This window comes from Pseudophryne corroboree, chromosome 9 (assembly GCF_028390025.1).
Source record: "Pseudophryne corroboree isolate aPseCor3 chromosome 9, aPseCor3.hap2, whole genome shotgun sequence".
NCBI lineage: Eukaryota > Metazoa > Chordata > Amphibia > Anura > Myobatrachidae > Pseudophryne > Pseudophryne corroboree.
Genome location: NC_086452.1, coordinates 364,917,691 through 365,181,893, shown reverse-complemented (window position 1 = coordinate 365,181,893; position 264,203 = coordinate 364,917,691). Strand labels below are relative to the sequence as shown.

Sequence of the window (264,203 nt, the reverse complement as noted above, 5' to 3'; positions counted from 1 at the left end):
TCCATATCTGTGCTGCATTGTAGTTGTGCGCAGTATATAGTAGGAGGACAGTGCAGAATTTTGCTGACCACCAGTATATATATATAGCAGTACGGTACAGTAGTCCATTGCTCTACCTCTGTGTCGTCAAGTATACTATCCATATCTGTGCTGCATTGTAGTTGTGCGCAGTATATAGTAGGAGGACAGTGCAGAATTTTGCTGACCACCAGTATATATATATATAGCAGTACGGTACAGTAGTCCATTGCTCTACCTCTGTGTCGTCAAGTATACTATCCATATCTGTGCTGCATTGTAGTTGTGCGCAGTATATAGGAGGACAGTGCAGAATTTTGCTGACCACCAGTGTATATATATATATATATATAGCAGTACGGTACAGTAGGCCATTGCTATTGATATATTACTGGCATATAATTCCACACATTAAAAGATGGAGAACAAAAATGTGGAGGGAGGCCGGCCATTTGAGTCGCTTAGCTTAGCCATCCAGCGACCTTGGTGCACCTCTTTTTTTCTTTGCATCATGTGCTGTTTGGGGACAATTTTTTTAAGTGCTATCCTGTCTGACACTGCAGTGCCACTCCTAGATGGGCCAGGTGTTTGTGCCGGCCACTTGGATCGCTTAGCTTAGTCATCCAGCGACCTCGGTGCAAATTTTAGGACTAAAAATAATATTGTGAGGTGTGAGGTGTTCAGAATAGACTGGAAATGAATGGAAATTATGGTTATTGAGTTTAATAATACTATGGGATCAAAATGACCCCCAAATTCTATGTATTAAGCTGTTTTTGTGGAGTTTTAAAAAAAAATACACCCGAATACGACAAAAAAATTTCAGGGAGGTTTTGCCAAAACGGGTCCGAATCCAAAACACGGCCGCGGAACCAAATCCAAAACCAAAACAGAAAACCCAAAAAATTCCGGTGCACATCACTAGATATAATGTAGGTGCAGGTGCTGCATCATTACCCTTGCTTTGTAAGGACATAACAACAATATTATTCACACAACAGTGTAACAATACGCAGCAATGTGACAGCCTTCACTTATGTATAATTAAAGCGAAGTACAATTAGAACCTACTCTGTTTGCAGTTGCATTTAGGGTATGAAACATGAAATAGATAGAGAGAGAGACTGATGGAAAAAAAGAGTTTTAAAGTCAGACAGCAGCACTAGCAAACAGTCACATATGCATGAGTATACATTTGCAAAATGGGCTCATTTTCAACTACACAATACCCTAAGGTAGGTAGGAAAACAATACTGTACTACCTAGCTCCAAGGAGCGGGATACAGGGAGACAAGCGTATCTAGATGCACAGCGAATAATACAGCAATATATGCACACTGTCGCTCATTTGTATTAGGCACTTAATCAACTACGCAATACCACAGAGGTAGGTAGAAAATCAGAGCTGTATAACCTGCCTCTGGAGAGTGGGATAGAGGGAGACTATACCCGGCTTCCTTATTCGATAAAACAGCTATCAGTGAACACAACTGCATAGCGACTCTCACGTTCCAGTGTTCTAAGGGCCTAATTCTGAGTTGATCGCAGTAGCAATTTTGTTAGCAATTGGGCAAAACCATGGCCCTCATTCCGAGTTGTTCGCTCGGTAAATTTCATCGCATCGCAGCGATTTTCCGCTTAGTGCGCATGCGCAATGTCCGCACTGCGACTGCGCCAAGTAAATTTGCTATGAAGTTAGGATTTTTACTCACGGCTTTTTCTTCGCTCAGGCGATCGTAGTGTGATTGACAGGAAATGGGTGTTTCTGGGCGGAAACAGGCCGTTTTATGGGCGTGTGGGAAAAAACGCTACCGTTTCCGGAAAAAACGCAGGAGTGGCTGGAGAAACGGGGGAGTGTCTGGGCGAACGCTGGGTGTGTTTGTGATGTCAAACCAGGAACGACAAGCACTGAACTGATCGCATATGCCGAGTAAGTCTGAAGCTACTCTGAAACTGCTAAGAAGTTTGTAATCGCAAAATTGCGAATACGTCGTTCGCAATTTTAAGGTGCTAAGATTCACTCCCAGTAGGCGGCGGCTTAGCGTGAGCAACTCTGCTAAAATCGCCTTGCGAGCGAACAACTCGGAATGAGGGCCCATGTGCACTGCAGGAGGGGCAGATATAACATGTGCAGAGAGAGTTAGATTTGGGTGGGGTGTGTTCAAACTGAAATCTAAATTGCAGTGTAAAAATAAAGCAGCCAGTACTTACCCTGCACAGAAACAAAATCACCCACCCAAATCTAACTCTCCCTGCAAATGTTATATCTGCCCCTCCTCCAGTGCACATGGTTTTGCCCAATTGCTAACAAATTTGCTGCTGCGATCAACTCAGAATTACCCCCTAAGTGGGTAATTCAGAGTTGATTGCAGCAGCAAATTTGTGCACATGGTTTTGCGGCCTCATTAATCACCAGAGCCTATGATCCCTGAGGTCTAGCGCTGGTGCACCCGAGGTGGACGACCGCATCAGCGACTGTCCGGTAGTCTCCAACCCGAGACCGTAAGACTGCATTAAATGCTTCTTAAACAGCTAATGGATAAGATGCCTTACCTTCTCCCCGTGCTCTGGCCACAGCCTGGGATCGTCAGTGTGGACCTGCTAGGACATCTAGCTGGCGCCCATCGCAATACCAGCGTCTACATGAGGGTAACTGTTGTTGCGACACTGGCTGGAAGTCGTTTGGGGGGCGACTCTTACATTATACGTTTAAGATGCATAGTAAATCCGCTCTAAAAAAGATTATATAAAATAATAAAAGTTTTAAAAAGCTTGTGGCTGCAAAAATAGCCACACCATTTCTACAGTGGTCCGGCTCCTGCCAATCCAAACAAAAAAACGAAGTTCTCTGAGCCAGGAGGCGGGGTTATAGGGGGGCTGGACCGATTCATGCTGGGAGACCAAAAGTTTAACCGTTTGGTGTCCGATCCTCTGACGCCACCTACAACCCAATGTAAATCCTTTGGATCTACTGTGGACCCTGAAGGAGAAACAAATGTAGGTCTCTCTTTATTGCTTGTGCATTGATTCGTTTTCTATGCTTATAATATATATGTGTCTAATTGTCTAGTCATTTGAGCCACACTCGGCATTCCATTAATGGTTATGATTTTGTTTGTTTGTTGTTCATAATTGTTAAATTATAGCAGCAGAACAAGTATGTTCATTGTTATTGGACTCTGGATTTGCTTTATCCCCCCTCCTGATCCTCCTGTTTCTTTTTTCTGTATCCCCATAAAAGAAGTATTTCTCAATTAAAACTATTGATGTTAAAAACAGAGAGAGAGAGAGAGAGAGAGAGAGAGAGAGAGAAAGAATGGACCCCATCAGACCAGCAGCTTTTGCAGGAGCCGAGGGGAGGGCGGAAAAAAAATAAACAAAGGACAAGGTGGGCCCAGAAGGATGGTTGCGTCTAGATTCTCTTCGCGCTAAGGACCTTTCCCATAACCCCCTGGGTCCATGTCACAATCTATTTGGAATAGAAAAGTGTGGCGAGCGAAGCGGAGCGGAGCGAGACACCGAGCCCGATGCGTGGCGAGCGAAGCGAGCCCGCGAGGGGTCCAATGCTGCATAGAAAAAAAAAAAACCTAAACGAACGGAGAACGAAGGAAACATTTAGGAGCTGTAAGGGCAGAAGCTGTCTCCTGCCCACTCGTTTTGTCACGTCCAGTTCCTTTGCACGAAGGCAACATAGACACAACCCCAGAAGGATTGGATGCTGTGATGTGAACACACCATTCTGAAGTCGACAGAAACCATTGATCGTTAAATTTGACAAGCACCCACCGGAGAATCCTTGAGAGGGTGCAGAAGGGGATGGAAAGCATATTCATGCTGTGGGCTTGTCAGCCTGCTTGGGAGCTGAACGATATCCTGGACAAGCCTGACGACATCAGTATCGTCGATAGAGAGAGACTGCATGTCGGGATGTACTAAAAGGATGATCACAGAAAGGGATGATCGGGATGATTACATGCAGTTCACCTCCAAGACACTAGATGTCAGAATTTTTTACTTAATTTAAAGATTAACAAACAAAAAAACATCATATAACATCAAATTTTATGTAAGTCAGGCCCGAAAAATGACTTATAATATCTTTATAAATTTGCAGTAAAAAGTACATTATCCCACATTATTATATAGTATAATATATGTACACATACACATACCATTGCATAAGGTGTTAAAGTACACCTAATTTCTGTTTTATAAACTGCATAAAAATCGATTAAAATTGACATTGGATGACCGCGTTATAATCACATTTCCGTATACCTGGGACTGTTTTCTATGCGTTTCCAGTGGGATGATGGCTATATCTTTTTTATTTACGTGGGATGAGCACGTTTTTAGCGCAGATATACATACCTGGGACTGTTTTCTATGTGTTTCCAGTGGGATGATGGCTATATCTTTTTTATTTACGTGGGATGATCACGTTTTTAGCGCAGATATACATACCTGGGACTGTTTTCTATGCGTTTCCAGTGGGATGATGGCTATATCTTTTTTTATTTACGTGGGATGATCACGTTTTTAGCGCAGATATACATACCTGGGACTGTTTTCTATGCGTTTCCAGTGGGATGATGGCTATATCTTTTTTATTTACGTGGGATGATCACGTTTTTAGCGCAGATATACATACCTGGGACTGTTTTCTATGCGTTTCCAGTGGGATGATGGCTATATCTTTTGTATTTACGTGGGATGATCACGTTTTTAGCGCAGATATATATACCTGGAACTGTTTTCTATGCGTTTCCAGTGGGATGATGGCTATATCTTTTTTATTTACGTGGGATGATCACGTTTTTAGCGCAGATATACATACCTGGGACTGTTTTTTATGCGTTTCCGTTGGGATGATGGCTATATCTTTTTTATTTACGTGGGATGATCACGTTTTTAGCGCAGATATACATACCTGGGACTGTTTTCTATGCGTTTCCAGTGGGATGATGGCTATATCTTTTTTATTTACGTGGGATGATCACGTTTTTAGCGCAGATATATATACCTGGGACTGTTTTCTATGCGTTTCCAGTGGGATGATGGCTATATCTTTTTTATTTACGTGGGATGATCACGTTTTTAGCGCAGATATACATACCTGGGACTGTTTTCTATGCGTTTCCAGTGGGATGATGGCTATATCTGTTTTTATTTACGTGGGATGATCACGTTTTTAGTGCAGATATACATCCCACGTAAATAAAAAAGATATAGCCATCATCCCAACGGAAACGCAAAAAAAACAGTCCCAGGTATGTATATCTGCGCTAAAAACGTGATCATCCCACGTAAATAAAAAAGATATAGCCATCATCCCACTGGAAACGCATAGAAAACAGTCCCAGGTATGTATATCTGCGCTAAAAACGTGATCATCCCACGTAGATAAAAAAGATATAGCCATCATCCCACTGGAAACGCATAGAAAACAGTCCCAGGTATGTATATCTGCGCTAAAACGTGATCATCCCACGTAAATAAAAAAGATATAGCCATCATCCCACTGGAAACGCATAGAAAACAGTCCCAGGTATGTATATCTGCGCTAAAAACGTGATCATCCCACGTAAATAAAAAAGATATAGCCATCATCCCACCGGAAACGCATAGAAAACAGTCCCAGGTATGTATATCTGCGCTAAAAACGTGATCATCCCACGTAAATAAAAAAGATATAGCCATCATCCCATTGGAAACGCATAGAAAACAGTCCCAGGTATGTATATCTGCGCTAAAAACGTGATCATCCCACGTAAATAAAAAAGATATAGCCATCATCCCACTGGAAACGTATAGAAAACAGTCCCAGGTATGTATATCTGCGCGAATAACGTGATCATCCCACGTAAATAAAAAAGATATAGCCATCATCCCACTGGAAACGCATAGAAAACAGTCCCAGGTATGTATATCTGCGCTAAAAACGTGATCATCCCACATAAATAAAAAAGATATAGCCATCATCCCACTGGAAACGCATAGAAAACAGTCCCAGGTATGTATATCTGCGCTAAAAACGTGATCATCCCACGTAAATAAAAAAAGATATAGCCATCATCCCACTGGAAACGCATAGAAAACTGTCCCAGGTATGAAAATGGTAGAGGGTGCCAGGACTCAATATTGATATTAGGATGCTGGTTTCCTTATTTAATTATATGGCTTTGTTGATATAAACCGATGCAGAAACAATATAAATGCTGTTACTTTTTTTTAACTGTGAATATATCATTTAAAAGCTTTATGTGCCTGCTGTAGTTTGTAAATTCTCAGTTGAGGTTAAAAAATATAGTGACATCTAGAGGTGTGAATAGGAACTACAGGCAATCATCCCGATCATCCCTTTCTGTGATCATCCTTTTAGTACATCCCCTGCATGTCCCCTAGAGGGGGGACAAACCTAAGCATCCACTACGGACGAAATAAAGAGTTTGGTTTTGGAGCCATGGGTGGTTTGAAGGCTGAGATGCAGCTACTGCCACAATGATTTTCTCCAGCTCGGGTCCAAAAGGACCTCATCTGCAAATGGAAGAGACTTTAAAGCCTTATTCGAATCTGCATCCACCTGCCAATGCATAACCACAGGGCACAGCGAGACGCAATAGCAGATGCAGAGGTCCCGATGACAAAACGCCCGAATCAAGGTCCACCTCACCTGAGTACCTGTATGTTAACATTAGGTTTTCCACCAAAGGTAAAAGCTCAGACTGCAGTGTGTCACTGTGAAGACCATCATCCAATGAATCCACTCAGCTTTCAATGGCCTTACTGCACTAAGCGGTGGCAAGGGCAGGACGTAGAGAAAGATTTGTGGTGATAAAATAAGAATTTACTTACCGATAATTCTATTTCTCGTAGTCCGTAGTGGATGCTGGGAACTCCGTAAGGACCATGGGGAATAGCGGCTCCGCAGGAGACTGGGCACAAAAGTAAAGCTTTAGGACTACCTGGTGTGCACTGGCTCCTCCCCCTATGACCCTCCTCCAAGCCTCAGTTAGGATACTGTGCCCGGACGAGCGTACACAATAAGGAAGGATTTTGAATCCCGGGTAAGACTCATACCAGCCACACCAATCACACCGTATAACCTGTGATCTGAACCCAGTTAACAGCATGATAACAGAGGAGCCTCTGGAAAGATGGCTCACAACAATAATAACCCGATTTTTGTAACAATAACTATGTACAAGTATTGCAGATAATCCGCACTTGGGATGGGCGCCCAGCATCCACTACGGACTACGAGAAATAGAATTATCGGTAAGTAAATTCTTATTTTCTCTGACGTCCTAGTGGATGCTGGGAACTCCGTAAGGACCATGGGGATTATACCAAAGCTCCCAAACGGGCGGGAGAGTGCGGATGACTCTGCAGCACCGAATGAGAGAACTCCAGGTCCTCCTCAGCCAGGGTATCAAATTTGTAGAATTTAGCAAACGTGTTTGCCCCTGACCAAGTAGCTGCTCGGCAAAGTTGTAACGCCGAGACCCCTCGGGCAGCCGCCCAAGATGAGCCCACCTTCCTCGTGGAATGGGCTTTCACAGATTTTGGCTGTGGCAGGCCTGCCACAGAATGTTACTCAACAAGGAAAAGGGGACGGGGAATACCCTCTGCACAAGTTAAAAGTCAATATGTTCTTTTAAATATAAGGAAAGCCCCAAATAATACACATACTCTGGTTACTATACCTAATACTGTATTGGGGGTGCTGCCACAGACAATAAGATTGAGAACAAGAAAAAGGGATAGAAAGGATTGTCTCTTGGTTGGCGCACAAAGAGAAGAAATATTGATTTGATTTTTTATTTTAAATATTTTGAATAAATATAAAATATAACTTTTATTATCAACAAATAAAAAAGAGATGTGAAATATATGAGATAATATTTTCCAATGAAATATACCTTTATAAGGAATAAAAAATGTATTAAATTCTATTCACTGTGTGTAGTTTGTCATTTTACTGAATATTCATAAGAACCAGGATCACCATACATCTGAGAAAAAACTGTATATAGATTTTTGAAAAAGAGATACGTTGTGTCTAGTCAGGTTTGACAGTGTTGCGGTTTTTATTGGAGACTAACACCGCTGCATTGTAACTACTGAGGACAGATTTCATATGAGTATAAGTCTCCTGCATATATACTCATAAACCAAATAATAAATGTGTTTTGGGACCGTTAATCGCGTTTCCTGATATTGGTAAGCTGTCCATACACACATACCAAAATTGTCCTCGGATACTACAACTGAAACATAATAGTTTATTGTATCATTTGAAATTTAATGGTATACAACATACAGGACACACACAGATCTGAATGTCCTCGAACGTCTGTTCCTAAGAGCTGAACCGCTTATAATTTAGCATAGTTCAGTATGCATACATTAGAATGGCAGCATACAGGACGCAGACAGACTAAAGTATCCACATGCTTCTGTTATTAACAGCTGAGCCATTTGTAGCTAGCGTAATTCAATATGTGAGCTATCCGTATATCCACATTGAGATTATGTTTAGATGCTTTAGTTAGAACACATTGATACATTTATGAACACTTTCTGAATGGCTTTCCGTGTCATCTGAAATCTAGTAGTGTATAACATGCGGGACACACACAGATCAGAGTATCCGTGGACGTCTGTTACTGACAGCTGAACCACTTATAATTTGGCGTGGTTCGGTATGTGGGCTGTCTGTATACATACATTGAAATTGTCCTCAGGTACTTATAACTACAGCACATTGATTTATTATGCTGTCTAGGGTCTAATAGTAATCAGCATACAGGTATGCTGATTACTATTAGACCCTAGACAGCATAATAAATCAATGTGCTGTAGTTATAAGTACCTGAGGACAATTTCAATGTATGTATACAGACAGCCCACATACCGAACCACGCCAAATTATAAGTGGTTCAGCTGTCAGTAACAGACGTCCACGGATACTCTGATCTGTGTGTGTCCCGCATGTTATACACTACTAGATTTCAGATGACACGGAAAGCCATTCAGAAAGTGTTCATAAATGTATCAATGTGTTCTAACTAAAGCATCTAAACATAATCTCAATGTGGATATACGGATAGCTCACATATTGAATTACGCTAGCTACAAATGGCTCAGCTGTTAATAACAGAAGCATGTGGATACTTTAGTCTGTCTGCGTCCTGTATGCTGCCATTCTAATGTATGCATACTGAACTATGCTAAATTATAAGCGGTTCAGCTCTTAGGAACAGACGTTCGAGGACATTCAGATCTGTGTGTGTCCTGTATGTTGTATACCATTAAATTTCAAATGATACAATAAACTATTATGTTTCAGTTGTAGTATCCGAGGACAATTTTGGTATGTGTGTATGGACAGCTTACCAATATCAGGAAACGCGATTAACGGTCCCAAAACACATTTATTATTTGGTTTATGAGTATATATGCAGGAGACTTATACTCATATGAAATCTGTCCTCAGTAGTTACAATGCAGCGGTGTTAGTCTCCAATAAAAACCGCAACACTGTCAAACCTGACTAGACACAACGTATCTCTTTTTCAAAAATCTATATACAGTTTTTTCTCAGATGTATGGCGATCCTGGTTCTTATGGATATTCAGTAAAATGACAAACTACACACAGTGAATAGAATTTAATACATTTTTTATTCCTTATAAAGGTATATTTCATTGGAAAATATTATCTCATATATTTCACATCTCTTTTTTATTTGTTGATAATAAAAGTTATATTTTATATTTATTCAAAATATTTAAAATAAAAAATCAAATCAATATTTCTTCTCTTTGTGCGCCAACCAAGAGACAATCCTTTCTATCCCTTTTTCTTGCTCTGCCACAGAATGTGCAAGCTGAATTGTACTACAAATCCAACGAGCAATAGTCTGCTTAGAAGCAGGAGCACCCAGCTTGTTGGGTGCATACAGGATAAACAGCGAGTCAGATTTCCTGACTCCAGCCGTCCTGGAAACATATATTTTCAGGGCCATGACTACGTCCAGCAACTTGGAGTCCTCCAAGTCCCTAGTAGCCGCAGGTACCACAATAGGCTGGTTCATGTGAAACGCTGAAACCACCTTAGGGAGAAATTGAGGACGAGTCCTCAATTCTGCCCTGTCCGTATGAAAAATTAGGTAAGGGCTTTTATAGAATAAAGCCGCCAATTCTGAGACACGCCTGGCTGAAGCCAGGGCCAACAGCATTACCACTTTCCATGTGAGATATTTTAAGTCCACAGTGGTGAGTGGTTCAAACCAATGTGATTTTAGGAACCCCAAAACTACATTGAGATCCCAAGGTGCCACTGGAGGCACAAAAGGAGGTTGTATATGCAGTACCCCCTTGACAAACATCTGGACTTCAGGAACTGAAGCCAGTTCTTTCTGGAAGAAAATCGACAGGGCCGAAATTTGAACCTTAATGGACCCTAATTTTAGGCCCATAGACAGTCCTGTTTGCAGGAAATGCAGGAAACGACCCAGTTGAAATTCCTCTGTAGGGGCCTTCCTGGCCTCGCACCACGCAACATCTTTACGCCAAATACGGTGATAATGTTGTGCGGTTACATCCTTCCTGGCTTTGATCAGGGTAGGGATGACTTCATCCGGAATGCCTTTTTCCTTCAGGATCCGGCGTTCAACCGCCATGCCGTCAAACGCAGCCGCGGTAAGTCTTGGAACAGACAGGGTCCCTGCTGGAGCAGATCCCTTCTTAGAGGTAGAGGCCACGGTTCCTCTGTGAGCATCTCTTGAAGTTCCGGGTACCAAGTCCTTCTTGGCCAATCCGGAGCCACGAGTATAGTCCTTACTCCTCTCCTTCTTATGATTCTCAGTACCTTGGGTATGAGAGGCAGAGGAGGGAACACATACACTGACTGGTACACCCACGGTGTTACCAGAGCGTCCACAGCTATTGCCTGAGGGTCCCTTGACCTGGCGCAATACCTGTCTAGTTTTTTGTTGAGGCGGGACGCCATCATGTCCACCTTTGGTTTTTCCCAACGGTTCACAATCATGTGGAAGACTTCTGGGTGAAGTCCCCACTCTCCCGGGTGGAGGTCGTGTCTGCTGAGGAAGTCTGCTTCCCAGTTGTCCACTCCCGGAATGAACACTGCTGACAGTGCTAACACATGATTTTCCGCCCAGCGAAGAATCCTTGCAGCTTCTGCCATTGCCCTCCTGCTTCTTGTGCCGCCCTGTCTGTTTACGTGGGCGACTGCCGTGATGTTGTCTGACTGGATCAGCACCGGCTGACCTTGAAGCAGAGGTCTTGCTAGGCTTAGAGCATTGTAGATGGCCCTTAGCTCCAGGATATTTATGTGAAGTGATGTCTCCAGGCTTGACCACAAGCCCTGGAAATTTCTTCCCTGTGTGACTGCTCCCCAGCCTCTCAGGCTGGCATCCGTGGTCACCAGGACCCAGTCCTGAATGCCGAATCTGCGGCCCTCTAGAAGATGAGCACTCTGCAACCACCACAGGAGAGACACCCTTGTCCTTGGTGACAAGATTATCCGCTGATGCATCTGAAGATGCGACCCGGACCATTTGTCTAGCAGATCCCACTGGAAGGTTCTTGCGTGGAATCTGCCGAATGGGATTGCTTCGTAAGAAGCCACCATCTTTCCCAGGACCCTTGTGCATTGATGCACTGAGACTTGGCCTGGTTTTAGGAGATTTCTGACTAGCTCGGATAACTCCCTGTCTTTCTCCTCCGGAAGAAACACCTTTTTCTGGACTGTGTCCAGGATCATCCCTAGGAATAGAAGGCGTGTCGTCGGGATCAGCTGCGATTTTGGAATATTGAGAATCCAACCGTGCTGCCGCAGCACTATCTGAGATAGTGCTACCCCGACTTCCAACTGTTCCCTGGATCTTGCCCTTATCAGGAGATCGTCCAAGTAAGGGATAACTAAAACTCCCTTCTTTCGAAGGAGTATCATCATTTCGGCCATTACCTTGGTAAAGACCCGGGGTGCCGTGGACAATCCAAACGGCAGCGTCTGAAACTGATAGTGACAGTTCTGTACCACAAACCTGAGGTACCCTTGGTGAGAAGGGTAAATTGGGACATGTAGGTAAGCATCTTTGATGTCCAGAGAGACCATATAGTCCCCTTCTTCCAGGTTTGCAATCACTGCTCTGAGTGACTCCATCTTGAATTTGAACCTTTGTATGTAAGTGTTCAAGGATTTTAGATTTAAAATTGGTCTCACCGAGCCGTCCGGCTTCGGTACCACAAATAGTGTGGAATAGTACCCCTTTCCCTGTTGCAGGAGGGGTACCTTGATTATCACCTGCTGGGAATACAGCTTGTGAATGGCTTGCAATACTGCCTCCCTGTCTGAGGGAGACGTCGGTAAAGCAGACTTTAGGAAACGGCGAGGGGGAGACGTCTCGAATTCCAATTTGTACCCCTGAGATACCACCTGAAGGATCCAGGGGTCCACTTGCGAGTGGGCCCACTGCGCACTGAACTTCTTGAGACGGGCCCCCACCGTGCCTGAGTCCGCTTGTAAAGCCCCAGCGTCATGCTGAGGACTTTGCGGAGGCGGGAGAGGGCTTTTGTTCCTGGGAACTGGCTGTTTGCTGCAGCCTTTTTCCTCTCCCTCTGCCACGGGGCAGAAATGAGGCGCCTTTTGCCCGCTTGCCCTTATGGGGCCGAAAGGACTGCGCCTGATAATATGGCGTCTTCTTAGGTTGAGAAGCTACCTGGGGTAAAAATGTGGATTTTCCAGCAGTTGCCGTGGCTACCAGGTCTGATAGACCTACCCCAAATAACTCCTCCCCCTTATAAGGCAATACTTCCATGTGCCTTTTAGAATCCGCATCACCTGACCACTGCCGCGTCCATAAACCTCGTCTTGCAGAAATGGACAGCGCGCTAACTCTTGATGCCAGTCGGCAAATATCCCTCTGTGCATCACGCATATATAAAAATGCATCTTTCAAATGCTCTATAGTCAGTAATATACTGTCCCTATCTAGGGTATCAATATTTTCAGTCAGGGAATCCGACCACGCCACGCCCGCACTGCACATCCAGGCTGAGGCGATTGCTGGTCGCAGTATAACACCCGTGTGAGTGTATATACATTTTAGGATATTCTCCTGCTTTCTATCGGCAGGTTCCTTTAGGGCGGCCGTATCAGGAGAGGGTAGTGCTACCTGTTTAGATAAGCGTGTGAGCGCTTTATCCACCCTAGGGGGTGTTTCCCAACGTGCCCTATCCTCTGGCGGGAAAGGGTATGATGCCAATAACCTTTTAGGAATTATCAGTTTTTTATCGGGGGAAACCCACGCCTCATCACACACTTCATTTAATTCCTCGGATACAGGAAAAACTACAGGCAGTTTTTTCTCACCAAACATAATAACTTGTATTATCAGAGATATGCAATACATTTTTCATTGCTTCAATCATGTAACGTGTGGCCCTACTGGAAGTCACGTTTGTCTCCTCATCATCGACACTGGAGTCAGTATCCGTGTCTGTGTCTGCCATTTGAGGTAACGGGCGTTTTAAAGCCCCTGATGGCGTTTGAGACCCCTGGACAGGCACAAGCTGAGTAGCCGGCTGTCTCATGTCGTCAACTGTCTTTCGTAAAGAACTGACACTGTCACGCAATTCCTTCCATAAGCTCAGCCACTCAGGTGTCGACTCCCTAGGGGGTGACAACTCTATAATAGGCAATTGCTCCGCCTCCATCTCATTTTCCTCCTCAAACATGTCGACACAATCGTACCGACACACCGCACACACACAGGGAATGCTCTGATAGAGGACAGGACCCCATTAGCCCTTTGGGGAGACAGAGGGAGAGTATGCCAGCACACACCAGAGCGCTATATATAGACAGGAATACCACTATAAAACGTGCTTTTCCCTTTATAGCTGCTGTTATTATTAGAACTGCGCCAAATTAGTGCCCCCCTCTCTTTTTTACCCTTTTCTATAGTGCAGGACTGCAGGGGAGAGTCAGAGAGACGTCCTTCCAACGGAGCTGTGATGGAAAATGGCGCCCGTGTGCTGAGGAGATAGGCTCCGCCCCCTTCTCGGCGGCCTTTTCTCCCGCTTTTTGCTGAGTTCTGGCAGGGGTTAAAATACATCCATATAGCCCTGGGGGTTATATGTGGTGTATTTTCGCCAGCCAAGGTGTTTACATTGCTGCTCAGGGCGCCCCCCCTAGCGCCCTGCACCCTCAGTGACCGAAGTGTGCCTGAGTAACAATGGCGCACAGCTGCAGTGCTGTGCGCTACCTTGTTGAAGACTGATGTCTTCTGCCGCCGATTTTTCCGGACCTCTTCTTGCTTCTGGCTCTGTAAGGGGGCCGGCGGCGCGGCTCTGGGACCGGACTCCGAGGCTGGGCCTGTGTTCGGTCCCTCTGGAGCTAATGGTGTCCAGTAGCCTAAGAAGCCCAAGCTGGCTGCAAGCAGGCAGGTTCGCTTCTTCTCCCCTTAGTCCCTCGATGCAGTGAGCCTGTTGCCAGCAGGTCTCACTGAAAATAAAAAACCTAAAACTAAACTTTCACTAAGAAGCTCAGGAGAGCCCCTAGTGTGCACCCTTCTCGGCCGGGCACAAAAATCTAACTGAGGCTTGGAGGAGGGTCATAGGGGGAGGAGCCAGTGCACACCAGGTAGTCCTAAAGCTTTACTTTTGTGCCCAGTCTCCTGCGGAGCCGCTATTCCCCATGGTCCTTACGGAGTTCCCAGCATCCACTAGGACGTCAGAGAAAGATAGATTTAAGAAAACCATACAGTTTCCTATCAGTAATGTCATTTAGCGAGGCTGCGTTTGGAAGAGGAATGGTAGTTTCCTTCGCCAAACGCAAAAAGGGGGCATCCAGCAGAGGTGGAGCTTCCCATCGTGATATGTCTGCTAGAAGTAGAGGATAAAAAGTTACAATGCGTTTAGAAGTTTAAAATTTACTGTGAGGCTGGGATCAGGCTTCTGATAATAAATATTCCAGCTGCGCAGAGGAAGGAAAAGTTAGTAACTCTTTTTTCTTATGCTCAAAAAGGGATGAACCCTGTTCAGGAACTACCTCAGCCTCCAGCACAGAGGATTCTTCAAAGTCAGACTGTTGTGGGCATACCTCCTCACCCAAGGAGAAGACATTGGAGTCAGAGGCATACTCTACTGTACCTCTGGGGCAGACCACTGATGCTTTTGATGACATACAACTTCTGGATCTTACATTTTTCTGCAAAGAAGATGAGACCTATACTATGCCCTTAACAGGCTGAAATAATCTTGACACCTAAGCAGGCTCCATAGGGAGTGGTTGGGAACTGGTACTGGGTGCTGTTGTCAGAGTCTGACATCACCAGGATGCTGAGATGGCTCCAGCATAGCCCTGGAGAATAGTAGCCAATGAAGGTTTATGTGGGGAAGTATCAGCGGACTTATCTTCCTGTGACACTAAAAAACATTTTGCAGAGCCCTCCCTGGTCTGGTGCCCCACTCTGAAGCTTTTTCTGGCAAAGCTTACATTGAGAAGACTTATGGCCAGAAGCCTTGTCTGCACCAGATTTGGCAGAACTCCCTTTAGAGGACATGATGGCAATAAAAATGTACAAGCATACAGCGGAAGAACCCCGTTCCCCACTACCCCCCCCCCCCCCCCCAGTCTCCAGTGTCCCCCATAGGAAGTGAGAGAAACATAGCTACATCAGCATTCGTAATGTGGCAATACCATGAAAACATGGACATAGAGTCTAAAACATAAAAGTCAACACAGGTACAAGAGGTTATTATTATATAATCAGTTGCATAATAATATTGATCAGTTAAAGTGCTCTATTTTGCTAATATAGGCAATTCAATTTTGATTTGTAATCAGGTACTTCATATTAGGGCTCTTTAAGCTATCAGTGTTCACTGAATGTAAACAGTATTATGGCCAGACTTCCATTCATTTGTATATAAAGCAATTAAAATACTGTATGTATTTGATTAAATTATCACATAATACCTCAATATCTTGGTTAATGTAACGGAAAAAAAGGCAATTTAACAACCATAAATACTTATCTCTCTATGATATGGTTAAATTAAGAAGTACAATAGTAAAAGTGATTCTGTTAACGAAAAAAGATTAAAAAAAATGTATTAAAATTTTTAGATATTACCTCAAAATTCTGTTTTATAATAAAAGTTTACCATGCTCATTACCCACTTGGTGATTCTGTAGCATTATTAAAAAATATGCCCAGGTTCCACAAATTGTTATACTTTTCCCAAATTTATGTAGATGTATCCCCAGGATGTCCCCATCTTGCAATAAAATTGTGAAAATCTAGTGTTAATTCTGGAAGCTGAACTTATCAGTTTTGTGTACACACACTTTGAAAGTAGGCTGATTTATTAAGGATAACATAAGCTGTGTACACACTGAGACAGTGTGTTCCCAACTATATATCGGCCCAATGGGCTGACAAATAGCATCCTGGGAACACATTGATCAATGCAATGAAGGTCAGAGCGACATATCGCTCCATCCTTCAATACACATGCCGCGGACGCTAGTATTATCTCATCTTGACCTTGCTGCACGGACAACTGGCCAATGTCGATAGTGACTGCAGACACCCACCATTCGGGCATACACACTGAGTGATACTGTATGCCCGATTTGTTGTTCCGATTTGGTCGGAAACGTCAAATCAGGTCAATATCGTCTCAGTGTGTACCCAGTTTTACACACGTTAGCACTTAAGCCAGTGGTTCCCCCAACAAGATCCTCAATGCACCCCAACAGTTCAAGTTTTAGGGATATCCCTGCTTGTGCACAGATTCTGACTGAGGTACTAATGAAGCCACCAGTGCCTAGGCCTTGATATCCTTTAAACTGGGCTGTTAGGATGCATTGAGGACTGCATTTGGAAACCACTGCCTTAAGCTATTTTGGTACCTATATATATATGGGTTTTATTGTGGGCTGTTGGGTTATGATGACTTGTTTACGTTACTGACTACAGTTGTATGATAAATAGAGTTTTTCATTGCAAAAAATTACTTGATTTGACCAAGATGACCTTCAGAGTTCCAGGGTCAGTTAATAAACTTGTAAATACAAAAATAGAATGAAGACTAACAATTTATCTTTTAACAGCTATATCTTTTATCTCCCTGACATCGAACTAAAACCTAATTCTGAAACTTAATTTCTAACTAAACCTTGACTGAGCTCTAAACCACCATCACCTATTTTCATTTTCTAAATGATGATAATTTGGATAATGTTAGTAACTTGCTCAGTCAAGTGGCTCCTTTATTTTCACCATGGATACATTGTGACCCCACACTCCACGGTTTCCTAACACTAGCTGATCCCACGAGCCCTAGCTATCGTCCGGCTGCCATTCTGTGTTGGAAGCCCAACCACTGGATCCCACACAGGGCAGGATTAAGCCTTGGGGGTGCCCATGGCACTTAAGACAGGGGGGCCCCGGTGGAAGGTCTATATAAGATTGTGCATACCTCCCAACATGTCCCATTTCAGGAGGGACAAAATTCTCTCTACCTGGACTTCCCACTTAATATATGATTGGCGCCACCTGTGTTGGACTATTTAATTGATGAGAAAGGTATTTTAACACAGGTGATTGCAATCGTAAATTAAGAAGGAAGTCCAGGTAGAGCGCATGTTGTCCCTCCTGGAATGGGTCATGGTGGGAGGTATGGCTTGGGTATATTAAATTTAAACCAGTGGTGTATATTAGTTTTAAACTAATAGTTTAATAATTGTTTTCAGGCAACTTAACCTTAAAATACACATAGAAAAGTAAAATAAATATCTTGTCACATGCAAGAATAGCAGCAGCCTCTGTACTACTTACACACTGGCACAGGACTCAGGAGGACTCTCTGTGTGTGTCTCTATCTCTAGACCCAAGTGGTTTAGTTGCATAATAGTTTACACAAGACTCAGACACCCAAGCAGGGAAGAAGAGAAGCTGGGATCCCTGTGTCACAGCTCTATCCACCCTCCTATCTCTCCTCTGGTCGGAAAGCTCTATCAGTAGCTCATGAAAAATTGATACTCCTGGGTCTCTGCTTTCACTACATACTGTCCTGCTCACATTCTGGCTGCTGGTTCTGCTGCTGCTTAAGAGGGAAAGCTAGTGATGTCAGTGTGCTCTGGCGGGGGGAGGCCTGACAAAGGGGGGCCTGGAGTACAGTATGCCCTGCATCCACCCCTTAATCTGGCTATGATCCCACAATCCTTTTATCCCTTCCACACATCCCATACCAATCACACCTATGAAGTGCAGCTGTGCAGGTAACAGTAGGATCCTTAACCCTGTCTGCCTCTTTTCTTAGGGAACAAGTCCTATTCTGGACATCAGAACATGGCAAAGTACCCCCATTGCAACAATATATATAAGCTTACCTTACCTATCACAGCACTTACGAAACATGTGAAAGACAACATCATGGCTTAAGGACTGGAAAAGTACTGTGTTCATACCAATACCGAAAAAGAGTGATCCAACTGACTGTGGAAATGATAAAAAAAATTGCACTTATTCCTCATGTTAGCAAGGTCCTGCTCAAGATCATCCAATGGAGACAACAACTGTATATGGAGCGTGAATTGCCTGAAGTACAAGCAGGGTTCAGAAAAGGAAGAGGCACAAGAGACAATATAGCTGTAGATGCTCGAAAAGACAAAGGAATATCAAAAAGACATCTTTATTGACTACAGTAAGGCCTTTGACTGTGTCAATCATGAAAAGCTCTGGAAAACATTAAGAAATATGGACATACCAGAACATCTAATTATCCTCATACAGAATATCTACAAAGATCAAGAAGCTTTAGGGGTATATATGCTCTATCCACATGGAAAACCAAATAGGGGCTTTTGTGAGACAAAGCCGCCAATTCCGACACCCGCCTCGTGGACGCCAAGGCCAATAGCATGACCACTTTCCAAGTGAGAAATTTCAACTCAACTTTTTGTAAAGGTTCAAACCAATGTGACGTAAGAACTGTAATACCACGTTAAGGTCCCATGGTGCCACTGGGGGCACAAATGGAGGCTGGATGTGCTGCACGCCCTTCACGGCAGTCTGTACTTCTGGAAGCGAGGCCAATTCCCTTTGAAAGAAAATTGATAAGGCCGAAATCTGCACTTTAATAGATCCTAACTTTAGGCCCGCCTCCACACCAGCTTGCAAAAAATGGAGTAACCGACCCAGGTGAAATTCTTCCATAGGAGCCTTCTTGGATTCGCACCAAGACACATATTTTCTCCAAATACGGTGGTAATGCTTCGCCGTTACCTCCTTTCTAGCTTTCAGTAGAGTGGGGATGACCTCTCCGGGAATACCCTTTCGAGCTAAGATTTGGCGTTCAACCGCCATGCCGTCAAACGCAACCGCGGTATGTCCTGGAACACGCACGGCCCCTGCTGTAACAGATCCTCTCTTATAGGAGATCCCTGGCCTCTTCCTCTGAGTAATTCCTGAAGATCCGGATACCAGGCCATCCGTGGCCAATCTGGAACAATGAGTATCACCTGAACCCCTGTTCTTCTTATGATCCTTATCACCTTTAGGATGAGTGGAAGTGGAGGAAACACATAGACCGACTGAAACACCCACGGTGTCACTAGTGCGTCCACTGCTATCGCTTGAGGGTCCCTTGACCTGGAACAATACGTCTGAAGCCTCTTGTTGAGGCGAGACGCCATCATGTCTATTTGAGGAAGTCCCCAACGACTTGTCACTTCTGCAAAGACCTCTTGATGAAGACCCCACTCTCCTGGATGTCTGCTTCCCAGTTGTCCACGCCTGGAATGAAGACCCCTGACAGAGCGCTTGTATGTTTTTCCGCCCAGCGAAGAATCCTTGTGGCCTCCACCATCGCCACTCTGCTCCTTGTTCCGCCTTGGCGGTTTACGTGCCCACCGCTGTTATGTTGTCCGACTGAATCAGGATGGGTAGGCCGCGAAGCAGATGTTCCGCTTGTACAAGGCCGCTGTAAATGGCCCTTAATTCCAGAATGTTTATATGCAGACAAGCTTCTTGGCTCGACCATTTTCCCTGAAAATTTTCCCCCTGTGTGACCGCTCCCCAACCTTGGAGACTTGCATCCGTTGTCACCAGGATCCAATCTTGGATCCTGAACCTGCGACCCTCTAGGAGGTGAGAACTTTGGAGCCACCACAGGAGAGAAATCCTGGCCCTGGGAGATAGGCATATCTTCCGCTGCATGTGTAGATGGGACCTGGACCACTTGTCCAACAGGTCCCACTGAAAAACTCTGGCATGAAACCTGCCAAACGGGATGGCCTCGTAAGCCGCCACCATCTTCCCCAGCACTCGAGCGCATTGATGAATAGACACTCTTGCCGGTTTCAGAATTCCCTTGACCATGTTCTGGATTTTCAGAGCTTTTTCCAGCGGGAGAAAAATTCTCTGTAGTTCCGTGTCCAGAATCATGCCCAAGAACGACAGCCGTGTCGTCGGAATCAACTGTGACTCTGGCAAATTTAGGAGCCAGCCATGTTGTTGCAGAACTGTCAGGGAGAGCACAATGTTTTTTAGTAACTGCTCCTTTGATCTCGCCTTTATCAGGAGATCGTCCAAGTACGGGATAATTGTGACCCCTTGCTTGCGCAGGAGCACCATCATTTCCGCCATTACCTTGGTGAAAATCCTCGGGGCCGTGGAAAGACTAAACGGCAACGTCTGAAACTGGTAATGACAATCCTGAACAGCGAACCTCAGGTACGCCTGATGAGGAGGATATATGGGGACATGCAGGTAAGCATCCTTTATGTCGACTGACACCATGAAATCCCCCCCTTCCAGACTGGAGATCACTGCTCGGTAAGATTCCATGTTGAATTTGAATCTTTTTAAAAACAGATTGAGGGATTTTAAGTTCAGAATTGGTCTGACCGAGCCATCCGGCTTCGGGACCACGAACAGGCTTGAATAAAACCCTTCCCCCCGTTGTGACGGGGGTACCGCGACAACGACTTGCTGCTGACACAGCTTGTGTATTGCAGCACACACTATTCCGGAAGAGAAGCTGGCATGGCCGATTTGAAAAATGTCTTGAAACTCCAGTTTGTATCCTTGGGTCACAATTTCCAGCACCCAAAGATCCAAACCCGAGTGAACCCAGACCTGACTGAAGACGCGCCCCCACCGGTGCGGACTCCCGCATGGGAGCCCCAGCGTCATGCAGTGGACTTAGCAGAAGCCAGGGAGGACTTCTGCTCCTGGGAGCTTGCCACAGCCGGCTATCTTTTTCCCCTTCCCTTGCCCATAGCAGTAAGGAAGGAGGACCCTCGTCCTTTTTTGAATTTATTAGACCAAAAGGACTGCATCTGATAGTGAGGCGTTTTCTTTTGCTGTGGAGGGACAAACGGCAGAAAAGAAGACTTACCCACGGTAGCTGTAGAAACCAGGTCCGCGAGGCCCTCACCAAACAAAACTCCACCTTTATAGGGCAGAGCCTCCACAGCCTTTTTAGAATCAGCATCACCATTCCATTGATGAGTCCACAACGCCCTCCTAGCCGAGATTGCCATGGCATTGGCCCTTGATCCCAAGAGGCCAATATCTCTTGCAGCCTCCCTTAGATAGACTGCAGCGTTCTTGATATGACCCAGCGTCAAAAGCACGCTATCCCTATCCAGGGTGTCTGTCAGATGACAAGTTATCTGCCAATTTTTCAATCGCGCTACTCACCCATGCCGATGCTACGGCCGGCCTGAGCAGAGTACCCGTAGTGACATAAATAGATTTCAAGGTAGTTTCCTGTTTACGATCTGCAGGATCTTTAAGGGCTGCCGTGTCAGGGGACGGCAGCGCCACCTTCTTGGACAATCGCGCTAGAGCTTTGTCCACCACGGGAGTTGACTCCCACCCTAACCTATCCTCAGAGGGAAACGGGTATACCATAGAAATTCTCCTGGGAATCAGCCACTTTTTGTCAGGAGATTCCCAAGCCTTTTCAAAAAGAGCGTTAAGTTCATGAGAGGGAGGAAACGTTACCTCAGGTTTCTTTCCTTTAAACATACAGACCCTTGTCTCAGGGACAGCGGGGTCCTCAGTGATATGTAACACGTCCTTTATCACCACAATCATGTACTGAATGCTCTTAGCTAGTTTGGGATTCAACTTGGCATCATTATAGTTGACACTGGAGTCCGAATCCGTGTCGGTGTCGGTATCTGTATCTGCTATCTGGGTAAACGTTCATTTCTGTGACCCTGAAGTCTGAGTTTGTGACAAAACATCTCCCATGGATTGTCTCCACACTTGGTTCTGAGACTCAGATTTGTCTAATCTCTTATGCAACAAAGCCACACTTGCATTTAAAACATTCCACATATCTACCCAATCAGCAGTAGGCGGTGCCGACGGAGTCACTCCCACATTCTGTTCTGCCCCCGCACCAGCCTCCTCCTGGGAAGAGCATCCAGCCTCAGACATGTCGACACACGCATACCGACACCCACTATCACACTTTGCTATAGGGGACAGACCCACAGTAAGGCCCTTCAGAGACAGAAAGGGAGTTTGCCAGCTCACACCCAGCGCCTCACCCGGTCTGAAGGAATATACAAAACCCCAGACCTAGCAGCGCTTTTATATGTAAATAAATACAACACCAAATATGCTGTGTCCCCCCCCCCCCCCCCTGCTTTTCCACCGTTACTTGAGACAGAAGTGAAGAGCCAGGACCAGCATCTCTGCAGCTTGCTGTGAAGAGAAAATGGCGGTGATTAGAGCTGGAGGATGAAGCCCCGCCCCCTACATGGCGCTTGTGTCCCGCTTTTATTTATACTGGCGGGTGTCTGTATACAGCGCCTATGCACTGTATACTGTCGTGCCAGTCCCCAAACGAGGTTTAATTTCTGCCCAGGGCGTCCCCCCCCTGCGCCCTGCACCCATATAGTGCCGTCAGTGTGTGGGAGCAATGGCGCGCAGCGCAAACGCTGCGTGGTACCTCCGAAGATTAGAAGTCTTCTGCCGCCTCTGAAGTCTTCTTGCTTCTGTTACTCACCCGGCTTCTCTCTTCAGGCTCTGTGAAGGGGACGGCGGCGCGGCTCCGGGAACGAGCAGCTAGGCGCACCAAGTGATCGGACCCTCTGGAGCTAATGGTGCCCAGTAGCCTAAGAAGCAGAGCCTTTGAACTCACAGAAGTAGGTCTGCTTCTCTCACCTTAGTCCCACGAAGCAGGGAGCCTGCTGCCAGCAGTGCTCCCTGAAAATAATAAACCTAACAAAAGTATTTTCTAGAGAAACTCTGTAGAGCTCCCCTAGTGTGTGTCCAATCTCTCTGGGCACAGAATCTAACTGAGGTCTGGAGGAGGGGCATAGAGGGAGGAGCCAGTTCACACCCATTTAAAGTCTTAAAGTGCCCATGTCTCCTGCGGATCCCGTCTATACCCCCCATGGTCCTTTTGGAGTCCCCAGCATCCTCTACGACGAAGGAGAAATGAGGCGGAATGAAATTGCTGAAATGACTGTCGAAAAGCACTGTTGTCGAATCAACATTCTTCAATTGAATATACTTTTGTCGAAAAGCCGCATTTTTACCATTGCAGACATGTCGAATTTGACAAATGTCGAATTGCAAAAAGTCGAATCTGAAACGGCAGGTTTTTTGTCGAAAAGTACTGTATTGCATTGTCGAATCCAATTCGACAGGTTTTTTTTTGTCGAAAATGCCCCGTTTTTCGACATTTGCGTCAATTCGACCGCAATTGCATATATCCCATCTGGATCCATTGATGCAGATGGAAATATAAACAGCAGCAGTTTCTCGTTCTTTCGTGTTTCCCTAGCCACGGTCAGGTCACCGTGCCTAGGAAAACGCGTTTAGAATGAGAAACGGTCGGTTTATATTTTTACCTGCATCCATGGATATAATACAATATACAAGTTTCCTAAATCAAATGAATGAGCGCATACCGGGCATTTAGCACTGGATGTATGAGGCCACATCTGTATTAGAAACCTTAGTCAACCATGTTTTAATGCTAACATTAACAATCCAGAATTAGGCTTTGATATGATTTAACATCTTTCAATAAAACCATTTTTTTTACCCTGCTCATTATCCCTATTACATCTGAATATATTCCTATATATTAGGCAAAATCTGTGACTCTGTGCCTGGCTGTAATGCTGGGTGGAGTCACAGCGGTGGGCGGAGTCACAGAGCCCGTCACATGTGTAGCGTGATAGGTCCTGCTGCCTGTCCATCTCCCCCCTCCGCCATCAGCAACTCCGACTCCCCGGCCGCGGCGCCGGGGGAACAAAAGCTGCTGCCACAGACAGACATTAGGAGGGATGGGTGGCGCAGAAGGCTTTCATAGCCCTCCCTGCGCCACGTACACATACCCGCCGCCTCCTCCGTACACAACCAGCTGTCAGCTCTCCTGCTGTGACAGGAGCCGAGTGCTGCAGTGACATCATCTCCTGCAGCACTCGCCTCCTGTCACAGCAGGAGAACCGACACACACACACACACACAAACACTCCAGTCTCCGGGGGCTGCCAGCATCTACAGGCAAGCTGGAAACACCCCTGGAGCAAGAGAGAAAATACCCGTGAGGTCACACCCCCTTTTCAGGCACCGCGCTGCACGAGCAGGATGGGGGGGGAATGTGTGTAATAGTAGCACAGACTGCCTCTGGATAGTGTACTGTTTACCAGCCTGCAGCAGCCGCCCACAGCGAGTCCCTCCGGCCATCCTACCCACTGTATCTATTTCTGGTCACCACTTTACACAGGTCTCCACTTCTGGTGTCCACCCCCTCCACTACTCCCTCCCCCCCCCCCCCCCCCCCATCCTCTCTTCATCAGCTTCCTCACTGGGGACCCTAACTACCGCCCCGCGTCTCTCTCTATCCCCTCCCTACCGCCCAGCGTCACTCTATCCCCTCCGCGTCTCTGTATCCCCTCTGTGCCGCCCCGTGTCTCTGTATCCCCTCCATGCCGCCCCGTGTCTCTGTATCCCCTCCCTACCGCTACACCTGAAGGATTGGACGGTGTAGAGACAGGACACAGCTGCCCCTGTTCCTCATTGTACCAGCACTCCCCTCTGTGTCTAATGACACCATATACCTCTTCATGCGGGTATGTCTACATCACATACATCCTTATCCGTGTCCTATATATTGTTACACATACAATCACATAGTTATAGGTCCCGCACCCCCCCTCCACCCGCTGCATCTACGTACTCCTTGCCTCATCCGTGGTCCCTCCCACACCCGCTACATTCTGTACATCGTGCCCTGCATGCGCTGTTCACGCCGTCGCAAGCGTAGCCCCCCTTCACCATTGGAAGCCCTTTCATCGTGCAATATTTAACCACTAACAAACCAGGTAATAATCCATATAATACAAATATTGAACCCCAGCAACACATGCAGGGGTTAAGTGTAGCCCCTTTCGACGGTGTGAAGAACGCCCGTAGGGCGCGATGAAGCGCCTAGTATAGATATACTAACCATTAAAACATACAAACAAAAACATATTGATGGCACTATCTCCTCTAACCCCCCCCTCTCCAAGTGCGCTGTCTTGGAGTAATCCTCGACTCCTTCCTCTTTCAAACCACACAGCCAGCACCTCTCACAAACCTGCCACTTTCATCTCAAAAATATTTCCAGGATTAGAACCTCTCATCCAGGATGCCACGAGACCATTATCCACCCACTGGTCATTTCCAGACTGGATTACTATGATCTTCTCCTATCTGGCATCCCTGACAACTACCTCTCTCCACTCCAATCTATCCTCAATGCTGCAGCCCGGCTCATCTTCCTCACCAAATGCACTACATCCATCCCCTACAAGCTCTTCAATGGCTTCCCTTCCCTTTCAGAATCAAATTCAAATTTCTCACACTCACTTACAAAGCCCTCTCCCACTCTTTTTTCCATTTACATCTCTGACCTTATCTCCCTTTACACTCCCACCCGTTCTCTTCGCTCTGCTAATGCATGCCGCCTCTCCTGGCGACTGATAAATTCCGCCCACACCTACCTTCAAGATTTCTCACGTGCTGATCCTCTCTGGAATTCCCTACCTCTCCCCCTCAGACTTTCCACAAAACTTCAAATGGGCTCTCAAGACCCACTTCTTCACCAAACCCAGTCTAATCTCATCCTAACCCTCTGTTCTACATTCACTCTCTACCCCATCTGTGCCTCCCGTCTGTCTGCCCCTCCCCTTCAGAAAGCGCTCACGAGCAGGGCCCTCAATGCTCGTGTGCTTTTCCTTCTCTTACGGCACCTAATCCCACGGTTTTCTGCCACTCTGATGCTTAAATGTCACCGTTACTTATACTGTACTTGCCCAATACCAGTGATGGCTAATCTTGACACTCCAGCTGTTGTTGAACTACACATCCCAGCATGCCCTGCTGTTTTGCTATTTGGCCATGCTAAAACTGATGCAGGGCATGCTGGGATGTGTAGTTCAACAGCTGGAGTGTCAAGGTTAGTCATCACTGCCCTATACTGTCTTCAACTGTAAGTCACTAATGTCCCGTTTTGATTTTCCATTTATGTACTCCATAATTGAGCACTGCGGATCCCTTGTGGCGCAATATAAAGTATAATAAATACAAAGTACACTTAGAGACCTCTCAATAGGACAGACTGTTTTGAATTGAAATAAACATCAAGGAGATTAAACCATGAGGTGTTTCTCTGTGTATTGCTTCTTTAATGTGTCGGACTTGTTTGCAATTTAAGATTGAGAATGTTAGTTGTGGTTTCTCCTGTCCTAAAGGATTGTTAGGGAGGAGTTTGTTGAGTCTTAGCTGATGCTAAGTAGATTTAGTACCTCTCTGATCAAGTTCACCCACCTTATATCTGTTGTGTGTGTGAATCTACTGTATTGGTTCCGTTCACTGAAATAAAGACCACAAACAACAAGGATGTGGACCACCAGGGGGATTCCCTTATAATAGGTTGGGTTTCTAAGAAGTCATCGAGAGAGACTTTTTTAAAAGAAAAAACATTTGGCTTAAACTAGCCAACTCCCTGCCATAGGTTGAGTGATGTTAGTGGTACAGTGAATACAGTACACAGTTGATAGTATCTGAAGATTCTGTGGCCAGCATTGACCTGTATGCCTAAATGGTAAGATATCACAATTGGTTTATGCAGTAAGACAGAAACCTAACAAGCCATATATATCATGACATGCAAGCATTATCTAACTTCTATTAGAATATTTTAATGGATGACTTTTTCTTCATATGGTCCTGGCATTGTCATCTGTATAAAGCCTATAGAAATAAAACGATTTTCTTCATATATGGAATATGAAGGGTGAATTCAAATTGTTAACTATGCATGCAGCAGGAAAACAAATTTGCAAGTCATGAAGTTACACCAATCATCACACTGGGGGCAGACGTTTTTCAATTAACAAGTCATACAGAAAGATTTATTTTATAAGTTTATGTACAGGTTTAGCTTTCTTGTGAGATATACATACATTTTGCCTACTTAATGAAACAGTCACATTTGCAAAACGTAATATAGTATATAAAATTATATAAAAAAAATGCAATTAACCAAACATTATAGTTGTGAAAGATATTCCCATATAAGAGACTACGTCCTTAAAAGTGAAAATAAAATGCAACAAAAGACAGCACTGAAATGACCCTTAGGGGGGAAATCAATTAGCCGCGGGGTTTAGCTGTTTCATGCCCGGAGCTACTCAAATAAACCTCTGTCCCCCAGCAGTAACCCGTGCTAACCCACTGATTCTGTGTAAAATGTGGAATTAATAGGTTTCATCACGTGTTAAACCCAGAGGTTGCCTTTTATCACAGACCACCTTTGTGGTTTAACGTGTGAGGTTAGCACCACTAATTGAATTGGTCAGTGCGGGTTATTAGCTGCAGGTAAACCCCAAGGCTAATTGGATTCACCTTAGTGTTCCCTTTGCAGATAGGAGACATTGTATAAAGTGATATATACATATTGTGGTATTGAAAATGGAGATTTGTCCTCCAAAAGTCTTAGTAGTAATACAGTACATACAAAGAAATACAGATTACATGTACTGTATATAGAGAAATAGCATTTGTTTTAATTAATGCAGGAAACGCACTGTAAAATAAAAGGTGGAGGGCTAGCTAAACTATTAATACCGAAATCTCTCTCCCCTTCCAAACATTAACAAAAAAAAAGTACTTCATTCATGTGGTATACATTGAGAGAACGTAAAAACTTTCCATTTTTCCCACAGAAATTAAAAGCTAACCCAGAGATCAGTAAATACCCCTTTCACTCGGAAGTCACAGCTCCAACCCGCATCCAACCAGGACTACTGAACACAGGTTGGAGTCAGGGCTTCAGCTATACTTCCTTCCCCCCCCCCCCCCTTTCACACAGTGGATGGTCCAAGGTCGCTTGTCTTCACACATGACGTTTGGAGATTACGTCCTCTCCAAGTGCTCCCGAGCCAGCCAATCAGCAGCCTTTCAGGCATGACCAAGGTCATGTATGACCCAGGTCATGCATGACCAAGGTCATGTATGACCCAGGTCATGCCTAAAAGGCTGCAGATTGGCTGTCTCAGGAGCACTTGGAGAGGACGTAATCTCCAAACTTATGTATATGATCTTCAAACGTCATATATTACCCAGGTCTGACTTACACACTGCTGCAGACCTGGAATAACCCTGGTAGCAACCCAGGTCAATCCTTTACACTGAGCCGGTTCCGGGGTCATGCATGTAAAAACACAGGTTCTCCACTTGGTGTGAGGTCCCTTCCAATCTTTCTCCAAGAAGGCAGAATTTATCTTTCCCACCACTCTAGACAGATGTGCCTGCTCTAATCATACATGTACTGGTTCAGCCAAAACAGAATGTAGACTTGGTGGAACTGAACATGACACTTCTAGCATTCCTTATGAAGGCTACCATGCGTTCTGCATGGTAACATGCTACAGCCAGCTACAGACCATTCTGCACCGACCGAGTCCTTCCGTTTTAGCATACAGTATGGAAGGTGCTTGCTGTTACCATTTGTTCAATTGTCGATTAAACGTAGACTACAAAACACAAATATAACCACAAGCTTGAAGTATTAGCTACCTCTGCTTTTTAAGATCTGTTCTTCAAAAGTGTGTATTTTTTCTGTTTAAACCAGGAGAAAAAAAAAATTCTTATAGTTGTTTGAAGTACTTGAAGATAAGTTTTTGTTTTTAATTGCTTAATAATCCATTCCTGGCAGCAGCGGGATTGTTTTACTGGTAAAGGTGTTTTGGAGGAGAAAGAAGAAAAATGTTGAATATGTTGAAAGGAGAATCAATCTGAATCACTGAAGTCACTTTGAATAAAAGCAGAATAAAGTCAGTACAAGAGTTACAAACAGATCAAATGAGGACACCAGCCATACTGTACATTAGATAATTACATGTTCTGTTTAATGAGGCGTTTCTCAAAAAGTGTCAGATATCAATTAAAAACTAACGTCTATTTACACTAATGACATTTACAAAGTGTTACAGATAGACACACTTACCTATAGAGACAATTAGTATATAAAAACAGTTACATTTACAGAGCAGTTTGTGGAACATGAAAATAAAAATTTTCAAATTCAAGAAGAGGGACAGTGCAACACTTACGGACCACAGAGCCAAGTGAAGACATGACACGGACCCCTCTAATGGCATTAATCTTTAAAGCAGCAATCCCATAACAAAAACATTACTCTTTTTCTCCAGGCTGCTATTTTTAATTATTTATAATTCTCCAGAGTCATGGACTACCATAGCAACAACAGTCACATAGCACGGGATGCACTCAGGATCCCGGGATCCAGAATCCCAACAGTCGGAATACAGACCACGGAAACCCTACACTGCTCGGAATACAGACGCTGGGATCCCAACATAGATTGAGATGCCGGCGCCAGTATCTCGAATGCCGGTATTGTGAACGAAGGACTGCCGGGACTCTAGACAGAGTGGAGGTGGGGGAGCGGGGGGTTTCTTGGAAGGGGTTAGCCTACTTAATTAATGTCGGGATTTTATTCATCAGGATGCCACTGTTGGTATTTTGACAGCCAGTATCCCAAGCGCAGAGATAGCGTATGTATACGCAGAGCACATGTTGAGAGCTTTGTAACACCCATATGAGCTCTAACATCCTCTGCCATCTGTCACCACATGACATACTAATAGCCAGAACCTTTGAGACCCTGATTTACCCTCCAAAAATACTTTGATAGAATTGTAGAGGTTGCGCAAAAAGGCAAAAAAAAATAAAAGATTCCTGATGAAAATGCGCTTACCTTGATAATTAAAAGAAAAACCCTATCTGGGATTGCTGCTTTACTGCACGGTTTTGAATGACAAAACAATGCATCATATACAAAAAAACATGTTGATAACTTAGGTTACAACATGATGTTATATACATTGCAATAGTCATTAATAAACTATTTACTGTAGATTACACTGACAAAAACTAGATTTGTTTTTACTTAATGCAGAAGTTCCCAAACTCTGCCCTTACAGTCCAGGTTTTAAGAATCAAAGTCCAGATGGTTAAATCAAATTGACTGAGGTACTGATTAAATCACCTCTGCTGAAGCATGGATATCCTTAAAATTTGGACTGTAATGGTGGAGTTTGGGAAACTCTGATTTAATGCAATGTACAAATTTATAAACCTGCCAACAAATGCCTTCACAAGGAGTGTGTATAGCACTTTTAGGTTGACATTAAACAAATAAACTACTTTAGCAATTGATGAAGAAAAGTAGTCCCAAACTCCTTAGTAATCAAACATAAATGCCTGAATATATAGTAACATTTTCAAGGTAGTCTAAACGCAGTTCCATTGTAATCAGCGGATGTTAACTTTGATCTAAACTATAGAAGTAATATGACCCACACTTCTACTCGCATTAAAGACATGACAATGCAACACCATGTATTATAATGCACACAAAATTACACACGGTATCCGTGAACATAAACGCAAACTGAAAACTTGCGCCATGTTCCACTTAACACAAGTAGAATGATTAGACTTGTGCCTTTACATGTCACATGATTTGTCTGTTCTATGTACACAAGTTACATTTATATATGTATAAATTCCTGCACCTTAAAAACAAACTGTGTCCCGTTACGTAGCTACTTTCAGTGTTTATTAGTAACGTCTGTATTAACCACTTGACTTTTTTTTTTTTTTTGTGGAAAAAATTGCCAAAGAGAGAGTGCGCCACGGGCAGACGGGGGAGAGCAACCGCAGCCGACAGGTAGTCCTGCCGTGCAGATCAATCAGCAGTATTAGGCACAACAGACACTCTGGGAGGCGGCAGGGAGGCGGAGGGGCCGGGATGTCCCTCTGTGATTGGCGGCTACTAGAAGAATATCTATTGGCAGCTGACCACTCCGTTTGACTGGTCGCATTGTTTGCGCCCAGGGCAGATAACGCGCAGCCTGGTGTGGTCACAAATGATGCAACCACACCAGGCAAATGGTTAAGAAAACAATACAAAAAAAATCCACAACACAACAACCACCTTTCTATAGAGAAAGATAAAACCGACTGGTCTCTACGATATTAAACATAGTAGCGGGGTACAATCATAATTGAGTTCCCGGTGTAAAACGGATATTAGGTTACTACCTGAAACTATATAGAATATATAATAAGGGATTACAGGTGGAGTATCCCATATCCAAAATGCTTGGGACCAGAAGTATTTTGGATTTTTCCATAGTTTGGAATAATTGCATACCATAATGAGATATCATGACGATGGGACCTAAGTCTAAGCACAGAATGCATTTATGTTTCATATACACCTTATACACACAGCCTGGGTTCAATACGATATGCCGGCGGTCGGGCTCCCGGCGACCAGCATACCGGCGCCGGGAGCCCGACCGCCGGCTTACCGACAGTGTGGCGAGCGCAAATGAGCCCCTTGCGGGCTCGCTGCGCTCGCCGCGCTATGGGCACGGTGGCGCGCGTAGCACGCCACACTATTTTATTCTCCCTCCAGGGGGGTCGTGGACCCCCACGAGGGAGAATACGTGTCGGTATGCCGGCTGTCGGGCTCCCGGCGCCGGTATGCTGGTCGCCGGGAGCCCGACCGCTGGCATACTGAAGACCACCCCACAGCCTGAAGGTCATTTATTACAATATTTTTAATAACTTTGTGCATTAAGCAAAGTGTGTGTACATTCACACAATTCATTTGTGTTTCATATACACCTTATACACACAGCCTGGAGGTCATTTAATACAATATTTTTAATAACTTTGTATATTAAACAAAGACTGTGTACACTGAGCCATCAGAAAACAAATGTTTCACTAGCTCAGTCTCACTGAAAAAATTCCGTATTTTGGAATATTCCGTATTTTGGAATATTTGGATATGGGATACTCAACCTGTATATATAATAGCAATCATGATTAGATGTAAGATATGGTTGCTTATACAGGAATGGGTGAGCACCTTGGCATTCCAGGTAGTGGATTAAAGTCGTAATTCAGCTAGCTGGAGTGACAAATGTGACAGGACAAATTAAAAGGAAGTTTGCAGATCTACAGGTGCTTAACAATCCTTGCATCCCTGTAGAAAGGAACCACAATGTGGCAATCACTGGGTAGTTCAAACAGTATTAATAGGTGTCCATTAGGATTGGTGCCATAGCAGGTAACACTGTCACCAGCAATTTAATTTTGGATGGTGGTGCACAAATGGGATCTGGTCTGAAGATAGACACTGTTTAGGTCGACAATGTTTAGGTCGACCACTATAGGTTGACAGCCACTAGGTCGACAGGGTCTGAAGGTCGACAGCATTTCTAGGTCGACAGGTCAAATGGTCGACGTGTGTTTTTCACATTTTCCTTCTTTTTTTGCACTTCTCCATACTTAACGATCCTTGTGGACTACGACTGGAACGGTAATCTGTGCCGAGCGAAGCGGTAGCACCTTGCTCGAAGCATGGCGAGTTAAGCGAGCTATGCGAGGGGACACGGTGCACTAATTGGGCTTCCCGGTCACTGTACGGAGAAAAAGACACCAAAAAAAACCATGAAAAACTCATGTCGACCTTTTGACCTGTCGACCTTCAGACACTCTCAACCTATAGTGGTCGACCTAGACACTGTCGATTTGATGATCCATACCCGCACAAATACAATTCCTTACATCACTGCATGTAATAAGGTTACCAGTCCATCCACAACACTACTGCAAACTCATTCCTACCACATATGGTTCCATATTTGCTTCTGGTATATACCAATACCCTTAATGGCTCCCTACACCTTCCACAATGAATTTGAAAGGAACAAAGTAACTGTTTTTCATGACTTTGCCTCTGCTTACATTGATGACCTGAAATCTATTGCATTGCAACAAGGACTTCCCATTTGCCTCCAACTTCCTATGTTATGTCGCTATTAATTTCGAATCATATAAAGGTTTCCTTAAGATCCACTCAACTCATGCAAGCAGGACTTCTCTAACATTAGTGTCAGACAGCAGATTCAAAGCAGTCTGAATGTTGATGTCAGTCTGTAATATTTCAATAACAGTCATTTTTCTGCATATTCACACCCAATACTTTCTTTCACACAGCTAGCCTTTTTTGAAAGTAGAGGAATCACATACAGTGTGTGTGTATAATGTTCTCACACGACTACACCAACTGTACTCTCATAGTGAAGGATACCAGAGAGGTATGTGTTGCCTGGTCTCTGCTCATAGTGGTTTCATAGCAGGGTTATGCCACTCTGGCAATGCAATACCGCCCCACATCCAAACCATAGACAACTGTGTGGCTTTTTTTTTTTTTCAAAATAAAATCTTTAACAAAAATAAAGGGAATTTAATTAAATAATGGGCTCTTTGAATTGCCCAGCAGCACTGGTCTAGAATAGTAATCATCCTCCCATGTGCCTCATTACCACCACCAGCATGAGGTTCCTTAAAATCTCCAACATGTTCATCAATCCTCTGAATTATCAAAAATAAAGAATGCTTTAATATTCTATACACTACAGAAACCTCACTAATCTGTTACTGGTCCTATTTTTACTTTAAGTGTACATATGATATTAGGAAATGCCAGAGGTGAACTGGTCATACTCTTGATCGGAACAGAAATTTGGGTTCTCTTATCAGAATGCTTACAAATGTCCATATTGGGTCTCATATTTGGAAATTATGTTCTTGCATTTGCCAAGCTCCTTGCGCAGCTCAGCCACCTCTGTACGTAGCACAGTGTTCTCCTTTTCCAGAAAGGCTGCCCGGACCGTGATCTGATTTTCTTTAAGTCGGCGAGCATCTCGAGATCGTTTGGCTGCCACATTGTTCTTCTTCCTTCTACTCCAATACCTTTCATCCTGAAATGAAATGCCATGAATAATGCTGTATTAGGAAACTGCAAGCTGGTACGATACACAGTAGTGAAAGGCTAACGTCTAAGGACCTACATAGTGACTGTAAAGTATTCACCAACATCTTACAATCCAATTGTTTTTGTTTTTTTAAATCATGGAAACAAAATGTCCCCTCTCTGAGGTCAAAAACCACATCTGGTACGTTGCATACATGGGTAGGTTTAAGTAATGTCTTTATGATACACCGGACCTCTATCACCAGGTGGGGGCGCGCTGGCTCTTTAGTGATTCTTGGCATCACCCTGCCGCTGCACATAATTTACCTCGGCATCAATTAATCTTGCCCCATTGCTATAACTGCCTCTATGGGTTCAGTTATGGAGGTGTGACCACTGCTTTATTTACACACGCTCAACCCTAGCAGTTTTTACATTATTTTTATATATCCTATGTTGAATGAAGATGAGGCATACAGGAACCAGTATGTGATCCTGGCTGTCAGGAGACCGCCACCAGGAAACTGCCAGCCAGAATCCCGGCAGCGAGTGCAGCATAACCCCTTGCGGGGGTCGCTGCGCTCGCCATGCTTCGGGCCCACTGGCAAACACAGGTGACGTGGACCACCACCCAAGAGGAAATAGGAGTGTTGTGCCGGGATTGCGAGCGCCGGCATTTCACTGGGTGTCGAGATCCTGATTGCATTCCTGCATGCAACCATACTTAACTTTGCTGTCTGGAGGAAAGTAATGTGATTTGTTTTTAAACTACATGGCTTGATAAATGATGGTCTAACATTTCTATATAATTGTAAATTCCTCTCCGCGTTAAACTAGTAACTGGTGATAATCTAATTGCAGTATTGAACAAGTCAAGTACAGTTTTAAGAATACAACATTTGAAAAAAAGTGAACTACATCCTATTTTTTTTTTTTAGCAATAAAATGAAAAAGTTATAATGATAATTTATCCCTTCACCGGTAGGCAGAACTTAAGAACACACCTTCATGTCTTCTGGAACGTATATTTTCTTAGCCTTCTTGATCATGGGCTGTGGCTTCAGCTCTTCTTCCGCAAACCGATGTTTCCTTGGGTCAAAGAGTTCCCCTCCTGGCACACTGGAAAGAACCAAGTCTGTGGGGTCTGGGCTGAAGTTGACTTCCACCTCTATCTTGTCAGGATCAATGGGACTGGGAGGATCGGCATCTTCAGTTACAGATGTGCCTGTGTTAAAAGGAAAAAAGCCAAAATGCCAAAAGTATGTCAATAGAGCATAATTGTAAGGTAACACCTTCACTACAAAGTATTACCATTTCCAGTTACCATTCAAATTTTGATACACAGAAAGCCATAATTGTATAAGAAAAAGGTTAAGGGGGAAAAAAAAAAAAAAAGTTAAGAAATAATGGACACTGTGGGCAGTAAAGTGAATCTTTCATCACAAAAGGGGTTCTCCACTCCAGTAACTCCAGTCCTCAGGTGACATTAACAGGTCATGTTTTGTCGATTATTTTAGTCATGCACAGGTAAGTTATTCTATTTTGCTGGATCAATAAATTTTCTCACCTGCTGCCACAGGCCGAAACCCTCAAAACATGATCTGCTGGGGAAACCAGAGGTTTCAGTATAAGAACCACTGCTCTACAGCACTGACGTCATGAGTTCGATTCCAGACAAGTGCCCTGTCGGTGTTAAGTATGTATGTTCTCCCCGTTTGTGTGGGTTTTCATCAGTTTCTCTGGTTTCCTTACACACAATGTTTGCAGGTTATAAATAACTGACCAAGCACCACCTAGAGTTGTGTTTTCGATGAAGCAGCTGTTCTAAAACAGGAGTCAGTCCTACTCCAATAATACAACAGTGCTTATGAGAATGTATTGTGAATAAAGTCTTCATACACACACATTAAAAAAGGAGATTTATGGTAGACTTACCATAGTTAAATCTCTTTCTGCGAGGTGCACTGGGTTCCACAGGGAATACATCGGGCATGTAGAGTTGGATCTTGATGCAGAGGCACCAACAGGCTAAAGCTTTGACTGTTCCCAGGATGCATTGCATGGCCTTCTCTATAACCCGGCCTCCGGACACTGGAGATCAGTTTCGTTAACCAGTCCAATGCAGTAGCAGGTAAAAAGAGAAGGCAGATGTTAGTCACGTAGAACCACATTCTCACGACAGGAGAAGGGCCCAGCAGCTAATGTCATACAAACCCAAAGAAGCTAAGTGCGTCAGGGTGGGCGCCCTGTGGAACCCAGTGTACCTCGCAGAAAGAGCTTTAACTATGGCAAGTCTACCATAAATCTCCTTTTCTGCAACGTCGTACACTGTGTTCCACAGGGAATACATCGGGGATGTCCTAAAGCAGTTCCTCATGGGAGGGGACTCACCGTAGTGGGCACAAGAACCCAGTATCCAAAGGAAGCATCCTGGGAGGCGGAAGTATCAAAGGCATAAAACCTAATGAATGTATTCACTGAGGACCACGTAGCTGCCTTGCACAATTGCTCAACAGACCGAGTAGAATGGGCTTTAATAGCTGCAGGAGCTGAGAGACCACCCTGCGCATAAGCTTGTGCAATCACCATTCTAATCCATCTGACCAAGGTTTGCTTATTCGCAGGCCAGCCATGTTTGTGAAAACCAAAAAAGTACAAAAAGGGTATCTGACCTCCAGATAGAGGCAGACCTCTCCACGTATATGCGGAGAGCCCATACCACATCCAAAGACCGCTCTTTGGAGGGCAAACCAGAAGAGATAAAAGCCGGAACATCAATCTTAGTTAAGATGGAAAGATGACACCACCTTAGGTAGATAACCAGGACGAGTTCTAAGAACTGCCCAGTCACTGAGAAAAATCAGAAAGAGTGGACGACAGGACAAAGTGCCTAAGTCTGACACCCTCCTAGCAGAGGCAATAGCCAGCAGAAACACGACCCTAAGCGCAAGACATTTAAAGGTCCACAGATTCAAATGGAGACTCGTGTAGGGCATTCAAGACAACAGACCGATCCCATGAAGCCACGGGAGGAACATAGGGAGGCTGAATCCATAAAACACCTTGAGTGAAAGTATGAACGTCAGGAATAGACGCAATCTTTCTCCGATACCACACCGACAAGGCAGAAATATGAACCTTGAGGGAGGCCAGACGAAGGCCCAAGTCTAGGCTTTGTTGCAGAAAAGTTAATAGACTGGAAGTTCGGAAATTTGTATGCATCGTAATTCTTAGCAGCACACCAGGTGAAGTACCCTGAAATAAATCCGTGCAGAAGCCAGTTTGCGGGCCTTTAGCATAGTTTGGATAACTGCCTCGGAGAATCCTTTGGCCCTCAGGAGTGAAGCTTCAAGAGCCACGCCGTCAAAGCTAGTCTGGCCAGGTCCTGGTAGACACAAGGGACCTGAACGAGGAGGTCTGGGCGTTGGAGGAAGTAGAAGAGGACGCTCGATCGATAGACCCTGCAGGTCTGAGAACCAAAGCAGTATGGGCCACGCTGGAGTGACTAGAAGAAGTAGTATTCCTCCTTCTTGCTTAAACTTCTGTAGTACCTTGGACAGGAGTGACACTGGAGGGAACGCGTAAAGTTCCATGGAATTGCCAGTGCGTCCACGAACACTGCTTGAGGATCCCTGGTCCTTAATCCAAAGACCGGAACCTTGTGATTGTATCGAGAAGCCATCAGGTCTACATCTGGTAGGCCCCACTTGTCCACTAGGAGTTGAAAGACTTCCGGATAAAAACTCCACTCTCCGGCGTGAACGTCCTGATGACTGAGGAAATCCGCTTCCCAGTTGAGGACTCCAGGAATGAACACTGCCAATATTGCTGGCAGATGGCGTTCCGCCCAACAAAGGATTTTTGACACTTCCATCTTTGTCATGTGGCTGCCAGTGCCGCCTTGATGATTTATGTATACCACTGTGGTGGCGTTGTCTGATTGTACTTGAACAGGTCTGTTCTGTATTAGAGGCAGGGCAACAGTCAAGGCATTGAACACTGCCCGCAATTCCAGAATGTTTATCAGGAGGAGAGATTCCTCCTTGGTCTACCGACCCTGGAGAGCGTGTTGCTCTAGCATTGCGTCCCAACCCTGCAGACTGGCGTCCGTAGTCAGTAGGACCTAGTTGGGGATCCAGAAGAGACAGCCCCTGCTCAACTGTTGGTCCTGTAGCCACCAGCTCAGTGACAGACGAACTCCCGGAGTCAAGGAGATCATTTGAGACCTGATCCGATAGAGGAAGCCCGTCCCACTTTGAAAGGATTTACCTTTGCAGATGGCGGGAATGAAAATTGAGCGTACTCTACCATGTCAAAAGCAGACACCATGAGGCCTAGTACTTGCATCGCCGAGTGTATAAACACTCGTGGGCGAGAAAGGAAGCATCTGATCCTGTCCTGAAGTTTCAGGACTTTCTCCGGAGACAGAAACAGTCTTTAGCCGTGTGTGTCCAGCAGTGCCCCCCAGGTGCACCATGCTCCGAGCAGGAACCAGCGAAGACTTCTTCCAGTTGATCATCCACCCGTGGGCTTGCAGGAATTGGACCGCCAGTTCCAGATGACAGAGGAGAACCTCTTGGGAGTTCGCCAGGATCAGCAAGTCATCCAGATAGGGCAGGATCCTGATACCCTGACGGTGGAGAAGGGTCATCATCACGGTCATGACCTTGGTGAAAATCTGAGGGGCCGTGGCTAATCCAAATGGCAGAGCCTGGAATTGATAATGTAAGTTGCCAATAGCAAACCGCGGATATTGCCGATGCGAAATGTCAATAGGTATACGCAGGTAAGCATCCTGTATGTCCAGGGATACCATATAGTCCTCGGGTTCCATGGCCAGCACAATAGAGCGCAGGGTTTCCATACGGAATTTGGACACTTTCACAAATTTGTTCAAAGATTTGAGATTGAGTATAGGCCAGAAGGACTCATTGGGTTTCGGGACTAGAAACAGAGTCTGGGACAGAGGTACCGGTACTACCACTCCTGAGCCCGGGAGGGATAGTACAACCCGGTATAGATCCTGCAATTTCAACGGATCCGAAGGAAGAACAGTCGTGCAGAACTGGCGTGGGGGACGTCTCTTGAAAGAGGCCGCGTACCCATGAGAGACAACTTCTCGCACCCATGCGTCTGAAGTAGTCTTAAACCAGACCTGGGCGAATTGTAGAAGTCGGCCTCCCACCCTGGAATCCCCCAGGAGGAGGTCCGCCTTGTCATGCAGCGGTCTTGACCTGTTTGGAAGCAGGCTGACTGGCAGCCCAGGATTGATTAGATTTGGGCTAAGTGGCTTTGGAAGTAACAGCCTGTCTCAGGTACGTCTGACCCTTCGCTTTTCCTGGAGGACGAAAGGTGGTAGAAGGATTAGTACTTGGGAGAAAAACAGTCTTGGCAGATGCCAAATCAGTCACAATCTTGTTTAGATCCCCCCAAAGAGGATGTCTCCCTTAAAAGGGAACACCTCCAGGGTTTTCTTGGAGTGCAGGTCCATCTTCCAGGACCTCAACCACAGAATACGGCGAGCCAGTATAGAAGTGGTAGACGCCTTGGCCGCCATAACACCTGCCTCAGTGGACGCCTCCTGAATATAGTGGGAGGCGGTGGTAATATGAGACAGATATTGTCTGGCAGTGTCGGATATATCCCGAGGTAGCTCTTCCTCCAATGCCTGAACCCATGCTTCAATTCCTTTGGCGGCCCAGGAAGCTGCTATAGTGGGTCTATGTACAGCACCAGTAAGGGAGTAAATAGACTTCAGCCATCCCTCCACACACTTATCCATCCGCTCCTTCAGTGAGGCGACAGTGGTGACAGGTAGAGTAGATGACACCACAAGACGGGCGACATGAGAGTCTACCGGCGTTGGATTTTCCCATTTGTTACTCAACTCAGCAGGAATAGGATAACGAGCTAGCATCTTTTTAGACAGGGAGAATTTCTTTCCCAGAGAAGACCAGGATTCCTGGCGTATGTCAATTAAATGGTCAGAATGCGGTAAGACTACTTTAGCAACCTGACGTTTAAACTTATCAGGTTTCTTAGACGCAGTAGTGGGATCTACCTCATCATCAATTTGTAGAATCAGCTTAATAGCCTCCACTAGGTCAAGGACATCAACCCGAGTTGTAAGTTCCTCATCAGAAGCAACTGATTCAGTGTCTGACGGATCAGTATATTCCCCATCTTCAGCAGAAGAATTATCTGAAATGTTAGTGGATTGTGAGGAGGAAGCGGCCCGCTTAGATGACCTCTTGACCCCAGTGGGGCATGAGGTAGGCTTTTGTACCACCAAAGATTGATTTAATTGTTGTATCTGGGTAGACAGTGTCTGCCCAGCGTGGATTAACTACAGGGACAATATGTGGTTGCAATGGCACAGGAGGTCCCACAGGGGGTGTAAGACGTGACACCAGCGTATGCAACATACTGGAGAATGCTTGCCAAGGTGGCTCCTGAGTGACTACGGGAGCTTCGGGCTGACAGGGAGATGTATGGCACCCAGTACACAAACCATCAGTTATAACTTCCCCCTCAGGTAAATCAGTGGTGCACGCCCTGCATGATGCAAAAGCGTCCGCGGATTTCCCGCCCTGCGTGGCAGACATGATAGCAGATGTAGCCGCAGAGCTGAACAGCACAAATAGCCAGAAAAAAACAATACCTACAAATAACCCCCTTATGTTATGTGACACAGAGGATTAAAGCGGTATGATGTGACTGAAACACAGTAAAATTATTTTTGTGTGCGCGTGTGATTTTACTAGTCCAGTGCAGTTTTAATGTTGGTCTGAATTGATTTCTGCATTGCAACTGTTATTGAGTGTGCCTGTAGCTGCTGTGTGGATTTCATTAGTGTATCTCACCTATTGCTATCACTGTATTCTGTACCCTGAGGGGCTAGGGGCGTCAGGGTCTCATATCTAGTGTTACACAGTATATACTATTTAGTGTGTTTTACTGTGTGTTTGCCCGGCACTCACCCTTTTCAAATGAAGATACTTGCTCCGGTGCCCTCCACGGTATAGTATACCTTATGTAGGCAGCATTCAGGAGACTAGATATGCAGCAAAAAATCCTTTATTGCGTCACAGTCCGACGCACGTTTCAGGACACAGCCCATCGTCAGGGACAAACGTTGACGCTGACGACGGGCTGTCCCCCGAAACGTGCATCGGACTGACACAAAGGATTTTTTGCTGCATATCTAGTCTCCTGAGTGCCGCCTACATCGTCTATCTGTCTATACATACATACATACGTACATATATACACACACACACACACACACACAGATAATAGGATTTTGGTACTTACCAGGTAAATCCTTTTCTTTGAATCCATAGGGGGCACTGGAGTACTCTTGGGATATGGACGGGCTTCCGCAGGAAACAGCACTGAATATTTAAATTAGTAACACTCCACCCCTCCATATCCCTGAGCACTTACTCAGTGTTTTTTACTGAGCCGAACAGGAATTAAGAGAGGTTAATAATGGAGTATTACATATAACATAACTGACAATAACGAAGTTAACACATAACGTTACTGACAACTAACAGTTGACACCCTAACCAGCACTTGTAACTTGAACCAGCCGGTGAAAGTGTGTTACCATAAGATCCTCAGAACTAACCACAAGTAGGTAAAACTGCTCTGGGTGGGCGTCCAGTGCCCCCTATGGATTCAAAGAAAAGGATTTACCTGGTAAGTACCAAAATCCTATTTTCTTTATCATCCACTAGGGGTCACTGGAGTACTCTTGGGACGTACCAAAGCTTCCCCCGTGGGCGGGAGAGCTGTTTGGCACTTGTAAAACTAGGCGGCCAAAGCTAGATGCTGATGCCGCAAAAGTATCAAACTTGTAAAAGCGCACAAACGTGTGCACGGAAGACCATGTAGCCGCCCGGCAAAGCTGCGTCGCAGAAGCCCCACGACCAGCTGCCCATGAAGTTCCCACAGAACGTGTGGAATGAGCGGTTACTGACGTAGGCGGTTGTAACCTAGCATGAAGGTAAGCCTGGCGTATGGTCAGTTTTATCCATCTGGATAAAGTTTGTTTAGATGCTGGCCAACCCATCTTGGCAGCATCATAGAGAACAAATAACGTATCCGTCTTACGAACTGAAGACGTTCGGGATACATAAACGCGTAATGCGCGAACCACATCCAGAGTTCCAGAATGTGCTGTCAACACAGGAACTACTATTGGTTGATTGATGTGAAAAGATGACACTACCTTTGGTAAGAAGGCGGGATTCGTCCGAAGTTCCGCTCTGTCATCATGAAACACCAAATACGGTGGCTTGCATGACAAGGCACCCAAATCCGAAACACGCCTTGCGGAAGCTAAGGCTAAGAGAAAAATTGTTTTCCAAGTGAGAAACTTTATATCCACTTGTTGTAAGGGTTCAAAATATGAAGACTGTAAGAACTCCAAAACCAGATTCAAGTCCCATGGCGCTGTAGGTGGTATGAATGGAGGCTGTACCCTGAGTACACCTTGGAGAAAAGTGCGTATAGACGGCAATAGAGCCAATCGTCTTTGAAAGTAAATTGACAAAGCAGATACCTGCACCTTTAGTGTAGATAAACGCAATCCTCCATCTAAGCCTGTTTGTAGAAACAAAAGGCGGCATAACTTGAAAGCTGATGTCGGAAATTTCCGAGCTTCACACCAACCTATATAGGCACGCCATATTCTGTAATAATGAGCTGCCGTAACCGGCTTTCTAGCTCGTAACATGGTTGGTATAACTGAATCTGGAATGCCCTCTCTTCTTAAGAGGGCGGTCTCAACAGCCACCCCGTCAAACGCAGCCGCGCTAAATCGGGGTAAAGAAACGGACCCTGTTGTAACAGGTCTGGACGTATCGGGAGCGGCCACGGATCGTCTGCGAGTAATCCTCGAAGATCCGAGAACCAAGCTCTCCGAGGCCAATGAGGCGCCACTAGTATGACTGTGAGCGACTCTCTTTTGATCCGTTTTAGCACCAGAGGGAGCAGCGGAAACGGTGGAAACAGATACACAAGACTGTACGGCCACGCGACAGTGAGAGCATCCACCGCGACTGCCTTTGGATCTCTTGTTCTGGACACATACTGGGGCGTTTGATGATTGTGTCGAGATGCCATCAGGTCCACCTGAGGATAACCCCATCGCTGAACCAACATGTGAAACACTTCTGGATTTAATGACCATTCGCCTGGGTGAAAATCCCGACGACTGAGATAATCCGCTTCCCAGTTGTCCACTCCCGGAATGAACACGGCCGACAATATCACCTGGTGGCATTCCGCCCAATTGAGGATTCGAGCTACTTCCCGCATTGCCATGCGGCTTCTCGTTCCTCCTTGTTTGTTGATGTATGCGACCGCCGTCGCATTGTCTGACTGCACTTGGACAGGCTGAGAGCGAATCATGTGCACTGCTTGTCGTAGCGCATTGTAAATTGCGCGGAGTTCTAGAACATTTATAGACAGCAATTTCTCGTGATCCGCCCAGAGACCCTGGAGCTGACAATTTTGAATTACCGCTCCCCAACCTCTGAGACTGGCGTCCGTAGTTAGAATTATCCAATTGCAAACTCCGAACCGTCTTCCTGCGGTTAAATTGTGTTCCTTGAGCCACCATAGCAGAGAAACTCTTGCTATTGGTGACAACCTCACTCTGTGGTGAATCTGCAGATGCGAGCCCGACCACTGGGCAAGCACGTTCAGCTGAAATGGACGAGAGTGAAATCTTCCGAACTGAAGCGCCTCGAAAGCTGCCACCATTGTGCCTAACAGGCGAATGCACAAGTGTACCGACACTGTGCGTGGTTTGAGTACTAATTGTACTAGATGGCGTAGCATTTGTACTTTTTGTTGTGGTAGGTAAATCCTTTGATTGACCGTATCGAGAATCATACCTAGGAACTGAAGGCGTTGAGACGGAATCAGATGTGATTTCTTGAAATTTACAATCCAACCGTGGTGAACCAGTACATTGTAAGTTAGCAGCGCATGTTGGGTAAGTATCTGTGGAGACGGAGCTTTGATGAGCAGATCGTCTAAATACGGAACTATTGTCACTCCCAGGGATCTGAGGTGAGCTATCATCACAGACATTACTTTGGTGAATACCCGAGGCGCTGATGACAGGCCAAACGGCAGAGCCTGAAACTGGTAATGGTTCTGGCGTATTGCAAATCGTAAGAATTTCTGATGAGGCTGCCAAATTGGAATGTGTAAGTACGCATCCTTGAGGTCTAGCGCAATCATAAATTCCTTGGTCTCTAACCCCGCAATCACCGACCGTAGAGACTCCATTTTGAATCTGTAGTAAGTTACGTACTGATTGAGGCCCTTTAAGTTCAATATTGGTCTGACTGAGCCATCCGGCTTCGGGACCACAAATAGACTTGAATAATAACCCTGACCCTGTTGGTGTACAGGGACCGGAATCAACACTGCCGAATCCAGTAAGGACTGAATGGCAATTTGCAAAACTGTCCTCTTGTCGTCTGACAGAGGCAAGCCTGTCTTGAAAAACCGCAGAGGCGGCAGACAGTCGAACTCTATTTTGTAACCTTTTAACACTAAATTGCGAATCCAGCCCTCCGCGGATGTGTGGAACCACGCCCCATGGAACGTCTGAAGGCGTGCTCCCACAGTTGGAGAACCGAGATGGGCTGGTAGGCCGTCATGCCACTGGCTTGTCGGTAACCTTAGCGTCTTGGCGAGTTGTGTTGGTTTGATGGAAACCACGTCCTCGACCACGTCTAGCAGGCGTGGCTGATCCTCTGCCACGTCCTCGAAAGGGCTGAGATCTAAAGGATTTGAACGAAGGTCCAGCGTACCTTCTTCTTGGCGCAGGTGGAGGCACTGGTAAGAACACAGACTTACCTCCCGTAGCCTCCTTAATCCATGCGTCCAATTCTGGACCAAACAACTTCTTGCCATCGTAAGGCAACGCCTCTATACTTCGTTTGACCTCTGCCTCCGCTTGATAAGTACGCAGGTAGAGTGCTCTTCGTGCCGTAACTAGCGAAGATGAAATACGAGAAGTGAGCTGACAGACGTCAGTAGACGCTGTACAGAGATACTCTACAGCCTCAATCATTTGATTTACCTGAATTATCAGGTTTTCGTCATGTAAAGCAGATTTGAGTTCTGTAAGCCATATTATGAGCGCCTTAGTGACCCAAATGCCAACCAATCCAGGTCTTAGCATCACACCTGCTGCTACATACATGGATTTTAGCATAGTTTCTATCTTACGATCTGAAGGATCTTTAAGCGTAGTAGCTGATGGCACTGGTATGGTTAATTTCTTGGTAAGCTTTGACACTGAAGAATCAACTATTGGTGGATTCTCCCATGTACACGTTACCGAGTCTGGAAACGGATAACTAGACTTAAATCTGCGAGGTATAGAAAACCGTTTATCTGGATTCTGTCTTGTTTCTACTAACATCTGATTTAGAGAATCCGACACAGGAAAACTTACTGGCGTCTTCCGTCGTTTAGTAAATACGACCTGATCATTGGTGAGAGGCTGCTCAGCTTCAGGAAACCTTAGCGACTGCCGTACCGCTCTGATGAGATCATCAATGCCGGAACTGTTAACATCCTCGCCATCTGACTCCACTTCGCCCTCCTCGCCCTCATCGTGTTCCGTGAGGTCTGGGATGGAATCGTCAGAATGCAACATAGCAGACACTGGAAAATCATAAGACATATGAAAATTATCCCGTTTGCCCAAAATGGATTTGGACCGTACGCAAGGCTGAGACGCCTCCGGTAGTTCTGGCGGTCTCACCCTAGACTCAGATCTTAACGTTTCTCGCTCCAGACGAGCAGCGGTCATTTCTGTCTGAAATTTCTCCAGTACATTTACTAACATACCCCACGGAGGGTCCGGTGAGGAAATTGGTTGCAAAACCGGAGCAGAAATGGTATTCTGAACGGAATCCACAAAACATACGTTACATGTGGTAGATGCATCCGGTAACACACTGCCACATACTTTGCAAATATGCTTTTTAGTTTTTGCTGGTGCCTTACTCATGGCGACAGACAATACAATACACAAAAAACAGACACCTGCACGACTCAGTAAAATAGCAATAAGGTGGCTCTGTATATATATCTGGCCCAGTGCAATACACGTGGCCAGTACTAAGAAATTTGATCCCAAATTCCCACTAACACCCCTGCGCCTTCCGGTGGTGTAGAGATGTAAGGCAGGAACGTTCTGGAATCACAGCAGGAAAACACAGGAAGCATGTTAAAAATGTCTGCCCTGCTAACTTATACATATAATCACCGTGCTGGTACAACTTTCACTGATTATACTGTAACAATCTCCTCTGCTGCTGCAGTATTTCTCTGCGACATTATTATTGTCCCCCCTGTAATGGCTGCCTGCTCTTTTAGCTTATTACAGCGGCAGCGCAGCGTGTGGGCCCCCAGCGGGTATCGTAGAGCGCTATGTGCCTCGTGTGTCCCAGCGGTGGCCTCGTGTATAATAGCGGCGTCAGCTAATCAAGGTAGCGCTGCGGCGGGCGGCGGCCTGTAAGAATCGATCAGCGGTGCCTGCACGGAGGTCTGTGGCCGAACGTGCGGGCGCCTGAGCGGGGACAGCCGCGGTGCCCGCACGGAGGTCTGTGGCCGACCGTGCGGGCGCCTGAACGGGGAGAGCCGCGGTGCCTGCACGGAGGTCTGTGGCCGACCGTGCGGGCGCCTGAGCGGGGAGAACCGCGGTCGAACGTGCGGGCGCCTGAGCGGGGAGAGCCGCGGTACCTGCCGGAGGCTGAGAGGGGAGAGCCGCGTAACAATCCCTCTGCCGTCACCAAGCACTATGTCCCCACACGTCGGGGCGGCAGCGGGAGCTGACCGCCCCGTTTCACATACCTTACTCCCGCAGACGTGCGGAGGCTCCGACGGGGCTTTTCAGTAAGCGCCGGCTAGCCAGTGCAGGAGGATGTGAGGGCTGTGAGGGAGCTCTTTCAGAGAGGCCTGACACGCCCGTGCTGCTATCAGCAGCTGCACGATCCCTGACCCTGCCTTTTGGAAGGGGGAAAGGGATGTGTACAAATAGTAGAAAAAATAAAAATAAAAATAAAAGTTTCTTCAACAAAACCGTGACTTCAGGTATTAAGCTGCTACCACGTTCAGCACAGAAAAAACACTGGGTAAGTGCTCAGGGATATGGAGGGGTGGAGTGTTACTAATTTAAATATTCAGTGCTGTTTCCTGCGGAAGCCCGTCCATATCCCAAGAGTACTCCAGTGACCCCTAGTGGATGATAAAGAAATAACAATGCACAGTAGATACTGGATGTATATCTAAGAACACTTGTACTAAATGTTCAGGCAGAAGCACACTTGTTCTTAACGAACACGGTCTAAAATGACACGTAGAATACTTAAGTGACTGTAAGATCACAGCGCTGATGAGGCAGGCGGATTTACAGAGGAGACTTAGCTCAGCAGTCCGAGACCAGACGCAGCAGTGAGAAAATGGCGAGCGCTATAAAAATTATGAAAAAGTGGCACCTGTAGAGAAAAGATTGTTAGTATAAAACGTGTTTACAGCTTCTTTTGGAGAATTTGAGCTCAGTCCGTTCCGATTCACAGAATGTGAAAGTTCTAACTGTCCCTGACTACTAACCGGTACCATGCAGGATTCCAAAAGATGGTTTGTTGAACCCTTCTCTCCGGTACCGCTGCGTCCAGCGGTAAGGGATCGCGGCTAGCTGTTAGGTCGCGGCTCGATGACGTCACACTGCGGCTCGCGTCAGGGAGTTCGGGCCGGTCAGATGGTATGCTGTAGCTCTGTGCCTCCAACGCGTTTCGTGCGTCACCGCACACTTAATCATGGATGGCAATTGTGTTTCCTGGTCCTTCCTTTATACTAGAAAAACTTTATTGTTCATTTTTGAAAACGGAAGTGCACACAGGAAGTTAACGTCAAATAGGCGGCAAGCATGTGCTCCTATTTAAACAATGGTATTATAATAACCAGAAAAAAATTTTTTAAAAATTAAGTGCCACTTAAAATACTTGTCAAAATAAAAGTGAATTCTGTGTACTATAAAAATGCATTTAATTCGATGTCAATATTAAGTCCATGGGGTAGTAAAGTTTTCATTTCAAAGATCCATCTGGTTTCATTTTTTAATAAGTCTGTGACAATATTTCCACCTCTCCAGTTATTCTGAATTCGTTTTATTGCTAGAAAATTTTAGTCCATGTGGGTCCTTATTGTGAGAATCTAGGAAATGTTTTGACACACTGAGTGCTCAGACCTCTTCTTATATTGTAGATGTGTTCTGCCAGTCTTATTTTAAATTTTCTCTTGGTCTGGCCAATATACTGTAGCCCACATGGGCATTCCAGGAGGTAAAATTACTTGCTCCGTCTCACAACTTAAATGGTCTCTGATTACATAAGTTTTTCCAGTTTTGTTTGATTTAAAGGTTTCTTCTGGTTTAGTTGTAGTTTTGTTTAAATTTTTACAGGCTTTACAATTAAGACAGTAATGATAACCCTTTGATGGAGTATTTTTTGGAAAACTTTTCTGATGGCTTTTCACAAGGTCTTGTTTAATGTTTTTTGCCTTTATATATAATCTTCGGTTTATCTGTTGTTAGGCAGTCTTTCAAATCATCATCCAATTTTAAAATATGCCAATGCTTATGTAGCATAGCTTCTATGGTTTGATGATTGCTGTTATATTGGGTGATGAATTTAATTTTTTCTATATGTTCATCTGGTCCTTTTTCTTTATATTTGATGAGGTCTCTTCTATCCATAATATCAATCTTGTTCTTTTGTTTATTCTTCTACTTTATATCCTTTCTGAATGAAATTCTGTATCATATTCTCACTCTGTTTTTCATATGTTTCATATTGACTACAATTTCTTCTGATTCTTTGTATTATTGCTTTCCAGTTTACATGATGATTACTTGAACTTGGCAGGATGTGGTTTCCAGTTCTTTAATGTGAGTTTTGGTGTTAATTTGATGATTTTTAATGAAGATCTCTAGGTCTAAAAAGTTTACTGTATTTCTGCTTGTGTTTGTTGTAAATTCTAAATTGATATTGTTCTCGTTTATATGCAAAATGAATTTTTGAAGATCTGTATCGGTCCCTCCCCAGATGAAGAAGACGTCGTCAATGAATCTGTACCAGCAGATTAGGCTCTCTCTGAATGGATTATTTGTCCAAATGTTCTGGTCTTCCCATCTTGCTACGAACAGGCTCGCGTAATTAGGCGCGAATGACGTGCCCATTGCCGTTCCACATTTTTGATGGTAAAATTTACCGTTTTTCCAAAAATAGTTGTGATTTAAGATGAAGTCAATATTCGTCAAAATGAAATTGACCTGTCTTGTTGGAAGATTAGATGTATTCAAAAAATGTTCAGTGTATTCACAACCTGTTTCATGGTTAATGCATGTGTATAATGATTTGACATCACTGGTTCCTAGTGTATAGTGTTCTTCCCATTGTATGTCAGTAAGGATCTGTATGATATGAATAGTGTCTTTTAGATAACTTTTTTGTGTTTTTACAATGTCTTGAAGGAAATAATCTGTGTATTTTGATAAGTTGGAGGTGATTGATTGGATCCCTGAGACTATAGGTCGTCCTGGTGGATTTGTAGGGTCCTTATGCATTTTCGGCAAGCAGTAAAAAGTTGGAATTTTGGGGTTTCTTTCCATGATGAAGTTAAATTCTTTGATGGTAATGATTCCTAGTTGAAGACCTTCCTCAATTAGTTCTCTCAGTTGTGTTTCATAAGTACTAGTAGGATCTTGATTTAATACTTCATAGGTGTCTTGATCTTCTAAAAGGCGGGTGACTTCTCTTTCATACTGATCCTTATTGAGGATGACAATGCCCCCGTCTTTGTCGGCCGGTTTGATTACGATGTTTTCATCCTGTTTTAGTTCTTTAAGTGCCAATTTCTCATCCTTAGAGATATTTAATTTCATTTTGGGTTTTTCAGATATTTTTTCTCTCTCTTCTTCCAGTAATCTTTGGAATGTCTCTACATATGACCCTTTACAAAATGTTGGATTGAAGGTGGATGGTGGTCCAAATTTTGTATGGTGAAATTCATCTGGTTGTGTAATTGGACAGGATCTAGTGTTTTTTGAAAATAATTTTTTAATGTTACATTTTCTTAGAAATTTATGCAGGTCTATATACAAGTCAAATTTATTTATCTTTGACTGTGGAGCAAAGTTAAGCCCTTTCTGTAGGATTGACGTTTGGGCTTTTGTCAATGTTTTATTACTCAAATTGAATATTATTGGTTTGTTTTCAAGTGTGGTATTTGTCTTTTTCATTCTCTGTCCTCCTCTTCTTCCCCTTTTTCTTTTCTTCTGATGGGACTCTCCCTGTATTTTTTTGTACCTGGTTCTTTTGTAAGCTGGTGGTTTCTGGCTGCCTTGATTGAATTCTAAAAAATAGTCTTCATCTGATTCTTCATCAGAATCTTCACAGTAATTTCTTTTAGTGGATTGTTTTCTTCCTTGTGGTTTTTCCAATTCCTTCTTTTGGATTGTCTGTATTAGTGACTATTTCTTGATTTTCTTCTCTTACTGCTGGATCTTTCCCTGAGGTGAATGAATCTTTTATAAGCTTATATTGATTTGTGGTAAAAATAAGAATTTACTTACCGATAATTCTATTTCTCGGAGTCCGTAGTGGATGCTGGGGTTCCTGAAAGGACCATGGGGAATAGCGGCTCCGCAGGAGACAGGGCACAAAAAGTAAAGCTTTAGGATCAGGTGGTGTGCACTGGCTCCTCCCCCTATGACCCTCCTCCAAGCCAGTTAGGTACTGTGCCCGGACGAGCGTACACAATAAGGGAGGAATTTTGAATCCCGGGTAAGACTCATACCAGCCACACCAATCACACCGTACAACTTGTGATCTAAACCCAGTTAACAGTATGATAACAGCGGAGCCTCTGAAAAGATGGCTCACAACAATAATAACCCGATTTTTGTAACTATGTACAAGTATTGCAGATAATCCGCACTTGGGATGGGCGCCCAGCATCCACTACGGACTCCGAGAAATAGAATTATCGGTAAGTAAATTCTTATTTTCTCTATCGTCCTAGTGGATGCTGGGGTTCCTGAAAGGACCATGGGGATTATACCAAAGCTCCCAAACGGGCGGGAGAGTGCGGATGACTCTGCAGCACCGAATGAGAGAACTCCAGGTCCTCTTTTGCCAGGATATCAAATTTGTAGAATTTTACAAACGTGTTCTCCCCTGACCACGTAGCTGCTCGGCAGAGTTGTAATGCCGAGACCTCTCGGGCAGCCGCCCAAGATGAGCCCACCTTCCTTATGGAATGGGCCTTAACCGATTTAGACTGTGGCAGGCCTGCCTCAGAATGTGCAAGTTGAATTGTGTTACAAATCCAACGAGCAATCGACTGCTTAGAAGCAGGCGCACCCAACTTGTTGGGTGCATACAGTATAAACAGAGAGTCAGATTTTCTGACTCCAGCTGTCCTGGAATATATTTTCAGGGCCCTGACAACTTCTAGCAACTTGGAGTCCTCCAAGTCCCTAGTAGGTGCAAGGCACCACAATAAGCTGGTTCAGGTGAAACACTGACACCACCTTAGGGAGAGAACTGGGGACGAGTCCGCAGCTCTGCCCTGTCCGAATGGACAAACAGATATGGGCTTTTTTGAGAAAAAACCACCAATTTGACACTCGCCTGGTCCAGGCCAGGGCCAAGAGCATGGTCACTTTTTATGTGAGATGCTGCAAATCCACATATTTGACTGGTTTTAAACCAATGTGATTTGAGAAATCCCAGAACTACGTTGAGATCCCACAGTGCCACTGGAGGCACAAAAAAGGGGTTTGTATATGCAATACTCCCTTGACAAACTTCTGGACTTCAGGAACTGAAGCCAATTCTTTCTGGAAGAAAATTTACAGGGCCGAATTTGAACCTTAATGGACCCCAATTTGAGGCCCATAGACACTCCTGTTTGCAGGAAATGCAGGAAACGACCGAGTTGAAATTTCTTTGTGGGGCCTTCCTGGCCTCACACCACGCAACATATTTTCGCCACACGTGGTGATAATGTTGTGCGGTCACCTCCTTTCTGGCTTTGACCAGGGTAGGAATGACCTCTTCCGGAATGCCTTTTTTCCCTTAGGATCCGGCTTTCCATCGCCATGCCGACAAACGCAGCTGCGGTAAGTCTTGGAACAGACATGGTACTTGCTGAAACAAGTCCCTTCTTAGCGGCAGAGGCCATAAGACCTCTGTAAGCATCTCTTGAAGTTCCGGGTACCAAGTCCTTCTTGGCCAATCCGGAGCCATGAGTATAGTTCTTACTCCTCTACGTCTTATAATTCTCAGCACCTTAGGTATGAGAAGCAGAGGAGGGAACACATACACCGACTGGTACACCCACGGTGTTACCAGAACGTCCACATCTATTGCCTGAGGGTCCCTTGACCTGGCGCAATACCTGTCCCGTTTTTTGTTCAGACGGGACGCCATCATGTCCACCTTTGGTATTTCCCAACGGTTTACAATCATGTGGAAAAAACTTCTCAATGAAGTTTCCACTCTCCCGGGTGGAGGTCGTGCTGAGGAAGTCTGCTTCCCAGTTTCCATTCCCGGGATGAAAAACTGCTGACAGTGTTATCACATGATTTTCCGCCCAGCGAAAAGTCCTTGCAGTTTCTGCCATTGCCCTCCTGCTTCTTGTGTCGCCCTGTCTGTTTACGTGGGCGACTGCCGTGATGTTTTTCCCACTGGATCAATACCGGCTGACCTTGAAGCAGAGGTCTTGCTAAGCTTAGAGCATTATAAATTTACCCTTAGCTCCAGTATATTTATGTGGAGAAAAGTCTCCATACTTGATCACACTCCCTGGAAATTTTTCCCTTGTGTGACTGCTCCCCAGCCTCTCAGGCTGGGCTCCGTGGTTACCAGCATCCAATCCTGAATGCCGAATCTGCGGCCCTCTAGAAGATGAGCACTCTATAACCACCACAGGAGAGACACCCTTGTCCTTGGATATTGGGTTATCCGCTGATGCATCTGAAGATGCGATCCGGACCATTTGTCCAGCAGATCCCACTGAAAAGTTCTTACGTGAAATCTGCCGAATGGAATTGCTTCGTAGGAAGCCACCATTTTTACCAGGACCCTTGTGCAATGATGCACTGTTTTTAGGAGGTTCCTGACTTGCTCGGATAACTCCCTGGCTTTCTCTTCCGGGAGAAACACCTTTTTCTGGACTGTGTCCAGAATCATCCCTAGGCACAGCAGACGTGTCGTCGGGATCAGCTGCGATTTTGGAATATTTAGAATCCACCCGTGCTGATTGTAGCAGTATCCGAGATAGTGCTACTCCGACCTCCAACTGTTCCCTGGACTATGCCCCTATCAGGAGATCGTCCAAGTAAGGGATAATTAAGACGCCTTTTCTTCGAAGAAGAATCATCAATTCGGCCATTACCTTGGTAAAGACCCCGGGGTGCCGTGGACAATCCAAACGGCAGCGTCTGAAACTGATAGTGACAGTTCTGCACCACGAACCTGAGGTACCCTTAGTGAGAAGGGCAAATTTGGGACATAGAGGTAAGCATCCCTGATGTCCCGGGACACTATATAGTCCCCTTCTTCCTGGTTCGTTATCACTGCTCTGAGTGACTTCATCTTAATTTGAACCTTTGTAAGTGTTCAAAAAAATTTTTTTTTTTTAGAATAAGTCTCACCTAGCCTTCTGGCTTCAGTACCACAATATAGTGTGGAATAATACCCCTTTTCTGTAGTAGGAGGGGTAATTTAATTGTCACCTGCTGGGAACACAGCTTGTGAATTTTTTCCCATACTACCTCCTTGTCGGAGGGAGACTTGGTAAAGCAGACTTCAGGAGCCTGCGAAGGGGAAACGTCTCGACATTCCCATCTGTACCCCCGGGATACTACTTGTAGGATCCAGGGGTCCTGTACGGTCTCAGCGCCATGCTGAGAACTTGTCAGACGCGGTGGAACGCTTCTGTTCCTGGGAATAGGCTGCCTGTTGCAGTCTTCTTCCCTTTCCTCTATCCCTGGGCAGATATGATCTTATAGGGACGAGAGGACTGAGGCTGAAAAGACGGTGTCTTTTTCTGCAGAGATGTGACTTAGGGTAAAAAACGGTGGATTTTCCAGCAGTTGCCGTGACCCCAAACAAGTCCTCTTCCTTTATACGGCCATACTGTGCCGTTTGGAATCTGCATCACCTGACCACTGTCGTGTCCATAACATCTTCTGGCAGTTATGGACATCGCGTTTATTCATGATGCCAGAGTGCAAATATCCCTCTGTGCATCTCGCATATATAGAAATGCTCTATAGTCAATAAAATACTGTCCCTGTCAAGGGTATCAATATTTTTAGTCAGGGAATCCGACCAAGCCACCCTAGCTCTGCACATCCAGGCTGAGGCGATCGCTGGCCGCAGTATAACACCAGTATGTGTGTATATACTTTTTATTATATTTTCCAGCCTTGTCAGCTGGTCCTTGAGGACGGCCCTATCTATAGACGGTACCGCCACTTGTTTTGATAAGCGTGTGAGCGCCTTATCCACCTTAAGGGGTGTTTTCCAACGCGCCCTAACTTCTGGCGGGAAAGGGTATACCGCCCATAATTTTCTATCGGGGGGAACCCACGCATCATCACACACTTTATTTAATTTATCTGATTCAGGAAAAACTATGGTAGTTTTTTCACATCCCACATAATACCCTCTTTTGTGGTACTTGTAGTATCAGAAATACGTAACACCTCCTTCATTGCCTTTAACGTGTGGCCCTAATAAGGAATACGTTTGTTTATTCACCGTCGACACTGGATTCAGTGTCCCTGTCTGTGTCTGTGTTGACCGACTAAAGTAAACGGGCGTTTTAAAACCCTTGACGGTGTTTTTGAGACGTCTGGACCGTACTAATTGTTTGTCGGCCGTCTCATGTCGTCAACCGACCTTGCAGCGTGTTGACATTATCACGTAATTTCCTAAATAAGCCATCCATTCCGGTGTCGACTCCCTAGAGAGTGACATCACCATTACAGGCAATTGCTCCGCCTCCTCACCAACATCGTCCTCCTACCTGTCGACACACACGTACCGACACACAGCACACACACAGGGAATGCTCTGATAGAGGACAGGACCCACTAGCCCTTTGGAGAGACAGAGGGAGAGTTTGCCAGCACACACCAAAAACGCTATAATTATATAGGGACAACCTTATATAAGCGTTTTCCCTTATAGCATCTTAATATATATATATAAGCATATCGCCAAATTAGTGCCCCCCCTCTCTGTTTTAACCCTGTTTCTGTAGTGCAGTGCAGGGGAGAGCCTGGGAGCCTTCCCTCCAGCCTTTCTGTGAGGGAAAATGGCGCTGTGTGCTGAGGAGATAGGCCCCGCCCCTTTTTCGGCGGCCTCGTCTCCCGCTCTTAACGGATTCTGGCAGGGGTTAAATATCTCCATATAGCCTCCGGAGGCTATATGTGAGGTATTTTTAGCCAAAATAGGTATTCATTTGCCTCCCAGGGCGCCCCCCTCCCAGCGCCCTGCACCCTCAGTGACTGCCGTGTGAAGTGTGCTGAGAGGAAAATGGCGCACAGCTGCAGTGCTGTGCGCTACCTTTAGAAGACTGAGGAGTCTTCTGCCGCCGATTCTGGACCTCTTCTTACTTCAGCATCTGCAAGGGGGCCGGCGGCAAGGCTCCGGTGACCATCCAGGCTGTACCTGTGATCGTCCCTCTGGAGCTGATGTCCAGTAGCCAAGAAGCCAATCCATCCTGCACGCAGGCGAGTTCACTTCTTCTCCCCTAAGTCCCTCGTTGCAGTGATCCTGTTGCCAGCAGGACTCACTGTAAAATAAAAAACCTAAGCTAAACTTTCCTAAGCAGCTCTTTAGGAGAGCCACCTAGATTGCACCCTTCTCGGCCGGGCACAAAATCTAACTGGCTTGGAGGAGGGTCATAGGGGGAGGAGCCAGTGCACACCACCTGATCCTAAAGCTTTACTTTTTGTGCCCTGTCTCCTGCGGAGCCGCTATTCCCCATGGTCCTTTCAGGAACCCCAGCATCCACTAGGACGATAGAGAAACTGAAGTTTTTTTGGTTATATGGTTGGTAGTTACTTGTTTGACCTGTATATTTTGGATATTGCTTGATTAATGGTTCCCCTGTTTGTTGCTTGTTTTGTTGTTGCCAGTTCTGATGTCTTTTTCTTGTATGTGTTGGAGTTTCTTGTTGGTTTGTCTGTATCTTGAGTCTTATGTGGAAATGGTTGTCTTTTTGAATTTCGATTCTGAAAGTAAAATTCTATTTCTTGTAGATCTCTTGAATTTTCGTTGTTTTTGAAGGATGATATCTTCAAGTTTACCTAATTTGTCATTTGTCATACGCATAAGATTTTTAAATTTCTCCATCTTTGATAGACTGTCAAACCTTTTTTCAAATACTTGAATATTTTCATTAGTTTTTGTTAGGGTGATGGATCTATCTTCAACTATAAGAGGGACCGATACAGATCTTCAAAAATTCATTTGGCATATAAACAAGAACAATATCAATTTAGAATTTACAACAAACACAAGCAGAAATAAAGTAACCTTTTTAGACCTAGAGATCTTCATTGAAAATAATCAAATTAACACCAAAACTCACATTAAAGAAGTGGAAACAATATCCTGCCAAGTTCAAGTAATCATCATATAAACTGGAAAGCAAGTATACCTTCAAGCCAATTACAAAGAATCAGAAGAAATTGTAGTCAATATGAAACATATGAAAAACAGAGTGAGAATATGATACAGAATTTCATTCAGAAAGGATATAAAGTAGAATTAAATAAACAAAAGAACAAGATTGATATTATGGATAGAAGAGACCTCATCAAATATAAAGAAAAAGGACCAGATGAACATATAGAAAAAATTAAATTCATCACCCAATATAACAGCAATCATCAAACCATAGAAGCTATGCTACATAAGCATTGGCATATTTTAAAATTGGATGATGATTTGAAAGACTGCCTAACAGATAAACCGAAGACTATATATAGAAAGGCAAAGAACATTAAACAAGACCTTATGAAAAGCCATCAGAAAAGTTTTCCAAAAAATACTCAAAGGGTTATCATTACTGTCTTAATTGTAAAGCCTGTAAAAATTTAAACAAAACTATAACTAAACCAGAAGAAACCTTTAAATCAAACAAAACTGGAAAAAAACTTATGTAATCAGAGACCATTTAAGTTGTGAGACGGAGCAAGTAATTTACCTCCTGGAATGCCCATGTGGGCTACAGTATATTGGCCAGACCAAGAGAAAATTTAAAATAAGACTGGCAGAACACATCTACAATATAAGAAGAGGTCTGAGCACTCACAGTGTGTCAAAACATTTCCTAGATTCTCACAATAAGGACCCACATGGACTAAAATTTCTAGCAATAAAACAAAATTCAGAATAACTGGAGAGGTGGAAATATTGTCACAGACTTATTAAAAAATGAAACAAGATGGATCTTTGAAATGAAAACTTTACTACCCCATGGACTTAATATTGACATTGAATTAAATGCATTTTTATAGTACACAGAATTCACTTTTATTTTGACAAGTATTTTAAGTGGCACTTAATTTTTAAAAAAATGTTTTTTTCTGTTTATAATAATATTACCATTGTTTAAATAGGAGCACATGCTTGCCGCTTTTTTGACGTTAACTTCCTGTGTGCACTTCCGTTTTCAAAAATGAACAATAAAAGTTTTTCTAGTATAAAGGAAGGACCAGGAAACACAATTGCCATCCATGATTAAGTGTGCGGTGACGCACGAAACGCGTTGGAGGCACAGAGCTACAGCATACCATCTGACCGGCCCGAACTCCCTGACGCCGAGCCGCAGTGTGACGTCATCGAGCCGCGACCTAACAGCTAGCCGCGATCCCTTACCGCTGGACGCAGCGGTATGGGAGAGAAGGGTTCAACATACCATCTTTTGGAATCCTGCATGGTACCGGTTAGTAGTCAGGGACAGTTAGAACTTTCACATTCTGTGAATCGGAACGGACTGAGCTCAAATTCTCCAAAAGGAGCTGTAAACACGTTTTATACTAACAATCTTTTCTCTACAGGTGACACTTTTTCATAATTTTTATAGCGCTTGTTATATGAATTTTATTAGTGTCCGTTTTAAACAGAGCAGCTTAGACACGTACAGCGCAGTTGCTCACACATTCTAATCTGTAAGAAAATGGCGCCAAAATCTCAGTTAGGGAGCGAGGGAGAGAGATAAGCAGCGGGAACACCAGCAGTAGGTTGGCGCCTGGAGCTGGGGGAGGGGCTACAGGTCAGCGCATTATCCCCTCTGCTGGTCCTCACCACCGGGTACTGTGAAGCCTACGTAACATGGATTTCTTAAAATCCAACCTGTGCTCCCTACCCTGGTGGATATCGTGGGGTCCCTGTGCAGTACAGTGTTAACGCCAGCGGTGCGGTCCGTCTCTTGGGACCGAGACCGGAAACGCGATTTACCGGCAGGTCCCGCCTGGGGGACCCTTTTACCTCCTCCCTGATGTGCAGCCACGCGATCCTGGAGCGCGTCAGCGGCGGTGTGCCTATAAGCCGGTGCGCCTCCGCTGCAAGTACCCGGGAACCGGCCGCGGGAGTAAGCAGCGCTGCAGCGGAGGTTATTGAGCCGCAGCACAGCATATCAGACTGACATAGAAAGTGCTGCAGCCCTTGAAGTCTTTTAAAAAAAGCTCTTTTCAGGGCTGCCTAGCGCAGCGCCCCCTTGTTAGGTGACCTGCTCTGCAGGCACCAACTTACAAACTGAGCTCCAGTGTACGGAGCAGGGTTTTAGAGGAGGCGGTGCAATGCATCCTGGGAACAGTCAAAGCTTTAGCCTGTTGGTGCCTCGGATCAAGATCCAACTCTACACCCCGATGTATTCCCTGTGGAACACAGTGTACCCCGCTGCAGAAATATTTTTTCTTTGCTGAGGGGCTATGTAATAAACCTCCTCTTTCAAAATATAAAAATTGTAATCAATAAGGGTGATTCACCTTGCTGCAAGTGAAAGCTTCTGAATATATTTACTCTCAGTATTAGTCAAACGTTAAGTGTATCACAGTATTGTGTCAATCATGTGTGGATGACATACACAGAGACCAAAATCTCATCTCTTCATAAATTGTGGACGAGAAATAACAATTTATTATGGCGTCTGTATAAACCGGAGACAGAAATGTCTAGTGGCACCTTTTAAAGTAGTTGAAAAGCATTGCCAAGTTATCACAAATGATGCATTTCATATAAACATATATACAGGTTGAGTATCCCTTATCCAAAATGCTTGGCACCAGAAGTATTTTGGATATCGGATTTTTCCGTATTTTGGAATAAATGCATCCCATAATGAGATATCATGGCGATGGGACCCAAGCCTAAGCACAGAATGAATCTATGTATCATATACACCTTGTACACATAGCCTGAAGGTAATTTTAGCCAATATTTTTAATAATTTTGTGCATTAAACAAAGTGTGTACATTCACACAATTCATTTATGTTTCATATACACACAGCCTGAAGGTCATTTAATACAATATTTTTAATATCTTTCTGTAATAAACAAAGTTTGTGTACACTGAGCCATCAGAAAACAAAGGTTTCACTATTTCACTCTCACTCAAAAAAATCCGTATTTCGGAATATTCGGATATGGGATACTCAACCTGTATACATATATATACATACATACATACACTTTACTGACATTTAGTATTAATGTTCAGAAAGAAAAGCTGTAATAATATAGCAGTATACTGTATTCATAACAGATCAAAACAGCATATAATAAGAATTTACTTACCGATAATTCTATTTCTCGGAGTCCGTAGTGGATGCTGGGGTTCCTGAAAGGACCATGGGGGAATAGCGGCTCCGCAGGAGACAGGGCACAAAAAGTAAAGCTTTAGGATCAGGTGGTGTGCACTGGCTCCTCCCCCTATGACCCTCCTCCAAGCCTCAGTTAGGTACTGTGCCCGGACGAGCGTACACAATAAGGAAGGATTTATGAATCCCGGGTAAGACTCATACCAGCCACACCAAACACACTGTACAACCTGTGATCTGAACCCAGTTAACAGTATGATAACAGCGGAGCCTCTGAAAAGATGGCTCACAACAATAATAACCCGATTTTTGTAACTATGTACAAGTAATGCAGATAATCCGCACTTGGGATGGGCGCCCAGCATCCACTACGGACTCCGAGAAATAGAATTATCGGTAAGTAAATTCTTATTTTCTCTATCGTCCTAGTGGATGCTGGGGTTCCTGAAAGGACCATGGGGATTATACCAAAGCTCCCAAACGGGCGGGAGAGTGCGGATGACTCTGCAGCACCGAATGAGAGAACTCCAGGTCCTCCTTAGCCAGGGTATCAAATTTGTAGGATTTTACAAACGTGTTTGCCCCTGACTAAATAGCCGCTCGGCAAAGTTGTAAAGCCGAGACCCCTCGGGCAGCCGCCCAAGATGAGCCCACCTTCCTTGTGGAATGGGCATTTACATATTTTGGCTGTGGCAGGCCTGCCACAGAATGTGCAAGCTGAATTGTATTACACATCCAACTAGCAAAAGTCTGCTTAAAAGCAAGAGCACCCAGTTTGTTGGGTGCATACAGGATAACAGCAAGTCAGTTTTCCTGACTCCAGCCGTCCTGGAACCTATATTTTCAGGGCCCTGACCACATCTAGCAACTTGGAGTCCTCCAAGTCCCTAGTAGGCGCAAGACACCACAATAAGCTGGTTCAGGTGAAACACTGACACCACCTTAGGGAGAGAACTGGGGACGAGTCCGCAGCTCTGCCCTGTCCGAATGGACAAACAGATATGGGCTTTTTTTGAGAAAAAAACCACCAATTTGACACTCGCCTGGTCCAGGCCAGGTCCAAGAGCATGTTCACTTTTCATGTGAGATGCTTCAAATCCACAGATTTGACTGGTTTTAAACCAATGTGTTTTGAGGAATCCCAGAACTACGTTGAGATCCCACAGTGCCACTGGAGGCACAAAAGGGGGTTGTATATGCAATACTCCCTTGACAAACTTCTGGACTTCAGGAACTGAAGCCAATTCTTTCTGGAAGAAAAATCGACAGGGCCGAAATTTGAACCTTAATGGACCCCAATTTGAGGCCCATAGACACTCCTGTTTGCAAGAAATGCAGGAATCGACCGAGTTGAAATTTCTTCGTGGGGCCTTCCTGGCCTCACACCACGCAACATATTTTCGCCACATGTGGTGATAATGTTGTGCGGTCACCTCCTTTCTGGCTTTGACCAGGGTAGGAATGACCTCTTCCTGAATGCCTTTTCCCTTAGGATCCGGCGTTCCACCGCCATGCCGTCAAACGCAGCTGCGGTAAGTCTTGGAACAGACATGGTACTTGCTGAAACAAGTCCCTTCTTAGCGGCAGAGGCCATAAGTCCTCTGTGAGCATCTCTTGAAGTTCCGGGTACCAAGTCCTTCTTGGCCAATCCGGAGCCATGAGTATAGTTCTTACTCCTCTACGTCTTATAATTCTCAGTACCTTAGGTATGAAAAGCAGAGGATGGAACACATACACCGACTGGTACACCCACGGTGTTACCAGAACGTCCACAGCTATTGCCTGAGGGTCTCTTAACCTGGCGCAATACCTGTCCCGTTTTTTGTTCAGACGGGACGCCATCATGTCCACCTTTGGTAATTCCCAACGGTTTACAATTATGTGGAAAACTTCCCCATGAAGTTCCCACTCTGCCGGGTGGAGGTCGTGCCTACTGAGGAAGTCTGCTTCCCAGTTTCCATTCCCGGAATGAAACACTGCTGACAGTGCTATCACATGATTTTCCGCCCAGCGAAAAGTCCTTGCAGTTTTTGCCACTGCCCTCCTGCTTCTTGTGCCGCCCTGTCTATTTACGTGGGCGACTGCCGTGATGTTTTATCCCACTGGATCAATACCGGCTGACCTTGAAGCAGAGGTCTTGCTAAGCTTAGAGCATTATAAATTTACCCTTAGCTATATTTATGTGGAGAAAAATCTCCAGACTTGATCACACTCCCTGGAATTTTTTTCCTTGTGTGACTGCTCCCCAGCCTCTCGGGCTGGCCTCCGTGGTCACCAACATCCAAAACTGAATGCCGAATCTGCGGCCCTCTAGATGAGCACTCTGTAACCACCACAGGAGAGACACCCTTGTCCTTGGATATAGGGTTATCCGCTGATGCATCTGAAGATGCGATCCGGACCATTTGTCCAGCAGATCCCACTGAAAAGTTCTTGCATGAAATCTGCCGACTGGAATTGCTTCGAAGGAAGTCACCATTTTTTTTACCATGGCCCTTGTGCAATGATGCACTGATTTTAGGAGGTTCCTGACTAGCTCGGATAACTCCCTGGCTTTCTCTTCCGGGAGAAACACCTTTTTCTGGACTGTGTCCAGAATCATCCCTAAGCACAGGAGACTTGTTGTCGGGATCAGCTGCGATTTTGGAATATTTAGAATCCACCCCTGCTGTTGTAACAGTATCCGAGATAGTGCTACTCCGACCTCCAACTGTTCCCTGGACTTTGCCCTTATCAGGAGATCGTCCAAGTAAGGGATAATTAAGACGCCTTTTCTTCGAAGAAGAACCATCATTTCGGCCATTACCTTGGTAAAGACCCGGGGTGCCGTAGACAATCCAAACGGCAGCGTCTGAAACTGATAGTGACAGTTCTGTACCACGAACCTGAGGTACCCTTAGTGATAAGGGCAAATTTGGGACATGGAGGTAAGCATCCCTGATGTCTCGGGACACCAGATAGTCCCCTTCTTCCCGGTTCGTTATCACTGCTCTGAGTGACTCCATCTTGATTTGAACCTTTGTAAGTGTTCAAATTTTTTTAGATTTAGAATAGGTCTCACCTAGCCTTCTGGCTTCAGTACCACAATATAGTGTGGAATAATACCCCCTTTTCTTGTTGTAGGAGGGGTAATTTAATTATCACCTGCTGGGAATACAGCTCGTGAATTTTTTCCCATACTGCCTCCTTGTCGGAGGGAGACCTTGGTAAAGCAGACTTCAGGAGCCTGCGCAGGGGAAACGTCTCGACATTCCAAACTGTACCCCTGGGATACTACTTGTAGGATCCAGGGGTCCTGTACGGTCTCAGCGTCATGCTGAGAGCTTGTCAGAAGCGGTGGAACGCTTCTGTTCCTGGGAATGGGCTGCCTGCTGCAGTCTTCTTCCCTTTCCTCTATCCCTGGGCAGATATGACTCTTATAGGGACGAAAGGACTGAAGCTGAAAAGACGGTGTCTTTTTCTGCAGAGATGTGACTTAGGGTAAAAACGGTGGATTTTCCAGCAGTTGCCGTGGCCACCAGGTCCGATGGACCGACCCCAAATAACTCCTCTTCCTTTATACGGCAATACACCTTTGTGCCGTTTGGAATCTGCATCACCTGACCACTGTCGTGTCCATAAACATCTTCTGGCAGATATGGACATCGCACTTACTCTTGATGCCAGAGTGCAAATATCCCTCTGTGCATCTCGCATATATAGAAATACATCCTTTAAATGCTCTATAGTCAATAAAATACTGTCCCTGTCAAGGGTATCAATATTTTTAGTCAGGGAATCCGACCAAGCCACCCCAGCTCTGCACATCCAGGCTGAGGCGATCGCTGGTCGCAGTATAACACCAGTATGTGTGTATATACTTTTTATGATATTTTTCCAGCCTCCTGTCAGCTGGCTCCTTGAGGACGGCCCTATCTATAGACGGTACCGCCACTTGTTCTGATAAGCGTGTGAGCGCCTTATCCACCCTAAGGGGTGTTTCCCAACGCGCCCTAACTTCTGGCGGGAAAGGGTATACCGCCCATATTTTCTATCGGGGGGAACCCACGCATCATCACACTTCATTTAATTTATCTGATTCAGGAAAAACTACGGTAGTTTTTTCACATCCCACATAATACCCTCTTTTGTGGTACTTGTAGTATCAGAAATATGTAACACCTCCTTCATTGCCCTTAACGTGTGGCCCTAATAAGGAATACGTTTGTTTATTCACCGTCGACACTGGATTCAGTGTCCCTGTCTGTGTCTGTGTCGACCGACTAAAGTAAACGGGCGTTTTAAAACCCCTGACGGTGTTTTTGAGACGTCTGGACCGGTACTAATTGTTTGTCGGCCGTCTCATGTCGTCAACCGACCTTGGCGCGTGTTGACATTATCACGTAATTCCCTAAATAAGCCATCCATTCCGGTGTCGACTCCCTAGAGAGTGACATCACCATTACAGGCAATTGCTCCGCCTCCTCACCAACATCGTCCTCATACATGTCGACACACACGTACCGACACACAGCACACACACAGGGAATGCTCTGATAGAGGACAGGACCTACTAGCCCTTTGGAGAGACAGAGGGAGAGTTTGCCAGCACACACCAAAAACGCTATAATTATATAGGGACAACCTTATATAAGTGTTTTCCCTTATAGCATCTTTTTTATATATTCCTAACGCCAAATTAGTGCCCCCCCTCTCTGTTTTAACCCTGTTTCTGTAGTGCAGTGCAGGGGAGAGCCTGGGAGCCTTCCCTCCAGCCTTTCTGTGAGGGAAAATGGCGCTGTGTGCTGAGGAGATAGGCCCCGCCCCTTTTTCGGCGGCCTCGTCTCCCGCTCTTAACGGATTCTGGCAGGGGTTAAATATCTCCATATAGCCCCCGGAGGCTATATGTGAGGTATTTTTAGCCAAAAAAGGTTTTCATTTGCCTCCCAGGGCGCCCCCCTCCCAGCGCCCTGCACCCTCAGTGACTGCCGTGTGAAGTGTGCTGAGAGGAAAATGGCGCACAGCTGCAGTGCTGTGCGCTACCTTAAGAAGACTGAGGAGTCTTCTGCCGCCGATTCTGGACCTCTTCTCGTTTCAGCATCTGCAAGGGGGCCGGCGGCGAGGCTCCGGTGACCATCCAGGCTGTACCTGTGATCGTCCCTCTGGAGCTAATGTCCAGTAGCCAAGAAGCCAATCCATCCTGCACGCAGGTGAGTTCACTTCTTCTCCCCTAAGTCCCTCGTTGCAGTGATCCTGTTGCCAGCAGGACTCACTGTAAAATAAAAAACCTAAGCTAAACTTTTCTAAGCAGCTCTTTAGGAGAGCCACCTAGATTGCACTCTTCTCGGCCGGGCACAAAAATCTAACTGAGGCTTGGAGGAGGGTCATAGGGGGAGGAGCCAGTGCACACCACCTGATCCTAAAGCTTTACTTTTTGTGCCCTGTCTCCTGCGGAGCCGCTATTCCCCCATGGTCCTTTCAGGAACCCCAGCATCCACTAGGACGATAGAGAAATCACTATATCATCACAATTGTCCACTTTTGTAAACATACATGTGCCTCTTAAAAGCAGTTTAAGGGGTATATGCAATTAGCGGCGAATCGCGGCAATTTTTCGGCCGTTTTTTAATTCGACCGTCGAATTCCGGCAAGTGGGTGCCGGAATGCAACATATTCAATAAAAAACGGATTCGACAGTCCCGCTGTCAAAAAACGGGCGATTTGACGGATTTTGATCAGATTTTAAAAAAAAACGGAAAAACGGTAAAAACCCGGAAAAAAAACTGCGTGGGGTCCCCCCTCCAAAGCATAACCAGCCTCGGGCTCTTCGAGCCGGTCCTGGTTCTAAAAATCTGGAGGGAAAAAAATGACAGGGGATCCCCCGTATTTTTAAAACCAGCACCGGGCTCTGCGCCTGGTGCAAAAAATACGGGGGACAAAAAGAGTAGGGGTCCCCCGTATTTTTTACACCAGCATCGGGCTCCACTAGCTGGACAGATAATGCCACAGCCGGGGGTCACTTTTATATAGCGCCCTGCAGCCGTGGCATTAAATATCCAACTAGTCACCCCTGGCCGGGGTACCCTGGGGGAGTGGGGACCCCTTCAATCAAGGGGTCCCCCCCAGCCACCCAAGGGCCAGGGGTGAAGCCCGAGGCTGTCCCCCCCCCCCCATCCAAGGGCTGCGGATGGGGGGCTGATAGCCTTAGGAAAATTGAAAGAATATTGTTTTTTTCCCAGTAGTACTACAAGTCCCAGCAAGCCTCCCCCGCAAGCTGGTACTTGGAGTACCACAAGTACCAGCATGCGGGAGAAAAATGGGCCCGCTGGTACCTGTAGTTCTACTGGAAAAAAAATACCCAAATAAAAACAGGACACGCACACCGTGGTAGTAAAACTTTATTTCACACATGTCGACACATACATACTTACCTATGTTCACACGCCGACCTCTGTCCACTTGTCCAAGTAGAATCCACGTGTACCTGTGAATAAAATTATACTCACCTCAATCCAGTGTCCAGATTATAATCCACATACTTGGCAAAAAAAAAACAAAAAAAAAAACGAACACCCGAACCAAACGGACTGAAAGGGGTCCCATGTTTACACATGGGACCCCTTTCCCCGAATGCAGAGACCCCCCCGTGACTGCTGTCACAGAAAGGTCTCTTCATCCAATCAGCGAGCGCAACGTCCTGGCACTCTGCTGATTGGCTGTATGTGCGTCTGAGCTGTCAGACAGCGCATCGCAAAGCCTCCATTATATTCAATGGTGGGAACTTTGCGTCAGCGGTGAGGTCACCCACGGTCAGCGGCTGACCGCGGGTAACCCCACCGCTGACCGCAAAGTTCTTACCATTGAAACTAATGGAGGGAGCTGTGCGATGCGGTCTGACAGCAGATGCGCATACAGCCAATCAGGAGAGTGCCACGAAGTAGAGCTTCCCGATTGGCTTAAGAGACCTTTCTGTGACAGCAGTCATGGGGGGGGGTCTCTGCATTCGGGGAAAGGGGTCCCATGTGTAAACATGGGACCCCTTTCAGTCCGCCTGGTTCGGGTGTTCGTTTTTTTTTTTTTTGCCAAGTACGTGGATTATAATCTAAACACTGGATTGAGGCGAGTATAATTTTATTCACAGGTACACGTGGATTCTACTTGGACAAGTGGACAGAGGTCGGCGTGTGAACATAGGTAAGTATGTGTGAGTCGACATGTGTGAAATAAAGTTTTACTACCACGGTGTGCGTGTCCTGTTTTTATTTGGGTATTTTTTTTTCAGTAGAACTACAGGTACCAGCGGGCCCATTTTTCTCCCGCATGCTGGTACTTGTGGTTCTCCAAGTACCAGCTTGCGGGGGAGGCTTGCTGGGACTTGTAGTACTACTGGAAAAAAACAATATTCTTTCAATTTTCACAAGGCTATCAGCCCCCCATCCGCAGCCATTGGATGGGGGGAGGGGGGGGGACAGCCTCGGGCTTCACCCCTGGCCCTTGGGTGGCTGGGGGGGGACCCCTTGATTGAAGGGGTTCCCACTCCCCCAGGGTACCCCGGCCAGGGGTGACTAGTTGGATATTTAATGCCACGGCCGCAGGGCACTGTATAAAAGTGACCCCCGGCTGTGGCATTATCTGTCCAGCTAGTGGAGCCCGATGCTGGTGTAAAAAATACGGGGGACCCCTACTCTTTTTGTCCCCCGTATTTTTTGCACCAGGCGCAGAGCCCGGTGCTGGTTTTAAAAATACGGGGATCCCCTGTCATTTTCCCCCCCGGATTTTTAGAACCAGGACCGGCTCGAAGAGCCCGAGGCTGGTTATGCTTAGGAGGGGGGACCCCACGCAATTTTTTTTCCGGATTTTTACCATTCCATTTAAAAAAAATTAAAAATACATAAATAAATACTTGTGCCTCCAAAATAGACAAACCAAGTACCTAATCCCTTCTAATATAAATAGATATGCTATTACCAAAAAAAAAAAAAAAAACCATGTTTTAAATTTTTTTTATTAGATTCCGCCACCAAAGTGTGGCAGATTGAAAATGACTTATTTACTGCCTAAAAGCACTGTTGTCGAATTTCCAAACTTCAATTGAATATACTTTTGGCGAATTGCCGCATTTGTACCATTGCAGAAATGTCGAATTTGACAAATGTCGAATTTCAAAAAGTCGAATTTGGAAAGTCCGTTTTTTTGACGGAAAGTACTGAATTGCATTGTCGATTTTTTTTTGGGGGGGCAAAAATGTCCCGTTTTTCGACATTTTCGGGAATTCGACCGCAATTGCATATACCCCTATGAGGTAAACTTAAGGGCAGTTTAAATCTCAAATTTCAGCATCTGACCATCTAACAAGTAATACATTTAAAGACTCACAGTGGTAAAGATGTTACAGATAGATACTATGGGTCTAGGGGCCAATTCAGTAAGGTTAGCAATTCTGCTAATCAGCAGAATTTGCCAACCTTTAGCACGCATGCTGGAGGCCGCCCAACATGCTGACCGGCGCCTCCCCCCTTTAACAAGCAGAAATGGCTAACAGCACGCAATTTCTGCTTGTTACCAGAAATTAATGATGACTCCTGCCGGCGCAGCTTAGCTGCGGCCGCAGGAGTCCCGGCGCCATTTTTCCTGTCGCAGCGGCTGCGTGACATCACGCAGCGACCGCACCCCCCATCACGCCCCCGTTCGTGCGTACCAGCCCACCGTTTCGGCTGGCACACCCCCGCAACGCTCCTTTTCTTCCCAGAAAACCGAGCGTTGCCGCCCCACCACCGCCTGATTGACAGGCAGAGGCGATCGCATTTTCTGCGTCCCCCCCCACAGAAAATGCAGGCGCATGCGCAGTAGTGCCCGCTGCGCATGCGCCCACACCACCTCAGCAAAAATTACGTACGAATTCCTACTTGCGATTCTTACTGAATTTGACCCCTAATTCAAGTTTGACTGCAAAAGCAAAATCTTTTTCTAATGGCCAAAACCATGTGCACTGCGGGGGGTGCAGATATAACATGTGCAGAGAGTTAGATTTGGGTGGGTTATTTTGTTTCTGTGCAGTGGAAATACTGGCAGCTTTATTTTTGCACTGCATTTTAGATTTCAGTTTGAACACACCACACCCAAATCTAACTCTCTCTGCACATGTTATATCTGCCCCCCCTGCAGTGAACATGGTTTTGCCCATTAGAGGAAGCTATTTCCCCATGTGAAAACAGTGAACGGGGGAGTGAGGGTGAGTCCAGGGGACTTACTGCTGTAGAAGAAAGTGTATAACACTTCTGCTGCGCCTTTCCACACTCGATCTCCCCGCACAGGTGTCTTAACATAACACTGCAGTGACATTGGGATAGAGAGGTCAGCGTGAGTGTTTGTAGGGAGCTATAAGAGGGAATGGTAGATAAAAAGGTACATTTGCGGGCAGGTGTACGTTGCAGCCTTGCCTGTGTGTCTGTGGGAATTAAGCAGATGCCGCCGGGCACAGCAGGACTCTTAGAACTGAACGCACATTTCACAATCACTTTCTCAACAGACTAGTGCAGAGGTTCCCAAACTGTGTGCCGTGGTTCCCAAACGGGGTGCCTCGGGACACTTGCAGGGGTGCCCTGGGTCAATGGTCCAGGACGAAATCAAATTATTCATGGTCAAATATAATAGGCAAAACCAGTGCTGGTGGCTGCCAGTCATAAAATGTGGCCAAACAGAAGTAAATCTTGTCCCTCACCACACAACTGACCCTAAGGATGACATACAAACGCAATCTACTTAATGTAAAATTTCTTTCTAAATTTCTCAATAAGAAATTTTTGGCCATGGGGCGCCCTGAAAAAAATTCTGATATTCTAGGGCGCCGTGATTCAAAAAAGTTTGGAAACCACTGGACTAGTGTATATAAAACAACACTCTGACATACTTTATAGTTTATAATGTGGAGAACAGGAAGCCTGCCACCACATTCTATAGTTTTCCAGAGCTGCAGTGAAGAGTCATGATAATAGTAAACCACTAATTTAAGCTCTCTTCTACCTATAACTTTCATTTTGGGGTTTAGTTCTTTACATTCAGAATTTTAAATAGTCAGTAACTTGAATTAAATAACTGGATTCTAAATAACATCATAATCACCTTTTCTTTCAGAGCACTTCAACAAAACAGATGGAGATACAGGGGGTGAAGAGGTAGAAGATCCTGGCTCTTCTTCATCTTCCAGGTCAGCTACAGGAATAAGTGAGCTCTGAAGTGCCTGAGCAAGCTGTGTAGGGCTGGACGGTATCCCGTTCTCCAGTAGGAATTCATCAAGGTCCATGTACTCCAGGTGAAAAGATTCTCCATCGTATGGAATCGTCTTATCCCAGATAGGGGGCATAAGCGCAGCAGAAACAGACATTGCATTTTCATTAATGTCATCCTTGTCCAATTTGATCTTGTCTTTATCTATAAAATAAAGAGTAAATCGACATTAAGGAAAAAATACAAACAAGGTGAATGTTCCGTATAACTTCTCAAATGTTCCTATTTAGACAAAAAAAAACACAAAGGGGAAATTCAATTGTTTTTGGGCGCTCAACGAGAGCTATGCAATTGTTTCCAGATTGGAGCGAGTGCCATTAGTGCCCATTATTTCTGACTGCATCCTCCTGCAGCAGCAATCAGAAATTAATCGCAACTAATATTTGTCATCGGTTCAGCAACATTACCAGGCCAAACATGATGGATTTGGGCACAACATGCATGATAAGTCATGGGCGCCTACTGCACATTGGGCACCCAAAAACAAATGTATTCCCCACAAAGTAAAAAAAGAAGGTGGGGGAATGCAGTAAAAGATCATATTCAATACAGTTGCTTTAATTAAACTGAATGCATTGAAGATATTAAACCGAGATCAGATAACTAAACGGTTATAAATGAATACTTCAGTACAGGGTGGCCAATCCATTACCTCACCTCTGCATGTATTTTTACATTGTTAAGGCCATAGGTCCTACGGCTATCCAGAAAGAGCCAAATCAAAACATATAAGATCTACTAACTGGTTAATCTGCTAATGTGTTTCAGATGGAAGAAAACAAATAGAACACAATGAACTATGTGGACGATTCAGACCTTGGATGTGCAAAAATCACTATGAAGCGATTTCTGCACTTCTGCACATGCACTGGTACGCACATGTGCAAGGTCCTAAACTGCAATCTCTTCAGAACACGTTTTAAGACCTGGAGGGGAGTGGGAACAGGACGTCGACACAACGTTGATGCTCCGTTTTAAGAACGCGGTCAGGACCGTTTGTGGGGCTGACCGCAGGGGCAGCGTGACGTCGCATGCAGCCCTTAACATGGCGGGTAGCCGTCTGCCTTCACAGATAGGCTGCGCAGGCAGAGAGCTAATCAAAACACTCAAAAAGGATCGCCTTCCATGCGATGGTCTCAAACGTCTGCCAGGGAGGGATGGATCCGGCATGAGGGGCAGACTTGCCCTGTGCTGGGCATCCCCCTGCAGGTCAAAGAAATCGATTGTAGTCTGAATTAGGCCCTATAGCAGTAATTTACTGCCTGTGACTAACAGTTACTAAAGGTGAATACACACTAGGCGATAATAACAAACAACGTTGCTCATTTCGCCCGTCCTGAGCAACGTTGTTTACTATACTGTCTAGTGTGTATGCCGCCGCCGAGTGATGCGCGGCTCCGCGGGTCGTTAACAACCCTGGTTGTCGGCCGTGCATGCAGCTCAATTTGGACTGTTGTCCAAAAACCGCATGCACGGCCGTGACATCACCGAACGATACCGTTGTCATATCGCTCAGTGTGTACGCACTGCCGCCGACCGCCCCGGCAGGGAAGTGAACACACTAGGTGACGTCGCTCAGAGCACATCGCCTAGTGTTTACCCACCTTTAGGCATTTAACATTATCAGATTTCAAAGTTCATACATTTCTGAATTGCCTTTGAAAAATAGGATTTTAATACCTACCGATAAATCCTTTTCTCATAGTCCATAAGGGATATTGGGGGAAACTAGTACGATGGGATATAGACGGGGTCTAAAGGAGTCAGTGCACTTTAAATTTTCTAACTGAGTGTGCTAGCTCCTCCCCACTATGCCCCCTCCCACAGGCAGTTATAGGTAAAACAGTGCCCGAAGGAGAAAGGACATATACGAGAGAAGGAATATGAGAACAAAGGGTGGTGAGATTTATACACCAGCACACCACAACCATAAAACAACCAGCAACGGCTGGTAACAGCTGAACAGGTAACTAGAGAACAAGAACATGCAGAAAAGTACACGCACTGAGGAGGGCGCCCAATGGGCCTAATTCGGAGTTGATCGCAGCAGCAATTTTGTTAGCAGTTGGGCAAAACAATGCACTGCAGGGGAGGCAGATATAACATGTGCAGAGAGTTAGATTTGGGTGGGGTGTATTCAAACTGAAATCTAAATTGCAGTGTAAAAATAAAGCAGCCAGTATTTACCCTGCACAGAAACAAAATAACCCACCCAAATCTAAACTCTCTCTGCAAATGTTATATCTGCCCCCCCTGCAGTGCACATGGTTTTGCCCAATTGCTAACAAACTTGCTGCTGCGATCAACTCAGAATTACCCCCAATATCCCTTATGGACTATGAGAAAAGGATTTACCGGTAGGTATTAAAATCCTATTTTCTCTAGCATCCATAAGGGATATTGGGGACACATTAGTACGATGGGGATGTCCCAAAGCTTCCAGAACGGGTTGGAGACTTTTGCAGTACCACCTGCCCAAACTGGGTATCCTCTTTGGCCAGGGTATCAAACTTATAGAACATCACAAAGGCGTTCTTCCCCGACCAGGTAGCAGCTCGGCATAGTTGCAAGGCCGAGACTCCACGGGTAGCCACCCAGGAAGAGCCCACAGATCTTGTAGAGTGGGCCTTTAGAGACTTAGGAACAGGTAAGGCTGCCAACACATACGCCTGTTGGATAGAAAGCCTAATCCAACGAGCAATGGACTGCTTTGAAGCAAGTCAACCCTTCTTCTGCGCATCATAGAGCACGAACAAGGAATCTGTCTTTCTGACCCGAGCTGTATGCTTGACATATCTTCAAGGCCCTATGGAAACGGGGCCTGGACTGCACACCCTAGCTTATTATAATGGGATGTGCTACCTTGCTGGGACTAAGTACTGTAATACTACAACATAGGAACAAAGGGTGCAGGTGCACCATACACCATTAAAATTATTATAACCATAATATAATATTTGAGGTTCTTGGCATATATTGGCCAGTATATGAGCCTGCCCACCTGCTTCACGGTGACCTCATCGGACAGGTCCCTAACACTATAGGGGTTCACCTCCGGGACGCAGAGCACCCCCAGACCACCCCAGCCAAACCACCCCAGGGCATCACACAGAAAAAAGGATAGAAGTGAAAGATCAGTGTTAAGCAAATGAAAGAGGCTGCTGAATGTAAAAGAAAAGAAGAGGACAGCAGTAAAGTGTTAGAATGTGAAGTTTAGCTGAGCAGTGTTAGAAGTGTAAAAAATATGTGAAAAAAGCTACATAAATATAAAACAAACACAATGTGATATAAGTGTTAAAAGTAAATGTAAGGTGGTGATGCCCCAAGGTGGCCCAGCCAGTGCAATATAGGGAGCTCCACGCCCCAAAAGCACACCTCCAAACTGACTTTGTATATAATTAAAAGGATCATACCTATGTTTTTTGTGCAGTCAGAATGTGCTGGTTCCCTGTTTAAAAGCCTGAGAGGCAGTGGGTGGGGTGCTAATCCAGAGATATCTTCAAGGCCCGCACAGCATCCAATGCCTCCGGAGAAGCAGAAGTGTCAGAACTAGAAGGAATCACAATAGGTTGATTCAGATGAAACGCGGAGACAACATTCGGCAGGAATTGCTGTCTAGTCCGGAGCTCCGCTCTGTCCACGTAAAAGACCAAGTAGGGACTTTTACAGGATAAGGCCCCCAATTCTAAAACATGTCGAGCAGAAGCCAGGGCCAGTAACATCACTGTCTTCCACGTAAGGTACTTATCTACTACCATCATCAGAGGTTCAAACCAAGAGGACTGTAGACATTTCAACACTTAAATCCAAATCCCAGGGTGCCGTAGGGGGCACAGAGGGAGGTTGTATGTGGAGTACCCCTTGCAAGAAGGTCTGAACTTCTGGCAGCACTGCCAATTTCTTCTGAAAGAAAATTGTGAGAGCTGAAATCTGGACCTTAATGGAACCCAGACGTAAGCCCTTATCCACACCAGCCTGCAGGAAACGTCTCAAGAGAAACTCTGCAAGCGGAAACATGCGTTCCTCGCACCAAGAGACATATCTCCTCCAGATACGATGATAGTGTTTTGACGGCACAGGTTTCCTGGCCTGAACCATGGTTGCAATAACCTTTTTGGAAAGGCCCTTGTGAGCTAGGATGTTCCGCTCAACCTCCATGCCGTCAAACAAAGTCGTCGCAAGTCTGGGTAAACGAACGGTCCTCGTTGAAGATCGCTTCTTAGTGGTAGAGGCCAAGGGACTTCGACAGACATGTCCAGAAAATATACCAAAAGTACCATACCTAGACACACTGATTACAGATTCACTTTAGCACTCTTGGGAGCAATGGGATCGGAGGAAACAGGTAGACCAGCCAGTACGGCCAATACGACGCTAGTGCATCCACTGCCCTCACCTGAGGGTCCCTCGTACGTGAGGAATATCAGGGAAGTTTCTTGTTGCGACGAGAAGCGATCATGTCTATTTGTGGGCAATCCCACCGGTCGATGATCTGCTGGAACACCAGATGGTGGAGTCCCCACTCCCCCAGGTAGAGATTGTGATGACTCAGGAAGTCCACCTCCCAGTTGTCCACACCCGGAATGAAGATTGCTGGCATGGATCTTGCGTTTCTTTCCACCCAGAGGAGTATCTTTGACACCTCTCGCATGCAGGCTCTGCTTTTGGTCCCTCCTTGTCGATTGATATATGCCACCGCCGTGGCGTTGTCCGACTGTACCTGGATCGCGTGATCTTTGAGCAGAGAAGACGCTTGAAGCAGAGCACTGTAGATCGCCTGAAGTTCCAGAATGTTGATTGGAAGGAGGCTTTCGTGGGATGACCACTTGCCCTGGAACTGCACCCCTTGGGTGACAGCTCCCTATCCTCGCATCAGTCATGAGGAGGGTCCAATTCTGAATTACCAATCTCCTGCCCTCCAGGAGATTGGAGGACTGAAGCCACCACAGGAGGGAAATCCTGGCCTGAGGTGACAGCCGAATCATCCGGTGCAACTGGAGATATGATCCGGACCACTTGCTCAGGAGATCCCATTGAAATGTTCTGGCATGTAACCTCCCATATTGGATCGCCTCGTATGAGGCGACCATCCTCACCAACAATCTGATGCAAATATGGATGGAAAGTTGAGCAGGTCGGAGCACCATGCGGACCATCTCCTGAAGTGTTCTCGCCTTGTCCTCTGGTAGAAACACCTTCTGTGCCACAATATCTAGCAACATCCGCAGGAACAGGAGCCTCTGAGTTGAATCCAGGTGGGACTTCTGTAAGTTGAGGATCCACCCATGGTCGGACAGAAGACAAATGGTGCGGTCGATATGGAGCAACAAAAGTTCCCTGGATCTTGCCTTTATCAGGAGATCATTTAGATAAGGCACCACATTGATCCCTTGGATCCAAAGTTGAAGCATCATCTCCGCCATCACCTTCGTGAATACCCTCGGTGCTGTTGACAGGCTGAAGGGTAGTGCCTGGAATTGGAAACGATTGTCCAGCAGGGCAAACCGTTGGTACGCCTGATGAGGAGACTGAATCGGAATACGGAGATAGACGTCCTTGATATCCAAGGAGGCCATAAATTCCTGGTCTTCCAAACCCGCAATTACTGCACGTGGGGATTCCATCTTGAACACCTTTAAATAAGGATTTATGGCTTTCAGATTCAGAATGGGTCTGACCGAACCGTCTGGCTTTGGCACCACAAACAGGTTTGAGTAAAACCCTTTGCCGCGTTGCAGTAGAGGTACTGGAACAATGACGTAGGATTGGACCAATTTTTGGATAGCCTGTTGTAACGTAACTTGCATATCCTCCAAAGCTGGTAAGCTTTATTTGAAAAGTCGTTGGGGGGAGGGGGAACTACCGTCAAACTCCAGGAGGACTCCCAGACGCAGCTGAAGTGACGGGGTGGGTTGGCACAGTCATGCTGAGGCTTTAGTGGAAGCAGAACTAGTGGACTGTTCCAGAGGACTGGCACTTGCAGGTTTTCTGGACTTACCTCTGGTACCTCTAGACGCATTGGAGGCACCTCTAACCTTTGATCGAAATGTGCAAGACCGAAAGGACTAGAGAGACGGTCTAGAATAGGAACGCCTTGCCAGTGGGACCCCAGAGGGGAGAAACGTGGATTTCCCGGCAGTAACCGTGGAAATCCAGGCATCCAGCTCAACCCCAAAAAGCCATTCCCCAGAAAAGGGGAGGGATTTCACATTACGTTTGGATTCTGCGTCCGCATTCCACTGACATAACCACAAGGCCCTGTGCGCTGACACCGCCATAGCCGACGTCTGAGCATTGATGTTCCGCACCTCCTTGAAGAAATCACAGAGGACACAAGTAGTGTCCTGAATGTGTTTCAGGAGGGTAACCATGGTAACTAAGAGCATATCCCCCAAGAGGCCCCCCTGAATTTGTATGGCCTAAGAATGAATGGCATGGGTCATCCAGCAACCCGCAATGACTGGTCTTTGTGAAAGGCCGGCTGCAGTGTATATAGATTTTAGTGTAGTCTCCATCTTCCTATCCCCAGGATCCTTCATGGTAAAGGAGCCTGGGGCAGGCAGCACCGCCTTTTTAGACAGGTGCGAGACAGACATCCACCCCAGGGGGTTCCTTCCAAAATTTTCTACCTTGAGGAGCAAATGGGAAAATGCGCAAAAACTTTTTGGACACTTGGAATTTTTTGTCTGGATTTACCAGGCCTGTTTGAATAAGTCATCTAACTCTGGAGATTCAGGGAAAGTGACATTGGGCTTGTTTTGTACAAAGAAAAACGACTGCTGTGATGCAGCGTCCTCTAGAGGGAGCTGTAACACATCCCTTATAGCCAAAATGAGGGGTTCAATACCCCGAGTAGAATCGGGATCAGCACTAACGGGGTCCGGGTCTCCCCATTATCCTGGATATCATCATCTGTATCAGAAAGCAGAGCAGGTAAACCACGCTTCCGGGGACCTGCATGACAGAGGGGGTCTGTGTATCAGCTCTAGCAGCTAAATCTGCAATTTGTTGCAGTAGCTGAGTTTTCTGAACATTAGCAGTGAGCTGGGTTCACATATCTGACATCATAGTTTTAAGAGACCCTAACCAGTGGGGCTCTGTACCCTCTCCCCCAGCTTCTTCACTAATTTGTGAAGATAGACTACATTGCTCTCAGGAAACAGTCATTAGACAATGGAGAGAATCTGGTGTGACAGATACTGCACAGCTTGTGCTTACCCGTATTTCACAGTAAGTACAAACACATACACAGACCGTTATAATGCAAGCTTGCTTTGCCTACTGTATGCGAGAGGAGACACACAGAGGGGGAGAAATACCAGCACACCTGGAGCTGCACAGCCCCAGTGAGACTGTCAGCTCTGTAATCACTAGGACACTAATAAATGCAGTCCTAAATAGGCTCAGAACAGTGTACAACAGCGGCTCTCCCCGTTTAGCTACACCCTGTACCAGTTTCCAGCGTGTCTGAGACAGGAAGCGCTGAGTGTGTGCTGCTGATGGCTTCTGTAAGCAGAGGAAGGCACCAAAACACTGCTGGTCCCGCTCTGAGGAAGCTCCTCCCCTGCAATGGCGCCAGAGCTATACACAATATTTATACTGGCAAAGTCTCCCCTAAGCTTAAAACCTCACACAAGTACTTGGTCAAGCATTTTTGTGCCTGTGTAGTCACGGGGGATCCTAGCGGGACCCCCCCAGGGAGGGTCCCGTACATCGCGCCCTTGATCAGCCACACTTTGAACCTGGGACCCTCCTAGCGGGGCCCCCGGTGTGTACTCACCACCGATGTCACCTTCAGGCAGCGTTAGGAGAGTGCGGTATGCTGCGACAGCCAAGGATCAATGACCCGCTGAACAAACTGCCCCTCAGGACGGTGGCCCTGCAGCGGAGGAGCGGCTCTGCACCTCACAAGGCCGGTGACCGTTTCCCCCCTAGCTCCCACGGCGCAGGTATGCTGTTGCCCAGACAGCATACCTAAACAAGATTTAAATGAAATTGAAGAAACCTCTCTGGAACTCAGATGTGCATCCTCTCCTGAGGGCACTTTTTTCTAAACTGCCTGTAGGAGGAGGCATAGAGGGGAGAAGCCAGCACACCCAGTTGAAGAAATTTAAAGTGCACTGGCTCCTTTGGACCCCATCGTACTAGTTTCCCCCAATATCCCTTATGGATGCCACAGAAATAGCTATTTACAACCTTCTGCCCCACAACAAAGTTCATTCTTGCTCCTATAGGGGCTTATCCACAACAAGGAGCAAAGTTTAAAAGAAAACAAAACAAAAAAGGGAGCAAAATGTGCACCTTGCCAAAACCAAGTTATGCTTATGGAAGGGGTATAGACTAATACCGTGATGGTTAACCTTGACACTCCAGCTGTTGTTGAACTACACATCCCAGCATGCCCTGCTACAGTTTTGCTATTTGGCCATGCTAAAACCTGGGATGTGAAGTTCAACAACAGCTGGAGTGTCAATATTAGCCATATCTGGACTAATACAAATCTTCATTTCAGTGTAATAAAGCTGCCCAGTATTTGTGGGCTACATGCAAAAGCAGCCAGTATTTACCCTGCATGCAAAAACAAATTAATACATTTAACCCCTAGCACTGCAAAATTAATCGTCATGGAGCAGGTGCTCCTTTTTTGCCGGGTGCTAACTCTTCACACTGCCAATGCCAGATCCCACCAGGGAATTGGAAACGGGTCCTTCCCGGGTGGAATAAGGCATTGGACACTGCTGCTGGCTTCCCTGACCCAGCAATATGCCGGGTGGGTTGCCATAGCAGCAGGGGGGCGGAGCCGGCAGCGGCACTGGGAGATGAGATCATCTCCGCGCCGCCTCTCCCTGCTGTAGTGAACGGGTCCCATCGACCCGGGAGCTCGTTTACGCTGCCATTGACCCTGTATTCAACACGGTTATAACACTGCTTCATTGCGCTTTCACACCGCACAATGACCCGTGTCGACCCAGCAATATGCCGGGTCGATACCGGGTTATTTGTGCGGTGTGAAAGGGATATAAGCCATACAATTCCTGAGGCCAAGATCAGTGCACAACTGCTTGGAGTGGCAACCAACAATGTTTAAACATCAACATGCCACTGTGCTGCATTTTTGCAGCTCATGTAGAAGTGTGGCCACATGTCTGGTGTGAAAGTCTGTGCAGTCCCAGTGCAACAGGTAACTTTTACCTGTGCTGAACACATTTTCACATCATTAATGACTTATGCAATACAGCAGGTAGGTAGCCAGCATGACCCTTTATCTCCATGCAAATAAGTGCAGTTCATTTGATGGCCTAAATAATAGGGGCAGCTAATCAGCATTTTTTGCATGTTCTACACATACTTATACATATTACTTCCACACATATACAGTTGGTGAGTTTGGGAAAGGTTGCACATGTGCGCAAAGGGGTCTATCCAATTAGCTGCGATGATCTTGTGGGTGCAAGTCATTGCAGCAGCACTTTACAGCAGCCCGAACACGCACATAAGTGCTTGCCACCCCATAGGACTGAGCAATTTTCCGCGCGTTTGGGCTGAAACCTCTGCGCGAGATCAAGTGCCATTGCCGCACTGGAACATTGCACCTAATTGGATTGACACCTAATAACGAAGACCCCGGGGAACAGGAAGATCATTGCTGCCAACATTATGATTTTTGGGATCCTTTTGATACATCACGGCTCCTATAGAAGTGTAAATATCCTGCTGTAGAGGGCACAAAGCCTATTCATTCATGCCTGCTGCTTATCCCTAGAATCAGTGTGGGGCGTTACAATGAGGGGATGGTGAACATTTATAAGCGGTCAATATAACGATGTCAGGAACTGTATACAACTGCATGATTAGCCAGCAGCCATGGGTATATAGGGAAACACCACATACACATCTATATGATAGACACAGCTGTCTGATCATGTGTCTGCACGCTACTTCTGGGGATTGAGAGAGAGAGAGAGAGATCAGCAGGGACGCTGCATATGGCCGCTGACAGCTCATGGCAGGGGGAGGAGGCGCCATGGCGGGACAGAGGGGCCCCTCACCGACATCTCCTGCGTCCAGAAAGTTCTTTGGAGGGTTCTCTATGAGCTTCTTCAGCACGAGCGGAAAGGAGTTGCCCAGCAGCGACGCGGGGACAACCGGTTCAATGGAGGCCTCGCCAGAGGGAAGTGGCGCAGACATCGCGGACACAGTGGACCCAAGTAATTGCGATAGGAGAAGGAAGGGTGGTGCATCCGCCGTCACCGACACTTCTGCATTATTCATGATTCGCACTAGCGCCCTAACCGGCTAAACACCGCCTCCTCCGACGTAAATGATCCCGATGACCTCTAGGAGTACGCCACCTATAGGCTGACCGAGCTCTGACGTACAGCGTGGGCGTGGCTTGTAGTCCCTTCCAGCAATGCCGATTCGGGAACCCGAGCGACGTACTTTACTATTAATTGGATGCGCCGAAAATGTAGCTCATTGGCTGTCTACTTTCCACATATTTGCATACTGCTCAGTTATTAGGCAGTGTCGCTCGTTTTACGGTACGCTGGCCACACCCCTTTCACCGTGACGTCTCACCTACCCAAGTCACGTTTCTGTGTAAAAGGTGGTCACGTTTGTAAAAGCTCCGCCTTTCTAGCGCGCCACCAATGCGGCGTTCGATGTAGAGGGGTGTATTGCTTCTCAGGGTCCTTGTTGGCTAACAACCAAGTGATGTCCAGCCCCTTGTTTACCACTCGGGGCTGTCACAGGGCTATAGCACGTGCCCCTCCAGGAGAATGTCATGTGACTGGCTGCCCATGTGCTTATAGTCTGACAGAGGCATAAAAGCATGGCTGCTATAGCCAATACTCACCATTGTTTTCTGTACGTGACTGCTGGTTATACAGAGCTGTCTCCGTTTAATCAAAGGTGGCAAAAAACAAGCATACAGGGCTTCTTTGCATTATTAGATGAAAGACATACAGTGATCGCGCTGAGCCCCCCAAAAAGTGGGTCCCAGGGCATACTTGCCTACCTGACCCTCTCCATGAGGGAGAAAATGCTCTGTTCCTGGACTTTCCTGGTAATGTATGATTGCCATCACCTGTGGTGATCTAGTTAATGGATAAGAAAGGTGTTTCACCACAGGTGATGGCAATCATACATTACCAGGAAAGTCCAGGAGCAGAGCATTTTCTCTAACGTCCTAGTGGATGCTGGGAACTCCGTAAGGACCATGGGGAATAGCGGGCTCCGAAGGAGGCTGGGCACTCTAGAAAGATTTATGACTACCTGGTGTGCACTGGCTCCTCCCACTATGACCCTCCTCCAAGCCTCAGTTAGATCTTGTGCCCGGCCGAGGTTGGATGCACACTAGGGGCTCTCCTGAGCCCTTAGAAAGAAAGTATAGATTTAGGTTTTTTATTTTCAGTGAGACCTGCTGGCAACAGGCTCACTGCAGCGAGGGACTAAGGGGAGAAGAAGCGAACTCGCCTGCTTGCAGCCGGATTGGGCTTCTTAGGCTACTGGACACCTTTAGCTCCAGAGGGATCGACCGCAGGCCCAGTCCTTGGTGTTCGGTCCCGGAGCCGCGCCGCCGTCCCCCTTACAGAGCCAGAAGCAAGAAGAGGTCCGGAAAAACGGCGGCAGAAGACATCAGTCTTCACCAAGGTAGCGCACAGCACTGCAGCTGTGCGCCATTGCTCCTCATGCACACCACACACTCCGGTCACTGATGGGTGCAGGGCGCTGGGGGGGGGCGCCCTGAGCAGCAATATAAACACCTTGGCTGGCAAAAATACATCACATATAACCCCCAGGGCTATATGGATGTATATTAACCCCTGCCAGATTCCATAAAAATGCGGGAGAAAAGTCAGCGAAAAAGGGGCGGAGCCTATCTCCTCAGCACACTGGCGCCATTTTTCCCTCACAGCTCCGTTGGAGGGAAGCTCCCTGGCTCTCCCCTGCAGTCTACACTACAGAACAGGGTTAAAACAGAGAGGGGGGGCACTAAATTTAGGCGCAGTATAAATTATATAAAAGCAGCTATAGGGGACATAACTCAGTTAGTCCCTGCATTATATAGCGCTCTGGTGTGTGCTGGCATACTCTCACTCTGTCCCCCCAAAGGGCTTTTGTGGGTCCTGTCCTCATTGGAGCATTCCTTGTGTGTGTGCGGTGTGTCGGTACGGCTGTGTCGACATGTTTGATGAGGAGACTTATGTGGAGGCGGAGCAGTTGCCGATAAATGAGATGTCGCCCCTGTGGGCCGACACCAGAGTGGATGGATAGGTGGAAGGTATTAACTCCTTACATAAAAGGCTGGATGACGTAACAGCTATGGGACAGCCGGCTTCTCAGCCCGCGCCTGCCCAGACGTCTCAAAGGCCATCAACGCTCCCTCAGATGGCAGACACAGATGTCGACACGGAGTCTGACTCCAGTGTCGACGAGGTTGAGACATATACACAATCCACTAGGAACATCCGTTACATGATCCCGGCAATATAAAATGTGTTACACATTTCTGACATTAACCCAAGTACCACTAAAAACAAAGGGTTTTATGTGTGGGGAGAAAAAGCAGGCAGTGTTTTGTTCCCCCATCAAATGAGTGAATGAAGTGTGAAAAAGCGTGGGTTTCCCCGATAAGAAACTGGTAATTTCTAACAAGTTACTGATGGCGTACCCTTTCCCGCCAGAGGATAAGTTACGCTGGGAGATATTCCCTAGGGTGGATAAGGCGCTCACACGTTTGTCAAGGTGGCACTGCCGTCTTAGGATACGGCCACTTTGAAGGTACCTGCTGATAAATAGCAGGAAGCTATCCTGAAGTCTGTAATTACACACTCAGGTACTAGACTGAGACCTGCAGACTGCTGCAGCGTGGTCTGTACCCCTTTCAAACAGGGATACTATTTTGCGAACATAAGACGTCGTCTAATATATGAGGGATGCACAGAGGAAAATTTTGCCGGCTGGCATCCTGAATTATTGCAATGTCCATTCTGTCAGGAGGGTATTGGAGACCCGACACTGGACAGGTGATGCTGACTTTAAAAGGCACATAGAGCCTTATAAGGGTGAGGAATTGGTTGGGGATGGTCTCTGGGACCTCGTATCCACAGCAACAGCTGGGATGAAAATATTTTACCTCAGGTTTCCTCACAGCCTAAGAAACGCACTGTATTATCAGGTACAGTCCTTTCGGCTTCAAAAAAGCAGGCGGGTCAAACGAGGGAAGAGGGAAAATGCTGCACCAGCAGCCAGTCCCCAGAATCAAAATTCTTCCCCTGCTTCCTCTGAGTCCACCGCATGACGCGGGGGCTCCACAGGCGTAGCCAGGTACGGTGGAGGGCCGCCTCAAAAATTTCAGCGATCAGTGGGCTCGCTCACAGGTGGATCCCTGGATCCTTCAAGTAGTATCTCAGGGGTACAAGCTGGAAGTCGAGGCGTCTCCCCCCCGCCGTTTACTCAAATCTGCCTTGCCGACAACTCCCTCAGGCAGGGAGGCTGTGCTAGAGGCAATTCACAAGCTGTATTCCCAGCAGGTGATAGTCAAGGTGCCCCTACTTCAACAAGGACGGGGTTACTATTCCACACTGTTTGTGGTACCGAAACCAGCCGGTTCGGTGAGACCCATTTTAAAATGGAAATCCTTGAACACTTACATAACAAAGTTCAAGATGGAATCGCTCAGGGCGGTTATTGCAAGCCTGGACGAGGGGGATTACATGGTATCCCTGGACATCAAGGATGCTTACCTGCATGTCCCTATTTACCTTCCTCACCAGGAGTACCTCAGATTGTGGTACAGGATTGCCATTACCAATTCCAGACACTACCGTTTGGACTGTCCACGGCACCGAGGGTGTTTACCAAGGTAATGGCAGAAATGATGATACTCCTTCAAAAAAAAGGGAGTTTTTATTTATCCCATACTTGGATGATCTCCTTATAAAGGCAAGGTCCAGGGAGCAGTTACTGGTCGGAGTAGCACTATCTCAGGAGGTGCTACAACAGCATGGCTGGATTCTGAACATTCCAAAGTCACAGCTGGTTCCTTCCACTCGCTTACTGTTCCTGGGGATGATTTTGGACACAGAACAGAAAAAAGTGTTTCTCCCGCAGGAGAAAGCCAAGGAGCTGTCATCTCTAGTCAGAGACCTCCTAAAACCAAAAAGGGTATCGGTGCATCGTTGCACACGAGTCCTGGGAAAAATGGTGGCTTCATACGAAGCAATTCCATTCGGCAGGTTCCATGCGAGGACCTTCCCGTGAGACCTCTTAGATAAGTGGTCGGGATCGCATCTTCAAATGCATCAAATGATAACCCTGTCTTCAAGGACCAGGGTGTCTCTACTGTGGTGGATGCAGGGTGCTCATCTTCTAGAGGGCCGCAGTTTCGGCATACAGGACTGGGTCCTGGTGACCACGGATGCCAGCCTTCAAGGCTGGGGAGCAGTCACACAGGGAAGAAACTTCCAGGGCCTATGGTCAAGTCAGGAGACTTCCCTACATATAAATTCTGGAACTGAGGGCCATTTACAATGCCCTAAGTCAGGCAAGACCCCTGCTGCAAAACCAGCCTGTACTGATACAGTTAGACAACATCACGGCAGTCGCCCATGTGACCCGACAGGGCGGCACAAGAAGCAGGATGGCAATGGCAGAAGCCACAAGGATTCTCCGATGGGCGGAAAATCACGTACTAGCACTGTCAGCAGTGTTCATTCCGGGAGTGGACAACTGGGAAGCAGACTTCCTCAGCAGACACGACCTACACCCGGGAGAGTGGGGACTTCATCCAGAAGTCTTCCTGCTGTTGGTAAACCGTTGGGAAAGGCCACAGGTGGACATGATGGCGTCCCGCCTCAACAAAAAGCTAAAGAGATATTGCGCCAGGTCAAGGGACCCTCAGGCGATAGCTGTGGACGCTCTAGTGACACCGTGGGTGTACCAGTCGGTTTATGTGTTCCCTACTCTGCCTCTCATACCAAAGGTACTGAGAATAATAAGATGGCGAGGAGTAAGAACGATACTCGTGGTTCCGGATTGGCCAAGAAGGGCTTGGTACCCGGAACTTCAGGAAATGATATCAGAGGACCCATGGCCTCTGCCGCTCAGACAGGACCTGCTTCAGCAGGGGCCCTGTCTGTTCCAAGACTTACCGCGGCTGCGTTTGACGGCATGGCGATTGAGCGCCGGATCCTGAAGGAAAAGGGTATTCCGGAAGAAGTCATTCCTGCGCTTATTAAAGCCAGGAAAGATGTTACGGCAAAGCATTATCACCGCATGTGGCGGGAATATGTTGCATGGTGCGAGGCCAAAAAGGCCCCAACAGAGGAATTTCCACTAGGTCGATTTCTACATTTCCTGCAAGCAGGAGTGAATATGGGCCTAAGTCTAGGCTCCATTAAAGTACAGATCTCGGCTCTGTCGATTTTCTTTCAAAAAGAATTAGCTTCAGTACCTGAAGTTCAGGCATTGTGAAAGGAGTGCTGCATATTCAGCCCCCGTTTGTGCCCCCTGTGGCACCTTGGGATCTCAACGTGGTGTTGAGTTTTCTTAAAATCACATTGGTTTGAGCCACTAAAAACCGTGGATCTAAAATATCTCACGTGGAAAGTGGTCATGTTATTGGCCTTGGCTTCAGCCAGGCGAGTGTCAGAATTGGCGGCTTTATCATGTAAAAGCCCTTATCTGATTTTCCATATGGATAGGGCAGAATTGAGGACTCGTCCCCAATTTCTTCCTAAGGTGGTGTCAGCGTTTCACCTGAACCAGCCTATTGTGGTGCCGGCGGCTACTAGTGAATTGGAGGACTCCAAGTTGCTAGACGTTGTCAGGGCCCTGAAAATATATGTTTCCAGGACGGCTGGAGTCAGAAACTCTGACTCGCTGTTTATCCTGTATGCACCCAACAAGCTGGGTGCTCCTGCTTCTAAGCAGTCTATTGCTCGCTGGATTTGTAGTACAATTCAGCTTGCACATTCTGTGGCAGGCATACCACAGCCAAAATCTGTAAATGCCCATTCCACAAGGAAGGTGGGCTCATCTTGGGCGGCTGCCCGAGGGGTCTCGGCTTTACAACTTTGCCGAGCAGCTACTTGGTCAGGGGCAAACACGTTTGCAAAATTCTACAAATTTGATACCCTGGCTGAGGAGGACCTGGAGTTCTCTCATTCGGTGCTACAGAGTCATCCGCACTCTCCCGCCCGTTTGGGAGCTTTGGTATAATCCCCATGGTCCTTACGGAGTTCCCAGCATCCACTAGGACGTTAGAGAAAATAAGAATTTACTCACCGGTAATTCTATTTCTCGTAGTCCGTAGTGGATGCTGGGCGCCCATCCCAAGTGCGGATTGTCTGCAATACTTGTAAATAGTTATTGTTAACTAAAGGGTTATTGTTGAGCCATCTGTTGAGAGGCTCAGTTGTTTTCATACTGTCAAACTGGATATAGTATCACGAGTTGTACGGTGTGATTGGTGTGGCTGGTAAGAGTCTTACCCGGGATTCTAAATCCTTCCTTATTATGTCTGCTCGTCCGGGCACAGTGTCCTAACTGAGGCTTGGAGGAGGGTCATAGTGGGAGGAGCCAGTGCACACCAGGTAGTCATAAATCTTTCTAGAGTGCCCAGCCTCCTTCGGAGCCTGCTATTCCCCATGGTCCTTACGGAGTTCCCAGCATCCACTACGGACTACGAGAAATAGAATTACCGGTGAGTAAATTCTTATTTTCTCCCTCATGGAGAGGGTCAGGTAGGCAAGTATGTCCCAGGGACCCCTAATTTTTAAAAATTGGGGTCCTCCTACCTGTCCTTTTCTGGGTCCCATCGGAATGAAGGTTCTTATTAATCCTATTAATGATTTGGACACTACAAAAGTGTTGCAAGAGGGAGGGAGTATGACAATGCTGCTGGGCTGTGTAGCATGTAGGACGCTCTGCACCAGAGCTGTAACTAAACACTTTGGCGCCCTTTGGCAGAAAGTGAATGCGTGCTCCCCCTCCCGTAATACAAGCGCAGCAAAAATTCAGGGTCGTGGGGAAGGGGCGTGGCCACAATCGTGCCAATTCACATTACACCACACAGTAGTGCCACTTATACACATTGCACCAGGTAGAATCTCCTATACACACTGCGCCAGATGGAGCACGTTATATACATTGCACCAGTTAGAGCACATTATACACTTTGCACCAGGCAGAGCACGTTATACACTTTGCACCAGGCAGAGCACGTTATATACCTTGCACCAGGTAGAGCATGTTATACACATTGCACCAGGCAGAGCACGTTATACACTTTGCACCAGGCAGAGCACGTTACACACTTTGCACCACGTAGAGCACGTTATACACATTACGCCAGGCAGAGCACGTTATACACTTTGCGCCAAGCAGAACATTATACACATTGCACCAGGACAATAATGGAAAATGCGTTTAATTTACCGGTTGTCTGAATCCTGACAGCTGTGTCAATGCCGGCATCGAAATCCCGAAAAGGTCGGAACACCATACTTACCTACTCTCCCGGAAGCTGCGGGAGGCTCCCGTTTTTTGGGGTAGCCCCCCGCACCCCCGGAAGAGTGGGCAGGTCTCCCGCATCCTGCTCGCATCCTAGTGATGCCAGCAGGATGGAGAGATAATCTCCTGTATTTGCAGGTCCGTCGGGTGGGGAAGGGGTTAAAATGACGCAAATCGCGTCATTTTAGCCCCGCCCCCTTCCTGCGGCCCCCCGAATTGCGGCATTTTTCGATATGGGGGCGGGGCTTGGTCATGTCACAGTCCGGCCCCGCCCCCTGAAGACTCCTGAGCGTCTCCTCTTTGGGCTTCTCCCGGAGAGGAGAATCACAATGTAGGCAAGTATGCGGAACACTGACATCTGAATCCAGACCTATGTAAATATACCTACATATATAAGTTACATTTGGGGCTGGGGGGGGGGGTTACTTTAAACAACCCCCAAGGAGGTTAGGATTAGGCTGCGGGAAAAGTGTCGGGGAGGGGGGTTAGGGTTAGGCTGTGGGGAGGGGGGGTTAGGTTTAGGCACTGCCGCTGGGAGGTTAGGGTTAGGCTGCAGGAAGGGAGGGTTTGCGGGTAGGGTAGAGGAGTGGGGTCCTGGAGTCCTGGCACTTACCCTGGTGTCAGTCATGGGGCTACTAAATGGTGAAACTGGCTACTAAATAAATAGCTCCATGCATTATACCTGGAGCTGCTGCAACATGGTAAGTCCCTCTGCCCCTGAGAGTCCCTGAGGGAGGTCATGCCCTGCAGTCACTGGAAATCCTGAGTGGAACTGGGCTCACTCAGCTGCTTCTTACAACCAGCCAGTCTCCAGCCTGTTATTGGGGGACTGCAGGATGAGTGCCTGTGAGATGTATCATGCCATGGGAAGAGAGTGGAGGGAGGCGTTGTTCCCACAGCGGCCCATCCAGGGGCGTTTTAAGAGAGGAGGAGGCCCGGGTGCAGCCTCCTCCATTCGGGCCCCCTCCTCTCTGCCGGCAGCGCTGAGAGTCAGAGCGCTCAGACTCTACTACGCATGCGCAGATCTTCGGGAAAATGGTGCGGCGGCCATTTTCCCTGAGATTTCTCTACTGCGCATGCGCAGAACTCTGTGAAAATGCCCGCTGGGCCATTTTCACGGAGTTTTAACACCGCCGTGGACGTCGCCGCGGGATTCCGGAGGGGTGAGTATTCAGAAAATGGGTGTAGCGTGTGTGGTGGGGGCCCCCTCTGGACTCAGGGGCCCGTGTGCACCGCACACACTGCACCCATTATAGAAACGCCAGTGGGCCCATCAGCTCTGTCATTTATCTAGTCTAGTCTAGTCTATGAAGCAGATTGGGGCTGTGGGCAACTTCTCCGGCTTCCTCCCACAATTCAGACACTGCACGGGAGCGCAGTAGTGCACCGCAGATTGGATCGATAAGAGATCCAACCTGTGGTGGTGAGGGGACCTTTTTAAACAGGGCTTCCCCCTTAATCTGGCTCCAGACGTACAGTACACGTAAGTCCAGTAAACGTAATATCAATGTACTCTGTGCAATCAGTGGAGTATTTAGGCGCAGGGTGTGGTAGTGATGGGCACTGACCATCAATGGTTAACAACCATCATTTGCCACTGATGGTCGGAGGTAGTGCTATTAATGGAAGAGATCCAATGGTTCGCAACATCAGTGGCAGAGACCCCAGGAGTGTTTTTCTTTTTCCTCCCCTATGAAGCCCTACCCCTTCCCTCATTGGCCTCTCAAGTCCTGGCTCCACTGCTGGCCATCAATGGTGTAAGACATAAATGATTTCCCGCCATGGATGGAGACCCATCAGAAGCCATCCCTAGAGTGTGGTGCACATGGTCCCTGACTCAAACCCACTGACTATACCTAACCTCTCTACTGCTGCAGAAATCACTGAGGAAATGGCACCAGAGTTTTCTTAGTGTATGGAGTCTGCATGCAGGCCGGGTGGTATTCATGTGACCAGCGGTCGGGAGACCGACAGTCACATGACCTCCTCCAGCATCCCGACCCCTCACTATCCCGATGGTCGGCATGCTGACCGACAGGGACTATTTCCACTCGTGGGTGTCCACGGTCGCCACCGAGCCCGCAGCGTGGCGAGCGCAGCGTGGCGAGCTCAGCGAGCCCGCAAGGGGCTTGCTGCACTCGCCCCTCCCCGCTGGGATCCTGGCGTCGGTATGCTGCCGGGATCCCGGCGTCGGTAAGTTGACCGGCGGTCTCCTGACCGCCGGTCAGCCATACTACACCCTGCAGGCCCACTCAACTGATGAAATGCCTATATGTGTAAATGTGACATGTGTGAATGTCTGCGCACACGCCAGAGCTTACCTGGTAACTAGAAGTTAAACACCTGCCGGATGTTATAGTGATTAATATAGAGAACTGTAAGCACTAGAGATGTGCACTTGAAATTTTTCGGGTTTTGTGTTTTGGTTTTGGGTTCGGTTCCGCGGCCGTGTTTTGGGTTCGACCGCGTTTTGGCAAAACCTCACCGAATTTTTTTTGTCGGATTCGGGTGTGTTTTGGATTCGGGTGTTTTTTTCAAAAAACACTAAAAAACAGCTTAAATCATAGAATTTGGGGGTCATTTTGATCCCAAAGTATTATTAACCTCAAAAACCATAATTTCCACTCATTTTCAGTCTATTCTGAATACCTCACACCTCACAATATTATTTTTAGTCCTAAAATTTGCACCGAGGTCGCTGGATGACTAAGCTAAGCAACCCTAGTGGCCGACACAAACACCTGGCCCATCTAGGAGTGGCACTGCAGTGTCACGCAGGATGGCCCTTCCAAAAAACACTCCCCAAACAGCACATGATGCAAAGAAAAAAAGAGGCGCAATGAGGTAGCTGTGTGAGTAAGATAAGCGACCCTAGTGGCCGACACAAACACCTGGCCCATCTAGGAGTGGCACTGCAGTGTCACCCAGGATGGCCCTTCCAAAAAACACTCCCCAAACAGCACATGACGCAAAGAAAAAAAGAGGCGCAATGAGGTAGCTGTGTGAGTAAGCTAAGCGACCCTAGTGGCCGACACAAACACCTGGCCCATCTAGGAGTGGCACTGCAGTGTCACGCAGGATGGCCCTTCCAAAAAACACTCCCCAAACAGCACATGACGCAAAGAAAAAAAGAGGCGCAATGAGGTAGCTGTGTGAGTAAGATAAGCGACCCTAGTGGCCGACACAAACACCTGGCCCATCTAGGAGTGGCACTGCAGTGTCACGCAGGATGGCCCTTCCAAAAAACACTCCCCAAACAGCACATGACGCAAAGAAAAAAAGAGGCGCAATGAGGTAGCTGTGTGAGTAAGCTAAGCGACCCTAGTGGCCGACACAAACACCTGGCCCATCTAGGAGTGGCACTGCAGTGTCACGCAGGATGGCCCTTCCAAAAAACACTCCCCAAATAGCACATGACGCAAAGAAAAAAAGAGGCGCAGTGAGGTAGCTGTGTGAGTAAGCTAAGCGACCCTAGTGGCCGACACAAACACCTGGCCCATCTAGGAGTGGCACTGCAGTGTCACGCAGGATGGCCCTTCCAAAAAATACTCCCCAAACAGCACATGACGCAAAGAAAAATGAAAGAAAAAAGAGGTGCAAGATGGAATTGTCCTTGGGCCCTCCCACCCACCCTTATGTTGTATAAACAGGACATGCACACTTTAACCAACCCATCATTTCAGTGACAGGGTCTGCCACACGACTGTGACTGAAATGACGGGTTGGTTTGGACCCCCACCAAAAAAGAAGCAATTAATGTCTCCTTGCACAAACTGGCTCTACAGAGGCAAGATGTCCACCTCATCATCATCCTCCGATATATCACCGTGTACATCCCCCTCCTCACAGATTATCAATTCGTCCCCACTGGAATCCACCATCTCAGCTCCCTGTGTACTTTGTGGAGGCAATTGCTGCTGGTCAATGTCTCCACGGAGGAATTGATTATAATTCACTTTAATGAACATCATCTTCTCCACATTTTCTGGAAGTAACCTCGTACGCCGATTGCTGACAAGGTGAGCGGCGGCACTAAACACTCTTTCGGAGTACACACTTGTGGGAGGGCAACTTAGGTAGAATAAAGCCAGTTTGTGCAAGGGCCTCCAAATTGCCTCTTTTTCCTGCCAGTATAAGTACGGACTGTCTGACGTGCCTACTTGGATGCGGTCACTCATATAATCCTCCACCATTCTTTCAATGGGGAGAGAATCATATGCAGTGCCAGTAGACAACATGTCCGTAATCGTTGTCAGGTCCTTCAGTCCGGACCAGATGTCAGCATCAGCAGTCGCTCCAGACTGCCCTGCATCACTGCCAGCGGGTGGGCTCGGAATTCTGAGCCTTTTCCTCGCACCCCCAGTTGCGGGAGAATGTGAAGGAGGAGATGTTGACAGGTCGCGTTCCGCTTGACTTGACAATTTTCTCACCAGCAGGTCTTTGAACCCCAGCAGACTTGTGTCTGCCGGAAAGAGAGATCCAAGGTAGGTTTTAAATCTAGGATCGAGCACGGTGGCCAAAATGTAGTGATCTGATTTCAACAGATTGACCACCCGTGAATCCTTGTTAAGCGAATTAAGGGCTCCATCCACAAGTCCCACATGCCTAGCGGAATCGCTCCGTGTTAGCTCCTCCTTCAATGTCTCCAGCTTCTTCTGCAAAAGCCTGATGAGGGGAATGACCTGACTCAGGCTGGCAGTGTCTGAACTGACTTCACGTGTGGCAAGTTCAAAAGGTTGCAGAACCTTGCACAACGTTGAAATCATTCTCCACTGCGCTTGAGACAGGTGCATTCCACCTCCTATATCGTGCTGAATTGTATAGGCTTGAATGGCTTTTTGCTGCTCCTCCAACCTCTGAAGCATATATAGGGTTGAATTCCACCTCGTTACCACTTCTTGCTTCAGATGATGGCAGGGCAGGTTCAGGCGTTTTTGGTGTTGCTCCAGTCTTCTGTACGTGGTGCCTGTACGCCGAAAGTGTCCCGCAATTCTTCTGGCCACCGACAGCATCTCTTGCACGCCCCTGTCGTTTTTTAAAAAAATCTGCACCACCAAATTCAAGGTATGTGCAAAACATGGGACGTGCTGGAATTTGCCCATATTTAATGCACACACAATATTGCTGGCGTTGTCCGATGCCACAAATCCACAGGAGAGTCCAATTGGGGTAAGCCATTCCGCGATGATCTTCCTCAGTTGCCATAAGAGGTTTTCAGCTGTGTGCGTATTCTGGAAACCGGTGATACAAAGCGTAGCCTGCCTAGGAAAGAGTTGGCGTTTGCGAGATGCTGCTACTGGTGCCGCCGCTGCTGTTCTTGCGGCGGGAGTCCATACATCTACCCAGTGGGCTGTCACAGTCATATAGTCCTGACCCTGCCCTGCTCCACTTGTCCACATGTCCGTGGTTAAGTGGACATTGGGTACAACTGAATTTTTTAGGACACTGGTGAGTCTTTTTCTGACGTCCGTGTACATTCTCGGTATCGCCTGCCTAGAGAAGTGGAACCTAGATGGTATTTGGTAACGGGGGCACACTACCTCAAGAAATTGTCTAGTTCCCTGTGAACTAACGGCGGATACCGGACGCACGTCTAACACCAACATAGTTGTCAAGGCCTCAGTTATCCGCTTTGCAACAGGATGACTGCTGTGATATTTCATCTTCCTCGCAAAGGACTGTTGGACAGTCAATTGCTTGGTGGAAGTAGTAAAAGTGGGCTTACGACTTCCCCTCTGGGATGACCATCGACTCCCAGCAGCAACAACAGCAGCGCCAGCAGCAGTAGGCGTTACACGCAAGGATGCATCGGAGGAATCCCAGGCAGGAGAGGACTCGTCAGAATTGCCAGTGACATGGCCTGCAGGACTATTGGCATTCCTGGGGAAGGAGGAAATTGACACTGAGGGAGTTGGTGGGGTGGTTTGCGTGAGCTTGGTTACAAGAGGAAGGGATTTACTGGTCAGTGGACTGCTTCCGCTGTCGCCCAAAGTTTTTGAACTTGTCACTGACTTATGATGAATGCGCTGCAGGTGACGTATAAGGGAGGATGTTCCGAGGTGGTTAACGTCCTTACCCCTACTTATTACAGCTTGACAAAGGCAACACACGGCTTGACAAATGTTGTCCGCATTTCTGTTGAAATACTTCCACACCGAAGAGCTGATTTTTTTGGTATTTTCACCAGGCATGTCAATTGCCATATTCCTCCCACGGATAACAGGTGTCTCCCCGGGTGCCTGACTTAAACAAACCACCTCACCATCAGAATCCTCCTGGTCAATTTCCTCCCCAGCGCCAGCAACACCCATATCCTCCTCATCCTGGTGTACTTCAACACTGACATCTTCAATCTGACTATCAGGAACTGGACTGCGGGTGCTCCTTCCAGCACTTGCAGGGGGCGTGCAAATGGTGGAAGGCGCATGCTCTTCACGTCCAGTGTTGGGAAGGTCAGGCATCGCAAACGACACAATTGGACTCTCCTTGTGGATTTGGGATTTCGAAGAACGCACAGTTCTTTGCTGTGCTTTTGCCAGCTTGAGTCGTTTCATTTTTCTAGCGAGAGGCTGAGTGCTTCCATCCTCATGTGAAGCTGAACCACTAGCCATGAACATAGGCCAGGGCTTCAGCCGTTCCTTGCCACTCCGTGTGGTAAATGGCATATTGGCAAGTTTACGCTTCTCCTCCGACAATTTTATTTTAGATTTTGGAGTCCTTTTTTTACTGATATTTGGTGTTTTGGATTTTACATGCTCTGTACTAAGACATTGGGCATCGGCCTTGGCAGACGACGTTGATGGCATTTCATCGTCTCGGCCATGACTAGTGGCAGCAGCTTCAGCACGAAGTGGAAGTGGATCTTGATCTTTCCCTATTTTTGGAACCTCAACATTTTTGTTCTCCATATTTTAATAGGCACAACTAAAAAGGCACCTCAGGTAAACAATGGAGATGGATGGATACTAGTATACTTATGGATGGACGAGCGACTGCCGACACAGAGGTAGCTACAGCCGTGGACTACCGTACTGTGTCTGCTGCTAATATAGACTGGATGATAATGAGATGAAATTAATATATATATATATATATATAATATCACTAGTACTGCAGCCGGACAGGTATATATATTTATTATGTAATGACTGATGACGGACCTGCTGGACACTGTCAGCTCAGCACCGCAGACTGCTACAGTAAGCAACTATAGTAGTATGTATCAAGAAGAAAGAAAAAAAAAACCACGGGTAGGTGGTATACAATTATGGATGGACGAGCGACTGCCGACACAGAGGTAGCTACAGCCGTGGACTACCGTACTGTGTCTGCTGCTAATATAGACTGGATGATAATGAGATGAAATTAATATATATATATATATATATATATATATATATATATATATATATCACTAGTACTGCAGCCGGACAGGTATATATATTTATTATGTAATGACTGATGACGGACCTGCTGGACACTGTCAGCTCAGCACCGCAGACTGCTACAGTAAGCTACTATAGTAGTATGTATCAAGAAGAAAGAAAGAAAAAAAAACACGGGTAGGTGGTATACAATTATGGATGGACGAGCGACTGCGGACACAGAGGTAGCTACAGCCGTGGACTACCGTACTGTGTCTGCTGCTAATATAGACTGGATGATAATGAGATGAAATTAATATATATATATATATATATATATATATATAATATCACTAGTACTGCAGCCGGACAGGTATATATATTTATTATGTAATGACTGATGACGGACCTGCTAGACACTGTCAGCTCAGCACCGCAGACTGCTACAGTAAGCTACTATAGTAGTATGTATCAAGAAGAAAGAAAGAAAAAAAACACGGGTAGGTGGTATACAATTATGGATGGACGAGCGACTGCCGACACAGAGGTAGCTACAGCCGTGGACTACTGTACTGTGTCTGCTGCTAATATAGACTGGATGATAATGAGATGAAATTAATATATATATATATATATAATATCACTAGTACTGCAGCCGGACAGGTATATATATTTATTATGTAATGACTGATGACGGACCTGCTGGACACTGTCAGCTCAGCACCGCAGACTGCTACAGTAACCTACTATAGTAGTATGTATCAAGAAGAAAGAAAAGAAAAAAACCACGGGTAGGTGGTATACAATTATGGATGGACGAGCGACTGCCGACACAGAGGTAGCTACAGCCGTGGACAACCGTACTGTGTCTGCTGCTAATATAGACTGGATGATAATGAGATGAAATTAATATATATATATATATATAATATCACTAGTACTGCAGCCGGACAGGTATATATATTTATTATGTAATGACTGATGACGGACCTGCTAGACACTGTCAGCTCAGCACCGCAGACTGCTACAGTAAGCTACTATAGTAGTATGTATCAAGAAGAAAGAAAGAAAAAAAAACCACGGGTAGGTGGTATACAATTATGGATGGACGAGCGACTGCCGACACAGAGGTAGCTACAGCCGTGGACTACCGTACTGTGTCTGCTGCTAATATAGACTGGATGATAATGAGATGAAATTAATATATATATATATATATATATATATATAATATCACTAGTACTGCAGCCGGACAGGTATATATATTTATTATGTAATGACTGATGACGGACCTGCTGGACACTGTCAGCTCAGCACCGCAGACTGCTACAGTAAGCTACTATAGTAGTATGTATCAAGAAGAAAGAAAAAAAAAACCACGGGTAGGTGGTATACAATTATGGATGGACGAGCAACTGCCGACACAGAGGTAGCTACAGCCGTGGACTACCGTACTGTGTCTGCTGCTAATATAGACTGGATGATAATGAGATGAAATTATATATATATATATATATATATATATATATATATATAATATCACTAGTACTGCAGCCGGACAGGTATATATATTTATTATGTAATGACTGATGACGGACCTGCTGGACACTGTCAGCTCAGCACCGCAGACTGCTACAGTAAGCTACTATAGTATGTATCAAGAAGAAAGAAAAAAGAAAAAAACACGGGTAGGTGGTATATTACAATTATATATATATATATATATATATATACAATTATATATATATATTAAACTGGTGGTGATTAATTAAACTGGTGGTCAGGTCACTGGTCACACTATCAGCAACTTGCAAGTAGTACTCCTAAGCAGACAATCACAATATATACTGGTGGTCAGTGTGGTCACAATGGCAGTGTGGCACTCTGGCAGCAAAAGTGTGCACTGTACGTTAAAATATGTACTCCTGCTCTCAGACTCTAACTGCTCCCCACTGTCTCCCCCACAAGTCAGATATACACAGTCACACTATCACTTCAGCAAGTAGTAGTACTCCTAATGCTCCCCAAAATTACTAAATACTGTGTCTCTCTCTACTCTAGTCTCTTCTCTATAAACGGAGAGGACGCCAGCCACGTCCTCTCCCTATCAATCTCAATGCACGTGTGAAAATGGCGGCGACGCGCGGCTCCTTATATAGAATCCGAGTCTCGCGAGAATCCGACAGCGGGATGATGACGTTCGGGCGCGCTCGGGTTAACCGAGCAAGGCGGGAGGATCCGAGTCGCTCACACAATGTATCACTCCACAAAAGGTAATTTAGTTGTAGATTAATATAAAAAGTAAAAAAAAAAAAAACTAAAATATTAAAAATAATACTGGATCACAAAATAAACTCACAGTGATATAGATAGATAGATAGATAGATAGATAGATTGATTGATTGATTGATTGATTTATGGAAAATGTACAGTTGCATGGACTTAGAAGGAATGATCCAGACTATGGGGGTCATTTCGAGTTGATCGCTAGCTGCCGTTGTTCACAGCGCAGCGATCAGGCCAAAAATTCGGAACTTCTGCGCATGCGTATGGTATGCAATGCGCGGCGTACTTTCACAACAAACGATGCAGTTTCACACAAGGTCTAGCGACGCTTTTCAGTCACACTGCTGGCCGCAGAGTGATTGACAGGAAGTGGGTGTTTCTGGGTGGTAACTGACCGTTTTCGGGGAGTGTGTGTAAAAACGCAGGCGTGTCAGATACAAACACAGGCGTGCCTGGGAAAACGCTGGCGTGGCTGGCCGAACGCAGGGCGTGTTTGTGACGTCAAAACAGGAACTAAATAGTCTGAAGTGATCGCAAGCTAGGAGTAGGTCTGGAGCTACTCAGAAACGGCTCGAAATTTTTTTGCAGCAGAGCTGCGATCCTTTCGTTCGCACTTCTGCTAAGCTAAGATACACTCCTAAAGGGCGGCGGCTTAGCGTTTGCACGGCTGCTAAAAGCAGCTAGCGAGCGATCAACTTGGAATGAGGGCCTATGGGCCTAATTCAGACCTGATCGTAGCAGCAAAATTGTTCTCTAATGGGCAAAACCATGGGGGTCATTCCGACCCGATCGCACGCTGCAGTTTTTCGCAGCGGTGCGATCGGGTCAGAACTGCACATGCACTGGCACCGCAGTGTGGCCTAGCGATTGCCTCTGCCTAATTGACAGGCAGAGGCAGTCGCTGGGCGGGAGGGGGCTGTACGGCGGCGTTTGGCCACCGTTTTTGGGGCACAGTATGGTGGCATCTGGCCGCTGTTTTAGGGGCGCAGTCTGTTCAACGCAGGCATGGCCGGACCGTGCGGGCAGGCCGCAGCGGCTGTGTGACGTCACACGCAGCCGCTGCGACCCTGGCAGCGACAAGTAACTCCCGGCCAGCCGCAGGAGCTGTGCTGGCTGGGAGTTACCCTACAAGTACAAAAGCGGTGATGCTTTTGTACTTGTGTGCGGTGGGGCCGGGCCAGACATGCGGGGCAGACTAGCCCTGTGCTGGGCGTCCCCCCTACATGTCTGTGTCAATGATCGTAACTGTGCTAAATTTAGCACAGCTACGATCAGGTCGGAATGACCCCCCATGTGCACTGCAGGTGGGGCAGATATAACACGTGCAGAGAGAGTTAGATTTGGATGGGTTATTTTGTTTCTGTGCATGGTAAATACTCGCTGCTTTATTTTTATACAAGAAAATTCCACAAAGTGGAGACAAAGGGGGTCATTCCGACCTGATCGCTCGCTGCAGTTTGTCGCAGCGCAGCGATCGGGTCAGACCTGCGCCGGCGCATGGCAGTCGTCGGTGCTCAGCGATCGCCTCTGAGACAGAGGCGGTCGCTGGGCGGGAGGGGGCTGAACGGCGGTGTTAAGCCGCTATTTAGTAGGCGCAGTCCGGCCAACGCAGGCGTGGCCAGACTGTTGGGGGGACGTGGCGCGGCGGCTGCGTGACGTATCACGCAGCCGCTGCGGCCAGCGGCAGCGAGACACAACTCCTGGTCAGCCGCAGGAGCTGCACTGGCCGGGAGTTACTCCACAAATACAAGAGCATCGCCGCTGTGCGATGCTTTTGTATTTGTGCGGGGGGGCGGCACTGACATGCGGGGCGGACTAGCCCTGTGCTGGTCGTCCCCCCGCATGTCTGAGTTTACGATCGTAGCTGTGCTAAATTTAGCACAGCTACGATCAACTCAGAATGACCCCCAAAGAGCGCTGATATTTAAACAAATTTAATATAAATCATTTAAAGAATAATACATATATAAAAACAATAATACAGTATATTAGAAGCACATATAAAACTAAATAGAGTTTGTATAATTACCGTCCGGTATATGTTATGTCCCAAATAAACTGTTTTGTATAAAAACAGTCATCAATTATGGACTATCCGAGGCTTGGTTGTTACAAATGAAAAAAAGCTGTTTGTTTGTTTTTCAGCAAAGATGAAGACCACAGTAATAGTCACTTAATATGCTCAGATAGGGGTACACGCACTTTACCCATCCACGGAGTCGTATTTAATCAAGTCCTCCTGACCACTGGTATCGCAGCCAGAGGATACGAATGTGTGACCACCACTGTATGGAACTCTATATGCCCAGTAGGATGCTTTTCTGTAACCCGTGTCACGGCTGCAGTGGCACGTTTACCACCCCCATCTGTGCGCCAGTCTGTCAGGTGGTACGGAGATTCCGGTAGTCACTCCGTAGGGGATTATAATAATAGCCAGCTAGCAACGGTATCTGTTCAGATGGTCGACCATGTTATGGTCGACAGTCATTAGGTCGACCACTATTGGTCGACATTGACATGGTCGACATGGACACATGGTCGACACATGAAAATGGTCGACACATGAAAAGGTCGACATGAGTTTTTTTAACTTTTCTCTGACGTCCTAGTGGATGCTGGGAACTCCGTAAGGACCATGGGGAATAGACGGGCTCCGCAGGAGACTGGGCACTCTAAAAGAAAGATTAGGTACTATCTGGTGTGCACTGGCTCCTCCCAATATGCCCCTCCTCCAGACCTCAGTTAGAATCTGTGCCCGGCCAGAGCTGGGTGCTCCTAGTGGGCTCTCCTGAGCTTGCTAGAAAAGAAAGTATTTGTTAAGTTTTTTATTTTCAGTGAGATCTTCTGGCAACAGACTCACTGCTACGTGGGACTGAGGGGAGAGAAGCAAACCTACCTGCTTGCAGCTAGCTTGTGCTTCTTAGGCTACTGAACACCATTAGCTCCAGAGGGTTCGAACACAGGGCCTGACCTCGATCGTCCGTTCCCGGAGCCGCGCCGCCGTCCCCCTTGCAGAGCCAGAAGAAAGAAGAGAAGCGATGAAATCGGCGGCAGAAGACTCCTGTCTTCATTAAGGTAGCGCACAGCACCGCAGCTGTGCGCCATTTCTCCCATAGCACACCACACACTCCGGTCACTGTAGGGTGCAGGGCGCTGTGGGGGGCGCCCTGGGCAGCAATTATAATACCTTTTGGCACTTAAAATACACATAATACAGTCTGAAAACTGTATATGTGTAAAAAACCCCGCCATTAAGTTACATAAAACGCGGGACAGAAGCCCGCCGCTGAGGGGGCGGGGCCTTCTTCCTCAGCACACCAGCGCCATTTTCCCTTCACAGCTCCGCTGAAAGCAGCTCCCCAATACAGGAGGGGGATCTCATTACATTTCTACATCTGCATGATCAGGAGGTGTCCGAGGAGCTGAGGGGAAACCCCTTAAAAAAAAACTATGGAAGGAAATGCGACATAAACTAAATCTAAATGCCCACAAATCATTACACCTTCCGTTCGTGGTTAATCCTGACTTCCAAGAGGGTCAGGCACATTACCCGTTTACTACATGGAGGCTGGGGGGGGTGTCCAGGATCGGTGATTTAGTGGACATGCGGGGCTCGAGGCCGCTCACGTTCCAGGAGGCCACTACTAAATACCCAACTCTGAGGGCCTTTCCTGTAGCCTTTCTTCTGGCTCAACACTATATTTCATCCACTATCAGATGTTTTTCACCTGGGGATTGGGATAATCCGATGGATAGAATGTTGAAACAAACCCCTAGGGTTAAGAAAGCAATCTCAAATGCGTATGGGTACTTTCGAAACGTCCTAGACTACTCGGGGGGTCCGGGAGGGGTTATGTCTTGGAGAGAATGTCTTCCAAACGTTGAAATTACTGACCTACTGGCGGCACATGTTAGAACCTGCAAATTCTTTCCCTCTTCTAGATATAAAGAAATGTCTCTCAATATTTTGCATAGGACTTATCTATCGCCCCGTAGACGACACTTGATAGGACTTGCTGACACACATACTTGTTGGAAATGTGGCACTCCTCGGGCAGATCTGTTTCACTGTCTGTGGACATGTCCCTTAATCAGACAATTTTGGATTCAGATACGAAATTACTTGACGGCCAATCTGGTAAATTATTGGAGGTTGTCTCCGGAGTGGGCGCTTTTTGGTATTATACCACCGAATCAGCGCCTCTCTTTGGGCAGTAAAAAACTGTTGCTGGCAGTTAGTTTGGCGGCTAGAAAAGCCATCCTGCAGGTGTGGATAGCGAAGGATCCACCAACTCTATCATTATTTAAAGCCAAATTATTCTACCTCTTTAGGATGGAGTGGATAAGTGTCCTGCTAGAAAAAGACACCAAGATACACAATTTCTTTGAGGTCTGGGAGAGTTATTTAACGACCCTGTCAACAGCGGTTAGGAAACAGCTCCACGACTCGTTGTCCAACACAGAATGGTTTCTCACTAGAATGGCTGCGGGGGATCCGCCGATTGTACTTTAAAAGTTAATTGACAAACAGGGCGCTATGGGCGGGTTGGGGGGAAATCGGGTACGGCACGGGTATTGCACATACGTGTATATATATGTGTGTGTATATTTGCTTTATTTTTTTTTTCTTATTGTAATTTCCTTCTTTTATTATATGCGATAGTATAAATATGGGTCAATCGACTGAGTTGGATCTCAGATCAGTAAGACAGATGATCTCCAGAGGTCTCGTTACTTATCATTGTGATGCTGTTGATTGCTTATAACAGATTTATCTATTGACTAAGGATTCAAATGTATTCTTCTTGCTCTGTTTTCTTATAATACCCTTATATCAGAGATTTGAAACATAATGAACAGCTATGTATGTATAACATGTATTGCTTCAATAAAAAATTTATGTTAAAAAAAAAGAAAGCAGCTCCCCAGGCTCTCCCCTGCAATATCCTGATACAAGAAGGGTAAAAAAGAGAGGGGGGGCACATATATTTAGGCGCAAATAAGATATTTAAGCAGCTATTGGGTAAATCACTTTTTATAGTGTAAATCCCTGTGTTATATAGCGCTGTAGTGTGTGCTGGCATACTCTCTCTCTCTGTCTCCCCAAAGGACTTTGTGGGGTCCTGTCCTCAGTCTGAGCATTCCCTGTGTGTGTGCGGTGTGTCGGTACGGCTGTGTCGACATGTTTGATGAGGAGGGTGACGTGGAGGCGGAGCAGGGGCAGATAAGTGTGGTGTCGCCCCCGACGGGGCCGACACCTGATTGGATGGATATGTGGAAGGTCTTAACCGACAGTGTCAACTCCTTACATAAAAGGTTCGATGACGCAGCAGCCTTGGGACAGCCGGGGTCTCAGCCCGCGCCTGCCCAGGCGACTCAGATGCCGTCAGGGGCTCATAAACGCCCGCTAGCTCAGATGGTAGACACAGATGTCGACACAGAGTCTGACTCCAGTGTAGATGAGGATGAGACAAATGTACAGTCTACAAAAGCCATCCGATGCATGATTACTGCAATGAAAGATGTATTGCACATCTCTGACATTAACCCGGTTACCACCAAGAGGGGTATTATGTTTGGGGAGAAAAAGCAGCCAGTGACTTTTCCCCCATCTGATGAATTAAATGAATTGTGTGAAGAAGCGTGGAGTTCCCCTGATAAGAAACTAGTGATTTCTAAGAGGTTACTGATGGCGTACCCTTTCCCGCCAACGGATAGGTTACGTTGGGAAACATCCCCTAGGGTGGACAAGGCGCTAACACGCTTATCTAAAAGGGTGGCACTGCCGTCTCAGGATACAGCCGCCCTAAAGGAGCCTGCGGATAGAAAGCAGGAAGCTATCCTGAAGTCTGTGTATACACACTCTGGTACTCTACTGAGACCTGCTATTGCTTCAGCCTGGATGTGTAGTGCTGCAGCAGCATGGACTGATTCCCTGTCAGACAACATTGGTTCCCTCGACAGGGATACTGTTTTGCTAACCCTCGAACATATAAAAGACGTCGTCTTATATATGCGGGATGCCCAGAGGGACATTTGCCTGCTGGCATCTAGAATTAATGCAATGTCCATTTCTGCCAGGAGAGTATTATGGACTCGGCAGTGGACAGGTGATGCTGATTCTAAAAAACACATGGAGGTTTTGCCTTATAAGGGTGAGGAATTGTTTGGGGACGGTCTCTCGGACCTCGTATCCACAGCAACTGCTGGGAAGTCGACTTGTTTACCTCAGGTTCCCTCACAGCCTAAGAAAGCACCGTATTATCAAGTGCAGTCCTTTCGGCCTCAGAAAGGCAAGCGGGTCAGAGGAGCATCCTTTCTGGCCAGAGGCAAGGATAGAGGAAAGAAGCTGCACCAGGCAGCCAGTTCCCAGGAACAAAAATCCTCCCCTGCTTCCACTAAGTCCACCGCATGACGTTGGGGCTCCACAGGCGGAGCCAGGTGCGGTGGGGGAGCGTCTCCGAAACTTCAGCAACCAGTGGGTTCGCTCACAGGTGGATCTCTGGGCTGTACAAATTGTATCTCAGGGATACAAACTGGAGTTCGAGGCGACTCCCCCTCGCCGTTACCTCAAATCAGCCTTGCCAGCTGCTCCCAGGGAAAGGGAGGTAGTACTGGCGGCAATTTACAAGCTGTACCTCCAGCAGGTGATAATCAAGGTCCCCCTCCTTCAACAGGGAAGGGGTTACTATTCCACAATGTTTGTGGTACCAAAACCGGACGGTTCGGTGAGACCCATTCTGAATTTAAAATCCTTGAACACTTATATAAAGAAGTTCAAGTTCAAAATGGAATCGCTCAGGGCGGTTATTGCAAGCCTGGAAGAGGGGGATTTTATGGTGTCGCTGGACATCAAGGATGCTTACTTGCATGTCCCCATTTACCCACCTCACCAGGAATACCTCAGGTTTGTGGTACAGGACTGTCATTACCAATTCCAGACGTTACCGTTTGATCTCTCCACGGCACCGAGAATATTTACCAAGGTAATGGCCGAAATGATGATACTGCACTACATTCTACAGCACCTAGACATTCCCGGTACCTACGCGAGGGTCCTGTTTGTCGATTTCAGCTCGGCCTTCAATACAATCGTCCCCAGCATCCTCCACCCCAAATTACTTCGCCTAGGGGTCCCAGAAGCTACCTGTTCCTGGATAATAGACTTCCTGACAGATAGGACACAGGTGGTGAAAGCGGGGGAATTCACCTCTCAAGCGCGGTCCATCAGTACAGGGGCCCCTCAGGGCTGTGTCCTCTCACCCCTGCTCTTCTCCCTGTACACAAATGACTGTACCTCAGAGGCGCAATCAGTAAGGATCATCAAATTCGCCGATGACACCACCGTCATCGGCCTCATCAAGGATGGGGACGAATCGGCCTATAGACGGGAAGTAGACCGGCTGGCCCAGTGGTGCATCCACAACAACCTTGACCTCAACCCCCTCAAAACTGTTGAGATGATAGTGGACTTCAGGAAGAAGTCATCTAGTGCACCTCCGCTAACGATTGCTGACAGTGTGGTATCGCTAGTGGACTCCTTCAAGTTTCTAGGGACCACAATCTCCAGGGACCTTAAATGGGGGTCCAACACTGACGCCACTGTTGGGAAAGCGCAGCAGAGGTTGTTCTTCCTCAGGCAACTAAGGAAGTTCAACATCCCACAGAAGCTCCTGCTCCTCTTCTACTCCGCGATTGTGGAGTCGGTACTGTGCTCCTCGATACTCGTATGGTACAGCTCCGCCAGCGCGAGGGACATATGCAGGCTCCAAAAGGTGGTCAGAACCGCAGAGAAGATCATCGGGGCCGACCTTCCCTCAGTCCAGGACCTGTACTTGTCCAGAGCTAAAAAGCGGGCAATGAAGATAGTAAAAGACCAGCTACACCCCGGCCACAGCATGTTTAACTTGCTTCCTTCAGGCAGGCGTTACAGGGCTGTCCCCGCCAGATCCACCAGAAGCCTCAAAAGTTTCTTTCCCCAAGCTGTCCGCCTGCTGAACTCCTGAACATTGACTGACTAGACGTACATGTAACTCACTTGTGTCCCTACGGTATACCTATCTGTGTAACTTTACTTGCCCCCCCCCCCACACACACACACACACCTGCTTACCTGTTACCTACTTGGCTGTTGTATAGCAAACCGAAGACAAATTCCTAGTATACGTAAGTATACCTGGCCAATAAAGCTGATTCTGATTCTGATTCTGACTCCTTCGGAAGAAGGGAGTTATAATTATCCCGTACTTGGACGATCTCCTCATAAAGGCGAGGTCCACAGAGCAGTTGTTGGTCAGCGTAGCAATCTCTCAGGAAGTGTTGCAACAGCACGGCTGGATTCTGAATATCCCAAAGTCGCAGCTGATTCCTGCGACGCGTCTGCTTTTCCTGGGCATGATTCTGGACACAGAACAGAAGAAGGTGTTTCTCCCGGTGGAGAAGGCCCAGGAATTGTCATCTCTGGTCAGGGACCTCCTGAAACCAAAACAGGTGTCGGTGCATCACTGCACGCGAGTCCTGGGAAAGATGGTGGCTTCTTACGAAGCAATTCCCTTCGGCAGGTTCCATGCAAGGATCTTTCAGTGGGATCTGTTGGACAAATGGTCCGGATCGCATCTTCAGATGCATCGGTTGATCACCCTGTCCCCAAGGGCCAGGGTGTCTCTGCTGTGGTGGCTGCAGAGTGCTCATCTTCTCGAGGGCCGCAGGTTCGGCATACAGGACTGGGTCCTGGTGACCACGGATGCAAGCCTCCGAGGATGGGGGGCAGTCACTCAGGGAAGAAACTTCCAAGGACAGTGGCCAAGTCTGGAGACTTCACTACACATAAATATACTGGAACTAAGGGCCATTTACAACGCCCTGAGTCAAGCAGAGCCCCTGCTTCAAAACCACCCAGTACTGATTCAGTCAGACAACATCACGGCGGTCGCCCATGTAAACCGCCAGGGCGGCACGAGAAGCAGGATGGCAATGGCAGAAGCCACAAGGATTCTTCGATGGGCGGAGAATCACGTGCTAGCACTGTCAGCAGTGTTCATTCCGGGAGTGGACAACTGGGAAGCAGACTTCCTCAGCAGGCACGACCTCCACCCGGGAGAGTGGGGACTTCATCAAGAAGTCTTCACACAGATTGTAAATCGCTGGGAACTGCCACGGGTGGACATGATGGCGTCCCGCCTCAACAAAAAGCTAAAAAAATATTGCGCCAGGTCAAGGGACCCTCAGGCGATAGCTGTGGATGCACTAGTGACACCGTGGGTGTACCAGTCGGTTTATGTGTTCCCTCCTCTTCCTCTCATACCCAAGGTACTGAGGATAGTAAGAAAGAGAGGAGTAAGAACTATACTCATCGTTCCGGATTGGCCAAGAAGAACTTGGTACCCAGAACTACAAGAAATGATCTCAGAGGACCCATGGCCTCTGCCTCTCAGACAGGACCTGTTACAGCAGGGGCCCTGTCTGTTCCAAGACTTACCGCGGCTGCGTTTGACGGCATGGCGGTTGAACGCTGGATCCTAACGGAAAAGGGCATTCCAGATTAAGTGATTCCTACGCTGATAAAAGCTAGGAAGGATGTGACAGCAAAGCATTATCACCGCATATGGCGGAAATATGTCGCTTGGTGTGAGGCCAGGAAGCCCCAACAGAGGAATTCCAGCTGGGTCGATTTCTGCACTTCCTACAGTCAGGGGTGACTATGGGCCTAAAATTGGGGTCCATAAAGGTCCAGATTTCGGCCCTATCTATTTTCTTTCAAAAAGAACTGGCTTCACTGCCTGAAGTTCAGACGTTTGTAAAGGGAGTGCTGCATATTCAGCCCCCTTTTGTGCCTCCAGTGGCACCTTGGGATCTTAACGTTGTGTTGGATTTCCTAAAATCACACTGGTTTGAGCCACTTAGGACCGTGGAGCTAAAGTATCTCACGTGGAAGGTGGTCATGCTGTTGGCCCTAGCTTCAGCTAGGCGTGTGTCAGAATTGGCGGCTTTGTCGTGTAAAAGCCCGTATCTGATCTTCCATATGGACAGGGCAGAATTGAGGACTCGTCCACAATTTCTCCCAAAGGTGGTATCAGCGTTTAATTTGAACCAACCTATTGTGGTGCCTGCGGCTACTCGGGACTTGGAGGATTCCAAGTTGCTGGACGTAGTCCGGGCTTTGAAAATGTATGTTTCCAGGACGGCTGGAGTCAGGAAAACTGACTCGCTATTTATCCTGCATGCACCCAACAAGCTGGATGCTCCTGCTTCAAAGCAAACTATTGCTCGCTGGATCTGTTGCACGATTCAGCTGGCACATTCTGCGGCTGGACTGCCGCATCCTAAATCAGTAAAAGCCCATTCCACTAGGAAGGTGGGCTCTTCTTGGGCGGCTGCCCGAGGGGCCTCGGCTTTACAGCTTTGCCGAGCTGCTACTTGGTCGGGTTCAAACACATTTGCTAAATTCTACAAGTTTGATACCCTGGCTGAGGAGGACCTTGAGTTTGCTCATTCGGTGCTGCAGAGTCATCCGCACTCTCCCGCCCGTTTGGGAGCTTTGGTATAATCCCCATGGTCCTTATGGAGTTCCCAGCATCCACTAGAACGTCAGAGAAAATAAGAATTTACTCACCGGTAATTCTATTTCTCGTAGTCCGTAGTGGATGCTGGGCGCCCGTCCCAAGTGCGGACTCTCTGCAATACATGTATATAGTTATTGCTTCACTAAAGGGTTATTGTTATGAGCCATCCGTAAAAGGAGGCTCAGTTGTTGTTCATACTGTTAACTGGGTATGGTTATCACAAGTTGTACAGTGTGATTGGTGTGGCTGGTATGAGTCTTACCCTGGATTCCAAATCCTTTCCCTGTTGTGTCAGCTCTTCCGGGCACAGTTTCCCTAACTGAGGTCTGGAGGAGGGGCATAGAGGGAGGAGCCAGTGCACACCAGATAGTACCTAATCTTTCTTTTAGAGTGCCCAGTCTCCTGCGGAGCCCGTCTATTCCCCATGGTCCTTACGGAGTTCCCAGCATCCACTACGGACTACGAGAAATAGAATTACCGGTGAGTAAATTCTTATTTTTTTTCTTTTGGGGAACTTTTCCATACTTTACGATCCACGTGGACTACGATTGGAACGGTAATCTGTGCCGAGCGAAGCGAAGGCACCATGCCCGAAGCATGGCGAGCAAAGCGAGGTTCCCAGTCACTTTACGCAAAAAACGACACCCAAAAAAGTTTAAAAAACTCATGTCGACCTTTTCATGTCGACCTTTCGCGTGTCGACCATGTGTCCATGTTGACCACGTCAATGTCGACCAATAGTGGTCGACCTAATGACTGTCGACCATAACATGGTCGACCATTCATACCGGAACCCTAGTAACAACCGCCGATGTTGGTCTAAGGCGGGGAAACGCGTTAATCGGACCAGGAGCACAGTAGCCGGACACTATTGGTCATCGTACATTAGGTCAATATGGTCAGTATGTCGACGTCTCTAGGTCGACATGGCAAAGGTCAACACATGAAAAAGGTCAACATGAGTTTACAAACAAAAAAAATTACTTTTCATACTTTACGATCCATGTGGACTACAATTGGGAATAGTAACCTGTGCCGAGCGCAGCAGTAGCAGAGCGAGGTACCTTGCTCGAAGCTCGCGAGCCATGCGAGAGGATACGGTGCACTAACTGGGGTTCCCAGTCATTTTACGAAGAAAACGACACCAAAAAAATATGAAAAACTAATGTCGACCTATTTCATTGTCGACCTATTCCATGTTGACCTAATGACCTAGTCACTCTCGACCAATATTGGTCGACCTAATGACTGTCGACCCTATGATCCACACCCGGTCTGAATTAGGCCCTGTAATACTTATCAGATTATCTCAGTGTGAGGTGAAAGTAGTTGTTAGCGGCAACTGAAACAGTCCAGGAGAATAACCCGTAGTAATTAACTGAGGGTTTGTTAAGGGCCGTACTGACGGGGAGATTTCCCCAGAGATGTGTGCTGAGCAGTCTAGCACAGACCGCTCAGCACACATCTCTCCCCCCGCTCAGCGCAGCGCAATGTGCTGAGCGAGGGGGGACGGGCAAGGGTGGCTGCTCATTTCACCCAGCGGTGAAATGAGCGACCTGCTAGATTGTGCCTGCATGCAGGCCAATCTAGCACCAGCGATAGCGACACGCGGGACCGAGCATCGCTGTCTCCGGCACCCGTACACACGGAGCGATGTTCTGAGCAATCTAGTCAGATTGCTTAGAAATGAGCTGAACATCTCTCCGTGTGTATTCCCCTATAGTTTAGGAGGTTTGAAGATCTCTCATTTTATTGAATCATTTTACACCATGTGCAGGGATACATGGGGGTAAATTTACTAAGATTCGTATTTTCCCGTTTGAGGTCAAAGTTCAATCACGAATGACATCGAAAGTGTAAATATGCAACTTTTTGAATTGATTACGACTAATTTACTAAGCTGCCGTATTCTGCATTTTCGGGTTTTCCGATGTCGATGTCATTCGTTTTTTTTGGCAGTGTTTTACGTGAGTGACTTGTAAAACACTGCCGACTTTAATACAATGACTCTCGGCCGGATCTGAGAGATCCGTGCTGGGCTTCATTGTGCACCTTGTAAAAAAAAAAAAAAAAAATGTTTAAATGTAAAAAAAAAATTGCTTGGGGTCCCCCCTCCTAAGGCAAACCAGCCTCGGGCTCTTTGAGCCGATCCTGGTTGCAGAAATATGGGGGAAAAATGGACAGGGGTTCCCCCATATTTAAACATCCAGCATCGGGCTCTGCGCCTGGTCCTGGTTCCAAAAATACGGGGGACAAAAAGCGTAGGGGTCCCCCGTATTTTTGAAACCAGCACCGGGCTCCACTAGCTGGACAGATAATGCCACAGCCGGGGGTCACTTTTATACAGTGCCTTGCGGCCGTGGCATCAAATATCCAACTAGTCACCCCTGGCCGGGGTACCCTGGGGGAGTGGGGACCCCTTCAATCAAGGGGTCCCCCCCCCAGCCACCCAAGGGCCAGGGGTGAAGCCCGAGGCTGTCCCCCCCATCCAATGGGCTGCGGATGGGGGGCTGATAGCCTTTGTTCAAAGTGAATGATATTGTTTTTAGTAGCAGTACTACAAGGCCCAGCAAGCCTCCCCCGCAAGCTGGTACTTGGAGAACCACAAGTACCAGCATGCGGCGGAAAAATGGGCCCGCTGGTACCTGTAGTACTACTACTAAAAAAATACCCCAATAAAGACAACACACACACACCTTGAAAGTATAACTTTAATACATCCATCCACACCTCCATATACACATACTTACTTACCTTATGTTCCCACGCAGGTCGGTCCTCTTCTCCAGTAGAATCCATGGGGTACCTGTTGAAAAAATTATACTCACATAATCCAGTGTTTTAGGCTCCTCGGTAAATCCTTTTGTAATCCACGTACTTGTAAAAATAAAAAAAACGGACACCCGACCACGAACTGAAAGGGGACCCATGTTTTCACATGGGTCCCCTTTCCCCGAATGCCTGGAACCCCCTCTGACTTAAGTCCAAGAAGGTTCCATCAGCCAATCATGGAGCGCCACGTTGTGGCACCCTCCTGATCGGCTGTGTGCTCCTGTACTGTATGACAGGCGGCACACGGCAGTGTTACAATGTAGCGCCTATGCGCTCCATTGTAACCAATGGTGGGAACTTTGTAGTCAGCGGTGAGGTCACTTTCGGTCAACCGCTGACCACAAAGTTCCCACCATTGGTTACAATGGAGCGCATAGGCGCTACATTGTAACACTGCCGTGTGCCGCCTGTCAGACAGTACAGGAGCACACAGCCGATCAGGAGGGTGCCACAACGTGGCGCTCCCTGATTGGCTGAAGAAACCCACTTAGACATCAGTCAGAGGGGGTTTCTGGCATTCGGGGTCCCATGTGAAAACATGGGGCCCCTTTCAGTTCGTGGTCGGGTGTCCCGTTTTTTTATTTTTACAAGTACGTGGATTACAAATGGATTACCCGAGGAGCCCTCTACACTGGATTTGGTTAGTAGGATTTTTTCAACAGGTACACCATGGATTCTACTGGAGAAGAGGACCGACCCTCGTGTGAACATAAGGTAAGTATGTGTATATGGTGGTGTGTATGTATGTATTAAAGTTATACTTTCAAGGTGTGTGTGTTATGTCTTTATTGGGGTATTTTTTTAGTAGTAGTACTGCAGGTACCAGCGGCCCTGGTTTTCCGCCGCATGCTGGTACTTGTGGTTCTCCAAGTACCAGCTTGCGGGGGAGGCTTGCTGGGCCTTGTAGTACTGCTACTAAAAACAATATTCATTACTTTGAACAAAGGCTATCAGCCCCCCATCCGCAGCCCATTGGATGGGGGGGACAGCCTCAGGCTTCACCCCTGGCCCTTGGGTGGCTGGGGGGGGGGGACCCCTTGATTGAAGGGGTCCCCACTCCCCCAGGGTACCCCGGCCAGGGGTGACTAGTTGGATATTTGATGCCACGGCCGCAAGGCACTGTATAAAAGTGACCCCCGGCTGTGGCATTATCTGTCCAGCTAGTGGAGCCCGGTGCTGGTTTCAAAAATACGGGGGACCCCTACGCTTTTTGTCCCCCGTATTTTTGGAACCAGGACCAGGCGCAGAGCCCGGTGCTGTTTGCTTAAATATGGGGGAACCCCTGTCAATTTTTTTCCCATATTTTTGCAACCAGGGCCGGCTCAAAGAGCCCGAGGCTGGTTTGGTTAAGGAGGGGGGACCCCACGCAATTTTTTTTGGAAAAATTATAACATTTCCCACCCCTTCCCACTGATAAACATGCACGGATCTCATGGATCCGTGCATGCCTATCAGAACACGGGATAAAAAAGCAGGTCTGTTTTTTTTTAGCACTTTTTCACGATTTGTATTTTAGCACGGCAGTGTTTGGCTATTGTCGGCAGTGTTTGTGTTTTGCACTTTTTAGTAAATGACCGATTTCTAGCAAATTGCAGGCGTATTTGACCGATGGTGTATTGATTCGGGATTTTTTCCTAGGACTTCCAAAATATTACGAATGCCCTCATCACTGCTAAGATTTTTGCTTAGTAAATTACCGAGATGACACTTTGAAGAAAAAACGGCATCTCGGTCAAAATCGGGACCTTAGTAAATATACCCCATTGTGTGTTTATACATGCAAATGTTCAGCTATGTGCTTATCGGCAATCTGTCATGTTTGCAGTGGTTGCCAAGTCCGCTATTTCAGCATGGACACAAGATAAAAACGTATTGCACTGAAGTTAGTTCAGTTGCATCATTCCTGTTAAAAGGTAGACATACAGTACAGTACGTATCTGAAATAGTTGTAGCATGTGAAACTCTAACTTTGGTTATATTTTGTTGCTTAGAAAAAAAAAAATATGTTAATGCTTTCAATACAACTGTTAATGTATATACAGTTGTGCTCATAAGTTTACATACCCTAGCAGAATTTGTGATTTTCTGGCCATTTGTCAGAGAATATGAATGATAACTCACAAACTTTTCTTTCACTCATGGTTAGTGGTTGGGTGAAGCCATTTATTGTCAAACAACTGTGTTTACTCTTTTTAAATCATAATGACAACAGAAACTACCCAAAATGACCCTGATCAAAAGTTTACATACCCCAGTTCTTAATACCGTGTATTGCCCCCTTTACCATCAATGACAGCTTGAAGTCTTTTGTGGTAGTTGTGGATGAGGCTCTTTATTTTCTCAGATGGTAAAGCTGCCCATTCTTCTTGGCAAAAAGCCTCCAGTTCCTGTAAATTCTTGGGCTGTCTTGCATGAACTGCACGTTTGAGATCTCCCCAGAGTGGCTCAATGATATTGAGGTCAGGAGACTGAGATGGCCACTCCAGAGCCTTCACTTTATTCTGCTGTAGCCAATTGTTTGAAAAGTCGGTTGCGTGTCTGTTTTTTCCTGTCTATTAGATAGGAAAAAACAGATACCCAACTGAATTTTCAAACAACTGAATACCCCCCGTTGACGCTTAAAAGCATTAAAGGAAAGCTTGATAGTCAGCGACTGCTTATCTACTGTGTAAGGGGCACCAACAGCTCTCCCAGTGACCTTAAGTGTTGTGCAAAAATCTTTACCTTTTTACCTCAAAGGAGGAGCCCTATGGAAAGCAAAAAGCTAATCAAGGAGACCTAGAGCCATTTGGAATACAGTCAGCCTATCCCTGCACACCTTATATATTTAACATGCAGTGGGCGGAGCTTTGCATGTCCCAGCATTTACAACACTGAGCAGGGCAGCGTCAGAGGCGGGACGGGGCAGAAAAGGAGGCGGATTATTCTCCTCAGCATCAGCCTTTTGACAGCATCAATCCGGGGAAGGCCCGCCCAGAAGTGCGGCCTGACAAAGGATGGCATTATACTTGAAATTCAGTAGCGAAGCACGGGTATTCAGCTAGTGACAAATTAAATACTTATAGCTTATGTGTGTCTAATTGCCATACTGGGACTGCAAAATTATATCTTGGTAAAAGTAAATGACATTAAAAGTCAAAAGACAAAGATTAGATTTTTTTTAAATTGTGCTTCTTTGTTTTACAATGACAGTTATTTGGCAGTATTCTATCGCAGAGCCACTTCTATTCTTACATGAAGGATGGTATCCCTGGAATGCCTCTTGTGTACACAGTCTCAGGGCCAGCTCTCCATGCAATAGTGGCATCTTCTCTTCCACTTTTCATGCTTAGCACATAGGTGGCATTTATGCTCCCAGTAGTAGCTTCTAAAAAACTCTAGCGCATGTAAACTGCACGCAATGCCAATGTCACGTGGTTGAGTAATTATTTGCTATTGTGCATGAGTTACCCTGAGTGTACACACAAAGGTGCTGATTAATGTCTGTAAGGAATTGCACAGCCGCAAGGAAGCGGCTCTGCAATTCCGTGTCATTAATATTCTAATGCAGCAGGAGGTGTCTGGGGATGCACCTTCATTTCACCATTACGACCTCCTGCTCTGCCCTCCAAATGCCACAGCATGTCAGTCATGCTGCGGCTGATAGGGGTCTGCGAGCGACATCGCAAGACCCTTTCTGCATATGCACAGAATGGGTCTAGTGCCTGTGCAGACCTCCAAACATTATATTTGTACCCTAACCATCACGTTTGCGTACAGATATTAATTATGCCCAAAGGTTCTGTTGCGATCAATTCAGACAGTATCAGAAGGGTGGCGGAAAAGTGATGGGTGTTCTGGGCGGTGGCCTGAAGTGAAATAAAAAAATGTCTAAAAGGCGTGTTATGGGAGTGTGGCCAGGGCCGTAGAGAGGTGTGCCGGGCCCAGTTCCAGTACTTTCCAGGGGGTGACCTAATCACAGGAGGCAGAGGAGACTGCAGCGTGGCTGGGCAAAGAAGCAGATGCTACTCGGGTGTGCAGATGTTTTCACAGAGACCATGTTCAGGCCATGTCCACCTCTGAATCAGGCCCTTTATAGTTAGAATCTATGGTTCAATTTGACGCATTTTCATCAAAAAAGGCGCCCGACGTTAGCAGAGTTCCCAGTTGACTTACGCCAGGCATCTCCTGTTGCATGGCGTATTAAGGCAAGATGTATGAGGACACATCTGTATCCAGGAAGAGGCAGAGGTCACAGTGTTAGCAGTTGTGTGAGTGCTGTGTACAGGTGGGTTGGTTGTGCAATAGTGTACGGCATATGTGTAAGTAAGGGGCATTATGTGTGTCATATGTATAAATGCATTGATAATGTGCGGCATATGTATAAGGGACATGTGTATAAGGGCATTAATAAAGGTTGCCATACTGTGTAAGGCGCATTATGTTTATAAGGACATTAATAATGTGTGTCATATGTGTAAGGGGCATTACTGTGTGGTATTATGTGTATAAATGTATTACCAATGTGTGGCATTATGTGTATAAGGTGCTCTACTGTGTGGCAATACCGATAGAAAGGGCACTACTGGGTGGTCTAATGTGAATAAAGAGCAATATTGTGTGGTGTAATGTAAATAAGAAGCAGTTAAGTGTGATGTAATGTGAATAAGGGGCACTACTGTGAAGAGTAACATATATAAGGTAAAGTGGTACTTCTGTGATATAACGTGAATAAGGCACACTATCGCATGATAAAATGTGAATAAAGTTGCAATACTGTGTGGCGTAATTTGAATTGGGGGTGCTATTGTGTGGCCATGCCCCTTCCCAGCAAGAACACGCCCATTTTTGAGCTGTGCGCCAAATGTGCGCACTGTTCCTATTTAAAATATAGGGGGTAGGAGCACCAAAATGAGGACTGCTATGGGTGAGGGGTGATGGTGCTGGGAAAGGGGTGCAGGGTCAGAGGCAGAGCTGGCGGTGGTGCCAGGGGACACCAGACAAAATCTTGCCTAGGGTATCATATTGGTTAGGGACGGCTCTGAGTAAGCAGGATGTGGAGGTAATACTGAGAATCGTGAGTCTGTAGGGACCCACAATCTGTGACAGTTTTCTGGGGCCGTGCAGTAAACAGGAGCACCCAGAAAAAAGCAACTGCACAAAGTAGCCTCTGGTGCTCTGGCTAGGGGAACCATTAGTGACATATTTTTCATACAAGGGACTGCAATTGCAAAGCATAACAATACCCATAGTACACCATGACACTGCTATGAGACACCACATCAGTCTGCCTCCTGATCTTGTTTTTTCAATCTACCGATACCCAGACAGACAGCTTCTAACACGGGTTATTGCACATAAACGCGCAACGGCCCTCATTCCGAGTTGTTCGCTCGTTATTTTTCTTCGCATCGGTGCGATTTTCCACTAACTGCGCATGCGCAATGTTCGCACTGCGGCTTCGTCAAGTAAATTTGCTAAGAAGTTTGGTATTTTACTCACAGCATTACGAGGTTTTTTCTTCGTTCTGGTGATCGGAGTGTGATTGACAGGAAGTGGGGGTTTCTGGGCGGAAACTGACCGTTTTATGGGTGTGTGTGAAAAAACGCTGCCGTTTCTGGGAAAAACGCGGGAGTGGCTGGAGACACGGGGGAGTGTCTGGGCGAACGCTGAGTGTGTTTGTGATGTCAAACCAGGAACTAAACTGACTGAACTGATCGCAGTGGCAGAGTAAGTGTCGAGCTACTCAGAAACTGCTAAGAAATTTCTATTCGCAATTTTGAGAATCTTTCGTTCGCAATTCTGCTAAGCTAAGATTCACTCCCAGTAGGCAGGGGCTTAGCGTGTGCAATGCTGCTAAAAGCAGCCTGCGAGCGAACAACTCGGAATGAGGGCCATAGTTCGTGTTGCTGTGCAGTCTGAAAAGACCGAGGGGAAATATAGTGACCCTGGTCGCTGTGCGGTATGAACGGGTTGCCAGGTTGATGTGACCTGTTTCCCGTTCACATTGAATGGACACACAGCACTTGGAGATCATCTGATCTCTAAGCGCCGCCCCCGCATGCATCACCGTTGACGGCACCAATCCGGCAATATGCCAGGCTGGAGATGCCAGTCTAAAGGGGCATGAGGCGGGTTGCACCCGGGAAGCACCCGTGTACGGCTCCAAGGTGCGACGCGCCAATAGCGGTGTGAAAGGGGTATGAGATTAGGTAGGATAAACTGTATATGCAGATACTTTCCTATCATCCCAGACTCCTGAATTTTAGAAGACTCACTAATTTCAGGGCGTACTCCCACACTCCAGAGAGAGTATCCCCAATGCAGTGGAGAGTTAGGCTGCTCGATGACACAATTCAAATAGTAGCATTGGAGAGCAGGAACATGATCAGTGGGGGATCCAGCGGGGAGGGGGTCACGGACGATCACTTTCTCCAGGAAAGAAAAGGGTTGATGTGGCCCCCCTGAAGGAGTAGGTGTGTACAGAGGGGAGGCTTTAAAGGTAGGCAATGTATAATATAGGACTGGCAGCATAGGCAGATTCATAAAAAATTGATATGTGCTTAGCAATGTTGATTATTATTTTACAAAACAGCAAGTGTTTAAGCTAGGTAACATTTTGACTACACAACTTATAATAAGTAATTGGATATAAAGAAGGGAAGTTAGGAAAAGCAGCTTGAAACAGTGTGTTGGAGGCAGGGGGGAGGGAACCAAGTAATGAACCAACTGATGAGGTACAAAGTTACATTTTAAACCATAATAATAATATGACATGTTTGGCTCTGCTGTTTTTGAAGAAACTGAAAATAAAGAAACCGGTGTTTGTATGGGTGCGATTCCCAGATAATGATCTTGATTTAATATGATGCCAATCTCAGCCTTAAAGCAATAATTCTTTTCTGCATATTCACACTAGGCATGCCAGGACAAATACGTCAAAGGCTGCTTACTTGTAGCCTCTTCAAGATGCTTGGAACTAATCATGTCCTGGCAGAGAGCCTGGAGCACATTGTACAAATAATATCCAGTAGGCAGATTATGCAATTTCTTACATAAGATACAAGTAGAACATTACAAAAATAGCGGCCATTATTGAGTGATCAATTACAGGTAATGAGATTAAAGTGATAAAAGATGATGGTTGCTTCAAAGCATGACCTTAGGGAGAGGTCAGAGAGTATACCATCACCCAGAGTATGTCACAAACCTGATTTCATTCTCTTATGTCTGTGGCTATGCCCGATTCTCACTATGCAACAGGGGGCTAGATCGGGACATAGTCAGTATCGCAAGCACACTCAGTATGTGCTTGCGATACTGACTATGGGGGTCATTCCGACCCGATCGCTCGCTGCAGTTTGTCGCAGGGCAGCGATTGGGTCGGAACTGTGCATGCGCCGGCGCATGGCAGCTTTCGTTACCTAGCGATCGCCTCTGAGACAGAGGCGGTCGCTGGGCGGGAGGGGGCTGAACGGCGGCGTTAAGCCGCCGTTTAGAGGGAGCGGTCCAGCCAACGCAGGCGTGGCCGGACCGTTGGGGGGGCGGGCCTCGGCGGCTGCGTGACGTCTCACGCAGCCGCTGCGGCAGCGACAATTAACTCACGGCCAGCCGCAGGAGCTGCGCTGGCCGGGAGTTACTCCTCAAATACAAAGGCATCGCCACAGTGCGATGCGTTTGTATTTGTGCGGGGGGGCCGGCACTGACATGCAGGGCGGACTAGCCCTGTGCTGGGCGTCCCCCCGCATGTCAGGGAACATGATCGTAGCTGTGCTAAATTTAGCACAGCTACGATCAACTCAGAATGACCCCCAATGTGCGATATTGGCTAAGTGTCAATTTTGACTATCTCTTCTACAGAGATAGTCAAAATTGAATTGCCTGCACAGTCTATATATTCTTAAGATGCCGAACGCACGGGACCGCGCATCGGCATCAAATCGGGATCGCAAGGTGACTTTCACCTTGCGATCTGCACTAACTTTTCTTACGATTTTGACTATATAGTCAAAATCGTAAGAAAATATCTCACCGTGTGTTCACACCATAACTGCTGAATCTCCCTCCAGGCTGATTATGCACCTGAGAGTAGTTCTGTGTGCAGGGTTGCCATCAAAACTTATGGGGCTAAGGACGGACTTACAAAATAGGCAGGGCGCCACCACTTTTAAAGCAGTACAGTGGTGGTGCAAGTTTTTTTCCTAAAAGGGATAATAGAGCACAGAATCTTTCAATAGTTAATGCTGGCAAAGGTTAAAAGATACTGGTGTAACTGCATAGCATACCTGCCTACCCTCCCAGAAGCTGTGGGAGACTACTGCTTTTTGGGGTAATCCCCCGCAGAGTATGCGGCTCTCCCGCAACCTGCCCGCTTCCTAGTGATGGCAAGATAATTACCATCAGCAGTCGCAGGCCGCGGGTAGCTGGAAGGAAGCGGTGCTAAATGGCTAGCATTACGTCATTTAGTTCCGCCCCTTGTCACGGTCCCATAAATTTAGGGTGTTTCAACATATTGGGGGCAGGGCCTAATGTTGCAACAGTTCAGCCCCACCCCCCAAAGTGGCGTGCAGTGTCTCCTCTTTGGGCTTCTCCCAGAGAGGAGACCTGAAAAGTAGGTAAGTATGCTGCATAAACGGCTTCCATAACAAAGGGGTGTGTGCAGTGTTGGACTGGGGCATGAAGGGCCCACCGGGGGAATGCAGTCATAGGGGCCCATATTTAGGGGCGTGGTCAGCCTACAAAGGTAGTGTGACCAACCCCCACAGAGGCTTGAAATACACAATAGACTTGTGCAGTGTAATGTAACATATCTACCATGTATAATACAAGTGCACAGTCTGGAACCTGATCCCTAGAGGAAGGAGTGGACCCCCAGGCAGTGGGGCCCACCGGTGGTTTCCCCTGTACCCCTGTGGGCCAGTCCGACCCTGGGTGTGTGTATATGCACACCTCCAAGTCCTACCTTTCAATACTATGGATTGGAGAGAAGGGACCGCTCCATACCTCAATCCTGCTGTCTGCAGCACTGTCAGTTTGGGTTTCTACTGTGGCTGCATTCCTGGAGAGCTGCCATTAATGGTCAGTCCTGTAGAACAACCCGGGGGTATAGTGCGCCCCTCCCCCAACTCCGTATGGTCAGAGGGGTGCTTGAATACGTGTGCTGCTCCCTGTAAGTGTGCAACGGTATGCGCCACTTCTGGGTGTCAGGGCCGGGGTCTGACTATGAGAGGAGAGGGAAGCGGCGGGGTGTATGCAGGAGGACGCAAGGGAAGGGATGCCAGCACCCACCCATCCACAGGCAGCAACAGGGCTGCCATCAGATCCCAGGTAGGCAAACTAGACAGGGCATCGCACAGACCTGTTTTTCACTAAAGGAAGTCTTTACATACAATTGTTTAGACTCTTGAGGCTACTGGATTAACAAAGTTGTCATGATTAGACACAAACGTGTGTGTGTGTGTGTGTGTGTGTGTGTGTGTGTGTGTGTGTGTGTGTGTGTGTGTGTGTGTGTGTGTGTGAGCTCATGTGGGTGTATTGGCTCTCAGTCCGTTAAAGCCTGCTGCTGCCCAAGGTGTACCTCAGTTTTCCACATGTGTACCTCATGAGTTTTTCCTCCATCTCCGACTGTTGGGCGCAGCCATAACATTGTGTCTCAGGGGACTGTTCAAACTCCAATGGGAGACCAGTCGGCAGTCATGTGATGCCCACAATCAATTTCTGTTCAGCTGGGGGTTTAAAGGGACTTCCTGTTGAGACAGAGGACACAATGTTGTCTTCATCCCTGGTGCATGCTATCTGTGTTCTCCTGAAGTTACTCCAGTGTTGAGACGATCTGCGCAGTGTTCACCTTCAGTGCTTCTGGCTCAAGCTGTTGTGGTTCAATCCCCTTGTCCAGCTATTACGGTTCAGTCCCATTGTCCAACTATTATGGGTCAATCCCATTGTCCAGCTGTTACGGTTCAATCCCGTTGTCCAGCTATTAGTATTGAATCCCGGCGTCCAGCTATTCCGGTTCAGTCCCGGTGTCCAGCTCCAGCTATTTCTTCCAATCCTGATGTCCAGCGATTCTAGTTTACCAACTATTCCGGTTCTATACCGGCTTCTATTTTACAATTATCTGGCTACCAGTCATTCTGGTTCAATCCCAGTGTCTAGTTTACATAGGCATACCTCCCAACATTGGGACTTTGCAAATAGGGACTTTCCATGAGCGACGAAGCCGCGCTTGCGCAAAAAAGGGGCGTGACCTATAAAAAGGGTGTGTGGCTTCGTGGGCATGCTGCGATCACGAGCCAGCCTCCCAATTTTGTAACTGTGGGGGCATGGTCAGCGCTCTGTGAGCTACCGGCATGCCCCCAGTCCCTCTGCCTCCTGTGAACAGACTCTGTGCTTCTCTGCACTAAGCAGAGTGACAGGGGCCTCCCAACTGCTCCCCCATCCCCCACTGCGGGACACTGCTGCCCACGGGTGGGGCAGCGGGACTGTCCCAAAATAATGGAACTGTCCTGCGAAAATCAGGACAGTTGGGAGGTATGCATAGGCTTACCATTCTATCCCTTTAAAATGCGACACTCATGAATTACACATGTTCTCTGGCTGACTTCATTCAAACCAGTATTTCTCCTGGTATTGATCAGCCATAGAAGCTGTGTAATTCCTTAGTTTCCTATTTTAAAGGGATAGTATGGTAAGCCTAAAGGGCCCCATACACTAACGCAATATGTCCGACCATTATGTCACAGGCGATCACCCCGGCAGCCTCCCAGGCGGCAGGATCGCCCAAGACACATCGTATGCTGTCCTTTTGCATACGATGTATGTTGTGCGATCCCAGCCATGCCTGCAGGGTCGGACATGATCGTTAGTGCAGCACGGTCAATCTGGAGGATCCGATCCCATGCTTACGGGAACGCGCATCAGATCGGATCGGAAACACCTTCAAAATGCCCGATTTCATCCGATATATCGGGCCGAATGCCAGAAATCTGATGAAATTGCGCATTATCGTTCTAGTGTATGGGGCCCTTTAGCTTACAGCTACCAGCTATCCCTGTCCATTCCTGCTCCAGTGTTATCCTGGGAACTAGTCATCTAGGAATGTCATGACTGTGTATCCCATACTTGCCTGCTATTGAAAAAGCATTTCAGTGAGATTGTGAAAGTAGCACCTATCGGCGTGGACGTTAAATGCTACATCTAATAGGTGTGTCATGAAAATTAGTTACATCCAACTGTAAATGAGCCCCAAAGTTAGTAAGATCTACTTTTTGAAGAAAAGACACTGATATTTTGCAATATTTGTTTGTGTATTGTGTTTTACAAGAGGTTTCATATACTGTAAGTGACCACGAGAAACCTTATGCATGTAGCCATAGGGATTATTGTGCCTTATAACCAATGCAGGGAAATGGCACTGATGATCCCATTTGAATGTATGTATCTCTGATTAATTTTTTCTCTCTAAGAATGTAACAGCTGCATAATGGGGGTAAGGTGCAATCAGGGAGAATTCCTGGTTTATTCATGGAGTCAGGGAGTTTGCTACTATTTCAGGGAGTCTCCTGCAGAATGAGGGAGGGTAGGCAACTAAGGTATAGCCACATACTTTCGTCAGTTCTACTACATTACACCTATCCTGCTCTGACATATGGGGAAGAGTTACATAAGACCTCACAGCTTCTGTCCAGCCCCCGACAACTCCTTAAGGTGCATACACATTAGATGACATCGCTCTATGAGCAACGTCGTCTAGTGTTTCCCCTCCCGGGCTGGGCGGTCGGCGGCCAGCCATACACACATATGACCATTCATATCGCTCAGTGACGTCACGCAGCTCCTGGACGACAGTCCAGATTGAGCATGCATGCACCGCCAACACCTAGGGTCGTTTACGACCCGCAGTGCCTCGCATCAGTCATCGTCACCGGCATACACACTTGCCAAGAAAGTGAATGACGTCGCTCAGGAAGGGAGAAAATGAGCGATGTCATTCATTTTATCGGCAAGTGTGTATGCACCTTTAGACCAGTTCCACAGCCAAACACATCTGTGACAGGGTGCAGGGAACCGGGGGTCGACACCGTCGGTGCATCACAGGCCCACGTGTCTGGCTATCAAAGTCCCTCTACCACAGAGGCAGTGCTATTCAGCATTTCTAAAGAAAGATCCTGTGCTCCTGGCATGCACAGTGCAGTGTGTAAAGCCAGCTGGAGCTTCCGGCAGCTATCTACTCTCTACACTGCTGATGATACAGCCCCCTCGGGGGATGGCATAGGATGGCAGTGAGCCCTGCTCCAGCGCTGCTTCAAAGTAGACTTGTGTCAGAAAAGCTGACATATCTATAAAACAAATCAGAGTTTTGGGCTAGATAAACAATCTGCAAGATGCCTTATACCCTGAGCCAAGCAAATCTTCAGAATGCTCGCAGAAACATGGGGCATAGTTGTCTACTTCACATACCTTCTGAGGGGAGGTTCAAGTGTGCCACTGCATGCCATCATTCGTGCAAGTTTGGCGGAGCCAGAATGACGTCATCCATCTTAGGTGGGCAACACTCTGGCGAGAACTCCTCAACACTCTCCTGGAAATTTATTATGTCAGTGACATACAAACATTAAACAGTAAAAGGAGCAGATCTTCCCAACAGCACAGAATTGTAATCTGGATTTATTGTGACACTGATGCAAAATGATTGGGCTGTGAAATACACACCTCTATTCAGGGCCGTTTCTAGCGGCGGGCGAGTCGTGGAAACACACAGGATGCCCCTATGCCACCATCAGGGGGAGACCGTCTGGACTTTTGTCCCAGACTCGAACAGAAGGGGCCTGGGTGTGATGCTTAGCCAGCGGGCCGCCATGTTCCAATTGATTGGCGTCACTCTCTCCATGGCTGCCAGGGTCTCCATGCTGGGCTTACTAAGCAAGATCAGCCTGGGACCGGTGACAGGGATCTCTCTCAAGTGAGATAGCTGTGAGAGGGGCTCTGTCTCGCCCAGGCAGCACTGACCAGCTATCACTTGGCAAGTTGCCTGACTGTGAGAGACCTAGAGGAGATCCTGGAGGTAAGATGCCCCTCATGTGGATTTGGCTTTTTTTTAAAAAAAAAAACATTTTTATGTGCATCTGCCTTTGTCAATGTTTTTGTATGTGTATCCGGCTTTTTCATTTTTATTTTTTTATTTTTTTAAGTGGATCTGGCTTCTTTTATCTTTTATGTGGATCATGAGAGTGCAGGGTGCAAAACTGGGGGTGTAAGGTAGTCTTTTCCTGTGAGGCCAAGCCCTTTGTAGTGAGGCCACACCCTCTTTTGCAGCACACGCCTTCGGAATACGCAAATGTTTTGCGGTATGCAAAAGTTTTAAAATATCCGGGGGGAGGGGGGTGCATATTTACTATTCGCACTAGGAGCCATATTGTACAAAAACAGCCCTTCCTCTATAATAAATTCAATCCCAAGTTTTTAGATGTGCAATTAGATCCCATACAGGGACGGTCTAGGAGCCGAAATTGGCCCTGGCATGTGCGCACGCAAGGAGGCGAACGGACACTAATGACGGGGTCATGCCGCGAGTCAGGGGACGTTGACTTGCAACATGCCTCCATTTCCATGGAGGCAGCCAGGGGAGCGTCCATACCAGAGAGTTGGAGGCTGCGCTGCGCTCGGCCTTCCCGTCTCTCTGTTTGATAGGACCGACCCACCAGCCCATCGGCCCTTCTGGCATTTGCCAGAAGTGCCAGATGCGCAGTCCGGCCCTGGTCACATACATGTAACTACATAGAAAAGAAGTACAACTTCATGGGTTCAGTATGGTATGCCGGCGGTCGGGCTCCCGGCGACCAGCATACCGGCACCGGGAACCCGACCGCCGGCTTACCAACAGTGTGGCGAGCACACATGAGCCCCTTGCGGACTCGCTGCGCTCGCCACGCTACTGGCACGGTGGCGCGCCGCGCTATTTTATTCTCCCTCCAGGGGGGTCGTGGACCCCCACGAGGGAGAATAAGTGTCGGTATGCCGGCTGTCGGGATTCCGGCGCCGGTATACTGTGCGCCGGGATCCCGTCAGTCGGCATACTGAAGACCACCCCAACTTCATGTAAGCGTCAGGTCTTGTGATATTTCTATACAAGGCCATGTGTTGTTTTCAGTTTATGGTGGTCATTCCGAGTTGTTCGCTCGCTGCCGTTTTTAGCAGAATTGCGATCAGGCTAAAAACTGTCTGTTCTGCGCATGCGTATGGGCCGCAGGGCGCACGCGCTAAGTAATTTCACACAAAACTATGCAATTTTACACAGGGCCAAGCGACGCTTTTCAGTCCCTCTGCTGATCGGTGAGTGATTGACAGGAAGTGGGTGTTTCTGGGCGGAAACTGAGCGTTTTCCGGGAGTGTGCTAAAAAATGCAGGCGTGCCAGCCAAAAACACAGGAGTGGCTGGCCGAACGCAGGGCGTGTTTGTGACGTCAAACCAGGAACCAAACAGTCTGCAGTGATCGCAATCTAGGAGTAGGTCTGGAGCTACTCAGAAACTGCAGGGAAATATTTAATAGCAGAACTGCTAATCTTTCGTTCGCAATTCTGCTAAGCTAAGATACACTCCCAGAGGGCGGCGGCCTAGCGTGTGCAATGCTGCTAAAAGCAGCTAGCGAGCGAACAACTCGGAATGAGGGCCTATGTCTGTTAAACAACTTGCAATTTAGGGGGTAATTCAGAGTTGATCGCAGCAGCAAATTTGTTAGCAGTTGGGCAAAACCATGTGCACTGCAGGGGGGGGGGGCAGATATAACATGTGCAGAGAGAGTTAGATTTGGGTGGGTTATTTTGTTTCTGTGCAGGGTAAATACTGGCTGCTTTATTTTTACACTGTAATTTAGATTTCAGTTTGAACACACCCCACCCAAATCTAATGGGCCCCATACACTACCGCGACATGTCCGTCTGACATGTCGCAGGCGATCACCCGGGCAGCCCCCCGGGGGGCAGGATCACCCACGATACATCGTATGCTGTCCTTTTGCATACAATGTATCTTGGGCGATCCCAGCCACACCTGCAGGGTCGGACCAGATTGAATGTGTAGCACATTCAATCTGGAGGATCCGATCCGATGCTCACAGGAATGCGCATTGGATGGGATCGGAAACACCTCCAAAATGCCCGATTTCATCCGATATATCGGGCCGAATGCCCGAAATCAGATTAAATCGGGCATTATCGCTCTAGTGTATGGGGCACTTAACTCTCTCTGCACATGTTATATCAGCCCCCCCGCAGTGCACATGGTTTTGCCCAACTGCTAACAAATTTGATTAAATGATATATAAAGATTAAGATTGGATGATATTAACTTTTATGTGACTGAATTTAGTCATATTTAATAGCAACCCATTGCAGTGCCAGACATCCACACTACAAGTAAATAAAAACAGCAGACATCAATGAATTATTAGTGCCCGTCAAATTTTATTTCCTGCGTCAAAAAAATAGAGCAATGTGGAAACAGAGATATAAGTGGCTGTGTGAACACAAAGTTAACCTCCATGAAGAAAATACATTTGACTTTGTTAGATAATACCCCTTCTCCCAACTAGAAGAACCGGTTACAGTAGCATCTCCAGGAAAAAGTTATAAAATATGTAGATTGCATTAAATGTCTAATTTACATTTTATGTTAATGAATTGATCTGATTCCTGATAACGTTTTAGAAACTGGCTTTATTGATGGAAGTCAATATACAGCTTTTGAACAGGCCTGACTCAGAGATATAGGCTAATGCATTCACAACTATGTTCCCGTACGCAGCTAATGTGCGCAAATATGCTAATGCTGCCACTGCCTGGAAATATATTGAGGCGCCCACTGTCAACTGCACAGATCCATGCAACTGCGTGCGAATGCTCAGAGTGGCATAACTCCCAACTGTCCTGCAGCTCAATCCTAACCCTCCCAAAGTGCCTAACCCTAAAACTAACCTTAACCCTAATACTCACCTGGTGTATCCGTCTGCATTTTGACTGTCATGATCCCAACCTTTGGGATCCTGACTGCAAAACTGAGGGTGATGAATTTACTTGCCTGTTCTTTGTGTTCTTTTCTTGCCTTTCCTTGAATATCAGGATTACATGGCTTAATCGGGTGGTATTCAGTATGCCGGCTGTTGGGATCCTGGCGCTCAGTATACCGGCGCTGGAACCCCGACACCCGGTATACCGACAACTATTCTCCCTCTTGGGGGTCCACGACCCCCCTGGAGGGAGAATAAATAGCATGGCACGCATAGCGTGCTATCGTACCCGCAGCGTGGCGAGCGCAGCGAGCCCGCAAGGGGCTCCTTTGCGCTCGCACAGCTGCCGGCATGCCGACGGTCAGGATCCCGGTGCCATTATGCTGGGCGCCGGGATCCCGGGCGCCTGCATAACATCATACACCCGGCTTAATCACTTAGGGGGTCATTCTGAGTTGATCGCTCGCAGCGATCAGGTTACTACTGCGCATGCGTATGCACTGCAATGCACACGTGCATCGTACGGGTACAAAGCGGATCGTAGTTGGCCGATAGATTTAATGAAGAATCCATTCGCACAGCCGATCGCAAGGAGATTGACAGGAAGAGGGCGTTTGTGGGTGGCAACTGACCGTTTTCTGGGTGTGTTTGGAAAAACGCAGGCGTGTCCAGGTGTTTGCAGGGCGGGTGTCTGACGTCAATTCCGGGACCAAAAAGACTGTAGTGATCGCAGCGGCTGAGTAAGTCCAGAGCTACTCAGAAACTGCTAAAAACTTTTTCGTCCCACTCGGCTGCACATGTGTTCGCACACTTGCAAAGCAAAAATACACTCCCCTGTGAGCGGCGACTATGCGTTTGCACGGCTGCAAAAAGTAGCTAGCGAACGATCAACTTGGAATGCCCCCCTTAGCTGCTTATTGCACACTTCTATAACCCTGTCCTACAATTCAAGTCACTGATAATCAATAGATCAATTATATCATAAATAGACAATCGGAATACAGCAATTTTGTTATCATTTGCTTCTCTATTCTCTCAGCATAGTTACAGTAGGTTCATGAAGGTGAACGGGTAAGTTATTCATGCGAAAACAGTAATTTTCACATGTTTTTTGTATATTCAAGTTACGGAACCATTCATCATTGGCACAATGCAGTACAAAAGATATATGAGCCTGAGGCCTCAGATATTTTCAATGAGAGATGGCATGCATTGTAGTCAAATACCCTAATCTACATATGCCTCATGCCGTGCCAGTTATCCTGTGAGAGTATTAGAGCAATATGGTAAAAAAAAACACCATCCTCATGCTTGTATATCTGAGTCTCTCATCTCTCTCTGGCTACACTTTTCACACCCCAATAAAGTTTGTCTGCAACTGTCTGTGATCTGTCTTCAATGCAAAATCCCCTCTGTTAATTAGCTGAACATCCTGATGCACACCTCCCCCTTTGCCAGCTGATATAGGGGGTAATTCAGGTCTGATCGCTGCTGTGCGTTTCCGTGGACATCTCTATTGCACATGCACAAATCTCCAGCCGTGGCTAATTTCCCAAAGATTTATGTCTGCTACGCCGGCAGCAGCGGGACTCTGGATGGGTAAGTATAATTATATGCGTGCAGGGTGTGCGGTGTGTCAGCCCCCCTGGACCCAATGGCCTCGCACACCTTGCACCCATTGTAGATCCGCCTATGCCGCTACACCTCTATCTATCTGTCTGTCTGTCTGTCTGTCTGTCTGTCTCTGGGCCTAATTCAGACCTGATCGCTAGGGTGCGTTTTTTGCATCCCTACGATCAGGTAGTCGCCGCCTACAGGGAGAGGGGGAAATCGATGTGCAGGGGTGCGATCGCATGTGCAGAAGTTTGTGCAGTCTCCGCACAGCCCAGGACTTACTCTTCCAGTGCGATGATCGGAGCCGGAGCCGACGTCAGAAACCCTCCCTTCAAACACCTGGTCCCTCCTGCGTTTCTCTGGACACTCCATAAAAACGGTCAGTTGCCACCCACAAACGGCCTCTTCCTGTCAGTCACCTTGTGATCGCCCATGCGATCGCTTTTCTCGCACCATCCCATCGCTGCCAGGCGATCCCCGTCGCTGTGGACCGACGCGCCTGTGTATTGCGGTGCATACGCATGCACAGTTCAGACCTGATCGCCCGCTGTGCGAAAAACACAGCCTAGCTATCAGGTCTGAATTAGGCCCCCTGTTTATATACATGCACATTTTATGTAAAAAACTGCATAGAGGGCGCTATGGAGAATGCAGATAATAGTGTATTAGAAGAAACATTTTACATTAAGGGCCTCATTTACTGTTTATTGAGGTTTAGACTGGATAAATAGAATTTCTTATCACCGTCAATTGGGCAATAAGAAATTAAAACTATTAAAAATCACAACCAGGGTCAGGCGACATTAGGAGCCTATCCCGGCAATGTACAAACTGAACTGATCACATCAGGGATCACTTTACTTTATGCTGCGGACATGCAAGGATGGTATTGGGATCTCGATGATTGGGATGCCAATGTTAATAAGACTGACAGTGGTATCTAAATGCACATAATCCCTGCACCTGCTAGGTAAATATTCTAACCCTCCCCCTCTCCACCCCTTAGCCCTCCCTACCCGCAGCTTAACCCTAACCCTCCCACCTTAGTGCCTAACTCTAACCCTCCCTCTCCGCAGCCTAACCCTAACTCTCCCTCTTGTGCCTAAACCTAAGCCCACCCCACCCTTCCACCCCCACAGTCTAACCCTAATCCTCCCCACAATACTTACTATCAGGATGCCGACAGTTGGGATTCCAGCGCCGGCATTAAGATCGATGTCGGGATCCCAGCGCCGGTGATTTGACCAGCGTCGGAATTCCAACTGCCAACATCCTGAATGCCGGTATGCTAACCGGATCGCCTACTGCACATGCGTGATCATTAGACAGTGCATGCACCAGTGGCTGATCAGGACAATCGTTCTAACAGTAAATTGTGTGATATGTAGCCCATACACTACAAAGGCTAACGCCATCGCTATTTCAGTGGGAAATAGGAAAAGCAAGCAGATACAGTATCTTTGATATCTGCTGCAGAACCCCTGTAATACTTTTAGGGGATACTTACATTTTAAGGGTATCCTGATTTTTTAGGTTATTTCCCACAAAATGAGTATAATAAATATGTCCCAATAACATAACTTGCAACATGTGAGTGACTTTATGTATCAGATGAAGAAACACGATCCACTCATAGCTCACACCCTGGATGAGGCTGTGCATGGAAGGTAATGAGACTTTACAGGGTACATTTTCAGCTGAACCCAATTGCAAATGGAGAGAAGTCAGAGGGTGCAGAGGTGAGAAGGGCACAGGGAGGGTCGTAGATGAGGGGTCTGTCCACAGTAACTTGCCACACACTGTAGGGGCTGGAGCTGGGTGCAGGGGGTACTGCCATTGAGGTGGGTGGAGAAGGGCTGTGGGGAGGAAGAGCAGCAAGAAAGGGTATTTTCTCCATCCTGACACTGCCCGGATTAACTATAGGTGGCGGCAGCACTACGCCCCACTACCCAGTACTTTGACGGGCGCCTCACAAATATTGGGGGGTGGCATGTTGCCCACTTATCCCCCCCCCCTCCCCTGTTCTAGCGCCTATGAATTTATCTTATTTTAGGTTTCAGTTCCACATAGTACAAGATTTTAGTTAGGTATTTAGGTGTCCCTTCCCCTAGCCAGACCAATCTGAACCTACACTTTTTCCACAGCCTCCTTAATTTCTGCTACAGCTTGGGACAGATAAAAAAGGAGGGTAGGGGCAAAGGAGAGGAGTACTAATCACACCTCCACCAAGAGATACTGGCTTGTCATTGGTCCCACTGTTGACATACACCCACCGTCTCCTTTTAAAGTTGGTAAATGAAACTATTTTGATGGCTCTATCTAGTGAGAGTAGTACCTTAATTAAAGCACTAACCTAGGCGGAAGGAATTCTTAAATACAAGGGTTTCACTTTTTTTTTTACTTATTTCCAGCTAATGGGCGGGATGTAATGCCGTCTGAGATCGCCGGAGATGTGGGATGCCAGCAGATCTCTGATTTTTTTTTTTTTAAAGGGGCAGTCACTTACACTTGGTTTTGCCTTGTAAGTGATAGCCCCTTTAAAAAAAATGAAAGATTAGCGGGCATCCAGCACCACCGGCGATCTCGGACGGCATTACATCTCCCCACATATTTGAGCATATACCTAGAACCTAGAAGATAGCAGCAACTAGGTTATCCACACGCTGTGGATAAGTGATTGTGCACCCCACATACCATTGATCCAACACAGACTCTACCTTCTACTGGGTGAACTAATTGGTGATTAGTTAGTTAGTTAGTTAGTTAGTTGTCCTGTTAATCCTGGATTGGATTTGTGGGACAGTTGTCTCTTTGCTCTGCTGAATAATAAGGGAAGCACAGCTTTCATAATCCGCAAATACATAAAACCAATCTTGTGACAAGCCTATTAATAGAATGCTTCAGATTGTATTTTGGGACAACATTGTTACTATAGAGCAGGACGCATAAATTGTTCTCCACTTTGTGTAAACTGAGTTCATTGAAGACATTTATCTCCATCTGAGGCATTGTCCCATGACTGCAAAAAATAAAATACTCTTTTGTGCATGGCCTACATTCCAAGCAAAAAGGAAAAAGCATAAATCCGGGCAGGGCCATGAGAAGTGTTATCAGAACATGTGATTTTACTCCATGATTGTTCTATAAAAGTTTAGTGTTTTGTGGCTTAACCCTATCAATTGAAAAAACTCAGGACTAGAATGCTACATTATACACAGCAATAGAATTTAATAAAATGCTGATTGTATAGCATACTGTATGAACAGTTATACTCAATTTATATTATAAAACAGATTACATTACAATAAAAATCATACTTACAATGCATCCGCAAAGAATTCACAGCGCTTCACTTTTTCAACATTTTGTTATGTTACATTATTATTCCAAAATGGAGTACATTCATTTTTTCCCTCAAAATTCTACACACAATACCCCATAATGACAACTTGAAGAAAAAAATTTTTTTTTTTTTTTTTTTTTTAGATTTTAGCAAATTTATTAAAAATAAAAAACGAAGAAATTACATGTACATTCACAGCCTTTGCCATGAAGCTCAAAATTGAGCTCAGGTGCATCCTGTTTCCACTGATCATCTTTGAGATGTTCCTACAGCTTGGAGTCCACCTGTGGTAAATTCAGTTGCATGTCTGAGCACAAACCAAGCATGAAGTCAAAGGAATTGTCTGTAGACCTCCAAGACAGGATTGTCTCGAGGCACAGATTTGGAGAAGGGTACAGAAAAATATCTTCTGCTTTGAAGGTCCCAATGAGCACAGTGGCCTCCATCATCCATAAATGGAAGAGTTCGGAACCACCAGGACTCTTCCTAGAGGTGGCTGGCTGTCTAAACTGAGGGATCGGGGAGAAGGCCCTATAGTCAAGTAGGTGACCAAGAACCCGATGGTCCCTCTGTCAGAGCTACAGCATTCCTCTGTGGAGAGAGGAGAACCTTCCAGAAGGACAACCATCTCTGCAGCAATCCACCAATCAGGCCTGTATGGTAGAGTGGCCAGACGGAAGCCACTCCTTAGTAAAAAGCACATGGCAGCCAACCTGGAGTTTGCCAAAATGCACCTGAAGGACTCTCAGACCATGAGAAACAAAATTCTCTGGTCTGATGAGACAAAGATTGAACTCTTTGGTGTGAATGCCAGGCGTCATGTTTGGAGGAAACCAGGTACCGCTCATCACCAGGCCAATACCATCCCTGCACTGAAGCATAGTGGTGACAGCATCATGCTGTGGGGATGTTTTTCAGCGTCAGGAACTGGTAGACTAGTCATGCTAGAGGGAAAGATGAATGCAGCAATGTACAGAGACATCCTGGATGAACACCTGCTCCAGAGCGCTCTTGACCTCAGACTGGGGCGACGATTCATCTTTCAGCAGGACAATGACCCTAAGCGCACAGCCAAGATATCAAAGGAGTGGCTTCAGGACAACTCTGTGACTGTCCTTGAGTGGCCTAGCCAGAGCCCAGACTTGAATCCTATTGAACATCTCTGGAGAGATCTGAAAATGGCTGTGCACCGATGCTTCCCATCCAACCTGATGGAACTTGAGAGGTGCTGCAAAGAGGAATGGGCGAAACTGCCCAAAGATAGGTGTGCCAAGCTTGTGGCATCATATTCAAAAAGACTTAGGGGGTCATTCCGAGTTGATCGTAGCTGTGCTAAATTTAGCACAGCTACGATCATTCACACTGACACGCAGTGGGACCCACCAGTACCTGCCCACTTGCAGCGCTGGTACTGCCTAGATGCTTCTGCAGTGCTTCCTATTGCATATGATGTGTCGTGAATCCTGAGTGTGTCTGGGTTATTAGTGTTGGTAATGGAGTGCATTCCTGCACTATCTCCATAATGTCCTTTACTGTGGCGTCACGTTCTTTACCAAGACAGTTGTCAATGGGGGTCATTCCGAGTTGTTCGCTCGTTGCCGATTTTCGCAACGGAGCGATTAAGGCAAAAATGCGCATGCGCATGGTATGCAGTGCGCATGCGCTAAGTATTTTAGCACAAAACTTAGTAGATTTACTCACGTCCGAACGAGCAATTTTCATTGTTGAAGTGATCGGAGTGTGATTGACAGGAAGTGGGTGTTTCTGGGCGGAAACTGACCGTTTTCTGGGAGTGTGCGGAAAAACGCAGGCGTGCCAGGATAAAACGCGGGAGTTTCTGGAGAAACGGGGGAGTGGCTGACCGAACGCAGGGCGTGTTTGTGACGTCAAACCAGGAACGAAACGGGCTGAGCTGATCGCAGTGTAGGAGTAAATCTCGAGCTACTCAGAAACTGCTAAGAAATTTATATTCGCAATTCTGCTAATCTTTCGTTCGCAATTCTGCTAAGCTAAGATACACTCCCAGAGGGCAGCGGCCTAGCGTGTGCAATGCTGCTAAAATCTGCTAGCAAGCGAAAACTCGGAATGGCCCCCAATATGTCTTCTGCACATGCATGGCACCATCTCGCCATTGTGTGTTGAGCAATACTACGTGGCTGTCTTATCCTATATACCACTGCATTTACATGACCGGCAGTGTCGGACGGGGACATGAAAGGCTCACCGGGGGAAATGCGGTGATAGGAGCCCATATATAGGGGTGTGGCCAGCCTCCACAAAAGCTTTAGTAACTATTTTATATATAGTAAATACTGATAGTGCATATTAATGTACAAGATTAGCAGCAATGCAATGCACTGTAGAGAATACACCATAGCCCTGTGCAGTATAAAGTAGCATATGTATAATGTATAATTCAAGTACACAGTCTGGAACCCGATCCCTAGAGGAGGGGCTGGGCCCTCATTCAGTGGGGCCCACAGGGGGTTCCATCCTGTACCCCTGTGGGACAGTCCAGCCCTGATGACCAGGAAGTTCCTTATGTTCTGTTTCATCGCTGCTACCTGTGAGTACATCTACACATCTTCAGACTGCAATAAACCTGAAACCCTGGTTAATTCTCACCAGTAACTCACTTCATATACTGATTCAGCTGGTGTCTACTCTTATATAACTTGTATATGACACAAATAGTACACACATATCAACCATTAGAGTGTAAGCTCTCATGAGCAGGTCCCTCTCTTCCCTCACTTATACCATCATCTCCCTACTTCCAACAACTGCATCAAACCTTTGGGTCCGGCTGATTTGGGTCTTATGACTCATGCTTGCCTACTCTCCCACTCCCGATTTTTTGGGTAGTCCCCCACACCCATGGAAGAGTTGCCAGATTTCCCGCATCCCATCTGCTTCCTAGTGAAGCGAGCAGGATAATGATATTATACAGGGAATATCGCACTTTTTGGAGTGGCAGGCTAGATTATGCAGATTCGCATCATTTAGCCCAGCCCCTCCCATGGTCCCATGATTCGTGCTAGGTTGTCGGCGGGGCCTAGTGATGTGACAGCACAGCCCTGGCCCCCGAAGTTGTAAGCTGCATCTTCTCTTTGGGCTTCTCTAAGAGAGGAGACTTAAAAAGTAGGTAACTATGTTATGAATGCAGCAGCAGTGTTTACACACCTTGCTCTTGTTATGCAATGGTTTGTACTATTTGTAATCACATTTTTTTTTCTTTATTTTTAGTGTTCATATTTATCCTGTCTATGCATGGAACCCAGTAAGAAAGGGACCGGGAACCGGGAACCAGGCTCCGACACGCTGTTACACAACCTTTGCAGCCTTGTGATTTTATACCTGGAAGAAACGACTGTTTTCCTGAAAGTAGGTCAATGACATGGAAACGGACCAGCCACAAGCTGATATAAATGTTTTGGCGTGCCAATGACCTAGATATGCATGTCTTTACACCCACTTATTGGGCATGTCAACAATTTTCAAGAACTGGCTTCAACATGACAATGTTATTTCATTATAAGAAGATTATAAAATTACACCATGTGGTTAGAACAAATAGTGTAAATGTTGGCAAGAATCCGTCTATCCCAAAACAACCTTCCTTTGTGATTACAAGTATTAAAAATATATCACCTCACACATCAGATAATAAATACTGTGTGGCATGACATAAAAAAAAACTTCAACAATACAACTGCTTCAGTACTCTGCCATTTAAAGTAGACCTGCCAGCAAAAGACAGCAGAGGCATCCAGTTTGTTATCTGAACCAGTATACAAACTATCAGAAGCCAGTGACATCACTGAGGCATTATCAGGGGTGATCTTCAGTATGCCGACTGACGGGCTCCCGGCGCCGGTATGCTGGTCGCCGGGAGCCCGACCGCCGGCATATCGTAGTGAACCCATTATCAGACTATTAGGCCCAGATTTATCAAGCCTTGGAGAGTGATAAATAGCATGGTGATAAACTACCAAACAATCAGTTCCTAACTGTCATTTTTCAAACACAGCCTGTAACATGGAAGTTAGGAGCTGATTGGTACTTTATTACCGTGCTATTTATTACTCTCCAAGGCTTGATAAATCTGGGCCTAATATTCATAAGGTTGTAAAATAATCTACACAAGAAAGTCAATTTCAATTAGCCATTCCCAAAATGATCATAGAACAATTCTGTCTAAAGCTGGGTAGACACTATGCCAATCACTCGGCTGATCGGATTAAAAGCTCTGATCCCAGGAGCACTGTGACCCCCTGTGACCCCCATACACACTGAGGTAGGAATAGCTCAGTGTATATGTTTTTCTGTGGGATCAGGAAATGTTAAACTGCACATAAAATGCAACCTCCCAATCCGATGGTAGCAGGAGTGCTTAAAGCTGTGTATCAGCTAACACTCCTGCATTGCTCCTGTATACACACCTAAACTACCGTTGGACCAATAAGCCGATAATGGGTGATCAACCATCCCAACAATTGTATAGGTGTGTACCCAGCTTAACTTGGGCAGTACACCCCAGACTATCTTGTTTATAATTGCCAATTTTTATGACATTTATAAGCAGATGAATAATAATAGGAGAAGAAGGTTGATCCTAGTAGTGATATAATTCATGGAGTAATGGTGGCCATAGACTGCAAGATAAAACAAACAGACAAACCAATTCTTTGACATTGACACGCACTGTCAGATAATTGGTCTGATGGTATATCCACTGCCAGATCCCAGCAGCAATTATCGCATGTGTCAGGTATGCTGGAAGAGTTCTCATGCCCGACAAACAGATAATTGATGCCCGGTCACAGTCGTACAGGTATTAGCTGGATCAGCTGATAATCGGCTGATCGGACCAATAATTGCACAGTGTATGTCCGCCTCTAGTCCTGGAGGGATCTGTATTTCTGCAGAGATATGAATGCAGTTAAGACACAAATTTGTTCATTTGAATGGATCCAGATAATTGTGATTCATATGCTTTTTACACTCCTAGGTTAACCATCACACCTGCTTCTATCATATATATGCCTTTTTTTTTATCAATGAGTGATACATTTCATTGTGAGGGATAAATTGCACCAGCCGATCAGCTCCTAACTAACATGTCACAGGCTGTGTTTGAAAAATGACAGGAGCGGATTGGATGGTGCAATTTATCACTCACAGTGAAGTTTATCACTCATTGATAAATAAGGGAAATAATCATAAGAATTGCTTCATTAGACCAAGCATTTAATGTTAAGGGGCATATTTAAGTAATTGTGTGGGAAATCCCTAAAAAACTTCAATTTTCAAGGGATTCCTGCAAATATTAAGTATCCCCTCCTGTGTGTAATGGGTGCTGCTTTTCCCATGTTTATATTTGCAAGAGCAGCCCCCCATGGTCTCCAGGGGTGCTGCTAAATTGTGAAATGTACAGAGCCTCTGAAACATATCTTGCCCCCCAATAACTAACGCTACCTTTAGATGGCTTTAGTCACTGAAGCCTGTGGGCTACATTTTGCGAAGATTTTCAGATAAGGGATCCGAAGGGTTAGCGATCACTTTGGCATTGGCATTGGCGGCCTCTTATCAGGGCCCTTGTCCCCACGTGTTTTTTTAGGAAATTACTACGATATGCGGCGATAAGAAATTATAATTCTTGGGACCAATTCCCAAATAATGGAAAATATTCCTCTAAATATGTAAAACACCCCTAATGGCAAGTAAACAACAGAAAATCTATATCATTTGAAACAGGTTTGGATTTTACAATCAGTAGATTATGCACAAATTATTCAAACTATTATTAGAAGCATAAGGCATAGTTGGATAGTCTCATGAAAAGTAAATCATCCCAGAAAGCCATTGTTTGTAGGCATCAGGACCACGTTAAATATTTAGCAGTAGAGTGCACAGAGCAGCGATTTAGCTGTGCACGTATGATTTAATTTCAGTTGGAATGATATGGGAGAAACAAGGCTGTAAATACAGCAGGCACCAAGTGCATGCTAAGCAAATCATGGGACAAGCACCCAGAGAAGCTAAAGTGTTTGTCTGAATAGGTCTTTAGATCCACATGGCTAAAATGCAGTTATTTGAGACTCCTATCTATTGCAAAGATGTAAAGTTGCAACATATCTGTTTGGCTACAGGCTTCATTCTTTTACCCAGCACACAGGTTGCACACCATTCCTGTAATTACAGTATAAATGGGATGCTGAGAGCACTTTTTTTGCATAGCTACATGTGCTCCAATTTGCAGAGTGACTTACCTACTATTCTGGTGATCAAGGATTGTGACCTATCAGGTATTTTACATAGAAACAGAGAACCACTTGGCCCATGTAGTCTGCCTTTTTTTTTTTACCTATTGGTAACCTCAACCCTATTTGATCCTTTGTAAGGATAGCCTTATGCCCAGTGGCGTATCTATATTGGGTGCAAGGGCCCCTAGGTCCAGATGGGTCCACACCTCACACCCTACATACACCCATTTCTTGAATACTTACCTCTGGAGTCACACATTGGTGACATAAGTGCTGTACAAACCACCAGGAAAGTGGCCTGGTGGCCATTTTCCTGGCATTCCACGCTTGAACAGTAGAAAAATCACTGGGTAAATGGCCACCGCGCCATTTCCCCAGAGACCTGCGCACATGCACTAGACTCTGGTACAGCGCTAGGGTCTCCTTGTGACCAGTGGTGCAAGTGTGTGGGTACGGGTGGGTACGGTGTACCCGTAAGAATTTAGCCGTGGGTACGCCGTACCCACACCGACGGGCCGCCGCTCCTCTTCCCTCCCTCCCTCTGCTGCTCCCCGCCGCACCGCCGCTGATGTGAGGGAAGGAGAGCGCAGCCTGCGCCTCTCCTTCCCCTCAGTCTCCGGCGGGTGTCTCAGTTTAATTCAGCGCCAATCCGTGAGCCAATCAGAGCTCGCACCCGCGAGCTCTGATTGGCTCACGGATCGGCGCTGAATTAAACTGAGACACCCGCCGGAGACTGAGGGGAAGGAGAGGGTGCAGGCTGCGCTCTCCTTCCCTCACACAGACAGGACGGCGACGGCAGCGGCAGCGGTGAGCAGGGGAGGGGGGGCATGTATACCTGACACTGGGGGATATCTGGCACTGGGGGGGGGCATGTTATACCTGGCACTGGGGGATATCTGGCACTGGGGGGGGGGCATGTATACCTGGCACTGGGAGCATATCTGGCACTGGGGGGGCATGTATACCTGGCACTGGGAGCATATCTGGCACTGGGGGACTTGTGTACCTGGCACTGGGAGCATATCTGGCACTGGGGGGGCATGTATACCTGGCACTGGGGGATATCTGGCACTGGGGGGGGACTTGTGTACCTGGCACTGGGGGATATCTGGCACAGGGGGCATATCTGGCACTGGAAGGACATGTGTATCTGGCACTGGGGGCATATCTGGCACTGGGGGGACATGTGTATCTGGCACTGTGGCCATATCTGGCACTGCGGAGACATGTGTATCTGGCACTGGGGCATTTCTGACACTGAGGGCATATCTGGCAATGGGGGCATACTTGTGTATCTGGCACTGGGGGCATTTCTGTATCTGGCACTGGGGGCATATCTGGCACTGTGGGCATATCTGGCACTGGGGGCATACTTGTGTATCTGGCACTGGGGGCATATCTGGCACTGTGGGGGCATTTCTGTATCTGGCACTGGGGGGCAATGTATATTTGACACAGTGGGGGCATTTGTGTATCTGGCACTGTGGGGCAATGTGTATCTGACACTGTGAGGCAATGTATATCTGGCACTCTGGGGGCATTTGTGTATCTGGCACTCTGGGGCAATGTGTATCTGGCACTGTGAGGCAATGTGTATCTGGCACTCTGGGGACATTTGTGCTTCTGGCACTCTGGGGGCATTTGTGTATCTGGCACAGTGAGGCAATGTATATCTGGCACTCTGGGGGCATTTGTGTATCTGGCACTGTGGGGCAATGTGTATCTGGCACTGTGAGGCAATGTGTATCTGGCACTCTGGGGACATTTGTGTATCTGGCACTCTGGGGGCATTTGTGTATCTGGCACAGTGAGGCAATGTGTATCTGGCACTCTGGGGACATTTGTGTATCTGGCACTCTGGGGACATTTGTGTATCTGGCACTGTGAGGCAATGTGTATCTGGCACAGTGAGGCAATGTGTATCTGGCACTCTGGGGACATTTGTGTATCTGGCACAGTGAGGCAATGTGTATCTGGCACTCTGGGGACATTTGTGTATCTGGCACTCTGGGGGCATTTGTGTATCTGGCACAGTGAGGCAATGTGTATCTGGCACTGTGGGGCAATGTATATCTGGCACTGTGGGGCAATGTGTATCTGGCACTATTGGGGTCATACGTGTATCTGCCCCTCCCCCCATATGTGTATCACGCCCCCATTTTCATTGGCCACGCCCCATGTGGCATTTGGCCACACCCATTTTTGCGTGCGCGCCGAAGACGCGCGCACACAGTACCCGTAAGACATTTTTTCTACTTGCACCACTGCTTGTGACCCTAGTGCTCAGAGTCTACTGAGCTGCCTGCTACACAGGAGGGGACCCAGACGGAGACAGCCCACAAGCAGGGCTGTAGACAGATTGCCCAGGCCCTGGTAAAGTTGGGGGCGTGGCTTAATCATGATTGTGTGATCACGCCCCTTTTATAACAACCCATGAAAAATAGTATTTATTTTCGAAGGGGCTGATCCAGGGGGGCACAATCAGTGCAATCCCTAACTCCCCCGGCAAGCAGAGGAGGCCGCTGCACTCAGTGGCGGCAGCAACCCTGGACCCTCCACAGCCCAGCATACAGCAGCATGTGCTGGTCTGGGGAGAGAGGCTACAGCTGACTGACAGATAAGAAGGGGGCGGTGGAAGGGGTATGCGGACCAGGCCCTCCTGCTGGGTCCCTCCAACAAGCCTAGGTGCCACTGCACATGAGCCCCAGCCTTATTGCCGGGTCGACACAGGTCACTGTGCGATGTGAAAGGGCCCATGGAGAATTCCCGGGTCGCCTGACCCAGTAATTCAACCTGGGTAATAAGAAGGGTTATTCCCGGGTTAAATACCGGGTCAGTGGCAGTGTGAATAGGTTTGACCCAGGACCCGTTTACTACATAAACAGAGGTGGTGCGGAGATGAGCTCATCTCCCAGCGCCGCATCCGCCCCACCCCCGCTGCCAGTTCCGCCCCTTGCCACTATGGCAACCCGACCCGGCAATATGCCTGCTGTTAGGGTCCAATGCCGGATCCCACCTGGGAAGAACACGTTTCCATTTCCCGGGTGGGATCCGGTATTGGCGATGTGAAAGGGCTATAAATGCACCCCTGCTTATGGCTTTCCCAATCATGTTTAAATTGCTCTACTGTCTTGGAATGTAAGATTCATATATACAACTGCTGTGTAAAAAGATAAAAACTTCAGAATACATAATTTATTGCACCTTGACCATCATCTAAATAAATAGCACGCAGGGAAGGTATAGCAGTTGCTGTGGGAGCAATAAATACTTTGTGCATGTAGTTGCAAGGTGCGCTAACATGTAGAATACCCTGGGGTGTGGTGTGTACATAAATATGCGGAATCAACAAAAGGACTTTGCTCTGATCGATTTACATAGTGTCTGTAAAAACAAAACTAAAGGTTCTTTGCAATGGGGAAGATCTAGGGATTTCAGGTTCATACTTATTTTTTACAGTGCTTACCTGCTTTACAAGTTTTAACATTACATTTTACATTCCAACCAACCAAACGCAGTCATTTAGCAAAAAAAATCTTCCTAGGCAAAATGTTTATTTTAAAACAATAACAAAAAGAATGAGTTGACAAGAGTTAGATTGTGAGCTTTGCAGGCAAGTGTTTTACTTCTACATGGCATGCCGCTCACTACTAGTGGTTTAAAAAAAATCAGACCTTCCATGTTCCATTATATATAAGCAAATCCTTTTCAATTGCATTCGATTTTGAAAATGTAGTATTATCACTTACATAACTAAAGTATAGAAAGCTGGTATAAAAGAAAAAAACACAAGCATACAAGTAACTTGTCCATTTAAAATTGAAGAGGCACTTACCTATGTCTTGCTGTGGAAGCTGGTATTCCAGGAGAGATTTGAGCATTTCGGGAATATCTAGAAATCCCCTGACAGTGTCAATTTTGGACATTGCTGCTGATAGCAATCATGCACTCTGGTAGTTGCTTGGGATTGCACTAGATAAGAACAACAGTAGAAGGGAGTAGAGCCTTGGACTATTACACTCATTGAATCTCCAATAGCTATGTATGGGTGTGTGCGTGAGTGTGTGTGTGTGTGCCAGGCACAGAGATTTAAGCCAATAGAGGGAAAGATAAAGGGATCAGTTACCTAATCGGAGAGAGGAAGTTTTGTTTGTAGAAGGGAGTGTGCGAAAAGGGACAGTGCATATAAACACAGATAACTCTCATGCTGCATGTACATCAAGTGTATATGGGAAAGGACACTAGCATTATAGAGATTCATGTTTTACACACCAAGAAAAGTACACAAACACAGAAAGATTATAGTATGAAAGTAATAGAGCTTTGATCACTGTCTTTATACTCGTGTAAATGTATGATGTTTAAAAAGGTGGAAAGTCTGACCAAAGCCTACCAGCGTATAAGGATCTTAGTAAAGTGAACCTTTGCCTATTAATTAATTAATTTATTATTATTTTTTATTTATTTAATAATAGTTTCTTATATAGTGCAGCATATTCTGTTGCACTTTACAATTGGAATCAACAGTATAAGAACAAACTGGGTAATAACAGATAGACATAAAGGTAGAAAGGCTCTGCTCCCAAACATACAATCTATTGGGAAATAGTCACTGATACACAAGGCTAGGTGCCAGTAGCGGAGTTACCACAAGACAACCAAAGCGGATTTTTAGGGTCCTGTGGGTTCCAGGGGGCCCGCTGACAAGGCTGTATAAAGGGCATTTCTGGCAAATCGCGAGCTCTGCCAAAATTGTCAGTGAGATGGTCTGGCTGAGTTCTCCCGGCAGGCTGTCAGTGATTAGACAGCTGTTTGGTGCCGGCTCCAGCGCACGCCTGTGTCTCCACTCCTGCAGTATTGTCAGACACACACAGGGGTATATTTACTAAGGTCCCGATTTTGACCGAGATGATGTTTTTTCTTCAAAGTGTCATCTCGGGAATTTACTAAACTCAAATCACGGCAGTGATGAGGGCATTCGTATTATTTTGGAAGTCCTAGTAAAAAATTACGAATCAATACACCATCGGTCAAATACGCCTGCAATTTGGTAGAAATCGGTCATTTACTAAAAAGTGCAAATCACAAACACTGCCGACAATAGCCAAACACTGCCGTGCTGAAATACAAATCGTGAAAAAGTGCTAAAAAAAACCAGACCTGCTTTTTTTTACCGTGTTTGGATAGACATGCACGGATCCAAGGAGTGTCTGGGCGAACGCTGGGTGTGTTTGTGACGTCAAACCAGGAACGAAACTGACTGAACTGATCGCAGATGCCGAGTAAGTGTGGAGCTACTCAGAAACTGCTAAGAAGTGTCTATTCGCAATTCTGCTAATCTTTCGTTCGCAATTTTGATAAGCTAAGGGCCCTCATTCCGAGTTGTTCGCTCGTTCTTTTTCATCGCATCGCAGTGAAAATCCGCTTAGTACGCATGCGCAAAGTTCGCACTGCGACTGCGCCAAGTAACTTTACTATGAAGAAAGTATTTTTACTCACGGCTTTTTCTTCGCTCCGGCGATCGTAATGTGATTGACAGGAAATGGGTGTTACTGGGCGGAAACACGGCGTTTCAGGGGCGTGTGGCTGAAAACGCTACCGTTTCCGGAAAAAACGCAGGAGTGGCCGGGGAAACGGTGGGAGTGCCTGGGCGAACGCTGGGTGTGTTTGTGACGTCAACCAGGAACGACAAGCACTGAACTGATCGCACAGGCAGAGTAAGTCTGGAGCTACTCTGAAACTGCTAAGTAGTTAGTAATCGCAATATTGCGAATACATCGGTCGCAATTTTAAGAAGCTAAGATACACTCCCAGTAGGCGTAGGCTTAGCGTGTGTAACTCTGCTAAATTCGCCTTGCGACCGATCAACTCGGAATGAGGGCCAAGATTCACTCCCAGTAGGCTGCGGCTTAGCGTGTGCAAAGCTGCTAAAAGCAGCTTGCGAGCGAACAACTCGGAATTACCCCCTTAATTAATAATGGATGTGATTTTGTGTGAATCCAAAGCGCTCCATACCCTTTAGATTCCTGTGGTTAGAAACAGGGATTTTCCTGTGATCCCTATTAGGATTTGTGAAAGAGTGTAAGTGTTTATTGACCCACTGAACGCTGGGTGAAATTAGAATATGCGTAGATAAGATCGATAATAAAAATGAGGAAGAATATACAGTAGAATTTTGGATCTTATTAATCTTATCCTTGAAAAGGAAGCAAGATCTTGTTCACTGATAGTAGCTAGTGGGTTGGATGTGGGAGGGCTAAAAAGTGATTTAAAAGTATTAAAAAGTTGCTTGGGGTTAGAGGCTTGAACAGAGATGGGAGATTGGAAATATGTTTAGTAGTATTCAGAACATTACAGTAAGAGTGGTAGGTAGTTTTATATATGAGGAAGTTACTTGGGGGATTATTTACTAAGATCCGTGTTTCTGCCGAATTGGTGGGAGTTTAAACTCAAATTTTATCGGTCGTATTTTTCTGCAACTTTTTAAAATTATTTTCGGTAATTTACTAAACTGCCGAGTTTTTGTTTTTCGTATTTTCCGATGTCGATGTTATTCGTATTGTACACATGAAACCCCTTTTCCCGAATGCTGGTTCCCCCCGTGACTGCTGTCACTGGAGATCCCGCCAGCCAATCAGGAAATGCCACGTCATGGCGCTCTCCTGATTGGCTGTGGACTACTAGACTGTCAATCAGGAATAGTGCATCAGCTAGAATGGAGCTTAGCGCCGCTCCATTCTAGCCTATGGTGGGAACTTTGGGGTCTGCGGTTAACCGCGAGGTTAATTGGGGTCACTTTTAACCATTACATGGCCTTGGGGTGTGCAATATGTTTATTATATGGAGTATTACCTACAAACATAATTTTGTGTTTGTGATTGGTTAAATATTGCATGGACAAAGGGCGTGCGATGGTTAAGGGGCCGTAGCCCCTTGCGACGGTGTGAACAGCGCATGAAGGGCACGATGAATCACCCAGTAGGTGCTGTGGTTGGGGGAGAGGCGGGTGCGGGGGAGATGCGGATGGTGGAGGGGGTCTGGGGGAGCAGCAGGTGGGGGAGGGTCCATTGCAGGGTTGCTTTGGGTGGGGGAGGGATGGGGGAGGGGGGGACTGTGGATGGGGAAGGGTGTCTGTAGATGCTGGTGGTTGAGGGGGAGCGGATTGGGCCGAAGGTGATGTGGTTGGTGGAATGCTGGGTGCGGGATAGTCGTGGATGGGGGTGCTGTGGGTGGAGGAGAGAGTCCTGAGCCACGGCAGTTGGGGGATGGTGGTTGCGGGGGTGCCGCTGGTTGGGGGAGGGGCAGGTGTGGGGGTGCCACGGGTGGGGATAGGGTGGTTGCGGGATATGGAGTATTATCTCTAATCATAATTTTGTGAGTGGTTAAATATTGCACGGGCAAAGGGCATGCGATGGTTAAGGGGCCATAGCCCCTTGCAATGGCATGAACAGCGCATGCAGGGCCTGATGAATCACCTAGTAGGTGCTGTGGTTGGGGGAGTGGTGGGTGCGGGGGAGACATGGATGGGATCTGGGGGGAGGGGCGGTTGCGGGGTTGCTGTTGGTGAGGGAGGGGCAGGTGTGGCGGTGGGGCAGGGCGGGTGGTGGAGGGGCGGTTGCAGAGGGTTTGCGGATGGGGGAGAGGCGGGTGCATAAGGGGTGCGGATGGGGGAGGGGGACCAGAGGTGCTGCGGGTGGGGCGCAGATGGGGGAGTGGGTATGTAGATGCTGCTGTAGGAGTAGGGGAGGGGCAGGTGCAGGGGGCTGGGAATGAAGGAGGGGGTCTGGAGGTGCTGTCCATGGGGGAGGTGCAGGTGCAGGGGGTGTGTGTTTGGGGAACAGGATAGTATGTGTTTGGGGGAGGGGTTTCAGAGGTGCTGCAGGTGGGGGAGGGGTGGTTGCGGGGTGCCGTGGATGGGGTCTGTAGATGCTGTGGGTGGGGTGGTTGTGGGTGGCCCTTGGATGGGGGCAGGAGGTGCTGTGGGTGGGGGAGGGGTTGTGCTTTGATGCCTATGAGGGTTGGCATCATCCACCTTTAGTATTGTACTCTGTGTGAATTTCCATTATATTAAATAAACATTTACATGCCATGGTTAATATATACTGCGGACACAAGGCGCATCTTATTACCATGTACGATAAAAGTGCACTGAACATTGCCGCAATATATCCCTTAAAAGAAATCAAGCAGTTGCACACATGGTATTACTGAGGTCCAACGCTCAGAGATTTATGTATTTTTTATATTAAAAGTTTATGCATACAAAATAACATATATAAATATGGTTACAGAGTTACAGTTACAAAAGAAGCAGTTGCAGTTACAGAAGAATCAGTTACAGCCAATATACATACGCAAGTTTTCCAGACAGCCAGTCATCAGGTAGGAGACTTCTGATAAGGGTGTGTGTGTGCGTGTGTGTATGTGTGCGTGTGTGTGTGCATATGTGTGTGAGAGAGTGAATGAGAATGTATGAGAGTGCTGCCTGATTCTGGGTCCCTCTTTTTATACAATAAAATAATGGGTGTATACAACAGTGGGTTTCATCTTCTTCCATTGTTCCAGAGGCCAGACCTCTCAAGAACTCGACGGCTCATAGGTCAGTGTGAGGGCTTTTGTCTTATGTTGCAGGCACATGTGTTTGCCCTCAGGGCCATGCTGTGAAGCCAGTTCCAACTGACTAGTATCCACAGCTTGCTCTGCACATTATTCCATACATATCTTATATTACTCATATATTACAGTCTCAGTGTGCAACGGTTTATTCGTAATGACCAGATTACTGATGGTAAAAGACTGATTAATATGAGACTAAACATGATATGATTAACTTGTTCTGTCCCAGTAATATATATATATATATATATATATATATATATATTGTGTACAAAAGGTGCAGATAGCGCTACAACCTGAATATTCTATAACCAGATATCCCTAAAATGGGAGATCATAAATTACGCATGAGTTAGTGCAAAACAAAATTATTTTAAAATTAGTTTAAAATTAATAAAAACACTCCCAAGGTTAATGGTGTCGCAACCAGATTTCAAAATGTCCAATTCCCAAAGGAACTCAGATTTCAAAATTGTTCTAGTGGTAAATCGGTTGCGCCTTCAGTGTTTGTATGTAAATTGTTGCAAATCCTTGAGTGATAGTTAAAATGTGCGTACCAGACATACGTAGAACATTCGCCTTGTTTGAGGTATCTTTGCATCTGGATAATCCTTACTCGTACTGATTCTCCATTCCCATCCGTCCAAGCGTTGGTGTGGAGTTTGTACGTATATGCAAAAAATGTGTGTCAGAATGCTGCTCTTAAACAAAGTGACTTGGTGCTATATTTCGTGCAACTTTAACAGTAAAGTGAATATGTGCAAAGAAAAGTGCTGTACGTGCTTGTTATATATATATATGAATAAAAATATGAATAAATACGAATAAATATTTTATTTTACTAGCAGTGTGCAAATTCCCTTAGGTAATGTGCTTATATACCACTTATTGAGGGTGCAACACCATATGGCTCAGTAGTCAAAAGGAGCACTTACATCTAGAGTTGAAATGATTTAATAGGATGCTGCCATCATTCCATCATCAGACTTATGGACCTTAAAAAAAGGGTTCCCATGTGGGATGGAAAAAAGCCTCTGATAGTGTAGTATTATTTAAAAAACATTTAATAATACATAAAACGACAAAAAACATACAGATGGACTCGTACAATTTTAAAAATGCATATAAGCTTATCTGTTAATTCCTCAGATAGGAGCGGAGTGCCGGTATATGCCCAACGCGTTTCGTCCCTTAGTTCATATCTGGGACTTCCTCAGATAACAGATAAGCTTATATGCATTTTTAAAATTGTACGAGTCCATCTGTATGTTTTTTGTCGTTTTATGTATTATTAAATGTAGCACCAGTATGATTCCACACAGTTCACAAAACTTGCACCAACATATGCACGTCAGTCCAACATAATCTATTTCTCACACTTTGGTGTCACATGCTTTCAGGTTTGACAGGAGCAGTGAGCTATCTGCGGCAACGGGGACGCCCGCGGGTTCCCTAGCAACCAGTGACGTCACGTCCGGCCTGAGCGAAGGGAACGCCTACCGGAAGCCCCGCTGGACGCCAGTGCCCGCAGCACCGTCAGCCGGTTTCTTCTCACTACAGGGTTTAAAAGGTAAGACAAACACTTTATTCTGTTTTTCGTTTGCAGCCACAGCACACAGCCTTGAAAAAAGCGCCCTGCGCGGCGCTGAAACGTTGGCGTAATGTGCCATCTTTCTTATTGATTTTGTCAATACACTTGAATTTATTTTCACCAAGACCCAGGAGTGCCGCCTGTTCTTATGATTGGGGGATTGGACTGATATTTCACCACCTCTAATAGGAACATTTTGCTTGTTATTCATCACCTCTGTGGAAGGCACCCGGGCAGATGTGGATTTAACAGAGTGCCTACCAAACCAAGTTCATATATATATATATATATATATATATCTCTGAAGTTACACTCTTACTATATAAATACAATTATAATACAAGTCTTGGTGCTAAACATGTTTTGTCTATGTGTTGTATGAATATGTGTTGAATATATCTTTGTGGCTTCTCTGTGCGAATGTGTATGTTACCATATATCGCTTCGTGTATGGACACGCACGACGGTAACGCACACGAACAGAGGCCACTAGTTTGGAGTTTACATGTAGTGTGTATGTAATATTTTTGACTTCGACAGTCCATCCTTTGACAGTAAACAATAACTGTCATAACTGTCACACTAAACATAACTACAAAAAAATATTTCAAACAATAATTGGTGACCTAGAAACACGTATGTATTCATTTCGCAAATCAGACATTGACTATAGTTGGGGAAGACAGGGAAGAGGACAGGACATCCTCTATATGCGCTCGGCGGTCGCGGGACCACTGGTTGGATGTGGGACGACATTCAACCTATAGAGTATGCTGGGACAGTGCTATAGCCTATGATGTCTGATCTGAATGATCGTTGCATACATACATGTACCTACGTCTTTGTACACTGATGTTCGGATTCGATAGAGGTTTTGCTGGGTAGAAGGAGAAAACACAAACAAGTCGTGAAAGAGACATATAAAGTTTTCATGATATACACTGCTCAAAAAAATAAAGGGAACACTTAAACAACACAATGTAACTCCAAGTCAATCACACTTCTGTGAAATCAAACTGTCCACTTAGGAAGCAACACTGATTGACAATCAATTTCACATGCTGTTGTGCAAATGGAATAGACAACAGGTGGAAATTATAGGCAATTAGCAAGACACCCCCAATAAAGGAGTTGTTCTGCAGGTGGTGACCACAGACCACTTCTCAGCTCCTATGCTTTCTGGCTGATGTTTTGGTCACTTTTGAAAGCTGGCAGTGCTTTCACTCTAGTGGTAGCATGAGACGGAGTCTACAACCCACACAAGTGGCTCAGGTAGTGCAGCTCATCCAGGATGGCACATCAATGCGAGCTGTGGCAAGAAGGTTTGCTGTGTCTGTCAGCGTAGTGTCCAGAGCATGGAGGCGCTACCAGGAGACAGGCCAGTACATCAGGAGACGTTAAGAAGGCCGTAGAAGGGCAACAACCCAGCAGCAGGACCGCTACCTCGGCCTTTGTGCAAGGAGGAACAGGAGGAGCACTGCCAGAGCCCTGCAAAATGACCTCCAGCAAGCCACAAATGTGCATGTGTCTACTCAAATGATCAGAAACAGACTCCATGAGGGTGGTATGAGAGCCCGACGTCCACAGGTGGGGGTTGTGCTTACAGCCCAACACCGTTCAGGACGTTCGGCATTTGCCAGAGAACACCAAGATTGGCAAATTCGCCACTGGCGCCCCGTGCTCTTCCCAGATGAAAGCAGGTTCTCACTGAGCACATGTGACAGACGTGACAGAGTCTGGAGATGCCAAGGAGAACGTTCTGCTGCCTGCAACATCATCCAGCATGACCGGTTTGGCAGTGGGTCAGTAATGGTGTGGGGTGGCATTTCTTTGGGGGGCCGTACAGCCCTCCATGTGCTTGCCAGAGGTAGCCTGACTGCCATTAGGTACCGAGATGAGATCCTCAGACCCCTTGTGAGACCATATGCTGGTGCGGTTGGCCCTGGGTTCCTCCTAATGCAAGACAATGCTAGACCTCATGTGGCTGGAGTGTGTCAGCAGTTCCTGCAAGACAAAGGCATTGATGCTATGGACTGGCCCGCCCGTTCCCCAGACCTGAATCCAATTGAGCACATCTGGGACATCATGTCTCGCTCCATCCACCAACGCCACGTTGCACCACAGACTGTCCAGGAGTTGGCGGATGCTTTAGTCCAGGTCTGGGAGGAGATCCCTCAGGAGACCATCCACCACCTCATCAGGAGCATGCCCAGGCATTGTAGGGAGGTCATACAGGCACGTGGAGGCCACACACACGACTGAGCCTCATTTTGACTTGTTTTAAGGACATTGCATCAAAATTGGATCAGCCTGTAGTGTGTTTTTCAACATTAATTTTGAGTGTGGCTCCAAATCCAGACCTCCATGGGTTAATAAATTTGATTTCCATTGATATTTTTTTTGTGATTTTGTTGTCAGCACATTAAACTATGTGAAGAACAAAGTATTTAATAAGAACATTTCATTCATTCAGATCTAGGATGTGTTATTTTAGTGTTCCCTTTATTTTTTTGAGCAGTATGTGTATATATATATATATATATATATATATTATATTACTATTATTATGTGGATATATGTATATATTTATATCATTGTAGGTTCTGCTAGATAGCTATCCAATCTGAATCATGTAATCAATCACTGGTAAAATGATTTATTTTTTTTCTGTACAGAAAATCTAAAAGTGTGGGTTGTTGAAAGTAAGTGTGAGTGGATTGAACCCTGGAAATTCGGGATCCCGTAGGAAGGCACTGAGTAAGCAGAGACTCGGTGGCATGGAGGTTAGCGACCTCACGTATTTATTGGTATTGAGGCACGTAGTGTGTGTGTTTTTAAAGGTAAAATGTGCGGAGGAGCGTGATTTTTTGGTGTTACGCTCCGGTTGTGGAGCGCAGTTTGTGAATTTTTCTCTGACTCTCTCTCAGGAAATATTCCTGGTGGAACTTCATAGGAAGGCTTGGTGACGTTTCCCAAGCGGAATTCCTGTGGAAAGAAACCAAAAAGATCAGGCTTTTAAACTCCACTGCAAAAGGCGGGGTATTCATTTATTGCTGTTACTTCCAGTGCTGAGGGGTCTGGTTGGGTCCTCACTGGGTACACGGGGCAACCAGTACTGGAGTGGACCGTGGTACTGTCCAGAGGAGACGGAGCGGGTGAAAAGCGCTCAGAGGACTTTTCACCGTCGTCTTGCATTGGCCACTTAGTGCTTGTGTTTAAAAAGTCCACGATGGGAGCTAAGTGTGCATGTAAGAGGCGTTCAGGAGCCAGGGTTCAGGCTGAGGAGCAGTGGCCGAAAGGGTCCGCTGGTAATGTGTAAGGAGAGGGGCGGAAAGGGTCCACTGGTTTAGAAAGTAAGTTCCGGTAGAAGTCTGCTAGATGGGGTGATCGATAAGTTGTTTCTCACCCGGAATTCTAGTGGAACAAAACCCAAGTAACATTGACAGGAAGTATGTTCCTTACACGGAGGCTTTTTGTAATGATTGGGTAAAAATTACGTATGAATGGTAAATATCATTTCCAGTGATTGGTGGTTTTGGTCCTAAGGTATTGCAGGTAGTATGAAAACAAATATGTTTGACCAAAGTAATATAAGATAAGAACGAAAACATAATAGCTGTTTGAATTTGTAGCAACAATAAGAAAAAAAAAGGGGTAAGCAAGTACACTGCCATATGTGGATGTGGAAGCAGTTACAGCCAGTATACAAACTATAGAAGATAATTAAAAAAAAAATGAAAAATATAAATGTAACCTATAATATGTACTAATGAATGTCAAAACTTTTATTTAGGAGGAGATGACCCAACTCTGGTTTCAGCCATTTCTCATGCACTCAGAGGAGTAATATCCAACCTGTAAAAGAGGAGCTATAGCCTGCAGGGGAAATGGCTGAGACCAGTGGAACTGGTAAGTATGGAACCATTCAAGTACATATATAGTAAGACCCAAAAATAAAATGAAATTCAGGAAAGTAATAACACAAATGGAGAATATCCTGTCAGCACATTAGTATTTCCCAGTAGGAAAGCAGACAGAGATGGGGTAACCCCCAGGGTACTTCTTTTTAACTACCACATAAGAAGTATTCTGTCACGATCCGGGTATCTGGACGCCATTACTTACCCTTCAGATGCCTCCTGAGGCTGGCTCAGCGTTCCAGGACCGGATCCCATCTGTTATACTGATGTCCACATTCCTACCTCCTCTCCTGTCACTCTGAGACGTGGTCACCGCAACGCCTGTTACATCCGGAATGGCGTCTCCCGCGGCCTCCGCCGCTGTTCCTGAGTTTCTACATGCAGAATGTCAGAGTGGTGATTACATCAGCCGCGGCCTCCGCTGTGCCCGCGTGGTTAAATGTGCGCTTGTCAGTCTGGCGTCTCCTGTCTCCTGTGGCCGGCGCCGCCATTACTGTTTTGATTCTCACATGGATTACAAACCAAACTTCCCTCCAAGTGTCTGCATGGGCGCAGCCATCTTGGATTCTGTCATCTGTTCATTTCCACCAATCTGCTGTCTGCATTGTTAATCTGCATAATTGCCTAGCCAATCCCTTCCTTGCTGCAGGTATAAGTAATCTGTGCCTGAGCAAGGAAGGCGTCAGTGCTTTGGTTGTCAAACCTAGTTCCAGTTTGTCTCTCTCCTGTGGTTGTTTTCCAGGTTCCAGTTCCTATCTCCAAACCTCCACTAAAGAGATCCGCACCAGCATTCCACCTGCGGTGTAGCCTGACTCTCCTATCCATTTGGATTCATCTGCTTCCAGCTACAGATCCACCTTCTTTCAGCATCCAGCTTCCAGCAGAGGTCAGCTCTTCTTAAAGTGCCGGTACCCTTTTCTGCAGAGTATCATTTATCACCGGCATTATTATTTCACCGCTCTCAAGCTCCAAACATCACTTTCATATTTCATCGCTCTCAAGCTACATTTATTATTTAACTGGTTCCAGCCAGTATTCACTCCGTGTCAACATCAGTCTGGTTTCAGCCAGTATCCACAGCAGCCGTTTTACCCACAGCAGTCCAGCTTTTCCTGGAACACCAGCTGGTACGATCCTGGGCTATTTCCATTGCTACAGTCGGGCCTGGTAAGGACTTTCCACCTAGAAGATTATTAAGAACTATCTCATACTACCAGAGCCCTGTGGCCCTTGCCACCCTGTAGTACCCAGGAACTGTATTATTTCCCTGCTGAGTTTTATGTTTTCTTATTTGCTGCTGTGTTACGGAGTATGTCATAATAAACATCATTGACTTTTATCCTGGTTGTCGTGGTCACGCCTTCGGGCAGTTATTGTACATGTTACTTACATGTCTAGGGGTCTGATACAACCTCCCAGGTTCCGTTACATCTCAGCCCCTACAACTGAGGCTGCCTCCCGTCAGCTCAGGCCCTCAGTTGTGACAGTAAGCACTGACCATATGAATCCAGCCGGAGACCAGGATCAAGCGGCCAGGCCGATGCAAGAACTAGCAGCCCGACTTGAACATCAGGAGGCTGCACAGGGCCACATCGTCCGCTGTCTCCAGGATCTCTCTACTCGGCTGGATGGGATTCAGACAACCCTCCGTGGATCAGGCACGTCCAGTGCGTCAACCACAGTGACTCCAGCTATAACACCACCCACCTTACCCATTTCTGCTCCCCGTCTTCATCTTCCAACGCCAGCAAAATTTGACGGATCTCCAAGATTCTGCAGGGGATTTCTCAACCAGTGTGAAATTCATTTTGAGCTACAACCTGGCAATTTTCCCAGTGACCGTACTAAAATTGCCTACATTATCTCTCTTCTCAGTGGCTCAGCCCTTGACTGGGCATCACCGTTATGGGAGAGGTCCGACACCCTGCTATCCTCCTACACTGCATTCGTGTCAACATTCAGGCGTATCTTCGACGAGCCAGGCCGGGTAACTTCAGCTTCATCTGAGATTCTCCGTTTACGCCAGGGATCACGTACTGTAGGACAATATCTTATACAGTTCCAGATCCTGGCATCCGAACTGGCATGGAACGACGAGGCCCTGTATGCTGCATTTTGGCATGGCTTATCTGAGCGTATTAAAGATGAGTTAGCTACCAGAGACTTACCTTCCAAGTTAGATGAGCTAATCTCACTCTGCACGAAAGTTGATTTACGTTTCAGAGAGAGAGCAACTGAGCGTGGAAGATCATCTGCTCCAAAATCTGCTGCTCCTCCTCCTCGCCAACTGTCACCATCTAAAGACGAGCCCATGCAAATTGGCCGTTCCCGTCTAACTCCTGCTGAGCGCCGAAGACGTCTCTCTGAGTCTCTTTGTCTTTATTGTGCAGCTCCGTCTCACACCATTAATGCCTGTCCCAAACGTCCGGGAAACTCCAAATCCTAGCTCGCCAAGGAGAGGGCCGGCTAGGAGTAATGATCTCCTCTCCATCTCCTCATGATTGTAATCTCCCAGTCTCGCTTCAAGTTGCTCAACTTTATCGGAACGTCATTGCCCTCCTTGATTCCGGAGCAGGTGGGAACTATATTTCCGAAGCCTATGTTAAACGGTGGTCCCTACCCACCGAGAGACTTCCTTCATCTATCTCCTTAACTGCCGTGGATGGCAGCAAGATTTTTGATGCAGTTATTTCTCTAAGGACTCTACCAGTTCGTCTGAGAGTGGGAGTTCTTCATTCCGAATTTATTTCTTTTTTAGTGATTCCAAGAGCCACACATCCTGTGGTCCTGGGCTTTCCATGGCTCCGTCTTCACAATCCATCTATTGATTGGACGACTACACAGATTCTGGCATGGGGTCCCTCCTGTGCTGAGACATGTTTGTTTAAAGTATTGCCTGTCTGTTCTTCCTCCCCCAGGTCGTCTGATGTTCCACCTCCTCCATATCAAGATTTCACGGATGTGTTCAGTAAGGCTTCTGCTGATATCCTTCCTCCTCATAGAGAATGGGACTGTCCGATTGATCTCGTTCCAGGGAAGGTTCCACCTCGAGGCCGAACTTACCCGTTGTCTCTGCCTGAGACGCATTCTATGGAGGAATACATTAAAGAGAACCTAGCAAAAGGGTTCATTCGACCTTCCTCTTCTCCAGCCGGCGCAGGCTTCTTTTTCGTAAAGAAAAAAGATGGTGGTCTGCGTCCGTTCATCGACTACAGAGGTCTGAACGACATTACCATCAAGAACCGCTATCCACTACCCCTGATTACTGAGCTCTTTGATAGAGTTAGCGGAGCTACCATCTTCACAAAGCTGGACTTGAGAGGTGCATACAATCTCATCCGGATCCGTGAGGGTGACGAGTGGAAGACCGCCTTTAACACCCGTGACGGACATTACGAGTACCTCGTCATGCCCTTCGGATTGAGCAATGCTCCAGCTGTCTTCCAGCATTTTGTCAATGAGATCTTCAGAGACATTTTATACCGTCATGTCGTGGTCTATCTAGATGATATCCTCATTTTTGCCAACAATTTAGAGGAACATCTTTTTTGGGTAAAAGAGGTTCTGTCCCGTCTCCGTGTCAATCATCTCTATTGCAAATTAGAGAAATGCGTCTTTGAAGTCAAGTCCATTCCGTTTCTAGGTTACATTGTGTCCGGTTCCGGACTAGAGATGGATCCTGAGAAACTACAAGCAATCCAGAATTGGCCGATACCCTTAACACTCAAAGGGGTCCAGAGGTTCTTAGGGTTCGCCAATTATTACAGAAAGTTTATACGAGACTTTTCCACCATTGTGGCGCCTATTACTGCTTTAACTAAGAAGGGTGCTAACCCGTCCAAGTGGTCTGAAGAAGCTACGCAAGCTTTTCATCTCTTAAAACAACGGTTCATCTCTGCACCAGTTCTGAAACAGCCCGACATCGACTCTCCTTTCATCTTAGAGGTGGATGCCTCCTCCGTTGGAGTAGGAGCGGTGTTATCTCAGAGGGCTAAAGATGGCCATTTACATCCTTGCAGTTTCTTCTCTCGGAAGTTCTCCCCAGCGGAGCGCAACTATGCCATTGGCGACCAGGAGTTGCTAGCCATCAAGCTCGCTTTAGAGGTGTGGAGATATCTGTTGGAGGGAGCTTCTCATTCAATCACCATACTTACAGACCACAAGAACCTTTTATATCTGAAAGGCGCACAATGTCTCAACCCTCGTCAGGCCAGATGGGCACTTTTCTTTTCCAGGTACGACTTTAAACTCCAGTTCTGTCCGGGCTCTCAGAATCGCAAGGCCGATGCCCTTTCCCGCTCATGGGAGCAAGAAAATGAGTCAGAGTCTTCAGACAAGCATCCTATTATCAATCCGTTGGCATTCTCCACGGTAGGGATGGACTCTACGCCCCCACTAGGGAAAAGTTTTGTGAAGCCGGTACTGAGGAAGAAGCTCATGCATTGGGCCCATGCTTCCCGTTTTGCCGGACATACAGGTATCCAAAAAACCCTGGAGTTTATCTCTAGGTCCTATTGGTGGCCAACTCTGAGAAAGGACGTCATGGAGTTTATTGCATCTTGCCCAAAGTGTGCCCAACATAAAGTATCCCACCAGTCGCCTGCGGGGCAACTGGTTCCACTATCCGTTCCCCGTCGACCATGGACCCATTTGTCGATGGATTTCATTACAGACTTACCCATGTGCAACAAGTTCAATACCATCTGGGTGGTAGTTGACCGGTTCACCAAGATGGCACACTTCATTCCTCTCACCGGTCTTCCGTCAGCTTCCAAGTTGGCTCAAGTGTTCATACAAGAGATCTTCCGACTCCACGGTCTGCCTGAAGAAATTATCTCAGATCGAGGAGTTCAATTCACAGCCAAATTCTGGCGAAGTTTATGTCAAGTCCTCCAAGTCAAACTAAAGTTTTCCACGGCTTACCATCCTCAGACCAATGGTCAAACTGAGAGGGTGAATCAGGGCTTGGAGGCCTTCCTTCGCATCTATGTGTCTTCCTCTCAAGATGACTGGGTTCAATTACTTCCCTGGGCCGAGTTCTGTCATAACAATCAGTATCATTCCTCATCTTCTTCAACACCATTCTTCACTAACTTTGGATTCCACCCTAAAGTCCCTGAATTCCAACCGCTCCCAGCAACTTCTGTTCCAGCAGTGGATATCACCTTGCATCAGTTTGCAAACAACTGGAAGAGTGTACGAGCAGCTCTGCTCAAGGCATCGTTCAGGTATAAGAAGTTTGCGGACAAGAAGCGTAGAGCGGTTCCTGCTCTCGAAGTGGGTGATCGGGTATGGTTATCCACGAAGAATTTGAGGTTAAGAGTTCCCAGTATGAAGTTTGCACCTCGCTACATTGGTCCTTTCAAAATTGAGCAAGTCATCAATCCTGTTGCTTACAGACTTCAGTTACCTCCCTTCTTAAAAATACCCAGGACATTCCATGTTTCATTGTTGAAACCGCTGATCCTGAATCGGTTTCATTCTGCACTTCCTCCAGCTCCTAAAGTTCAGACTCAACGGGGAGTCGAGTATGAGGTGGCCAAGATTCTGGACTCACGTTTCCGTTACGGTCAGTTGCAGTATCTTATTGACTGGAAGGGCTATGGTCCTGAAGAATGCTCTTGGACCAATGCGTCTGATGTCCATGCTCCTGCCTTGGTCCGGAATTTCCACTCGAAGTTTCCTCTAAAGCCTAAGAAGCGTCCTGGGGCCACTCCTAAAGGGGGGGGTGCTGTCACGATCCGGGTATCTGGACGCCATTACTTACCCTTCAGATGCCTCCTGAGGCTGGCTCAGCGTTCCAGGACCGGATCCCATCTGTTATACTGATGTCCACATTCTTGCCTCCTCTCCTGTCACTCTGAGACGTGGTCACCGCAACGCCTGTTACATCCGGAATGGCGTCTCCCGCGGCCTCCGCCGCTGTTCCTGAGTTTCTACATGCAGAATGTCAGAGTGGTGATTACATCAGCCGCGGCCTCCGCTGTGCCCGCGTGGTTAAATGTGCGCTTGTCAGTCTGGCGTCTCCTGTCTCCTGTGGCCGGCGCCGCCATTACTGTTTTGATTCTCACATGGATTACAAACCAAACTTCCCTCCAAGTGTCTGCATGGGCGCAGCCATCTTGGATTCTGTCATCTGTTCATTTCCACCAATCTGCTGTCTGCATTGTTAATCTGCATAATTGCCTAGCCAATCCCTTCCTTGCTGCAGGTATAAGTAATCTGTGCCTGAGCAAGGAAGGCGTCAGTGCTTTGGTTGTCAAACCTAGTTCCAGTTTGTCTCTCTCCTGTGGTTGTTTTCCAGGTTCCAGTTCCTATCTCCAAACCTCCACTAAAGAGATCCGCACCAGCATTCCACCTGCGGTGTAGCCTGACTCTCCTATCCATTTGGATTCATCTGCTTTCAGCTACAGATCCACCTGCTTTCAGCATCCAGCTTCCAGCAGAGGTCAGCTCTTCTTAAAGTGCCGGTACCCTTTTCTGCAGAGTATCATTTATCACCGGCATTATTATTTCACCGCTCTCAAGCTCCAAACATCACTTTCATATTTCATCGCTCTCAAGCTACATTTATTATTTAACTGGTTCCAGCCAGTATTCACTCCGTGTCAACATCAGTCTGGTTTCAGCCAGTATCCACAGCAGCCGTTTTACCCACAGCAGTCCAGCTTTTCCTGGAACACCAGCTGGTACGATCCTGGGCTATTTCCATTGCTACAGTCGGGCCTGGTAAGGACTTTCCACCTAGAAGATTATTAAGAACTATCTCATACTACCAGAGCCCTGTGGCCCTTGCCACCCTGTAGTACCCAGGAACTGTATTATTTCCCTGCTGAGTTTTATGTTTTCTTATTTGCTGCTGTGTTACGGAGTATGTCATAATAAACATCATTGACTTTTATCCTGGTTGTCGTGGTCACGCCTTCGGGCAGTTATTCTACATGTTACTTACATGTCTAGGGGTCTGATACAACCTCCCAGGTTCCGCTACATCTCAGCCCCTACAACTGAGGCTGCCTCCCGTCAGCTCAGGCCCTCAGTTGTGACATATTCATTTCTAGGAATGCCCTAGTCTAGAAGAGCTTGGTAAATGTTTGTTGGACCATGTACAGACCCTTAATACGGGATGAGAAGGATTAAATGAATATTTCGCATGACCTAGAAGCTTTTTTGTGTAGTACTAGAAAATTCTCTGTTATGATTGAAGATCACTGGTAAATACTAATTCGGCAAATGGGAGTAACAAGAGAAGTGCAACATTACCCTTTGACAAAACCTGCAGAAGTTACGATTGGGCCTCAATTATGCTAAAACCTTTTATTTTCTCCTGGCAGCAGTGGCCCCTGACTAACTTAATCGACAGAGATTTTGTTGTGTAAATTGAAATGTGAAATACATATATTGTACTCCTGCTCAGGAAGTACAAGGTATGTTAGATACCCCTCAAAGACTAATGTAGCATTCCACTGTTCTAGCTTCATGTCCATCACAGGTAGAGGAAATTATCTCGCAGATACCGGGTTCCCTATGAACTTAGGATGGACAGGACACTGGATTGATGGCTGAGGTAGTCCCAGTAGTGACACAGGAAGCACAAGATTTAAGGGGAGTAGACCAAATATTTAATCAGTTTCCCGTAGTGCCCAATCCAGCTGTCATTTTAATAAAATCCTCTCCACCTCTACAAACTTTACTGTCACCAACCTCAAAATGAGGCTCAGTAGTGTGTGTGGCCTCCACGTGTCTGTATGACCTCCCTACAACGCCTGGGCATGCTCCTGATGAGGTGGTGGATGGTCTCCTGAGGGATATCCTCCCATACCTGGACTAAAGCATCCGCCAACTCCTGGACAGTCTGTGGTGCAACGTGGCGTTGGTGGATGGAGCGAGACATGATGTCCCAGATGTGCTCAATTGGATTCAGGTCTGGGGAACGGGCGGGCCAGTCCATAGCATCAATGCCTTCGTCTTGCAGGAACTGCTGACACACTCCAGCCACATGAGGTCTAGCATTGTCTTGCATTAGGAGGAACCCAGGTCCAACCGCACCAGCATATGGTCTCACAAGGGGTCTGAGGATCTCATCTCGGTACCTAATGGCAGTCAGGCTACCTCTGGCGAGCACATGGAGGGCTGTGCGGCCCCCCAAAGAAATGCCACCCCACACCATTACTGACCCACTGCCAAACTGGTCATGCTGGAGGACGTTGCAGGCAGCAGAATGTTCTCCTTGGCGTCTCCAGACTCTGTCACGTCTGTCACATGTGCTCAGTGAGAACCTGCTTTCATCTGGGAAGAGCACGGGGCGCCAGTGGCGAATTTGCCAATCTTGGTGTTCTCTGGCAAATGCCAAACGTCCTGCACGGTGTTGGGCTGTAAGCACAACCCCCACCTGTGGACGTCGGGCCCTCATACCACCCTCATGGAGTCTGTTTCTGATCGTTTGAGTAGACACATGCACATTTGTGGCTTGCTGGAGGTCATTTTGCAGGGCTCTGGCAGTGCTCCTCCTGTTCCTCCTTGCACAAAGACGGAGGTAGCGGTCCTGCTGCTGGGTTGTTGCCCTCCTACGGCCTCCTACACGTCTCCTGATGTACTGGCCTGTCTCCTGGTAGCGCCTCCATGCTCTGGACACTACGCTAACAGACACAGCAAACCTTCTTGCCACAGCTCGCATTGATGTGCCATCCTGGATGAGCTGCACTACCTGAGCCACTTGTGTGGGTTATAGACTCCGTCTCATGCTACCACTAGAGTGAAAGCACTGCCAGCTTTCAAAAGTGACCAAAACATCAGCCAGAAAGCATGGGAGCTGAGAAGTGGTCTGTGGTCACCACCTGCAGAACAACTCCTTTATTGGGGGTGTCTTGCTAATTGCCTATAATTTCCACCTGTTGTCTATTCCATTTGCACAACAGCATGTGAAATTGATTGTCAATCAGTGTTGCTTCCTAAGTGGACATTTTGATTTCACAGAAGTGTGATTGACTTGGAGTTACATTGTGTTGTTTAAGCGTTCCCTTTATTTTTTTGAGCAGTGTATATATATATTAGAGATGAGCGGGTTCGGTTCGTCGAGATCCGAACCCCCCCGAACTTCACCTATTTTACATGGTTCCGAGGCAGCCTCGGATCTTCCCGCCTTGCTCGGTTAACCCGAACGCGGCTGAACGTCATCATCCCACTGTTGGATTCTCTCGAGATTCGTATTCTATATAAAGAGCCGCGCGTCGCCACCATTTTCACTCGTGCATTGGAGATTGAACGGAGAGGATGGGGCTGCGTTCTCTCCCTGAAAAGCTCCGTATCTGTGCTCAGTGTGCTGCAAATATCTGTGCTCAGTGTGCTGCAAATATCTGTGCTCAGTGTGCTGCAAATAGCTATGTTCTCTGCCTGAAAACACTCCATATCTGTGCTCAGTGTGCTGCAAATATCTGTGCTCAGTGTGCTGCATTGTGGGGACTACCAGTATATAATAATAGTAGTACAGTACAGTAGGCCATTGCTGTATCTTGCAGCTCTGTGTCAAGTATACTATCTCTGTGCTGCATTATTGTGAGCAGTATATAGTAGGACAGTGCAGCATTTTGATGACCAGCAGTATACATATAGTAAAGTACAGTAGGCCATTGCTGTATCTTGCAGCTCTGTGTCAAGTATACTATCTCTGTGCTGCATTATTGTGAGCAGTATATAGTAGGACAGTGCAGCATTTTGGTGACCAGCAGTATACATATAGTACAGTACAGCAGGCCATTGCTGTATCATGCAGCTCTGTGTCAAGTATACTATCTCTGTGCTGCATTATTGTGAGCAGTATATAGTAGGACAGTGCAGCATTTTGGTGACCAGCAGTATACATATAGTACAGTACAGTAGGCCATTGCTGTATATTGCAGCTCTGTGTCAATTATACTATCTCTGTGCTGCATTATTGTGAACAGTATATAGTAGGACAGTGCAGCATTTTGGTGACCAGCAGTATACATATATAGTACAGTAGGCCACTGCTGTATCTTGCAGCTCTGTGTCATGTATACTATCTCTGTGCTGCATTATTGTGAGCAGTATATAGTAGGACAGTGCAGCATTTTGGTGTCCAGCAGTATACATATAGTACAGTTCAGTAGGCCATTACTGTATCTTGCAGCTCTGTGTCAAGTATACTATCTCTGTGCTGCATTATTGTGAGCAGTATATAGTAGGACAGTGCAGCATTTTGGTGACCAGCAGTATACATATAGTACAGTACAGTAGGCCATTGCTGTATCTTGCAGCTCTGTGTCAAGTATACTATCTCTGTGCTGCATTATTGTGAGCAGTATATAGTAGGACAGTGCAGCATTTTGGTGACCAGCAGTAGTAGTACAGACAGTACAGTAGGCCATTGCTATTAATATATTACTGGCATATAATTCCACACATTAAAAAATGGAGAACAAAAATGTGGATGGTAAAATAGGGAAAGATCAAGATCCACTTCCACCTCGTGCTGAAGCTGCTGCCACTAGTCATGGCCGAGACAATGAAAATGCCATCAACGTCGTATGCCAAGGCCGATGCCCAATGTCATAGTAGAGAGCATGTAAAATCCAAAAAACTAAAGTTCAGTAAAATGACCCAAAAATCTAAATTAAAAGCATCTGAGGAAAAGCGTAAACTTGCCAATATGCCATTTACGACACGGAGTGGCAAGGAACAGCTAAAGCCCTCTCCTATGTTCCTCATGACTAGTGGTCAGCTTCACATGACGATGGAAGCACTCATCCTCCCGCTAGAAAAATGAAAAGACTTAAGCTGGCAAAAGCACATCAAAGAACTGTGCGTTCTTATAAATCACAAATCCCCAAGGAGAGTCCAATTGTGTTGGTTGCGATGCCTGACCTTCCCAATACTGGACGGGAAGAGGTGGCACCTTCCACCATTTGCACGCCCCCTGCAAGTGCTGGAAGGAGCACCCGCAGTCCAGTTCCTGATAGTCAAATTGAAGATGTCACTGTTGAAGTACACCAGGATGAGGATATGGGTGTTGCTGGCGCTGAGGAGGAATTTGACAAGGAGGATTCTGATGGTGAGGTGGTTTGTTTAAGTCAGGCACCCGGGGAGACACCTGCTGTCCGTGGGATGAATATGGCCATTGACATGCCTGGTCAAATTTAAAAAAAAATCACCTCTTCGGTGTGGAATTATTTTAACAGAAATGCGGACAACAGGTGTCAAGCCGTGTGTTGCCTTTGTAATAAGTAGGGATAAGGACGTAAACCACCTAGGAACATCCTCCCTTATATGTCACCTGGAGCGCATTCATCAGAAGTCATTGACAAGTTCAAAAACTTTGGGTGACAGCGGAAGCAGTCCACTGACAACTAAATCCCTTCCTCTTGTACCCAAGCTCCTGCAAACCACACCACCAACTCCCTCAGTGTCAATTTCCTCCTTAGACAGGAAAGCCAATAGTCCTGCAGGCCATGTCACTGGCAAGTCTGACGAGTCCTCTCCTGCCTGGGATTCCTCCGATGGATCCTTGAGTGTAACACCTACTGCTCCTGGCTCTGCTGTTGTTGCTGCTGGGAGTCGATCATCATCCCAGTGGGGAAGTCGGAAGACCACTTGTACTACTTCCAGTAAGCAATTGACTATCCAACAGTCCTTTGCGAGGAAGATGAAATATCACAGCAGTCATCCTGTTGCAAAGCGGATAACTCAGGCCTTGGCAGCTGTGTTGGTGTTAGACGTGCATCCGGTATCCGCCGTTAGTTCACAGGCAATTAGAGAATTTCTTGAGGTAGTGTGTCCCCGGTACCAAATACCATCTAGGTTCCACTTCTCTAGGCAGGCGATACAGAGAATGTCAGAAAAAGACTCACCAGTGTACTAAAAAATGCAGTTGTACCCAATGTCCACTTAACCACAGACATGTGGACAAGTGGAGCAGGGCAGACTCAGGACTATATGACTGTGACAGCCCACTGGGTAGATGTATTGCCTCCCGCAGCAAGAACAGCAGCGCCGGCACCAGTAGCAGCATCTCGCAAACACCAACTTGTTCCTAGGCAGGCTACGCTTTGTATTACCGCTTTCCATAAGAGGCACACAGCTGACAACCTCTTACGGAAACTGAGGAACATCATCGCAGAATGGCTTACCCCAATTGGACTCTCCTGGGGATTTGTGACATCGGACAACGCCACCAATATTGTGCGTGCATTACATGTGGGCAAATTCCAGCACGTCCCAAGTTTTGCACATACATTGAATTTGGTGGTGCAGAATTATTTAAAAAACGGCAGGGGCATGCAAGAGATGATGTCGGTGGCCTGAAGAATTGCGGGCCACTTTCGGCATTCAGCCACCGCGTGTCGAAGACTGGAGCACCAGCAAACACTCCTGAACCTGCCCCGCCATCATCTGAAGCAAGAGGTGGTAACGAGGTGGAATTCAACCCTCTATATGCTTCAGAGGATGGAGGAGCAGCAAAAGGCCATTCAAGCCTAAACATCTGCCTACGATATAGGCAAAGGAGGGGGAATGCACCTGACTCAAGCGTAGTGGAGAATGATTTCAATGTTGTGCAAGGTTCTGCAACCCTTTGAACTTGCCACACGTGAAGTCAGTTCAGACACTGCTAGCCTGAGTCAGGTCATTCCCCTCATCAGGCTTTTGCAGAAGCAGCTGGAGAGATTTAAGGAAGAGCTAAAATGGAGCGATTCCGCTAGGCATGTGGGACTTGTGGATGGAGCCCTTCATTCGCTTAACCAGGATTCACGGGTGGTCAATCTATTGAAATCAGAGCACTACATTTTGGCCACCGTGCTCGATCCTAGGTTTAAAGCCTACGTTGTATCTCTCTTTCCGGCAGACACAAGTCTGCAGAGGTTCAAAGACCTGCTTGTGAGACACTTGTCAAGTCAAGCGGAACGTGACCCGTCAACAGCTCCTCCATAACATTCTCCCACAACTGGGGCTGCGAGGAAAAGGCTAAGAATTCCGAGCCCACCCGCTGGCAGTGATGCAGGGCAGTCTGGAGCGAGTGCTGACATCTGGTCCGGACTGAAGGACCTGCCAACGATTACTGACATGTCGTCTACTGTCACTGCATATGATTCTGTCACCATTGAAAGAATGGTGGAGGATTATATGAGTGACAGCATCCAAGTAGGCACGTCAGACAGTCCGTACATATACTGGCAGGAAAAAGAGGCAATTTGGAGGCCCTTACACAAACTGGCTTTATTTTACCTAAGTTGCCCCCCCTCCAGTGTGTACTCCGAAAGAGTGTTTAGTGCAGCCAGTCACCTTGTCAGCGATCGGCGTACGAGGTTACTTCCACAAAATGTGGAGAAGATGATGTTCAGCAAAATGAATTATAATCAATTCCTCCATGGAGACATTCACCAGCAATTGCCTCCAGAAAGTACACAGGGACCTGAGATGGTGGATTCCAGTGGGGACGAATTAATAATCTGTGAGGAGGGGGATGTACACAGTGAAATGGGTGAGGAATCGGACGATGAGGAGGAGGTGGACATCTTGCCTCTGTAGAGACAGTTTGTGCAAGGAGAGATTGATTGCTTCTTTTTTGGTGGGGGCCCAAACCAACCAGTCATTTCAGTCACAGTTGTGTGGCAGACCCTGTCGCTGAAATGTTTGTTAAAGTGTGCATGTCCTGTTTATACAACATAAGGGTGGGTGGGAGGGCCCAAGGACAATTCCATCTTGCACCTCTTTTTTCTTTCATTTTTCTTTGCATCATGTGCTGTTTGGGGACTATTTTTTTTGAAGTGCGATCCTGCCTGACACTGCAGTGCCACTCCTAGATGGGCCAGGTGTTTGTGTCGGCCACTTGTGTTGCTTAGCTTAGCCATCCAGCGACCTTGGTGCACCTCTTTTTTTCTTTGCATCATGTGCTGTTTTGGGCTAATTTTTTTAAGTGCCATCCTGTCTGACACTGCAGTGCCACTCCTAGATGGGCCAGGTGTTTGTGTCGGCCACTTGGGTCGCTTAGCTTAGTCATCCAGCGACCTTGGTGCAAATTTTAGGATTAAAAATAATATTGTGAGGTGTGAGGTGTTCAGAATAGACTGAAAATGAGTGGAAATTATGGTTATTGAGGTTAATAATACTATGGGATCAAAATGACCCCCAAATTTTATGATTTAAGTTGTTTTTGAGGTTTTTTTGTAAAAAACACCCGAATCCAAAACACACCCGAATCCGACAAAAAATTTTCAGGGAGGTTTTGCCAAAACGCGTCTGAATCCAAAACACGGCCGCGGAACCGAATCCAAAACCAAAACACAAAACCCGAAAAATGTCCGGTGCACATCACTAATTTCATTGTTGTTGGATACAATGGGCCTAATTCAGAGTTGATCGCAGCAGCAAATTTGTTAGCAGTTGGGCAAAACCATGTGCTCTGCAGGGGGGGGGGGGGCAGATATAACATGTGCAGAGACAGTTAGATTTGGATGGGGTGCATAGGTGTGCGCAGTGGGGGTGCCTAGTGCGCACAGGCACCTCCTAATGTCTGGCACCCCGATCTCACATGCCTGATGCAATTCCTCCGTGGAGACATTCACCAGCAATTGCCTCCAGAAAGTACACAGGGACCTGAGATGGTGGATTCCAGTGGGGACGAATTAATAATCTGTGAGGAGGGGGATGTACACAGTGAAAGGGGTGATGAATCGGACGATGAGGAGGAGGTGGACATCTTGCCTCTGTAGAGCCAGTTTGTGCAAGGAGAGATTGATTGCTTCTTTTTTGGTGGGGGCCCAAACCAACCAGTCATTTCAGCCACAGTCGTGTGGCAGATCCTGTTGCTGAAATGATGGGTTTGTTAAAGTGTGCATGTCCTGTTTATATAACATAAGGGTGGGTGGGAGGGCCCAAGGACAATTCCATCTTGCACCTCTTTTTTTATTTATTTATCTTTGCATCATGTGATGTTTTGGGCTAATTTTTTTAAGTGCCATCCTGTCTGACACTGCAGTGCCACTCTTAGATGGGCCAGATGTTTGTGCCTCCCACTTGGGTCGCGTAGTTTAGTCATCCAGCGACCTCAGTGCAAATTTTAGGACTAAAAATAATATTGTGAGGTGTGAGGTGTTCAGAATAGACTGGAAATGAGTGGAAATTATGGTTATTGAGGTTAATAATACTATGGGATCAAAATTACCCCAAAATTTTATGATTTAAGCTGTTTTTGAGGTTTTTTTAAAAAAAAACACCCGAATACAAAACACACCCGAATCCGACAAAAAATTTTCAGGGAGGTTTTGCCAAAACGCGTCCGAATCCAAAACACGGCCGCGGAACCGAATCCAAAACCAAAACACAAAACCCGAAAAATGTCCGGTGCACATCACTAATTTCATTGTTGTTGGATACAATGGGCCTAATTCAGAGTTGATCGCAGCAGCAAATTTGTTAGCAGTTGGGCAAAACCATGTGCTCTGCAGGGGGGGGGGGGCAGATATAACATGTGCAGAGACAGTTAGATTTGGATGGGGTGCATAGGTGTGCGCAGTGGGGGTGCCTAGTGCGCACAGGCACCTCCTAATGTCTGGCACCCCGATCTCACATGCCTGATGCAATTCCTCCGTGGAGACATTCACCAGCAATTGCCTCCAGAAAGTACACAGGGACCTGAGATGGTGGATTCCAGTGGGGACGAATTAATAATCTGTGAGGAGGGGGATGTACACAGTGAAAGGGGTGATGAATCGGACGATGAGGAGGAGGTGGACATCTTGCCTCTGTAGAGCCAGTTTGTGCAAGGAGAGATTGATTGCTTCTTTTTTGGTGGGGGCCCAAACCAACCAGTCATTTCAGCCACAGTCGTGTGGCAGATCCTGTTGCTGAAATGATGGGTTTGTTAAAGTGTGCATGTCCTGTTTATATAACATAAGGGTGGGTGGGAGGGCCCAAGGACAATTCCATCTTGCACCTCTTTTTTTATTTATTTATCTTTGCATCATGTGATGTTTTGGGCTAATTTTTTTAAGTGCCATCCTGTCTGACACTGCAGTGCCACTCTTAGATGGGCCAGATGTTTGTGCCTCCCACTTGGGTCGCGTAGTTTAGTCATCCAGCGACCTCAGTGCAAATTTTAGGACTAAAAATAATATTGTGAGGTGTGAGGTGTTCAGAATAGACTGGAAATGAGTGGAAATTATGGTTATTGAGGTTAATAATACTATGGGATCAAAATTACCCCAAAATTTTATGATTTAAGCTGTTTTTGAGGTTTTTTTTAAAAAAAACACCCGAATACAAAACACACCCGAATCCGACAAAAAATTTTCAGGGAGGTTTTGCCAAAACGCGTCCGAATCCAAAACACGGCCGCGGAACCGAATCCAAAACCAAAACACAAAACCCGAAAAATGTCCGGTGCACATCACTAATTTCATTGTTGTTGGATACAATGGGCCTAATTCAGAGTTGATCGCAGCAGCAAATTTGTTAGCAGTTGGGCAAAACCATGTGCTCTGCAGGGGGGGGGGGGGGGCGATATAACATGTGCAGAGACAGTTAGATTTGGATGGGGTGCATAGGTGTGCGCAGGGGGGGTGCCTAGTGCGCACAGGCACCTCCTAATGTCTGGCACCCCGATCTCACATGCCTGATGCAATTCCTCCGTGGAGACATTCACCAGCAATTGCCTCCAGAAAGTACACAGGGACCTGAGATGGTGGATTCCAGTGGGGACGAATTAATAATCTGTGAGGAGGGGGATGTACACAGTGAAAGGGGTGATGAATCGGACGATGAGGAGGAGGTGGACATCTTGCCTCTGTAGAGCCAGTTTGTGCAAGGAGAGATTGATTGCTTCTTTTTTGGTGGGGGCCCAAACCAACCAGTCATTTCAGCCACAGTCGTGTGGCAGACCCTGTCGCTGAAATGATGGGTTTGTTAAAGTGTGCATGTCCTGTTTATATAACATAAGGGTGGGTGGGAGGGCCCAAGGACAATTCCATCTTGCACCTCTTTTTTTATTTATTTATCTTTGCATCATGTGATGTTTTGGGCTAATTTTTTTAAGTGCCATCCTGTCTGACACTGCAGTGCCACTCCTAGATGGGCCAGATGTTTGTGCCTCCCACTTGGGTCGCTTAGTTTAGTCATCCAGCGACCTCAGTGCAAATTTTAGGACTAAAAATAATATTGTGAGGTGTGAGGTGTTCAGAATAGACTGGAAATGAGTGGAAATTATGGTTATTGAGGTTAATAATACTATGGGATCAAAATTACCCCCAAATTTTATGATTTAAGCTGTTTTTGAGTTGTTGTTTTTTAAAAACACCCGAATACAAAACACACCCGAATCCGACAAAAAATTTTCAGGGAGGTTTTGCCAAAACGCGTCCGAATCCAAAACACGGCCGCGGAACCGAATCCAAAATCAAAACACAAAACCCGAAAAATTTCCGGTGCACATCTCATATATATACACACACACACACACACACACACACACACACACACACACACACACACACACACACACACACACACACACACACACATTATTATACTCTATGAAACCCTCACACAGCATATATTTTTTATACTCATATACTGCATGAATGTAGTTTCCACAGCAGCTCTAATTTGCATCTCAGCAGATGTCTCACTAGGTCTTGTAACAAGCAGAGTGGTTGAACAAGTTCATTAACATTTCAATTTTCTAGGTCTTGTAACAAGCAGAGGGTCATCTTACACACTGAGTATCTTCCTAATTCTAAAACAAATCATGGAAAAACTCTGTGTGTAATTTTTACAGCAAGCTAAGTATTAATCTCACTATTACTCTCACTAGATCTAATTGAAACACTATTTATAATTGACTATGGCGTGGGTTAGTTAAATTCATTGGTAGCTTTTAAATGGTGATGGATTTGTACATATATATTGTTTACATTGTGACAAAGGCTACAGATTGTTTAACAATGGTTTTCAGGACCTTAAGTTATGTGGCTTCCAAGACTAATGCAGATTTGTATAACAGAAACAACAGGTAATATTTGCTATTCATTACTGTACCTTGCACCAGACCTAAAATGGCCACTGCTCCTCCCCCTTCCAAGCCATGTGCCTGGACACAAAATGGTGTCCACGCCATGTGGCCAGAATACACAAACACTAGCTCTATCCTTTGTCACAAATAAATCCCAAATTATACAAGCACCGGAAGTCACCCTAATGGACAATTCCCACTGCATGGTAACAAAATTTCCACACTCTGCTTTTTCAATGTGAACGAAGCTTTGCTACTTCAGGCCTGTGCTAGCAGTATGCGAATAGGATGCAGCATGCTAACACAGCTATATCCGTCATGCACCAACTTTTAAACGCTCTTTAAATTTACTTAACATATAAACAGTCCAATCTGAATCAAACACAATATGACTTATTGAACCTCGTTAGTAACAATAAAGGGTACGCTGTAACATTTCTAATATTGTGTGTTTTTGTCACACTCAAAGGCAACAAAGAAATCTATTGTCCCTTGATTCATATCAGCTCCTTACTGATAACGCAAAAAAAGTATGCAGTTCAGCAGCATCTAGATGCGTCCATCCTTAGCTGGTAGACCACAGCGCGTCTGTACAGCGCATCATTAAGTATGTGATATCCCGGCTGCGAGCCCCCAACTGTGAATTTCCATTATATTAAATAAACATTTAAATGCCAGCGTTAATATATACTGCGGATGCAAGGCACATCTTATTACCATATACGATAAAAGTGTGCTGACCGTCGCAGCACTATATCCCTTTAAAGAAAGAAAGCAGTCGCACACATGGTATTACTGAGGTCCAACGCTCAGAGATATATGTATTCTTGATATTAAAAGTTATGCATACAAAATAACATATATAAATATGGTTACAGAGTTATAGTTACAAAAGAAGCAGTTGCAGTTACATAAGAATCAGTTACAGCCAATATACATACGCAAGTTTTCCAGGCAGCCAGTCATCAGGCAGGACACTTCTGATAAGGGTGTGTGCGTGTGTGTGTGTGTGTGTGTGTGTGTGTGTGTGTGTGTGTAAGAACTCGATGACTCATAGATCAGTGTGAGGGCTTTTGTCCTATGTTGCAGGCACATGTGTTTGCCCTCAGGGCCATGCTGTGAAGCCAGTTCCAACTGACCAGTATCCATAGCTTGCTCTGCACATTATTCCATACATATCTTATATTACTCATATATTGCAGTCTCAGTGTGCAACGGTTTATTCGTAATGACCAGATTACTGATGGTAAAACACTGATTAATATCTGTTTGGAGTTTACATGTAGTGTGTATGTAATATTTTTGACTTCGACATCTGCAACACACTTATCTTCCAGTATAATGCATATTATATACATAGCACACTCTCTTCGTGTGTAGTAACTTTTATATGTGGTGCAGTAGATGTAATTGTTGTGAACCATGAGTGTCAGTGCAGATGTGTAAGATATCCAGCGGCACATGCTATCCTGCTGTATAACACACAGGAGACTGCTATAGGTATCTCATCGGTAGTCAGCAGTGTAAGCCGCTCCGTTGTATGCATCCCACCGGCAGCGTGTCATGTTTACTCGGCTGGTGTGAGGGCTGATGGCGCGTCTGCTGGCCTCTCCCCTCCTCTCTCCTCTCCGTATTAGCGGTTGCTGTAACAGCAGACGCCGCCGGCCTGTGGCTGTGTTACGGGCAATGTATAACAGCTGTGAACTCTGGCCGGCTGCTGTTACAGCAACCGCTAATACGGAGAGGAGAGGGAAGGGGAGTGGAGAGCCCAGGAGACGCGGCATCAGCCAGCACTCACGGCCTCCGAGTAAACGTGACACTGGCTGGCGGTAGGATGCATACAACGGAGCACCTTACACTGCTGTCTACCGATGAGATACCTATACCAGGCTCCTGTGTGTTATACAGCGGGATAGCATGTGCTGCTGGCTATCATTACACATCTGCACTGACACTCATGGTTCACAACAATTACATATACTGCACCACGTATAAAAGTTACTACACACGGAGACAGTGTGCTATGCATATCATATGCATTATAGTGGAAGATAATATTCTCCTGCTGTACAGGCATCGCAGCTTTCCCCTGACGGCGAGTCCCTCTGCAGCCCAGTGAAGTCCAGGCCAGGAAAGACACAGCAGGCAAAGGGCAGAGCCTCCCATTGGATGTAACCTGTGTGGGAGGGCGTTTCTCAGCCAATCAGCTGTTGGCGTGATAGACCTAGTGCTAACCCAATGAGAGCTCCTAGCCACACCCAGCGTTATCCACACAGTCACAGAGTGACAGATCTGGGCTATTATATAGGAGATTCTTTCCTCACTTTTCCTTTAATTCCCCCTTCTATTTCCTGCAGCTGCACCTTTCACTTTTTCTTTTTGTGTGTGTTTGTTTTCCTCCTGTTACCTCTTCCATTTTCTCCCGCTTATTTTACATCCTGGACGGATGTTCGGCTGCTGGGGTCTGGAGAGCCAGGCGCTGCGGCGGGGATCGCTGCGGTAAGGTCCACTACTGTGACACAGTATAGTGTGTCAGAGTCAGAAGCTGGCTAAAGCTGTGTGCTAATAGCTTAGTATGTCTCCTGGGGGCAGCCATGTTGGAGACCAGAGCATTACCCAATTAAGTTCCCATTCTGTGTCCAGTCAATCCTGCGTGTTCTCCCCTTACAAAAGGGGGCTGGCCCAGAGGGGGATTGCCAGTGCTTCAAGCTACCTCCTTGTGAAAGGTTCTCCAGCTCTGTGCTCCCAGGTGCCCTAGTCCTGGTTGCTCTCATCTATTGGTTACCTAAACGCTGCTGCAGTCCTGCTGTCTAAGGGCCTAATCCTGAGTTGATCGCAGCAGCAAATTTGTTAGCAGTTGGGCAAAACCATGTGCATTGCAGGGGGGACAGATATAGCATGTACAGAGAGAGTTAGATTTGGGTGGAGTGTATTCAAACTGAAATCTAAATTGCAGTGTAAAAATAAAGCAGCCAGTATTTGCCCTACACAGAAACAAAATAACCCACCCAAATCTAACTCTCTCTGCACATGTTATATCTGCCCCCCCTGCTGGCTTTGTCCACTTCACTCCCCCTCTTCTACAGGTTTTTGTTTTTTCCATCCTACTCAGCTGGTGCCCTGACTTTTTGTTTGGCACCGGCGGTTTTGACCTCCACCTCGCCAGCCCGTGCGCTTCCGTGCCCCCCCCCCATTCCTGTTCCATGCCTTCTGCAGGGTCTTTGCCTACTCCCCCACCCCCCCCTTTCCTCTTGTAGGTATTTACGGGCCCCTCATTTATTCCTCCCGGCCGTACTCCGGCCCCTCTTTCCTCTATTCTCCTCCCGTCCCTCGCGGTGGCCCCCAGGTGACCCGCCCATCCCCTGCCGGTGGGCCCACCTCCCCTGCTACCCCCTCTCCCCTTGCCATCCACTCCCCCGGCGGATTCTGGGACTGCTCTTAGTGTTTCTCTGTCCCCTGACGCTTCGCTTTTAGTTTCAGCTCCCGGTTTGATTGGCGGACCTCTTGTTGCTGCTGGGTCGATTGTGGCAAAGGTAACGGCGGTTGGAGCGGTGGCCCCTTCGGCTCGGGTGCGGCTCCTCCGCCCTCGTTTACGGTTCCTGTGGTTTTCGTAGATGTCTGGAGCCTGTGAGTATGATTTGTTTCCTCAAAATTGTTTGCTTAACTGCGCACTGAGTCCCAATTTGTTTCGAATAAGCTGCTGCACTTAAAAGGTGACCAACCTTACAATAGAAGCAAAAATACAAAATTGTGCTGCACTCAATCCTGATGATTGTAATGTGCTGACACCTCAATTTGTTACACACTAGTTGTCTGCATAGTTTGAAGGTGTAGTATATCCTAAACACAAGAAAGTGATGTATCAGACCATGACCCTTATAGTTAACCTGTACAAATTACACAGTATAGTATGTACCAGATCGTAGATGAAATAATTTTGTGGCAAATGTATTTTTAAAGCACTAAACTCTGTTTATTTAAATAATATAGTCCAGTAATGTCCATATCATTTCTCAAAGTCACTCTTTCTTAATGCGGCGTCCCGCATGCAAGTTTTACCAGAATCTGATTGGTACAGTCTTTTGAGCACTCAATTACTTCTGCAGTGATACTGGAAAAGGTACTTGAGTCTTCACGGTGTGGAGCACTCAGTGTTAAATCATAAGGTACACAGACATAGGGGTTTCCTCCGGACTGGCTTCCTCCTCTCACCCTGGCTGCCCGTGGTGCGTCCTGCTTCAGACGCCCCTCGTGCGCCAGTCGGTTTGATTATGCAGCCTGTCTGAGGTAAGGGAGTCTGGGGGGCGCTCTACGGAGCTGCTCACCAGGCTAGCCCTGCCTCGTACGGACACTCACCTGTTGCCTTTTCCTGCTGATAACCCGAGCTCCGACACCGACTTCCTTATTCATTCTTCGTCCCGCGGTTGCTAGGTTACGAGCGTGCTCTCCGGATGTTCGGGTCACGTGACCAGGTCTTTCGTGGGTAGTCTCGTCCCCTCAGCTCCGTGCGGCAATGATCAATGAAATGTGGATAATAAAATCAGTGGTGCATCCAACGCGTTTCAGCCTCTGTCAGGCCTTCCTCTGGGAGAATGATCTGTTTGATTAGTGAATAGTTCTGATTTTTAAAGGTTGAATGGAATGTCTCTTCCGATCATGTGGTCTTCATATGCTGCTCCTATTGGTCTAGACTCATTTCTATTTAGTGTATAGGATAACCTGATTAATCTAAAGGGTCCTGATTGTGTATTTCTTCCTTATCTAAAAGTCTAATATCCCTTTAAAATTAATATATTAGAATTGCTGGTGTTAATAGATGTATAGAAGTTAGTTTGGGCTATATCTATGTTAACTCAGCTACATAAACCTCTCACTACATTTGAGTTGCACAAATGCCAAACAGGATTAAGTGTTAGGGGATCCTATCTTAATGGTGATAGGTATATTCACTTTTTACATATAATTGATTTCACTTCATTGTCTTTATTTAGTCCAAAAGGGGCCAGTGTCTTCATTTCATACATCCACCTTAATTCTACTTTATTGATTTTTTCAATAAAGTCACCTCCCCTCCAATTAGGGTGAACCTCCTATATCCCTATGAATTTTAATGACTTTGAATTACTCTCATGATGATCTTTAAAGTGTTTTGATAGATTGTGTTCCTCCAGTACCCTTTTGATGTTACGAATGTGTTCACTAATTCTGGTTTTCAATGGGCGCGTAGTTCGTCCTATGTATTGTTTTTTGCACCCACATTCTAATATGTAAATGATGCCTTTGCTATTGCATGTCAGTCTGTCCTTAATGTTATAAACTTTGTGTGTGTTGGTGGAACTGAAACTGTTTACTGGTTTGGTGCTCTGTGGTCCTCCATTTCTGCATCCCAAACAGGTCCCACAATAGTAAAAACCTGTTCTGGGTTTGGATTGATTGATATGTGTTTGTATCAGCTTAGTTGGTTGTAGATGACTATGTACCAGTTTCTTCTTTAGATCTGGTGCTTTTCTAAAGATGACTTTTGGTTTCGTGTCTAAAATGTCATTCAGAATTTCGTCTTCCATGAGAAGTGGCCAATGTTTCTTAAGTATATGCTGTATGGATTTGGCTTGTTGTGTGTATTCCGTAATGAAAATGACTTCCTCCAGATTTTTCCTATCTTTCTTATCTCTATACTCAAGTAACTGTCCTCTATCTGTTTCCCCCACTTGTTGGTATGCCTGCTGTATGGTGTCTTCCTTATACTTTCTTTCTCTGAATTCTGTGATTTGTTTCCTATTTTAGTCATCATTCTGATTGCGCAGCAGTGTGCTTTAGTTTTGCGCTCCCTCCGACCCGAAAACATAATTTACCACTCAGTTGCGGGATGGTTAGCGTTTGGCAACTGAGTGTGTGCGGGGTGCTTTTTTATTTTTCCTCCCGGGTGCCATGATTTGACCCCTTTGGTTCACGGAAGGTTGTTTAGTTTTGCCCCCTCACTCAGGTTCTTTTTCTCTGTCCCTGCAGGTTTGTCGTTTGCATGCGTTTGAGTTGTTGTGTTACAGTATGTTCATAACTTGGTTTGGGTGCGGTAACTCCAGGTTTAGTGGTCTAGTGGGCTAATGCTGTGTTTTATAAGATTAGATGTCATGATCTGCAGGTTCAGATTCTAGTTGAATATTTTGTGAGAGCGGTATGGCTCAATGGGCTAAGGCTATAGATCAGTGTGAGCAGACTGGGGTTCGGATCACATGCTGGATTCTAGGGGGGTAATTCCAAGTTGATCACAGCAGGATTTTTGATAGCAATTGGGCAAAACCATGTGCACTGCAGGGGAGGCAGATATAACATGTGCAGAAAGAGTTAGATTTGGGTGGGTTATTTTATTTCTGTGCAGGGTAAATACTGGCTGCTTTATTTTTACACTTCAAATTAGATTTCAGTTTGAACACACCACACCCAAATCTAACTCTCTCTGCACATGTTATATCTGCCTCCCCTGCAGTGCACATGGTTTTGCCCAACTGCTACAAAATTTCCTGCTGAGATCAACTTGGAATTACCCCCTAGGTCGGTTTAGTTTTGCTGTTTGGGATTTCTTGGGGCTGGTGTGATTGGCTGGCCATCAATATGTTTTTTGGCATAGTTCAGGGCCCTCGTGGTGGGCCCTCGTGGTGGGCCCTCGTGGTGTAGTTGTTGTCTTTTGCTGGAGAAAGGGGGTTCATGCGGGGTTAGTCCTGCCTGTGGCGGGTGACGTCTAGGTCACTTTTCCACGGTTTGTAGTTACTTTCCTGCCTACTGTAGCTATTGTCAGTTGTCTTGGCTGGCTTTCTTGCTGTGCCAGGTTGTCTCAGAGGCGCTAGTTGTGCCCTGGGGCTTTGTAGCGTTTTGTGCGTAGGTATGCTGGTGTCACAGTTGGTTGTCCATTTCTGGATTGATGTGGGTTTTGGTGGCAGGTCAGGGCCTTCGGCGCCTTCCTGTGGCAGGAGAGCGCTGCAGTCTCAGTGGCCTATTGTGGCGCAAGATGTCATCGTGGGGCATCAACCCTCCGATTACTTGTCGAGTTTGTCCTGCTCAGTGCGGGGGACCTAGACGCCCTTCGTGCTGGGGCGGTTCAGTCTTGGCCAGGAGGTGTGGTGAGTCCCCGCAAAAGTAGTGCGTCATTGCGGTGGGGGGGGGGTCGCGTGACAGTCGTCCCCTAGGGCCCGATACAATAGTTATGGCTAGAACTGAGATTGCAGCTTCTCCTGTCCACCTTTACCTTGTAGGTCAATCACATTTGGAATAAATAGCTGTGACCTTTAAGCCAAGCTGTTTATGTGTCAGTGTCAATTATTTGTGTCTGTATCATTTATTTTAGGGTTAAGTTATTCATAACAGTATGTCAAAAGGGTAAAGGTTGGGGGTTTTATACGTTCAGTACCACTTCATTAGCAAATGAGGGTCAACAGTCACAAGGCTTTAATGATGTTTAGGAAGACACCTAGAGGGAGAAAACATTGCCTAATAGTACTGCCTGTCCTGCGGGTGACTGGCAGGTAGCACGTCCAATGGAAAGTCACTGCCAGTCACAGTGTAGCCAGTGCAATCACAGACTGTAGTGAATTTTACTGCAACCCATAGGTAAAATCCACAACTGGTTACAATTGATTCCAAAGTACTGCTCATTGTGCTCATCTCACTGATCCGTGCATGCCTATCAGAATACGGGGGGGAAAACAGGTCTATTTGAAAACTGCTTTTTTTTACGATTTGTGTTTTTTCCCAGCAATATTTGGCTATTGACGGCAGTGATTGAGAATACGAATTGTTACTAAATTACAGAGTTGTATAAAATAACAGGCGTGTTTGACCGATGGCATATTCATTCGTATATTTTTTCTCTGCCCTCAAAAAAAATACGAATGCCCTCATCACTGCCGAGATTTCAGTTTAGTCAATTGCCGAGATGACACTTTGAAAATACCCCCACTAACTCGTACAAAATCGTGAGCTTTGTAAATATACCCCCTTGTGAGAGAGGTTAAACGGTGATTGTAGTAAGTGCTGCAGCGTGGAATAGATACCTTTGGCATACCTCCCAACTTTGCTGTATTGTGGAGCGGGACACTCGCGCGGCTAAGCCGCGCGCGCTCCCGAAAAGGAGGTGTGGCCTATGAAAAGGGGGCGTGGCTTCACGGGAGGACCCACGATCGCGAGCCACGCCCCCGTTTTCGTCACTGAGGGGGCATGCCCAGCGCTCTGTGAGCCGCTGGCATGCTCCCTCTCCCTCTGACTCCACTGAATAGACGGTGTGCGCATGCGCACAGCGTCTATTCACCGCTGCTCTGCTAAGCAGAGCAGCGATTGACAGAGCCTCCCAACTGACCCCCCCACCGCGGGACACTGTGGCCCGCGGGTGGGACAGCGGGACAGTCCCCAAAAAACGGGACTGTCCCGCGAAAATCGGGACAGTTGGGAGGTATGCCTTTGGTCTCCCCTTAACAACTCACATGCCACCTACACATGAGGATCGTTAATCTGTACCTAACCTGTCCGTCACCGCAGCTCATGTATATTCACTGCAGCTCATTGTATATTCCCAGCATGTTCAGCTATTCCCAGCAGACGTACAGTATACTTCATGTGTGTGCACTCCTGATTTATAACATTGTAATGCATACAACATCTGCAACTACCAAGTCACTACCTATTCACAACTAAATAACTATGGGGGTCATTCCGAGTTGTTAGCTCGCAAGCTGCTTTTAGCAGCTTTGCACACGCTAAGCCACCGCCTACTGGGAGTGAATCTTAGCTTATCAAAATTGCGAACGAAAGATTAGCAAAATTGTGAATAGACACTTCTTAGCAGTTTCTGAGTAGCTCCACACTTACTCGGCATCTGCGATCAGTTCAGTCAGTTTCGTTCCTGGTTTGACGTCACAAACACACCCAGCGTTCGCCCAGACACTCCTCCGTTTCTCCAGCCACTCCCGCGTTTTTCCCAGAAACGGCAGCGTTTTTTCACACACACCCATAAAACGGCCAGTTTCCGCCCAGAAACACCCACTTCCTGTCAATCACACTCCGATCAGCAGAACGAAGAAAAAACCTCGTAATGCCGTGAGTAAAATACCTAACTGCATAGCAAATTTACTTGGCGCAGTCGCACTGCGGACATTGCGCATGCGCATTAGCGACTAATCGCTCCGTTGCGAGAAAAAAATAACGAGCGAACAACTCGGAATGACCCCCTATATTCCAGCTAAAAAGTGCACCTGTCACCTACGCATAGCGGAGGAAGCCATTTAGCAAACTTCCCCTTATTTGCTGTGGAGGAGCCGTGACACCTCATAAGGAGGCAAGGCCACACTACATGCTTCCTATGCGGTGGACTGGACAAATCCTTTTGAGGCATGTTTCTGTACACCCAATAGGAAGAATGCACCAAGCTGTAAAATGCGACCAAACCTCCGAAAATGCTGTTTCTGGAGGTTTGGCCGCTTACCACAAATACACCAAGCCCCGGAATGCAATAGATTCTGGGGCTTGGATGTGGTGGGCAATGACATCTGAAGATGGCGCTGCCCTATGGATGCATGCGCAGATGGGTTCTCAGGTTATAAATCTGGAAGTCCACACACCGCAACTCTTACTGCAAGACGTGTGCTTTGCTTAAATGTTCATGCATATGGCGTTGGTGAATGCCGATATGCATGCGGTAAGTGGTGGGAGGATTGATGCATCCCACCCATTAGGTCTGATCTTCATAAGAGACTGGTCATATGGTCAGGGGCTGGCTGGCAACTTTCAGCCTAGGGGGCAGACTCAAGCAAGCGGTCCAGATTTCCACAGGAAATCTGCAGTCAGATGGCCCTGGGCCACTTAAATTCCACTGGCCCGGGGGGCAGATGGCACCCTGCCCAGCCAGCCCCTGCATATGATCATATCTCACAACTTCGGCTGGGACAAAGTTGGATTTATAGGGAGAAAGGGAAAGAGACCCCCAAATCTGGAGTGTCCCACCTACAGTATACTGGGACAGATGTGAGTTGTGAATGTGTATGGGATGAGCTATTTATTAATCTGTGATAAACATATATCACATATGTGATAATAAAATTATTGGTAAAAGGTTTGCTTGGTACTGTAGCTGTGAATTGGTGTTTCTGGAGATGTTTGTGCTGCTTAGCAAGCTACTGTACTATGAGATTACTGTACATACACTTTTGTGGACATTCACAAGTACTTCTTATTTAAAAGGTAATCGTCATACAGAACACATAAAGGACAGAAGGATTATACATCTATTATAACAAGCAGGGCCGGACTGGCCCATCTGATTTTGCCACAAGTCCACACCCCCTGACTTGCAACATGCCCCCATGTGCCACGTCACGCTCCTCCGCCAGAATTGTGCGTTTCCATGGAATTGGGGGCATCATGCGTCCCCGGGACACGCCCCCTTGTGCCAAAGGCGCGCGTGTTCACAATGACAGGGCCGATTTGGAGCTGCAGTCCGTCTCTGATAACAAGGTCTGTCACTGTTTTTTCCTTAAATACCATATATTTAACCCCACCCTCCGACTAGTAGAATGGCATGAGATGGACATTAATAATCCAACTGCATGAATTAGTCTATTGAGAGAAATAAAACTAACAAAAGTTGAAAGTGACTCAGATTGAGGTGTTAAAGAGTGATGGGGGGAGGGGGGGGGGGGTGTAGTCATATGACCGACGGTCGGGATCCCGTCAGTCACTATACTGATGCTGGAATCCTGAACTCTGGCCAGCCCGACAGTCGGCATGTCGACTAACAGGGACTATTCCCACAACACCCAAAGAGCTCTGTTGCGCTCGCCCCCCGGTGGCATTCTGGTGGCTGGAATCTTGGGGTCGGTATGGTGACCTCCGGGATCCCAAATGCCGGTCTCTTGATACCAACCTGATGCGTGAACTTTTACCTTGTATATCATGCTGCAGTAAGAGAGAAATGCAGTAATGACACAGGACTCGTGCATGAACCTGCGCATGTGCAGACCCACAAACATTGGAGATGTGCGGAAACCATCTGGTTTTATGTACGCCTCTGAATTAGGCCCGTCCAATGCAGTCCTTCCAGTCAGTAGGCATATCTGATTTGGGTACCTGAAGCTGCTGATGATCAAGAGCATGGATACCTGCAGTGGCTCTTTCTGGGGGACAGTTATCAAAGCTTGTAGAGAGTACCAACCAATCAGCTCCTACACTTTTACAAGCTGTGTTTGGAAAAAATGACAATTGGGAGCTGATTGGTTGGTACTTTAGTTGTCTCCAAGCTTTGGTAAATCTCCCACATGTGTTAAAAAATGTAGTATTATATTTTTTTTCAACAGCGTACCCTCAGCCGACACTGTAACTAGCATTAGCATTGACCTCCCAGGCTGGTAGCGGCAAAATCAGGAGGACAAACAGCCTGGGGTTCCCCCTGTAAAAGCCACAATCAGCATTGAGTTTCCCAGGCTAGGCTGAGGAACAATACAGCAGTGAATCCGCAGCATGTGGTTTCCCTGCCATAACATCCCCCTGTCTAGTATGTTCAGTACAGCTTGTGCTGGGGTAATTGGGCGCAGGAAGGAATCTTGGCACACCACCTAGAAAAACCAGTCCTGTACTGACAGCACTAAGATCCTTCCCTAACACCCCTGGGCAATGGATGTGGGGTAATAAACTGTGATGAAAAAAATAGAAAATTTGTGTTTTACTGGCAAACTACATGTCACAGCAAGCTGTGTAATGCCTAAAGTATTGAGTATGATAGTGCTTGAAGAACTACAAGCAACAGCATCAACATGGATGCAAGAGCATGCTAGCACTTGTAGCTAGCATGTATAAAAGGCATAGATATACACAATGCTTATCTGTCACATATTTCCTTACTAACACTAGGAGGTGAGCGCATGTACCACTCCCCCAGTAATCTAGCACTTGCAGCGTCAGCATTCCCTGGCATGCCGGCCCGCTGGTATCTGTAGTCCACATGTTAAAAAACAAAGACACTAAGCAAACTCCCCCCCCCCCCCTCTTTTTTTTATTAGAATTTTTCTTTAGGCCTGCTGGAAGAAAAAAAAAGACATTGGGCGGGATGTAGTGAAGTCCGAGTTCAGCGGCCATGCGGGATGGCGACCAAACTCTGACATTTCTTTAAAGGGGCAATTATGTACAGTACAAGGCATGGTTTTGCCTAGTATAACAAAAACTAAGGAATTTTCAGGCGCTAATATGAATATATGGTTTTGCCTTGTACACGATTGCCCCTTTAAAAAACGTTTGAGTTTTGCCAGCATCCTGCACTGCCGCTGAACTCGGACTTCACTACATCCCAGCCATCATCATCATCATAATGATGAAGATTACTCTTTTATCAAAGCATGATCATGCACTCAATAGTGTGTGATCATGCTTTATGCGATCTTGCACATTTACATCTAAAGGGTATCTGGATGATAGGTGATAGTCAATAGGTCGACACCATGTGGTTGACAAGCATTAGGTCGACAGGTACAAAAGGTCAATGGGTAAAAAAGGTCGACAGATAAAAGGTCACATGTATTTAGGTCAACAGGTTCAAAGTGTTGACACGATGATGGTCAACACCCAAAGGTTTGTTTTTTTTTTTACATGTTTTCCCTACGTTCGCTTGATTTACTATCCAAGTGGACTACGATTGGGAATAGTAACCTGTGGTGAACGCAGGAGTAACAGAGTGAGACTCCTTGCCCGAAGAGAGGCGAGCAAAGCGATCCCTAGGGGGTACACGTTTGTGGTCTCATATGATGAAACATATAAAATCACACCCAAAAAAAAAGAAAAAAATTAAACAAAAACCCACCAAAACAAAACTTGTGATGACCATTGTCTCCACGCCGCATTGCCACCCCTGATCGGCCTGGGAACGCATCTGCTTGTCAGTCAGGTAGAGGCGTTCACATCAATGCGATGCAATTGTATCTTCCGGGCCGCGCTCGCACGGAACAGGCCCTCCTTATGTGCGCAGCCCAGAAAATTGGGGAAATTTATTTATTTATTTATTTATTTATTACCAGTTATTTATATAGTGCACACTTAGGTGGTAATTCCAAGTTGATCGCAGCAGGACATTTTTTAGCAGTTGGGCAAAACCATGTGCACTGCAGGGGGGGCAGATTTAACATGTGCAGAGAGAGTTAGATTTGGGTGGGGTGTGTTCAATCTGCAATCTAATTTGCAGTGTAAAAATAAAGCAGCCAGTATTTACCCTGCACAGAAACAAAATCACCCACCCAAATCTAACTCTCTCTCTGCAAATGTTATATCTGCCCCCCCCCTGCAGTGCACATGGTTTTGCCCAACTGCTAAAAATTTTCCTGCTGCGATCAACTTGGAATTACCCCCATAGTCCCTGGATTACGTTGAGAAAGAAGAGAACAGATCTACACTGGATCGTTTGTAAGTATAATTTTATTTTTACAGATAAACCGTGGATGCTACTGGACAAGTGGACGTGAATCGCAGCGTTGGATGTAGGTAAGTATGTGAGTGTGTATGTGTGTGTAATTAAAATTTTACTTTCACAGTGTGTGTCTACTGTTTTTTGGGGGGTATTTTTTTTGTAGTAGAACTACAGGTACCAGCAGGCCCGTTCTTTCCCCGCATGCTGGAACTTGTGGTTCTCCAAGTACCAGCTTGCGGGGAAGGCTTGCTGGGACTTGTAGTTCTCCTACAAAAAAACAATATTCTATTTTTAACACAAAGGCTATCAGCCTCCCATCCACCGCCCACGGATGGGGGGGACAGCCTCGGGCTTCACTCCTAATCCTTGGGTGGCTGGAGGGGGAGACCCCTTGATTTAAGGGGTCACCACTCCTCCAGGGAACCCCGGCCAGGGGTGACTAGTTGGGGGGGGGGGGGTAATGCCACGGCTGCAGGAACCTATATAAAAGTGTCCCCTGGCTGTGGCATTATCTCTCTGGCTAGTGGAGCCCGATGCTGGTTTAAAAAATACAGGGGACCCCTATGTCTTTGGTCCCCCGTATTTTTTTAACCAGGACTGGACGCAGAGCCCGGTGCTGGTTGTTAAAATATGGGGGGACCCTATGCATTTTTCCCCCTGTATTTTTACAACCAGGACCGGCTCAAAGAGCCCGAGGCTGGTTATGCTTAGAAAGGGGGGACCCCACGCAATTTTTTTCTTTGATTTTTTACACTTTCACACTACTCATACTGTACACAATTAAGCCCTGCACGGATCTCACAGATCCAGCCGGGATTCATTGTGTTATGTCCGGCAGTGTTTAACTAATCACTCCCGTAAAACACTGCCCGACAATACGAATCACATCGACATCGGAAAAAACGAAAATAGAAAACTTGTCAGCTTAGTAAATTACCGTAGATGGATTCAAAAAGTTGCAGTAAAATACGACCGATAAAATTCGAGCTCAAACTCCCTAAAAATCGTCACAAACACGAATATTAGTAAATATACCCCAATGTGGCTTCCCTTCCCTTTCAGAATCCAATTCAAACTTCTCACACTCACTTTCAAAGCAGTCACCCACTCTTCTCCCATTTACATCTCTGACCTTATCTCCCTTTCCTCTCCCACCCTCCTCTTCGCTCTGCTACTGCACGCCAACTCTCCTGTCTTCTGATTACTTCCTCCCACTCCTATCTCCAAGATTTTTCACGTGCTGCTCCCTTTCTCTGGAATTCTTTACCTCTCACCCGCAGACTCTCCACCTCCCTACAGAACTTCAAACGGGCTCTTAAGACCCACTTATTTACCAAACCCAGCCAAATCTCATCCTAACCCTCTGTCCCATGCTCGGTCTACCCCATCTGTGTCACCCCTGTCTGTCTGCCCCTCCCCTTTAGAATGTAAGCTCTCACGAGTAAAGCCCTCTTCCCTCATGTGGTTATCCTTTTCTTACTTTAATAATCCTCAACTGCCCAAATCCTGCAGTTCTCAGCCACCTACTTATCTCAGTGTCGTCTACTGATGTAGTTATGCTTAGCTACCCTGTACTTGTCCTATATTGTCTTCAACTGTTAGTCACAGTTTTCCTGTTTTGATTATGTGCATATGTACTCTGTAATTGGGCGCTGCGGAACCCTTGTGGCGCCATATAAAGGATAATAATAATAATAACAATGGAAAAATCATGCAGTGGAACAAAAGAGACCAAATACATATCCTCAAAATCAGCAGAAAACACAGTTAATCATTTGGGGTGAAAAATAGGAACAACAATGTTTAGGAAGCTGATGGAATAACATAACATTGGTTGACATTTATGAGTTTATATTATTGCTCAAGATGTGAATCTGTAAGTTTAAGATAATTATAGAAGTGTGTGTGTGATGGGGGGAGGGGAGGGAATAGAGGGACTTTCTCCAAGGCTTGAGCGACATGTTGTACAAGAGCCCAAAAACAGTTACAAAGACGATAAATAATCAGTATCAACAATAAGAAATACCAGGAAGTGGGGAATAAAGTACAGTGGGTACCAAGGTTTCCAGATCAAGTAAAGTTTATGGATGTTGTTATGAAGCAAGCTAGTAATATACGTATTTCATCAGTGCAATGTACCAGACACAAGCAAGCACATCATTATAGTTTGGGGACCTGAATTCTTCCAGTCTCCTGCTATTTGGGAGCGCGTGTTGTACTAACTTGTTGTGGGGACAGCTAAGGGTCTTAACTGCGTAACACAGGAGCATGACAAGAGGATCAATAGGTATAGTAATACCAAGAAGCTGCCCCATTTGGGCTGTCACTTTCCACCAGAAAATAGGGACGATCCCACCACACATAAAAATTAAAAGTACCAGTAGCATAAAGTAGAAGAGCTTGAGTTCATCTGGTGCAATTTAGAAGGAACTAAGGGGGTAAAACAGATATGATCGCTGCTGTGCATTTATGCACAGCGTGCGATCAGATCTGAACTGCGCATGCGTGTGAGCCGCAATGCGACGGCTCATAGCAAAACTGCATCGGGCATCGGTGCCTAGCGACGGGATGGTGCGAAAATTCCGAACGCATGGGCGTTCACAAGAAGATTGACAGGAAGAGGCCATTTGTGGGTGGCAACTGACCGTTTTACAGGAGTGTCCGGAAAAACGCAGACGGGATCAGACGTTTTCAGGGAGGGTGTCTGACGTCAGCTCCGGCCTCTATCAGCAGCAAGACATCGCAGCGGCTGAGTAAGTCCTGGGCTGCGCAGAGACTGCACAAACTGATTTTTGTGCAGCACTGCTACCAAAGTGAATGCAAACTTACACACAGCTTATACCCTCCCCCTGTAGGCGGCGACTATCTGCTCGCAGGGCAGCAAAAAACGCAGCCCAGCGATCAGGTCTCAATTACCCCCTAACTACCATCTTGTGCAAATCTTTAATTCATTTTCCCACAACTAAATATTAATAGAGCACTTTGCAAGATTTATGAGCAACTACTCCTCTTGATCGAGAGATTTATGCAAGTCTCTTTCCTACTGGGTACATATCTAATGTTTTAACTGTCAAATTTGTCTGGTGGGAACAAATCTGGTAATGTGTGGGAACATATGACAATCGACCATTTGCTCCCAAGCACTGGAAAACAGACAATAGTAATTCAGACAAGTTAGTTAAATCCATAACAAATTTATCCCAACAATCATATGGTCTGTTTTTCCAGCATTTGGGAGCAAATGGTTGATTGTGATTTACTCAGAAACATTATCAGATTTATTTTTCCCAACAGACAGGTGGACAGAAAAATATTAAGGTGCGTACTCTGATTAAAATTGTATGAACCCCTTTAACTGAAGGAATTGAAAGTGAAGGTTTGGAGATAAATGGTATTTATTGCAAAAATCAGTAAAAGAACTTGGAGCATTAATCACCAGTCACATGTCAGTACCCACAGTAACGCAAAGCTGTCAGTGAACCCCATAGGAAAAGAGGGTGCCACCCAATTAGAGTTTATCAAACAAAACAAGTGCGAATCAAACAGTAGGGAAGGAGGAGACCGGGGCTGGCCTATGCACACTTGGAAGCCAGGGCAGAAAACTTAACATGTCTAGCTCAACCAGAAAGTTCTCAATATCTGCCATTTCTTAAGACCTGGAGCAACATGCCAGGAAAGAATGTGATTGAGGCAGACAGCATGATAGTATTGGATGAATAGGGTAAGACTCAAGACCCCAGAAGATGAGAACTTTGCAAGACATCCTCGATTGATCCTGGTCTACTTACCATTCCAGATAAATGTATTAGAAAGCATCTGTAAGGAAGAGAGAAGAGACCCTAGGACTGACACAGGTAAAGTCTGAAAAAGATACTATAATAAACATGAGAGAACATTCATTTTCACAACGTTGACTTTACCAAACCAGGAGATGAATAGGACTATTTGGCTGGGTCCTGTTTAATAGAGGTCAATAGTGCAGGGTAATTTAATTTAAAGAGTTGAACTTAAGTTTTTGTGATTTGCCTCTTAAATAATTAATGGAGGAAAGCCTCCACTGGAATGCTAAATTAAGCTCCAAAGTATTAAGAATATGTGGGGATATATGCAGAACCAGCACTTAAAATTTTGAATTGTTGATCTTATAATCAGAAACCCATCCATAAAAATGCAAAACAAAATGGAAAGGACGATTAAAAGGTTTCTAAGAGTCAATAAGTCATTGTCAGCAAAAAGGGATATCATATAGTGATAAGGACCCACCTGGACCCGCTGTACTTCTAAACAGCCATGAATCATGGAAGCTAGTGGTTCTATACTAAGACCCTAAACTACCTACTCTCCACACACCACTGTGTAGTTGTTTCTTCTTTTTTCACTACAAATACACACAATCACCATCCCAAAAACTACCAAACAATGCAGAGAACATCCCTGTGGCCGTCATTTAATAGTCAGGGTTTGTGACTACCATACAGTATCATCCCGTCATAATTAATTAACCCTTCCTCAGTAATCAATAGCTCCATTAGAATTATCATTACAACCCAACTCAACATAATTAACCTCTTTATAATTATTCATATCCCCATAATTAATTAAACCACACTTAATCAATTAATTCCCTTCATGTTTAGTAACCTTTTAATTACCTCCCTCAATTTAGTTCAAATAACCTTTTAATTTAATTATATTGACTAAACCACTAACTTTTGATTTTTATAATAAAATTCTATCATACCTAACTCCCTTAATCTTATATTTTCCCACAAATATAACCAACCCTCAGCAACACGAGGGGCAGTGACGAGCAAATCCCAGCCAGCTGCAGGAGCTGCGCTGGCCGGGAGTTACTCAGCAAGTACAAAAGCATCGCCGCTGTGTGATGCTTTTGTACTTGTGCGGGGGTGGGGGGGTGGGCGGACAGACATGTGGGGTGGACTAGCCCTGTGCTGGGCGTCCCCCCGCATGTCTGGGAACATGATCGTAGCTGTGCTACATTTAGCACAGCTATGATCAACTCAGAATGACCCCCCATTGTCCCTTAGCAATGCACAGCATATTTCCAGCAAATACTTACCTTCTGATGAAGTCATTCTTTATGGTGAAACAGAAAAAAAGAAAGAATAAATAAACATCCCGGGCAGCCTGCTAGGTGTCTGAGGAAGCCGCTGAAGCAAAAGGCGGAGAAACGCGTTACGAGAGGTTGAACGGAGTGCCGTTGTGCAGATAAAGTACACATAGTGCTGACGTCAGTGAAGAGAACGGGACCACAGAGAACACTCACATTCCCCCTTACTCCTATGCTGTAAAACACTGGCAGGACCAGTAGGAGTGACCAAAGAGGAAAAGCAACAGTGTTGTGGGACCCAGGTAACAATTACAGAAAGACTGTGAGATCATCAGACTTTTCTAACACCTGACAAAAGGTCATTGATTCAGCTGTTCTGATACAATTTACTGCGGCACTTGTGGATGAATAGAACTAAGGAGTATTTAACACTTTTCCAGTGCGCAAATATGGCCATTATATGCTGATTATCCGGATTACCCTATGCATTATATGTCATGAAATAGGGGAATTGTGGTATATTATTGGAGCCTAAAGGAAAAAGGCTTATACTGAGTGAAATCTTACATAATTATTCCCCCCCTGCATTTTATATTATATTTTATTCTATTGTCTAGATTTTATGACGTGATTAAAAATAATTTTTAGTAATGAATACCGCCAATTGAGTATTAATTAATTATATAAGATTAAGATTTGTTTCAAAAGTATACCAGTAGCGCTCCCATTTCTTTCTTTTTTTCTATTTTATATATTTAGGGGTGTGCAATTACCCCTTATCTTGGGAAGCAGCAGCAGGATTACTTTTGAGACAAAAAGTTATTGGTGATATATTTCCACCAGGAGGTCAGCGCAATACCTTTATTTTTTACATCGTCCTTTGTGGTGAAACGCATTAAAAGATAAGGAACTCTTGTTATCACAATTGCACTACCACCCGCTGTCTGCTGCCACCTTTACAGCTGAGGAATGGATATTACAGCTGCTGGAGACTTTTACTATCACTGCAGGTAGTGCTTTCAGACACACCACATACCATCCATCAGCCCACAACCTGTCAGTTCACATCTGCAAACCTCAGCTGTCAGCTGCTACCTCAGACATCATAGCCTCCATATATCTTACCTGATCCCTAGAAGTCCCAACATGACAGTCTGTCTTGCATTTTGTAATACAACACTGGAAGCACAGTTTCATTATGGGCCTGCTTCTGAGTCGCATATGTCAGATGTAGGTGAGTGCTGTGGTTTTTTTTTACTGCACATGCATTTAAGTTGCACCCAGGGCCGGTGCTAGGGTGTTCGGCGCCCCCCGGCAAACTATAAATTTGCGCCCTCCCATATTCCTTTGGCACGTGCCGGGAAAAGGGGTGTGGTCTCACAAGTAAGGGGCATGGCCACACAATAGCACCCCCATTTAAAATGATGCCACAATGTAGTACAATCTTATTCATCTTATACGTAATGCCCCACCCGTAGTAATAGCGTCCTTATATGTATTGCACCCCAGTAGTAGTAGCATCCTTATACATAATGCCCCCCCAGTAGTAGCGCCCATAAAGCGCGCACACACAGACATACCTCACACACACACACACACACACACACACGCACACACGCACACACACACACACAATTCACACATATATACACACACATACACACCCACCATACACACACACACTTCTCTCTCACCCTCCACTTACCTAAGCCAGTCTCCCTCTGTACAGCAGCCTGGTCCGTGTTGCGTACACAGCGCTGTCACACAGGTGAGGGGAGGGAGGAGGCTTTTCATGCTGCAGGCGCTGCTGCCAGTGCCTGTCATATAGTGACAGACACAGCAGTTGGCAGCAGCAGCAGGACAGCGCAGCAGGGAAGGGATGCAGAGCAGGGGAAGCGCCTATCCGTACCAGCGCCTCCCTGCACTGCATCCCTTTGCTGAGCGGGTAGCGCCGGGCCTGGTTGCACCATCTGTTCATCTTGATTTATTCATACAGAATTGCGGTTGTAATTTTAGGCGCTCCCATGGAGAAGTGTATTGTGCATGCAGTGATCACTCCCATTCTGAAAAAAAAAAAAAAAAATTCTGACTCTAACTCTCTCTCAAATTACAGTCCCATTTCTCAGCTCCATGCCTCTCCAAGCTACTTGAGAGATTTGCCTACACTCGCCTCACACACTTTCTTAACTTACACAACTTACTGGACCCGCTTCAGTCAGGATTTCGTTCCCAACACTCCACAGAGACAGCGCTCACTAAAGTAGTGAATGATCTGGTCACTGCTAAATCGAAAGGCCATTACTCACTTCTTATTCTCCTTGATCTCTCTGCTGCTTTTGCCACAGTTTACCACTCTCTTCTCATACACACACCCTTTCTTGGTTCTCATCCTACTTATCTAATGGCTCCTTCAGTGTTTGTTTCTCTGATTCCACCTCCTCTTCGCTACCTCTCTCAGCTGGAGTACTGCAAGTCTCAGTCTTAGGTCCTCTGCTTTTCTAAATCTATACCTCATCTCTTGGCAAACTAATCAGCTCTTTCGGATTTCAGAATCATCTGTATGAGGATGATACTCAGATCTACCTATACTCCCCAGATTTGTCACCATCTGCACTGGGCCGTGTCACTGAATGCCTTTCTGCCATTTCATTTTGGATGACATCTTGACACATCAAACTTAATTTCTCTTACGTCCTAGAGGATGCTGGGGTCCACATTAGTACCATGGGGTATAGACGGGTCCCCTGGGAGCCAGGGGCACTTTAAGAGTTTAATAGTGTGGGCTGGCTCCTCCCTCTATGCCCCTCCTACCAGGCTTCTCCTCAGAGTGGATCCAGCACTCACCAGTGCCATTTTTCCCTGCAGATCACACCACAGAGACGCTGACAGGGAGCGCTGCCCTCCACTTCACTCCAGAAATCCTCTGTGGTACCAGGGAGTTATAGAAGGGGGGATGAGAGTGTTATTCACTGTTATTCACTGTTTAATCTATTAGGTTAATCAGTCAGCGCCAGGCATTTATTTATAATAGCTGCCTACTGGGGCACTGTGTGTGCTGGCTCCTTATACTCTGCGTCTCTGAAGATACTTGGGGGAAACTGTGTCTGACATTTTCCTGTGTGTGTGTGTGTATGTTATATATCTCACATTACCATGTCTAGGGATTCTGTATATTGTGCTGCAGAGAGTGTGTCCTCTCCAGTGGAGTCTATTCCATGTACTCAGGAATGCAATGTACGGTCTTAGCCTTCTGAATCCGAACTCCCATGGGTGGCTTCTCTTAAGGGAATGATATCCCAGATTTCATCTAGGATAGCTCATAATGAGACTGAAACACAGGTTTTGAAAAGATATGTAGTCTGCTCCCGCTACCTCTTCCAAAACCCCTGATATATATCCTAAGAAACGTGCTCTTGCCCAAATAATGCAAGTCGACATGGATAACGACTCTGATACAGGAGACGGTGAGGGGGATATCCTGGGGGGTGAAGTATCCCTTGCTAAGGGGATGCAACTCATGATTGAGGCTACTAGGGACATTTTACACATAACTGATAAGGTACCTGAGCAGGTAGAGGAGGCTTACTTTACTGACACTAAGAAATCCTCCCTTACATCCTCTGCATCTAAGGAATTAAATGCGTTATTTGAAAAATCCTGGGAAAACCCATAGAAAAAAGTCCAGATCCCAAATAGGGTTCTCATTGCTTTTCCTTTCCCTGAGGAGGATAAGAAAAAGTGGGAAATCCCGCCGGTAGTAGACGCTTCTGTTTCTAGACTATCTAAAAAAGTGGTTTTGCCTGTCCCTGGGTCCACTGCTTTAAAAGAGCCGGCTGACCGCAAGATTGAGACTGCTCAAATCTTTATACACATCAAATGGCATAGCTTTGAGACCCACTATTGCTTGTGCATGGATTTCTAAAGCCATAGTAAAGTGGTCAGGCACTTTACTAGAGGAGTTAGATTCTATGGATAGAAGTGACATTGACTTGTTTTTACATCACATACAGGATTCTGCAGGTTTCATGGTGGATGCCATGAAAGACTTTGGACATCTGAACGCAAGGGCTTCTTCTATGGCTGTCTCGGCACACAGGGGGTTCTGGCTGCGCCAATGGTCTGCGGAATCCAAGAAGAGTGTGGAGAACCTACCCTTCACAGGTCAGGCTCTGTTTGGGGAAGTGCTAGATGCATGGATTTCCACGGCAACTGTGGTTAAGTCAACTTTTCTTCCCTCTGCTACACCACCGACTAGGAAATCATATCCTATGTCTGCGATGCAGTCCTTTCGGACTGCTAAAGTTAAAAAGTCCAAATCCCCCTCCACTTTCTTTAGAGGTGGTCGGGGGAAATCCCGAAAACCTGCACCAGCAGGTCCCAGGAACAGAAACCTGGTTCTGTTTCCTCAAAATCCTCGGCATGACGGTGGACATCCCAGCCTGAAGATCGGACAGGTGGGAGCAAGACTAAGAAATTTCAGTCATGTCTGGGCGTCCTCATGCCTGGATGCCTGGGTACAGGATATTGTCACCCAGGAGTACAGACTGGAGTTTCAAGAACTCCCACCTCACAGATGCTTCAAATCAGGCTTGCCAGCTTCGCTGACAGAAAGTGATATCCTACAGGAAGCCATTCAAAAATTACTAAGGTCAAATGTAATTGTTCCAGTTCCACCTCACCTACAGCACAAAGGTTATTATTCAAACCTGTTTGTGGTACCGAAACCGGACGGTTCGGTAAGACCGATATTAAACCTAAAGTCATTGATACCCTACTTGAGGGAATTCAAATTCAAGATGGAGTCTCTGAGAGCGGTGATCTCAGGTCTGGAGGAGGGGGAATTCTTGGTATCCCTGGATATCAAGGATGCGTACCTTCATATTCCAATCTGGCCGCCTCACCAGGCTTATCTCAGATTTGCGCTGCTGGACTGTCATTATCAGTTCCAGGCGCTGCCGTTTGGCCTCTCCACAGCACCAAGAGTGTTCACCAAGGTAATGGCGGAGATGATGCTACTCCTTCGCAAGCAGGGTGTGAACAATGGCCCTCATTCCGAGTTGTTCGCTCATTGCTGAATTTCGCTATATTGCGATTAGTCGCTTACTGCGCATGCGCAATTTTCGCAGAGCGCATGCGCTTAGTTATTTTACTCAAAAGTTAGGTATTTTACTCACGGCATTACGAGGATTTTTCTTCGTTCTGGTGATCGAAGTGTGATTGACAGGAAGTGGGTGTTTCTGGGCGGAAACTGGCCGTTTTATGGGTGTGTGAAAAAACGCTGCCGTTTCTGGGAAAAACGCGGGAGTGGCTGGAGAAACAGGGGAGTGCCTGGGCGAACGCTGGGTGTGTTTGTGACATCAAACCAGGAACGAAACTGACTGAACTGATCGCAGTGGCAGAAAAGTGTCGAGCTACTCAGAAACTGCTAAGAATTTTCTATTCGCAATTTTGCGAATCTTTCGTTCGCAATTCTGCTAAGCTAAGATACACTCCCAGAGGGCGGCGGCTTAGCGTGTGCAATGCTGCTAAAAGCAGCTAGCGAGCGAACAACTCGGAATGAGGGCCATAATTCCTTACCTGGACGATCTGCTAATAAAAGCGTCTTCCAGGGAGAAGCTGTTGCAGAGCATTGCTCTCTCAACTCAACTACTCCAGGATCATAGTTGGATCCTGAATCTTCCAAAATCGCATCTGGAGCAGACAAGGACACTGTCCTTCCTGGGGATGATCCTCGACACGGAAGTACATAGGGTATTTTTGCCGGAGGAGAAAGCGTTGGTGATACAAACAATGGTCCGGGATGTCCTGAAGCCAGCCCGGGTATCGGTTCATCAGTGCATTTGCCTTCTGGGGAAGATGGTTGCCCCCTACGAGGCTCTACAGTACGGAAGATTTCATGCATGGTCTTTCCAGCTGGATCTCCTGGACAAATGGTCGGGATCTCATCTTCACATGCACCAGAGGATACGTCTGTCACCGAAAGCCAGAATATCACTTCTCACCTACTAGAGGGCCGCAGGTTCGGGATTCAGAATTGGATCCTCCTAACCACGGATGCAAGTCTCAGAGGTTCGGGAGCAGTCACCCAGGGGGGAAAACTTCCAAGGAAGGTGGTCAAGTCTGGAATCCATCCTTCCGCTAAACATTCTGGAACTAAGGGCCGTGTACAATGGTCTTCTACAAGCGGCACCTCTTCTAAAAGATCAGTCCATTAAAGTTCAGTCGGACAATGTAACGACAGTGGCCTACATAAACCGTCAAGGCGGAATGAAGAGCAGAGCTGCAATGTCAGAGGTAACAAGAATCATCCTCTGGGTGCAAAAGCACACGGTGGTGCTGTGAGCAATCTATATTCCAGGAGTGGACAACTGGAAAGTGGACTTCCTCAGCAGACACGATCTCCATCCAGGAGAATGGGCATCCACCCAGAGGTGTTTGCAGGGGTGTCAACAATAAGGGAAAAAAGGGGGAAGGGGAAGTCTTCTGCACCAGTGAAAATATTGTGTTTTTATTCAATAAGGTATTCCCCAAATTTTATTATTGATAAAAATTCTGCATCAATCAGTAGGGGGTACTGCCATAGACAATAAGAGTGAAGAACAATATTGGACAGGAATAGATTGTCTCTTCATTGGCGCACTTAAAAGGAGAGGAACGTAGTTAATTATTAAAATATAACTTTTATTATTATTCTATAAAATGCCTTGCAAATGAGAAACATATATGTGAAAAACTTAATTAAATTGTGCACTGTAAGTGAATACATTTTTGTGCTGAAAACTATTTAAAAGCTGATTCACTGTGCTCAAACACTTTTTTGCTCAATTATTTTGCATTTATTGGATAACACTGAAAATGTTCCTATTGATTATTATGTGTTTATTACAGAATGAACATCATGTGTTGCATAAGTAAGCAGCAAAGGTAAAATTGGTGACAAGGACCAATTGTTATGGTGTACCACAGGCAATGAATGACGAACAATAAACCCTGATACTGCTATGACACATTTATCCTTTTGCATATATCAGGTATCATAGAGGATGATGCTCATGAATTCTAAGAATAATATTCAATCTGTTTAGCAACCCAGTTTTGGAGAAACATACTCTTCCTTATCAAATTAAGTTATCACAGGCAACATATGAGAGGCAATTGCTTCGAAAGGAACTCCGCTGACAAGTGACCCTAGTGTGTGCGCTGTTAGTTATTCTCTCATATGCATCAGGACCAGGTCTATTTTACGGGTCTGGAAATAGCATACACCTTGACTCTGTTGACAATGACCTCTGAGTATTGAATTGATTCAGCCTTTATACACAGTTAGGGTCAGGTCGATTACACGGATCTATCCTTTGCAGGTGATTTATTATCGGATAAAGATATTAAATTGCATGGGCTATTGTTGGAAACATCCGCGGCTGCTTGCCGCACTCACATCCCCTTCAATAGATTAATAATGTGTTCAATTTGTGGTTAAAAGCTTATCTAGCTTTATTTATTATCACCCTCTATGAGGTATCAATTATATCCTATCAAATTGTTGGTTGTATATAATATTAGAGATAGTCTCTCCACATTGATCTGATTGCAATATTGTCAGCTAAACATATATTATTATATTAAGAGATCTTGCCTGTTCATCTATTAAATCAAATGAATAGTCTATGTCACTATGCCCTCATCAATTTATGGGGCTACAGTACGCAAGTCCACTGAGTGCTAAAAAGACCTGCATACCGTTGCACACTTTGATTGTTATCCCTTGGAGATGGTGTTTCTATTTTTATTTTTATTTATGTTTTGTTGGACATCAGCATACATCCATCCACCTTTATATCAATTACTGCTAGTGATGAGCGGGTTCGGTTCCTCGAAATCCGAACCCCCCCGAACTTCACCCATTTTACACGGGTCCGAGGCAGACTCGGATCTTCCCGCTTTACTCGGTTAACCCGAACACGCCCGAACGTCATCAACCCGCTGTCGGATTCTCGCGAGATTCGTATTCTATATAAGGAGCCGCGCGTCGCCACCATTTTCACTCGTGCATTGGAGATGATAGGGAGAGGACGTGCAGCGTTCTCTCAGTTTTTGTGTTCAGTGTGCTGCAAATATCAGTGCTCAGTGTGCAGCAAATATCTGTGCTCAGTGTGCTTGCAAATATCTGTGCTCAGTGTGCTGAAAATATCTACGTTCTCTGCCTGAAAAACGCTCCATATCTGTGCTGCATTGTAGTATATAGTAGGAGGACAGTGCAGAATTTTGCTGCCCACCAGTATTATATAGCAGTACGGTACAGTAGTCCACTGCTCTACCGACCTCTGTGTCGTCAAGTATACTATCCATCCATACCTGTGCTGCATTTTAGTTGTGTGCAGTATATATAGTAGGAGGACAGTGCAGAATTTTGCTGACCACAAGTATATATATAGCAGTACGGTACAGTAGTCCACTGCTCTACCTACCTCTGTGTCATCAAGTATACTATCCATCCATACCTGTGCTGCATTTTAGTTGTGTGCAGTATATATAGTAGGAGGACAGTGCAGAATTTTGATGACCACCAGTATATATATATATAGCAGTACGGTACAGTAGTCCACTGCTCTACCTAACTCTGTGTCATCAAGTATACTATCCATCCATACCTGTGCTACATTTTAGTTGTGCGCAGTATTATATAATAGGAGGACAGTGCAGAATTTTGCTGACCACCAGTATATATATTGCAGTACGGTACAGTAGTCCACTGCTCTACCTCTGTGTTGTCAAGTATACTACAAAAGTTCAGTAAAATGACCCAAAAATCTAAATTAAAAGCATCTGATGAGAAGCGTAAACTTGGCAATATGCCATTTACGACACGGAGTGGCATGGAACGGCTGAGGCCCTGGCCCATGTTCATGGCTAGTGGTTCAGATTCACATGAGGATGGAAGCACTCATCCTCTCGCTAGAAAAATGCAGTGCCACTCCTAGGTGGGCCAGGTGTTTGTGTCGGCCACTTGGGTCGCTTAGCTTAGCCATCCAGCGACCTTGGTGCACCTCTTTTCTTTGCATCATGTGCTGTTTGGGGACTATTTTTTAAATCGGCCATCCTGTCTGACACTACAGTGCCACTCCTAGATGGGCCAGGTGTTTGTGTCGGCCACTTGGGTCGCTTAGCTTAGCCATCCAGCGACCTTGGTGCACCTCTTTTTTTCTTTGCATCATGTGCTGTTTGGGGACTATTTTTTAAATTGGCCATCCTGTCTGACACTGCAGTGCCACTCCTAGATGGGCCAGGTGTTTGTGTCGGCCACTTGGGTCGCTTAGCTTAGTCATCCAGCGACCTCGGTGCAAATTTTAGGACTAAAAATAATATTGTGAGGTGTGAGGTGTTCAGAATAGACTGGAAATGAGTGGAAATTATGGTTATTGAGGTTAATAATACTATGGGATCAAAATGACCCCCAAATTCTATGATTTAAGCTGTTTTTGAGGGGTTTTTGTAAAAAAAAAAAAACGAATCCAAAACACACCCGAATCCGCCAAAAAAATTTCAGGGAGGTTTTGTCAAAACGCGTCCGAATCTAAAACACGGGCACGGAACCGAATCCAAAACCAAAACCCGAAAAATTTCCGGTGCACATCACTAATTACTGCATATGTTATAGCAACGACACCCGTTCTCCCAAGTGTGCCTGCTCTATTATGCTTGCTGCTGTCATATGCCGCATAGGGCTGCGCTTTAATAGCGTTCGTCTGTATTAATAGCTGTTAGTAAATTAATTGATCCCTAGCACGTCTCCCAGTTCTAACGTTGCTACAGGACAACTTTCAACATTTACAGAGCTTATATACGTACAACATGGGCACTAATATTAGACAGTAATAATTATATGGAAATACACACCAACAGCTTGATAAAGATAATGTTTATATTGATTGTGTAGTACTGATGGACATTATATGTGTCCACCTATTATACCAATTATTCCATGCGCTAAATGATGCAATGGGATTCTTAATGTTGAGCGTATCTACCTATTGCTGCTTGTTACTATCTATTTCGATTCCATGCTGCCCGAGGCTACGTGCTCATTGCATTCGGCTTTACCAATAGCTGTTCATATCAAGTTTTTTCCTAACACATTTGTCAATTATAATAATACTGCATGACAATGATCCAACAATTTCAGTGCTTGTGTAACATATTATAGTCTAGTATACGAGCATGTTAGGCACAATGATCAGTGTGAGCGGGCTTGCCAGCACCGCTCAGAAACGCTGACGTGCACGTTTTGCAAATGCTTTTGACGAGGCAAACCCGATTGCCCATTCCAGAGTGCTTTTAACAAGATAGCCATCCTATCGTAATCTGACTTCCTGTCAGATGATTTGTATTACCACTGTGTGAGCTCAATGAACCGCACAACTTGTGTGGTCCCATCCCGGTGGAACGCATAGTTGGCTACAATAGATCACATGATAATTCCGTCCAATTGCAAATTGGCACCAGGACAATACCTTTTTTATATTGTATAAACACAGTCCTTATTGCTACTTAATTCTATTACTTAAATAACTGGATTAGTGTTTTGACAAAGTTACAAATATCTGGAAAAGGTTACTCAATTATTCCTCATGGTGTACACAATTATGTTGCTTATATAACTGACTCGATGTTTATAATACAATACAACATCTTGATAAAATTATAAGTGTCTAAAGAAGGGGGGATTAAATAATACCCCAACGGTGTTAAAATGCTGTCTCTATAGGAGATAATAACCTAAAATTGTGATGTGCATAGACCCCGTGATTAATGCATTTATCTCAGAGAAGATTAACCTGATTAGCGGTATCCCCATGGTTATTTAGAAATAAAGTGAATGATCAAAAATTGTGTATGTTAAAAAGCTTAATATGTTTGGGTGGGCTTGTAAGTGGCCAAAATAAATTATATGACAAGTGCAAAAAGATAAATAAAGAAGATGAAAAAATCTATATGAAGAGTGCTAGCTTGTGTGAAATAACTCACCAATAAAAAAGAGCGATAAAACTGTGATAAAAAGTCTTTACCTATCTAACAGCACTATATATGTGTTCTGAAATTATAATCGCGTATCAATTACCCCTAAAAAGGTTAAAAAAAATAATTTGATATATCAATATATAAGCAAGTAGTGAAAACCTAGATTTAGATATTGTCCTCCATCATTTATGTGTTTATGTTATGGTCATAGCTCTTGTTCTAATAGAGGGATTTGTCATGTGATATCTAATATCATGATTTATCTAGAGATGTAATAGCAATTATATTAATGATAAAAAATGTTCCCATTTATTGGGGTCCCATTAAAAAGAGGTAGTTGTCCTAAAGAGATCTTTTTTATATATGGATATGGCCATACAAATTTCTTCCACACCAAAAAGTTAATATTGGGAAGAACTAATTATCCAGATTCCCATTTGTGAGTCACCTAGATATTTTGCTTGCTCTATCCCGAGTAATATGTCTCCGAAAAATTAATTTTTATTATTAAAATATCCATTGGTCCCTACTATTATAGGGTCTTCTTAGATATAAATTGCCCTCCACTCTCACTGGGGAGACCTTCAGACACTGCATGTTGTGTCCCTAATGAGCTGTTATGATCAGAAGATTTAGTAGATCTCCAGACTAGCTGACTCAAAATGGTTAATGTGACTTAACACAGATCATATAGTTAAATTCATCGGTGCTTTCCAAGATTACATACGGATAAACTCATTTTGTATGGTAAATATAAATTAATATTAGATTGGTATGGATCTAAATTAATAAATCACTCTGAGAAAGTGATGAGCATCTCATATTGGTTTATACTTTGATCAAGGCTCCAAATGAAACGATGGTAAAATATCACTTATTAATAATCTCAATCTAGGATATCTACATTCTGTAGGCATTTGCACATTAGTATTACAAGAAGTCGGGTCCCGGCCCATTGACTCCCTGGGATTATAAATTCATAATCCTAAATCGCCTGGTATGTTCTTATTTCCAAAAAATCCCACAGATACTACTCAAAGCAGAAGCAAAAACCCCACAAAAACTGTGTGGATTACTTGTATATCTCATCCATCATTAGGAACGACTATCCTACAGAAAATCACAAAAAAGGTAAGTAACTGTTACTCTCATTTAATCCTCTTGGATATAAACTATCCATTAGGAAAATCATTTTGCACTCAAACCTAAGAAGGTCCCCGTCGACATCACCACCTTGGATGCCTGTTTCAAAGAGTTTCATGCCAAACGCTTGGAGGCCTTTGGCAATCCCATTGTGGTGATGTAGAAAGTAATTAGCAATAGGGGTGAGTGATTTGAATTTAGCTTTATCCTGTCTCGCATTTCTTATAGTACCCACATGCTCTAGTAGTCTCACCTTCAATGGCCTTATTGTTTTACCAATATATGTCTTGTTGCAAGGACATATTAGTTGGTAAACTACACCTGATGTGGTGCAGTCAATATAGATTTCGATATCCCACTTCTTACCATAGGCATCATTATAGTTGGTTTTAGGGACCATATATTGACAGGCCTTGCACTGTCTGCAACAAAAGGAGCCTTTCTTTTGATACTGTATATTGATTTTTTCATAGGTGGTAAATTACTCCTCACTAGGATATCTTTTAGGTTGCGTGTCCTTCTCCAATTACTCTGAACTTTTTGTGGTAATATTTAATTTAGGTCATCATCGGTTTTCAGAACTGGCCAGTGTCTTTGCAAGATGGTGTTGATCTCACGCCATCTGTTATTGAAGGTGCTTATGAACCTCACCAGTTCTTCTTTAGGGATTCTGATTTTCGGTACCAGCAGAGATTCCCTAGCGTAGGTCTTAACATCTTGTTTCGCAGTTTTGATTATCCTGTTACTATAACCTCTTTGTTTTAATCGTTCCGCCAATTTTTGTTCTCTTATCGAATATTTTGTCACATCAGAACAATTTCTTTTGGTACGGAGAAGTTCACCTTTTGGAATGCCTCTGATGGTGGTTGACAAGTGTGAACTGCTTGAATGTAAAATGCTGTTTGTTGCCGTTTTTTTCCTGTAAATATCTGTCGAGATTGAGCCATCCTCTTCGATATTAATTGTGAGGTCTAGCAAGTTGGTTGTTTTCTGACTCATTTCACCTGTGAGCCTTAGGTTGAGGTCATTCTTATTGAGGATATTGATAAACTCATCCAGAAGAGCCTGATCCCCATCCCATAGGATGAGGATATCATCAATGTATCTCAAGTACAGTACAATGTGATTTGTGTATTTCTCATGACTGTCTTGGAAAACCAGCTCCCGTTCCCACCATCTCAGGTAGAGGCCAGCATATGTGGGAGCACACGCCGTCCCCATAGCTGTGCCTCTAACCTGGAGGTAGTACCGCTCATTGGGGGTAATTCCAAGTTGATCGCAGCAGGAAATTTTTTAGCAGTTGGGCAAAACCATGTGCACTGCAGGTGTGGCAGATATAACATTTGCAGAGAGAGTTAGATTTGGGTGGGTTATTTTATTTCTGTGCAGGGTAAACACTGGCTGCTTTATTTTTACACTGCAAATTAGATTGCAGATTGAACACACCCCACCCAAATCTAACTTTCTCTGCACATGTTATATCTGCCTCCCCTGCACTGCACATGGTTTTGCCCAATTGCTAACAGAATTCCTGCTGCGATCAACTTGGAATTACCCCCATTGCACATAAACTAATTTTTGGTAAGTATGAACTCTAACAATGAGAGGAGAAATGAGTTAAATTCGTGTTGTATGCTCATATCCAGAAAGAATTTCACTGCTCTAATTCCATTCGTGTGACCGATGCTTGTATATAAGCTTTCAACGTCATACGTTGCCAGCCAAGTACCTGACATCACATTGATATTTTGTAGCCTTGATAAGACATCCATTGTGTCTTTAACGTAGGCTGGCAGAGACAGGACAAAGTGTCGTAAGTACTGATCCACATATATACTCGCTTTTTCGGTCAGGCTGCCTACACCAGAGACTATTGGTTTTCCCGGTGGTGTGGTCTCGTTCTTATGTACTTTAGGGAGCAGATATAAGGTTGGAACCAATAGTTGATCAATTTTCAGGTAGTCAAAATCTTTCTTGGAAATAGTTCCATCAGACACTGCTCGTGAGATCATATCCATATATTGTCTCTGGAAATCCGAAGTTGGATTAAAAATGAGGGGCTTGTAGCATGTACGATCTTTCAATTGTTTATCCAATTCCTTTATAAATAAGGTCCTAGGCCACAAGACCACATTGCCCCCTTTGTCGGATGGCTTTATGATGGTGTCCTGCCATTTCAATATATCCTTAAGAGCAGATCTCTCCTCCTTGGTAAGATTGTCCTGTTCAAATTTAAAGGAATCTTGTTCCCTAAAGAGCTTATCAAAATCCTTAGATACCAGATCCAAGAAAACTTTTACTGGGGGACAAAATTTAAAGTCCGGAAAACAGGTTGATTTCTTCTTAATTTTTGTTGCATCAAATGGTTGTAACTCATGTTGATCTATATCATTGTCGGCATCCAATTCTTTTAACATTCTCAAAATGGATTGGTCATCCGTTGTTAATGAGGCAATGGCTGTGGGGTTATTATCTGCTATGGACTGCTGAAATAATGTATCCTTGTTCTTATAAAATTTCTTTAGGAGAATTTTCCATGTGAAAAGGTGTAAATCCTTCTCACACTCAAACCGGTCAGGTCTGTGGACGGGGGAAAAAGAGAGCCCTTTTGATAGGAGGGAGACTTGATCGGTTGTGAGAATTCGATCCGTTAAATTGATGATACGTAATTGATCCTCTATTATTTCCGGTACCGCCTCTGCTCCACTGGTTCTTCCCTCCAATCGCGTGTATCTCATTTTCTTCTTTCTCCCGCCTGATCTTATGTTGTCTCGACCTATACCTTCGCGTATCTCTTTCGGGGTTCTCTCTAAAAAATTCCTGCCTTGTTCCCTATTGAACATGCTCAAATTACCTTCCCCCTCAGATGAATCAATGTCTGAGGTTGTGTAGTTGGTAATGCTGTTGGTTCTATTATGTGGTCCATAGACCTTCCATCTATAGGCTTTATTCTGTTATGTCTCTATGTAATTTCCTGCGCTTCCTTTCAATGATGGTTTTCGCAATATCCTCAATTTCTTTTTTGTATTTGTTGTGTCATTTGGAATTTATCCAATGACTCAAATTTCTTAAGTTTATCACCTAAGACTGTGATTTCTTGTGTATATCTGTTGAGAAGGATCTCATCGTGTTTTATTAAGATTTTAATTAATTCCATAGAGCATTGGGACAGAATGTTCTACCATTCCTTCTGTAGATCCACATTAGCTAATTCAAATGCAGGGAACACTTTCGGTCTTAATAATATATTAAAATATTTCTAAAATACACAGCGCTTTATGATAATACCACCAAGAAATCTGTTAATTACTATCCATAATTGATTAAAAAAAAGGGATTTATAATCTGTCCTCTAGAACCCTTAATGAACATGAGAAAGCAGTTATTTCTAAGGGCTTGAAATTTGCACCATCAGCACAGCCAGACATTTTTGAATTATTTGTAGCACTTAATAAATTTACGAGAGATCTCTGTCGTAAGAGATATTTTATTAATAAATCTCTGAAAAGCAAAGAAATTGAAGGTGTGCCTATAATATTGAATGAGGATGATGATAATTGTTTATCTGCACTAAATTCTCTGCTGTTAGAGAGTAAAGGAGAATCATTATGTACAAACCAGCCCATTAAACTATTTGATCTAGCGGAAAAAGCTGAAGGGAATAGGAAATTTAGAAAGAAGTCTGAATTTTATCCGTTACAACACAGGAGTGCATATATTGAGACTTTCTATACGTCAACTTTAAATGATCTTCGCCTTTTGTGTAAGAAGGACAAAAAGAGAAGAGGGAAAAGGAATGATAATTTAAATAGAAATGAACGTCGAGCACTAACCACTCTAAGAAAGGATAAAAATATTATAATTAAAAGTGCAGATAAAGGGGGGGGGGGGTGTCGTAATACAGGATACATCCTCTTATTTAGAAGAGGCAGATAGGCAGCTTTCTAATAGGGATTATTATCAAAAACTAAGTGTGAACCCCACTGAGAAGTATACATTTGAGTTGAGGACCCTCCTGGACAAGGCCCTGACCGAGAGAGCGATTACTAAAGATGAATTTATGTTTCTTTTCAACCCTCATCCTATTATCCCCACTTACTATCACCTTCCCAAAATTCACAAATCCTTGGTAGCACCACCTGGTCGTCCCATAATTTCTGGTGTAGGGTCCCTCACTTCTAACCTATCAGCATTCGTTGACTCTTTTTTACAGACTCACGTCTCTGGTCTTCGATCCCACATCAGGGACACTACCCACTTTTTAAATCTAGTGGGAGGGATGGAGTGGAAACAGGATTATGTCTTTTTGACTTGCGATGTAGAATCGCTTTATACCAACATCCCTCATAGTGAGGGTATAGAAGCCTGTCGTCACTTTCTCAATGCTGATGTGGGGTTGATGCCAGAATGACGTGAGTTTGTATTAGAGTCAATAGAATACATTTTAGCTCACAACTATTTTTTATTTGATTCACAGTTTTATCTTCAAGTGCACGGTACCGCCATGGGCACCAGGTTCGCCCCTAGCTTTGCTAATTTATATATGGGCCTCTTCGAAGAGGAATACCTCTGGGGGGGTCCATATAGGGCGAACCTGGTGCTGTATGGTCGGTACATAGATGATCTTTTTATTATTTGGGATGGGGTCTCTAGTGTTTCTGCTTTTATGTCTTATATTAATTCTAACACTTTTGGACTTAAATTTACACATTCTTGTCACCCTACACACATAAATTATCTGGATATCGCCCTCTCGGTCAGGGAAGGTAGGATAGAAACTAATACTTATAGGAAGGATGTTGATTGTAACGGCTATTTGAATTATAATAACTGTCACAGTCAGAAATGGAAAGATAATATACCAGCTGGACAATATCTAAGAAAGAGGAGGAATTGTACTGAACTGAGTGGTTTCCAAGAACATGCTGCTATATTAACTAATGCCTTTTTAGATCAAGATTACCCGGTGGGATTACTGGAGAGGTCACTAGAGAAAGCGGCATTTAGAGACAGGGGTTCTCTTTTGTCCAACACTAAGGATGTTAGGACTAAACCCGCTGATGTATTTGTGAATGATGATAAGATACTTCCATTTATAACTAAATATAATACCTGCTCTAAGGAAATTAAGAATGTGTTAACCAAGAACTTTGAAATCCTTAAACTAGATGCCACACTGTGCCCATGCCTAGGGGAGTCAATAAGTTTTTCGGAAAGCGAAGAATGTTAAGAATTATATCTCGCCAAGTTTCTACCAAGGACAGAGAAAAGCTACGTCCCTTTCTGATAATTGGTTGACAACACTAAGAGGTTGTTATAAATGTGGTAGAAAGAATTGTTTGACCTGCCCACATGTTGTTAACAGAAGTGCATCTTTTGAGTCTTCCACTTCAGGACAGAAGTTTGAGATAGAAACAATCATTAATTGTCAACAGACATTTGTCATATATTTGATTAGCTGTACCTGTGGTAAGCAATATGTGGGAAGGACCACTAGGAGCTTGAACACAAGGTTCCTTGAACATAGAAGAAATGTAATAAAGAAAAATTACAAGCACAGCCTCTCAAAACATGTAGTATGTTGTCATGCTGGGGACGTTAATGTACTTAAGGTGCAGGGCATTGAATTTATAGCACCTACCCCAAGAGGAGGTGATAGATTTAATCGCCTGTGCACAAGAGAGGCATTCTGGATTTTCTCGTTGGGGACCCTCACCCCAGATGGCCTCAACGAGAATATCGAATTGAATAACATTGGAGGCTGTTAGACTCCATGCATAAAATTTTTTTTGGGGTATTGTTATTATTATTTATTTATTTATTTTTCCCTCTCCTTCCCTTTTTTCCCCTCTCTTTCCTTCTTCCGTTCCAATAGACTCCGGCTCCTTTATGGTTAAAATCTCTGCAATTAGGAGAAAATGTATACTAAAATGTACTTTAGTTTGCAGATAGTGATAATTATATTTCTGTTTTACCTTGATTCAATAATTCCCTAATTATAACTTTTTTAAAAAAAGGGTGAATAATCTCTTAACATTATAACAATGGAATGATGAGATACAAATATCATCAGGTATCTATTGAATCATTGAAGAGATATTTGTAGTGGATGATGGAGGTGTGAAAACCTAATAATAAAAATTAATTAAGCTATAAATATCCGAAATATGATTCTGATAGAAAATTAGGTATATGATGGAATTGATCCTGTGGTTTTGGAGGCTGTGTAATCTATGAGCTGGTGAAGTTCCCTCTGAGCCACGAGAGCAGTTCACTTGAGAATGAGCTTCCAACATTTATTTGACTTTCTCCTGGTCAGTTTTAGATAATTGGGTTCAATTAGGTTAAATCAAAATGATTTGTTTTGTTTAAATCGAACATATGCATATATGATTGTTGAATGATGTTTGTACCACCATAAGAAACTGTTGACACTTTTTATATATGATTTAAATGCTTTTAAACAATTATATTAAGTAAGTTCCATGTATTTATAACAGCAGAGTGTAATTTAATCAATCAGTATAATGATTGGCTTATCCCAGCATAAAAAGGGACTGGTTATACTGCTGGGATAACTCTCTGAGGAAACCGCTGGCCCCGTGGGCGGAGAAACGCGCAAGAGGGGCGTTCACTACTTGGATTCCGGTGCCCGAAGCTCTTTCACGAACGGATCCCACTACCGCACGCAGCGCAATGGAAACTAGTGATGAGCGAGGTTCGGTTTTACTCGGTTTTACTCGGTTCTCAAAACGGCATCTTATTGGCTATCCAAAACACGTGACATCCCTGAGCCAATAAGATGCCGTTTTGAGAACCGAGTAAAACCGAGTAAAACCGAATCCGCTCATCACTAATGGAAACCTGACCGGGGATAAAGCAACAGCAGGACCGAGTGCAAAACGGTCTGCACCCCGAGGGAAGCAGAGGCGGCTGTGAGTAACCTTTCAAAAGACGTGCTGCGGCTGGGAGGTAGGGGTCGTAGCATACCGCTGTGCATCCATTTACTACACAGCGCTCTCCCCCTACTGCTATCTATTAAGGAGCCTTCCAGTGACTGATACATTTTTGCTGGATACAAATAATAAGAAGGTTGCCTTGTTTAAAGCCAATTAATTATCAAGACAGCATGGTTACAATTGGACACAATTAATGCGTACCAGTGGAGATTGTACGGATCTATCTGTGTGAATAGACAATTACTAATTCGAGCTCAGGGCATGGGACTAAATAAAGAGTGCACTATATTGTTTTTAATATCCGGATATTATCCTTGATTTTATTTGCTGTTTATATGTGGATTGTAATAAATGTGTGATTTAAACTGACCCTGTTCTTAGCGCTCCCTTGTTTAAATATATTTTGTGGTTCTTAATAATATATGTTTAGCTGACAATGGTGGTCATTCCGAGTTGTTTGCTCGGTAATTTTCTTTGCATCGCAGCGATTTTCCGCTAACTGCGCATGCGCAATGTTCGCACTGCGACTGCGCCAAGTAAATTTGCTATGAAGATTGGTATTTTACTCACGGCATTACAAGGTTTTTTATTCGTACTGGAGATCGGAGTGTGATTGACAGGAAGTGGGTGTTTCTGGGCGGAAACTGGCCGTTTTATGGGAGTGTGTGAAAAAACGCTACCGTTTCTGGGAAAAACGCGGGAGTGGCTGGAGAAACGGAGGAGTGTCTGGGCGAACGCTGGGTGTGTTTGTGACGTCAAACCAGGAACGACAAGCACTGAACTGACCGCACTGGAAGAGTAAGTCTCGAGCTACTCAGAAACTGCACAGAGAAGTCTTTTCGCAATATTGCAAATCTTTCGTTTGCAATTTTGATAAGCTAAGATTCACTCCCAGTAGGCGGCGGCTTAGCGTGTGCAATGCTGCTAAAAGCAGCTTGCGAGCGAACAACTCGGAATGAGGGCCAATATTGCAATCAGATCAATGTGAGGAGACTATCTCTAGTATTATATACAACCAACAATTTGATAGGATATAATTGATGCCTCATAGAGGGTGATAATAAATAAAGCTGGATAAGCTTTTAACCACAAACTAAACACATTATTAATCTATTGAAGGGGATGTGAGTGCGGCAAGCAGCCGCGGATGTTTCCAACTATTGCCCCTGCAATTAATATCTTTATCCGATAATAAATCACCTGCAAAGGATAGATCTGTGTAATCGACCTGACCCTAACTGTGTATAAAGGCTGAATCAATTCAATACTCAGAGGTCATTGTCAACAGAGTCAAGGTGTATGCTATTTCCAGACCCGTAAAATAGACCTGGTCCTGATGCATATGAGAGAATAACTAACAGCGCACACACTAGGGTCACTTGTCAGCGGAGTTCCTTTCGAAGCAATTGCCTCTCATATGTTGCCTGTGATAACTTAATTTGATAAGGAAGAGTATGTTTCTCCAAAACTGGGTTGCTAAACAGATTGAATATTATTCTTAGAATTCATGAGCATCATCCTCTATGATACCTGATATATGCAAAAGGATAAATGTGTCATAGCAGTATCAGGGTTTATTGTTCGTCATTCATTGCCTGTGGTACACCATAACAACTGGTCCTTTGCTGCTTACTTATGCAACACATGCTGTTCATTCTGTAATAAACACATAATAATCGATAGGAAAATTTTCAGTGTTATCCAATGAATGCAAATTAATTGAGCAAAAAAGTGTTTGAGCACAGTGAATCAGCTTTTAAATAGTTTTCAGCACAAAAATGTATTCACTTATAGTGCACAATTTATTTAAGTTTTTCACATATATGTTTCTCATTTTCAAGGCATTTTATTGAATAATAATAAAAGTTATATTTTAATAAATAATTAAATACGTTCCTCTCCTTTTAAGTGTGCCAACGAAGAGACAATCTTTCCCTGTCCAATATTGGTGTTCGCAGAGGTGACAAGTCTTTGGGACTTACCTCAAATAGACATGATGGCTTCACGCCTCAACATGAAGCTTCTGAGGTATTGTTCCAGGTCCAGGGATCCACAGGCAGTGGCGGTGGCCGCCCTGGTAACTCTGTGGGTGTTCAAGTCTGTGTATGTGTTCCCTCCACTACCACTCATCCCGAGGATTCTCAAAATAATCAAGAGAACAAGAGTTCAGGCGATCCTCATTGCTCCGGACTGGCCAAGAAGGGCTTGGTACGCAGATCTTCTGGAGTTACTGTTGGAAGATCTGAGGCCTTTTCCTCTTCGAGAGGACCTTCTACAACAGGGGCCGTTCGCTTATCAAGACTTACTATGGCTACGTTTGACGGTATGGAGGTTGAATGCCAGATCTTAGCTCGGAAGCCTTACTTCCTTTCTTTCCTCACACTCACTACTTGACCCATTCCAGTCTGGCTTCCGTCCTCTCCACTCCACTGAAACTGCCCTTGCAAAAGTATGCAATAACCTCCATGCTGCTAAATCTAAGGGACACTACTCTCTACTTATTCTACTTGATCTCTCTACTGCTTTTGACACTGTGGACCATCCTCTCCTACTGCAAATCCTTCACTCTATTGGTCTGCGCGACACTGCCCTCTCTTGACTGTCTTCCTACCTCTCTGACCGTTCATTCTCTGTCTCTTCTCATGACTCCACCTCCCCCTCACTTCCACTAACTGTAGGTGTACCCCAAGGTTCTGTCCTTGGTCCTCTCCTCTTCTCTCTCTATACATCCTCACTAGGTAAGCTCATTAGTTCTTTTGGTTTCCAATATCATCTCTATGCTGATGACACCCAAATCTATCTTTCCTCTCCAGACCTCTCCCCTGCTCTCCTCACTCGTATCTCCAACTGTCTCTCTGCTACCTCTTCCTGGATGTCCCAGCGCTTTCTTAAACTTAACATGTCTAAGACCGAGATGATCATCTTTCGTCCCTCCTGCATAACCTCACCTCCTACAATCTCATTATCTATTGATGGCACTACTATCTCCTCTTGCCCCCAAGTGCGTTGTCTTGGAGTAATCCTTTACTCCTCCCTCTCCTTCAAACCACACATTCAGCACCTCTCACAAACCTGCCGTTTTCATCTAAAAAATATTTCCAGGATCAGACCCTTTCTGACCCAGGATGCTACTAAAACTCTTATCTACTCACTGGTCACCTCCTGACTGGCATTCCTGATAAACACCTCTCTCCACTCCAATCTATCCTCAATGCTGCTGCCCGGCTCATTTTCCTCACCAAACGCACTACGTCTACCTCTCCTCTCTTACTAGACCTTCACTGGCTCCCCTTCCCTTTCAGAATCCATTTCAAGCTTCTCACACTCGCTTACAAAGCCCTCACCCACTCCTCTCCCATCTATATCTCTGATCTTATCTCCCTTTACACTCCCACCCGTCCTCTTCGCTCTGCTAATGCACGACGACTCTCCTGCCTACGGATTACCTCCTCCCACTCCTACCTCCAAGATTTTTCGCGTGCTGCACCACTTCTCTGGAATTCCCTACCTCTCCCCCTCAGACTCTCCACCTCTCTACAAAACTTCAAACGGGCTCTCAAGACCCACTTCTTCATCAAACCCAGCCAAATCTCATCCTAACCCTCTGTTCTCCACTCTCTATGTACCCCATCTGTGTCACCCCTGTCTGTCTACCCCTCCCCTTTAGAATGTAAGCTCTCACGAGCAGGGCCCTCTTCCCTCATGTGCTTATCCTTTCTTACTTTAATAATCTTCAACTGCATCAACTCCAGCAGTCTTCTGCCACCTGATACTTATTCCAGTGTCATCTGCTGATGTAACTATGTTTATTTACCCTGTACTTGTCCTATACTATCATCAACTGTAAGTTGCTGTTTTCCTGTTTGATTATTTATGTACTCTGTAATTGGGAGCTGCGGAACCCTTGTGGCGCCATATAAATAAAGGATAATAATAATAATAATAATAATTCCATACAAAGTTATTCCTACCCTGATACAGGCTAAGTAATGTCGAAGTAAAAAAAAATTACATAAAGAGAACATACAAACTACACACATATAAGTTGCTATACTTGCAAATACGCGCAGCGAGCACAGCAATATATGGTAACACACGCATTTACACAGACATGCCACAGAGATGGATTCAACACTTATTTCATACAGTACATAACTATAATAATATCAAGCGCCAGACATCATGATGATCTAAAATTATATATAATGAAGTAATGTCATGTATGTGTATTATTTGAACAAAACCAGATAGACCGGTCATGTTTACTATTGAAGCAACCAGATTGATGTGTAGATTCATTTGATGCATGTTGTGAAGTTATAGGACATTACAACAAATAGTTATGATTACATGTATAAAAGCTAAAATCACTTTTATTAGAACAATAGATATTCCAAACAGGTGGTGGACAGGAAACTCAGACCAGCCCTTTGGATGTCTTCAAGGCTGAACCTGATTAGCACATACAAAGAAACTAGTGACTCATCATGAATGAGAGAGAGTCCCCTCCCCCAAACTAGATAACACATTGCTGATCACACAGGAAGGTAGTTCCTGTTTTGGTCTCAGAGTTGCTGTAAGGTCTGAGACGATGATGGACTTGCTGGCAGATCAGTTCCTGTTTTGGTCTCAGAGGAAGATGGAGTCCCAGCATTACTTTACAGAGAGAGAGAGTGATATGGAAAGACAAATTTATATAACTTAAGGATAATGGTATTGTATGCTGGCATGTAACTGTATGTTTTATATGCTTACTGTGTGAGTGTAACCATGTAACTATAGGTATACTGTACTTTGTAATATATTGAATCCATATCCTTTTTAATAACAAATATATACATCAATGAGCTTTGGAACTCAGATAATGTGTGGGTGTATTGTTTTCTCTTATGGGATACAGTGTTTTGCAATGTACAGCGCACTTTTATCGTATATGGTAATAAGATGCGCCTGGCGTCTGCAATATATATTAGAGTGGGCATTTTAAATATTTGTGAGAAAGCAATTTGGCATTCACAGATGAGGGCTCTTACGGGATATCAGGGTCTTAATGATGCACTGTACATTACAAATGCAGCTGTAATTGACAGGCTCCGATGGATGCATCGCGAAGCTAATGAAAATAACATCCACGTTAATGTATTGTTGTGTTATCAGTAAGCCAATGATATGAAATTTCAAGGCACAATGCGTTTCTCATAATATTTAAGATGCTAAAATGTATTTTTATTGTTGCAAAACAAGGTTCAAATAAGTCATATTGTGTTTGATTCCGATTGGATTGTTTATCTGTTAAGTAGGTTTAAAAGTTGCTGCATAGCCTTGATATAGTTTTTTTTAACTCAGGCCTAAAATAACTTCTGGTGCTTGTATGATGTGTGATTTCTTTGTGACAAAGGAAGCCACATGGTCTGTCCTCCATTTTGGACTAACCACATGGCCTGTCCACCATTTTGTGTAACCCTCATGGATGTGGAAGGGGGAGGAGCAGCGGCCATTTTGGGAAGGTCATTTTCTAAATGGCTGATTTTCACTGCTCAGAATAATCAGCTTTCCTTGGTCACATCAAACACCATTTATGAGTTACCAATGCATTTATTTAACCCATGCCATAGTCAATTACAAATAGTTTCAGCTGGGCCTAGTGAGAGTTAATAGTGAGATGAATACTTGATGTAAGAATTACACACAGATATAAACAAAGTTTTTTTTCTTTTTCCTCCAGGATTTAGTTAAATCTGCTTGCTAGTTTAGGATAGCCATTGAAATTTTAATTAACCTGTGTAACTGCTTTTTCTTAGCAGTGAAAAAACACTTTTACAGGCAGGCAAAAGCACATAGCTTTGATATGCAAATTAGAAGTACTGAATGGGTAATTGAGTCTCATAGGAGACCAGTGAATGGTACATATATATAATATTATTATAATTATGTGTATATTTATATCAGTGTATGTTCTGCAAGATAGCTATCCAATCTGAATCATATAATTTAAATTATTGATTATTGCTAGAGTCATTATAGATCTGTGTGAAACCGGATACATTTGTTGCTATATAGTTAAAACTAAAATAAATGTTTAAGGAAGTAAGTGTAAAGCACAAACGCAGTCTGGCCTGGTTGTAAAGGTTTATACAGAAAAAACTGTGTGTTGTGTTAAGTGAGCGATTATAGTTAGTATTGCTCACATTTATAGAAGCTGTGTGATTTATTTTATTGCGGACGTAGGGTTTTGTACACGTGTCTCGGACAAAGTAAAGGACTGCGCACGCAGCGTAAGAGACACGCACGGTCGCATGTTTGCGCAAAGTGCGTAAGAATGCGGGCGCTGAGTACAAATTATACAATAGTGTTGTTTAGTTCAAAGGTGGGATAGTAGACATTTAATACAATAGCACATAACTATCAGATTTCAAAAGTAGGTTACTACTCTAAATTTAGTTTAAAAACTGTATTGCCTCTGGGGTAAAGCTGCCTATCTGAATTAATTAAAATTTACTGTACAGAAAAACCAAAGTGTATTTGAGTGAGTGAAAGCGGACAGAGTGGAACTGAACCCAGAAACTGAAGTGGTCTGAAGTGGTAACACCGGGTTAGTAGAGGCCAGGCGGCGTAGGGTTTGCTACCCTGTATGATTAGAACTGATGTGGTCTGAAGTGGTCTTAGTGATCCCATACACTGAAGTGGTCTGAAGTGGTCTGGAGTGGTCTAGGCTAGGTGGTCTACAGCAATCGTAGGGCATATAGATAACTAGTATCTATAGGCTGTGCTATTGCATCGCATGTCTGTGTGTTCTGCACAGCACAACGTGATACCATTGTGTCATATGCGCTGTGGGAGAGCATACGCAGACGTGATTGCATAGACAAAAGACATCTTCCTGGTGGGCTTCACTGGAAAGGGTGAAGGATAGTTATCTAATTTCTCTGTTTTTCACCCTACAAACAATTCCAGTTGAAAGATACAGAGAAGGAATTTTTCCCTGCCTCTCTCAGGAAAATATTCCAAACAGAACTTCCACCGAAAGAAATTACGGTGTTGTAAGGTCTGATAGGAGCCCTAAGTTGGGTACATTGCCTTCGCTATCAACAGTGTATGGTAGTACTAGCCAACATGGGCGGTGAGCGGGAGAAGAGCGCTCGGAGAACTTTCACCGTCACCTTATATTGAGTATTTTGGTGTTTGTGGGAAAAGGCCCACAATTATGGGAGCCTGTTGCTCAAGTAAGGGACATTTAACCAGGGTTCAGGTTGAAGAGCCGCGGCCCAGGGGGTCAGCTAAGTTTAAAGGAAAAATTATTATGTGTGGGAAATATGGTCCACACGCTGAAGACTTTTTGTCTGAATGGGAACGTATGACTGACAAAGATAGGGTACCATTCCCTAAGGTGAGCAGCTTTGAACCAGAGGTATTGCAGAACTTAAGGATAAGAATATGTCTGATAAAATCCTGAAAACAAAGGGTCAGACATACAAAGTGTTTAAACCTGTGGCAGCAAGAGGGGTTGGTGAGTTTGATCCTAAGGTATTGCAGGTGGTATGTCTAACCAAAGTCATATAAGACAAGAATGGAAATATAAGAACTGTTTGAACTTGTAGCAACAATAAATAAGTATAAAGAGAAAAAAAAAGAGAGAATGCAAGTACACCGCAATATGTAGATGTGGAAGCAGTTACGGCCAGCGTACAAACTATAGAAAATAATAAAAATATGAAAAATATGACTGTAACCTATATATGTACTAATGAATGTTGAAATTTTATTTAGGAGGAGAAGGTGACCTGATTGTTTTCAGCCATTTCTCATGCACCCAGAGGAGTATCCAACCGGTAAAAGAAGAGCAGTAGCCTGTGGGGAAGTGGCTGAGACCAGTGGAACAGGTAAGTATGGTATCATTCGTGTACATATATAGTAAAACAAAAAAATAAAAAATAAAACTAAAAAAAAATCAAGTAAGTAACGTCAGGAATGGAGAAAAAACCTGTCCGCACATTAGTATTTGCCAGTAGGAAATCGGACAGAGACAAGGTAAACCCCTGGGTATTTCTTTCAGTTACCATATAAGAAGTATTCATTCCTAGTAATGCCCCTAGTAAAGATGAGCTTGGAAATGTTTGTTGGACCATGTACAGACCCTTAATACAGGATGAGAAGGATTGAATGAAATACTTCGCATGACCTAGAAGCTTGTTAAACTTTTTTTTTGCTTTTGTCTCTTGCAGTAATAGAAAACTCTCCATCTGGATAAGACCACTGGTAAACACTAATTCGGCAAATGGGAGGTGGCTGTCTCTGTGCAAATGGATGGGCTCAATAAGGCATTGAGTGTCAGGGTGCAGACTTCTTTGCAAAATTGGAAAGGTCACAGTAGCTAATCTTAGATAGTGTGCTATTGAACATCACAAGACTAGTGTTAGGCGCAGAGAACAACAGGTAGAGAGGTTGAGGACGGTAAGTATACTGGCACATACTGGAAAGACCCATCAGTCCAAACCCCAGATCCCTAATGGTCAATAATATGTTACACTTGTAGGAAGGAAGGGCATTTTGCCAGAGATTGTAGGAGTAGTAGGACACAGTCAATATAGATCCCCTAGACAGAAAACACAAGCCACATTATTAAACACATAGACGGGACCAAGGGACATATAGTAAGGAATAATAAGCCATATAGAAAACACAGATTCGGCTAATGGGAAGAACAAAATAAATGCAACATTACCCTTTGACAAAACTTGAAGACTAATGTCGCATTCTGCTGTTCTAGCTGAGGTGGCACACGGTCTGACTCATCTAGGTAAAGAGGGTAGGTGCAGGCTGATGAGAGTCTACTAGTGTGCGCCAGGATTCTATTCTCATGCAGGTAAGAGAGCAATGACCTGTCTTGCTTGCTTGATGAAGAATATTGGTAAAGCAATACCAACAGAGCCATCCCATATTCCTCATCCCTCCTGCAGACGGATCTTTTCAGTAAATACAAATCGACTTCGTACAGTTAACACCCTTTAGGAATTATTGTTATGTATTGGTGTGCACTGATGTTTTCTCAAACTGGGTAGAGGCATTTCCTGCCGCCACTGATGCTGCTGTGGTTACCGCAAAGAAAAATTGCGCAGAAATTTGTGTGTAGACAATGGTACCCCTAGAAGTAGGAGCAAAGCTTGAAATTGTACTACTGTGATCATAGATACTGCCACTAGTATTATGTAGCTTCGGAACCACTCCCAGATCTTCACTTAACGAATCACCCTCTTCGAAATTTGGTTTTGGTATTTGTGTTTTTTTTGGGGGTTGTTTTTGGAAGACAACCTCATGTCATGATTGATCCGCACAGTGATCAGAAATACACCAATGAGGTGACAGTACAGTACCTTATTGAGATGAGCCAGCATTTGAGAACTTGACAAAAGAACTTGAAACTGTTGATTGCTGGTATGCCAAATACTAACTGTCTTGATTGTGAACCAAGAGACTGTGTGATTGTTCTTACGCTCAGGTTGCCTAATAGACAGGTGGGAAGGACCATACCAAGATTTGTTGACAGCACTAAAGGTCGCCGAAAGAGAGACTTGGGTCCACTCGTCCCACTGCAAGAAGGTCGCTGACCCGGAGAGAACTCGTGACAAAGTAGTTTATTGCTCACATTCATCGAGTTTTTGTGTTCGAAGTGAACTGTGTGTTCCAAGTGAACTGTGTGTTCAAAGAGCAAGGTGGAGAGCAAAGAGAACTGTGTGTTCCAAGTGAACTGTGTGTCCAAAGAGCAAGGCAAAGAGAACCTCGTATCACCAGAGACTCTGTTCCGTGAAGACTGAGGCGGCACTGTTGAACACTACCTGAGCGTACTAAAGGATTGCAGAAAGACCAGTCATTGTAATGGATTTGTTATGAACAAGAGTTGTTTTGTTCTATTACTCTTTTCTCTCTTTCCCGCTGACAAACATTTTCTTTCAGGATATTCTATTTTTGTGAGGTTTTTTTTATGAGGAGTCGAGTGTGGGACTGGAACTGGTTCTGGAGGAAGGAGTGATATCCTTATAGGATCCCAGGATTAGCTGATCAGTTTGTAAAAATCAGAGAAAAATCAAAGGTCTAGTAGTTATGGAGTTCAGAGGTAATCAGGAACAATAAGACAATGGCTATTCACACATTGCAGATAAAGAGCTCATTAATATATGTGGAAGAAAGGTTTATGAGTGGCTCTCCCTGAACTCCAAAGGTTTATGTTATTTAGGAAGGACACTACTTAAAAACCTTGTTCAATGATTAAACAAACCTAGCATACGTTCCAGAAATGGAAACAATGTTCAGAAAATGATAGGAATATGTAGATCATGAATATTTTATATGTCACTGTCACGATTTGTTTGTGTCTTCTTCATTTACCCAGCAGAACCTCAATCGAATCCAAACATCAGTGTACAAAGACGTAGGTTCATGTATGTGTGAAATGTTCGTCGCAAATCAGACATTATAGGCCAAAGCACTGTCCCAGCATACTCCATAGGTTGAACGTTGTCCCACACCCAACCAGTGGTCCCGTGACCACCGAGTGCATATAGAGGATGTCTCATCCTCCCTGTCTTCCCCAAATATAGTCAAGTGTCTGATTTGCGAAATGCATACATACTTGTGTCTAGGTCACCAATTATTGTATGAAATATTTTTTCTTATGTTAATAATTGATGGCAGTTATTGTTTACAGCCAAAGGGTGGACTGTCGAAGTAAAAAAAATTTACATAAAGAGAACATACAAACTACACACATATAAGTCGCTATACTTGCAAACACACGCAGCGAGCACAGCAGTATATGTTAACACACGCATTTACACGAACATGCCACAGAGATGGATTTAACACTTATTTCATACAGTACATAACTATAATAATATCAAGCACCAGATATCATGATGATTTAAAATTATATATAATGAAGTAATGTCATGTATGTGTATTATTTGAATGAAACCAGATAGACCAGTCATGTTTACTATTTAAGCAACCAGATTAATGTGTAGATTCATTTGATGCTTGTTGTGAAGTTATAGGACATTGCAACAAATAGTTATGATTACATGTATAAAAGCTAAAATCACTTTTATTAGAACAATAGATATTCCAAACAGGTAGTGGACAGGAAACTCAGGCCAGCCCTTTGGATGTCTTCAAGGCTAAACCTGATTAGCACATACAAAGAAACTAGTGACTCATCATGAATGAGAGTCCCCTCCCCCAAACTAGATAACACATTGCTGATCACACAGGAAGGTAGTTCCTGTTTTGGTCTCAGAGTTGCTGTAAGGTCTGAGACGATGATGGACTTGCTGGCAGATCAGTTCCTGTTTTGGTCTCAGAGGAAGATGGAGTCCCAGCATTACTTTACAGAGAGAGAGAGTGATATGGAAAGACAAATTTATATAACTTAAGGATAATGGTATTGTATGCTGGCATGTAACTGTATGTAACTGTATGTTTTAACTGCTTACTGTGTGAGTGTAACCATGTAACTATAGGTATACTGTACTTTGTAATATATTGAATTCATATCCTTTTTAATAACAAATATATACATCAATGAGCTTTGGAACTCAGATAATGTGTGGGTGTATTTTTTCTCTTATGGGATACAGTGTTTTGCGATGTACAGCGCACTTTTATCGTATATGGTAATAAGATGCGCCTGGCGTCTGCAATATATATTAGAACGGGCATTTTAAATATTTGTGAGAAAGCAATTTAGCATTCACAGAAAGGAGTAACGACTAAACATTACCATTGGATTTGAAAAAAGTACGTGTCTTGGTGCGAATCCAAGTAGTTTCCTACGGTAGCATTTCAACTTGGAAGGTTTCTCCTCTTCCTGCAAGCAGGGGTGGATGTGGGCCTGCGCCTGGGCTCCATAAAAGTCCAGAGTTTGGTCTTGCCCATTTTCTTCCAGAAACAATTGGCTGCCCTGCCTGAGGTTCAGACTTTCTTGAAAGGGGTTCTGCCCATCCAACCTCCCTTTGTGTCTCCTACAGCACCTTGGGACTTTAACGTGGTACTGCAGTTCCTGCAATCGGATTGGTTCGAACCTTTGCAGGAGGTTGAGGTCAAGTTTCTTACTTGGAAGGCTGTCACACTGTTGGCATTGGCATCTGCTAGACGTGTGTCGGAATTGGGGGCATTGTCCTACAAGAGCCCCTACTTGATTTCATGAAGATAGAGCTGAGCTCAGGATGCATCAGCAATTTCTTCCGAAGGTTGTGTCGGCTTTTCATATCAACCAACCTATGGTGGTGCCAAGGGCTACTGACTCCTCAATTACTTAAAAATCCTTGGATGTTGTAAGGGCTTTGAAGATTTATGTGAGAGGAACTTCTCTTCACCGAAAGTTGGACGCTCTGTTTGTCCTTTATTATCCCAACAAGGTTGGGTGGCCTGCTCCAGACGATTTCTCGCTGGATCAGGTTTACTATCCAGCATTCTTATTCTACGGCAGGATTGCCGTGTCCAAAATCTGTTAAGGCCCACTCTACTCGTAAAGTGGGTTCTTCCTGGGCGGCTGCCCAGGGTGTCTCGGCTTTACAGCTTTGCCAAGCAGCTACTTGGTCAGGGTCGAACACGTTTGCTAAGTTCTATAAGTTCGATACTTTGACCTCTGAGGACCTTAAGATTTGTCAATCAGTTCTGCAGGCATCTCAGCACTCTCCCTCCCGTACTGGGAGCTTTGGTACATCCCCATGGTACTAATGTGGACCCCAGCATCCTGTAGGACGTAAGAGAAAATAGATTTTACACTTACCGGTAAATCTATTTCTCGTAGTCCGTAGAGGATGCTGGGACTCCGTAAGGACCATGGGGAATAGACGGGCTCCGCAGGAGACATGGGCACTTTAAGAAAGACTTTAGACTCTAGGTGTGCACTGGCTCTTCCCTCTATGCCCCTCCTCCAGACCTCAGTTAGAGAAACTGTGCCCAGAGGAGATGGACAGTACGAGGAAAGGATTTTTGTTAATCCAAGGGCAAGATTCATACCAGCCACACCAATCACACCGTATAACTTGTGATAAACTACCCAGTTAACAGTATGAAAAAACAACATAGTCTCGGTCCAAACCGATGAACTATAATATAACCCTTATGTAAGCAATAACTATATACAAGTCTTGCAGAAGAAGTCCGCACTTGGGACGGGCACCCAGCATCCTCTACGGACTACGAGAAATAGATTTACCGGTAAGTGTAAAATCTTATTTTCTCTAACGTCCTAGAGGATGCTGGGACTCCGTAAGGACCATGGGGATTATACCAAAGCTCCCAAACGGGCGGGAGAGTGCGGATGACTCTGCAGCACCGATTGAGCAAACAGGAGGTCCTCCTCAGCCAGGGTATCAAACTTATAGAATTTTGCAAACATGTTTGAACCCGACCAAGTAGCAGCTCGGCACAGCTGTAGTGCCGAGACCCCTCGGGCAGTCGCCCAAGACGAGCCCACCTTCCTAGTGGAAGGTGCCTTAACCAATTTTTGTAACGGCAATCCTGCCGTAGAATGCGCCTGCTGCATCGTGTTACAGATCCAGCGAGCAATAGTTTGCTTTGAAGCAGGGCCGTCAACTTTGTTGGCTGCATACAGTAGACCAGTGTTTCTGTTTTACTGATCCTAGCCGTTCGGGCCACGTAAATTTTCAAAGCCCTGACCACATCAAGGCACTCGGAATCCTCCAAGTCACGTGTAGCCACCGGCACAACAATAGGTTGGTTCATATGAAAGGATGAGACCACCTTAGGCAGGAACTGAGGACGGGTCCGCAATTCCGCTCTATCCATATGGAAAACCAGATAAGGGCTTTTATGTGATAAAGCCGCCAATTCCGAAACTCGCCTAGCCGAAGCCAAGGCTAACAACATGACCACCTTCCAGGTGAAATATTTCAACTCCACTGTCTTAAGTGGTTCAAACCAATGTGACTTAAGGAAACTTAACACCACGTTAAGGTCCCAAGGCGCCACCGGAGGTACAAAAGGAGGCTGAATATGCAGTACTCCTTTCACAAAAGTCTGTACTTCAGGTAATGAGGCCAATTCCTTTTGAAAGAAAATGGATAAGGCCGAAATCTGAACTTTTAATGGAACCTAAATTTTAGGTCCAAATTCACTCCAGTTTGTAGGAAGTGAAGAAAACGGCCCAGGTGGAATTCTTCCGTAGGAGCATTCTTGGCCTCACACCAAGAAACATATTTTCTCCATATTCGGTGATAATGTTTAGATGTCACGTCCTTCCTAGCCTTTATTAGCGTAGGAATGACCTCATCCGGAATACCTTTTTCCGCTAGGATCCGGCGTTCAACCGTCATGCCGTCAAACGCAGCCGCGGTAAGTCTTGGAACAGACAGGGACCTTGTTGTAACAAGTCCTGCCTTAGAGGAAGAGGCCACGGATCTTCTGTGAGCATTTCTTGCAGATCCGGATACCAGGTCCTTCGTGGCCAATCTGGAACAATGAGAATTGTTCTCACTCCTCTTTTTCTTATTATCCTCAACACCTTGGGTATGAGAGGAAGAGGAGGAAACACATATACCGACTGGAACACCCACGGTGTCACTAGGGCGTCCACAGCTACCGCCTGAGGGTCTCTTGACTAGAGATGAGCGGGTTCGGTTTACCCCACCAGGTGGGGTAAAACAAATGATTGAGGATCTAGGTAGACTAGAGGAATGGTCAAGAGTCTGGCAATTACAGTTTAATGCCAAAAAATGCAAAATCATGCACTTGGGTCTCAAAAATCCTAAAGCTAAATACAGTATTAATGGCACTATACTGGAAACTACTGAGGAGGAAAGGGATCTAGGAGTCACTATTTCAGATGACTTAAAGGCAGGTAAGCAATGTAACAAGGCAATGAGGAAGGCTAGTCAGATGCTTGGCTGCATTGGGAGAGGAATCAGCAGCAGAAAGAAAGAAGTAATAATGCCACTGTATAGGTCATTGGTACGGCCTCATCTAGAATACTGTATTCAGTTCTGGAGGCCATATCTTCAAAAGGATATTAATACATTAGAAACTGTACAAAGGAGGGCAACTAAAATGGTGCATGGCCTACATCACAAAACATACCCAGAAAGACTAAGAAATCTCAATATGTATAGTTTGGAGCAGAGAAGAGAAAGGGGCGACATGATAGAAACTTTCAAATATATGAAGGGTTTTAACAAAGTCCAGGAGGGAAACATTCTCCAAATGAAGAGAAGCAATAGGACACGAGGACATGCACTGAGACTGGAGGGGGGGAGGTTCAGGGGAAATTTGCGGAAAAATTATTTCACAGAAAGGGTAGTGGACAAGTGGAATAGCCTCCCATCAGAGGTGGTAGAGGCTAAGACAGTAGAGCAATTTAAACATGCATGGGATAGACATAAGTATATCCTTACAAAGAAATAAGGATCAAATAAGGTTAGTGATAAAAAAAAATAATATATAAAAAAAAAAAAAAGGGGCAGACTAGATGGGCCAAGTGGTTCTTATCTGCCGACAAATTCTATGTTTCTATGTTTCTATGTTTCTAACCCGCCCGAACTTCATGTTTTTTTTCACGGGTCCGAGCGACTCGGATCTTCCCGCCTTGCTCGGTTAACCCGAGCGCGCCCGAACGTCATCATGACGCTGTCGGATTCTCGCGAGACTCGGATTCTATATAAGGAGCCGCGCGTCGCCGCCATTTTCACACGTGCATTGAGATTGATAGGGAGAGGACGTGGCTGGCGTCCTCTTCATTTAGATTAGAAGAGAGAGAGTGAGATTGATTTGAGACAGAGACACTTGATTTACTGGAGCTTAGGAGTACTGTAGAGAGTGCAGAGTTTAGTAGTGACTGACCACAGTGACCACCAGACAGTGCAGTTTTATTTAATATAATCCGTTCTCTGCCTGAAAAAAACGATACACAGTGACTCAGTCACATACCATATCTGTGTGCACTGCTCAGTCCAGTGTGCTGCATCATCTATGTATATATCTGACTGTGCTCACACAGCTTATAATTGTGGGGGAGACTGGGGAGCAGTGCCAGTTATAGGTTATAGCAGGAGCCAGGAGTACATATTATTAAAATTAAACAGTGCACACTTTTGCTGCAGGAGTGCCACTGCCAGTGTGACTGACCAGTGACCTGACCACACTGACCACCAGTATAGTTAGTAGTATAGTATACTATATTGTGATTGCCTGAAAAAGTTAAACACTCGTCGTGTGACTTGTGTGGTGTTTTTTTTTTTATTCTATAAAAAACTCATTCTGCTGACAGACAGTGTCCAGCAGGTCCGTCATTATATAATATATACCTGTCCGGCTGCAGTAGTGATATATATATATTTTTTATATCATTATTTATCATCCAGTCGCAGCAGACACAGTACGGTAGTTCACGGCTGTAGCTACCTCTGTGTCGGCACTCGGCAGTCCATCCATAATTGTATACCACCTACCCGTGGTTTTTTTTTCTTTCTTCTTTATACATACATACTACATCTCTTTATCAACCAGTCTATATTAGCAGCAGACACAGTACAGTAGTCCACGGCTGTAGCTACCTCTGTGTCGGCACTCGGCAGTCCGTCCATAATTGTATACCACCTACCCGTGGTTTTTTTTTCTTTCTTCTTTATACATACATACTACATCTCTTTATCAACCAGTCTATATTAGCAGCAGACACAGTACAGTAGTCCACGGCTGTAGCTACCTCTGTGTCGGCACTCGGCAGTCCATCCATAATTGTATACCACCTACCCGTGGTTTTTTTTCTTTCTTCTTTATACATACATACTACATCTCTTTATCAACCAGTCTATATTAGCAGCAGACACAGTACAGTACGGTAGTCCACGGCTGTAGCTACCTCTGTGTCGGCACTCGGCAGTCCGTCCATAATTGTATACCACCTACCCGTGGTTTTTTTTTTCTTTCTTCTTTATACATACATACTACATCTCTTTATCAACCAGTCTATATTAGCAGCAGACACAGTACAGTACGGTAGTCCACGGCTGTAGCTACCTCTGTGTCGGCACTCGGCAGTCCGTCCATAATTGTATACCACCTACCCGTGGTTTTTTTTTCTTTCTTCTTTATACATACATACTACATCTCTTTATCAACCAGTCTATATTAGCAGCAGACACAGTACAGTAGTCCACGGCTGTAGCTACCTCTGTGTCGGCACTCGGCAGTCCATCCATAATTGTATACCACCTACCCGTGGTTTTTTCTTTCTTTCTTCTTTATACATACTACATCTCATTATCAACCAGTCTATATTAGCAGCAGACACAGTACGGTAGTCCACGGCTGTAGCTACCTCTGTGTCGGCACTCGGCAGTCCGTCCATAATTGTATACCACCTACCCGTGGTTTTTTTTTCTTTCTTCTTTATACATACTACATCTCATTATCAAACAGTCTATATTAGCAGCAGACACAGTACGGTAGTCCACGGCTGTAGCTACCTCTGTGTCGGCACTCGGCAGTCCATCCATAATTGTATACCACCTACCCGTGGTTTTTTTTTCTTTCTTCTTTATACATACTACATCTCATTATCATCCAGTCTATATTAGCAGCAGACACAGTACAGTACGGTAGTCCACGGCTGTAGCTACCTCTGTGTCGGCACTCGGCAGTCCGTCCATAATTGTATACCACCTACCCGTGGTTTTTTTTTCTTTCTTCTTTATACATACATACTACATCTCTTTATCAACCAGTCTATATTAGCAGCAGACACAGTACAGTACGGTAGTCCACGGCTGTAGCTACCTCTGTGTCGGCACTCGGCAGTCCGTCCATAATTGTATACCACCTACCCGTGGTTTTTTTTTCTTTCTTCTTTATACATACATACTACATCTCTTTATCAACCAGTCTATATTAGCAGCAGACACAGTACAGTAGTCCACGGCTGTAGCTACCTCTGTGTCGGCACTCGGCAGTCCATCCATAATTGTATACCACCTACCCGTGGTTTTTTTTTCTTTCTTCTTTATACATACATACTACATCTCTTTATCAACCAGTCTATATTAGCAGCAGACACAGTACAGTACGGTAGTCCACGGCTGTAGCTACCTCTGTGTCGGCACTCGGCAGTCCGTCCATAATTGTATACCACCTACCCGTGGGTTTTTTTCTTTCTTCTTTATACATACATACTACATCTCTTTATCAACCAGTCTATATTAGCAGCAGACACAGTACAGTAGTCCACGGCTGTAGCTACCTCTGTGTCGGCACTCGGCAGTCCATCCATAATTGTATACCACCTACCCGTGGTTTTTTTTTTCTTTATACATACTACATCTCATTATCAACCAGTCTATATTAGCAGCAGACACAGTACGGTAGTCCACGGCTGTAGCTACCTCTGTGTCGGCACTCGGCAGTCCGTCCATAATTGTATACCACCTACCCGTGGTTTTTTTTCTTTCTTCTTTATACATACATACTACATCTCATTATCATCCAGTCTATATTAGCAGCAGACACAGTACAGTACAATAGTCCACGGCTGTAGCTACCTCTGTGTCGGCACTCGGCAGTCCATCCATAATTGTATACTAGTATCCATCCATCTCCATTGTTTACCTGAGGTGCCTTTTAGTTGTGCCTATTAAAATATGGAGAACAAAAATGTTGAGGTTCCAAAATTAGGGAAAGATCAAGATCCACTTCCACCTCGTGCTGAAGCTGCTGCCACTAGTCATGGCCGAGACGATGAAATGCCAGCAACGTCGTCTGCCAAGGCCGATGCCCAATGTCATAGTACAGAGCATGTCAAATCCAAAACACCAAATATATCAGTAAAAAAAGGACTCCAAAACCTAAAATAAAATTGTCGGAGGAGAAGCGTAAACTTGCCAATATGCCATTTACCACACGGAGTGGCAAGGAACGGCTGAGGCCCTGGCCTATGTTCATGGCTAGTGGTTCAGCTTCACATGAGGATGGAAGCACTCAGCCTCTCGCTAGAAAACTGAAAAGACTCAAGCTGGCAAAAGCACCGCAAAGAACTGTGCGTTCTTCGAAATCCCAAATCCACAAGGAGAGTCCAATTGTGTCGGTTGCGATGCCTGACCTTCCCAACACTGGACGTGAAGAGCATGCGCCTTCCACCATTTGCACGCCCCCTGCAAGTGCTGGAAGGAGCACCCGCAGTCCAGTTCCTGATAGTCAGATTGAAGATGTCAGTGTTGAAGTACACCAGGATGAGGAGGATATGGGTGTTGCTGGCGCTGGGGAGGAAATTGACCAGGAGGATTCTGATGGTGAGGTGGTTTGTTTAAGTCAGGCACCCGGGGAGACACCTGTTGTCCGTGGGAGGAATATGGCCGTTGACATGCCTGGTGAAAATACCAAAAAAATCAGCTCTTCGGTGTGGAAGTATTTCACCAGAAATGCGGACAACATTTGTCAAGCCGTGTGTTCCCTTTGTCAAGCTGTAATAAGTAGGGGTAAGGACGTTAACCACCTCGGAACATCCTCCCTTATACGTCACCTGCAGCGCATTCATAATAAGTCAGTGACAAGTTCAAAAACTTTGGGCGACAGCGGAAGCAGTCCACTGACCAGTAAATCCCTTCCTCTTGTAACCAAGCTCACGCAAACCACCCCACCAACTCCTTCAGTGTCAATTTCCTCCTTCCCCAGGAATGCCAATAGTCCTGCAGGCCATGTCACTGGCAATTCTGACGAGTCCTCTCCTGCCTGGGATTCCTCCGATGCATCCTTGCGTGTAACGCCTACTGCTGCTGGCGCTGCTGTTGTTGCTGCTGGGAGTCGATGGTCATCCCAGAGGGGAAGTCGTAAGCCCACTTGTACTACTTCCAGTAAGCAATTGACTGTCCAACAGTCCTTTGCGAGGAAGATGAAATATCACAGCAGTCATCCTGCTGCAAAGCGGATAACTGAGGCCTTGACAACTATGTTGGTGTTAGACGTGCGTCCGGTATCCGCCGTTAGTTCACAGGGAACTAGACAATTTATTGAGGCAGTGTGCCCCCGTTACCAAATACCATCTAGGTTCCACTTCTGTAGGCAGGCGATACCGAGAATGTACACGGACGTCAGAAAAAGACTCACCAGTGTCCTAAAAAATGCAGTTGTACCCAATGTCCACTTAACCACGGACATGTGGACAAGTGGAGCAGGGCAGGGTCAGGACTATATGACTGTGACAGCCCACTGGGTAGATGTATGGACTCCCGCCGCAAGAACAGCAGCGGCGGCACCAGTAGCAGCATCTCGCAAACGCCAACTCTTTCCTAGGCAGGCTACGCTTTGTATCACCGCTTTCCAGAATACGCACACAGCTAAAAACCTCTTACGGCAACTGAGGAAGATCATCGCAGAATGGCTTACCCCAATTAGACTCTCCTGTGGATTTGTGGCATCGGACAACGCCAGCAATATTGTGTGTGCATTAAATATGGGCAAATTCCAGCACGTCCCATGTTTTGCACATACCTTGAATCTGGTGGTGCAGAATTTTTAAAAAAACGACAGGGGCGTGCAAGAGATGCTGTCGGTGGCCAGAAGAATTGCGGGACACTTTCGGCGTACAGGCACCACGTACAGAAGACTGGAGCACCACCAAAAACTACTGAACCTGCCCTGCCATCATCTGAAGCAAGAAGTGGTAACGAGGTGGAATTCAACCCTCTATATGCTTCAGAGGTTGGAGGAGCAGCAAAAGGCCATTCAAGCCTATACAATTGAGCACGATATAGGTGGAATGCACCTGTCTCAAGTGCAGTGGAGAATGATTTCAACGTTGTGCAAGGTTCTGATGCCCTTTGAACTTGCCACACGTGAAGTCAGTTCAGACACTGCCAGCCTAAGTCAGGTCATTCCCCTCATCAGGCTTTTGCAGAAGAAGCTGGAGACATTGAAGGAGGAGCTAACACGGAGCGATTCCGCTAGGCATGTGGGACTTGTGGATGGAGCCCTTAATTCGCTTAACAAGGATTCACGGGTGGTCAATCTGTTGAAATCAGAGCACTACATTTTGGCCACCGTGCTCGATCCTAGATTTAAAACCTACCTTGGATCTCTCTTTCCGGCAGACACAAGTCTGCTGGGGTTGAAAGACCTGCTGGTGAGAAAATTGTCAAGTCAAGCGGAACGCGACCTGTCAACATCTCCTCCTTCACATTCTCCCGCAACTGGGGGTGCGAGGAAAAGGCTCAGAATTCCGAGCCCACCCGCTGGCGGTGATGCAGGGCAGTCTGGAGCGACTGCTGATGCTGACATCTGGTCCGGACTGAAGGACCTGACAACGATTACGGACATGTCGTCTACTGTCACTGCATATGATTCTCTCAACATTGAAAGAATGGTGGAGAATTATATGAGTGACCGCATCCAAGTAGGCACGTCACACAGTCCGTACTTATACTGGCAGGAAAAAGAGGCAATTTGGAGGCCCTTGCACAAACTGGCTTTATTCTACCTAAGTTGCCCTCCCACAAGTGTGTACTCCGAAAGAGTGTTTAGTGCCGCCGCTCACCTTGTCAGCAATCGGCGTACGAGGTTACATCCAGAAAATGTGGAGAAGATGATGTTCATTAAAATGAATTATAATCAATTCCTCCGCGGAGACATTGACCAGCAGCAATTGCCTCCACAAAGTACACAGGGAGCTGAGATGGTGGATTCCAGTGGGGACGAATTGATAATCTGTGAGGAGGGGGATGTACACGGTGATATATCGGAGGATGATGATGAGGTGGACATCTTGCCTCTGTAGAGCCAGTTTGTGCAAGGAGAGATTAATTGCTTCTTTTTTGGGGGGGGTCCAAACCAACCCGTCATATCAGTCACAGTCGTGTGGCAGACCCTGTCACTGAAATGATGGGTTGGTTAAAGTGTGCATGTCCTGTTTATACAACATAAGGGTGGGTGGGAGGGCCCAAGGACAATTCCATCTTGCACCTCTTTTTTCTTTTCTTTTTCTTTGCGTCATGTGCTGTTTGGGGAGGGTTTTTTGGAAGGGCCATCCTGCGTGACACTGCAGTGCCACTCCTAGATGGGCCCGGTGTTTGTGTCGGCCACTAGGGTCGCTTATCTTACTCACACAGTCAGCTACCTCATTGCGCCTCTTTTTTTCTTTGCGTCATGTGCTGTTTGGGGAGGGTTTTTTGGAAGGGCCATCCTGCGTGACACTGCAGTGCCACTCCTAGATGGGCCCGGTGTTTGTGTCGGCCACTAGGGTCGCTTATCTTACTCACACAGTCAGCTACCTCATTGCGCCTCTTTTTTTCTTTGCGTCATGTGCTGTTTGGGGAGTGTTTTTTGGAGGGGCCATCCTGCGTGACACTGCAGTGCCACTCCTAGATGGGCCAGGTGTTTGTGTCGGCCACTAGGGTCGCTTATCTTACTCACACAGCTACCTCATTGCGCCTCTTTTTTTCTTTGCGTCATGTGCTGTTTGGGGAGGGTTTTTTGGAAGGGACATCCTGCGTGACACTGCAGTGCCACTCCTAGATGGGCCCGGTGTTTGTGTCGGCCACTAGGGTCGCTTATCTTACTCACACAGCGACCTCGGTGCAAATTTTAGGACTAAAAATAATATTGTGAGGTGTGAGGTATTCAGAATAGACTGAAAATGAGTGTAAATTATGGTTTTTGAGGTTAATAATACTTTGGGATCAAAATGACCCCCAAATTCTATGATTTAAGCTGTTTTTTAGGGTTTTTTGAAAAAAACACCCGAATCCAAAACACACCCGAATCCGACAAAAAAAATTCGGTGAGGTTTTGCCAAAACGCGGTCGAACCCAAAACACGGCCGCGGAACCGAACCCAAAACCAAAACCCGAAAAATTTCCGGCGCTCATCTCTACTCTTGACCTGGCGCAATACCTTTGCAGCTTTTTGTTGAGACGGGATGCCATCATGTCTATTTGGGGTAGTCCCCACCGACTTGCAAACTGCGCGAAGACTTCCTGATGAAGTCCCCACTCTCCCGAATGCAGAACGAAGATCTCCGCTTGATGTAGGGCGTTGTATATGGCCCTTAGTTCCAGTATGTTGATGTGAAGACAAGTCTCTTGACTTGACCAAAGTCCTTGGAAATTTCTTCCCCGTGCGACCGCTCCCCAACCTCGGAGGCTCGCGTCCGTGGTCACCAGGATCCAGTCCTGAATGCCGAACCTGCGGCCCTCTAGAAGGTGAGCACTGTTTAGCCACCCCAGGAGAGATACTCTGGCCCTGGGGGAAAGGGTGATCCACTAACGCAATTGCAGATACGACCCGGACCATTTGTCCAATAGGTCCCATTGGAAGGCCCTTGCCGTATGGAATGGCTTCGTATGTTGCCAGCATCTTTCCCAGAACTTGAGTGCAATGATGTACTGACACTTGTTTTAGTTTCAACAAGTTCATGACTAGAGTCATGAGTTCCTGCGCTTTTCCCTTCAGAAGAAAAACCCTTTTCTGGTCTGTGTCCAGAATCATACCCAAGAAGGGCAGACGAGTTGTAGGATTCAGCTGCGACTTTGGAATATTGAGAATCCAGCCGTGTCGCTGTAACACATTCAGTGAAAGTGATACGCTGCTCAGCAACTTCTCCCGTGATCTCGCTTTTATGAGGAGATCGTCCAAGTACGGGATAATTGTGACACCCTGCTTGCGCAGGAGCACCATCATTTCCGCCATTACCTTAGTGAAAATTCTCGGGGCCGCGGAAAGCCCAAACTGCAACATCTGAAATTGGTAATGACAATCCTGTACCGCAAATCTCAGGTACGCCTGATGAGGAGGATATATGGGGACATGCAGGTATGCATCCTTTATGTCCAGAGATACCAAAAAATCTCCCCCTTCTAGGCTGGCTATGACCGCCCTGAGTGACTCCATCTTGAACTTGAACCGTTTTAAGTAAAGGTTCAGGGGTTTTAAATTTAAAATGGTCTGACCGAACCGTCCGGTTTCGGAACCACAAACAGAGTTGAGTAGTACCCCTGCCATCTTTGAAGCAGGGGAACCCCTACCACCACTTGTTGCAGACACAATTTTTGAATCGCATGTAACACTATCTCCCTTTCCAGGGGTTGTTTCGGTAGGGCCGATTTGAAAAACCGGCGAGGAGGCACTTCTTCGAATTCCAGCTTGTAACCCTGGGAAACAATTTCTATTGCCCATGGGTCCACTCACAGGCTGAACAGTCGAAGACGTGCTCCCACAGGAGCTGACTCCCTCAGGGGAGCCCCAGCGTCATGCGGTGGATTTAGCAGAGGCCGGGGAGGACTTCTGTTCCTGGAAACCAGCTGTGTTGTGCAGCTTTTTCCCTCTGCCCTTACCTCTGGCAAGAAAGGATGAACCACGTGCTCTCTTGTTTTTATTGGAACGAAAGGACTGCATTTGATAATGAGGCGCTTTCTTAGATTGTGAGGGAATATATGGCAAAAAATGTGATTTACCTGCCGTAGCCGTGGAGACGAGATCCGAGAGGCCCTCTCCGAACAATTCCTCACCCTTGTAAGGCAACAACTCCATATGCCTCCTTTAGTCGGCATCACCTGTCCATTGCATGTGCCACAGGACACGTCTAGCAGAAATCGACATAGCGTTGACTCTAGAACCCAGTAGACTAACGTCTCTTTGGGCATGTCTTATATATATATATATATATATATATATATATATATATATATATATAATGAACAGCAACAGACTGTGGCACTCCGGAACTTGAAAAAGTAATTTACTGGTTTACATCAAAGGAAACCTTCTCACATGCCTATGATAGCCAACGTTTCGGTGCCTGAAACACCGTTGTCAAGGCAGGCATAACGAAAATGACAAGAAAATGAAATACACAAACATACACAAACATCTTACCTAAATATTCCTTTGTAAATGTGACCAACGCTCTACTTATATAAGTAATACTGGGGTGGCAGCAGTACGTGTGAGAGGCTAAACCCAGAAACCTCCAGTAATTAAAGTTCAGAAAGGATTTACACAACTGCGCCTGCATGCAAAGTAAAATGTCAGAGATAATTTGTTTAAGTGAAAAAACCACGGAATATTGTGTAGTATGAAAAAAACTGACGTTTATTTATATAAATAATATAAGGTCAAAAATTAGCTTTTTCCCAAATATGTAAAAAATATAATCATAAATTTGGGCAAAGGATATTGATAAGATGTAAACTTGAAGAAATGTGATCACTGGCAGACGTCTGTATTTGCGGACGTCTCCTGCTGCACAAGACGGAGGAGGTTAGCGGGGAGTCCGGGGCTATCTAGTATTACCTTCTCCCTGATCACCTCATCCCACCACTGTCCAGATTGGGGTACCCCGCAGCGAACTGTAACTAACCTTGGAATTTAACTTTCCGTTCAAATCCAGAAATACCAATTTATACTGTGATACCAGATAATCCAAAACAACATATAGGTGGAAAAGAGGTGGGACGCCACACTCTGTTTACACCAGACATTTGGGACCTATTATTTTTTCAACTTTTTTCCATTTCCACATTTTTTTTTTTTTATTTCTATTTTTATTTTTCATGATTTTTTTATTTTTTTATTTTTTCTATTATATATATATATATACTAGGTGCTTCATCGCGCCCTACGGGCGCTCTTCACACCGTCGCAAGGGGCTACGCCCCCTTAACCCTTGCATGCCTTTCTGGGGTTTAATATTTGTATTATATGGAGTATTACCTGCATTCCTTTGTTAGTGGTTAAATATTGCACAATGAAAGGGCGTGCGATGGTGAAGGAGGCGCTGCCCCTTGCGACGGCGTGAACAGCACCTGCAGGGCACGATGTACAGAATGTAGCGGGTGCGGGGGGGACTGCGGATGGTGTCTGTAGATGCTGCGGGTGGAGGGGAGGCAGAAGTGGGGGTGGGGCCTGGATGGGGAAGGTTCGGGAGGTGCTGCGTGTGGGGGAGGGGCAGAGGAGTGGGGGATGCAGATGGGGGAGGGGTCCGGAGGCACTGCAGGTGGGGGAGGGGCAGGGGTGCCACGGGTGGGAGAGGGGCAGGTGTGGGGATGTTGTGGATGGGTGAAGGGTTCCGGAGGTGCTGTGGGATGGGAAGGGACGGGAGTGCCGGGGGTTGGGTAGGGGACAGCAGGCACCATGGGTAGGGGCAGGTACGGGTGTTGCGGCGGATGGGAAAGGAGGTCCGGAGGTGCTGCAGGTGGTGGAGGGGCAGGTGCGGGGGTGCCATTGGTGGGGGAGGGGTGGGTGTGGGGGGGACCGCTGATGGAGGAGGGTGTCTGCAGATGCTGCGGATGGAGGGGGGCAGGTGTGGGGGGAGACATATAAGGGGGGTGAATGGTGGAAGGGGCCTGGAGGCACAGCATGTGGGGGAGGGGTGAAGTGCCGCTTGTGGTGGAGGGGAAGGTGCGGAGGTGTGGTGCATTGGGGAGAGGTCTGGAGGCGCTGCGGGTACTGTACATGCCATAAAAGGTAGTTGGAGGGTATGCAGTAACAGGGCCAGGACAGGGGTGACAGGGTCAGAACAGGGGTGACGGTGCCAGGACAGGGGTGACGGGGCCAGGACAGGGGTGACAGGGCCAGGACAGAAATGATAGGGACAGGATAGGGGTGACAGGGCCAGGGTAGGGGCGGCAGGACCAGGACAGGGGTGACGGGGCCAGTATAGGGTTGACAGGGCAAGCACAGGGGTGACAGGGCCAGGATAGGGGTAACAGGGCTAGCATAAGGGTGACAGGGCCAGGATAAGGGTGGCAGGGCAAGGCCAGGGGTGACAGGGATCATGACAGAACACAGGGCACGGGAGAGATTGGTATTAGGGACAAAACAGTGGTGACAGACAGATGTGTCTTACCGGAGTCACTGCTGCTGGCTGCTGCTGTTCCACTCCAACCTGTTGGGATCTGCTGCTGCTGGAGACTTGGCATGGCTGACTCTCTCAGGCTGGAGTCCTGCTTTCTCTGCCCGTCCGCATCCCTCCCCCCCCTCCTCAGTCACACACCGCAGACCTCGCGCAGCTGCCGGGCACTGTGGTAAGGTGAGACTGGAAATGACTGGTTAGCCCCCTGGAGATGCTGCGGCTGGAGGGAGGAGGGGGTCATAGCATGCACGTGGCGCGGACCTCACGGCTTCCGGGCACTGTGGTAAGGGGAGACTGGGAGTGACTGGTTAGCTCCCAGGAGACGCTGCGGCTGGAGGGAGGAGTGGGTCAGAGCCTGCAAGCAGCTCGGATTGCTGCAGCGCTACCCGCCAGCTAAAGTGTGTGAATGAGCTGGGCGCACTCCACTGCGGGTGGCAGCGCTGCAGCTAGCGGTGGGGTTGCCGGGGCTGGAGATAACAGAGGCAGTATGGAACCCGCACAGCGGCAGGTGCCCCACAAAACTGCAGCTAAGAAGCGTGGAGTGTGCCAGAAAGTGACGCTCCTCTGCACCAGAGAGACCCTGCTGAGTATGCCGATGTGGGGGGTCAAGCACACAGTGAGCCGGTGCCCGTCTGTCTGTATGACATACCCCTCACACAACCCCATACCTCCCAAATGTCCAGATTTTCGCGGGACAGTCCCAATTTTTGGGGTCTGTCCCGCTGTCCAACCCGCGGGTCGCAGTGTCCGGCGGTGGGGGGGGGCATTTGGAAAGCTCCTGTACTCGCTGTTCTGCTTAGCAGAGCAGCGGTGAATAGTGGAGACAGAGGGAGAGGGGGCATCAGGGGGTACGGATTAATGGGGGGTTCCAGCAGCAGAGCCGGATTAAGGGGGGGGGGGGCAGGGGATACGTACCGTTGGCCCCACAGTTTTAGGGGGCCCCCCGGCTGGAGTAGCTCTGTCCCAGCTCAGAAGCCCCCCCCCCCCCCGTCCTGCCAGCAACAGCGGCAGCATTGTGCTACAGTCAGCACACGCTGCTGCATATTGGCAGGTCTGTGGTGTTGCAGGGGGGCAGCAGTCTCCCTGCTTTCTTCTCCCTGTGCGGGTGTGTAAGGGGGAGCGACCACCCCCTCTGGATTTAGCCCTAGCTGAGGGGCCAAAATCCCATAAAAAAAAAAATGTATCGGAATTTGCATAAGGGGGCGTGGCCGCGCGGTCCGCGATTAGACCACGCCCCCAACCCCAGCAGGCACAGCAATGAGATAGGGCTCCCCTGTCTCAAGTGCCCTGGGCCCCCCAGACTCATAATCAGCCCCTGGGAGCATGCCAGCAGCTCACAGAGCGCTGGGCATGCTCCCTCACTGACGAAAACGGGGACCCACCCGTGAAGCCACGCCCCCTTTTCGCCGAGTGTGTTTCCTTACTTCTGCCTGGAGAAAGCTCCTGCAGAAAGCTGGGAGGTCTGCACCCCTGCCTGTGACATGCCCAATGCCCATGCTATCTGCTTCTGCTCCTAGTCTCCTGTAGATTTGGCCAGATCTCTGTGACTCATTTGACTAACTCCGCCCACTGTTGTGACTCCGCCCAGCGTTAGCAAATGAATCACAAGGTCACAGAATAGGGCTATTATATAGGAGATAAATTTTTTATTCACATTTCTTCAAGTTTACATCTTATCAATATCCTTTGCCCAAATTTATGATTATATTTTTTACATATTTGGGAAAAAGCTAATTTTTGACCTTATATTATTTATATAAATAAACGTCAGTTTTTTTCATACTACACAATATTCCGTGGTTTTTTCACTTAAACAAATTATCTCTGACATTTTACTTTGCAAGCAGGCGCAGTTGTGTAAATCCTTTCTGATCTTACCTAAATAGGAAGGGGTCATCTTGCCGCGGGAGAGCCAGGTCCGGCAGGCGCTTCCGTCTGCAGCTGCTGGCGGAGCGTCACTTCCGGTGACGTCAGCCGGCTTCCGTCCCGGTTACCTAGGCAACCTCCGTGCAGCAACGCTGTCAGGTTGCCGTGGTGCCATCGCTTTGCCACTGAGTAATCTCCCCGGCCCTCCACGGGGCAATCTGTGTAGGGATACAAGCATCTCGTTAATGAAACATAAAAAATGAAAATAAAAAATAATGATGAAAAATAAAAATCAAATGAGAACAAACACCTACCAAATAACAAATAACAGTTAGAGACTGCCCACAACTTAGAACATATTAAGCTGCCCGCTGGGAATACCGGGGCTCAATGGGGCAATCCTAGACACAGGTTGAGAACCATCTGTGTTAAGTCACAGATCTGAGGGGGCAAACTACTGGCAATTCTGGCCCAGGAAAAAACTGTAAGATACGATGAGGAGCAGCAGGAAAGAAGTATAGTCGGAATAGTAAGGGAATAAAGGCATAAAAGGAGGGAAAGTGGTGGGGAATTCTGGAAAAGAAGGGAGCAAAGGAGAAAAAGAAGGATAAATAACAAAAATGGAGCGGTGAAGGAAAAGGCTAGATGAGCAGTGAGAAAAAGATGAAAGTAGGAAAGAAGGAAAAAATGGAAAATAAGGCCAAGATGGAGTGTAGGAAAAACAACCAGCTAGAGAGTGCGGGAGATGGAAAGATAGAGAACAAGATCAGAGAAAGACAACGGTGGAAGAGGAGAAAAAAGAGGAGAGGAAAGGGGAGAGAAAGAGGAGGAGTAAGGACAGAAAAAGGGGAAGGGAAGAGAATAAGAATAAGAAGGGAGAAAATCCCGAGCAAGACAAGAAAGAATAAAGAAATAAAAAAATAAAAAACAAGAGAGAAGGTAAAGGAACAAGAAAGAGAACGAGAAAAAGAAAAGAGAAAAGAGAGAAAGGAAACAGGAAGGAGAGAAAGACGAGAAAAGGAAGAGAAAGAAAAAAAAAACGACTATCGAGCATTAAAGAGATCCCACAAGGCAGCATCCTGTGTACACTGGACATCAACAGTCTGTACACCTCCATCCCTCACTCAAAAGGGTTGGCGGCAGTTAGACGGTTTTACGAGTCTCAATCAATCACCGACTTGGACATTGAGGTGTTTATGAAGCTTTTGGAACTTACACTGTCCAGGAACTACTTTATTTATAATGGCCAGTTCTATCGGCAGTTGTCCGGTTGCGCCATGGGCAGTAACGTGGCACTCAGCTACGCGAACATCTTCATGCTCCAGGAAGAAACAGAAATGTTCTTTACCAACATGGTCTACACACAACACATTCGATGCTACATGCGTTATATTGACGACCTGTTTATCCTTTGGACAGGTAGTGAGGAATTGTTACTACATATGATTGAGGGGATCAACAACCGGAACTCCACCATTAAAGTGACTCACCAGTACAGTTATACCTCAATTCACTACTTGGATGTCTTGGTCTCTATTGGCCTGAATGGGTTACACACGGAAGTGTACTCTAAACCTACGGACAGAAATACACTCCTGCTAGCATCAAGTCATCACCCCAAATCTCTAAAGCGTGGGCTACCCAAATCCCAAATGATGAGGGTGGCAAGAATTGCGGATAATCCTACGACCGCAGCCACAGGCATAGATAACATCATAGATAAGTTTGTGGCACGGGGCTACAACCTCAACTTGTTGAAGCAACAGAAACAGGAAGTTCTGTCCATTGGTCGAGACCAATTACTTCAGCCGAAAGAACGTAACAGAGAAGACACTATTCCGTGGAAAATGGCCTTTACTACGTCAAGCCAAGTTGTGCAAAGAGCCAGCCGTGCGTTGTGGCCTATAGTGGCATCGGATAAAGATCTTCAGTGCTTCAAACTAAAACGCCCCATGGCTTGTTACACCAGGGGTAGAAACATACGAGACATGGTCGTACACACTGACATTACAGGATTCAAGAAAACACAAGGGGAATCCCATTTCCTCACCAGACCGGCTGGATGTTATAGGTGTCCTCGGTGCACTACGTGTTCTCATATGATCACGGGCAGTGCATTTAAACACCCACACTCTGCACGTGTCTTTTCTATAAAATATGCTTTATCCTGCTTGTCAACTCACGTCATTTACATCATCATATGCCCATGTAATTTATATTATGTGGGGAAAACCACCCGCACTGTTCGCGAACGCATGGCGCTGCACCGCTCTTCAATCAACAAAGCCCTCAAAACCAAAGTGGCAGAACAACCTGTGGCACGACACTTCTTACAGGCGGGCCACACATTAGCCCAATTCAAGCACATTCTTATTGATCACATTCCAGTGGCATTAAGAGGTGGAGATCGCGATGGAAGATTGCTCAAATGTGAAAGCAGGTGGATACATACCCTCCATACAGTTTTTCCGAATGGCATGAACGAACGTTTGAACTGGACCGTGTTTGGACTTTGGAGGGCGCTGAACATTGACTTAATGATCCTATCAGACATTTGTTATATGTCTGTACTCACGCTAGCCATCCACTGGACACTCACCATTGCCTCTATCTGTGGTCTATACAAATATTTGGGATGGACATCTAGCGCATTTGGATAGATTTAGATTTGTTCAGCATTCATTATGTCTTGGTGCTTCTTTGTTCTTTTTCCTTTTCTTCCTTTTTCTATTTTCTTTTTGCGCATTTTTTCTTTTTTTCTTTCTCTTCCTTTTCTTGTCTTTCTCTCCTTCCTCTTTCCTTTCTCTCTCTTTTCTCTTTTCTCTTTTCTTTTTCTCGTTCTCTTTCTTGTTCCTTTACCTTCTCTCTTGTTTTTTATTTTTTTCTTTCTTTATTCTTTCTTGTCTTGCTCTGGATTTTCTCCCTTCTTATTCTTATTCTCTTCCCTTCCCCTTTTTCTGTCCTTACTCCTCCTCTTTCTCTCCCCTTTCCTCTCCTCTTTTTTCTCCTCTTCCACCGTTGTCTTTCTCTGATCTTGTTCTCTATCTTTCCCTCTCCCGCACTCTCTAGCTGGTTGTTTTTCCTACACTCCATCTTGGCCTTATTTTCCATTTTTTCCTTCTTTCCTACTTTCATCTTTTTCTCACTGCTCATCTAGCCTTTTCCTTCACCGCTCCATTTTTGTTATTTATCCTTCTTTTTCTCCTTTTCTCCCTTCTTTTCCAGAATTCCCCACCACTTTCCCTCCTTTTATGCCTTTATTCCCTTACTATTCCGACTATACTTCTTTCCTGCTGCTCCTCATCGTATCTTACAGTTTTTTCCTGGGCCAGAATTGCCAGTAGTTTGCCCCCTCAGATCTGTGACTTAACACAGATGGTTCTCACCTGTGTCTAGGATTGCCCCATTGAGCCCCGGTATTCCCAGCGGGCAGCTTAATATGTTCTAAGTTGTGGGCAGTCTCTAACTGTTATTTGTTATTTGGTAGGTGTTTGTTCTCATTTGATTTTTATTTTTCATCATTATTTTTTATTTTCATTTTTTATGTTTAACGAGATGCTTGTATCCCTACACAGACTGCCCCGTGGAGGGCCGGGGAGATTACTCAGCGGCAAAGCGATGGCACCACGGCAACCTGACAGCGTTGCTGCACGGAGGTTGCCTAGGTAACCGTGACGCTCCGCCAGCAGCTGCAGACGGAAGCGCCCGCCGGACCCGGCTCTCACGCGGCAAGATGACCCCTTCCTATTTAGGTAAGATGTTTGTGTATGTTTGTGTATTTCATTTTCTTGTCATTTTCGTTATGCCTGCCTTGACAACGGTGTTTCAGGCACCGAAACGTTGGCTATCATAGGCATGTGAGAAGGTTTCCTTTGATGTAAACCAGTAAATTACTTTTTCAAGTTCCGGAGTGCCACAGTCTGTTGCTGTTCATTATCCTTGTTCTACTGAAGGCACCCACCAGATGTAGTTTAAGCTACGAGTGACGGTTCCACCTCGAATATATATATATATATATATATATATATATATATATATAAGACAACATCCTTTACATATAAATATATATATGTATGTATATATATATATAGAATTCCAAAAAAGACAGCGGCACTCGAGGGTTTGAAAAAGGAAAATTGTATTCAAAAGCGTTTATATGAAGCCGACGTTTCGGGGCTCACATGCCCCTTTGTCAAGGTGTGTAACAAATACGAAGTGTACAAACATACCTTATATCCCGAAGAAGCCCGCCAGTGCACGGTGCGCGGCCGGAGACGCGACGGACCCGCCGTACTTCCGGTCGCGACGTGAAGACCTCACTACTGATGCGTCTGTTGCGATGGCAACCAAGACGCCGCTGCTCAATGCAGAAAACGGTGACGTGACGTGAACAGTGTCTGTGGAAGACGTGAATGTGAATGAGAGGAGAAACTGTAGCCACACCATCATGGAGACCCTCCACCAATAAAGGACGTAGTTCAACAGGACATGTCTAGGGTCATGGCAACACTTAAAGGGTATAGGAACCAGACATTAATGGATGCTGGTCACACTGCTGTCTATTGATTCCAGGGGTCGGTATGCGCAATACCTGGAGGCTGCTGCCATGTCGGTCTGACGAACCTCACCCGACGGTATCTATCCTATAATCCAGGCTTTCACATGCATCTGTAGTACCCACAGATGGATGGATACAAACAAGACCTTAGTGGCATATGCATGAGACCCAAAGCAAGTGAAAAAAAACACACCAACATCCATTTTGTCCAGTAAAAGCCCAAAGTGTGCCTCCCTTTTTTTAAAATAAATATGCATGCCACCCAGAAGTTGCTATTACGTGGTGCAAGGGGAACTTGCAGCAGGCGGTTGCGGGGATAGTGAGGAGCAAGGGGAAAGGGTGGGGGGGGGGGGAAGGGGGGTGGGGGAGGGGATGAGGGGAGGGGAAGGGGAAAAGGGGGGGGGGGGGAGGGGGGGGGAAAGGGAACAGGGATGAAGGGGAACAGGACATGCGTGCAGTCCATCACAGACTCATAGAAAGATGTTCCAGGAGAACTTCTCGTTCAGTCCCCCTGGGCTGATGGTTCCTAGTTCATAGATCCATTTGGACTCGATGTGAAGCAACTTGCGATCCCTGTCTCCTCCTCGGATGCTTCGCGGCACATGGTCTATAATCTGGTGCTTGATGTCATTCAATAAATGGCCCATCAGTGCAAAATGTCTTGCCACGGGTTGTTCGGAAGGCTTGCCTGTCAGTGCTTGCTTGATCGCGGACCTGTGGAGGGCCATCCTCTCTCTGAAAGTTCTGATGGATTTGCCCACGTACACTAAGTGGCATGGACAGGTAAGTATGTACACGATATGCGTGGTCGTACATGTCACAACATGCCTGATCTGAAAGGTCCTCTCCTTATGGGGATGTTTGAAGGTTGACCCTGCATGTGGTGCATTTGAGGCACCTGTAGCAACCCGGTGCTTTAGTGAGAAAAGTGGAGGGCCTTTGTGCCTCATTCTGGAATCCCGTGATATCCGAGTGCACGATAATGTCCCTTATGCTCTTACCTCTAGAGAAGCATAGCATGGGGCGTTTCTCTTTGAACACTGGAAGTTTCCTGTCTGAGGCCACTATAGGCCATAAGGCCCTTTCTGCTCTCTGGATCACCGGGCTGGCGGTGCTGAAGGTGTTAACGAATGGAATCACCGCTTTAGCTTTCCGTGTTACCGGTTTCAGTAAGGTTTCCCTGGGTATGTCCATAACTTCTTTTTTCTGCAATTGCAGTTTACGGTGGTCATATCCCCTTTGGGTAAACTTGCTAACCATGTTCTCTAGTTCTTGGTCCAAACTAGATCGGTCGCTGATGATCCTGGAGGCCCTTATCATTTGTGATCTAGGGAGTCCATCCTTGAGGGGTCTCGGATGATGGCTGTTGGCCCTCAGTAGGACATTCTTGTCCGTTGGTTTAGAGTACAGACTAGTGCTCAAAATGCCATCCTTGACGGTTATCCTTACATCCAAGTAGTTGAGGGACTCCCTACTGGTTGTATAGGTGTATTTGATGGTAGAGGGTCTATTATTAGCATCCTCCATGAGTTGTTCAAACATTTTGGTTTCTCCAGTCCAGAGCAAGAACAAATCGTCTATGTATCTGACGAACATCAAGATATGCTGGGCTATAGCCCTGTCGTCAAAAAACACCGCCTGCTCCTCTTGAAACATGAAGACGTTGGCGAACGATGGGGAGACATTGCTCCCCATCGCACACCCAGTCCTCTGGCGGAAAAATCTGCCGTTGAACATGAAAAAATTCCTCTCCAATGTCAGCGTGAGGAGTTGCATGAAGAGACCTATATCGAGGGCTTCCATCTTCTCTTTAACAAGGAACTCTCTCATCACGTGTAGACCTTCTTCGTGCGGGATACTGGTGTATAGGCTCTTAACGTCGATCACACACATTAGTGTCCCTGGGGGAACCTGCCCAATACTGTTGATCCGCTCTAAGAAGCTGGTGGTATCTTTAATGTAGTTATGGTGTTTTACAATCAACGGTTGCAGGATCCCATCAAGAAATATCGAGATGGGTTGAAAGATGGAGTCCCTTGCAGCAATTATCGGTCTACCCGGCGGTGATGTGGCACTCTTGTGGATCTTGGGTACCACAAAAAAGATGGGCACAAGTGGATGGTCCTGCTTGAGAGCTTCACACATTTTGCTGGATAATAGCCCATTGGCTTTGGCCTGATCTAGAAGAAACGCCAGTTCATGTTGATATTCGAGAGTCGGGTCATGCATCAGTTCCTCATATGTCTCGGGCTCCGCCAGTTGTCCCTCTATTTCTTTGATGTAATCAGAGAGGTTGAGGATGACCAGTCCTCCCCCCTTATCCGCTGGATGGAAGATCACGTCACGGTATGCCCCCAGTTGTCTGAGCGCCGCCTGTTCAGCCCTGGTGAGGTTCCGGTGTACCGTTGGTGAGGCTGCTGTGTATTTGATGACCGAGTCATCCAGAAGTCTTGTGAATGATTGAATGGAGGGATTGGTTGATGGGGGGTCAAATGTGGATTTGTGCCGAGTGTGGTAGAATCTGTCAAGTGCTGACTCGCTTATTTTGTCTTGTTCATTAGAGTTTTGGAAATGCTCCTGCAGTCTCAGCTTCCGCGAGAAGCGATGCAGTTCGACTTGCCACTGAAAGCTGTTAAACGGGTTTGTCGGCACGAATGAAAGACCCTTCTCCAGAACTCTCAGTTCTATATCCGAGAAGGATCTGTCGGAAAAATTGAAGATTAGGGATTCTTGTTGGCCGTGCGCCCTTTTGATCCGCGCGCACTGCTTGCCCCGGCGGGTGGGCGTCCCCTTCTGCTTTTCTCTACGGGGGTTTCTACAGGTGTCCCTCTTCGGGAGCAGAAGTCATACACTGCCGGCACGTCCAACAGCGACAGTGAGAGTGCCTTCTTAGACTCAGAGGGGTCATCCAGGGTACAGCCAGTCCCTTTAGGGACACCTGTAGAAACCCCCGTAGAGAAAGGCAGAAGGGGACGCCCACCCACCGGGGCAAGCAGTGCGCGCGGATCAAAAGGGCGCACGGCCAACAAGAATCCCTAATCTTCAATTTGTCCGACAGATCCTTCTCGGATATAGAACTGAGAGTTCTGGAGAAGGGTCTTTCATTCGTGCCGACAAACCCGTTTAACAGCTTTCAGTGGCAAGTCGAACTGCATCGCTTCTCGCGGAAGCTGAGACTGCAGGAGCATTTCCAAAACTCTAATGAACAAGACAAAATAAGCGAGTCAGCACTTGACAGATTCTACCACACTCGACACAAATCCACATTTGACCCCCCATCAACCAATCCCTCACAAGACTTCTGGATGACTCGGTCATCAAATACACAGCAGCCTCACCAACGGTACACCGGAACCTCACCAGGGCCAAACAGGCGGCGCTCAGACAACTGGGGGCATACCGTGACGTGATCTTCCGTCCAGCGGATAAGGGGGGAGGACTGGTCATCCTCAACCTCTCTGATTACATCAAAGAAATAGAGGGACAACTGGCGGAGCCCGAGACATATGAGGAACTGATGCATGACCCAACTCTCGAATATCAACATGAGCTGGCGTTTCTTCTAGATCAGGCCAAAGCCAATGGGCTATTATCCAGCAAAATGTGTGAAGCTCTCAAGCAGGACCATCCACTTGTGCCCATCTTTTTTGTGGTACCCAAGATCCACAAGAGTGCCACATCACCGCCGGGTAGACCGATAATTGCTGCAAGGGACTCCATCTTTCAACCCATCTCGATATTTCTTGATGGGATCCTGCAACCGTTGATTGTAAAACACCATAACTACATTAAAGATACCACCAGCTTCTTAGAGCGGATCAACAGTATTGGGCAGGTTCCCCCAGGGACACTAATGTGTGTGATCGACGTTAAGAGCCTATACACCAGTATCCCGCACGAAGAAGGTCTACACGTGATGAGAGAGTTCCTTGTTAAAGAGAAGATGGAAGCCCTCGATATAGGTCTCTTCATGCAACTCCTCACGCTGACATTGGAGAGGAATTTTTTCATGTTCAACGGCAGATTTTTCCGCCAGAGGACTGGGTGTGCGATGGGGAGCAATGTCTCCCCATCGTTCGCCAACGTCTTCATGTTTCAAGAGGAGCAGGCGGTGTTTTTTGACGACAGGGCTATAGCCCAGCATATCTTGATGTTCGTCAGATACATAGACGATTTGTTCTTGCTCTGGACTGGAGAAACCAAAATGTTTGAACAACTCATGGAGGATGCTAATAATAGACCCTCTACCATCAAATACACCTATACAACCAGTAGGGAGTCCCTCAACTACTTGGATGTAAGGATAACCGTCAAGGATGGCATTTTGAGCACTAGTCTGTACTCTAAACCAACGGACAAGAATGTTCTACTGAGGGCCAACAGCCATCATCCGAGACCCCTCAAGGATGGACTCCCTAGATCACAAATGATAAGGGCCTCCAGGATCATCAGCGACCGATCTAGTTTGGACCAAGAACTAGAGAACATGGCTAGCAAGTTTACCCAAAGGGGATATGACCACCGTAAACTGCAATTGCAGAAAAAAGAAGTTATGGACATACCCAGGGAAACCTTACTGAAACCGGTAACACGGAAAGCTAAAGCGGTGATTCCATTCGTTAACACCTTCAGCACCGCCAGCCCGGTGATCCAGAGAGCAGCAAGGGCCTTATGGCCTATAGTGGCCTCAGACAGGAAACTTCCAGTGTTCAAAGAGAAACGCCCCATGCTATGCTTCTCTAGAGGTAAGAGCATAAGGGACATTATCGTGCACTCGGATATCACGGGATTCCAGAATGAGGTACAAAGGCCCTCCACTTTTCTCACTAAAGCACCGGGTTGCTACAGGTGCCTCAAATGCACCACATGCAATAGTATGATAGTAGGGTCAACCTTCAAACATCCCCATAAGGAGAGGACCTTTCAGATCAGGCATGTTGTGACATGTACGACCACGCATATCGTGTACATACTTACCTGTCCATGCCACTTAGTGTACGTGGGCAAATCCATCAGAACTTTCAGAGAGAGGATGGCCCTCCACAGGTCCGCGATCAAGCAAGCACTGACGGGCAAGCCTTCCGAACAACCCGTGGCAAGACATTTTGCACTGATGGGCCATTCATTGAATGACATCAAGCACCAGATTATAGACCATGTGCCGCGAAGCATCCGAGGAGGAGACAGGGATCGCAAGTTGCTTCACATCGAGTCCAAATGGATCTATGAACTAGGAACCATCAGCCCAGGGGGACTGAACGAGAAGTTCTCCTGGAACATCTTTCTATGAGTCTGTGATGGACTGCACGCATGTCCTGTTCCCCTTCATCCCTGTTCCCTTTTTCCCCCTCCCCCCCCCCCCCTTTTCCCCTTCCCCCCCCCCCCCCTTTTCTCCTTCCCTCATCCCCTCCCCCCCCCCCTTTCCCCCCCCCCCCCCCTTTCCCCTTGCTCCTCACTATCCCCGCAACCGCCTGCTGCAAGTTCCCCTTGCACCACGTAATAGCAACTTCTGGGTGGCATGCATATTTATTTAAAAAAAGGGGGGGGCACACTTTGGGCTTTTACTGGACAAAATGGATGTTGGTGTGTTTTTTTCACTTGCTTGGGGTCTCATGCATATGCCACTAAGGTCTTGTTTGTATCCATCCATCTGTGGGTAGTACAGATGCATGTGAAAGCCTGGATTATAGGATAGATACCGTCGGGTGAGGTTCGTCAGACCGACATGGCAGCAGCCTCCAGGTATTGCGCATACCGACCCCTGGAATCAATAGACAGCAGTGTGACCAGCATCCATTAATGTCTGGTTCCTATACCCTTTAAGTGTTGCCATGACCCTAGACATGTCCTGTTGAACTACGTCCTTTATTGGTGGAGGGTCTCCATGATGGTGTGGCTACAGTTTCTCCTCTCATTCACATTCACGTCTTCCACAGACACTGTTCACGTCACGTCACCGTTTTCTGCATTGAGCAGCGGCGTCTTGGTTGCCATCGCAACAGACGCATCAGTAGTGAGGTCATCACGTCGCGACCGGAAGTACGGCGGGTCCGTCGCGTCTCCGGCCGCGCTCCGTGCACTGGCGGGCTTCTTCGGGATATAAGGTATGTTTGTACACTTCGTATTTGTTACACACCTTGACAAAGGGGCATGTGAGCCCCGAAACGTCGGCTTCATGTAAACGCTTTTGAATACATTTTTCCTTTTTCAAACCCTCGAGTGCCGCTGTCTTTTTTGGAATTCTGCATCATCACTTCAGAAGGCACCGAGGTTAGAGATACAAGCCAGGAGAGTGCCAGTCCATTTGGGAATATATATATATATATATATATATACACACACACTAGGGACAATAACATGGTATCCTAATCTAGGGTTTCAATCTCCGCTGATAAGATATCTGTCTACGCTGCTACAGCGCTATAAACCCATGCTGACACAATCGCCGGTCTGAGTAGTGTACCAGAATGTGTGTAAATGGACTTCAAAGTACTTTTACTGCATGCTATCTGCAGGATCCCTGAGGATAGCTGTTTAGTCAGCGCTACCTTTTTGGGTAAACGTGTCAATGCCTTGTACATCCTAGGGGAAGATTCCCATCGTATCCTGGCCCCATTAGGGAAATGATACTCCCTGAGAATTCTTTTTGGGAAGCTGCAGCTTCTTGTCTGGAGATTCCCGCTCTTTTTCTTCATGAGAGGAGGGAAATTTACCTCAGCTTTCTTCCCCTTAAACATGTGTACCCTCGTGTCAGGGACAGATGAGTCATCAGTGATAAGCAAAACATCTTTTATTACAATAACCATATATTGAATACTTTTCTGCCAGTTTGGCTGTACTTTGCATTATCGTAGTCGACACAGGAGTCAGACTCTGTGTCGATATCAGTGTCTATGATTTTGGATAGTGAGCGTTGTGAGACTCTGAAAATCTCTATGACATAGGGACAGACATGGGTAGATTCCCTGTCTGTTCTCTAATCTTTTGTGTAATAATTAATCTTAGCCCTTAATTTCACATATCGTTGTCGACGGCGACACCACACACACACACACATTTGCTCCATCTCCTCCATAGGAGAGCCTTTTACCTCAGACATGTCGACACACACGTACCGACACACCACACACTCAGGGAATGCTCTTCTGAAGACAGTTCCCCCACAAGGCCCTTTGGAGAGACAGAGAGAGAGTATGCCAGCACACACCCCAGCGCAATATGACCCAGGAAAAACACAGCAATTTAATGTTTACCCCGTAGTGCTGTTATTATTATCTGCGCCGAATTATGTGCCCCCCCCCCACCCCCTCTTCTTTAAAACCCTCTCTTCTACCGTGGTATAAGCAGGGGAGAGTCCGGGGAGCTTCCTCTCAGCGGTGCTGTGGAGAAAAACATGGCGCTGGTGAGTGCTGAGGGATAAGCCCCGCCCCCTCGGCGGCAGGCTTCAGTCCCGCTAAAAGTGTAAAATTGGCAGGGGCTCATGCATATATACAGTGTCCAGCTGTATATATGCTCTCTTTTGCCAAATAAGAGGTTTATATTGCTGCCCAGGACGCCCCCCTGCGCCCTGCACCCTTACAGTGACCGGAGTATGTGAGATGTATGGGAGCAATGGCGCACAGCTGCCGTGCCTTGCGTTACCTCAGTGAAGCTCACGAAGTCTTCTGCCGCCTTTTGAAGCCTTCTTTCTTGTCATACTCACCCGGCTTCTTTCTTCTGGCTCTGTGAGGAGGACGGCGGCGCGGCTCTGGGACAAACGTCCAGGGCGAACCTATGTTCCGACTCCCTCTGGAGCTAATGGTGTCCAGTAGCCTAAGAAGCAGAGCCTATCATTTAAGTAGGTCTGCTTCTCTCCCTTCAGTCCCTCGATGCAGGGAGTCTGTTGCCAGCAGTGCTCCCTGAAAATAAAAAACCTAACAAATATACTTTCTTAGCAGGAAACTCAGGAGAGCTCCCTGCGGTGCACCCATCTGCCTCTGGGCACAGTCTCAAACTGGGGACTGGAGGAGGGGCATAGAGGGAGGAGCCAGTGCACACCCAGAGTCTAAAGTCTTTCTTAAAGTGCCCATGTCTCCTGCGGAACCAGTCTATTCCCCATGGTCTTTACGGAGTCCCAGCATCCTCTAGGACGTTAGAGAAAATAGGAATTTAATTACCTACCGGTAAATCCTATTCTCATAGTCCATAGAGGATGCTGGGCGCCCGCCCACCGCTTCGTTTTCCTGCAGTTGTTTCTAAGTTCAGTACTGCCTTGTTCCTTCGTTAAGTACCACATTGTTAATATTGATCAGCCGTTGCTGACTTGATTCAAGCTGGTTAGCTTGGTTTTCTGTTGTTATGTGTGAGCTGTTGTTATGTGTGAATCTCACCGCTATCTGTGTATTTCCTTCTCTCAAAGAAAGTCTCCTCGGGCACTGTTTCTAGACTGAGTCTGGTAGGAGGGGCATAGAGGGAGGAGCCAGCCCACACTATTAAACTCTTAAAGTGCCCATGGCTCCCAGGGGACCCGTCTATAACACATGGTACTAATGTGGACCCCAGCATCCTCTACGGACTACGAGAAAAGGATTTACCAGTAGGAAATTAAAATCCCATTATTTCCAAAACAGAATTAATTATATTTCCACCGGCAATAGTAGTTACCAACCTGATATCTCTATCACTGTTGATAACTCAGCAATCATCCCTACCCCACAAGCTCACTGCCTAGGTGTCATTCTTGACGTTGAACTGTACTCTGTTCCCCACATGCAATCTGTCTCAAAATCATGTTACATACATCTAAGAAACATATCCAAAATATGACCATACTGTATCTTACACAAGACACAGCAAAAACTCTAATCCATGCTCTCATTATCTCCTGCGTTGATTATTGTAATAGTCTACTTACTGGTCTTCCCAAACATAGGCTCTTGCCACTACAATCCATTCTGAATGCAGCTGCGAGGCTAATCTTCCTCGCTAGACGTTCATCATCTGCAGATCCGCTCAGTCAGTCCCTCCATTGGTTACCGGTATTCTACCGTATTAAATATAAAATATGTTTACTTACATACAAGGCTATTAACCAAACTGCACCAACATACATCTCTTCACTCATCTCAAAATATCTCCCTACCCGTCCTCTCCGCTCTGCACAAGAACTGCATCTCTTATCCACACTTATTACTTGCTCCCACTCAAAACTACAGGACTTTATCCGGGCTTCACCCACTCTGTGGAATGCCCTTTCATGCACAATAAGACTCTCCTCTAGTTTCCAAATCTTCAAAGGTTCCCGAAAACTCACCTCTTCAGACAAGCCTATCAAATTCCAGACCCACCCACATAACCTTCAATGCTTCTCTATTTAATTACATCCTCTCTGTACAGTATACATCTTGTCTTTCTTTACTCTCACACCATCCTAACCCTTGGCCAACATTGCTGGGTGATCATATCTTACAACCCATTAAGAACCTAGCAATCTTGTGGACCATTATGCAATAGGTAGCGTCTAGCCATGTGTATCAATTCCTATTTCCCTATAGATTGTAAGCTTGCGAGCAGGGGCCTCCTACCTCTATGTCTGTCTGTCTTTGCTCAGTTTGTTCTATTACTATTGCTCTAATTGTAAAGCGCAACGGAATATGCTGCGCTATATAAGAAACTTAATAAATAATAAATAAATGTTACTGGGATGTGGCAGAGAGGCAATTATTAAGACGAGTGGAGCTGTCCATCTTATAAGTGTGTTATGGAAGGGTTACTGAAGTGGTTGGGTACACAGACACATAACTGCTCACATTGGAGGCCATACTCAGATGTAGGATCTGCTCCTAACATGGGCTGATGCATGTTTCGATGATGTGAATGTTGGTGGCGTCTAAAGACACACCAGGTATGACTGCAGGATTTGGGCCTCTCAGTCCTTGCACATTCACACGTATGTACACAAGGGAAGGACTTGTAATGGTATTAGCATTAATGCGCAGATTGGCAAAAGGTGCACACGGAGTAGTACTCAGCTAGGAGGGGCCTGATGGACTGATGCACTCAGCGGCAGATTGGAGCAGAGAATTGCTGAACCCGGAGGTGTGGCGTGTCACAACTGTGATGAACTGTTAGGGTACTTTCTGCGCTGAGGAACTACTTCAGCCCTACTTGTATGTATAGAACCTCACTAATCACATTTGTGTTTAAGTGACTGCAACATACGTCTCGAAAAATGTTGCTGGAATGTATGAGTTTCATTTCATCTAGTCCCGCAATGCAGATGGTCTGTTCCATCAGGTTGGGTATATGTTACCAGCTGCCAGGATCCTGGCGGTCTGCATATCGACTCCGGGATCCCGGCATCATAATGCCAGCAGGGGGGACGAGTGCAACAAAGTCCCTTGCGGGGTCGCTGCACTCGCCACACGTTCTATTCCCACTCAATGGGTGTTGTGGACACCCACGAGTGGGAATAGATCCTGTGGGTCGGCATTTCGCCTGCCGGCATTTACAGCACTTGGGATTCCAGCGTCGGCATGGTGACCGTTGGGATCTTGAGCATTGGTCACATGACCTTATCCCGTCCCATCAGGAGGAGCTGGATCCCCTGGGTAATTCCAGGTAACCCGAATGACTATGTATACATATGACATGTGGGGCCAGATGTAATGATGCCCGAGATCACCGGATTTGCGGGATGCCGGCTGATCTCAGACGCTTTTTTAAAGGGACAATCACTTACAAGGAATGGTTTTGCCTTGTGATTTCCCCTGTAAAAAAATATCCGGGATCGGCCAGCATCTCGCAAATCCGGTGATCTCGGGCGTCATTACATTGGCCCCTAATTTTTTTTTTTTTCTATGTATCTGTGAATATACTCATATTCTGTTTATTGGACTTATAGTTAAATCTCTGACACATTTCAAAAGAGAAACATATTATTTCTGGGCTAATGACTAGAATAGATTTGATTTAAAAAAAAACATAAAAGGGGCATAAAAACACAATTGACAGACTTTTTTTTAATCACCTCACATTGGAAGCAAGAGAACATTTAAAAGTTAATTTAATGGTTTAGGAAATCATCAGTTTTTTAGGGTCAGACTGAGGCTGAGAAGTGAGAAGCTGTCCCCCAGGCAACAGTTATATGAAACATATGCAAGTTGCCTCTTTTTGTTTTCATTACTGTTTATTTTTAAGAATCAGTTTTGCAAATCTTTTTGTATGCAATTTAGTCAGTGAGAGTGGGAGGGCAAATAACAAGCCTAAAGCAAAATACTGCACCTTCTGATTGGTCCTCATCGTCACACATCCCCTCTGACCCAATTTTAATAAGGTGAGTAGAATCCATTGGTCGGTTCTATATTACAGAGCCTGTGGAGTCTCAAAAAAAGTGTTGCATTGAGAGGCCCTGAGATTCAGGTGGAAAGGGGCGATGCTGTAAAAATCTTATAGTTTACCTAAATTATGAGGGTGAAACAACATTAAACTTTCTTTATTACATGTACCACTATTAGATCATTGATTTATTTTATTTATTTATTTATTTATTTACAGAGCTAGGGCCTACTGCACTATATATATATAACTGAAAGTATAGGCCAAGCCCTGAGCTAGAAAAAAAGCTCTGTGGCCTCTGCTAAACATGGAAGATGTTCACACTTTATTCACCCCATGAATCTCTTGTAATACCCCGTGAATCTCTTGTAATAATTTATAACTCGGTTTTGTTTGTGGTCTGAAAAAGACTTGCATTACTCCCACTGATCTTGCCATTTTAATGAATTCATTGTTAAGGGTATATTTGCTGAAGTGCTGGTTTTCAGAAGTGGAGATGTTGCCCATACCAACCAATTAGAGTGTATTTATCTTTTATCTAGCACCTTCTAGAAGATAATAGCTGGAATCCGATTGGTTGCTATGGGCAACATTATCACTTCTAAAACCGGCAATTTAGTAAATATACCCCTAAGCCCAGGGCCGGCAAAGCTTCAAATTACTGCCCTAATTCCGCAATATACTCTGTCTATTTACATAAACCCTCACGTATGTGTTTGCCAAAGTTTATGACAACAGGATGGGTAATTTTTCACATGCACCACCTGAATGTATTACACTTTGTTGCATCAAACACCCTTTAACCCATTCCTATCCAAGAATTCATTAATCAATTCACCATCCCAGAACCCATTAACACATTCATCCACACTATCAGCACCCATTTCTAGGTCCACCTAGCACCTATTAATACATTCACTCTGAGCACCCATTGAGAGGGGCGCTCTCATAGCACTGATTAACCTCAATCACACACCAACTCACAGGTAGCCTCAGTGGGTAGCCTAGGGACGCCCTCAGGTACCGATGCCCCTAGGCAGCTGCCTAAAGCTGCCCTTGTGTGAGCCGGCCCTGCCTAAGCCCCTAGTACAAAATGTTGCGTATTATGTCACACAATTAAATGAATGCTCTCTTTCACTAGTGATGACTAGTATTAGATCTCATTAGACCACTAATACCCTTTTCACACCCAAACCCCTTGTCAGAGAGGATATAATTAATATGGAATCAACCCATGTTGCATCTCTTCACACCACACTTCCTGGGTCGTTGTCTTTCACACTGGACCCATGTCTGTCTTGTAAAACAGGCTTATCAAGTTGCTATTTTAGTTCAACCTGGTTTTGTCAAGGTGCAAAGTTTTTCTGTGATTGGGATCTAGGGGACAGGTGTGAGAACTAGCAAAATATAATTTGGATAAAAAAACACTGCAGTCAGTTACGGTATATTAGTCAGGTCAGCACTATGCGCACCATTTCTTGTACACTATATATTTATATCAAATGGTGGCTTTATCTGCACTTTATGTTAGGTTAGGAAAAAGAATACAAACTAACTTTACAATATATTCACAAAATAAATTGGATACCTTCACCAAGAGAATGCAAACTTCTACAGAATTTGCATAACCATACAAGTGCTCTAAATCAGGCAGGACCATTGAGACAGCCGCAGGGTCAGGGAACTGAAGAGTGGCATAACCAAATATGGGATGTTGTGGCCACACCCCCTTCAGGAAAAAAATACTACCAGTGGTGCCAGGAAGCTGGTCCAGGCCCCACCAAGAGTTCCAGGCCTTAGTAATTAGTACCCTCCCCATTCTTGGTGCCCATGAATGCAAAGGTAGGCAATGTTTTTTTCTCTTTGGGTGTCAGACATTACAACCAAAAATATGTTGTCGATATGCCACCACCCTCATAACATATTCAAACACTTACAAAAGTAGTAGTTGGGCGCTAAAATTGTTTAGGGATTTCCTGTCCTCCTTTATTATAAGCTACTATGCTCTGGACAGGCTGAAAAGTCTGGCGCAAGCCGCTGAGACTTCATACAGGCCCGTGTACTGTGGGGGGAAGGAATATGCCTCCTCATTGCATACAATACTATGGTACACGCTGACACAAATCAGTGGAGTGTACATGAAGAGACCTTGCGGGTGCCACTCAAATCATGCCAGAGTGTCACCTTGTGGTACTAGTGCCAAGGGATGACTACGTCTGCTTGGTGAGGTGAGACAAAGATGTAATAAAAAGTAACAGTAAAATGTATGACCACTAGATGAGAAATGTGTTCAAAATTCTTAAGCACTTGGGACCAGTGAGATTTGATTACGTATGCCCAAAAGCCGTGGTAGTTTTGGATCATTCTGCCAGAAGGGGATGGGTGAGGATGAGGATCTATCCACTGCAGCCCTTGTCAATGTCCACCTGCAGGCACATTTATTATTTATTTACATTAGAGATGAGCGGGTTCGGTTCCTCGAAATCCGAACCCCCCCGAACTTCACCCATTTTACACGGGTCCGAGGCATACTCGGATTCTCCCGTATGGCTCGGTTAACCCGAGCGCGCCCGAACGTCATCATCCCGCTGTCGGATTCTCGCGAGATTCGGATTCTATATAAGGAGCCGCGCGTCGCCACCATTTTTCACTTGTGCATTGGAAATGATAGTGAGAGGACGTGGTTGGCGTCCTCTCACTTTGTTTCAGGGGGCTGCATATCTTTATTCTGGGGACCAGCAGTATTATAGGAGGAGTACAGTGCAGAGTTTTGCTGACCAGTGACCACCAGTATTATACGTTGTCTGCCTGAAAAACACTCCATATCTGTGCTCAGTGTGCTGCATATATCTATGCTCACACTGCTTTATTGTGGGGACTGGGGACCAGCAGTATTATATAGCAGGAGTTCAGTGCAGAGTTTTGCTGACCAGTGACCACCAGTATACGTTGTCTGCCTGAAAAACGCTCCATATCTGTGCTCAGTGTGCTGCATATATCTGTGCTCACACTACATTATTGTGGGGACTGGGGACCAGCAGTATTATATAGGAGGAGTACAGTGCAGAGTTTTGCTGACCAGTGACCACCAGTATTATACGTTCTCTGCCTGAAAAACGCTCCATATCTGTGCTGCATTGTAGTATATAGTAGGAGTACAGTGCATAATTTTGCTGACCACCAGTATATAATATATAGGAGTACGGTACAGAAGGCCACTGCTCTACCTACCTCTGTGTCGTCAAGTATACTATCCATCCATACCTGTGGTGCATTTCAGTTTTGCACAGTTTGCTGACCACCAGTATATAATATATAGCAGTACGGTACAGTAGGCCACTGCTCTACCTACCTCTGTGTCGTCAAGTATACTATCCATCCATACCTGTGGTGCATTTAAGTTTTGCACAGTTTGCTGACCACCAGTATATAATATATAGCAGTACGGTACAGTAGGCCACTGCTCTACCTACCTCTGTGTCGTCAAGTATACTATCCATCCATACCTGTGGTGCATTTAAGTTTTGCACAGTTTGCTGACCACCAGTATATAATATATAGCAGTACGGTACAGTAGGCCACTGCTCTACCTACCTCTGTGTCGTCAAGTATACTATCCATCCATACCTGTGGTGCATTTAAGTTTTGCACAGTTTGCTGACCACCAGTATATAATATATAGCAGTACGGTACAGTAGGCCACTGCTCTACCTACCTCTGTGTCGTCAAGTATACTATCCATCCATACCTGTGGTGCATTTCAGTTTTGCACAGTTTGCTGACCACCAGTATATAATATATAGCAGTACGGTACAGTAGGCCACTGCTCTACCTACCTCTGTGTCGTCAAGTATACTATCCATCCATACCTGTGGTGCATTTCAGTTGTGCGCAGTATATATAGTAGTAGGCCATTGCTATTAATACTGGCATATAATTCCACACATTAAAAAATGGAGAACAAAAATGTGGAGGGTAAAATAGGGAAAGATCAAGATCCACTTCCACCTCGTGCTGAAGCTGTCCAACAGTCCTTTGCGAGGAAGATGAAATATCACAGCAGTCATCCTGCTGCAAAGCGGATAACTCACGCCTTGGCAGCCTGGGCGGTGAAAAACGTGTTTCCGGTATCCACCGTTAATTCACAGGCAACTGCAGACTTGATTGAGATACTGTGTCCCCGGTACCAAATACCATCTAGGTTCCATTTCTCTAGGCAGGCGATACCGAAAATGTACACAGACCTCAGAAAAAGAGTCACCAGTGTCCTAAAAAATGCAGTTGTACCCAATGTCCACTTAACCACGGACATGTGGACAAGTGGAGCAGGGCAGACTCAGGACTATATGACTGTGACAGCCCACTGGGTAGATGTATTGCCTCCCGCAGCAAGAACAGCAGCGGCGACACCAGTAGCAGCATCTCGCAAACGCCAACTCGTTCCTAGGCAGGCTACGCTTTGTATCACCGCTTTCCATAAGAGGCACACAGCTGACAACCTCTTACGGAAACTGAGGAACATCATCGCAGAATGGCTTACCCCAAATGGACTCTCCTGGGGATTTGTGACATCGGACAATGCCAGCAATATTGTACGTGCATTACATCTGGGCAAATTCCAGCACGTCCCATGTTTTGCACATACATTGAATTTCGTGGTGCAGAATTATTTAAAAAACGACAGGGGCGTGCAAGAGATGCTGTCGGTGGCCCGAAGAATTGCGGGCCACTTTCGGCATTCAGCCACCGCGTGCCGAAGACTGGAGCACCAGCAAACACTCCTGAACCTGCCCTGCCATCATCTGAAGCAAGAGGCGGTAACGAGGTGGAATTCAACCCTCTATATGCTTCAGAGGATGGAGGTGCAGCAAAAGGCCATTCAAGCCTATACATCTGCCTACGATATAGGCAAAGGAGGGGGAATGCACCTGACTCAGTGGAGAATGATTTCAACGTTGTGCAAGGTTCTGTAACCCTTTGAACTTGCCACACGTGAAGTCAGTTCAGACACTGCCAGCCTGAGTCAGGTCATTCCCCTCATCAGGCTTTTGCAGAAGAAGCTGGAGACATTGAAGGAGGAGCTAAAACAGAGCGATTCCGCTAGGCATGTGGGACTTGTGGATGGAGCCCTTAATTCGCTTAACCAGGATTCACGGGTGGTCAATCTCTTGAAATCAGAGCACTACATTTTGGCCACCGTGCTCGATCCTAGATTTAAAACCTACGTTGTATCTCTCTTTCCGGCAGACACAAGTCTGCAGAGGTCCAAAGACCTGCTGGTGAGAAAATTGTCAAGTCAAGCGGAACATGACCCGTCAACAGCTCCTCCTTAACATTCTCCCGCAACTGGGGGTGCGAGGAAAAGGCTAAGAATTCCGAGCCCACCCGCTGGCGGTGATGCAGGGCAGTCTGGAGCGAGTGCTGACATCTGGTCCGGACTGAAGGACCTGCCAACGATTACTGACATGTCGTCTACTGTCACTGCATATGATTCTCTCACCATTGAAAGAATGGTGGAGGATTATATGAGTGACCGCATCCAAGTAGGCACGTCAGACAGTCCGTACGTATACTGGCAGGAAAAAGAGGCAATTTGGAGGCCCTTGCAGAAACTGGCTTTATTTTACCTAAGTTGCCCACCCTCCAGTGTGTACTCCGAAAGAGTGTTTATTGCAGCCGCTCACCTTGTCAGCAATCGGCGTACGAGGTTACTTCCAGAAAATGTGGAGAAGATGATGTTTATCAAAATGAATTATAATCAATTCCTCCGTGGAGACATTCACCAGCAATTGCCTCCAGAAAGTACACAGGGACCTGAGATGGTGGATTCCAGTGGGGACGAATTAATAATCTGTGAGGAGGGGGATGTACACAGTGAAAGGGGTGAGGAATCGGACGATGAGGAGGAGGTGGACATCTTGCCTCTGTAGAGACAGTTTGTGCAAGGAGAGATTGATTGCTTCTTTTTTGGTGGGGGCCCAAACCAACCAGTCATTTCAGTCACAGTTGTGTGGCAGACCCTGTCGCTGAAATGATGGGTTTGTTAAAGTGTGCATGTCCTGTTTATACAACATAAGGGTGGGTGGGAGGGCCCAAGGACAATTCCATCTTGCACCTCTTTTTTCTTTCACTTTTCTTTGCATCATGTGCTGTTTGGGGACTATTTTTTTTGAAGTGCCATCCTGCCTGACACTGCAGTGCCACTCCTAAATGGACCAGGTGTTTGTGTCGGCCACTTGGGTCGCTTAGCTTAGTCATCCAGCGACCTTGGTGCAAATTTTAGGATTAAAAATAATATTGTGAGGTGTTCAGAATAGACTGAAAATGAGTGGAAATTATGGTTATTGAGGTTAATAATACTATGGGATCAAAATGACCCCCAAATTTTATGATTTAAGCTGTTTTTGAGGGGTTTTTGTAAAAAAACACCCGAATCCAACAAAAAAATTTCAGGGAGGTTTTGCCAAAACGCGTCCGAATCCAAAACACGGCCGCGGAACCGAATCCAAAACCAAAACACAAAACACGAAAACTGTCCGGTGCACATCACTAAGTTGATCGCAGCAGCAAATTTGTTAGCAATTGGGCAAAACCATGTGCTCTGCAGGGGGGGGGGGGGGGGGGCAGATATAACATGTGCAGAGACAGTTAGATTTGGATGGGGTGCATAGGTGTGCGCAGGGGGGGGGGGTGCCTAGTGCGCACAGGCACCCCCTAATGTCTGGCACCCCGATCTCACATGCCTGATGCAGCGATGGCCGAGCAGGCTGATTACTGTCCCCTCTGTGCTGCACCCTGTCAGGATTGCATTACTGACCGGACACCTGGGTTAATCAAGAGTGCCACTGCCACCGGCTTTCAAACTCCCGGCTTCACCTCCATGTACAAAAACAGAGTGATGTGATGTGATTACGTCATGCTGCTCGCACGCTCACCTGCCACATGCCCACCTCTCTCCTTCTATGCTATGCCAATGCCAGCCACTGATGAGGATCAGCATGCAGCCAGCGTTCATCTTAGGAAGAGAAATTCAATACTGGCAGGCGGTCGGCACCAGCATTGACAAGTCACTCGTTTTTCCAGCAGCAGCAGCAGTACTAGTCTGTGACTGTCAGTGTCAGTGAGTGACTGACTTGTAAGTAAGCTGCTGCAGCTTGCAGGTGAAAGAGAGGGGGAGCCAGACCAGGCTGAGGAGGAGCAGTGTAATTGCAGTGAGTGCCATCAGGGGTGTTTGTTTGGTGCACACCACAACATCTGACAATGGGGTAAATTTACTAAGATGAGAGTTCTATTTAAGATGTGATGTTGCCCATAGCAACAAATCAGATTCTATTTCTCATTTATCTAGCACCTTCTAGAAGATAATACCTGGAATCTGATTGGTTGCTATGGGCAACATTCCATCTTAAATAGAACTCCCATCTTAGTAAATTTACCCCAATGTATCTGCTTTATTAGGATTGGTACAAGGGTGGATATTTTATATTGCGTTGACCGTCAATAGATGGTGCTAGACACGCCCAAAAGGCGGTGCTAGACAGACCCCTCCGATGGTGCACCCTCTAATAAAATGTACTGCACACGCCTATGGTGGGGTGTGTTCAAACTGAAATCTAAATTGCAGTGCAAAAATAAAGCAGCCTGTATTTACCCTGCACAGAAACAAAATAATCCACCCAAATACAACTCTCTATGCAAATGTTATATCTGCACCCCCTGCAGTGCACATGGTTTTGCCCAACTGCTAACAAATTTGCTGCTGCGATCAACTCTGAACTACCCCCAATATGAGCTGCTCTGCACATTTGAAGATGTATAAAAGAAAAGGCATACGTTGTAACTGTGTATTTCATAATAATTATATGTAGCACCATATTAACAGTACAACTATTCCTGTAATAGTCATCAAAATTCTGAGGAACTTGGGACCAGTGAGATGTGATTGAGAATTCCAGAAAGGCGTGGTAGTTTGGGCCATTCTGTCAAAATAGGAGTAGCTGAGGATGATGGCTATACACTGTGGCAGGTGGGGAGTTTGACTGGGGCACTACACCTGTCAAACCATAATGCAGGTGTCCTAAGGCAAGCTCAGGAAGGACAGAAACCTCCAATGGAGCAGAAGGGCAATGATCTCCTGCAGGCACAGTAATTTTCATTTCCCTTGGATACCATGGGGGTTATTATGGTTTGGCAGAAAACCCAAAAAGTTAGCAACTGGGCAAAACCATGTTGCACTGCAGGTGAGGCAGATATAACTTGTGCAGACAGATTTAGATTTGGGTGGGTTATATTGTTTCTGTGCAGGGTAAATACTGGCTGTTTAATTTCTACACTGCAATTTAGATTTCAGTTTGAACACACCCCACCCAAATGTAAATCTCTCTGCACATGTTACATATGCCCCACCAGCAGTGCAGCATGGTTTTTCCCAGCTCTTATCTTCTTTGGTTTGCTAACCAAACTGAATATCCCCCAATATGAGCTAATCTGTACATTTTATTTTTATATCCACACTGTAGCTTTGTATTGTGAACCAGTATAATAAAAATAAATACTACTGACACTACCTATACTACAGTTATTTATGGAAAGCACAGTAGCAAGCATGATGTGTGAGTAAAGAAAACACACACTAAATAATTGGGCTGGCTGTCGTGAACTGACTAACCCACGGAATACAGTTATCCTGGGCTCTCACTTTTGATTCAATCAAAAGTGAGAGCCCAGGATAACTGTATTCCGTGGGTTAGTCAGTTCACGACAGCCAGCCCAATTATTCAGAAAGCGTCATTAGAGATTAGACATGTTTTGACATGTAGGTCAGATTTTGTGGTATATATTATATGTTGTCCCTGTGGGTTGTATTACGTAGGACAAACCTCCAGACCATTTAGGAAACGGATGGCCCTCCATCGGTCAGCCATCCATCTATCGGGTAGGAAAGTAGAACAACCGGTGGCCCGTCATTTTAGAGAAAAAGGTCACACTCTGTCCATGTTACGATATTTTATGATTGACCACATCCCATTATCATTAAGGGGTGGTGATCGGCATAAAGCACTTCTTTTGGCAGAATCTCGGTGGATTTTCCGCCTTAATACTATGTTCCCTCTGGGATTGAATGATAAGATCAACTGGAATAGTATAATGTAACGCAGTATAATCTAGGTTATAGCTTTATCTTTGTTAATACTATATCTTCATTAATGTTATTTGATCTTGGTTAATTTATGATGCTCTGTGACTAACTGTGCTGCTGAGTATGCTCTTGAGTAGTTCTGACGTGGCTGCTATGCTCTTAATCTACATTTTACTATTTTTCACTGTTTACATCTATGTGTTTGTTATGTTTCAGGGCCAATTAGAGGTGCATGCCCTCTCCACCCCCCTTGGCCGGCGCTACGTGATGTGAACCGCACGCAGCTTCTTCTGAGGTGGAACGCATGCAGACGTGGTTGCCATGGTAACCAGGTCTAGCTGAGACCCGGAAGGAGTAGGCGGCGGGTAGCAGAGACGGAGACGCGGCAGGAGACGCGGAGGACGGCGCACCGGGCCCTGTGGGGTATTTTAGTGGGTAAGTGTCTGTTGTTCACTTTGTATTGGTATGCCTTGAGGAAGGGGCTCTGCCCCGAAACGTCGCTTTGTGTCAATACATTTCATTGTTTATACCAAGCCTCTTGAGTGCCTTATTGTCCACCATTGGAGCTGTGTATGTTTTCTGGATTATGGCACCGGGGCACGCTGTCCATTGAAGCTGAGTGCCGGCTGAGTTGTACTACTATATATATATATATATATATATATATATATATCCTATATATTAGGCCAAATCTGTGACTCTGTGCCTGGCCTGTAATGCTGGGTGGAGTCATCAGGGCTGGGTGGAGTCAACAGCCTCTGCCCTGTGCCAGCACACCACTATCTACACGTAGGGAGGTGGACAGCGGTAGCAGCAGCTACAGAATCCGGACACAATCACCAGGGAAAAGCCGCCACTGGACGGATGCCCCACCGTTCCCGGTCACACAATATACACCAAGAGCCGGATTAAGGGGGGTGGGCGGGGGTCACTACCCCAGGACCCCCTATCTTAAGGGGCCCCTCAGCCGGAGCTCTGCCACCATTATTCGGGTTTCCGGGGCAGGAGGGATCCATGCTGCCGGGGGAGGAGTGTGGGCTGTGCATGCAGCTTCCTCCTCTCGGGCAGCACGATCGAGCGGAGAGATGCTGCTGGCGGCGGAGGCTGGAGATTGCTTGACCGTGCTGCCAGAGAGGAGGAAGCCGCATGCACAGCCCGCACTCCTCCTGCCCCGGCAACCTGGTGTCCTCTCTCCCTGCTTCAGCGCTGCTCCCATTGCCTGTGTGACCGGGCCAGGTAAGCAGTGCGTGCAGCAGGAAGGGGGGGGGGGGGTGCGGGTGATTTTGTGCTGGTGATCATCGGGGGGAAGGGTGCTGGTGATCGTGGTGGGGGGGGGAGCCCACTCCTGTAATCCGGCCATGTATACACCCACACCATGGAACCCTCACTTATGCAACCCCATCACCACCTAACACAGGGGGGGGGGCATGAAGACCAACACACGCCATTTGCACAATGCCACACCACCCACCCATTCCTGCTCATACAACGCTCCACCTGCATGCACCATGCTCCACTCCGGACACAGCTGCCAGCTCACACACGCACTGCGGTCCTGTGGAAACGAGAGCCTCCTTTCCTGACAACACACAGTCACCCACACCCCGACTGACACCCACACCACGGAACCCTCCTTCCGCCAAACCCCGTCACCAGCTACCAAATCCAGCCACTGAGGGGACATGCTGGCCGGGAGCCACCGTCCACGCAACGGACCAGCACACACCATGTTAACACTGTCCGTTGCTGCACATGCGATGCCGCATCACACTGCAAGCACCTCGCACCTCACTCTGTACCTCCGTCAGGTGTATCGCCACAACTGCCCCCATGCAAGTTCCAAGCCGGCACCAGACAACTACACCACGGGACAAGGGACACGAGCGAACATTCCTGATTCTATACACCTAACGCAGCTAGACACTCACAGACGGCCACCTTCCACTATCATCCATCTCTGTATGTGCAGCAATGCCTTTTATCCTAATCCACACTCGCAAGCCCCCATCACAAGGCGGGGAACAAGTGCAGCCTCATGGTCCCAGCAAAGCCCTATCACCACAACACTTCACAATTCCAGCCAGCAGCCAGAGATATACCATCACCTATCAGCACACAAACAGAGCAACCTCTTCTCCCTTACACACACACACACACACACACACTCACCCTCCACACTCCTAACAATACGCACGCACCCTAGCCCTTCACAGACAAAACACCTTCCCCATTTGTGCTACACTCCCACCCAACAACCCCTCCTGCCCCCATCA

General features: G+C 46.0%; 1 protein-coding gene across 4 annotated transcripts; it reads right to left on the bottom strand.

Annotated features, from left to right (window-relative positions):
- Positions 1–27,465: 27,465 nt before the first annotated feature.
- TEF (TEF transcription factor, PAR bZIP family member) lies at positions 27,466–142,397 on the bottom strand. Of its 4 annotated transcripts, none has more exons than XM_063940737.1 (5): positions 142,263–142,394; positions 70,497–70,805; positions 35,450–35,670; positions 34,241–34,452; positions 27,466–29,396 (listed from the first exon to the last, which is right to left on the bottom strand). In XM_063940737.1, the coding sequence occupies exons 1-5, from the start codon at positions 142,351–142,353 to the stop codon at positions 29,375–29,377; spliced, it is 855 nt and encodes a 284-aa protein (XP_063796807.1). In that variant the 5' UTR covers positions 142,354–142,394; the 3' UTR covers positions 27,466–29,374. The 4 variants fall into 4 exon arrangements, with proteins under 4 accessions (XP_063796807.1, XP_063796805.1, XP_063796808.1 ...); XM_063940735.1 differs by lacking the exon at positions 142,263–142,394 and adding an exon at positions 80,711–81,031; XM_063940738.1 differs by lacking the exon at positions 27,466–29,396 and having other exon boundaries at positions 34,237–34,452; positions 142,263–142,397.
- Positions 142,398–264,203: the final 121,806 nt, after the last annotated feature.

Excerpts from the sequence above, each read along its gene's own strand:
- TEF (XM_063940735.1), bottom strand. The coding sequence starts at position 80,933 with ATGAATAATGCAGAAGTGTCGGTGACGGCGGATGCACCACCCTTCCTT. Across the intron at positions 35,671-70,496 it reads GAAGTGCTCTGAAAGAAAAG|GCACATCTGTAACTGAAGAT; the intron begins GTGATTATGATG and ends CTTTTAACACAG. Across the intron at positions 34,453-35,449 it reads ACGTTCCAGAAGACATGAAG|GATGAAAGGTATTGGAGTAG; the intron begins GTGTGTTCTTAA and ends ATTTCATTTCAG.